At 36.2% G+C, this 262,842-nt stretch overlaps 8 protein-coding genes across 20 annotated transcripts; 4 read left to right on the top strand and 4 right to left on the bottom strand.

Annotated features, from left to right (window-relative positions):
• Positions 1–440: 440 nt before the first annotated feature.
• LOC106056619 (NF-kappa-B-activating protein-like) lies at positions 441–13,764 on the top strand. Its single transcript, XM_056012848.1, has 10 exons — positions 441–595; positions 5,801–6,265; positions 7,067–7,177; positions 7,579–7,650; positions 9,000–9,094; positions 9,786–9,840; positions 10,872–10,984; positions 12,542–12,626; positions 13,124–13,273; positions 13,503–13,764. The coding sequence occupies exons 2-10, from the start codon at positions 5,823–5,825 to the stop codon at positions 13,663–13,665; spliced, it is 1,287 nt and encodes a 428-aa protein (XP_055868823.1). The 5' UTR covers positions 441–595; positions 5,801–5,822; the 3' UTR covers positions 13,666–13,764.
• Positions 13,765–21,020: 7,256 nt separating this feature from the next.
• LOC106055600 (probable ubiquitin carboxyl-terminal hydrolase FAF-X) lies at positions 21,021–56,728 on the top strand. 6 transcript variants are annotated; one of them, XM_056013222.1, is made up of 59 exons: positions 21,033–21,176; positions 23,288–23,349; positions 24,171–24,461; positions 24,960–25,118; positions 25,463–25,575; positions 25,777–25,889; positions 26,024–26,129; positions 26,231–26,346; positions 26,821–26,887; positions 26,999–27,183; positions 28,572–28,713; positions 28,853–29,005; positions 29,102–29,206; positions 29,358–29,456; positions 30,221–30,334; positions 31,525–31,641; positions 32,056–32,206; positions 32,344–32,431; positions 32,807–32,858; positions 33,146–33,217; positions 33,375–33,478; positions 33,796–33,913; positions 34,034–34,347; positions 34,454–34,691; positions 34,952–35,089; positions 35,274–35,394; positions 35,484–35,611; positions 36,310–36,464; positions 37,108–37,345; positions 38,292–38,417; positions 38,550–38,716; positions 39,708–39,819; positions 40,914–40,969; positions 41,596–41,680; positions 41,967–42,113; positions 42,320–42,530; positions 42,642–42,760; positions 42,940–43,074; positions 43,319–43,482; positions 44,462–44,635; positions 45,162–45,303; positions 45,466–45,551; positions 45,663–45,754; positions 46,362–46,476; positions 46,578–46,721; positions 46,839–46,954; positions 47,525–47,703; positions 47,900–47,991; positions 48,239–48,380; positions 48,812–48,902; positions 49,026–49,198; positions 49,473–49,646; positions 49,998–50,159; positions 50,302–50,361; positions 50,527–50,744; positions 51,326–51,419; positions 53,134–53,213; positions 53,332–53,401; positions 53,591–56,728. In XM_056013222.1, exons 3-59 carry the CDS (start codon positions 24,185–24,187, stop codon positions 54,053–54,055), a joined length of 7,974 nt encoding a protein of 2,657 aa, XP_055869197.1. In that variant the 5' UTR covers positions 21,033–21,176; positions 23,288–23,349; positions 24,171–24,184; the 3' UTR covers positions 54,056–56,728. The 6 variants fall into 6 exon arrangements, with proteins under 6 accessions (XP_055869199.1, XP_013067373.2, XP_055869198.1 ...); XM_056013224.1 differs by lacking the exon at positions 23,288–23,349 and having other exon boundaries at positions 21,021–21,176; positions 30,221–30,328; positions 39,711–39,819; XM_013211919.2 differs by lacking the exon at positions 23,288–23,349 and having other exon boundaries at positions 21,021–21,176; positions 30,221–30,328.
• A 1,884-nt stretch (positions 56,729–58,612) lies between these two features.
• On the bottom strand, positions 58,613–67,301 carry LOC106055601 (lysosomal protective protein-like). The gene is made up of 14 exons (XM_013211920.2): positions 67,140–67,301; positions 65,365–65,544; positions 64,821–64,932; positions 64,269–64,319; positions 64,016–64,102; positions 63,351–63,506; positions 63,135–63,226; positions 62,642–62,741; positions 62,253–62,435; positions 61,778–61,920; positions 61,090–61,165; positions 60,891–60,977; positions 60,585–60,689; positions 58,613–59,560 (listed from the first exon to the last, which is right to left on the bottom strand). The coding sequence occupies exons 2-14, from the start codon at positions 65,532–65,534 to the stop codon at positions 59,462–59,464; spliced, it is 1,461 nt and encodes a 486-aa protein (XP_013067374.2). The 5' UTR covers positions 65,535–65,544; positions 67,140–67,301; the 3' UTR covers positions 58,613–59,461.
• A 3,139-nt stretch (positions 67,302–70,440) lies between these two features.
• On the top strand, positions 70,441–91,606 carry LOC106061555 (mucin-2-like). 4 transcript variants are annotated; one of them, XM_056011722.1, is made up of 10 exons: positions 70,441–70,861; positions 71,777–71,938; positions 76,173–76,386; positions 79,189–80,211; positions 81,146–81,350; positions 82,731–82,867; positions 83,509–83,606; positions 87,193–87,317; positions 88,785–88,933; positions 91,437–91,606. In XM_056011722.1, the coding sequence occupies exons 2-9, from the start codon at positions 71,795–71,797 to the stop codon at positions 88,903–88,905; spliced, it is 2,067 nt and encodes a 688-aa protein (XP_055867697.1). In that variant the 5' UTR covers positions 70,441–70,861; positions 71,777–71,794; the 3' UTR covers positions 88,906–88,933; positions 91,437–91,606. The 4 variants fall into 4 exon arrangements, with proteins under 4 accessions (XP_055867697.1, XP_055867696.1, XP_055867695.1 ...); XM_056011721.1 differs by having other exon boundaries at positions 70,442–70,861; positions 71,743–71,938; XM_056011720.1 differs by having other exon boundaries at positions 70,444–70,857; positions 91,437–91,605.
• A 10,011-nt stretch (positions 91,607–101,617) lies between these two features.
• On the top strand, positions 101,618–126,837 carry LOC106061554 (mucin-2-like). Its single transcript, XM_056012401.1, has 9 exons — positions 101,618–101,855; positions 103,994–104,120; positions 105,009–109,271; positions 111,842–111,938; positions 112,797–112,889; positions 115,414–115,550; positions 121,039–121,132; positions 121,742–121,880; positions 123,759–126,837. The coding sequence occupies exons 1-9, from the start codon at positions 101,736–101,738 to the stop codon at positions 123,852–123,854; spliced, it is 5,166 nt and encodes a 1,721-aa protein (XP_055868376.1). The 5' UTR covers positions 101,618–101,735; the 3' UTR covers positions 123,855–126,837.
• A 1,333-nt stretch (positions 126,838–128,170) lies between these two features.
• Positions 128,171–208,045, bottom strand: LOC106061551 (kelch-like protein 36). 4 transcript variants are annotated; one of them, XM_056012402.1, is made up of 9 exons: positions 207,932–208,045; positions 165,847–165,912; positions 148,755–148,913; positions 147,611–147,733; positions 146,865–146,987; positions 145,319–145,444; positions 143,397–143,503; positions 141,409–141,584; positions 128,171–139,889 (listed from the first exon to the last, which is right to left on the bottom strand). In XM_056012402.1, exons 3-9 carry the CDS (start codon positions 148,878–148,880, stop codon positions 138,916–138,918), a joined length of 1,755 nt encoding a protein of 584 aa, XP_055868377.1. In that variant the 5' UTR covers positions 148,881–148,913; positions 165,847–165,912; positions 207,932–208,045; the 3' UTR covers positions 128,171–138,915. The 4 variants fall into 4 exon arrangements, with proteins under 4 accessions (XP_055868377.1, XP_055868378.1, XP_055868379.1 ...); XM_056012403.1 differs by lacking the exon at positions 207,932–208,045 and adding an exon at positions 188,892–189,119; XM_056012404.1 differs by lacking the exon at positions 207,932–208,045 and adding an exon at positions 186,353–188,883.
• A 5,088-nt stretch (positions 208,046–213,133) lies between these two features.
• On the bottom strand, positions 213,134–231,283 carry LOC106063488 (mucin-2-like). 2 transcript variants are annotated; one of them, XM_056011708.1, is made up of 12 exons: positions 231,091–231,283; positions 230,873–230,933; positions 230,560–230,776; positions 228,775–228,967; positions 227,839–227,925; positions 225,054–226,502; positions 223,363–223,459; positions 221,502–221,594; positions 217,900–218,036; positions 216,945–217,038; positions 216,186–216,324; positions 213,134–213,509 (listed from the first exon to the last, which is right to left on the bottom strand). In XM_056011708.1, the coding sequence occupies exons 3-12, from the start codon at positions 230,719–230,721 to the stop codon at positions 213,414–213,416; spliced, it is 2,547 nt and encodes an 848-aa protein (XP_055867683.1). In that variant the 5' UTR covers positions 230,722–230,776; positions 230,873–230,933; positions 231,091–231,283; the 3' UTR covers positions 213,134–213,413. The 2 variants fall into 2 exon arrangements, with proteins under 2 accessions (XP_055867683.1, XP_055867685.1); XM_056011710.1 differs by having other exon boundaries at positions 230,560–230,773.
• A 12,004-nt stretch (positions 231,284–243,287) lies between these two features.
• On the bottom strand, positions 243,288–262,377 carry LOC106063490 (zinc finger protein 415-like). The gene is made up of 5 exons (XM_013221888.2): positions 261,585–262,377; positions 258,154–258,522; positions 254,363–255,036; positions 250,127–250,355; positions 243,288–244,902 (listed from the first exon to the last, which is right to left on the bottom strand). Exons 1-5 carry the CDS (start codon positions 261,742–261,744, stop codon positions 244,679–244,681), a joined length of 1,656 nt encoding a protein of 551 aa, XP_013077342.2. The 5' UTR covers positions 261,745–262,377; the 3' UTR covers positions 243,288–244,678.
• Positions 262,378–262,842: the final 465 nt, after the last annotated feature.

The following is a 262,842-nucleotide window of genomic DNA, read 5'->3' as shown; positions in this document are numbered from 1 at the left end:
TTCACTAATTATAGGAAGAGAGTATTCTAGGGTAGAAAAAACGCTTGAAAGAATGAAAGATAAGAATGTAATGAAGATTAATTACACATAGACACACACTAATATATATATATATATATATATATATATATATATATATATAAATTGCGGAGAGGTTTAAAATCCCCCCCCAACACACACACCGAAAAAATATGACATGACATTAGTGGGCCGGTTTATATGGTAATGCCCGGGCCGATTTTGATACCCAGTCCGCCCCTGGAAGACATCATAAAAGATTGGACAGGCATGTCATGAAAGAAATTCTAACCAAGGCAAAAGGCAGAGAGGATTGGAGAAGACGGTCACCAGATCTTGTATGGTTCAACAGAAAAAGGGATATATAATTCGAGTCTAGGTGATGTTGAATGCTACCCTAATGCATAATGTGAATGTTTTAAGTAACTACAGTCCTGCATGTACGATTTGATTACGTTTGATTCTGAATAACTTTTTCCAAGTTTACTTCCTGTTGACATTCGTTGTTTCTAAAACTCCATTGAAGATGCTTCTTGATAAACAGATCTAGATAGATCTAACTAAGTAGATCTAATAGGTAAATAGGCTATATAAATAATATATTTTTATATCCACTAATCTAGATTGACTAGATCTATAGATTCTTTAATAATCTGTATAGACTAGACTGTTTTAGAATAATTAGATCTAGGAGACATAGGTATCTGGTCACCTAAACTTAAACTATTTAAATTAATGTTTATTATAATATTATTAATATTAGTATTATTATTACAAAGTAACAAATAACTATTACTGTATTACCTTTGACTTTGTTTTTGGAGGCTTTTCTCAGTTTTGAGTTTAGTAAAGTTTCTGCCACTCAGCCCACTCACTGCCCACTGCATGATTACTGCATCACATATCATGACATATGAATCGATTATAAATTAAAATTATAATGATATTGAAGTTATTCTAATTCTTAAAATTAAAAATATAAGAAAACCTGACCGGATTCTACGACACATATATTATAACGTATAGTCTATAGTATCTACTCTGAGTAGAGTACTCATTCATCATAATCTAGATTGACTAGATCTAGAATCTAGATTATAATTAATAAATTATTCTAGTAATCTAGATAGATCATAGTAGATCTAGACTAGATCTAGTCTAAATTAGTAGATCTAAATTAAAATGTCTAAGCCCAAAATCTGGTCTAAGTCAGTGTAACTGTAAGTCACTATGACTAGACACTAGGCGACACTAGTGACGCAACTGCAGAAAACTAACACCCTGGCCTAAGACAGTAGGGCCTACACTACTACACTGTCTACATGGTTCGATGCGCTCCTAAAATCTCCTAAAAAATAAAAAGTCTCCTAAAATTCTCCTAAAAATTACCAGAATTCTCCTAAAATTGTGTCCACTCTCCTAAAATTTTACCCAATTACAGACCTGCCTACCGTTACGCAAAATGCGTATTCGTTACGCAAAATCTCCCAAAAATGACCATCAGTACGCAAATACGCATTTAACCCGTCGCGTTACGCATTTCGTATCCTTTTTTTTCCCCCTCTCTTGACTAGCTTACGAGCGATCTAAGCCGTCCTGTTGGGGGGGGACAGAAAAGGTGGGGGAACACATTGTGTCCAGATCTATACGTTGATTGGTTCTTAAAAGCAATTAGATTTAGTCTAGAAATGAAGAACGCGAGAGTGAGGGAGTGGCAGTTTGGTACCAGGTTGGTACCTCTTAGTTAGCTGATACACCAACATGATTTTTTTTTTGTAGGTTCATTAGTAGAAATTAATTATGTTGAATCCCTGATTCCTGTATTCATTTGTATAGAAAAAATATCGAAGTTTTATCGATTCAAAACACATTGAGTGACATTGTAGATATCTAGTCTAGATCTAGATCTGGATTCTAGATCTAGAATCTAGATAACTCATTTTACAGGAATAGATCTAGCTGCTAGCTAGACTCAACTAGCTAGACATTACGTTATGTCATGATTCTCTACATTACTCTACAATCTAGATTTAGATCCAATTTAGTTGTAGTATGATTTAGATTGATCTAGATCAGTGATTCCCAAAGTGGTCTATATAGACCCCCAGGGGTCTACGAAGGCTTCCAAGGGGTCTACGAAAGTGAAAAAAAGAATTGGGGGTCTATGACATGTAAATGTTGGTCCACGAGAGTGGATTTCATTTGAGAAGGTTGTGATTTTAATTTTGATTTCACATCAATGAAATAATAATCTATAACTTCTCATAGTTAATCCTCTAATTTTGAATCCTATTATTCCAACGGTAGACTACTGTACATTTTAATACCTTGTGTAAATTACTTATTTTAGCCTACAGTTAACTAATATTTAGTATGGCCGAATCTAAATATAAAATGTAGACAGTAGTGCAATTTTGTTTTAAATTTGGCTTTTTCCTTGTTGAACTTATATTGCCTCTGAGTATTTTATGTAACAAAGTTTATGTAATGAGTAGTAATGACACTATAAAACCACCCTAAGCTGGAGAATCCTTTGAGACGATGCCACCCTGATAACATGTATTAAGATTTGAAATACTTTTAAACAGTCAATGATAAAGTTGAGAAAAGACTAAAAATCGACAAACTCTCTGCTTTCACATCAAAAAGAGAAGATAATGGTTTGCAAGTGTCTTAAAGTATCTTTTACTTGTGAAATTTGGAAAACATCACCCAATAAGCGAGAAAAAGAGAATGATTTTGCCAGCAGCTGAAGTTTTAAAAACTATTTTGTACACAAACCTTCATCTAATATTATTAAAGAATTCAACTAAGCAATAACACAGTTAAAAGGCCAATTGATGAAATGAATAGTGACATTGAAAGCTTCTAATGTAATTATTTGCAAACGACTTATTTCTTTATACAAGTGGACGAACCAACTCTAATGAAGCATATGTTCATAAATCCAAGAAAAACTTCTTTTGGTGAAAACGGATAACCGCGTATCAATATTTGATGTTTGAAGAACTACTTTAATGAGAAAGCAATCAAGTATAATATCAACAGCAACCTTTCATGGTTGAGTCCTACTGTGGATAGTGTACCTGGATTGTTAGTAATACCGTGGGTAATCCATCGAAAGTTAAAGATCTGAGTGGTGGATTGCATGAACATCTTTAATTCGTTAGCACCGCAGTTGACCGAAGCAACTTTTACAGGTTTAATACACAAATCAAAGCTCAAATGTGTTCAGAAAATGAGGATAACTTTTACCCGTTCCTTCTTCACACTAAAGTTTGTTGGTTGTCAAAAAGCTTTTGTTAGACATTTTTTTTTCTTTTTGACACTGTATCGGAGTTCTCGGATGTTTAAGATCTCATTTTAAAATGAAATGTAATCGAGAGGAAATCGGACATCGCCTATTGACCAGACTTGTTTCATACATTCTGTGAGATTGTTAATTGACATAATGTGATTTTTTTTTTTTTCAGTCTCACATTACTAAGTTAGAAATCAGTGAAAAATACATTTGAAGTTCATGAATCAGAGAATTGCAATATTAGCAAAGCAGGGGGTCTACCGAATATCGGAAAACATTGCAAGGGGTCTACGAGCCAAAAAAGTTTGGGAACCACTGATCTAGATTGATAACATCTACTACCATCTAGTCTAGAATGTATAGATCTAGACTAGATTCTTAGTATAGAATAGATCAAGGATGAAGGTAGGCCTACGAAAGTTTGGAGTAGACCTACGTTTGTAGCGGATCCACGGCATGGGTAACACTCTTGAGCCCAGATCTAGAGTAGATTATATTCATTGTTTAGACATAGATCCAGATAGATATCATCTCTATTGTCATATTGATCTAGATTTAGATTGTAGATCTAATCATGACATCTAGATCTAATATATATATATGACAAAATAGTGGATCGCGCAAGTGTTACGCAATACGCATTTTGACCATCAGCGTTACGCATTTGGACTTTTTTTGGTAGGCAGGTCTGCAATTAGCCAATATTTTTTTTTAAATATAATTTTGCTTATTTCTTGCTAAAAATGTGTGTGTGGGAAAAGAACAGTGACAGTGTAACAGGCATTCTGATCGCTTGATGTTACAGGCTGGCTGTGTTAATGAGCTGACCATTGACGCGTCTACACCGCCTTTCACCTACTTGTGAAGTTGTCCTCGTGATTGAAGATAGCCTTTGCACAAGCAAGCATTTCACCTGGCATTATTTGCTGAAGGCAGTTTCCTTCCATTGTTATAACTGAAGATGCGCTAGATCTAGTCTGTAGTGACTATTGTCTATAATTGGAGCAATTACCAGCCTAACATGTAGGCTACACCCCTCCAGGCCCTCCTTCACCTAAAATCTTCTTGTAACAGTAAGAGTGACTTCATGTGGAAAGTCTGTAAATAATCTATCTTGAAATAGTATCTAGATCTAGAATCTAGATTTAGATCTATGTTAGATTAAATAAAGATAATTCGCACCTAACCTGGAAACTCTGTGAATTTTAGTCAATTTAATGATCTCGATAATCTAATGTCTAGATTACTCTAGAAATACGAAATTTTCTAGATTTACACTAAATCACTAGAATATGGTGAAGAAAATTCGCACACAGCCTTGAAAAGCCCGCAAATTTTAGTGGCTAAGATCTAGACTCTAGATTTACGATAGATGCAGTGAAGATAATTCTCACACAGTCATGGAAAGTTTGCAAATTTTAGTGACTTTGATCTAGAGTGTAGATTTATGGTAGATTCAGTGAAGATAATTCACACACAGCCATGAAAAGTCCCTGAATTTGATGACTTAGATCTACACTCTAGATTTACGGTACATTCAGTGTAGATAATTCGAACATAGCCGTGAAAAGTCCGCGAATTTTGGTGACTTAGATCAAGAGTCTAGACCTAGGCCTACTGTAGATTTAACAATATTTCACAGCTGTGAAAAGTCTGTAAAAGTTATTTTGGTCGTAAAAGCCAGAGAAACTACATAGTTGAAAAAGAAATTGTTCTTGAAAAAAAAACGCTAATAGGTCTAATACCCCCCTTCCAATCCAAAAGGCATTATTTAGTAAGCAAATGTCAACTAAACATACTAATAGACTCTGTTAATAAAAGAATAAAACACTACTTAAATGCACACCATGACTTTAGTATCTATACTCTATAAGATACACATAGGAACTAAAAATTTTAAAAAAAATGGAATAGCAACCATTTGTAATGTTCTTTAATAAATCTTTGAAAAAAAAAATGGTTGAGTTTTTGGGATGACAGTCAAGTTGTTACTTGATTAAAAGATAACTTTCATTACATTTTCTGTGGATATACCACAGCGATGATGTTGTTCATGTTCTGGGTGGAATGTTGGCAAGATATTTATTTCCAAAATTAATTTAACATATATTGATTTGATAAAACTGCATATTTGTGTGTATGTATTGTACAAACGGGTGGGACACACACACACACACAAACATAGTCTAGTCAATTCTAGTCGCTAGTAGTTGTTAGTAGGCTTGACTCAGTTTAGAGTCAATGACCAGTCAAGATAAAAGGGTTCAATACACAGTCTGGAATATAATCCAAGTGAAGAATGTCTTCAAATATTTGGTTTAGGTTGTCACTGAATAGTTCTTAAAAGACATATTAAACAGTAGTGAGGGGCAAATAGATTATTACTACAATGAGACCTTGGTTTATTGTTTTTATACTTTTATTTTGAACATGTACTAATATTTCAGTTTAATAAAATTAAGAAACATTTTCTTTTTATAGGTATTGCATTTTTTAGGACAAGATGCCACATTCGTCAGAAGATTCTGATAGTATAACCTCAAGTGATAGTGAACATGAAAAGAAATATGTTCATAATCACTCTCGTGTTGATAAGCTTAACAAAGCTTTATCCAAGGAGATTAAAAACGTAAGGTCCAATGGTAGACATCATAATAAGCACAAGTCAAGAACTCCAGAAATTAAAAGACATCACTCCCGTTCATCTTCCCCTGACCATAAGAAAAGAAGGCATCACTCTTCCTCAGAGTCAGACTCTGACTCTAAAGAAAAAATTAAAAACAAAAACACATATTATGAAAATGGTCTTTCAAGATCTGCACACATTAACAGACATAGAAACCACAATAGGGATTCACCTGAGATTGACAGGCATAAACATCGTCACAGACCAAGATCAACATCACCAGATAATCATTCAAAGAGATATGGTGAAAATAATGCAAGGTATTAATAACTTAACAAAATTTGATATTGTTAGTTAAAATATATGTGTTTAATCTATTCCTAAATTTGATATTAGTAGTCAAAATAATTATTTTTTATCTATTCAAAATTTGATTTTAGTAGTCAAAATAATTATGTTTGATCTATTCTAAATTTGATATTAGTTGTCAAAATAATAATGTTTGATCCTTTCTTCTGTATTCACAAATCTACAACAACTTGTTTTGAGATAAATATGGAATTTTCATATTTAGAAATTTAGTAAAAATATAGTCTAAATTCTATGAAGTATTGGTTTTCTGTGGTGTTGAGATGACATAATGGTCACCTGAATTTACAGGGATAAGTGGCTGACTTAAAGCACATGGCTTCTAAATTGAAGGTCTAAAGCTCATAAACTGTTGAAGATTGGGTAAAAAGTCCACCTTTTTGAGTACTTGACATTTGGTCAGGATAGTAAAAAATGTCCTGCTATTGCACTAACCATGCCAACTGTTGGCATATTTCGCATTTGCATTCAATTTAACAGTAAAAACTTTCAAATTATCAATTTGTTTAAAACCTCAATATAATATTGCTGAATTCTAGCATTATTACAAAAATCTATTGTTTTATCGTTTTGACTGTAGCTAATCTTTGTTGTTCATTGTTGACTGCTTTCATAGCTAGGAACATATTTTTGTATTAATCACACAAGTTCCTTAATGACTCGTTTAAAAAAAAAAAAGAACATAATATATTTTTAAAAAATTTAATTTCAATTTTTGTTGTCATTATCTATCTTTAAATAAATTATTCCAGGCACCACAGTCATCATAACAGAGATGATAATGATGATACAGTACATTTTAAACGACCTGCTTCTGGTGGAATGAACCGTCATCAGGAGGAAGACACTGCTATGATGGACAGGTGTAGTGATTTAATTACTTTTTAGCAGCCCCTAAAAGGAGGAGATAAATATTTAGGAAACTGTATAGAAAAAAATGAATAAGTTCCTAAATAAAAAAAAGTGTTGGTGAACATATGGCAATTACATAATAATGAAGCATTGAAAATAATGAAATTCACTTTTATATAGAATGAAAATGTTAAGTAGTTGAAACATTTTAATTTGTCTTTACTGGCTGCCCATTAGCTCTAATTGGTATTAAAGTTAAATGCTAATTGTTTTGATACTGTAAGCTCTTTCTAAAGATATAAAGCATGAAAATCCTCAAAGTTTTGTATAATAGCTTGACTTTATATTCACCTTGTAAATTATGTATTCATTTTAAAGTAGTCAATATTTTTACTGTATTTTATAATTTCAGGAGGAGAGAAGAGCGTGAAAGAATTGGTGCTTGTGGGATACCAGAAATTTGGGCAAGGTCACCCTCTCCAGGGTAAAGTAAATGTTTACTATTTGACTGAAAATATTGTTACTACATTATAATAGATGAATAATAACAGATTTTCCTCAAGATAAAAGAAAGATTGTACTATTTTATTTGGCTATGAAGGGTCAACTGTCAACATTGCCTTATCTGTTGCAGATGTTGACTAATGCAATGTTGTCTCAAGATTTGCATTTTTCATTCGGTCTAAAATGCTTATGCTGCAGTCCTTGTAAAGCTCCATCTGTCTCTTTCTAAAGACAGCAGCAGATAAAAATATGTTTCAGCAGAGCAAATAGAACTCAGGACCTCTTGGCCAGCTGGCCTGCTGTCTATCTATGAAAAGCAAACCTGCTTATGGCTTAGACATGGAGCCTACTAATGGATGATCATGGTTATATACTGTACAGTACAAGAAATTATTCTGCTCTTATCTCTTTTTTTTATCTCATCTCAGGATGATTTCTATTTAGCACTTATTTCTTTGAAATCTTGTGACCTGTATGACAGGGTGGCTTAGATTCAAAAGACAAGAGAACAGTGCTGGTAAAAGAAAAGCGTCAGAGAAAAAAAAAGCAAGGCCACTGACACTAGCTCCAGCTGGAATAACCTGCCCAGTGTGCAGCTGAACATTCTGGGCTCACTTTAAAAAAAAAATTATTCCTAGAACAATTAACTTAGTGATAAGAATTCTATTGTTTCCTTTATGTGTAAATAATATTTCTTGTGGTCAAACAGATACTAATGCATAGTCATACAACAGTATTTAAAGCATAAACCATAATATGAATGTAAGCATGAGAGCCAGTTATTTGCTCCATCATTGCTCCTTTATCAAACTCAATTGTTTTCATATGACTGATACATTAGTCTCCTCTAGAAAACTTACAATTTCTACACAATATGAGAGGATGGGGATGGTCGGTAACTGAGTGGTAAAGTGCTTGACTTCTGAACCATGGGTCCTGGGTTCGAATCTCAGTGAAGAATGGATCTATAGGGCGCCTCTGAGTTTACCCAGCTCTAGTGGGTACCTGACATTAGTTGGGGAAAAGTAAAAGTGGTTTGTCGTTTGTGCTGGCCACATGACATCCTTATTAACCTTTGGCCAATGAAACAGATGACCTTTACATCATCTGCCTTATAGATCACAAGGTCTGAAAGGGGAAATTCACTTTTTACTTTCAATGATACGATGGTCATCTCTAGATCTGCATTGATATCAATAAAAGATTATGTTTTTACAATAAGGATTTGGCTGGACTAGAAAACTTAGAAGTGACTGAGCTAAGAGACACTTGTCCTTTATGTTATTTTATTTCAAATATCCTTTTTTTTAATTTCTTTTTTTTTTTCAGATGTCAGTCTGATGATGAAGGGGAGGGGGAGAAAAAGAAAGGAAAGAAAAAAAAGAAAAAGAAAGATGGTAGTGATGAGGATGAGAGTGACACAGGTGAGAAAAAAGTCCACTAGCAGTTATGTTCTTTTTTTTAGTTGCAGTTTCTTGAGTTAGATATTGTCTCTTTTTTTCAATCTACATCCATCAACATGCAGTTCCAAGTAGCATACAAGGCATCAGCTAGTGAAGTTCATTTCAATCTGTTCTGACTATGATTTCAGTTCCTTAGAATACTTTTCTATCAATTCTTACTCCTTTGGCCTCTCACTCATTCTACTACACTGTGGTGCCGCACTCATTGCAGTTGTCATTAAGTCTGCCCTGTTTCTGTATGTCCCAGCCCTCTCTATCTTTTGTGTTTGAGCATTATGTCTGGTAGAATTTCAACCCTTCTTTGCAGTTCATTGTTTGAGAGAGCAATTATCCAAATATATTCTCAATATTTGTAGCTAACACTACTTTTGGAGATCCTTTGGAGCACATTAGTTTTGAGCATTGATCATATGAAGGCCAGACCTTATCTGTACATATCCAATTTTTTAACATCATGATGCTTTTCCCTCATCGCATGCTTCCTCTACTGAAACATTTAGATTATATTATTACTTTCATTTGTTTTTAAGTTTAATTAATATGTTGATGAGCATAGTTGGAAATTCGTTTCAATCTTGTTAGTGGGAAAAGATTATGTTTTATGGGTGTATTAGTGCTGCTTTGTAAATATATTTATATTTTCTTTTGTCAGATACAGAGATAAAAAAAAGTAAAAAAAAGAAGTCTAAAAAAGAAAAAAAGAGAAAGTGAGTCATTTTGTAACAGTTTGTTTCACTTTAATATTTTATGTCTGTATTTATCTAAAGTTAACTATGTTAAAATTGTCAGTGAGTAGAGTGTTTTTTTATCAAGCTTTGTTTCTTTTTTTTTAAAGACCCAAAAAGCACATAAAAAATAATACCTACTTTGAACATTATATACTTTAAAAAGCAAGTATAGGTCCATGTGACACCTGGTTGTCAAACCAAGTGAAGAAGAATCCCAGACTCATGGAGCCTTTTTAACCTTGTCTTTATGCTTTCATATCATCCACTATTGAGCAGATGTTCTGCTAGCAGGTGTGAAACCTAGTGAGGCTTAAGACCTCTTAAAGCATTTCTGTTCTCTGCATCAATCATCTTTTTTCCTGGCTTCAATTTGAAGTATTAGAGCTGGTTGATAGATTGGCAACCTTACCAGAAAGCCAAAAGCAGTTGTTAAATGGACTGAACATTTCCTAAATGATATGGTACCAGATTTCATCTACATTTGCCTCCTGTTCCAAGGCATTTCTTGAGGGATTTTCTGCAATGAGTGGACTTTTGGCTTTAGTTTCTCTTAGGCTGCTCACTGTAATTGTTTTGTAATGTTCTATTTTACTGTCAATACATCCAAGTTAAAAAAAAAAAAACTATTGATGTTATTGATTTTTTTTTTTTTTTGCTAGTTATACTTTAAGTATTGTATTTCATAGCAAGAGAACCCTGAAAATCCATTACAGCCCTACTTATTACAATGCATTTAGCTAATTCTTTTAATTTTCAGGGGATGTTTTATTATATTGAACACTTTCAGATATTTTTTGGTTGGCAAATATTTATAGCAGAGAAGTAATGTTTCATGAAAAGTTGAATTAACAATACACACTTTTTGAATTTACTTTGGTGGCCAATTATATTCATCATTGAGAAAATGAAATTCATTTGATAATGTTTTCTAATTTGTCAAGGCAAGAGATTAGTCACATCATAGTCTAATCAATATTTTAAAACTTAAAAACTATTACTTATTTAAACAGGAAATCGAAAAAATCTCGTAAGAAGAAGAAGAAGAAGAAACTGTCAAGTGAATCATCATCAGAGTCTGAAGAAGAAGAAGAAGAAACAGCTGTTTGGATGGAGAAAACTAAAAGTAAAATTAACTCTCTCCTTTAATTTTAGAAAAAAAAATTCTGTAAACCATGGATATAGTTGAAAATCATCCGTCAGCTGTTGGGGCAGGCTAACTTATATACATTGGGTTAGGACTTAATGCTTTCTGATAACTGTTTCTTGTGCTCATGCTAACTCTGGCTTCCTGGCCAATTAGTTTTGTTTAGAAGCCTATATGTCTCAAGAAGATACCAAATGATACTGGATAGCACCCTGGATACAAAAAGGTTTAATTTTCTGCCTCTGAAATAAACAAAATGATCATGTCTCAATTTAAAGACAAAAATAAACAAAAAATTATTTTTAAAAAAGATGTAATCTAGTTTCCATGCCTAATCTCAATTCCATATTGAAAATTGCACCTGTGACGCTAATGTGTGATCTCAATCTATATATAAGCACAGAATACCACTCAGCATATGGATTGCGTAAAATTTTGTACAGGTTCCTATTACCTCTTAGGTGTTCGCTAAGACAGTGTTTTGACATATTTGCAGCCTGAACACTTAATTGGTGAAAAAATGCAAGCTATTAAACCTTTGTATTTTATTTCAATATTCTTTGCATAAAGGTTAATTAGAAAAAGCACAAAAATAGGACTTACATATTTTTAAAGCATATTTTCTTTCTTTTTCATAAAGTTAGCTTATTTTTAATTTACTTTATGTCATTTTTTATTTTTATTTCTGCTGCCTTTTAGTAAAGAACAATTGTAATGATTTCCCCTGTGTTTGTGTGTAGATAAAAAAGTAAAGTAAAGTTCCCCTTTCAGACCTTGTGGTATAGGGCAGATGATGTAAAGGTCATCTGTTTCTGTGGCCTACGGTTAACAACGGTGTCATGTGGCCAGCACAACGACCAACCGCCTTTACTTTTCCCTAACTAATGTCAGGTACCCATTAGAGCTGGGTGGACTCAGAGGCGCCCGAAGATCCCAAGATTAAAAATCCCAGTCTTCCCCAGGATTCGAACCCCGGTTCGGAAGACAAGTGCTTTACCACTCAGTCACGGCGCTTCTTGTTTGTAGATAAGACTACTATACTCTGTAGCACTGTCTTTTCTCCACATACAAAAGGGGTTAAAAAAAAAATCGATAACAATTAAAAGTGGGAGTTGGGTGGGGGGGGGGGGGAGGATCCTTCAGAAAGGCTACATAGAGTATATTAAATATTTAGATAGTTAGATGAAAAGCCGAAAAAAAGTCAGAGATGGTACTGGTACGTAGAACTTTTTTGTTGAGAGCATGGGGTAGATGGGGAAAGTTCAAGTGATACTTTCATGTATGGCCAAAAAGTATGTGAAAACGGATCATTCCAATATAAGTCAAAAGTCTATGTCAGAGAACATAATGGTTAAAAAAAAAAAAAAAAAAGGAGGTTTTAGAGATAGAGAGAAAGAAGGAAAGAGAGCAGGCTATTCTAATTCAATGTAACAGATATTAGAAATTGGCAGCTAAAAAGTATGCTAGGCGGATCATTGAAGTGTATTTGTAACTTGTAAGAACCAATGGTTCAAATGTTTCTGTCCTTGTTTCCAGCTTCAGATATGGCTAGTAGGAAGGATGGAGATGATTCTTTTGGACCTGTTCCATTCGTTGAGACCAACACCCTCACAGAGCGAGAGTAAGTTGATCATATATACTGTATAATTGTGATAATGCACATAAATCACTTCGGAACTTAACTAAGCTTATGTTTAGCTTATCATCCAAATAATGGGAACAAGGTTTCTGAACTCTCTATCAAATTTTAATGAAGGATAATACTTAGGTTTCTATTTCATTTTCAAAATGATATTTTTATAAAGAATAGTTAAAAGTACATTTATTCATTTTGATTTTTCTGATAAAACTTCAGTGATACAATTTTCTGCCTTTATAATTTTCTCTTACTTTCTCCATTTAAGATTTGCTGTCATCAATTTTAGATTGTTCTGTGAACTGTGTATTAATAAATATTATATTTTCTGCACTGTAGTATCACCCATGGATCATCATCATATAGTCTATAATTTTTTTCTTCTATATTCTTCCTAGTAAATTTTAATACCAGTAATTCTCAGGATCCAAACATTTACATATTTAAATTTGAATTCACTTTCTTCACATGTTACTCAACAGTTTTGGTCGAGCCTTGCTTCCTGGTGAAGGTGCTGCCATGGCAGCTTACATTGCAGAGGGCAAAAGGATACCTCGTCGTGGTGAGATTGGTTTAACTTCTAATGAAATTGAATCATTTGAACAAGTAGGCTACGTTATGAGTGGTAGCAGGTATGTTATTCAACCATTTTATTTTTGGTTTAGAATTTTTTAAATTTTGGCTCTAGTTCTTAATCGTATGGCTTTCACTTATATAGAACATGTGTCTCTAGAAGATCCCCTTTTCGTTTTGAAAGTAATGTAATATGTTTTTAAGGTGGTGGGGCTAGTTACACAAACTACACTTCTTATAGACTACCTGATTTATCATTTATTCAGTAAGAAAGCTTTTTTTTTTCAGACATCGTCGTATGGAAGCTGTACGTCTCAGAAAAGAAAACCAGATTTACAGTGCTGACGAAAAGAGGGCCCTGGCTACATTCAACCATGAAGAGAGAAGCAAGCGAGAGGCTAAAATTTTGTCGCAGTTTAGATCGATGGTTCATGAGAAACTGAAGCACTAAAAATGTTGTCAATGTTTTGTATTGATATGTGATTGTGTTAGTCAAACATTTCTCCATGAACATAAATGAAATACATTCTGTGAAACTAGCTATTCAGAATATTGTTTGAACTTCATCTATCTTGATCATTAATTGTGTCTTTTTTGTTTTGTTTTTTGTGACTTTGGCATATTTGGGAAATTTCCCTTTTAACCAGTAAAAAACCATTATCATTAATGTGAAATTTCTTGCGTTTTATTTTACAAATCCATACTAATTGCAATACATAGGTTTTTGATATTAACACTAAACTAAAATTTGGTCCAAGTGTGAATGATATAAAGTACTATTTACATTTGACTGAAATGAAACATTGTGCTACATGGCAGTATTAATTATTGTTTCTAAATCTGGTCAAGAATATATACATAGTGAGAGTTTTAATTTATAGCCATAGGTTCAAAGAAATTGGCTTAACTAGTTTATTTTTCAACATACTTTTTCTCTTTTAAAGTATAACATTTTTAAATATATGTAAACGAAATTCCATTAAGTTTTGAAGATTTATATCTACTTTTCTCCCTTCTTTAACAAAAAAATTATAGCCTTTTTTGTTATTAAGAAAATGTTTTTTTTATAACTTAATATATTTCTTCTTCAGCTACAACATTTGTATTAAAACATTATTCCATTACTTTCCTATTTAGACATTAGATTTGGAAAATGTGTTAATGTCAATTCTGTCCTGTGTCTAAAAGAGTTTGTCAAATGTTCTTGTGTTATAAGCAATCAACATTTGTTGGCACCTTATCTTATATATTACAGATGTTATGTCAGAATATAACATAATTACCTACGCAGTTCATGTGTCAATCTTGTCTAATTAATGACTTTTAACGACATTTAAGAAAAAAAAAAAACAAGGAAAAATTACCTACTGCACTAAATACCGGTTCTTAAAGACTAAATAAAATATACACCATTAACTAGGTCATGGTGTTTCCCAAACTTTGTCCGTAACAAAGTATATACAATATTTAGTATTTTAACTGAACACTTTTTTTTGGTTAAGCTTTTTTCTGTCCAAGTTATAAAACTTTAAAAATTGAATGACTTTGATGCTCTAACCTCTTCATGAACACTAACGGCAATATCACTGGTGTGGCGTCAGTTCTTTTTCTATATACCTCCTACTGTAATCCTGCTTCATACAAATAGGTGTAGGGAACTAAAGCAAAAATAATGTTTCAATAGTGTGGTACTTTTTCAGAAAAACTCTATCAGAAATAATTTATTAGTTGATCTTTTTTTTGTGTGTCCTTGTTTCCAATTCGAGTCAGAATCTAGGTCAGTTCAACGTTTTTAGTGTTATTTTAGAGTCTTTTTTTTTTTCTGCCTGCATTTACTTAGAGATTAATTGACGTGCAGGCCTGCTAGTTAAATCATACCAGTAGTTTGAGGTACAGTTAGGTAACGCTGCACTAGGATCATACAAATATACAAGAAGTACTTTGTGAGCATCATACGAACTTGGAACGAGACTGACCAATTTAGATTTCACATTTTTTTTTTATTGAATAATATAATTTATGCAAACAAAGTTATTTGTACAGACATTTCAGAACAAACATTCTTTATGGTTAGATTATCAAGGTTCAGCAAACAAAAAAAACAAACTTTTACAGAAGCAAGCTCAACTTTTGGACTGACATTGGCTTGTTTTGCACAATTTAAGTCTCCTATTTGTAGCAATGTTTCTCGGACCGTTTCATTTAATTGTAATTTGATTAGGCCTTCAAGCAGAAGTCTCATCTTATTTATTACAGACGTTGCTAAAAAAAAAAGTAATTACGTCCTAAGCATTTCATGTGTGAATTTAGTCATGCATGTAAATCAATGACTTAAACTCTGCTAAGTCGTTGCTTTTCCTGTCTGATTCAGGCAACACATTGTGTAAAGTAAAGTCCCCCTTTCAGACATTGCGATCTATAGGGCATATGATGTTTCTGTTGCCCACGAGGGTGCCATGTGGCCAGCACAAAGACCAATCGTCTTTACTTTTCCCAACCAATGTGGGGTACCCACTAGAGCTGGGTGGACTCAGAATCGCCCAAAGATCCCGATCGAGATTAAAAATCCCAGGATTCAGGACCCCGGTTCGGAAGTCAATCGCTTTACCGCTCAGCCACCGCGCCTCATCCCATTATGTATCACACAAAAATAATTTCATATTATTTTTTAACTAAATATAAAGCTTTCTCTGTTTAGCTATGCTTAATTTCTAACAATGAAAACACATCATCAGATATTATTGATATTAAGATTTCATAATGCCAGCAAAAGCACTGTTATTTTTTAATTAAGAAAATAAAATAAACGAAGATAGGCCTACTATTACGGTTTGGGGGGAGGATGCATATAATAGTGTGAAATTGTAAAAAAAAGTGATTTCAGAACTAGATCTAGATATGTAAAGATTTAAAACCGCTGAAAAGCTACACTGTGTCGGATACATCGCCTCCCTCTATGCTTTGGAAACAAACAAGTAGAAAAGGATCTATGTGTGAAGAAAACTTAAATTTAAGGAAATTCATTGGATTAGATTAGTGGACATGCACGTAAGCCTTCTATCCCCTTTGGTGACCACTTTGGTCTTCTTGGTGGTCTTGGTACGGTGGGCTACTGGTATATAATTAGGCCTATAATAGACATATGACCATCAGGCCTGGCGTTTGTCTATACTAGAAACATCTATTAGGCTATACAGAGGCATAAATTTTAAAAGTTCTATATGTATCAGTGGCGTAGCTAGGGTATTTGATGCCCGGCGGTGCTACGCAGGTAGTCATCATGCCCTCCAAAAAAAAAAAAAAAAAGAATTGAAACAGTAAGCGTCCTTTTTTTTTTTCAAAAGAAATATGTATTCAATGTTAAAGTATTGCTGGTTCAGGATAAAATCAATTTTACTTCTTCTTCTTCTTCTTGAAACTGTCAGGTAGAGTTGAGCCTTCGGCTCTTGGAACTCTAGGCCAGCAAAAGTGAACAATTTTAAGAGCTCTCTCTCACCGGCCTGAATGAGAACAGTGTACACTGTTCTGTCTGGCGGGTGGGTCAGACAGGTGGCAAGAGGCCGCGTACACTAACATCCCCGCCATTTTCCTTTTCTATACCAAGCTAACCGTGTGGGACACGCCATTTATATAACGGCCCCTTGAGGAACAGCCTGGATTGTGACAAGGTTGTGGGAGCTTTTACAACTCCGCGCAGTGCAATGAGGATGCTCTCGCACCCCTTTAGGCACCCCCACGGGAATCTTGTTTTCCTACCGTTTAGCGGCTAGCCTAATCGTTTCCTCCTACGATCGTTTCCACCCGGGCGCCACTATGAGGCAGGGTAGCATGCCTGGGATCAATTTTACAAAAAGATACTATAAAAAAATCTTAGTGCTTTCTTACTAGCAATTTATCAATAATTTTATCAAATTCTTTTGTTTCTACCAGCTTTTGTTCAATTGACAAAATTGCCAAATGAGTGTGTCGATGTGTCATCAGTCGATCGAAAGTAATTCTTGAATAACTAAAGTTTAGAACTATTTCTCTTGCATGTAGCGTATCACAATTGTCAGAAATATGCGAATCAAGGTGGCGATATTCGAGATTGAGTCATCTAGTGAATGTTTTTTTTTTTTTTTTTTAACTCTAGAGCTGAAAGGAACCCTGTTTCTTGAGTTGAAGGCTTCTGAAGAAACTGCGACAACCGTTGAAGTCTCTTTCTATCCACAGGAAATTTGTTTTTGTCAATATTACCATCAAGATTATTTTTTTCATCCGAGGATTGGGAAAGCGACACAAATTCATACCACATCATGATATTGCTTAAATTTGATGATAATTTCTTTAACAATATGTTTATTTTAACAATATGGCCCAATGAAAAAAAATCAATGAATTCTTTCCAAAATGACTGAAAATAAAAAGAATCACAGTGAAATGAAAATAATCTACTACGGTCAACTTAAGTCAAGAGACATATTTATACAATCTAGATTTAGATGAAACCAGAGTACTGAACAATTTAGTTTAAAATGTACCAACATATCTTTGTCCCTCATCTAAATACAGAGCATTGAACAAAAACGTATTTTACCATGTACCTCAGGAGAAAGTGTACAAGTACGTTGCCTTCAGAGCTTTAAACAAATGTAATTAATTTGATTCAACATTTTCTACGCCTTACATTTAATGGAAGAAAGAATAGAGGAGAAAAACAAAGCATAGACATAAATACATTTTTTATGGTTCTTCCTGTGTTATACAAATGTGTAGTTTTTACTGACAAAGTTTGCCCTCAGCTTGATGCCCCTCATAACTTGATGCCCCGTGCGGTCCGCACATTGCTAGCTACGCCACTAATAGGTATAGTTTATCTCAGGGGTGGGCAACCTTTTTCCATCGAGGGCTGCATTAAAAAAAATTGGGAATGGGGGGCCGCATATATGTATATGAAATATGTAATTACAAATCAGAAAATACGCTAGCTAATTGTGTATATCTTTTAATTCACATTTAAACTGTGTTATACATTTACATTTAATTTTTTTTACACTTACTCCCAATTGAGGAATTACAATAAGAACCTTTTCTGAAACTAATTTTACAAAAAACAAATATTAAAATTTTGACGTGGTCTTTTTACATCACAACATTTTACCACAAATGTAAAGTTGTAATTTTTGTAAAGTATTTAACAGTTTACACTCGTGCATAATGTTCCTGAACTGTGGAACAAGCTTACTAGTTGTTCTCCTCGTGACTGCTTTCAAATTACAGTCTGTCAGCATCGACCTACGATTACACTTTTTTATTTTCAAACAAAAAAAAAAAAAGATCGTTCACAGATGTTTGTGGACCCAAATAATGTGAAAGACTATCAGCAAAGTTTTTTCAAGTGTGGAAATACAGCTTCTGACACCCATGAAACTCCCGTGGAAGAACTGACTGGAACTTATCTTTTAGGTCTTAATTTGCTAGGAGGTATGTCCCCTACAAAAGAGCTGAGGGTGTTGAAAACTGGTTACAAGCTCTTGGCGTCTTAAAATTTGCTTTAGAATTCACAATCAAAGAATTCAATAAGTTTTTGTACTTTCAACCATTTCACTTTTCACCTTTCAACAAAGGAAAATGACAAAACATGTTTTCAATTGTTTGTTCGGAGAAATTGGGTAGCTTTGTTTGAAAAGATTCAACATGCACGTACATTTCATGTGGAAACAACCCACTGCAAGACCCCCAATGTAAAAAGTGAAGCCTGTCTTCCATTCTTCATTAGAAATATTAGTCACAGTCAATGTCTTTCAATGAATATAATTTTTTCTTTGAGATACCATAATACCATATTCATCTCAATACCGTGTCGCCCGTGCTGGGCCAGAGGACATTACTGTGTCATGCTTCCAAATCCTTATGTACTTCTAGGAACAACATGTGGTTATTATACGTCCCTGGGCTCTGATTGGTTTGATCACTGATACAATTTAGTCAATAATATATTCGATATCCAATGCAGCTTTGCGAAAAAATTCCCGTTAAGAGTTTATGGTTGGGATATTGTTCTATAAGCTAACTCAACACTTTCAACACAGTTCTTCAGAACATTGAATAAATTCTGACTTTAGCATGTGTCTTTGACTGAATGTTTTGAAATATTGTCAATAAAAATAATTTTCGTTTAGGCCTACTTCAAACTTTTTAGAATGACATGTATAGATAATGTTAATTTCTTTAGCATCTTCCTCATAAGTGATAAGAATCAGAGCTTTCTAAAATTTATATAGATATTTAGAATTATTTACTTTTAAATAAATTTGCATTTTTTATATGTATAACCTGTGGGCACACTTGATTTCTTAGGTGTCCGCGGGCCGCATCAAAGACTCCAGCCGGCCGCATTTGGCCCGCGGGTCGTAAATGGCCCACCCCGTGTTTATAGTGAACATGACACATGCCGCACATAAAGTTGGGAAAATTTACAATAAACTAAACTTTTATTATGTTATTTATAATTTGTAATAGTTGAATTATAAATAAGCTAGTTTAATAATTATAATATTAAAATAAGTAAGTATAGCCAATATTTTCCGTATCTATGACAAGTCTATATATACGGCACTGTACAAACAGCTGTTATTGTACAGTGCCGTATAGACTTGACAAGGCCCGGATTATTTGCGAAACGATGAGGCCTTTTATAAGTCCATATATGTCAGTGCTAAATATTGTTTGGGTCCCCGAGCTAGATCTATATATAGGCCATTGGCTATATAGCCAGGAGCTTGTAGGCCTATTTACTAATTCGAGCAGAGTGAGTATTAGAATTAGGATATCATCATTTTATATATGGCCTAAAGTGTGCCAGATATATAATAGTCATAATCAAATATGCTCATATATTATAGGGCCTACTAGCAGTGGCGCGTAGCTATAGTGGGCAGGGGAGGGGGAATTTGAAAATCTTCCGTGCCTACAAATGAGTGTTTTTTACATTAAATATTAAATGTTGCGCAAAAAGTACGGGCCCCCAAAGAGGCCAAGCCCCCGGGCCCCCCAAATGATGGCTAATTCCTACCTACACCCCTGCCTTATAGCCTACTAGCAGGTGACAAAATTGTTATTTCGTTTATTTATGTTTTTTTTAATTATTATTTCTCTACCTTTCCCTATATACAGTGCTTTTTTTTTTTGTTTGTTAAAACAAAATAGGTGCCGGTACTCAGTGATGGATTACCTAACTTTTAACTACTAATATATTAATAATAAACGTTAAAATGCAAGAAAAGTAATATTTTTCTCCTCATTGAAAAAGGTGACGTTACGCCGTGCCGATGCGTATGAGAAAGAGAGAGAGAGAGAGAGAGAGAGAGAGAATAAAGGGGGTGTCTGAATAAAAAAAAGGGGGGGGGTCAATTTAAATTTCAGAATGTTTTAACAAAATTGAGCAATGCAAAGGTACGGTATGCGTCTTATTAAGAAATTTCATCAAAATTAAAGCTAGACTATTTAAATAAATAAAGGATCTAAATTATTCTAATCTATATTTGTAATATTGTTGGCGAAATACCATTAACAAAAATAAAAACAGTAAAGCGTAATTTCAAAAGCAGTGGTGAAGGGGTGATAAATTACATCACACATAATCTAATCCACTATTTTAACATTTTTAGTTTTAAAATAATTAATTTACGTTATTTTTAAATTTATTGACCATTAATATCTTTTCAACAAATTTAACGGTTATTAAAACTTAATATATTTTTTTTTTATATAAAGTTGTATTGATCTCGAGCTACCGAGAACTATTTCATTACCATAATACTTCACTGTATCAGAGTGTATTTATAGATTAGTAGCAAATTGTGTGATAGCTTGTTATGAGGAAACCTGATTGTAAATAATCCGTTTTTAATCTAATCTGCAGCTAAATACCAAGAACTAATGTGCTCTAATTTTAAGCATCTTGTTAATTCTGTGAGCTAGGTATTTCCTTTTTAATTATAGATATATATTTAGTTATTTACAGCTAAAGAGGAAGCTAACGTTCAGTTTTGTTTTAATTCGGTATGTCGTCGGCCATTTTTATTAAAAAGTTATTCATTTGGGGGTTTTCCGCTACTATTCTTCTTGTTCTAACAAGAAAAATTAGCAGTTAATTGCATTTTACACGTAGTTCTACATTGTGGATATCAACAATAAAGATCATTATGTGAAATACTTTCATTTAGTTTTGGTATGCATGCTATTAAGTAAACCAATCCATGATGAACACCATCAATAACCATGGACTTATTCATTATTGTGACTTCGTCTTCATTGACTAAGAACTTGTTAAGAGTGTCTTGAGTCGAGTAGACTGAATAGTCTGGCTCAGTAAACTCAGTAGTTATTGACTAGATCTAGATCTCTATTATATATCTATAGATCTAGAATCTAGATCTATCTATTTAACGTTAAGCCTAATAAGCTAGTAGTAGACTAAGTTAACTAAGTAGTAGACTCTTCTAACTTCTAGGAGATATAGAATCTGACTAGAGTAGAGTTGACTAGAGTCTAAGTCTAGATTACTCTCTAGACTACTCTAGAGTCTAGTCTAGATTCTCTCTAGAGAGAGATATTTTTATTCTAATTATTTATATAAATAATCTCTACTAGACTCTATTATATAAATATTATATAATATAGATCTAGACTAATCTAGAGTCAATCTAGAATCTAGACTCTATTTTTTTATACTAATAGTAATAGAGTCTACACTATTATATTACTATATACTACTATATAATATATAGTTTATAGATCTAGATCTATATTATTCTATATTCTATATATATATAGAATATAGAGACTAGAACTCTAGATGTCATTATTCACATTATTCTTGATATAGATCTTAGTCTCTTAGTTAGAGTGTCACAACTTCTATAAGACTAGTCTAGAGTTAGAGTCTCTAGACTCTGACTCTACTAATATCTAGATGTTGCTAAGAATAGTCTCTACTAGTCTAACAGAGAACAGCAAGTTCCATTTTTTTGTAAGTGTTAAGTATTGTAAGTTCTTGTACTCGACCTAGAATACTAGAGATCTAGTCTACGTTTAAAAATTTAATTTAGCTTGTTAATGTTAGTTGCAAATTGAAATTGTCACTTGACTTGTTACTGTGATTTAACTTTGACTTAAGACTTAGATATGACACTAATCACTAACACTAGTAACAGGGTTATATTCTTTTTTAAAAAGATTACATCTTTAAAACAAACTGAAAAGCAAAAATTAATTATATAAAGTAAAGCAAACAGTATACCAATCAAACTTAAATTTCTTAAAGCCTACTTTTAGATCTAGTTCTGTCAATGTGATACAAATCTCTAAAAGAATTTAAGTTAGCAGAGTGATTTTTTTAAGTGTTAAAAATGTTTCATGTTTCCATCACAAATGTTTCAAAAGGTTCACCAACAATTTTTCGTTCATGATATTAGATTCACCCCACAACTGGTTCTACAACAATTTGCTTGCGACTAATTGTTCACTAGACAATTGGTTCACAGGATAGTACCATATATTGTTAATATTTTGCTAGAGTACATTTAATTTGTTTATTGAAAGTACCGGTACATGAATTGCTAGTGAACCAGCTAACCCCAAAGACACACTTATCAGCATTATTATAATTAAACAAGTTAAAAGTTAAAATGCTCAACTAAGTGTTAAAACTCTTTACAGTTTGTAGAATTATTAGAAAAGTATACTTGAGAGTTGAGGCATAATTATAATGCCTAGTCTATAATGGACCTCATTCACCAAAACGAACGGTCACATGATAACCATTGAAAAAAACGATGAAGATACTGTCACATGAAATCCATTGTTGATTCAAATTAATTCAAAAGTTGTATAGAAGAATAGGGAAGTACGTGGCGCAATGTTATTTGTTTACAATTGGTGAATGAGGTCCATTCAACGTTTCTTGTCATGTATCATGTTTTGTTGTGTCAGTATTGCAAATAGTTTATGACCATCTATGCAGAATATGTCATATTCTTTTCCATGTCATATTCAGTTATAAATGTTTCTATATTTATCTATCATCTCAGCTAAAAAGGTTGCTCTAGTGATAATACTGCTTTGTCTTCCGCTGGCTTCCTATGAGCTCAAGGTGGCTGTTTTTTTTTTTTTTTTTTTTAACTGCTTTACATTGTATAGAAGTGCATATTTTTCTTGCTATAGCGTTCTCAGTATGTTATGGTCCAACTCCATTTGTTGTGTGTGTGTTGGAGGTGGGTGGGGGGGGGTACTTGGGAGTTTTCTGTGCTGCCTTTTTAGGTGCTCATCTAACACAACTCAGCCTAAGTTTGGAGTTTTATCTCAACCCTCTTTGATTGATAGCAACACAACATCCTTAGCTTCAAGTTGCTTTAAAAATGATGAATGAAAAAATATTTGAGGTCACAAAGATCCTTTCACTAGTTGCTCCAGATTCTCTCTAAAAACATTATATTTGTATATCAATGGCTGAAATGACCCCAAAGTCTTTTACATAAAGCTTTTACAGATCATTTGTTTTAATATTTTCAAGATCAAAATATTAAAACACTTGTTGAAATTTGAATTAGGTTTTATTCTTTTAATTACCTGTATTTTTCCCTTTAATTTCTAAATGATTTATTGTTTTGGTGTAAAAAAATGTCAACCTAAGGAATGTTTGTTGTGATCCTATTTAGCTTGTTATTCGCATTCATTTTATAATTTTTTTTTTCAAGAAGCCATGTTCAGGAGTATATCTCTCAGCTTTATGTATTTTATCTGTTTAAATGAAACCCAGTCTTGTAATAACTTGTTCGCATACAATACAAATTTGAATTTTTCAGCACATTAAAACTACATTTTAAAATAAAGAAAATTAGTTTGGCTTACCTTAATTGTTTATGATTTATCTTATAAAAACTCTTCTTTTTTTTTTGCTATCTTCTTCAAAAGGTCATTTGGTCAAAATGACCAAGGTTATGCATCCAGGCTCAGCAGGGGGGGACACGCCTCAAGACAATGCTAATAATCCAGTGCAGTCTCAGCCCCAGCAACAACATGGAACTCCAATTCCTCAGACACCTGTTGTCACTTTGGCGTCAGCTTGTAGTGGCGTCACCTCAGCTCCCCAGGAAAGTTTGGCCTCTGATGCAAGCACCACAGTTTTAACATCTCAGAGTGATGATAATGGAAGCCCTGCTTCACCAGTTACTGTGCAACCTAGTGGTGCAGGAGAACCAATTGGTATGCATGCTAATTATACTTTTACTTACATACATTTTTTTCCCCAGTAATATAAAAATTATCATTCTGACTCATGCTTTCTTTGGAAGGCAAAAGAACAAAATGATTTTAAACTATTTTATGCTTAATGAATTAGATAATAGATAACACTTTTATTAAAAATTATTTTTTAAAATGAAATTTAATTTGTCTAAGACTAACATCCTTTAGTCAATATTCTTAATTCCAAACTGACAGCCTTGTTTTGCTTTATGAAATTAAACTTATTAGACTCTATGCTTATTCTGCTTGATTTATTTAAATCCGTTATACATTCATTAATTAAACTTTTAGTGCTTCTATTTAAGCTACATTATTGAAATTTCAAGATTGAGTTTTCTTTTGATTTCTCTATACTGTAAATAGAGATTCTTTTAATTTCTAAATACGTAGATATTTGATTTATTAAAGCAGCAATTTATAATAAAAATAATCTCAATGTGTTTTTTTTAACACCAGCTCAAGTACATGGAGGTGGTGACTCTGAACCAGAATTCCCAATTCTGGAGTTAAACAGGCTAGATGAAATGATTAATAGGCCACGCTGGGTTGTCCCTGTATTACCAAAGGGAGAGCTAGAGGTGCTACTTGATGCAGCTATAAAGCTGAGCAAAGAAGGTGAGATTTGATTGACTCGCCATGAACTTGAACGTAAACAACTCTCAATTTGCTTTAGTAAATTGAGGGTTGGAAAGTCAAGGTCGCAACTACCATATAATGATTTTCTTTGGAATTAAATATATTCAGGTTATTAGGATTTAATACAAATGTGTACTTTATTTTTCAACAACTTGTATTGTGGTAGAAAGTAAATTGTTTTAGCTGCTCTTAATACTTGGAGTCTATATACTATAGTCTTTACCATTGGGCTCACAATAATTAATGTATAAATATGACAAACTTTGAAATTTAAATAAATTATGGATTTTTAGTACAGGTTTTCTTCATTTTACTTTTTACAGGTTTAGACACAAGAAGTGAAGCATGCCAAAGATTTTTTAGAGAAGGTCTTACCATATCATTTACTAAGATCTTAACAGATGAAGCTGTTAGTGGTTGGAAATATGAAATCCATGTAAGGAAATTCTTTTTCTAAAGTTTAAATATAAAAACATTAAATCTTAACAAAAGTTTTACAAAAAGTTCAGTGTAACCCCCCCCCCCCCCCCCCCAAGAAAAACACCCATTGAATTAAATTTTAAAAAATGTTTGCAGTGCTAGTTATTATTTGAAGGCTATTTTATCAACTGTAACTTTATTTTAATTTATTTTTCAGAAATGTATTTTGAAAAATGCAGAAAAATTAATAGAATTGTGTGTTCACAAGTTGTCTCAGGATTGGTTCCCACTTTTAGAATTACTTTCTATGGTGTTGAACCCAACATGCAAGTAAGTATTTGAATTTGTGACATCTCTGATATACTTTTGATTTCAGTCTATAACAGATGACCTTTACATCACCATCTTAAGGTCTACAAGGAAAACTATTACTTTAAAATTCACTTGCTCATTTATCATTGCAGGTTTCATACATATAATGCTACCCGCCAGTCAGAGTTGTTACAATCTGGGGCTCAAATTGCAGAGGATGCTTTGTATGCTCGACCACCAGATCATAGAACGCCAAAAGTAAGTTAAATGATTTAATGTAGAATAAATAAACTTTCATAATATTCTGGGTAACCATTTGCTCAATGTTATTGGTAAAATTTTTACTGTATTTTTTACAGGGCTGGCTAGTAGATCTGGTTAATCGATTTGGCCAACTGGATGGATTTACTATACTTTTAGACAGATTTTTGAAAGGGCCTCCTCTCTCTGTTCCTGTTGTTGCTAGTCTCATAAAGTAAGCAATCTAATACTTTACTCTTTGTGTCTATAGTAACAAAATATAAAATCCAAAATCATAATTGATAGTTTTTGAACCATTTAAATGACACATATAAATATCTATTGCATAATTTAGTTACAGTTAATCCCCATGAGATCAATGTAGAGATATAAAATTTAAAGACTATTTCAAAGTGTAGATTAGTTTCAGTCTCAAGGTTATTAGATTTGAAGGTTTATATAAAATTACAGCTCTAGTGTCAAAGCTTAACTATCCTGTGTAGTTGTGTGTATACAGCTCTAGTGTCAAAGCTTAAGTATCCTGTGTAGTTGTGTGTACTATCTCTTTTGACTTGCATGACAGCTCTGCAATTAATAGTATTTAAGAAAAAATGTTTCTAGTACATGAAATCGTTGTTTATTTTTAATCAATGTTATTATAAGTTTTGTTTAGTGGTTTATTTTATACGCTAATATCTTTCTTTTTTAGACCTTTTGGTTTGTGCAGTGAAGTGCTTACTCCCCACACAGTTGAAAAATATTTCATGCCTATTGTGGTAAATATATATTTTTTCAAATGCTTAGAATTTTTTATTTGTAAATATTTGTTATAGATTCATATGCTTTTTACTTGAGCAGGACATAATATATTATTTGTGAACATTCAGGAAGTGGTTCCAAAATTTCTTGATAAACTGACTGATGAGGAGTTGAAGAAGGAGTCAAAGAATGAAGCGAAGAATGATGCATTGTCATCAATTATCAAAGCACTAAAACAACTTGTAAATAGATTGCCAAATCAGGAAGAAACAACAAAAAACTTGGAGATTTTTAGGCTCAAAATGATTTTGAGGTACATTTTCTCCTTTTGTCTGATTTTTGCTTACCATTTTGTCTATAAAATTATGTTCCACATTCAGGCGAAATTAATCATTGGCCCATTTGTTATGCACTAGAAAATGTGATGTTATAGAACTAAAAGGAGCTGTACTTTCACCTTAAGACTGTTGAACGCTGGGGCTGCACACAAGATTTGTTGTCCATCTTTCTCCATTACCTCTCTATTACTATCTTCCTTAAATAGATAAGCAAGAAGCCCCCACCCAAAAAAACAACAATTTTTTAATGTTACTTACCATAATTTAGTTACTTAGAAATAAATTTGCATTCCAGAAAAAAAAAATTTCTTCTGATAGTTATCCACAAGTTAGTGAGAAAACTGATGATTTGTGCTATGGTCAGGGCCGGTCTTAAGCCACTGCAACCTATGCGGTCACAGTGGGCCCCGTGCTTTCATAGGTCCCGCGCTAATACAAGGTGTAATTATTAAATTGCAAAAAATATACGAAAAACTCATGGAAATCTCCTGAAAACTCTTAAAAATCTCCAGAAAAATAGACAAAATTGTCATATGTGGGTGTTATTCATTGCGAAAAACGCCAATCCTACGCGCGATAAAAGAAAAAAAAGCATTGTCAGCTTTCATGTAGCAAAATGTAATAATCGGGCAAATTTTTACTATATGTCATTGGTTACAAGGTTCGTAAAGTACAGATTGCAATTTTTAACTTAGTAAAGAATGAATAAATCTCAAAGTCGAATTTTGTTCTTATACAAAATCTTAATTTTCGCTTATTATCCTTATTCCCACACAAACTAGGCCCCGCGCAATCAGTTTCGCATAGGGCCCCGCTATCGCTAGGACCGGCCCTGGCTATGGTCTCCCAATTGAGTTGTGACTGGTAGGGTATTAGGATACATTATGAAGTACACAGAGATGATAGTGACTTGTAAATTAAGACTTTTACACAGAATACAAATTTAATGATAGTAAATCCAAATAAATGAAATAATGTAGAAATCACATTAAATACAAAACAGATTGATTGGTTGTTAGAATGACTGACCAATAGAACAACTGACTGACTGAACTGACTGAAATTCGTGAGATAAAAATAATTTAGCTTTGTCAGAATAATCTAGCTTATCATGCTTATAAAACTTAACAATTCAATTTACTTTTGCATCTTGGGTTCAGGAGTCCAAGATTTAATTTCCTACTAATAAAATTTGTAAAAAAAATAAAAAAAGGAACTATATCAATGCTTGCTTTTTTTTTTACTTTGCATTCATATATATGCATTTAAGTTTCATGTCACTTGTAATGTTGATCCATTTAAAGCCATGAATTTGTAAAAGAAATGTGTTTAGCATAATGTCAGTAATAATGTGCTTTCCCAGGCTGCTTCAAATATCTTCATTTAATGGTAAAATGAATGCATTGAACGAGGTGAATAAAGTAATCACTAATGTGAGTTTCCAGACAAGTAGTAGACATTCAAGTGTAGATGAAGATGAATGGCTGACAGCAGACAAAATGGCTGTAAGTTTTGTAATATTTGTTTACTTTTAGTCTTCGTTGGAAATGTTAGGTCAGCTATACTGTTTAATGAATTATTATTTTAAAACATGGACTACTTTCATAAACATACTTTGTAAATTTGGTCGATCTCTGCTTTTAGGAGTGGATTCAACAGAATAATGTGTTGAGTATTGTGTTAAGGGATAGTTTACATCAACCCCAGTATGTGGAGAAACTGGAGAAAATTCTTCGCTTTATGATAAAAGAAAGGGCCCTTACAATGGAAGATCTAGACAGGCTATGGGATGCACAAGTAAGTTTTTAATGGCTCTAGTCTGTTTTATAACTATGCTGCTGTTCATAGTATTTGTGTGTTCTGATATATTTTTTCTTTTAATCTCTCTCACAGTCAGGGAAACACGATGCTATTGTGAAAAATGTTCATGACCTTTTAGCAAAACTAGCATGGGACTTTGCTCCAGAGCAACTTGACCATCTATTTGAGTGTTTTCAGGTAGTTGACATATTGTTTGGATTGGGTTACACTTTGATTTTTGGTGGTGGTGATTGAGGGGGGGGGGGTTTGCTCTATCTTACTTTTTTTATTACCACTTTTGTTTCTAAGTGTGAAATTTTATTTTTTTATTATTGTTTTTTGTTTGCAGGGTTCCTGGCATCATGCTAGTAAAAAGCAGAGAGAAAAATTGTTGGAGCTAATAAGAAGGCTTGCTGAAGATGATAAAGAAGGAGTTATGGCACACAAGGTAAGATCCATTCAGACTTAATGTACCATAAAATTAAGTCTGTTTCCCTATATATTTAGACTGGACTTTATTTAACCCCTGCAAAATTATTCAATTTATTTAACCCCTGCAGAATTATTCAAGTTAGATTTAACCATCACTGCTTCATCCCAGTGTTTGTTTATAGATTGTAGATCTTCTTTGCATGTTGATGTTTTGGATTATTTTTCATGGTTACCTTGGAGTGATTTACATTTAAATTTATATACATATTTCTCTGGGGGTGTGATGGTTGAGTGCTAAAGTGCATGGCTTGCTAACCCATGGTCTTGGGTTTTAATCTCAGTGTAGATAGGGACTTAGAATTTCAGTTCAACCCTGAGTCCATACAACTATAATGAGTACCTGACATTAAATCATTTAACTTACTTTTGGTGTTCTATGATCTGGGAAAGCATTGTTTTTTGGGCTGATCACATGACACTCTTGTTAACCATTGACTGCTGAAATAAATGACCTTTACATCATCTGACCTATAGATCAGAAGGTCTGAAAACAGTACTTTTACTTTTCTTTTTACACACTGCTCTATAAATAATAATATTGTAAAATATTTGAGTTCTACACATTTTTAAATGTTAGTTATAAAAACTAAAAACTCTAGCTAAGCATAGATCAATTAAAGATTATTTTTTTTAAAGCTCCTGCTTTTGCTCATAATCAGTAATATATATTTAGTAGTTTTTGTTGATTTGATGTTATTTAAAATTCTTGTCTGATTGTAGGTGCTGACACTGTTATGGAACCTGGCACACAGTGATGATGTCCCTACAGACATCATGGATCAGGCTCTAAGTGCTCACTACAAGATTCTAGACTACAGCTGCTCGCAGGTACCGGTGAGAACGTCTTCATCACTAATAGTATTGTCTTTATCTTTCTGTTTTCTCTTTTCTTGTGGGGTTTGTTTTTCTTGTTGTCTTTGAGTTTCTTTCAGTCTTAATTTTTTATTATTGATCTTGTACCTTTTCTATTGGTCATGATCTTCGATCTTATTTTAATTAATAAATGTTCTGCACTGACCTGATTTGAAGCTAAAAAGAGCTTGAGGTTATAGACATCACTCTAATTCAAGCATTCTTAAATTCATTAGATCGACAATTATCATGTTTTATAAGTAGTAAATTATTTTCCCCCCCAAAAAAAGATTTAAAAAATTTTACATTAGAATTTCATATAAGTAAACAACTATAGACTTTTGAAATGCAGATTTGACCATCACAATTTTTAAAAAGTACTTTTAGAGTTTAAATCCAATTAGTGCTCAAACTTTGAAAAAAAAAAAAAAAACTTTTTTTTTATAAGATCTAAGTTAAAGAATTTTATGTAAAAATGTAGAATTTTAAAGGATTAACCTAAGTTTCTTTTTGAGCCTGTTGCTACAGCAAGCATTTGAATAGGAATAGGATCTATGTGTGTGAAACATTCTACAGTTGTTTTGTGTACACATAAAGAATTTGTGAATAATAAAAGATGCTTGTACCTAATTGATAATAGAGAATTATAAAATTTATTTTAAAAAGGTTTCTTTATTTAAATTTATTGTTAATTAAATAATTTAGCGCATGTGCATATTTTCAAGCATCCCTTCTTTATGTCTTCTTTTTCATTCCTTACGGATAATAAAGATTATTATTATTATTATTATTAATAGTTATTAGAGAACAAAATTAATGGAAATAAAATTATGTCATTGGAATTAAAATTGCATTTTATTACCTATTAAAAATCAATCTACAAAGTAAAGTTACCATCATTTCTTTGTTTAAAATGTTTTAAATGTTGGAAATGTGATAAATTATTAATTCTGATAATTTTGCACAATTTACTACACCTCAATAAAATTTGATAGTCATTTTAATTAAAATCAGAATTATACCAAAGCAAATAATCATAATCAGTTGACTTATTCTTTATATGAGGAAAATAAAGGTAAAATTATAAAATATGTTTGACATCATTCTTAGATATCATTAAGCTTCTATCTATTTATTTTTGTACAAAGTTTGCTCTGCTATTTCTTCTTTAGGACAGAGATGCTCAGAAGCTACAATGGATCTCAAAGTTTGTAGAAGAGTTGAAAAATGATCAATGGGTTTTACCAGCATTGAAACAAATCAAAGAAATTTGTACACTCTTTCCTGAGGTGATTACAGTGTTCAATCTGTCTGTTGCAGTCTTTTTAAAATACTAGTTTAGATATTTTTCATTGTTAAGTTTTTGACTTTTAACATAATATTTCATGGTTAAAGATAGGGAAAAAATGTTCATGGTTAAAGATTAGGAAATTCAATATTTAATTTAAGTAATTTAAACAAAAAAGTTTTTTGTAGCATAACTTTATACATTTCAAGTAGAGAACCTTTTTTTAGTAATCATTTTTAAATGAAATTGGAAAAGTTAGTATATATACAGATTTGTATGTACAATTAAATTTGAATAGTTTCTCAATGTTTGGTCCAATATGAGTCAATGTCTTAAACCTTAACTCTTTGTTATCAGTGAGTAAAGGACAAACTGCAATCTGTCTCCTCTTTCTTTCTTATTTGTAACTGAACAGGCCCCACAGAACTTTCCTCACACCCAGCGTGGGGCACACATGTACTACCGCAATGGTGTTATTGGCCAGCTGCAGAGCCAGCACTCCATAGTCATGTTGGTGTCACAGAATCTGTCAGCGTACATGAATAAGCAGAGGGCATATGCCGAAGGTATGATATTGTTTGTATTATCTACACATATCTCCTTGTCAATTTATTTGGGCAATACATTAGAACTTTTGAACTAAAGTATGTGTCAAATCTACAGGATGTTAGTAACATTTTTTGTCCTGCTTTCTTATTAACAGCACATCCAAATGAAGATCCAGCAACTATTTTACCTGATGGTCGATTTAATCACAATATGCAAGTGGCTGAAAGGCTTAGGTTTCTTAGGTAGGTAGTTTCAACAATTTAGTATACATTCAAGAAAAAGTAGTTTTACTTACTTTTACATACTTTTACATACTTTAATCTATTCATAGATTTATCTCAACAACATTTTTAATAGTATTTGTAAAAAAAAAAGATGTTAAGAATAGAACTAATCCCTTCAAACAATCATTAACTCATTCTAAACAAGTATTGTAGCTGGTGTGCTTGGCATTCCCTCCACTTTTTTTTTTTTTGAAGTCAATGACTTAGTATAATTGAAAATCACTAACTTGTGTAAATAACTTTATTAGCTCATATCCACAAGAACAGCACATCAATTATTAGATCTTTTATTTTCCTACCTAATGTAATATATATGCAATGGTGTCTCCACAGGTTTCTGCTCAAAGATGGGCAGTTGTGGCTTTGTGAAGCTCAAGCTGGGCAGGTAAGCATATTTTATTGTTTAAAAAATGTATCAGCTTGTTTTTTTTCTTCTGTATATCAACTTACCTTTCATTGAACACATAATATAGAGTTAGTGTGGCTTATTGGTAAGGAATAATTGAAAGTTCAAATAGTATAAATGCTTATTGCAAAATATTTCATTTAGGAAATACTTTGTTGCTATATGACAACAGTTTGTATTTGTTAATGAAAATGATTTTTTTTTTCCATATATTTTTTTGCAGTTGTGTTGATGAGGTATATTAAATTTTTTTTTAACCTTGGCAGATTTGGAATTGCCTTGCGGAAAATGCTATTTATTTTTCTGACAGAGAAGCTTGTTTCAAATGGTTTGCCAAGGTAAAAATTTATCATTTTTTTATGAATAGTTTTTATATCAATTTATTTTTTTCTATGTGTGATTTTTTAAACTGACTATAATTTTAATAAATTATTTTTTTGAGCCCCCACCTACAAAGATTAAATAAAAATGTAAAATGTTTGTTGTACTATTTAGTTGATGGGTGAAGAACCTGATTTAGATCCAGAGATTACGAGAGATTTTTTTGAGAGAAACATTCTTCAGCTGAATGCAGATCTTCTCACAGAGAATGGAATGAAGTGAGTTTTCTTTTTGTTAATTAACCCACATTAATCCCAGGATCCTTTTTTTTTTTAGAAATAATTCCTCTGACATTTTAAGGACATTTGTTTAATTATGATTTTTTAATTATTACACTATTTTATGACTCTTCCCTTCCACTTTTCATTTGTTTAATTGATTGCTTTTATACACTATATATGGGTAAGTGCAAGTCATTAACAAGTTACTAATAAATGTAGTGGAAGCAAGTAGTTGAGGTACATAGTTATTGTCTTGAAAACATTAATTAATTGCATGCCTTATATTGATAACGTTTATTTCTTTTCTGAAATAGTTGTTTTGAGCGTTTCTTTAAACAAGTAAATCTGAAAGAAAGTAAATTAATTGCCAAGAGGCGTGGAGGTTATCTGATGGATGATATAGAATTGATTGGTTTGGACTATCTCTGGAAGGTTTGTGCAACAAATTTACACAGTACTGTTAGAAAAGAAAATAAGCCAAAGTATTTTTTCTTGTAATGCTTATGAAAAGTCCAATATTTCTCTAAATTTCTTTTGCCATCATTAATTAAGGTTGTATTGTGGAGCCCAGAAGAAGTGGCTGAGAAAGCAGTGGCCTTGTTAAAAGACATTTTTACCAATCTAGGCCCCCGGCTCCAACAGAAACAAGTAGCTATTCATGAAGATATGATAACATCCTGTATTGACCGCCTGAAGGCAGCCTATGATACTGTCAGCGTTCTGGGTCAAGATACAGATGATGCCAGTAAAGGGAGAGTCCTGCAGGAAACTGCTCGCATGGTGCGTGTTCTAACTGTATTGAAGGAGTACCTAGCTGAATGTGATGAGGCATATAGAGAGGAAAGAACCATTTTACCACTTAGCAGGTTTGTGTTATGGTTATGATTAAAAGTTATTGTGTATCTATTGACAGTAAAAATTTTGGTCAAGTTTAAAACATTAATTTGTGTCTTAAAAATCTTGTGTGTACAGAACCTGTAGGGGCAAGGTGATGCTGTTAAAAGTGCGATTCCCTAGTCAGAATCGCCAAGGTGATGACATAGAGATCTTGTCTCATTCAAATGAAACAGTTGGTCAAGTCAGAAGGCAGATTCTCCAGAGAGTGAAGGCGGCTCCAAATATCAAAGTGGAGCTTTATGTCAATGCTGAACAAATAGATGCTAGTGAAGACAAGAAACTTATTTCCTCAATAAACTTGAGAGACAAAATGGTAGGTCCTTTTTGTTTTTTCAAACCACTTGCTGCTCATTTATATTTAAATGTTTAATACATATTTTTTACCATATATTTATTTTAACCTCATTTGTGTTAAGAGATTTTCATATATGCAATAAAATGTGCATCCTTTGATGTGTTCATTTTAAACATCATGAAACAATAATGTTATTTAGTTAAGTAAAAAAAAAATGTCCTAATTAGTAACTTATTTCCCAATTCTATCACTCAAGTGTCAAATCTTTTTTGTACTAGATTTTGACAGGCAAATTAGTTCAAGTAGGAGGCAATATGCCCTCTAGTCCAGACAGCAGTAGTGATAGTTCAGTAGGATCTCCACATAATCAATATGATGGTCCCAACCTTGAGGCTGAAAGTGCTCTACCTGGTGTGGTAAGGATACTTTTAATCATAAACAGTCATTTATGAAGGACTTTTTTTTTTTATCATTTCACTTATGTTCAGGGTATTGTTGTTTTTGTATGTCATGACTACATACCCCACCACCCCCATCACAGTACATCTTCTGTTGAATTTGTCAATTTTTATTCTTATACTTTTATGTCTTGTGTTTCAGTTGATGTCGCAGAAACATGAATATTGCAAGTTCTTATTCCAGTTGTCCGATCTTGGTTGCCAGTTACAGGAGCCCAAGCTGCGAGACACAGCTAGAACTGTCTTGAAGATAATGCCAGCTGGTAGGTACATCTCTAGTGTAGCTGATGTTGGTGAGCCAGTAGACAATTTCATGCCACTGTGTAAAACATGTATGTTGTCTCTGCCATAGATGTCCACACAGTCAAGATGTTTACCACATTCTGTTTGGATGGGGCGAATTCTGACCAGCCTGTCTCTGGTGATCTGGAAACCATGTTTTTTAATAATTCCCCAACACAGACGCTGTATAACATTGAGGTAAATCCTGGGTTTTTTTTTTTGCTTGTTTGATTGTAGGTTTACATTAGTTTCAGTGTACTGCCAAGATAGGTTCAAATTAGTTTCAGAGGAGAGTACAACAAAAATAAATGCATTTTAAATAAGTCTCAGTATTTTGTTCATACATATGTGTTTCTGATGAAATGGGAAGAAAGTTATTATAATTAGTTTGCAAATAGTATCTATTACAGTACTAAAAGCAAATCGATTTGTCCCTTTTCTCCTGATTCCTTTAACCATGCTAGTCTTTAAAGTTGATTCTTGGCTGTGTCTGTTTTGGGGTCTAGAACTTCTCTTAGATTCGTTTAAAAGATAAATGTGAGAGCTGAAGTGAATGGAATATCTGTATGAACTATTGTTTTTCTTAACAACATACATTTTTTTAAACAATGGACTGCTTTATTTGTTTTTTATTTGTTGTTTTCTTTAAAAAGGCATGCTTTAATTTGATATTATTCTGGAGTATAGCTAGTGTACCAGCAATCTTCTGTGGTGTCTTAAGTCTTTAGAAAGTAATAAAAGAATGTGTAGGTAGGGGACATCTAAAAAAATGTTTTTGTCAACAAGGTAATTGATTCACCTGATACTAAGTATTTTATTGCTGTTTCACAACTTTATCATTTCAGTATTTTGTACTTAACATTTTTAACATTTGGATTTTTGTTTTTGCTTGAAAGGTCTGCTATGCACTTCTCATGCCAAGTTTGGATCCAATGTGTGAAGAAGCTTTTGATTTTCAGTATAACTTTGTGCTAAGTGGTGGTATCCATTTAGCTCTCAACATGCTGACCAAGAGCAACTTCTTGAACAAGGCAGACCTTCCAACAAAAAGGTATGTACCTAATTAGATATTTTCACTTTCTGGGATATGTTAACTTAAACATAGCGACTTTGCCTTGTCTTTGGTTTGGCTCTTTTTGGAGACACTAATATTGATATGTAGGAAGTTGATCTTAGTGCTGGTAACATTATCGTCTGGTAAATGAAAGCTTCACATGTTCTGGGATCTTATCTTCAATCTGATACATTAAAGAGCCTTGTGCTGTGTTAATTTTAATCTACATTATAACATAAACAGACTTAGAAAAGTTTAGTTGAAATAGCTTAGAATTCACCTACCATATCACCTACCGTATTCCACTTATATTCACTAACCCCTAAATATGTTTTTTCTGTCTCATCATAGATGGGTGTAGTTTTCTTGGACAGAACAAGAATGAAAGGAAGCCAATAGTTACTGTTTTGTTTTGACTGTCACTAACTGTTGTTTGTTTTTTGTTTTTTATAGCTGTCACTTAGTTTAGACTTTACATAAATGTCAATAGATAATGATTAGGGCATACTGAGATGATAGGTCAGGAAGAGGAACCTTAAAGAATAATGGCTGCACAATGGATGTAATAATAGACTTAATGTTCATAGCTAGACTATATTTTTACACTACTTCTGATCAAACTTTTAATTTTCTATTGCAGAGCCACTTATCAGACTGTGTTAAAAATCAGCAAGATGATGTTGACTGTGCTGGGGCATGCTAGGGTTCAGATTGTTGCAGATGCTGTCAGCTCTGAAGAGAAGGCTGCTACCTTGACACAGAAGCAGCATGATGAAGCTGTGGCCCTTCAGCAAGCACTGTTGCAAATTCACAACATTGAATCTGAACATTGCATGAGAAATGTGGTATCGAGGCTAGGAGCTCAGCTTGCTGAACAGGTTAGATTTATTTGGAAGATTTTGAATAAATTTTGTGAATCAACTTGAGAGTGTTGGAGAAAACTAAGTTAACATTTTTTTCCCCATTAGCTTTTGTTAATGAAGTGATGTTTCAAGGTAAATTCTACCAGATCTTTATTTAGCAACTTCTACCAGCTCTTTATTACTTTCTAAAAATGTATCACCTTCACCTGTTCAAAAGTCAATGCTGTTCCACTTTCTTTTATCTCCCTTCTTTTCTCCTACCAGCCAGATTTAGTGTTTTATTACTTAATATTCTCTTCCTTTTCTGTCTTTTGTCCTTTTTTTCTTCCCATGTCCTAGTACTGTTTCTTGTTTGTTTGTTTTTTATAATGGTCCTCATAAAACTCAATTACCTTTTCAATCTTGAAGGTTCTCTCTGGTCTCTTTATATGATATCTTTAAGATTTCTAAAACTAAGAGCTATATTGAAAATCTGATTTCACAGTAGTTTCATCGTTGTAGAAACTGGTGCAAGAGAAACTTTTGGTCATCTTCAAGCATGGCCTTGTATTTAATTAATAATGCACATAACATGTACATGCATATGATTCTTTTAAAAACAAGGTAAAAAAAAAGGTAGTTCATGTTTTATCCAATTTAAATTTAAATAAAAATAAAAACAACATGCACTATTAACATTCAGTTCCATTTAATGTCTTAAGTGTGCTCAAAATTGGTACAAATGCTGTGTATGGTCCTCAAACAGCATAGCCTTTTGTTTCTAGAAATAAATATGCATATTCTTTTCAACTGTTTGTAAAAGGCAGTTTATTTTATTTATATTTTATTATATATATATATATATATATATATATATATATATATATATATATATATATATATATATATATATATATATATATATATATATATATATATATATATATATATATATATATATATATTCTTTTTTTTTCCTTAGGCCATTGGTATAAGTCCAGATTTAAACACAGTCAAGGCCATTATGAAAATAGCTTGGTCAGCAAGTGCCTGTAGCTTCCATCTTTTGCAATCCTCTTATGAAGATATTCATTCAGCATTTGAAAAGGTAAAAAAAATATATATATAAAAAATACATACACGTTGTAATGGTACAGAGTTAAGAACAAATGTATTTGCTTGCATCAATACAAGGCTTTGCTTCCATGTCCCACTGAAACTGTTTTTGTGTATGTTTCAGTCGAGAGAGGCTGGTCCATCAGACAATGAAGATATTCTGGTTGCAAGAGAGGGCTTGGAAAATCTAACAGTGTGTATAGCTCTGAGTCCACCAACACTAGACCAGCTTGATAAAGAAAATGCATGGAAAGATTTTATCATTGACCTTCTTCTGTTGTGTAAAACAAGGTGAGTTGTATGCCCCTGCTAGACATATTTTTCTTCTTTTTTTTTTTTTTCCCATATGAAATGATTGTTGTACATTACTTAGGCCAATAACAGATAAGTGCAGAGTTGTTAAGCAGTGACACAAGTTTAGCATTGGATGAGATACTTTTAATGGCATCATTAGAAAAAAATGATTTGATCCCATTTCTGAATATACTTTTGTATTTTTTTTCGAGTATTTTTAAATGTTGAAAACAAAGTAAAATAAACGCATTTTTTTTTTTGCTTGTACAGTATTAAGCCAATGTAAAAGTGTTTTGATAATTATGCTGAAGTCTTAATCAATTCTAATTTTAGTCAAGAAGTATGCCACTGATTACTGGTGATTCTTTTTCTAATTGTAGAACTGTTATAGTGAAATCTTTGTTTTTTTATGACTTTCCTCAGTATATAGATAAGTGTTTCTGTGACAGTGCTAATTACTACTTCAATTATTATTATTATTATTATTAGTTTTTTAAATTGCTATTTATATAACTTGTATGCCTAAGTTGGGTATCAAACTCAAGCCCTCTTGATGGGTAGCCTCTCAGCCACCCATTCTACTTGCAGAAAGAAAATGTACATCTCATTTATTTTATCTATTTATAGACATTGTATAAATCATTCATTTTACCTTTAGTCAAATGTTTTTTAGCACAAATTTTTTTATTACATTTTATTTTTATTCAAAAGACGTATCAGAATCTGTGCTGCTGAACAATTTTTAAAATGTTTTTTTATTACATTTCTATTTCAGCTGAAGCATCAGAATCTGTGCGGCTGAACAGTTTTTTCCAAATGTTTTTCTTTATTACATTTGTATTTCAGCAGAAGCATCAGAATCTGTGCAGCTGAACAGTTTTTTCCAAATGTTTTTCTTTATTACATTTGTATTTCAGCAGAAGCATCAGAATCTGTGCAGCTGAACAGTTTTTTCCAAATGTTTTTCTTTATTACATTTGTATTTCAGCAGAAGCATCAGAATCTGTGCAGCTGAACAGTTTTTTCAAATGTTTTCCCGGTGTAGTTTAAATCCTCGCAATCTCAAGTGGCTTGTGACTCTTCTTTTTACTAAATTAGAGGTAGGTGTCAACATTGTTGTAGCTATTATAGGATTTGGGTTATTCTATTTAAAAAAAAAAAGAATTGGAAACTTCTGTACTTGCCCATTTTTTTTGTAATCATACGTTTTATGCTTGACATATACATTGAATTTTTACCTTATGTTGTGAACATTGATATTCTAAGATTAGACATTATGGCAAGGGCCATATTAGAATTTCTTTGTATTATTGTTAAAAATATAATTAATTGGTCTATAATATATAAAAAAAATATATTATAATTTCAAAAATACATTAATAATATAAATAATTATTTTACAAAATGATTGTTCATGAAATCAGTTTTGAGCTATGATGCAGTTAGTAATGAAGACTTTATTGTGGGCCTGAATAAAATAACATTCTAGAGAGCTGCATGATGACAATACATGTAACATATAATATTGGCACTAAGGTACAAAGGTTATTGAGAGAAGATGGTGAAGAAAATATGGTGAAACAGTGCTACTCAGGACTCACCTAAGTTTCTGCATATTTTTTTTTCAGCTTTTTCTCTCAATAATCTTGGCACCTTAGTGCAGCTCTTCTTTGTTACATGTCCTGTTTATTTATCATTTGTTTAGCACTAATGCTTCAAACTCTATTTATTAATGTATGATTTATGAAGGTTGTCTTGCAATATGTTTTTTTTTTATATAATTGACTAATGAATCCTGCATATCTTAATCACAGTGGGCTCAGAAGTATTTTTTTTTTGTGTATATAAAATGGAATGTGAGGGACTTGTCTTTTAACTCTAGAAAGTTTACCTACATGTTAAGTTGAGGGGTTGCATGCAGTGGTGGCGGTTCCCTTACTGTTAGTGGCAATACTTTGTAGGAATATGATGGCTGGGTGAACTAGATGGTCATCATGTTGATAACTGAAATTCAGAAAGAGGAGTTAGTGAAGAACCAATCTCTCTTTTAGCAGACATCTGCGTAAAATCCTTCCCTTTGCTCAAAGTCTTGAATGCCTTTGGCACTCTTCTGAAGGTCTCTTAAAAGAAGAAAAAGTAGCAAGTGAGTTTTTAATGCTTCATGACAAAATGTTTCTTTTTCTTTTTATTATAGACAACAGTCAAAGATAATGCCAGACAGTCTCATGAATATTTTAATCTGTTATGCAAGTAAGCTTAACTTATTTTACTTTGTTATGCAAGAAAGCCAACCTTAACCACTACTGTGACAAGACTTGACAGTTGATTTGTTGGCTATTGTATAGAAGTGTTACTTTACCAGCAATATCAAAATGTTATTGACGTGATGCTTTTATACTGTGTGCATGTATGAGTGTTGAGGCTTAGTAATGGTTGAATAAAAACATGGTCTACCATGTTCTTTGTGGTAACAAAATAAAGGCCATTTTGACATACCTTTGAAGTGCTTCCTGCACATGGTGAAACTAAGGTGCATGACTAAGATACTTCCTAACTAAACAAACTTCAGTGCTAAGCTGTAGTTTGGTACAGAATATAGAAACCAAAGTGTGTGGACAGTAAATTGATGAAGTGTTGTGTGTAATTATTCATGTAAGTTCTCTAAAATGTTTAGTCCAACTTGCAGAAATAAAAGAGCTGTCTTTCCATGACTTTTTCATCGTGGAGTCCCGCATAGTTGGACAACGAAGAGAATTATTTATTCAGCATTTAATTCTATGATGATATGAAGCCTGCTTTTTTCATAATACTTGAATGTATCAATGTAAAAAAAAAAAAGAAGCATTGCTTGAAATTGTCCACTTGTTTACTTTCAGGTTATTGGGTCATGCATCAAAGGAAGGTGCCATGACAGTAGAACCACAATTAAATAATGAAATTACTTGGTTGATGGATGTAAGGGTAAGTGAAAGCACAGTAACTTAAAGTGCACTTCTGACTGCTTGTAAAGTTTCCATGAGGAATTCATGGAAGTTATTGAATTCTTCTATAGTTGTAGATTGCATCCATTAAATGAGCTAATCTTATTACACATTAACATTTTAAAAGTATATTTACACATTTGGTCTATTAATATAAAACATTGTGAGTACACTAGTTACATGTTTATGCATGTGCAATTGTAAGATAACATATATAGTCACAATGTGTTCTCTTTCTCCATCAATGTCTACTTGCTATGTTTCAGAGTCAGTGTATAAAATGTGGAGAAACTCAGGTGGATGATGCTCTACTAGAAGGACGTATGTGCATCACAAAGGAGCTGCTATCATTCCAGTCATCAGAGAAAAAGTTCCAAATAGGTTGCAAGAGTGGAGGAGCTGAACTCATTAAGGTCTTCTATCTTTTGTTTACATGCTTTTTGAATTGTGAAAAAAATATTAAACTAAACTAAAATTATATAACAAAATTTGGTACTTAATATTTTGCAGTATGGCACCTACATGTCATGTTGTTTTTTTTCTCACTTCTAGAAGTTATTTTGAGATTTTATATTTCCAGTATGTCATTTTAATTTGTTGTTTTTTTCCTCACCTTTAGAAATTAGTGGAAGATTTTATATTTCCGGCATCTAAGCTTGTAACTCAGTGTCGCAAAAATGATGCAGAGTTCCCAGCTGAACATGCAGTTCCTGTGTGTTCCAGTACTCATACTGTAGTGGCTGCATATGACCTCCTTGTTGCCTTGTGTATGGATTGTGTTCAGAATCTACAATATCTAGCCAGTTTGATTATAGAGATGTATTACACTGGTATGTTTTAAATCTTATTTTGTCTTATCTGTTTACAACAAAAAAATAAACCAACCAAAATGTAACTAAATGTAAAACTGAATGCTTAAAACTTTCTTGTAAACTCTCCAGATAACCAGCCTGTGATGGATTGGGAATATGTGCCATTAGTTGGGCCCAGACCCCCTCGTGGGTTTGTTGGTTTAAAAAATGCTGGTGCTACCTGCTACATGAACTCAGTCTTACAACAAGTAAGTGAATAGTGTCAACATTGTGCACTTATGTAGATTGAAATATCCCAAGTCAATATACACAAATATATACACAAGTATAATTATATTGTTTTATAAGTCTTTTTAGTTTATTTTTGTTAGTGTGGCTGTATTTTATCATCACTATTTTCTAAACTAGTGTTGTTGTTTTTTTGTAGCTGTTTATGATTGAGCCCATTAGAAATGGTATTTTGGCTGTGGAAGGGGCTGCAGATAATGTAGAAGAAGAGATGCTACAAATTGAAAAAGAAAATAATATGTCTGTGGGCAACAGTGAAAAGGAAAATTCCATGGTGAGTTGTTTTTTTCAAATAATTATGACTGATTTTGTGACTCTCTTCCATTTTATAGATAATTTTGATGTTAATGTTAAAATATTTATTTGTTCCATTCCTACCAAATCTCAATATAATCAATATTTTTTCTTCTTTCCTATTAATTAGTTAGTAAATAGCATAAATGTAAGATTAATTTATTGTCATGACATTGGACAGACATTAAGTGTAAAACTACCAAATTATCATTGTTTTCTGACAGGCTGGGCAGGTGAAAGAAGAGGAGAGTGACAGCCAGGGGCAGACTAAAGATGAGAGGAAGTCCTACAACCTTGGAGTGCTGCGCCAGATCCAAGTGATATTTGGTCACTTAGCTGCAAGCAAACTTCAGTATTTTGTACCAAAAGGTTTCTGGAAACATTTTAAGTAAGTGTGTAAAGTCACTGAGATTTTTGGAAGGTCACTTAACAAACAAGAAAAACATTAAAAATACTTTATACAACTCATGGAGCTAGCTAACAAAATGTTCCATTGTTAGATTTAAAAACAATGGAAGATTTTTTTTTAGCTAGTTAAGAGGCTCCTACTTTACAAGAATGCTTAATACCTTACTGACTTAGACTTAGATCCTCCCGCGCCATTTGGCGCATTGGGCAGCAAGCTGTCTCCACAAATATTTGTCAATGTCTTCCCACCTGGTGTCCACTGCGGTTCTCCATGAAAGTGTGGCGCCAAGTTATACTAAGACGTCCCTGTTTGCATTTGCTTGTATTGGCCTCCATGTTACCACAACTCTAGGTATGGGTAGTTCATTTCGTTTTGAGAACATGTCCCGCAAACCTCTTGAGATACTGTCACAACCTTGCTAAGTGGTTGACTCCCAGTTCAGCATAGGATTTCCTTGTTTGAGACCCTATCTCTATAACTGACTTCTAAAATCCATCTTAGCTATTTTTGTTGAGCCACATTTAGTCTTTTCTCAATTTTAGCTTATGATTTCCATGTTTCACAAGCACATGTTGCTGTTGGGATGACGATTGTGTTAAGGCTGAGTTCCTTTCCCATAACACATCTCCAGTATCCAGCTAGACATGTAAATCTGCAGTTAATGACATGTTCACAGGAAAATCTGCTACATTATTTTAAAAAAATCAACAATGGAATTTAGTTTTAAAAAAAAAAGTTACCTTTCATTTTATAAATTAAATAATTCTGAAGAAGTCTGTTAAATCTTTCGAATTTAACTCACTGATCAACAGGCATGACTAGATTAACACATGAAATGCGTTAAGCTTAATTATCTTATTCTTCTAAGTAATGTCTGTAATATATAAGATAATGGCTGTTTAATTTGACCATCATATTGCATTGACTTTACTGGTGATGAAATATTTCTGATTGCTAGATTGTGGGGTGAACCTGTCAATCTAAGAGAGCAGCATGATGCTCTGGAGTTTTTCAACAGTCTGGTAGACAGTTTAGATGAAGCCTTGAAAGCTCTCAACCAGCCCAGTATTCTTTCTCAAGTCATGGGAGGCTCCTTTGCTGATCAGAAAATCTGTAAAGATTGTCCTCACAGGTAATAAATGGAATAATCTTGTTAATTTTTAATATTAAAATTTTTTGTTTTTTTTTCAGCATGTTGATCAAATATTTGTTAGTCCAACTTTTTAATTTGGTAATAATCTCTTCCTACACACATTTCTTAGTTTCATCAGCTCTAGATCTGGTCTTGCTTGACCCTTACACCCTCCACAAACATATTTCTTTGCTTCATCAGTTCATTATCTAGACTCATGATTGATGCAGCTCCTTCTATAAGCATTTCTTGTACATGATAATAATAACTTTACAAAATGTATGTTTAAACATTAAAATTTGGACTGAAACAACCCACAATTAATTGGAGTTGGCAAAGTTGACTGTGAAAAGTTCTTAGCTTTTCCAAGCACTTACAAATGAAAGCACCTAATTGATAGAAAAATTGGTACTTCAGTGATGTAGAATTAGGTATCACAGAATTGACCTGTTTTCTCAAACGAATAATTGTAAGATAACTATTCATTGGTATGGATAATGTGATGATGTCCTTGTGTTTTATTTAGGTATCAGCGTGAGGAAGCCTTCACCACATTAAATGTAGACATCAGAAACCATGCCAATCTGTTTGAGTCTCTGGAACAATATGTGAAGGGAGATTTGTTAGAGGGAGAGAATGCATACCATTGTGAAAAGTGTAACAAAAAGGTGAGTCACTACAACTTTTGAATTCATCTACTGTTCAAAGAGATATTCTTTAACTTATGGCTAAAGAAATGTCTAAAAAAAAGATTCAGGCTTAATTATATAATAAAATGATTATGATTATAGTAGTTACTAATTTCTTTATTGAATTATTTTATTTTATAGGTGGATACAGTTAAAAGACTTCTAATACGAAAGTTACCAAAAATTCTCGCCATTCAGTTAAAACGTTTTGATTATGACTGGGAACGGTAGTGTATTTTCATTATATTTTTGAATTTTTTTGTTTTGTTCATCATACAAAATTTTATTGCTAATTGTTGATAAATAAATAATTAGTTTTTTTTTAATTTGTTCTTCAGGGAGTGTGCAATCAAATTTAATGATTATTTTGAGTTTCCTCGGGAACTCAACATGGAACCTTACACAGTTCAGGGATTAGCTAAAATTGAAGGTACATTTTTTTTGGATGTGTAATTATTTAAATTATTTACATTTACAAAATGCAAGTGTATATATACCAAAGTTTGTTTATATCTATAAATATGAAAATCTTCACAAACATGTTTTTTTTTTCCTTTAGAGTTTGTTTTTACAATATAGTGTGTTGTCTTCTTGACAATTATTTAGACATGCTCCACAGACCCTTTAATTCTGTAATTAGAAAGAATGAGAATTACAAAATGACATTTAAAATAATGTTAGTTTATTAGTAAATTCAGTTTTCTATTATGGCTTGCCTTATACGCTGAGCTATGGACATCAACCCAAATAAAGTTTGAAATTTAAAATAGTTATGAACATTTGATTTTGACTAAAAAAAAACAAAAAGAATACTGGAAAGACTTTTGCTTTATTTTGATCTAAATACTGTTTTGAAGATGAGAAGAGTTCATTGTCAGACCATATTCTACCACATTGGGAATTTATCTTCAGAATTAATTGTGAATTTATCTTCAGGATTAATTGTAACTAATGCCTTTGATAATGAACTAAAAACAATGATGTTTTGTTGATGTGTTTGAATCATCTCTACAATACTATTCCATTATTCAACTTAGGTGAAATTATAGATGAATTTGATTCAGCTCAGAGTACAAAGTATCGACTGGTTGGTGTTTTAGTCCATAGTGGACAGGCCAGTGGTGGTCATTATTACTCCTACATTCTTCACAGGTAAGTGTGGTTATCTGTGAAATGTTAATAGTACTTTTAATGGAGCATAGTTTACTGTTGAATCAGAGAATGGGCTCTAAGTTGAAATGTTCATTTTCCAGAGCCCCGGGTGAACCAATAGCAAAATGGTACAAATTTGATGATGGAGATGTGACAGAGTGTAAGATGGAGGATGAAGAGGAAATGAAAAATCAATGTTTTGGTGGAGAGTATCTGGGGGAAGTCTATGATCATATGCTGAAACGGTAGGACATCAACAAATTTATGAAACAGTCAATGGAAAGTTTATTAAAGAAACATAATTGCTGGATTAGTAAGACTGGAAAGAGCAGTTCAAATGTTCTTGTACTTTTAATTTTTAGCTCTGCATTCCGACGCCAGAAAAGATGGTGGAACGCATACATTCTGTTTTATGAAAGGTTAGACGAAGCCAATGTGGTGGAGGACGTCAGTAGAGATATGAACAGTCTTTCACTAGGTCAGTACAACTATTGTTTGTTGTAAGAGATGTCATGTTTTAAATGTAATGGTTTCTTTCTCTTTCAATTAGCTGTACTTGAGGAATTCAACTTTTTAAAAGTTAGTTCCAAAGTGGCATTTCATGTATCACCAACTTATATCTACCAAGTGGTTTATATGGGTTTGTCTTTATTACTTTAACAAGTGATGTGATGTCCAAAAGCTAGAGTGCAGAGTAGAACCAATAAATGAAATTTAAGATTATCTAAGCATTACACATAACAAAACATTGTAATGGATGAAATATGTTTCACTCAAACATTGCATGTGAAGTTAACATCAGAAACAAAGGAAGTTTTGAATGTATACCACATATGGGCTTTACCATACTTTCTGTCAAAAATATAAACATCAAAATTGTAACCTTTCTTAGGGCAAGGCTCATTAAGGTAACATTTAGAGTACCTGACTAGCTTAAGATCAAAAGAATGACCAATTTGAGTGTAATGAAATTCTGTTTTTTTTTATGGTATTTGAACTTAAGTATCAACACTATTGTTTTGGTGAACAAAAACATTTCCTTCTACAGCAACCAGTTCCCTGCCCCCTATCAAAATGCCTGCAGCCATTGAAAAAGTTGTAAGGCGAGGAAACATCCGGTTTATGCATGAAAAAAGTCAGTTTTCTAGTGAATATTTTAATTTCATGAAGAAGTTAGTGATGTGCAACCAGTACCTAATAAACCAGTCCCTTCTGGAAAACAAAATGGTGAGTACAAATAGAATAGTAATTTTACATAGTCCAAAGTGTTATCTTTCAACATTTCTCTTATTATGGTCTTCATTTTCTCTCATTTCTCTTTGCACATTTGGTAAGTTTGAGTATCAAGCATATCATTATTTATTTATTAATGAATGAAACATGTATTGAAATTGACATTACCTCATTTTTTGTTCTATTCCAGACATCAGAAATAGAACAAATCTCAATGATTAGTATTGAATTAGCTTCAAAATTCTTATTTAATGTGGGATTTAAAACCAAGAAATCCTTAAGGTAATTCCACTAACCTAGAATTACTTAGTTGCTATATTGTTATTTGAAGAGCATTTCATCTCAGGTTAAGGTCTATTTTAAAATCATATGGCTTTAGTTTCTTGTCAAGAAAGTTCTCCTAAGGTCACATCAGAAATATCTATATGCATATATAATTAAGTGAAACTATTAATAAAATGAATAAAATTAATGTTCAATTTTGAAAGTGTGTGTGTTGTGTCCTTATTTCTTGTTACTTTGTCCACAGAGGCCCAGCTGGTGATTGGTCTGATGCCATTCATATTCATTTGCGTACAACCAAAAATGTCAGGTCTTGGTTTGCGCTGAATGTGTTGTTTAAAAATCCAAATATTTTGACAGAATATTTGCTGGAGTGTCCATCCTCAGAGGTAATTGTCTTCAACTTTGACTTGTGCAGACCTTTCAAATTAGAATACAGTTAAATACTAAAAAAGTTTAATTTAATTGGCTAACTTATGGTCTTTGTGGTTTGGTCATTGATTTCTTGCTAGATCAGATTAAGACTTAATTGGAGTTTTTTCTCACAATCACAAAGCTATTAAAGTTACCCCATTTGATCTAATGGTTAGAAGAAATAGTTCACCAGTTTCTGTGTATTTCTATTCAATCTGGATGTTGTAAAATTTAACTTGACACTACATTCTATCATAGAAATATATACTTTATCATGATAGCCATACAATACTGGTTTCCTAGGCTTTGCTCCCCATATTGATGGCTCTGGAGGGCTTTACACTTTTTTAACCAAATCACTTTATTTCTGCTGTTTTTTATTATACAAATTTTTTGTCTTTTATAGGTGCGTAGCACATTTGTAAAGATTTTTGTGATATTGGCCAACAATACTCTGTTGGATGGACCATGCCCCAATGTGATTGCTTCCCTTTCAGGTTTGAAACAAATAGTTTTAGTTTAGTCAGATTATTTGTAACTTAAACCATTGAATGCACTTTGACATGATTTTAAGTAATGATTTGTATTCTTCCCCCCCTCTCCACACTTGACTTGTGCAGTAGCTAATGCTCAGCTTGATCCTAACGCAACGTTAAGTGATCACTTGATTGTAGCAGCTCTGTCCTTGTTGAAGAAAGACATCTCAGAGCATGGTCGCCACCTACAACAGTACTTTCATTTGTTCCTGCTCTATCTCAACATGAGCCCAAATACTGATATCAATTTGAAAATTGTAAGTTTTGTCTCAATTGTAGGTCTACTCATAATAAAAAGTCTGTGTTCATTATCAGCACTTTGTATTTATTAAAGGAGTCAAAAAAAAATCAGGACATTAGATCAAGAATGATATATTTGAATATCATAAAATATACATTCAAATGGAAAAAAGATGCTCGAAAAACAAAAAAAGTTATGATAAGTCTGGAAATGAATACAAACTGTGCATTACTCACACTATAATAAAGCTGTTCATTGTTTATGTCTGTTCTTGTGTTCTTGGTTTACAGAAACTGCAGTTGTTGAAGTTACGTGTGCCCCATCAGTTCATGCTGGTGGCCCTAGATGAAGGTCCTGGCCCACCCATAAAATATCAGTATGCTGAGCTGAGCAAATTGTATTCTGTTGTGTCTCAACTGGTCCGTTGCTGTGACGTGTCCCAGCGATGTCAATCATCTATTGCTGTAAGTTTACTCCCCAGGCTTATAGTGTTTCATTTCATTAAATAGGAATACTTTTAGCTGCTGTTTATACTGAATTGGTTATGTTAACTTGGGCTTGTTCTGCCCTGCCTTCCCCTCAATTTTATATGAAAGAAATCTGTAAAAAATGGAAAAGGATTTTTGTTTTGCTTTCCATTTCTTGGAGTATAGCTTTACTAGACCCATAGCTTGAAAATAGAATTGTCAAATAAAAACTATAGCATGGAGGGAGGGCTATTAGCCACAATCAGGTTGAAATTCTGGGTGTAGCCTATGAATCAGAAATATTATCTATGAGATGTGTTTAAAATTGTATTCAATATTTGGTTTTAGAACCAGCCACCGCTCCCAAATCCTCATGGTGACCCACTGTGTCCGAAGCCTTTAATGCCCATCCAGCATCCAGTAGCTGAGATTCTTTATGGTCGCAGTGTTTATGTTAAGAAGATCATTGAGGAGGCGAATTCTGTAGATGAAACAGCCAAGTTGTTGAAGGTAAAGATTAGATGCCAATGTTTTTTATTGAATGTTTTTAAATATTAATGGCACATGCTCTATCTTTAGACTAAATGCAATGCTTTACATATCTATCTTGAAATACAAGATACTAATATTTTTTTTCTAAATAACTTTTCAGTATTGTTCTTGGGAAAATCCACATTTCTCTTCATTAGTATTGAGTGAATTGCTCTGGCAGGTAAGGATAAGTTTAGCTTAGTTGACAAACTGAAAAAAATAATTTTACTGTCTAAATATTATTAACTTGATTTTCATTTGCATGCACAAAGGTTACTGGAATATATATATCTAAATTGTTTCCTAAAAGTATTTATTTAGAATCCTTTTTTTTTTCCCCCACTAGGTGGCCTATTCCTATACATATGAACTACGGCCCTACATGGACCTGTTGCTGCAGATGTTATTACTGGAGGACTCCTGGCAGACACACAGGATTCACAATGCACTAAAAGGCATCCCAGATGATCGTGATGGTCTTTTTGATACCATTCAAAGATCCAAGAACCACTATCAGAAGAGGGCCTACCAGTGTATCAAGCTGATGGTGTCACTTTTCACACAGTGAGTTCCACATTGAGATTTAACCTTTTTAAGTAATTCCTTTCTCTCTCTCCCTGTGTCTATATTATTCCAAACTTGATCCCGTACACATGATCACTTGAAAATGTCAGATTACACTAGATATAATAATAAATGGCAATGTCTTTGATTCCGAAGGTTAAGGTTGAGTGCAGTGTTTCACAAGACTATGCAAACTTCATTTTATACCAACAGGTATATCCTACAGATTGTTGGCAATATTTTGCTTTATCATTAAGCCTTCTCCAGATTGCCTGTTTTCCTCTCCCAGACCAGTAGAGTGTAACCATCTACCCCATCTGTCAGTGATCCTTGATCTGCCAAATGTATCCCACAAGAAACAGTGAAAATGGAACTCAACGAATATCTAAGTCTTGTTGAGGTTGAAACGGCAATCGTGAAGCTCAAAAGACAAAACGCCTGGCTCAGACGGTCTTCTAGCAGAAGTGTATTTAAATGTTTGTTGCTGCTCTCACAGATTATATCTATTAAATATATCATATATTAATGTTATTAATGGTACCAGTTGACTGTGTTTGTTGTCTGTTTTGTCTCATATTCAGCTGTGCCCCAGCTGCTGCGATGCTTCAAACAAATGGTGATATTAAAAGAAAATGGACTTGGGCCATAGATTGGCTGAATGATGAAATGGAAAGGGTAAGAGTTTTCCTGCTACCTTTACTTATTGGGCTATCATTAGCCAGACATATAACAGAAGTCAATGGATTAGTCTATTTGTTTTTAGATTTTTTATTACAAATATTGTTACATAATTTTAAAAAGTCAACTTGTCAAATGTTGATTAGCAATAAGAAGAGCTATTTATTATATAGATATATTATATAGATATAGGAAGAAAGCATGTAGAAAGGAAAATTTTAAGACCAGTGAATGTGAAGTAGAAGCTAACATTTTATGTACATTATGTTCATGTGTTCAAAACATAGTTGTAAACTTTGTAACTTGAAGTATAGGCACAAAATTACAAATATATTACAAATGTTATATCAAAATGTTAATGTAAAAATTAATTGTCCAACCATTAAACGTAATTCTAAACTAGCTGATACCCGTGTTATGCTATGGTTTCAATAGTTGGTATCTATGTTAATAATGCCCTGAACACTGTTAAGCCCCTCAGTAAAACTGCCCGCATTACAATGCACCTCCATTCCCAACCCAATTTTCTAGCCCTCAAATTCTATGTACTTTTTTTGTGACTCTTTCATCCTACAGACAAAGTGCCTCTTATTATAACACTTGCCCATCAGTTTGACCATTGTATATTCTAATGAAATGCATATCCTTGAATTCTAAAAGTGTGCAGCTATACCTGACAGCCTTGAACACCTAAATCCATCAATAAATTGGCCCGCATTACAATTATGCTACCCTACAGCTGACACAATTTTCTAGTCCTCAAATTCTTTATTTTTGTCTCTTTCAACCTTCAATAAAACGGCCGACAAACCCTTATTATAGAGTAAGCACTTCAGTTGTAGTCTTCTTATCTATCTGCATTATGATACCCCCAAAACACTCACACGCTGTTTTTAAAGAAACGCTCCTCCCCCAACACTACACTTGATGACCCTTGTATATTCAGTGGAACAGCCAGTAGGACAATAATAGCTCTATTCACAACTTAGTCCACTCTTTACCCATTTTATTTGATTTTGTCAGTCATGGATCTAGAGGCTACATCTTATTTAGAATACCCCATCTTTACTAAACCGTATTATACACCTTACCTTCCCCCCCCCCCCCCCCCCCCCCAGTCCAAAAAAAAACTTGTACACATACTAAGATTTTGTATAGGGCCTTATATTCACTGTGACTATTTTTAGGACTTTAAAAAAATGTTTCATTTAGCCTAGAGCACTACTTATAGATCTAGATCTAGCCATTTTTATATTGTTCTACACAAAACAAATTGGAAAGAAAGTTACGCACCAAAAATGTGTTCATAAGTGCTTAAGTGGAAGGTATTATTGTTTTGTACTTAAGACATTAAAATGTTGGCTGTCTTATACATAGTTAATTTTAATTGCGAATAAAAATTCATTTTCGGTAAATTTAACCACTGCAGTTTCGACCGAAAATGGCTAAGTTGTCGTAGGCTTCAGATAAGTAAGAATAGGTTCAATTTTCATATTTTAACGTCCACAGCAAGTGGGAGAATTAGTGATTATGAGTGGTCAGGACCAAGAATTTAAAAAACATATACTGCATCTTTGAATTCATTTCTCCACTAAATTTTATAACTTTTGTATCCATCTATCTGACTGGAATCCATCTGACTCCAGTCAGATCTCTTTTGAATAGTATTAGATGTATTTATTTAAGTTTGTTTTTAACATCTGATCCACAGAGGCCATATCCAGGAAACACACAATACCAGACATACAATAACTGGTCACCGCCAGCTCAATCCAATGAAACCAGCAATGGGTAATATATTGTTTAATTATTCAAACACCCCATCCTCTGCCTTTTCCTGTAGAAGTTTTTGTTTTTCCTACTCATAATGTTTTGGACAATGTATAATTGTTACTATCTCCATTGGCAGGTATTTCTTAGAAAGGTCACAGAGTGCAAGGCTAACATTGGCCAAAGCCTTTGAGTTGTGTCCAGATGATGTAAGAACATTTTTTTTCATAGTTTGAACACTATTCATATTTGTGTTCACTTTTTATAGTCAAAAGATTTTGGGAATGAATTTATGATCTTTGAAACTTTAGTTCTACTAAGCTATCACATTTAGGAAGAATTGCTTATTGTTGCATCCATCATACAAAGAAAAACATTTTCTACTACTTTCATTTTAGGAACAAGAAGAAACTGAGATAGCAGATGATCAAGAAATTCACCCACCAGAAGATGGTGTGGCTCCAGGCTATCCTGGAGTTGGTGTGCAGTCGGCACACATGGATTACCCTGTTTCACAGGTGGCTCCAACTGGATCGTCGTCTGCTCCTGCTCAGATCACACAGATTCCTGTGCAAGCTTCATCCATCCCACAGCAGCAGCACAGAGGGGTGACACCACCACAACAGATTATGAACATGGCTAATGATATAGCCTTGAACCCTACTCCTATGTCTGGCGGGAACGGCGTTGGTAACATTTACGGGCAGTCTACACCACCAGCCCAAGTTAACATCAACATCAAACAGCCAGTGTCCTCTCAGCGCTTGCCCAACCAGACCCCTCTATCCTCCCCTACCCCTTCCCCCTCTCATGTCCCAGCTCAGTGCAGTGATAATCAAGAAACCGGCGAGGTAGAAGGCTGAACTGTGACATTTATTTATAATTTACAGTAAAAACTTTTATTCTTTTTACAAAACTTTTTTTTTTTAATTAATCAACCATTGCCATGGACACAACAAAAAACTTTTTTGTGGATTGGGTGGCAACCAGTTGCTGGTGGAGATGTTTGTTTGTTCTGTTGCTTTGGATCCTGACTTGTGGTGTGTCACTGTTGTTGCAGTCGTGATATATTTGTATACAGATTTGTACAAATGGTTTTGACTGATGCTGTCCATAGTAATGATAAATGCATATTTTTTTTTTTTGCGAGTTATTAATTTCAACGTTACTGAATGTGTTAACGCAAACTGTGCTTGAAATTTGTGAAAGCTGACTTTGACAAAGTGTAATGAATATTTGTGTTTAGGCTCTTACACTGTTTTTTTTTTTTCACATTATTATTTGCTTCAATTGAATCTAAATGAGACTTGAAGTTCTCATTTATGTTTGGTAATTAGTCAACATGAAGAAATGTTCAATAATAAAGTCAATAAAAGGTGAAGACTGTAAGTCTTGACTTGTGTATTAGTCACCACTTTGTGATGTCAAATTTCATAACTGTCATCTAGTTGGATCATGTTTTTTTTCTTGACATTATGTTTTTATCAATAAATTGAAAGAATCAAAAACTTTTATTTTTCTCTTTATCTTCATCCCATACAGAGTTAATTGTGAAAGTCTGCGTTAACCAAAGTAATGTGTGGAGTATATTCTAAGATCTGTTGGGTTAGCATTTGTCCTACAAATATTGCCTAATTCACTCAATGTCAATCACCTTTTTTCTTTTGAAGAAGTGGGGCTTAAATATTCTGCATCACACTAGTAGGTCTAAATAAATATTTTCTTTCAAGTTTTGGCAGCTTGAACTTCATCATTATTGTTATTAGACTTAACGCTGCTTTGCCGTAAGTAAGAGTGGCACTCTTTAAAGTCTTGAGTTGGCTGTCTCCCTCCCTCCCACCTTTTATTTTAATCTTGTCTTTACAAATAAGTGTTAGCAATGTGTTTCAGAGGAGCCTAAAACTCATCAGGAGAGTAGAGCTGACTGGCAGACTAAGTTGAGATGTGCTACCATTTTAATTTGTTCTATTCAAACATTTGGGAAAAGCTGTCATGTCTCAATTTTTCACCTGTTTTTTTTTTTTTGTTTGTTAACGGGATATGGAGACTTAGTAATTAAAGCACATGACTTTGTGTACTGAAGATCTTAAGTTCAAATCCTGGTCTGGGGTTTTTCAATTTAAGTTTTTTGACTTACTTGACTCCTCTGAAGTGGGGACTAGGTAGACGTCGAAGAAAATAAAATGTGATAACTCTTTGCGTTGGCTACACAAGTTTCCTGTTCATTTACTTTATAAGCCTCTATGTCATGGACCACTATGTCTTGAAAGAATTTATTTTTTAATTGTAAGATCAGAGATGAAGCTTTGGCATTTGTTTCTTGTTTGCTGAGTTTCAGTATTGTAGGGGCAGATTGTTGACTAGATTGGTCACTTAGATTGATTGTTCAGTAGAACTTAGAAGGAGAAAGACAACCATTATTTGTGTTATTGACATTAAAAGTTTTTTGAGTATCCTACATCTATGTGATATACCATGTAGCCAAGTTACAAAAAAACAGTTGTGGCCTTTGGTCAATATTTCTTGTTGTTAAATTGTTGTAAGAAAAGAAATTAGATGACGGAATCATGATCCATTGGATGAGAGTTGTTTTACACAAGAAGTGGGATGATTGCACTGGTACTTTTCTTTAAAAAAAGAAAAAAAAAAAGCATAGCGTAATAACCTGAATACTAATTTCACTGATAAGTATTAGGTATGTGTTTTTGACCTCCCCCTCCCCCCAATTGTGATTCATTCCAGAATGGACTAAAGTCACAGACAATGTGTTGCACAAGTAACTAATTTTGTCAGTAGTTCTTTTTTTTAAATAAAGAGACGAGAATGATTCATCTATGTTATAGGCACTGCGCCTATTTATGGTCTAAATGAAGTAAGGAGTGAGATTTTATTTATTGCCTCCATTTTTGTGTTGAACATAATGCGAGTAGTTACCAGAGCACAACTAGCACTGACTAGAACAGTGATTGCAACAAATTGAATGCTAAGGTTGACCATGTCATGTGATTAGTCGCTGTGTCTTTGATTTCTCTTGAGTTGTCAGGCTGTTATTCTGGCCCTGGCATTATTTATTTGTATTTCACCATGTCACACTGTTTCTTTTGATACAAAGCCAATTAATTGAAAACAATTTTCTCATATTCATAATAAAACATATGTACAGAGGACTATGTTATTTATGTGTATATATATATATTCATTGACATAGATACAAAGTTTTGATTTGTTTGTGTGTTCTGCTTTGTGTCTTTAGATGTCTTGCTTTGTCTCTAAGTGTTAACACAGTTGTTTTTGTTTTGTTTCATGTGCTGTTTAGGTTCTCATTTTAACAAATTTATTGCCTGTGTGAAGTTTTGATGCTAATGTTTTTTTTTTTTTTTGAAGCATGAGGTTCATGTGTGGGTTGCTTCTGTGTTAGTTGGGGGAGAGTTCTCCTGACTCGAATACTTGATAGCCCACTGTTCTGTTGCCTGAATAGCATTTGATGGCTGATAAATACAAACAAAAAATATTAAAAGTTGGACCAAAAATAGAAATTGTGTTGTAAATTTAACTTTTTTTTTTGTAAATTTAATAATTTTTTTTTTGTAAAAATTTTGTGAATATTAAAAAAAAAGTTTTTCCATTTCAATTAGAGAAACTTAAAAAACTTTGTTTTAAAAATATTAACTGTGAATTTAATTTAAATGACATTATTTTTTGGAAGTCTTGAATGTTCCCATATAGTTAGTTTGTTTTTTTAATTTAGATTAGTTGTAATTTTAGGAGGAGTTGCTCACTGAATAATTTCAGTTCCTATTTCATTTTCATATGCCTGAATTTCTTAGGGCAAAATTTATGAAAATTTGCAAAGGTGTTGACAAAGAAACAATGAAAGTATTTTAGGTGTTATTTTGTGTGCTTCAAGGAAGTTTGAGGTAACTTGTGACTAAAGAAATCTAACAGTAACACTCGTCATACCCATATAATAGTGAGGGACTGAAACGTACAAACTAGAGAGCGCAGTACTTCTATTTTGGTCTCCTACTATGTGGAGACCTGGTGGACTTAAGTTTGTGTGGTGTTGCTTTGATTGCCCTCAATTCTTATCTTCTTATCTTATATAATACAGACATTACTACAAAAAAGAAGATGATTACGTCCTACGCGTCATGCATTTAGTCATGCATAATTCTTTTATTCCAAGACTTTCCTCTAGACCTGAATTGTTGTGTATGCTCTGATGGCTGGTTCAGTGACATTTGTTATACATTTTAAAACTTGTAGATAGGAAAGAAAGCTCTCAATTTGTTCAATGTTTGATCACTTGATGTCACACTGAACTGCTCATAGCTGTTAGTAATTCAAGTCAAGGGTAGATGTTGGTCAGCAAAACATTGGGAAGACCTTGAACATGTTTTGTAAAGAAATGGGAGAATCAGTAGGAACAAAAATATTCCAAAGAAAGTTTGAAGGAAAGGTCAAGAATAATTAATCTAGAAAATTTTTTTGTGGGATGATGTTTAAAGAAAATGATGCAAGATATTTGAGTTGGTCAGTAGTTATTGGTCATTGTTCATAGTTAATTGTTGAAGTGTGTTACTAAATTGCCATCTCATGTTTACTTAGAGACAAAACCAAATGAATACTATGAACATCACACGTCACAAAAATATGACAACTGAACATGATCAAGTTAAAGCAGTGCGTTCTATTTGAACAAAGTCTAGAAAGTACATGCAATTGTTTGAATAATGACTTTAATTTTGGATATTTTTTTTGGCTTAGATATTAATAAATATTAAAATAGATAGGACTACTTTAGTATCTCTGGTGCTGACACATCTACTAATAGTTGTCTTGTGGCCTTTAACCTTTCACTAAACACTTACAATTATCTTTGAAGAGAAAATCAAAGATGTTTTATTAGGTATTTTGTCTTAGTAGCAGCTTTGAACATTTACCCTCCCATTCTTTGAAACACATTTTGATTGAACTAAAGAGCTTTTTAGGTGGCGCGGTGGCTGAGCTGTAAAGTGCTTGGCTTCCGAACTGGAGGTCCCGGGTTTGAATCCTGGAATTTTTAATTTCGGGATCTTTGAGCGCCTCTGAGTTCACCCAGCTCTAATGGGTACCTGACATTAGCTGGGGAAAAGTAAAGGCCACATAACACCCTTGTTAACCATAGGCTACAGAATCAGATGACCTATAGACCTCAATGTCTTAAAGGGAAACTTTACTTTTAAAATAGCATAGCTTATCAAAACTTCCCTACCCTACTAGTTCAGCAGTTAGACATACCACCATAAGGATTTCTACTAAGATCCCAACTTTTCACCATGCCAAAACTAAAACTGAACAAAGTTGAGCAGCAGGTCAAGCTGCAAAGCAAATGAAAAGCAGGTCAAGCTGCAAAGCAAATGAAAATCTTAAAACACTACTTTTATTATTATTTTTATTCTTTTTTTTAAATTAGCAACATGTGAATGAAACAACCTTTGAATGAATGAAAACCAGAATATGATACAACTAAAAGTTATGTTAGGCTTGATAGATTTATTTACCAAATGCAAATAATTGATTCAAGTATAGTTTCAGTATAAGACAGGCACATTACTGTAATAAATACAAAGGTAATAATTTTGTCTTTAAGTCAGAAGCAAACAGTATTTTGCATGTCTGCAGACAAGCTCTGACCTACAGACTTTTCACATCTAAGGATGGCGAAGGTATTGTCTGTGGGGAGGGGGAAATATATGAGTCCTAAAAAGATTTTTTCACTCAAAATATTTGGCATACTTTTCAGAATAAGCAGAGTATAGCTCTTAAGGCATTGATTATAGTATATTTATATATTACAACTCTAAATACAATTTTTCTGGTATAGTTTAATATATAAATACTGAAAAATATATTAAGCAGTTATAAGAATCAATTGATTCTTAAGAAACATTATTGACACAAACTGATCCTAGTGGTGGCAGTTTCAGACACAAGATTACACAAGGAAGCTTATGTACAACATCGCCAGGTATCTAGATATGTAGCTCTTCTGTTTTACATTCTACTCTTTGATACAAAGATAACAGAATGCACTTGTTTAATACAAGCAAAGACAAAGTTAGAAATTTAAACACAACTGGTAAAAAATCTAATTTTGAAAAAAAGTATCAATTTATCACAAAAAAACAGGAGGCATCCTATTATAATAATTAAAAGACGTTGTATCAAAGTCAGTATTGTGACACATAACAAACTGTTTGAAATACACATAACAACACTGGTCAACATCATTGCTGTTCATATTTAAAAGGTTTGTTTTGTATAAAGTTCGTGAACATTTCCAAAGCTGGTCTAGGTTTGTCTGTTGGTACCATGTGTCCTGCTCCCTGAAGAAATAATATTTTTATGATAATTAATGTCACAGAAAAACTTAGAACTAATGTCCTGTCAATGAATACAACACAAGTTCAAGTTTCTCTTTATGTCTGTTTAAAAGTCTCAACCAAAAATGCTTAACAACAATCTTCCATGGTCATTTCTTAGAATGTGTTTTCAAGTTGCTGCTGTGGCTTTATTACTAACATTCTTTTAAAGGATCTTTTATTTAATAAAGCTACTGGACCACTTGATGACCTGCTAACTACTGTCAGAAAACACTAACTAAAACTCTATGGTCATATCACAAGATCCTCAGGGCTCGCAAAGACCTTCCTTCAGGGAACAGTACAAGAAAAAAAGAAAGGAATGGAGAAAGATGGTCAACAGATCTTGTGTGGTGCAGCAACAGTCCAACAGACTAAAGGAAAGGTATAGAAGGGTGTGTTCTTATTGCCACACGACTTTGAAATTTCAGTTAAGTTTTTTAGAACTCAAGCCAGTTCTAATGGGTAGCTAAATTTGTTGGCGAAGGCGTAAGAAATTAGTCCCTACTTAGCCATATGACACCCTTATTACCTAGTGATGAAAACAAAAGTTGCCCTGAATAGATGAATTTACTTTTACTAAACGAAATCCTAATGTTGTATTTATACACAAGACCCATAACTCTGAAGGTTTGGGGTGAAGAAAACTTTTATGGAAGCATTAATTAACATGTAGGAGGCGCAGTGGCTTAGTGGTAAAGTGCTTGACTTCTAAGGCGAAGGCCCTGGGGTTCTAATCTTGGTGAAGACTGGGAGTTTTTATTTCGGGATCTTTGGGCACCTCTGAGTTCACCCAGCTCTTTGGGTACCTGACATTTGGGGAAAAGTAAAGGCCGTTGGTAATTGTGCTGGCCACATTGACACCCTCATTAACCATGGGCAACAGAAACATATGACTTTTACATCATCTGCCCTATAGACTGCAAGGTCTGAAATGGGAACTGTACTTTTAAGTAACATGTATAAGGAGCAATAATTAAAATCTTACCCTAATAGTTGCGAAGGTCAGGAAATCAAATGTTTTTACAAAGCCTGCAACTTGTGTTGTACCATCAGCTTCTTTGTAATACCATTTCTTTCGTTCTTGTGGGTTCTAAATTAGATGCAAATTTGAAAGACTAAATTTTTTTTTCTCGGATTCAATAAACATTTTGTTCTAGGACTCAAAAACATTTTTTCTAACGTAATTTCTCTCTGGTTAACTTTAAACTAAGTACTAAAAAGATGTAATCTAATATAAAACTATTTTTATGAAAGGCCTAATTTTATAAAAAGTATTGTTTGCTGCACTTACAGTTAAATTTAAGGAGTCCACAAACCATTCATCGCCTAGAAAGTTGCAAGCCATATCTATGTCACCATTATATACAAGGACGCGAAGCTAAAAAGGAAAGAATTAAATGATTTTAAATATATTATTGTTCATAAGAATAGACATTTTGTAAACAAAGAGTTCATTTATGTTAGTGAAGTGAAATATTATTGAGACCAACCTTTCTGTTAACTGCTTTCAGATACTGAGGCTTTACTGTAGAATATAATTGCTTATAATTGTTGCCAACAACAGTGCTAAAAATTAAAAATAAAGTAAAAGGTTTACATAACAAATACACATATTTTTGTGATATACAATAGATTATTGTTTTCATTATGTACTGGCTAATAAGATCTAAAAATAATAGGTAAAAAAGTATAGAAACTTGTATTTTATTCTATGCTCTTTATTTTTCTTAGCTAGCATTCATTTTTTGGTGAGCAATTTATATTGAATCTGATGTAAAAACATAAGTGAAATTTAATGAATATAATTGTTTGAAAACCTTAAAAAAAAACAATGATTTCATTAAAATGTTTTTTACCATTTTAATTAAAAATGTAAATTATTATTTCAACAAAAAAAAATAATTTTAAGCCTTTTTTCTACATTGGTTGGTAAGAAAATACATTTGATCATTATCAAAACCAACTATTTTATCTGGCATGATCATGTGTGACTTAATTATAATTAGGCCATATTTTTTGTAATATCATGTCATAAGAACTGTTTTGATCTTCACTGACATAATCTAAAGCCCACTTGAGGATCTAGGTCAACTCAAAGTAGGCCATAAAACACAACCATTTAAATTTAGTAGTTATTACAAACTGCTGGCGCATGCTACTTGTGATGAAGTCATTTACCTGCAAATGTCCCAGTCTGCAGCCTCTTTAGAGATGTGGAGAGCTTTTTTAACAGATGCTGAGTTCAAATACTTGATGACATTAGTGTCATTGGTACATGGTGGTGTTGATACTAATTTGTTTGCTGGTAAAGTCTTCAGTTTCTAGAGTCATACAAACAAACAAAACAGCTTCAAGGACTTTACACCAATGACTACAAATACATCATTTCTATTAATTCTTTAGAAATGACACTATAAAACATATTAGGGTTTTGTCTAGCAATAGCACAATCTCTAAGAGACCTTTTTAACATTTAAAAAAAAATTAATTAAAAAATAATGTTGTTTAATTACTAATGATTATTTATTCTTTTTCATTTAATTCTTAAGAACAGTTTATACATTGAACAATTTTAAGACTGATTAGAATGCATAACTTAAAGTTTTGATTACATAACAAGATATAAATTAGAAATAAAATAAAAGAACTAAACCTGTTTCATGTCATAAATTGAGCTTTTTAAAAACATAAAAGGCCAGCCAAAGTTGCTGGTAACAAACATTTCCCTCTCTTCATCAAAATGAAGTGTGAGGTCTTTAGCTCCTCCTGGGCAGTTAGCATACAGATTATAGACATTTAAACCAGACCGCCAAACCAGGTTTTGTACATCTTGCAGCTAAAAAAAAATAAAATAAACAAAAAAAAAACTAATAACAATCTATCACTTTCTAATTTCTTTAATAGTCTTAGGTAAATAACCTTTGAATTGATTTATAAATCAGTAATGCATGAGTTAGGTGTAAAGATGCTAACAACTTTTTCAAAACTTTTAGATTGTACCTCATACTTTAGACTTGAATAAACATATTTACAGTAGCTAACCTCTGAGGAACACTGTGGATTTTTCATACCAGCAACAAAGTTACAAGTTAGACTTGATTCTTTTCCTGGACAACAAACTTTCAACAAATTTATCCATTCCCTGTGCAAGTGAAACATAAACAAAATATAGTCTTCAGTTCAAACTTATTTTGTGTGTGTGCAATTGAAGAATCAATAAAAATAGATATTTACTAACATTATTACATAGTCAATGCAAGTCTGACAGTTTTAGTCAATTAATTTGGAACATTCACATATGAAATTGTACATTTCAAGCTTAGGTAAAAATCTTAATGTATATATTCCAAGAAGAAAAAAACAGCAAAAATATTAAAAGATTTTTTAATTGTTAGCATTTAGCTGATGTTATATAGGTGATTATGGAATTTGTTTACCAAGAAATTTAAATAATAATAAAATATTGTGTAAAAAAAAATAACCAAACCAAATGACAAACATTACACTATGTATAACTTTCAACAATGAAACATACTCATCTCCCAAGAGACCATGGTAGTAGGCAAAGTAAACAATAGAATTGTCATTCATTTCATCATCAGATAATCCATTACCAACTGCAAAACCCTACAATTACAAACAAAAGAGTTTAAAGTGACAAAAAAATAGCAATAAAAAATAGCCCTTTAAAGATAATTGTTCAAGTAAAAGCCATCAAGCGGTTTAAATATCTCAACAAGAAACAACTTACTTTTAAATTAATGGTTGGATCATCCAAAACCCTTGACACCAACGTAGGTACATATATTCCACCGTAACTTTCTCCAGTGATGTAAAAATCATTTTGAGAGTATTCAGGAAACTTCCGAAAGAAATCTTGCAATGCTAAGTGATTACTCTCTGATACCTGCAAAGGAACAAAAAAGTGTCATGAGCAAAGTATGTTAATCATTAATCTGTATAAAAACTAATTAGTTTGACCATAAGAGCTTCATGGTCTAAGAAACATAAAAACACATTTATTACTTAAGACTGCTGTGTTATATGTAAGGCCAATGAGGTTGACAAGTTCTACAAGCAAACAGGCAATGAAAGTGTCAATAACCATAATAATGTCTAGCCACCTTTACTTTACCTATAAATGATGTCGACAAGTGAATCAAGACTTAAGGCTTTTAAATCAAAATCCCAGTCTCTAAAAATATTCAAACTTGGGAAATTGAAATATAAAAATCTACTGCTTATCAGCACATTACATTATGTTGACCTCAGTAGAAATACTGCCAGCCTATGTTCCAAAGTCTTGGACATATATCACCAGCAAACAATCTTAAAGATTTTACCACTGGTCAAAAAAATAAATTGCTAGGAATGATACAAAAAAATGATATTGTAAGAACAATAAAAAAACTTAACCTCATCGTCATCAGTGGTGTAGTTCTTATCATCAGAATAAGAAAAGCCAACGCCAGCAGGTGCTTCCAAGTAGATCATACTTGCCAACTAGATCACAAAATATGATGAATCAATAAAAAGTATACAAAAGAGAAATAAAAGAGAAAATTGTAAAAAAAACAAACAAAAAAAACAACATAAGAGCTATACACATTTAAGCTTTTTAGGGGAAAAATATTTTAAAGTATAAAATTGAAAGTAACTTTTTTTATACCTGATTCCAAGCAAAAGGAAAAGGTTGCAGTGTTGATCCATCAGAATTAACCTGAGAATAGCCATGGTGATAAAATTTCTTAATGAATGCTTTAGTATTAAATTTTCAGTCAGTAAATAAAACAGGTGCACAATTGAAATTTTTGAGCACCTCTCCCAAAAGGTGAAGCTAAAGTCTCTGAGATATAGATAGTCATTTTGTTAAGACAATGGTGACCATGTGTAAAATGTTAAGTAGCTAAGCTGCTGGATGGATCAATTTTAAAATGTTTTGAAATCTATTTATAAATTTTACACACTGAACTCCTAAATAAACATTTGAATAAAGGAGCTTTAGGTCAGAAAATAACACATGAAGTTGTTTGGTGCAATACTATAGAATATCCCATTATCTTCATACTTATCAACAGCTCTATCAGAAATAAGTTTTAAATAAGTAAGTAGTTACAAAATTAGTAAAGTTCCTCTTTCAAACCTTACAATCTATAAAGCCCTATAGATTACGAGGTCTGAATGGGAAACTTTACTTTTATTTAAGTACAAAATTATTTACCCTGAAAGGCCCATGTTCAGTAAGGAATCCATGCAACGAGCTACAACCTGGACCACCATTCATCCACAAAACAACAGGATCTACTTTGGGGTTGCCTGAAGACTCTACAAACCTAATAATATAGTTGAAAATAGCAATAAGTGAGAGTGAAATAATGAAAATAAAAGTCAAAGGAAGGATGAAAAAAAAATTTATGAGCTGATCTGTTTTTTTTTTTTTTTTATTATGACAAGAATATACTTAGTCCATTGTTTCACACCTGAAGCTGATGTCATCAGTTGTCAACACTCATTTAAACAATGTTAATTAATGTTTTCATTTCTTTTTTTTTAAACGAACATTTTTCCAAGCAAAAAAAAAAATACAACAAACAAACCAAACAGCTAACAAAAAGATTGCCTCATAGATCTACATTTGTTCTGGAACCAGTTAAATCAACATTTTTTTAGTGACCTGTATTGTCTATAGTGTATTTATCATTACAGAATAGTATCACCTGTGTGAATAAGAAAAAAAGGTGTGAGTAGTGCAGAATGAAACCAACCAGTAGTGCAGCTTTTTTGATCCAGAACCTTTTAAATATCCAGAGTATTGTTTAAAATTTGGTTTCCATGATAAACCTGGCAAGTCAGAAATGAAGTCTTCCTGGGGAGCTGCTTGCGTTTGGCTTGCAATCACTAAAATTATTCCAGGCAGTAAAAATCTGGGACACATTTTGATTTTTCTGGAAAAAAAAACAACATTTTCATCAAATTTTAAAGTTCATGCATTTCATAATTGATAAATAATGGGTAAAGATTCAACTACGACCTTACTTATAAAATTTAGTTCATACCATAGAACAGTGTTTCCCAAACTGTGTTTCGGAGAACCACAGTGTTCTGCGAGGCCTGAACAAGTATTACACAAATACTGGAATACTTAACTAGTAGGCCACTACGTGAGATAATTTAAAAAATAAGCCAATGGAAGTGTTCCGCTAAATACTCAGAATGTACAATGTGTTCCATTATGGAAATAGTAGGGAAACACTGTCATAGCATATTATAACATCAAAAGCAACTGGTAATTTATAAACAAAAAAAAAATGAAACTTTATAATTTTCCATATGAAGTGTTAGTTGCTTGAATAAGAAACAATTGGTAATATAATATTATAGGATAGTCTCATAACTTATTACATCATTATTAGTTGCACATTTCTTTTGCCAGGTACTTTAAAAAAAGGGCGATTTGTTTTTAAATATATTTAACAGAAAAACCCTCAAGCTATTAAAGACATTAACATCAAGTTCATAATTTGTCATTAAATCATTAATATGGACTTTGACATCATTGACATGCATTATGCTGTATTCACCACACTCATTCACAATAAATTCAAAATATGCCAGAGTCCACACATGTATCACATACAAAACCAAACTAAGTCTAAGAAAACAATTTAACTGACATGACAAACGTGACAAAAAGGCAAAAGTGATAAAGAGAAGTGTGCAGAATGGGTAGCTTGACTAGATCTATATACTTATATATGATAATCATAGTATAGTATATCTTATTATTAAATATCTAGAATGAGTTTCTACTTTATTTAGACTTTAGAATTATATATAGACTATAACTATTCTTTTCTTCTTCTTGAAACTGTCAGTGTAGAGTTGAGCCTTCGGCTCTTGGAACTCCAGGCCAGCAAAAGTGAACAAGAGCTCCTTTTCACTGGCCTGAATGAGAACAGTGTTTTCCTACACTGTCCGTGTGCACAGGGACCACTGCCATTTTCCTTTTCTATACCAGGCTAACTGTGCAGGACACGCCATTTATGTTTTTTTATATATTACTTTAAAAAAAAAAGAAAATAATTACATCCTACACATTTTAAGTGTCAATCTAGTCATGTAGGCCTTTGTTGATTTTCCTGCCTGATTCAGGCAACCCATTCCATTTTCTAATTATGGCACTAGCCTCACTAGGGAAGAAGGAGCACTTGTACGAATTCGTTCTACATTATCATATGTCTATGAATACGAATAAGAAATGTGCCTCTATCTTTCATTCTTTGTGTCTTTCTGAGTCTAAGTATTTCAATAGGTTTTGACGTTTGTTTTTCTAGATTTTGACAATTTTGTAAGGTAATTAAGTGTTTGTATGTAAATCAGTATCAGTAAATGTAAGTTATGATGATGATGGTTAGTTAGAATAGAATTTTACACAACATCTAGATCTAGTGACAATCTAGTCTAGTAAGTTAAGTAAGTAAAGTCTAGTATCAATATCATCATCTCTACTACTAAAACTAATCTAGATTTATTAACTTACGTCAATAGCAGCTCAAACTTCACCGTACTTTAACTAGATCTATATTACTCAGGTTGTTATTAGAGAAGAATATCTAGAACAGATCTCTAGTTCTAGCCTATTTATTAGGCTCCTAGATTCTCAGCAGCACACGAGACTCCGAGAGTGTTATAGATCTAGTACTTAATAGTAGTGATAAGAGATTGCGTTGTCACGTGATCATTTGTATTATGAAACTAAAGAAGCGGGTCATCCATATCAACAAGCAAATTATTTTTAGATCTTTTTGTCTAATCATGTGATAGGTATTAAGCGGAGGCTGCCAAGCTAGTTACTATTGAATTACTGGTGTCAAATGTAGCATTAAATGTCATAGGCGGGGGCCTGAGCCATAAGAGTAGACTCATTTTATTACGCCAACGGACTTGTCCACCCTAACGCATATTTTTTGTTACTAATACAGTAACTTACATAAGTAGGCCTAGGCTACTGTACTTATAGGCCGTTAGACTACATTACATGCTGTAGGCCTATTGTAATTGTTCTGCATGAAAAATTTTGCCTTTAATTTAATGTTAGTGAACGTAAGTAGGGCATACTGATTCAGAAACCATTGCATAAAGAAAATGTAACAAACTAGATACTAATAATTTCTTCCAAACCCGCCGGAGTCAGAAAGTAACTATTAATTACAAAGGAACACTTGCAAAAAAATTTTACCAAGTTTAACAAATCCTAGTTTATACGAACTGATATGGTTTTCCAAATAGACGGAGACAGCTAGGGAATCTCCAATCGCGGGGCTCTCCTCAGGCGCGGGACCCTGGGCAGTTGCCCCACTTGCCACCCCCTAAGGCCTCTACTGATATTATAGGTCTACTGTTTACCGTCTACAATAGTCTACACGATACATTAAATATATTTTGAAGAGAAAACTGCGAGATCATGCATCCCCCTTCTTTTTTTTTTTTTAACCCCCAAAAAAAAATGCAGATTTATTGCTTTTCGTAATTTATGAAAACTTTTTTTTATCAAATCATCAATTGGACATGTCTAAAATCATAATAAGATGTATTATTATTATTATGTCAGAAACTAACGAGTAGTCATTCTCTGGCGCTGCCAGGGTCGAGTTTCGTTAAAGAGAAACACAATTCATCGTAGTCCCTTTAACAGCTTCAACTGAGGATTTTTCTGGTGATGTGGCAGGTCTGCAGCAGTACCGCCCTCTGACAGGCAACGCGGATGTTCCTAGGAATGTTAAGGGCCTTGAAGGTATCTGTGAGGTCAGTTGTTATTATCCCCTCGGTTGATAGGCCTATAACAATGGGGTATATTGTTATTTTGGATAATTTCCATTGACGCTTAATCTCCAAGCCTAGGTTCCCATATTTTCTTTGTTTTTCTATCTCAGTTTTTCTTAAATTATGAGACAGTGGTACAGCGATATCGATAATGGTAGCGTTTTTTTTTTCTTTTTTACCGATGAGCAGTAAATCAGGGCGATTGAAATCTACCGTTTTGTCGGTCAGAATAGACCTATCCCAGTACAGCAGATGTTCAGTAGACTCGAGAACCTCTTGTGGCGAGTATTTATAATAAGGAGGAGTGTCCTTACCGATCAAATAGTGTGTCAAAGCCAAGTGTTGATGTATTAACTTTGCAACTTGGTTATGGCGACCTATATAGGTAGGCTGATTCTGATAGGGCTGGACATCTTGCCATAATGTGTTAAATCGACTCACCCACATTTCCACATTTTCGTCATTTGTCGACAACATTGAGTTTTAAGATATGCTTCTCGTATTTTTTGTCCTAATTACTCTGTGCTGTATGGCTGTAACAAAGCCTTCTGTTTCAGGGTAGAGATGACCTGCTTTGAGCCATGTTAAGGAAGCAGTCTTGTCAATGTTGTTCCCATGTAATAAAGCTGGGAATTTTCGGTGGAGGTTTTTTCCTTCCCATTGGCGAATCTCATGCCCTGCGTCGTCCAAACCGACATTAACATCAGCATTGTGTAGGTTCAAAGGGGTCACTTTGGAGTCATATTTGCGTAGAAAGGAAACTAATTGATTACTGGAGACGAGCAGTTTTGATCGTATTTTTAAAACTTGCATCTTACACAGTTCCTGGGCAGGTATAACCTTATGGTGGAGAACTTGGTGTGTAGGCATCGAAATTTGGTTATTATTATTATTATTATGTGTCCACAGAGACATTTATTGATGGTGTCTGCAGCAGGCCCTCTGAAAGGTAACGAGATTCATGTTGGCGAGGTCAGTTGTCACTTGGTTGTCCTCTTGGTTGATATAACAATATATTGTTATTTTAGATTACTTCCATAGTCTTTTTATACCTAAGCTTGGTTTAGCTTAGGATTTCATATTTATTCTTAATTTTTAATTTTTATTTTTTTGTATAAAAAGTATGATATTAAAGAGTGTTTTAATTATTCCATATAGCTAATAGAAATTTGAACGCAGATAGAAACTTTTCTTGTTCCTCTTTTCAGCTTGTTACCTGTCCGCGGCGAGAGGTTTACCTAAAATGTAATAATCCTCAACCCTGTAGAAACACCCAAAACATGTAAAAGGAAAGCAAAATAGCGCAGTGTTCAAGGCTTCAAGCAGTAGCATATATCGTAATGTTGACAAGCGAGTTAACTCCGTATACAATAGTCTGTGTAATTACTGGTAAAGTTGTTGCTCTTTAAATGCAATAGTAATGTTTTTACCTATAACAGTGAAACCCAAATTAAGCGTCCAATCGATAATAATCCAAATCCCGAAGTGCCTGGAGAAAACAACTTTTCTTTGAAGAAGATAAATACGTCATTCGCGTATCCAAGTGTTGGTGTAGTCCTGCATCTTAATCATTGGCTTTAACTCTGCTAAGCAAGTAGGTTTCCTGGCTAATTTAGTCAAATGTGAATATTCGCTGGTTCGATATGATAGCTCTATTTTAACATCATCAATGACTTTAAACAATCATTGAAAGACATTGGTAACTAACAAATATAAACTCTAATTTATACAATGTTCATTCATATCCCTTTGGCAGAGAAAGTGAGAGAGAGCGAGAGAGAGAGAGAAAGAGAGAGAAAGAGAGAAATCGATAGAAAGATATAATTTAAGATAGAATAGATATTAGGCTAAATAGGGTATACATTTTAAATTTTCCTTAAGTATTCGATTAAAAATTTTAGTATCGTATTATCTCATAATCTTTCTTTCATTAAAAAGTGTTGGCCTAATTCAAGCTATTTCATGAACTAAATAGTCTCTATGACAATAACAACAGCAACAATGAACATAACATTGGTCCTAATTTGGAAATAGCATCATCGATGACATTATAACGTGACATTAGTTTCTTAACTGATCTGCTTCAATAACACAGATGACATTAAACCACAGATGTATCAAAAAATAAAGCCCTGTGATTGTGTGAGCTCTGGGGAACAAGGGGCAGCGACTCGTGCATTTCTCTTTGCTGCCTCAGGGGCCCTAAGCCACCATCTTTCACAAAGGAGAGGGTTTGGCCTCGGTTTATCACACTCTAATCACATCTTAAAAGCTGATCTTCTAAAAACTATGAGAACAATGTGGCGACAAGGAGATATTCGGACAGTTCAGGAGAAACTAACCCAGTAGGATTTACAGTCGATTGTTGTTAATATGAAAGGGAGATATTTCGTATGTGACGCCCGTCATTTTATTGAGGTTTACATTTTATAACTGTAAGTACGTTGTTTGTTAACACTTATGATGTGTTGCTGTTTCGTTAAAAATCGTTTTCATTGTTACTTATTTACTACATATTATCAATGTTATTTAACCACTTGTCTAACAATAAATGATAATTTAGAAATAAACTTGAATGAAAGTTACGCACAATTTTACAAAATTTTGAACATTTCAATGTCGCCTTAAGAGAAACCTTTACATCATCTGCCCTATAGACCACATGGTCTGTAAGGCGAACTTTAAAGAAACATATTGGTTCGAAATTGCAATTAATAAATCGTTTTTGGTAAATTTAACCGCCGCTGTTTCGATCGTGAATATAGCTTTAGATGTTCTAGGAGCAGGTGAAGTAATAACAGGTTACATTTTCGTATTTTTCGACCATCGCAAGTGGGAGACTTAGTGATGAGTCAGCTAGGGCCAAGAGTTTCATATATAGAAGGTATATGGGCCTATACATTTGTATACATGCTGACATGCAGACTCTTTATAAGAAATATAGTCCTTAGGTTGCTTTTTAATCACTCAGTGTGTAGGATCTAAAGGATGAAGCTTACTACTAGAAACACGGCTATTACATTATTTCGGAAAATGTGTTAGATTAAATTGGTATTATACTGTAGAGTCAGATTTTTTAAACACGATTCTCAGAGGGCTGATGGCCCCTTTTATAAGAGCAAACCATACAACTTTTAACAATTTAATACATTGTGGCATCCATGCGGCTCTTTAGGTGTCCAGCCCTGCTTTGCATATTGGTTATGCGTGAGAAGCAATAAAACATTCTATAATTAATTTCTATCTCTCACACACACAAGTGACTAATTGCTTTTTTTCTAATAATGAAAAAAATAATGGCTATCAATGTCTGAATATAGAATGATCGACTGAGATTTTGCTTCTAAAATCCAGAGCGCTTGCTGGCGAAGCATGGAGCTAATACCACGTCTAGAAGTTGTTGGCACGAAGGTGAAAGGCAAGTATTACAACAACTACCATCAGAATGGAACTTTCGATCCCGGATTAGCATCGCCAGATTTTTTCAGCGCTATGGGAATGTCGCCAAATTATAAGGTAACGAAGATATATTTTATAAAAACGTTAGCATGCAACTTATCACAGTCTTTTTTAAATGTGTATTTCAGTTGGACGTTAATTTGGCTTCAGAAATAAGTACGTTTTAAAGTCATAAGTATAACTTTAAGCAAAATTATTGATTAGGCGAGAGATATTGAAGTTAAACAGTGATTTTCTTTGAGGTGGACACATACATCGAAAGTGCATAACTGATAATATTGTCAAGAGCAGTGGCGTAACAACCATGACGCGAAGGGCCCAGAAGTACTCTTGTAAGAAAATAAATACGTATGGATTGTAAGAATTTAAATGTTTCAAATTCTTACGTAATTTTACTTATCAATCGATATGATCTGTGTCTTGTTATTAAATTATATTTCTGACATAGATATAACTAAAAGGCGAAATAAAAAATCAATGTAAACCGATGGATGACATCTATTAAAGGGAGGCATCTCTTGCACAATGTACATTGTTCACCTTGTTACTATAGTAAAAAAAAATTCTTATAGAATGTAACTCTTTAAATTATTTGTCTATGGTTGTAGCCTATTTTTCTGATCATTCTAAAGTGGCCAGGTTTTTAAATACTACTACTCACTAGAATCTCATATGTAAACAACTGAAAACTGCAGCACTAGATAAAATGATGTTCTTTTAAAATAGAATTGTTATTTCTTTGATTTACATGTTATAATTGATTACAAAGTAATATTGAGAGTTATAGCACAATCAAATCTTTTAAATTTTGGATATAGAATTTGATTTGATTTTGATTTTAGGCACATCGGCACAATTTAGGCCATGTCGTGCCTGTTGGATATAGAAATAAAAAAGCTAAGCAAAACTTATATTACACTTTTAATACTTGTCATACAAGGTGGATGTCAGAAAAACAACAACATGAAAAACAAACAAAAAACCAACATGTTACCTAATTATCGATGACGTTGTTACTTGGTTACGTGCCTGATTTCATACAATATAGATGTCGCTAATACACAGTTTCATTTCAAGTGCGAACGATAAAATGTTATAGAATGACATCATACTTCTAGTTTTCCGTATACTGATGACATGACCAGAGAATAGTGTTCAGAAATGACATCATTCAAAGAAATCTTGTATACACTCATAAAACAGTGTTCAATAAGAAATGTGTAGATTTTAGCGGCCCCCGAAAGGGGTAAAGACGCTTTTAGTTTTGTGTGAAATGTCTGTCCGTCCGTCTGTCCGTCCGTCCCGTTTAGATCTCGTAAACTAGAAAAGATAGTGAGAATCCGACATCGAAATATTTTAGACCATTCAAAGTTGTGATGCGATGGCTACTTTTTTCTTTTCTGAAAGCGAAAAATCTAATTTTTTAAATCACTTATGCAAGCAGTTTTTTTTCACAAAAATACACCACTTTTACAAATTAGTTAGGCCAGGTTCACATCTAACTTCACATTCACTTTCACCTATCCTTTGGTCTGCTGGACGCTGGGGCACCACACAAGATCTGTCAACCTTCTTTCTCCATTCTTCTCTGTCATTGGTCTTTGAAAGAATTTCATTCTGATGTTCTTTCTGAAAATATTGAAACCTGCCTGGGTGGACCACTTCGAAGGCCGATTTTGAGTTTGTGTCTCCACACAAACTGTCTTTGTAACCTTGTTTGTTTTGTTTCAGGTTTTGTAAACATTATCATAGCACGCACGCCATTTCTTACCTTGCATGACAATCGGTTCAACGGAGCGGTCAGATTTCAAGTTGAGCTTGATAAAAGTTACTTAAGATGTTTTATAACATAAAGCAAACATTCTAGGTAGCGCTTGATTAAGTTAAATGTTTTATAACATAAAGCAAACATTCTAAGTAGCGCTTGATAAAGTTACATGTTTTATAACATAAAGCAAACATTCTAAGTAGCGCTCGATAAAGTTACATGTTTTATAACATAAAGCAAACATTCTAAGTAGCGCTTGATAAAGTTAAATGTTTTATAACATAAAGCAAACATTCTAGGTAGCGCTTGATAAAGTTACATGTTTTATAACATAAAGCAAACATTCTAGGTAGCGCTTGATTAAGTTAAATGTTTTATTACATAAAGCAAACATTCTAAGTAGCGCTTGATAAAGTTACATGTTTTATAACATAAAGCAAACATTCTAGGTAGCGCTTGATTAAGTTAAATGTTTTATAACATAAAGCAAACATTCTAAGTAGCGCTTGATAACAGTTACATAAGATGTTTTATAACATAAAGCAAGATGGATCTACTTATTCTCCTCCACAGCAAAAATTGGAAGTAATTTAGAAATGTATGCACTTGGTTTTGGCTCTGTGACAAACACAGTCCTAGAGAATAAATGAACTCGCTGGTCAAATAGAAAGCTGATATATACTGATAATTGATGCATGAAAACAAACTAGATCAACATTTAAAACAATTTTTTTTACCAACTCTCATTTATTCTTTTTCTTTTCTAATGTAGTTAAATTTTATCACTAAGAAAATGCCTATAATGCTTTATTAAACATTTGTTTGGGAATATGAGTACGAGATAGTAATAGACTCATTGCTTGTAAGAAGTCGTTATTTAGTGAAGTATTGACACTACAGCTTTCACTTTGGCCTGCTTCCTATTTTGTTTTTGTGTGTAAATATACATATATTTGATATTTTGGATTTTTGGCACATCGGTACGATTTAGGCCATCTCGTGCCCTATACTGATAGGCCTTTATAAAGAAATGGCTTGATTTTGTTTCTGACACACTTTACATACAGGCTAGGAGGGGGGGCATCATCAAATTCTTGAGCCCCCGAGGACATTGCTCGAGACCATTCGTTACAGAAGACCTCTAACACTGACCTGCAACGTCACAACCTGTGGGCAGTGGAGACCAATAGCTCGTTGCCATGTCGCTTTCTCAATGCGCTATAATTGGGAAAAAGCTACCTGTGTAAATGTTACCGTAAATGTTACCGTGATCGCTATTTAAATGCATTTAAAAAATGCATAAAAAAAAGTTTAACGACTTGTAAAAATGTTGTAAAATGTTGTACATGTTTCGGATGTTCCTTCAGAGTTGAAGATAGTTTACTTCCTGGTCCAAACCTCCCGCAGGAAGACGGGGGATGGGAGCGGGCAGGGTTTGAACCGCGACCGTCGATAAATCCGAACGACAGTCCAGCGCGCAAACCGCACGACCAGGCAGCCACTTGAATTCGAACTCTAGGGGCTCAAGCCTCCTCAAGACAATGAGCGAACCTCAATGCCATATGAAAATAGAAGGTCTTATCTATTGTTAGTTTAAAACTACCTCTACTCAAAGTATAAAGGGGGCTAATTTAGTTTATACCACCACATTAGTCACGAACAGTTTCGTTCCCTTGTTCGATACTGAAAAAAAATTAATTAATTACCAATAGTTGATTGACTAATTGATTTTTTCAAAATGATAGCTATTTTGTTAGAAACTAAATAATCATGCAAAGTTTCAGGCTATAGATGAGATTGTTGCTGTAACACTATTCAAACTTTTTACCAGACAAATAAAAAGATAGAGTTGGTATAACCTCTGTAGAAAGCGACTATTTTTTTTCGGATTTACAAAAAAAAGAACAAAAAAAAAAACATAAAAAAAGGAATCCAATGTTTTTTTTTAATAAAAAAAAATCTCTTCAAGTATTTGGCGTATTTGGCATCTTTTTTTTTTAAACTCCCGTTCATGATCTGATTTGTGATAATTGATCTTAACCGCATTTTCTCCCTTTGATCAAGTATTCTCTCGCAGATGCTAATCTGTAAATCTAGCTTTCGTTTTTACTTGGTTTTAAACACAGACAAATATCCCGTTACTTGTTAATTATTATCATTTTTTTTTTACAATGACTTAGCTTATTGCTGATTTAAATAATAGGTTTAAAAAAATTGTCCTATTTTTGTTTCATCTTTCAAACACACCTTTTTTTTTTTTAATGAAAAAGCGATCTTCCAAAATGTGAATAACATAATTTAGGAAGATCCCTAGACTGATTGATTCATCCCATATTACTCCCCTTTCACGGCATTCATTCTTAGTGCTTATACAGTTCCTAAGAAATGTATTCGTTTCATTTTTAGGATAATTGAATCGACCAATCAATTTTAGCTCATTGAAACATATATTTGTAAAACATTGAAAGCAAGGCATTATGCTACAATCACAAACGCCTTCTTTTAATTTGTTTCATTGACCAGGGGCCCTTGAATTTCGACTCATTTCCCCAAACATTTAATCCTAACTCAGGATTTGACAACGACTCACTGAATGGATCCCAAGTGCAGCTAATACGTCATAAGAAGGAGAGATCCAAAAGAACGGCCATGCTGATTGGTTTCGGTGTTCTGCTCATGGTGCTAGCAGCTTTCGTAGTTGTTGTCGGATTTCTTGGAGCTGAACTCAATGCTGACAGTGAGTATCGAAAGTTGTAAACATGAATAAGCTGTCTGACAGCAAGAACAGCTAATAACTAATAAACAAACAAAACACACACTTATCGTTTAATTAGCAAGTTTTTGATAGAATTGAAGTTGAGAAACACTAGGAAATAGATTGGAAAATAAAGCGTTAATTCATAAACCTAGATCATAACTTACAAGTCGACCGTTTTTCTCCATTCCTCCCTGTCTTTCGCCTTGAATAGAAAGTCCTTCAATGACAGGCCCCTCCATTCTATGATGTCGTCTTCTCATTGCTTTCACTTCCTGCTCCCTCTTCTTTTTCCTGTTTCTGGTCTCTGTAGGAAGGTCTTTGCGAGCTATAAGGACCTTGCGATGTGGTCTTAAAGTTTTAGTCTACATTTTTTGACAGTGTTCACCAGGTCATCGTGGGGGCCCAGTTGCCATAGTGATCTAGTTTCTAATTTCCTCGTTTGTGGTCCTTGTAGGTGATACCTAGAATCCTTATATTGAAATTTGAATTCCATTATTAGGATCCTCCTCTCTAGTTCTGCAGTCAGCGTCGAAGATTCACAAGCATACTATATTTTACCAAACCCTATAATTGCACTCCAAAACCAGTTCCTCTATTCAGCTTGCAAATTTATCGGCTCGAAAAACATAAAAAACCTTGGTGGACACGGTTCTCGAAAACGGCCCTAACGATTTTAACAGTTATTAAAAGCAAAATAGTCGCTCTATAAGCTGTATAAATGTAGCATTGTATATTTTTTTACCTGTATACTCTGAGTAGATTTATACATTCGCTTGACCAGGATTTTGTTAGTTTGTAGGGAAAAATTGGGGCGGGGTAGAATATTCCATTTTTGTTTAACCTTTTGAACCCGCCAGCCCGATATATCGGTCTCGCGCACCGACCTTAAATTATCTTCTATTAGTTATTGAGAACACAATAATTGCTCTTATTGCCCCTACAAAACAGTCATCAGCTTCATTAAGTTGGAATTGTCTTCTTTAACAAAAGTGTTTTCTCCATATCTTACTTGCTTTTATCAGATACACGAGAGTAGACACTAGTTTTACATTTCCTAATTTTTAAAATTATAATGTTTAATCTATGTTATAAATAAGCCTGCCTAACCAGGGGCGGACTGAGTCTGAAAATCGGCCCGGGCATTACCATACGGTTTGACCCACAACTTCATAGCATATGATATGCATATAACTAAACCTTGTATACAAACTGGGTTTCTATGACGTAGTCGTAGTGTATGTCTACATGTCAACAGACTTCAGGACTATAGGAAATCTCACTTTGTAAAAAAAAATCTACACTGAAATCGAAATCTAATTACATTATTTTGATATAACTAAAAGAGTTAAGCATAACACATGATGGCTGCCTATTGGTGTGTTATGCAATCTGGATGGTCGCGGGTTCTATTTCTGCCCCCACCCCGCATCCTATGAGAGGTTTGGGTTTTTTCAAGTAACCACCAAAACATGTCAAACAAAACAAACCAAATTTTGAAAAGGAAGTGATGTGAAACATTCTAGCAACAGATACGTGTATTCACAGTCTAGGAATAAGAAGGTCCCTCATCAACAAACTGCTAGCTCACATATTGCTTATGCTTGTGCCCATAACAGTTTCTTAAGAACCTCTATATCACCAGTCTTCAAAATGGAATCATGCAAGTGGGACTTAGCGATGAACCGACCAACCCAATTATATAACGCACATTAGACAGAACAATCCATCTGTGAGTTATTTTTGTTAACCGTGGATCTACAGACATATCTGCGTCATAACATTAAGAAATACTTCCTTTTTTAGTTCAGGGTTCCTTTTTAGATTCACACGAGTATGTTCAAACTAGTTCCACTTCTATAGGACCATACAAAACATAGTTCTTATGTTGTTTGTTAATCTCTTAGTGTGTAAAGAAAATTGAAACTCAAAGAAACACGGTATAGGGGTATAAGCAAAGCTATTATTTCTGAACATGTGGATAGTATTACACAGTTAAGTATGTAACGATGTTTTCTAAAAGGAACGGCGAGACCAATGACGTTGACGAGACTTACTGACTTTTAATGTGGCCCATTTGGCAGTCCCATCGGCTCATTTATGCACCGGCCCACCGGGCATTAGCCCGGTCGCCCATATACCTAGTCCGCCTCTGTACCCAACTGATGAATGATATCTTATAAGATATTTGCATTACCTTGTGTTGCAATGGAATCTAGTCACCAGTACGTCCTAGTATTTTCAGAAGTTAAATCTGATGACCCAATGACCTAAGTATGCCGGAGAACCTTATTTAGATGCAGTTTACGAATTAAAATAATATTAATCCTGAAATAGAAATCATGAAAGATGAAGCAAAAATTACATATCAAGCAATAATACCCATTATATTCCAAATTCAATACTAATTTCACTAAAGTAGACTTAACATGAAGCTTGAAACTTAATGACTGAACAGATTGAATTATTGACCAAGTAATACGCTCGTCTCCTCTAAGTTTCAAACGGAAAGTTCTCGTAGCGGAGATTAAAATTCCCATTCATTGTTTACTCCCTTTACATATTTACTATTTTGTGTAGCATCTTGAACATTAGACAAGCCAATGTATAAGTGAACTTCTCTTGAGACCTTGACGTATACACCACGTGACACCATGTGACTGCTTAAAACTAGAAAGCTCACATAAAATCAATCATTGAAAAAAAAAGTAATCTTGTATTATGTATAGCCGATATAAACAATAAGATGATATAATTCTTGATATTTTTTCAAAAATATTACAGAGAACAAGAATGTAGCAGCCAGTGAAATGTCTTCTGAAGCGTTGACGCAGGTCTTGGCTTCTAGGGGCTTTTCCGTTTCCTCCCCCAAAGGTGCAGACGTCCTGCAGATATCTCCTGGTGTAAGTCAAACCAGCCAGCCACAGCCGTCTGTACAGGTCGTGATAACAACAACAGCTAGGGCTACTCCTGCTCCTGTAGCTGTGTTACCAGCTTCAGCTACTCCACCTCCTGCAAGTCCACCCAACCCTACACAAGTTGTTCAACCACCGGAGGTATATACAGCAACAACAACGACAACAACACTCTCAACCACGATGACCTCACCACCAGCACCGTCTCCTGTAGTGATCCCACCAAGACTCTTGGTTCCGAACGACGCACATGCTTCATCGCCAGCAACTCCGGCTCCCTTCACAACTTCAATATCTACCACTTTAACACCCAGTACTACAGCGCAAACTACATTGTTGACAACACCATCAACAACTACCACAATGCCATCAACAACATCGACTACACCGTCCACAACGACAACTACACCGTCCACAACGACAACTACACCATCCACAACCACAACAACACCGTCCACAACGACAACTACACCATCCACAACGACAACTACACCATCCACAACCACAACAACACCGTCCACAACGACAACTACACCGTCCACAACCACAACAACACCATCCACAACAACAAGTACAACAGCCCCATTCACAACGACAACACCATCTACAACGACGACATCAACGACAACAACACCATCAACAACGACAACGACAGCATCATCGACGACAACCACAACATCTACAACGACGATCACACCATCCACAACGACAACCACTCAATCAACAACGTCGACCACTCCGTCTACTACGACTACAACAACACCACGACCAACCACCCTTTTGAATTCACTTTTTAATGTTTCATCTGAAACACCCTCGACCCCACAGACAAATGCGCAGAGCACGGCGGCACCACCACCAGCAGTAACAAATCCTCCAGTTGGCGATACAAGTAAGTGTGTTCACAAATAGATTAATTTAGTTTAAAAAAATAAGACTTATCTATAAGATAAGATAAGGTAAGTTAATTTAATTGTTCCAAATAAATGGAATGCATGAAAGGTAACATCTCACAGAAACGAACTGGGTGACAGACATCTCACAGAAACGAACTGGGTGACAGACATCTCACAGAAACGAACTGGGTGACAGACATCTCACTATTTGTTATCAGAGAATAGACTCGTTACCTTCAGCATTTCATTCTATTTTAACTTCGGATACACACGTCGTATCAAATAGGCTCAAGGGGAGATGACTACTGAGGATTAAACGAACAAATAATTCATAAGTTGTTTCCTATATCGAATTTCACTACCGAGAAGGTTACTATTATATTATTGAATGCTATCGTTGACATAGACTTGGTCAACTCAGTCGATTACTCTGATCTCGAGACATCACAGAAAGAAAAACAAGTGACAAGAGTCTAATAATTACGTAACAAAAAAAATTAGAAATTGAGTTTCAAATCATGGGTTGGTTATTTTATTTGAACAAATATTTAATATTGTAGCATACGTATTGCCGTTTTCTTTTAATCTTCCCAGTTCTAGCTCTTGGTGCACTAGTAAAAAAAAAGGAAGTGATTTTTATAGCCCTACTTACTGCAAATATGAAGGCACTAGTGCAAGAATGTGGTCAAGTCACACTTTATGAAAATGTAGTTAGTTACAAATTTAGTCACCTAGATGCTCTGAGCACCTTCTGACAAGACTTTCCGTGTATATAAGTGTAGTTATGTGTACATAATTGTTTAATGCCATTAAAAAAAATGTACAGGTGGGCTATGTCCATCCTTAGCCACTTGATGCATGAAACTTTAAACTAAAGCTGCAATGTTAGCTGAGAAATGTCCAACATAAATGTATGTCTCTCGTTCACAGAGTTGAAGATCATTTTAAGACCTATGACCTTGACCGGAGCCACCTTCATAGGCTGCAACTACACAGATCCGAACCCTCCTCCTGTGTTGATTATATTCCGTGTGGAGCCTTTGAAAGACCCGATACCTTTGGTTATTTTCCCAAGAAATGCAAGCATAGTTTTGCATGAGACTCTGAACACTACAATCTATAAAGCGGCAGCCCAGTAAGAGGTTACACTTGACTTAAGTCAGATATTTGAGTACTGCACTCAAGTTAGAAATATGGGAATTGCACTCATGTCAGATATCTGGGTATTCAAGCAACCATGGCGTGAAGGGGCTCACATTGGCCATTAGGGACCCTTGAAAGAAAAAGAAAAAGACTACAATTTTTAATATATCAAATTTATATGTCGCTCTTGTATTTAGTGTAAGGAAACTATACTATTGCATACAACAGATAGTACCTGCATTAAAACTACATTTTGTATTGATTCATTCAGGATTTGGTTTGTTGTTACTCTCAACTACGAGAAAGGGAAAGGGAGCACCATCCTATATCATCTCCTGGTCACTTCAACTCCTGGTCACGTCAATTCCTGGTCACTTCAACTCCTGGTCATTACATCTCCCGATCTTTGAATTCAACATATAATAATTGTCCTCTTAAGTTAGAATCTATATAGTACCCAGTCGCAGGATAATATTGACATCCCTTACATCAAAACAAGCCACGTAACTGTAAACACAAATCAGCTTTACAATATGTCTAGCGCTTTACTCCTTATTTACATATAGTGTTAGTTTTCTCCTTAAAATGTAGAGGGAAGGAGGGAGGAACTAGTAACATGTCACAAATATTAACAAATATAACAAATAAACATATCTATAGTTTACATTAAATGAGGGCTTCAAATAAAAGCCTTTACGGCACCATTACACGCTGACAAGATTTCATTATATTCAGGGCCGGATGTCAGGGAGGGCAGGCGGGGCTCCCAAGGACTCAACAAGAAAGGGGCCTCCACAAACGAAATAAAAATATTACAGAATTTCGACGGGTCAGAAACTTTTTTTTTAAACTTTTTTTTTTTGCATTTTTTCGGCTAGCAAAAGTGTCGTGATTAAGAAATGTACTTTTGTAGCCCGCTTGGAATAAGTAAAAACAGCTCCGGATTTGCTAAGCACAAATTAAAAAATATACACTTTTAAAGGCTAAAATAGGCATATAAAATATTTTTTTTTAAAACGAAAGTTAAATTAAATTTACAATCACTCTATTTCTTTCTTCTAAAATATAACATGCCGGGGCCTCCCCCTACTTAAATCTGGCCCTGATTATATTTAAAACTCAAAGTCAGTCAAACATTTAGCTAAAAGCAACATAATAGCTTAGGGTAGGACCCACTCCCAAAAATGGTGACAGATATTTTCTATCTTAGTGGAGAAAGAGCAAACGAAAAAAAAAAAAAACAATTGGCTTTATGAAGTTTAGATCCGGCACTGCTAAAAGTGTAGCCAACTTTGTCATCTTATTAGCTAAATATTACAACAATTGATAGACGTAACGTTATAACACTAAATCCAATTCGATTCTTCCATAGGTTGACAGGTTTGAGTAAACTGTTTGCCTTGCAAATATCTCGAGTCAAATGTCAAGACCTCAAAAGTTACACCTGCTACATCCCAGCAACGCCTGAAACTCCGGAAATGATATCTGAGGGTCAAAGTGTCATGAGTTGTAAGTTGGCCAAGCACAATTATTCCTTGTCGAAAAATTAAACATTTATTTCATCAATAAGTTGTAATCAATTGATTTGTTTTATAAAGAGACGGTACTTGCTAAGGGTAGATAAGCCTTGTGTAGAGAATGAGATCGTTTTCAATAAATTTGAAACTAAAAAAAAAACAAACTATAAAACCTTCTATGTTTTTAAAATAGATACCTTTATACCTCAGTGACCAACACATCCTCCTTCCATTACGGAGGCTCGAGACGTCGAGGCTCGAATTCAGACTCACCAACTTTAAAAAAAAAACAACTTGCTTTTGAACAGGAACTTTCTTGCAGATACCCCCTCCTGCCCGCCTCCTCTCAAATATGGTCTTCAAAAGTGACTCGACCATAGCGCATTGAACCTGCTAAAAGCATGAAAATTGTACTAAACAACAAAAAGCAGTAGGCCTAATAATAAAAATATTTCCAATCGAACACATTTATTATTGTTAGTCTAGATATATAAAATGATTGATTCAAGATAATTAAGGCTATTTCACTCATTATAAGCTTTTTTTAAAATTTCTTTTCATTCTACTTGCTTTGTCTTTAAATACTTGTTTCTAGTACTAGAGTTTCAACCGTTATTGTCTATTCATACCTAGTGCCAAAAGAAATACAGAACGTCACTGCTTTGGTACCTTCAAAAATCCTTGCCGGACAGAGCACTCGAATGGCGTGTACATCTATAGAGATGACTAACGTAGGTACATCCACCAGTGTTTAAAGATATTAAGTCATTAAATGGTTGACTTACGTTTAGGTGTCTGCTAGGCCCAGTATTTCCACCCCAATTTATCAATGTGTTTTAACAAATCTTGAAACTTGAGCCAGAGACGACCTTTGGGGTTGGCGAACTGGCCAAGACACTCGCCTGAGAGAGAACCCCGTGATAGGGAGATGTTTTGGTCACCATCAGCTCTTCATACAAATATGTGGGACCTCGGCCAAACATTCTAAACTACCGTACAAATACGCTTCAGGCTGAATACAAGATTTATTCAAGATGTATTCTCCCAAAAAAAGGGCATATTACTCAATATTGTTGAAGCCTTTTAGGCATCTATCACCTATTCTAATGTTATCAACCAAAAAATCCAATCTCTTAACATGATATTTTGCGTTATAAGTGAAGATTAGGTCCTGCATATGACACTCGCCTAAGGCTTACTTGTAGGCCGCAATGGCCTGTGTTCTTCACCCCCCCCCCCCGCCCATTTGATCCTGGCTACAGACATTTCTGAAGTTTACATTGTACTTGTTAAGTCCTCCCTCGTAGATTCTCTCCCTTGTCTTATCTTCGAGTCAACTTTTGTTTTCAAACTCTTCCTCTAGTTATGGGTGGGGAACTGGTGGACACAGATTTCGAAAACGGCTCTAACGATTTTCCTAAAAATTTGACAGTTAATGTCTATCTTTGGGGGAAAAATTATGTATAGTTCGTCCATCGTGGTTCGATGATGACCACTTTTGTCATCCAGGGGGCTGAGGGCTTTGCACTATGGTTTTGTGCCTCTTCATGTGGCTGGTGAGACCTATGTGAGCCCGGAATGTTCGGCTGCACGCTGGGCAGGTTATTCCAGCTGGAGCTAGTGTCGTTTGTCTTGCTGTTCTTCTCTGGCGTTTTTCTTCTGCCAGCGTTGTTCTCTTTTCCTCAGCAACCTGTGCGCCAGTTTTCACAGCGCGAAGCCATGATGCTCTGTCATGTGCCTCTGTCTCCCAGGTGGCTGGCTCTATGCTGAATGCTTTCAGAGAAGCTTTGAGGGGAAAAAATTATTAGCTAATTGGCCACACAAGGAAAACTCTGGTTTGACCGTTGCAATTTTTTTTCTTCTTATCTTATCTTATCTTATCTTATATAATACAGACGTTACTTCAAAAAAGAAGATGATTACGTCCTACGCGTCATGCATTTAGTCCTGCATATTAACCAATGACTCAAATTCTGCCAAGCCACTGGCCTTCCTGGCTAGCTCAGGCAACTCATTCCATGCTCCAATAGCACTAGGGAAGAAGAAGTATTTGTACAAATTTGTCCTAGCATATGGGACAAGGCATGTGCCTTTATCTTTGTGTCTTTCAGAGTATTTTATTAAACTTTGTTTTTGTATTTGAAGATTATGGTTCAGTGTTTTATGTATGTATGTACTTTTGTGTCTTCTGTCCTGAAGGCTTTCTAAATTTAGTGATTTTACTAATGGTGAATATAATTCTTCAGAATATAATTATCTTATAATTTCCTTTCACATTTCCGAACAGATATTCCAAAATGTTTCTTCTAGAGTTCAATAAATAAAAAGACGTTCCTCAATATATTTCTTCGCCAACTTATGTAGAAATTATGTAGAAATTATGTAGAAATTATGTAGAAGTTATGTAGAAATTGTGTAGAAGTTATGTAGAAGTTATGTAGAAATACTGTTAATAGAACTGGATTGTGCAAAGCTCACTGGGAAGACTCTTTGCAAATATCGAAGCCTAAACAAGAAATAGATCAAATGTGACAAATAGACGACCATCATCGACTTCATACAAAATAATTTGATTTTTCCAAAGCTTCTATCAACTCCCTCTGTCTGGTAAAAAGTGTGTCCACGTTAGTTCTCTAACAGCCATTCATTGACCTAGACAAGACATGAATAAATAAATAGAAAGTAACCAATTAGACAATTAGTTACTGGTAATACATTATTTTGTTTACTAGCAACAAGGGAAACTAATACTTCAGTATTTCCCAGATATGGCTAAATTTGTTGGGTTTAGTCCCCTTAATTAATTTTTTACGCTATTTTTCGTGTGTTTCTGATTTGTCTTTTAACTGTCGTCAATTATTCACCTGTTCTTGAACCAGTTACCATTATGTTGCAGTCTGTCCATCTTAGCATAAGTGACCGCTTAGCAGCACATCAGCAGTCACATTAACGACACAATTTTGGGAGTTATTAGAGAAGACGACGTATTTTGATTAGTTAGTTTCTCTATTAACGTCCTGCTTTTCAAGCAATAATAATGCTCAGTTCAACCTGTTTTGTCTTCGTCCTAAAACGATGAATGAGCTGCAGCGTAAAGAAGAATGGATGGCTGCCTAGTCGTGCGGTTTGCGCGCTGGACTGTCGTTCGGATTTATCGACGGTCGAGGGTTCAAACCCAGCCCGCTATCATCCCCCGTCGTCCTGCGGGAGGTTTGGACTAGGAAGTAAACTATCTTCAACTCTGAAGGAACATCCGAAACATGTAAAACAAAACAAAACAAATCTCAGAACTGCCAGATCAGCGTTCATCGCCGGCTTGTCCATGGCGACGACAAGCAATTCAGTAGTACAGTTATTTACAGTTTTGGCAGCGTTTGCATTTTTTTGTTTGATCGACCGTTGGAATGTACGGGCCGCACAGATCAACTGACCAACGTGTACAGTAAATAGTTTGTTCACATGTTTTGTATTTTTTGTTATTCAATGAAAGTAGTATTTACGGTGAATATAGTATCGCACAGATATGATGGGGTGGGGGGGGGGGCACCAGTAATAAAAACGTTGAAGCTACGACTTTGGTATTTTGAACAAAGGAATGAAATTGTACTTGACTGAAGTGGTGGTATAAGCTGAATTAACCCTCTTTATAGGTCGCCGCTCTAAATTGAAACAAACAATAGATAACTATGCAATCTTCTCAAGTCATAAGTACCTCACTAGCAGAATGGCTAGCAAGTAGGCCCGAGGAGGCTTGGGGAGTTCAAATTCAGGTCATTCTCTCCCCCCCCTATTTTTTTTGTTAATGCTTTTAAATACTAATTACGGTAAAATTCACCCAGATATCCCTTTCTTTCCCCCCCCCCCCCCCAATTTTCTCAAATGGTCCAGACAAATGTTAGGATCAAAGCGTATCGAGAAAATTAAAAGCATGAAATAGTGCTAAACAAAAAACAATTAGTAAAAATATAATTAATTGCACAGTTTTATTGTTGTTGGTCTAGATCTATTACACATATAATTACATGACTGATCAAAACTAATTGCTATAATTTCACTTCGTATAAGTTTTTGTAAAAAAAAAGGTATTTATATGTTTGTTTGTTTTTTCTTGTTCATCTGTTTCAGTGTTAATAATTTACTTTCCACGAATGGGCCCCACTACATCGACTTCATTACGTTGCCTCGCATCATCCCATCATTCATCGTCATTGTTGATATGAGCATATTGAATAGAAAAAACGTATTGAAATTGCAGCTTTAGTACTATATTCTAATTAGTTAAGATAATCCAAATGCATATCTACTCTATATTCACAGAAAACAGTGTCTTGGGAGTTAATGCCACCTCAGGGTACCAGCTTCTCTCCCTTTGAATTTCCTGGTCAGAGACATGTTCCTACACAGTCAAATATAACATCTGATTTTAACTGTAACATTTACGGGTAGGTTGGTCTACTTTTGCATTTATAACATTATTGTATTATTTAAGGTTTCATTGATATTCAACTTTCCATTATACACCACACTTATTCTTATTCTAAGGCCTACTCACCTACTCGAGTCTCTAAAAATTATGAGTATATAGTAAATCAATGTGGAAACAATTAGGATAACAATGACACATAAACATGACACCCGTTGGTGTGCCTAAGGACTATATTCATAGCACGAGTCCCGCACGGTACAGTGAAAGAGGTCCTCGGTGTTATCGGCCTTCGGCCTCGTTTCTAGTCCGAGCGTCCTGAGTTCCGAGAGATGAGATACTTAGACATCTGCTTGGATCTCTCCCAAACAAAACAATGGTTCAGTCAGGCTGGAGGAAGGACGCTGTTATCTTATCTTATATGATACAGACGTTGCTTCAAAAAAAGAAGATGATTACGTTCTTGACTGTTTCAAGCTTAGGCTCAACTCTCTTGACAATCACAAATCTTCAGGAGCTTTGTGTCACCAGTCCTTTGGCAGATATCAAACTGTTCACTGTCACGTGATCTAAAGTGAAGGTTTAATTTTTTTTTTCCATTCCTACTATTACCTTTCATTGTCATCCAGTAAAAACCTAGATTTTTTTTTGGACAGCTTTTCTATATCGATCTGCAGTACTCCAGAGTCATACCACCCCCCCCCCCAAAAAAAAAAAACAACAACAAAAACTAAGGTTTTGAATGCATTATTTATTTTAGGTAAATGAGTGTGTGTTAAGTGTGTAACTACTGTCGTTGTATGTTGTTTGTGTGCCATTTGTTTTTATATAAAGAGTTTGCAGTTTGGAAGGACGCAGAAGGTCTGAAATTGAACTTTACTTTAAATCCATTTAATATCAAATATTATATTCACACCGACGACGTGTTTGACAACCACTGCAAAAGTAATGTATTCTGTTGATTCGTATCCACATTTGACGAGACTTAACTAGAGTAACACCATAGGTGAAAATCACTAAATTTAGAAAGCCTTAAGGATGGCAGACTTTAAAGTTAAGTAGCAATCAGCCCTATACATAAAACACTGAATAATTATCTTCAAATACAAAAATAAAACCTAATAAAATACTCTGAAAGACACAAAGATAAAGGCACATTCCTCGTTCCATATGCGAAGACAAATTTGTACAAATGCTCTTTCTTCCCTAGTGCTATTAGAGCATGGAATGGGTTGCCTGAGCTAGCCAGAAAACCAGTGACTTGGCAGAATATAAGTCATTGGTTAACATGCATGATTAGATGCATGATGCGTATGACATAATCATCTTCTTTTTTTTTTTTTGAAGTAATGTCTGTATTTTATATGATAAGATAATTGTAGTTATATAAAAAAACTGTTGTTTTTTTGTATTGTCTTGTCTATACACTTATCGATGTCCACACTCAAATGTTGTTGTAAATTAGATTCTAGATCTCTCTTTACAGCTCCAATCTCTTGGTACAGCAAACATTTGATCTCAGCCTGAACGGGTCAAAAGTCAGATGTGTCTCTGGAACGACAGGGGCCACGTCAAGCCCAGTAACTCTGAATATTTCTACCAGCTAGTTATTTCGAGGTTGTGGAACTTTTAGAGGTAACAACTTAAAGGAATGGGGTTTATAAAAGATATAAATAGTCAAACAGTAACAAGTAAAATATTTTTTAAAATGCTTTTAAAAAAACTGCCTTCTACTTTTATAAAGTGTAATTGCATCAATTATTTTTAATCAATCACGTACATAATTTGTAATAGATTTAGAATAATAAATCTGTGCGATTGGAGATATTTTTACCATTTTTTTTTTATTAGCGCCATTTCATGCTTTTAGCATGATCAGTGCACTATGGTCCAATCACTGGCGTGGACGGACCAGTTGGCAGGAGGAGGGGCGAGGTGAAAGTATCTGGATGAAGGTTTCCGTAATTGCTTTTTAAAAGCAATGTTTAAAAAGTTATTCGACTTACATTCTAACTCGAGGGCTCATGTCGACTTGCATTCCAACTCGAGGGCTCATGTCGACTTGCATTCCAACTCGAGAGCTCATATCGACTTGCATTCCAACTCGAGAGCTCATATCGACTTGCATTCTAACTCGAGGGCTCATGTCGACTTACATTCTAACTCGAGGGCTCATGTCGACTTGCATTCCAACTCGAGGGCTCATGTCGACTTGCATTCCAACTCGAGGGCTCATATCGACTTGCATTCCAACTCGAGGGCTCATGTCGACTTACATTCTAACTCGAGGGCTCATGTCGACTTACATTCTAACTCGAGGGCTCATGTCGACTTACATTCTAACTCGAGGGCTCATGTCGACTTACATTCCAACTCGAGGGCTCATGTCGACTTGCATTCCAACTCGAGGGCTCATGTCGACTTGCATTCTAACTCGAGAGCTCATATCGACTTACATTCTAACTCGAGGGCTCATGTCGACTTACATTCTAACTCGAGGGCTCATGTCGACTTACATTCCAACTCGAGGGCTCATGTCGACTTGCATTCCAACTCGAGAGCTCATGTCGACTTGCATTCTAACTCGAGAGCTCATATCGACTTGCATTCCAACTCGAGGGCTCATGTCGACTTACATTCTAACTCGAGAGCTCATATCGACTTGCATTCCAACTCGAGGGCTCATGTCGACTTGCATTCTAACTCGAGAGCTCATATCGACTTGCATTCTAACTCGAGAGCTCATGTCGACTTACATTCCAACTCGAGGGCTCATGTCGACGTATGACGCTGAGAAAGCCATGTGCTTAGAGAAGGTTTTAGGGTTATCTATTGTTAGTTTCACATTTTTAGCGAACGACGTAATTCTCAACACAAGGCGTCACTCCTGTTACCTAGTACTGTCTCTATATAAAACGAAATTAATCAATTACGACGAATGGATGAATAATTGGTCAAGTATTTCGATTGATTCATGTTCTATTAGGGGCAATGAATAATCTGCAGTTTTAACATGATCCGAGAATGGGAAGTGGGAGAAATAGCAGGTACACGATTCCAACCAGACAGACAGAAAGGGTTTGTATTAGCGGTGGGTAGTCATTAGGACCCGAGTGAATGACATGAATTGTAAAGTCAAAATTCCATGAGAGTTGACATCAAGGATTTTCTCTAGTCAGCTAGATATGGGAAATAACTCTTCGTGGCACTCTATCAGATCTATCTGACCAAAGCAAATCTTGTGAGAACCTTTGATTTAACTTTACTCATGCAAGTCGACATGAGCCCTCGAGTTGGAATGCAACTGAACATATTGGGACAACTGAAGCCTCAATATCTTACTCTAGGCAAATTGAAGATATTGGGAAAACTGAAGCCCCAATATCTTACTCTAGGCAAATAGAGCATATTGGGAACACTGAAGCCTCAATATCTTACTCTAGGCAAATAGAACATATTGGGAACACTGAAGCCTCAATATCTTACTCTAGGCAAATAGAACATATTGGGAACACTGAAGCCTCAATATCTTACTCTAGGCAAATAGAACATATTGGGAACACTGAAGCCTCAATATCTTACTCTATGCCACAGAGGTGGGGCGTGGTGGCTAAGTGGTTAAGCGCTTGGCTCCTGAACCAAGGGGTAGCGGGTTTGAATATCTGTGAAGATTTGGATTTTGAATTTCGGTATTTTTAGGACGTCCACCCAACTCTAATGGCTACCTGACAGAAGTTGAGTTGGCTGTTGTACTAGCCCCCTGTTGTACTTTGTACTAGCCCCCTGTTGTACTAGCCCCCTGACACCTCGTCAACCGTCGGCCTTTTGCAGTTGACCTTTACATCATGTGTCCAATAGATCGCAAGGTCTGAAAATGGGTTACTTTGTTATTTTTAATTGCAAAAGATTTCTTTAATTTATTAACCTTTGCACAGTTTCACTCTTTATTCAAGAGAGATAATGAAAAAGGGAAGTAATGAGGTATGAGATTTTGCTGTACAAGGGCAATGCCTGCATGCATCTATCACGTATATCAAAGCCTACACAATTGAATACGTCCCCTCAAGAGTTGCCTAGTTGACGAGACGAAGTCTTTGTATTTGTTTGTTTGTGTCACTTTTCTTTTATTGTTTTGCAGAGGAACAAGACTACCCAAGACTACAACAAACTATTTGGAAGTCCATACAGAACGTCTATTTCATTCTGGAAGTTTTTCAATGAATAAATTCCATATTTGCACACATATATATATATTAATAAATACTAAAAAAAAAAAAATATAATGGAATATTTTACAAGCATATTTTTTTTTCTCTGAACTATTTGTTTGAACAAAAAAAAATAATATTAAACTATGTACGTGTCTGTAGTGTGTTTGACATTTCATGATAACAATTAGTTGGGTACTATAACAACAACAACAATTAATCGTTATGTGAAGCTGAGTTTATTTCCTTTGTTGTATGGTAGGCGAGAGGCTAAGTGCGCTTGAACTTAGATTGTCTTGGCTACCTAGAAAGGGGCTCGAGGTTCGACACCCGAATCGGGCAAAGTTGTGTTTACTGAGCACCTAAAGGCAGCACGGAAAACCAACTCCTAGATACCTCCCTCTCTCTCCCCCCCCCCCCCAACTGGACTGGTCCACAATTGAGATTGGACCAAAGCGCTCTGAGCATGCTATAAGCATGAAGTAGCGCTATATAAAAACTATAATAATATAATAATGGTACTTAATGGACAGAAAGCGCCAACAGGAAATGTCTAGAAGTGGCACACAAACGTCTATGTCTGTGTCGTATCGGTGCATTTCATTAGCCTATCAAGGGAAATAGCAGTTTGGATAGAAGGTTTAATATTACAGCAGAGGCGTAGTGAAAGGGGGGCACGATGCCCCGGGCGCTACCTTCAGATATCTCTTTGTCTATATTCAATGTTGCTAGAAATCTGTTTGTCTTATCTTATCTTATATAATACAGACGTTACTTCAAAAAAGAAGATGCTTACGTCCTACGCGTCATGCATTTAGCCATGTATGTTAACCAATGACTTAAATTCTGCTAAGTCACTGGTTTTCCTGGCTGTCTCAGGCAACCCATTCCATGCTCTAATAGCACTATATTCAATGATGATAGAAATCTCTTTGTCTATATTCAATGCACTGGCGCATCCAGGAAGGGGGTGAGGTAGGGGCAACCCCCCCCCCCTTTTCGGGACGAATTTTAGTAAAGAAATCACACAAATATTATACGAATTTATTAGTTATGTTAATAATATATACTAATTATTTATATCTCAACATGTTTTTAGATTATTTCGCCCCCCCCTTTTCTAGTATGTTGACCGATTTGGTGGGATGGCGGGAGGTAGCGATGACATTAATGCCGCCCCCCCCCTTCCCCACATAAACGTTAGAGTGGGGGGCGGACCAATTTATTTGTAGAAATCACAGCTTAACAGAATCAATGAAATATCTATCTAATTAAAACTTGTTATTGATAATTTAACTAAATGTCGTTATCTTTATCTTGTTAGCCGATCGGGGGAGGGGGGGGGCTAATACATCTACTGCCCTTCCCACCTAAACCCCTTGAGTGCGAGGGGCGGTCCTACTTTTATTTAGAAATCATAGTTTGTGAACAAAATTAGTTGAAATACCATATACTTTTTATATTATATCTCTACACTTCTGGTATCTTAGCCGATTCGGTGAGGTGGGGGGGGGCGATTGCTTCTACTGCCCTCCCCACTATAGCCCTCAGAGTGGGGGGGCGGTCCTATTTTATGGAGAAATCGTAGTTTGTGAACAAAATTAGTTGAATATCTATATAATATAAGGTACATATGGATGTTTTTACCTATTTGTATATTATGTCGTACACAGACTCTGATCTAAAATTTTATCATTAGTAAATATAAAATGAACAAGGGTTGTACCAGGTGGGAGGGGGATACATGCAATCGCCTTCCGCCCATCAGACAAACCAATACTTTTTTCTTTCAGTATTTTAGTTGAGAATTACAAAATTGAAAAAAAAAAAGTCACTAATATAATTTATATTTGCTAAAACTTAAATTCTTATATCAAGTCGCCTCACCCCCTATTCTTTAATGCCAAATCAGAAATTCTAAAAAGGAGTGAGGATTAACGTTTTCACTTTACTGCCCTCTCCCCTTTCCAGACGAAAACATGACATTTTAAAACAGAATAGTCATATCTAAATATGTGAGGTATCTTATCTTTTCAAGGAACAAATCGGTTGTATTTGCAATGTAGTAAAGGCCTGTAAATTCATATTAGAATTTTTTCAAGTAAAACATTTTCAAAAAGGTCTTTTTTGAATAGGATTAATAATGAGCTGTAGATGTCAGGAGAATGCGTTTCTGCTGTGAAGAATGCAAGAATACGGCGCTCGCCCAGACATCCTAGCTGTCAAGAGAAAGGGCTCAACATGGCTGGGTTTTTTTTTCGCGAAAGGTTGAGAAACACTTTTTTTTTTTTTTCAAAATTCTAATGTGCTATATATATATTGATATATTGATATTTTGATATACAGATATATAGATATATGCGCTGTACTCGCGTTTATGCTTAAGGTTAGGGTTTACTGGGCGTTAAGGTTAGGGTTTGGAAAAAAATCGCCCCCCCCACTCCAAAGTTCTGGATCTGCTAGTGATTTAATGTAGCTAGAAATCTCTTGGAGGACGTGTGCGCCAATAAAGTATCTTGCCCTGTGCGCAAAGTTTGCTCACTACGCCTCTGTTTTACAGAGACTCCTAGAGAGCTAGGGATGGCCAGATTGCATGTTCTTATTTTGAATTCAAATCGTGCACGCTTGACATCTATGTAGCAATATTGGCATCTTCGATTTTTTGTTCTATGATTTGGATCGGTGTTTTAATTTTTTAACGAACTTATCACTGAAAGCAAAGACCTGTAGCTTCTGAGTGACATTAGCTCATATGGTAGTCTAAGAAATAATAAGATGAGGCCTTCACCGTGTTTCCGAAATAAAGCAAAAGACAGGCATTCACACATAATGCTTTCGTATGTATGAACGAATAAATAGTATTGTGCTGGACTTCTCTAACAAAATACAAGTGGGAGCACATGCAGATCATTTTCCTAACAGACTTAAAAAATTGACATCTAATAATTAGAGGTGATACACACATGGCACGATAAAAGATAAAAAAAAGTAAAGTTCCCCTTTCAGACCTTGCGGTCTCTAGGGCAGATGATGTCACAGAAACAGATGGCCACATGACACGATAGCAGTTATATTTAATTATTTTACTTTAACAAACATACTGCTGTTGCATTATAGATTACATTACAATAATAATGGATCTTGTGTTCGAGTCCAGAGATTAAGAAAGAGTAAAGTATTTCACGTGGCTACGTAGTCCTAGCTGTGATCAACACTTTGCAACATCAAGAGCAGACCTTACCGTTCTTTAGCAGTGTTCACTTTTAGCTGTCTTCCGCAGTATATATCCACTTGGTCTCAAATGTGTATCCAGTCTCTGCTAAAGATCACCATCTGTCTCGTTTGGCATTCGCATTCTACCAGGTGCTCTCTTCTGTCAGTTAAAGAGGATAGTACCTAAGCTGATCTTTTAAGAATTTTTTTTTCAATGTTGCTAGAAATCTCTTTGTCTATATTCAATGTTGCTAGATATCTCTGTGTCTATATTTAATGTTGCTAGATATCTCTGTGTCTATATTTAATGTTGCTAGATATCTCTGTGTCTATATTCAATGTTGCTAGATATCTCTGTGTCTATATTTAATGTTGCTAGATATCACTGTGTCTATATTTAATGTTGCTAGATATCTCTGTGTCTGTATTCAATGTTGCTAGATATCTCTGTGTCTATATTCAATGTTGCTAGATATCTCTGTGTCTATATTCAATGTTGCTAGATATCTCTGTGTCTATATTCAATGTTGCTAGATATCTCTGTGTCTATATTCAATGTTGCTAGATATCTCTGTGTCTATATTCAATGTTGCTAGATATCTCTGTGTCTATATTCAATGTTGCTAGATATCTCTGTGCCTATATTCAATGTTGCTAGATATCTCTGTGTCTATATTTAATGTTGCTAGATATCTCTGTGTCTATATTCAATGTTCCTAGATATCACTGTGTCTATATTTAATGTTGCTAGATATCTCTGTGTCTATATTCACTGTTGCTAGATATCTCTGTGTCTATATTTAATGTTGCTAGATATCACTGTGTCTATATTTAATGTTGCTAGATATCTCTGTGTCTATATTCAATGTTCCTAGATATCACTGTGTCTATATTTAATGTTGCTAGATATCTCTGTGTCTATATTCACTGTTGCTAGATATCTCTGTGTCTATATTTAATGTTGCTAGATATCACTGTGTCTATATTTAATGTTGCTAGATATCTCTGTGTCTATATTCAATGTTCCTAGATATCACTGTGTCTATATTTAATGTTGCTAGATATCTCTGTGTCTATATTCAATGTTGCTAGATATCTCTGTGTCTATATTCAATGTTGCTAGATATCTCTGTGTCTATATTTAATGTTGCTAGATATCTCTGTGTCTATATTCAATGTTGCTAGATATCTCTGTGTCTATATTTAATGTTGCTAGATATCTCTGTGTCTATATTTAATGTTGCTAGATATCTCTGTGTCTATATTCAATGTTGCTAGATATCTCTGTGTCTATATTTAATGTTGCTAGATATCACTGTGTCTATATTTAATGTTGCTAGATATCTCTGTGTCTATATTCAATGTTGCTAGATATCTCTGTGTCTATATTCAATGTTGCTAGATATCTCTGTGTCTATATTCAATGTTGCTAGATATCTCTGTGTCTATATTCAATGTTGCTAGATATCTCTGTGTCTATATTCAATGTTGCTAGATATCTCTGTGTCTATATTCAATGTTGCTAGATATCTCTGTGTCTATATTCAATGTTGCTAGATATCTCTGTGCCTATATTCAATGTTGCTAGATATCTCTGTGTCTATATTTAATGTTGCTAGATATCTCTGTGTCTATATTCAATGTTCCTAGATATCACTGTGTCTATATTTAATGTTGCTAGATATCTCTGTGTCTATATTCACTGTTGCTAGATATCTCTGTGTCTATATTTAATGTTGCTAGATATCACTGTGTCTATATTTAATGTTGCTAGATATCTCTGTGTCTATATTCAATGTTCCTAGATATCACTGTGTCTATATTTAATGTTGCTAGATATCTCTGTGTCTATATTCACTGTTGCTAGATATCTCTGTGTCTATATTTAATGTTGCTAGATATTACTGTGTCTATATTTAATGTTGCTAGATATCTCTGTGTCTATATTCAATGTTCCTAGATATCACTGTGTCTATATTTAATGTTGCTAGATATCTCTGTGTCTATATTCAATGTTGCTAGATATCTCTGTGTCTATATTTAATGTTGCTAGATATCTCTGTGTCTATATTCAATGTTCCTAGATATCACTGTGTCTATATTTAATGTTGCTAGATATCTCTGTGTCTATATTCAATGTTGCTAGATATCTCTGTGTCTATATTTAATGTTGCTAGATATCTCTGTGTCTATATTCAATGTTGCTAGATATCTCTGTGTCTATATTCAATGTTGCTAGATATCTCTGTGTCTATATTCAATGTTGCTAGATATCTCTGTGTCTATATTCAATGTTGCTAGATATCTCTGTGTCTATATTCAATGTTGCTAGATATCTCTGTGTCTATATTTAATGTTGCTAGATATCTCTGTGTCTATATTCAATGTTGCTAGATATCTCTGTGTCTATATTCAATGTTGCTAGATATCTCTGTATCTATATTCACTGTTGCTAGATATCTCTGTGTCTATATTCACTGTTCCCACTGACTTTCTTCAGACAGACGACGAGCTTTAATATGAACATTTTGTATGGAGGGAGGTAGGAACGTAATAGACTTGACAATACACATCAATATAATCTCAAGCCTCATTCCTATAGGCACAGTTCAACCAAGAGGAGACAATTTAGAGGCAGATGCAATCCTAAGATAACTACATTTTAAACTTGGATATTGAGGCCACCCTTCCCCGCCCGCTCTCTTTATTTTGGGGGGGGGGGTCATCGATGTTGAGTTTAATTACTGCCTCCAAGTCATTTGTTATGCTGATTTCAGTCAAATCGATTGGCTAGTAGAAGTATCTTATCTGTTAGGAAGACTTATCTAAGAGACTATCATGATTTCATACTATGTAGTAAGTAGACATGTTTATTTATCATTGTAAAGTCACATAAAAGTGTATTTATTTATCATTGTAAAGTGACATAAAAGTGTATTTATTTATCATTGTATAGTCACATAAAAGTCTATTTATTTATCATTGTATAGTCACATAAAAGTCTATTTATTTATCATTGTAAAGTGACATAAAAGTGTATTTATTTATCATTGTATAGTCACATAAAAGTCTATTTATTTATCATTGTATAGTCACATAAAAGTCTATTTATTTATCATTGTATAGTCACATAAAAGTCTATTTATTTATCATTGTATAGTCACATAAAAGTCTATTTATTTATCATTGTATAGTCACATAAAAGTCTATTTATTTATCATTGTATAGTCACATAAAAGTCTATTTATTTATCATTGTATAGTCACATAAAAGTCTATTTATTTATCATTGTATAGTCACATAAAAGTCTATTTATTTATCATTGTATAGTCACATAAAAGTCTATTTATTTATCATTGTATAGTCACATAAAAGTCTATTTATTTATCATTGTATAGTCACATAAAAGTCTATTTATTTATCATTGTATAGTCACATAAAAGTCTATTTATTTATCATTGTATAGTCACATAAAAGTCTATTTATTTATCCGAATAGGTGAAAAATAGAAATACTGAAACTATATTTTATATGACACTCTAGTAGTGTTTATCTATTTTATTGTTTAGGTGAAATTTTTTTGACTCATGCACATATCTTATATATATTCCTTAAATACCACTCATTCATTCATTCATTTATGTATGTATCAAGAGATCTCATCAACTACAGAACGGATTCTCGGGAAATTTCATATAGAGGTTCCTTTTTTTCATGGAGATTTACATCTCTTTTCTGCTCGCTAAGACACTGTTTTGGCAGATTCGATGGGTGGATGTCGCAATTCTCAAAAATCAGCATGCTTTCTATTAAACCTTTTTATTTTTTTTTCTGCATTTCTCCAAAAGGCCGCATTCTATATAAACCTATAATTGAAGCACACACACACATACACAAAAGGCTTCCATATTTTAAAAGCAACTTTTCTTTTTCTTTCCCTATTTAACTTTCGGTTTAAAAGAAGAACAAAATTTAGCTTAATAGCATCAAAGAGATAGAGCTATTTCATTTTTTTTCTTTTCAAGAGAAAGAAAGAGAGAGAGAGACCAGTGAAGGATATTGTGTGTGTGTAGATATTTAAACAGGGTTAAATAAACGAATACAATTTCCATTTCGGTAGAGACTACACAATGTCAAAATAAATGTGTGTTGGAACGGTAAGGGAGTATTCAATTGGGGCTTTCGGAAAACGCATTTTCCCATCTAGGCTTGAAATTGATGGTTTAAAGAAATGTGTGCGGTGTCTAATACAGTACATTGTTTGATTCATTAAAGGAGGCACACACACACAAAAGTAAAACGAACTAAAGGTGCTAGATTCTAGAATTTAAAAGCTGAAAAATGTTTGGGTTCGATCTATTGGAGGATGCTAAAACAAAGGTCAAGGGTTGTCATTGTAATAAAAACAAAGGTCAAGGGTTGTCATTGTAATAAAAACAAAGGTCAAGGGTTGTCATTGTAATAAAAACAAAGGTCAAGGGTTGTCATTGTAATAAAAACAAAGGCCGAGAAGTGTGAAAAGTGGGAGTGTGTGTGTTTGTGTGTGTGTGTCTGGGTGGTAATGCGACATCCAATGGTTCGATAGTAAATTTAGAAGTCAGAAATTTTACGTAGGACTAATTTGTTGCCGGGGGGGGGGGAGCGAATAGTTAAAAGTGACACTAGAATTTAATGAGCAAAAAGCATGTGTGTGTGTGTGTCAGAGGGACGTTCTAAAGCATGTGTGTGTGTGTGTCAGAGGGACGTTCTAAAGCATGTGTGTGTGTGTGTGTGTGTCAGAGGGACGTTCTAAAGCATGTGTGTGTGTGTGTCAGAGGGACGTTCTAAAGCATGTGTGTGTGTGTGTGTGTGTCAGAGGGACGTTCTAAAGCATGTGTGTGTGTGTGTCAGAGGGACGTTCTAAAGCATGTGTGTGTGTGTGTCAGAGGGACGTTCTAAAGCATGTGTGTGTGTGTCAGAGGGACGTTCTAAAGCATGTGTGTGTGTGTGTCAGAGGGACGTTCTAAAGCATGTGTGTGTGTGTGTCAGAGGGACGTTCTAAAGCATGTGTGTGTGTGTGTGTGTCAGAGGGACGTTCTAAAGCATGTGTGTGTGTGTGTCAGAGGGACGTTCTAAAGCATGTGTGTGTGTGTGTGTGTCAGAGGGACGTTCTAAAGCATGTGTGTGTGTGTGTGTGTGTCAGAGGGACGTTCTAAAGCATGTGTGTGTGTGTGTGTCAGAGGGACGTTCTAAAGCATGTGTGTGTGTGTGTGTGTGTCAGAGGGACGTTCTAAAGCATGTGTGTGTGTGTGTGTCAGAGGGACGTTCTAAAGCATGTGTGTGTGTGTGTCAGAGGGACGTTCTAAAGCATGTGTGTGTGTGTGTCAGAGGGACGTTCTAAAGCATGTGTGTGTGTGTGTCAGAGGGACGTTCTAAAGCATGTGTGTGTGTGTGTCAGAGGGACGTTCTAAAGCATGTGTGTGTGTGTGTCAGAGGGACGTTCTAAAGCATGTGTGTGTGTGTGTCAGAGGGACGTTCTAAAGCATGTGTGTGTGTGTGTGTGTCAGAGGGACGTTCTAAAGCATGTGTGTGTGTGTGTCAGAGGGACGTTCTAAAGAAAGTCATTCCAATGGAAGTCGAAAAGACTGTCACAGAACATTACGATACGCAGGGGGAACAAATACACGGGTATGAGAGAGAGAAAGACAGAGAGAGAGAGAGAGACAGAGAGAGAGACAGAGAGAGAGAGAGAGAGAGAGGGAATCAGAAAGAGAATGGACCGTTTTATATCATCGTAACAGATATTCACAGGCGGAGAATTGTTAAAATATGACCTGTTTATATGAAGTTAAAAAAATAAGGAGAACTGGGAAAAAATGAACGGGTGTAGCCGGTGTGTAAAGCTAATCTGTTTATGTAAGGACAATTATTATTTTTACGTTATTTAAAAATATATCTCATTTTTTAAAAAATTCTACTATGTTCTTATTGAGAAAGAGAAATTTGCTTAAACCATTCCTTCAGTTAGCTTGCAAATTCTTCATGGTTCAGAAAGTAGGCCCTCCACTGGGTGGAATCTGGACACTGGACAGAGTCTTTCAAAAACGGCTCTAACGATTTTTCTAGAAAATTGAAAATTTATGTATATATTTGGGGAAAAGAATTACTAGCTAATTGGTCACAAAGAGAAAACTATGGTAATAGACCTGTGTAATTTTTCAAAATATTTTCATCTTTTCACTCTTTTCGCACCGTTTCTATAGAACTGATCTGGACTGTAATCGAAGAACTCGGCTGTGAAAGTTCACTGAAAAGACTGATTACAATATTGAAGCACTACAAGAACTAAATAGGATGAGAAATTATAGACCACCATCAGGAAGGATGTCTTAGAAAATCATGTGTTTATATTGTAATGTCCATCAAAATGACAAACACATTGATAGAAACTAATTAAACGCTACTTAAGACAACTGGTTTGCTGAGATTTTTAAAAATGTATGAGGATGGGGGGGGGGGTATGGTCACTGATAATAATAATCATTTATATTACAGCTTCTGTTCTGCCCCCACCCCCGAAACAAAGATCCTTTATACATCCATCTGATCCTTTTCCACGTGACAAAATATAGTGACTATATAATATATTGAGTAAATAGCACAGTGGATAAATAACTATATAAAAACTAAATGTAATGGTAATTAAAAATATAGTGACTAACTCAATTTTCTGTATAATATTGTGGATTGCACAATTTCAGTGATTGAATAATTGAGTGACAAGTAACTTTATTATGGTTTAAAAAATTTTTTTTTGTTTCATTTATATTCATTTAAATCGTTTTTTTTTTCCAGTTATCCACATCTTCATTTATTTCGCCTGTTTTAATCTTTCTTTTTTCCCCCAGTAGTCTACAAAGACAAAAATAAGGGAGAGAAGCCAGACTTTACTCTAACTCTCAAAACATCTTTAAGCACCCCCCCCACCTTTTGGAAAATGTCTTAATACTGGACATCAGACAAGTGGCAAGGTGGACATGTCATACCTAAGTTACACCGGAACCCATGCTGAAATGGCCACGTATCCTGTCTACGGGACTTCGGGATACCCCAGAATAGTCGCAGACGTTAGAGCACCGGAAGTACAGATGCCCGTGGTGAGTTTTAGCTGAACACGAGCATTCAACTTAAGCAAATAAATGCAAGTCTCGTGTAGACGAATACAAACAAGCGGAAGTTATTTTTCTTAATGTATTAAATTTATCAACGTTGTACATTAATGTTTAAATATCTAAACTGAATAGCATTAAAGTTATTCAAAGTCTAAGAAACTGAAAGAACAACTACACAATCAAATAGCAGTCAGTATAAAAATTGCTTTGGATGATAGGACTTAATATTTACCATAAAATGTCTGAAGTTGGGTGTTAATAGTCTGAAGTCATTGTTTTGTTTTGTTTTCCATGTCTCGGATGTTCCTTCAGAGTTGAAGATAGTTTACTTCCTAGTCCAAACCTCCCGCAGGACGACGGGGGATGGGCGCGGGAAGGGTTTAGACCCGGGACCATCGATAAATCCAAACGACAGTTCAGCGCGCAAACCGCACGACCAGGCAGCCATCCTTTTTGGTTTGTACCTCCGAACAGATAGAAGAATTAAACCATTTACTTTTTAATGTAGAACAAACTTGAATATATGCTTTAATTTCTAAATATTCACAGCTTCCAGCGTCACTATAGATGTATGTAGAATGGAAACACATGTTAAAAAAAGAAAACAAAATTAAACAAAAGCTTATCGTAAGGAGAAGAACCCTACAGTCATTGTAATACATCTCAATACCACAAGGTTTATCTACCATTTTTCTATGTAAAACAAAATTAATTAATTACCACTAATTGATCAACTAATTGGTAAAAACATGTGTGGAACTAGAACCTGGGTGGACACGGTCCTCGAAAAAAGGCTCTAACCATTTTCCTAGAAATTTGACAGTGGATGTATATCTTTGCGGAAAATGTACTATCTGATTGGTCATAATGGGAAAACTCTAGTTTGACCATTAAAGGTTTTTAAAGTATTAAAAAAAATATTTAAATTTGGTATTTTCGCATGTAGCCCCTAGTCATTAAAAGTCGACTAAATTAGTGTTCAGGAATATTTAGCGCACTGTCTTCTAAGTCTAGATCTATAGGCGTATCATATGTATCTTATAAAGTCAGTGGCGTAGCTAGGGTGGGGGAGGAAAGGTCCAAATTTGACGAGGTCCCCCAAATGAGTGTCCAAAATTTGTTTTTACATGAAATATTACGCCATTATCCCATGTCATGATGTCGAATGTCAAAATGCAGGGGGCCCTGAAGAGGTCAAGCCCTCCCTGGCCCCCAAATCCCTAGCTATGCCCGTGTATAAGGGCCTACTCTGGCTCTGAGAAGATTTAAACATTCGCTATATGATAATTTTTTTTTTGGTGGGAGGGGGAATAGGGGTGGGGTAGAAAATGTTTTGTTTTGTTTAAATCTCCACCAGTCATTAGTTTTTAAAAGTAAAATCAGTCAATGCAGTCATCAGCTTCACATGACCAAGACTAAAACTAAGACTGCCCTATTGATCCTTATAGAAATGTGTTGTGATTACAAAGACTCTTTTCTCAATTATAAAAACAGGAGGAACATTTGTAAAAAGTATTTTTAAAAATTATTTTACTTGTTTTTTTTTTTTTAAAGAAAGTAAGAAGATGATACTGACGAAGTTGTTTCCCTTTTATGTCACAACTATCTCGTAGGAATTGTACAACTGCAAATATTAATTGGTAAATGTAGATCTATATAGAATAAAACTAATGCCTAGGTTTTCTAAGTATTATTAATTTTTTAAATTTTGTTTTCCATTGAGAATTAAGAAAAATGGTATTCAGAAAAATCACACCGAAATTCAGATGTAAAAGATTTAGAAAAAATGTGTTAATAATATGTATTCTGCAAGCATCCTATGTATCAAATATCCATCATATATTGATCACATTACTGCTTTTTGTTTTGTTGTTTGTAAAATGTTCTACATGTTTCGGATGTTCCTTCAGAGTTGAAGATAGTTTACTTCCTAGTCCAAACCTCCCGCAGGACGACGGGGGATGGGAGCGGGCAGGGTTTGAACCCTCGACCGTCGATAAATCCGAACGACAGTCCAGCGCGCAAACCGCACGACCAGGCAGCCAGCTGCCTATCTAATGACACCATACACCATACAAACTAAATATAAAGAAACATATTTCTAGACCTTCACCTATTGGTAGGTTCAACAAAATAATGGAGCCAGTGAATACAAATGTAAGAACCTCTGCTGTAAGGTGATTTTTGTAGTCAGCCTTATGATGGTGGCGGCCGCAGCTGTGGCGATCGGTTTCCTTGCGACATCTGAATGTAAGTCTTTGCATTAACTATTTGTAAAACATAGCAACCAATAAGAATAATTTAGCACTACTTAAATGGATTCCAATAGAAATAATTTATTCCTAGCACAGTTGTTGACTGTCGTTGACCTGTAGCACCAAACTGCTGGTAGACAATTAGACCCCTGTAGGCGTATATTTTCTTTATGTTTAAAAGTTGAAATAACTTGAATAACTTCTTTGCGAAAGATTCTAATTATAAATTTTATAACAATATAAACAAATTAAAGAAGTGAAATAAATGTAGTAGACTTTAGTCATTATATCAAATGGTATTTTGAGCCAAATGTAACTCACTACAAAAACACGTCTTTTCACTCTGGCATTCTGGAGTCATCTGGTCTACCCTGAACAGCTTACGTTTATCTTGCATCATCCACACTGCATTGACACCAACCAATCGCTACTTCTTCTCACCGTCACCATAGAAACACTTCCCTACACACACTACACACGCCATAAAAAAGTCATCTGGTCTATCCTGAACAGCTTACGTTTATTCTTGCATCATCCACACTGCATTGGCACCAACCAATCGCTACTTCTTCTCACCGTCACCATAGAAACACTTCCCTACACACATTACACACGCCATAACAAAGTCATCTGGTCTATCCTGAACAGCTTACGTTTATTCTTGCATCATCCACACTGCATTGGCACCAACCAATCGCTACTTCTTCTCACCGTCACCATAGAAACACTTCCCTACACACACTACACACGCCATAAGAAAGAGATAGCACCCAATAAAAATAATTCATTTAAGTCATTTTAATGTAAATCTTAGCATAAAATATTTTTAAGACTCAGTACCAAACAAAAGTTGCAGCTTAAATAGAAACTTTTTTTCTTTCAGCGCATGCTTCAGTCAACAATGCTTCGGATGCGCAATTAACAGCCACAGCTACTATTTCTGTTCCCACCAAGTCTGATATCATCGCTTTATCAACACAAACAACGACGACGTCATCGACTTCACCTACATCATCGAATAAAGTTTCTATGGAAACTGCAAACGTTCCTTTAGTAATGACCATACAAGTTATAACAACAGACGCCTTGGTTTCTATGACAACCGACTCCGTTATGTCAACAGTTATCTCCGAAGTTACTACAACTAGAACGAGTTCTTCTTCAACTATCACAACCAGTACTCCTTCAACCCCATCAACCACTACTCCTTCAACCACCACAACCACAACACCAACAGAAACAACATATTCAACCACAACATTTACAACTACAATCACCACAACTCCTTCAACAACCACAACAACAACTCCTACAACCACAACTTCTTCAACCACTACAACCACAACTCCTTCAACCACCACAACCACAACTCCTCTAACCACCACAACCACAACTCCTCTAACCACCACAACCACAACTCCTCTAACTACCACAACCACAACTCCTCTAACCACCACAACCACAACTCCTACAACCACAACTTCTTCAACCACTACAACCACAACTCCTTCAACCACCACAACCACAACTCCTCTAACCTCCACAACCACAACTCCTCTAACCACCACAACCACAACACCTCTAACCACCACAACCACAACTCCTCTAACCACTACAACCACAACTCCTCTAACCACCACAACCACAACTCCTCTAACCACCACGACCACAACTCCTACAACAACCACAACAACAACACCTTCAACTACCACAACCACAACTTCTTCATCCACCACGACCACAACTCCTACAACCATAACAACAACATCTCCTACAACCACTACAACCACAACCATAACTCCTTCAACAACTACAACCACAACTCCTTCAACCACAACTCCTCTAACCACCACAACCACAATTCCTACAACCACCACAACCACAACTCCTACAACCACAACTTCTTCAACCACTACAATCACAACTCCTTCAACCACCACAACCACAACTCCTCTAACCACCACAACCACAACTCCTCTAACCACCACAACCACAACTCCTCTGACCACCACAACCACAACTCCTTTAACCACTACAACCACAACTCCTCTAACCACCACAACTCCTCTAACCACCACAACCACAACTCCTCTAACCACCACAACCACAACTCCTCTAACCACCACAACCACAACTCCTCTGACCACAACAACCACAACTCCTTCAACCACCACAACCACAACTCCTTCAACGACCACAACCACAACTCCTCTAACCACCACAACCACAACTCCTTCAACCACCACAACCACAACTCCTCTAACCACCACAACCACAACTCCTCTGACCACAACAACCACAACTCCTTCAACCACCACAACCACAACTCCTTCAACCACCACAACCACAACTCCTTCAACGACCACAACCACAACTCCTCTAACCACCACAAGCACAACTCCTTCAACCACTACAACCACAACTTCTTCATCCACCACGACCACAACTCCTACAACCATAACAACAACATCTCCTACAACAACTACAAACACAACCATAACTCCTTCAACCACTACAACCACAACTCCTTCAACCATCACGACCACAACTCCTATTACCACCACAACCACAATTCCTACAACCACAACTTCTTCATCCACCACGACCACAACTCCTACAACCACTACAACCATAACCATAACTCCTTCAACAACTACAACCACAACTCCTTCAACTACAACTCCTCTAACCACCACAACCACAACTCCTTCAACGACCACAACCACAACTCCTTCAACCACAACTCCTCTAACCACCACAAGCACAACTTCTTCAACCACTACAACCACAACTTCTTCATCCACCACAACCACAACTCCTACAACCATAACAACAACATCTCCTACAACCACTACAACCACAACCATAACTCCTTCAACAACTACAACCACAACTCCTTCAACCATAACGCCTCTAATCACCACAACCACAACTCCTACAACAACCATAACCACAACACCCTCAACTACCACAACCACAAATCCTTCAACCACAACAACCACAACTCCTACTACCACTACATCCACTACAACCACAACACCCTCAACCACAACAACCACAAATCCTTCAACCACCCCAACCACAACTCCTACAACCACTACAACCACAACACCTTCAACCACCACAACCACAACTCCCACAATCACTACAACCACAACACCATCAACTAACACAACCACAACACCTTCAACCACCACAACCACCACACCCTCAACTATCACAACCACAACTTCTTCAACTACCACTATCACAACTCCTACAACCACTACAACCACAACTCCTTCAACGACCACAACCACAACTCCTTCAACGACCACAACCACAACTCCTTCAACCACAACTCCTCTAACCACCACAAGCACAACTTCTTCAACCACTACAACCACAACTTCTTCATCCACCACAACCACAACTCCTACAACCATAACAACAACATCTCCTACAACCACTACAACCACAACCATAACTCCTTCAACAACTACAACCACAACTCCTTCAACCATAACTCCTCTAATCACCACAACCACAACTCCTACAACAACCATAACCACAACACCCTCAACTACCACAACCACAAATCCTTCAACCACCACAACCACAACTCCTACTACCACTACATCCACTACAACCACAACACCCTCAACCACCACAACCACAAATCCTTCAACCACCCCAACCACAACTCCTACAACCACTACAACCACAACACCTTCAACCACCACAACCACAACTCCCACAATCACTACAACCACAACACCATCAACTAACACAACCACAACACCTTCAACCACCACAACCACCACACCCTCAACTATCACAACCACAACTTCTTCAACTACCACTATCACAACTCCTACAACCACTACAACCACAACTCCTTCAACCACCACAACCACAACTCCTTCAACCACCACAACCACAACTCCTTCAACCACCACAACCACTACAACCACTACAACCACAACTCCTTCAACCACTACAACCACAACTCCTACAACCACTACAACCACAACTCCTACAACCACTACAACCACAACTCCTTCAACCACAACAACCACAACTCCTACAACCACTACAACCACTACAACCACTACACCTTTAGCTACCACAACCACAGCTCCTACAACCACTACAGCCACAACACCTTCAACTACCACAATCACAACTCCTACAACCACTATAACCACAACACTATCAACTTCCACAACCACAACTCCTTCAACCAACCCAACCACAACTGCTACAACCACTACAACCACAACTCCTTCAACCACCACAATCACAACTCCTACAACCACTACAACCACAACTCCTTCAACCAACCCAACCACAACTGCTACAACCACTACAACCACAACTCCTTCAACTACCACAACCACAACTCCTTCAACCAACCCAACCACAACTGCTACAACCACTACAACCACAACTCCTTCAACCACCACAATCACCACTCCTACAACCAACCCAACCACAGCTGCTACAACCACTACAACCACAACTCCTTCAACCACCACAATCACAACTCCTTCAACCAACCCAACCACAACTGCTACAACCACTACAACCACAACTCCTTCAACCACCACATCCACAACTCCTTCAACCAACCCAACCACAACTGCTACAACCACTACAACCACAACACCTTCAACCACCACAATCACAACTCCTACAACCACTACAACCACAACTCCTTCAACCACCACAATCACAACTCCTACAACCACTACACCCTCAACTACCACAACCACAACTCCTACAACCACCTTAACCACAACTCCTACAATCACTACAACCACAACTCTTTCAACAACCACAATTACAACACCTTCAACCGCAACTCCTACAACCACTACACCCTCAACTACCACAACCACAACTCCTACAACCACCTCAACCACAACTCCTACAATCACTACAACCACAACTCTTTCAACAACCACAATTACAACACCTTCAACCGCAACTCCTTTAACCAGAACTCCTTCAACCAGCTCAACTACAGCGTCTTCAAACATTTCGACCCCAACTTCAACCATTCCAACCACAATGTCTTCAACTACTACAACCAGAACGTCTTTGACAGAGCTTCCTTCAACCACTACCCATATTTCTTCGATCACATCCGCTTTGGTTTCTCTGGGTAAGAATTGTAATTCAATAAACCAATTTAATGGTCTTCTGTTCAACAACAGTATTACATATAGAGACCTGTTCGTCTTTATTTCATTTGTTTATAACTGGGGCGTAGATAGGGATTTGGGGGCCCGGGGGGATTGACGTCTTTGGGGGCCCCTTGAATTTTGACATTCGACATCATGACATGAGATAATGTGCTTAATAAATATATAAGCCTACATTCTAACTGGTACAAAAGTCGCAAGAAATAGCTATGCACAAGTGACAAATCTCAATTCGTATCTCTTCACGTCGTGTTTTATGTGCAGCAAAGGTCATCTATAACATCATCTACATCGATACTGTCTAGTATTTGTGACTCCACATTAAAGCCATGCTAAACCTTTTTTGCTTCATTGTGCTGCTGAGATAGTTTTTGAATAACTAATGCTTCGAGAATGATCTCTCACATGATCAAATTGAAGTGGCCAGAGTTAGAAATATTGCAAGGTGCATTACCATCTGAAGCCAGCTTCCTCAATTGGTGATTGTGACACGGGTTTGTTGATGAAAAGTGGTCGTGCATTAATGACATTGAACAAGCAATTTGCATGTATTTCATCAAACTGGAAAAAGTAACAGTTTTTCATCAGCGTGTCATCATCCATAGACTCCAAGAGGTGTCTTGGTTCAAGAAGAAACCCAAAGGTGTCCACATGGTTTTTCAGCCAGATGGATAGGCTGGTCAATTTCGTCCGTTTCTCATCATTTTGCAGAAAGCATGAAAGGGTTTTAATTTCTTCACCAGCTTCCCGTCTCTGCAGTCCAGACGTTTATAATTTCTTCTGAACTATATTAATTGGGCGCAGGAGATTTGACCGAATTCAAGATAAGCAAATAATTCATAATTTTCCACTGCACGAAGAAGATTCTGTGCACTGCTTCTAGTGTCCATTCTTTCAGTTGTTGATTCAGAAAGTTTTTCCAACAGCTTGATGATTTTGTCGAGACGTAAGGAAACTGCCGACGTAGCTTCTTCTCTTGAGGACCACATTGTATTACTCTCCTTTCTTTTTTAAACCCCAGGCTCCTTGCTTTACTTTTCCAACAATAAATTCATCAAACTCTGCAAGAAATTTCAAAGATGCTAGGAAGTTCCCATGATTGGTTGAATTAGGTTTTTCGTTGTGACCACGTAAGCTTGAGCTTGTTTTTGCTAAGTACTTAATAGCTGCTGCTACAGGCTTCAGAATATCTCTCCAATACTGCTGATTTTTTTAAATTTGCGCATGAAACATATGTGACAGTTCATCTGGTTCTACCTTAAGCTTTTCTTCTTTTAGCTTCCACTTCAAAAAAGCTTGTCTGTGGTGGACTCCTTCTTCATGTTCTTTCAGTCTCTCAGGTTTCTTCAATGCACTCGATGTCTGATGCCTCAGTAAAAAGAACGCATGCAAAAAAAAAGCAGACATCCCAAGTGTAGAGAGAAGAGGAGCCAAAATCGGTTGCAAATTTATCCTTCTGGAAGCTTTCTAGTGAACCATGATGTCAAACTTCGTGATTTATTGTGGCTAAACTCTACTGGAAACAAATACCGTTCATCTTTGTTTTGGACAAATGAGCTACTCTTTAACACGATCTTTGCTCGCAGTTCTTCAGATAAAATTTCAGGCTGGATCTATCCGATGTCTTTGTACTTAATTACAGCTTTTCCACTTCTGTAGAATGTGATTTAGGAAGACCATCACTTGACTCATCATCACTTATTTCAGATGTTTTCTCTGACAGTGGTAAAAGGTGTTCCCCTGGAGTCTCTTCAGCACTACTTCTCTCATCAAGAGACATTGTCACTTCTTCGACTGCTGTATCTTTGTATGAGTCATCTGAATAGTGAGACTTTTCTTAGACATGTTCGTGTTTTCAGAGCTCTTACCAGGTTTCTTCTTCAATGATAAGGATGATGAAATAAACTACCCTATATACCAAGTTACTTCCGGATAGTAGCACGGGCCTAGTCAGCGCTATGGAAGTCACTCCTTGAAATTGAGAGTAACCCCGCACGGAAAGAGTTAATAATCTGTGTGAAATACATGCAACAGGGGCACTAACTTATATAAAAGCAAGAAAAGCAAGATTACATAGCAGTGATGTAATATTTAATTTATTTAAAAACAAATTTCGGACACTCATTTGGGGGACCCTCAAGTGGGGGCTCGGGGGGTTTTCAAATTCTCCCCCCTCCCCCCTAGCTGCTAACTTTTGTCTTTTAAAGTTGTAATAGTAGTAGTAGTAATAGTAAGTTTAACGACAATGTCAAGCTTTGTTTCCATTTAGATGCACTTAAAACAAAAGTTATCATAAAGCAAGTGAGACATACTTAATTTAGATTTGTATTTTCTACAAAGACATGTATAAATATCCCCAATGGTCTGTTTGGTTACTAGATTCTCTGCCCCTATTAAACTTATTTAGGTAACACTACAATTCCTCAGAGTATTCAAGAGTACTTTGTATCTTTGCTATAAGGACACTATGTTTTATTTTCTGTTTTTTGCCTTTCTAAACCTTGGTATTCACCGTACTGTCTGTTGTCAGAAATAGCAGCATCGGCGGACACGTTTAATCTGGTCTTTGCCTCTCAAGTACGGTGTACTGTGACGGCGTCAAGTTGGGACACAGTGACGATTGCCAAGTATGTAACATTAAAAAAAGGATGGGGGTTGGTCTTTGCCCTGGCATCTTGTGGACAACTTATACTAAATAAACACTTTATATATATATATATATTTAAAAAAATAATTTTAATAAACATATTTTTAAATAAATGTTATTCAACAAAAGAGTCAAGGTTATTGAGAAATGTATTTCGAACTTTAACGTAGTATTTTAGGTTTGAAGTAATGTAATTCGAACTTTAACGTAGTATTTTAGGTTTGAAGTAATGTAATTCGAACTTTAACGTAGTATTTTAGGTTTGAAGTAATGTATTTCGAACTTTAACGTAGTATTTTAGGTTTGAAGTAATGTATTTCGAACTTTAACGTAGTATTTTAGGTTTGAAGTAATGTATTTCGAACTTTAACGTAGTATTTTAGGTTTGAAGTAATGTAATTCGCACAGATCATTGTGAACACATCATAGTGATCTAATGTCAGTGTTCTGTGTTGAAGGAAACTTCTGTGCCTCTTGTTAGGTGGTAGGATTAATAAGATATAAACTCTGCTGGTGGTATGATTGATAAGATATAGTCAGGTCTATGCTAGGTTTAATTGATAAGATATAAACTCTGCTTGCTGGTGTGGTTTAAAAGATATAGTCTATGCTAGTTATGATTGATAAGATACAGACTCTGCTAGAAGAATATTCAGCTAGGTGGTATGATTGAGCAGTCAGATACAGACTCTAGTGCAATAATGTTTCTCTAAAAACAGATTTTTCTTGACTCATACAATTAAAATTAGTCTTAATTCGTTGGTTTATTTGGTTCTATGATCTGCTTGTATCCTAAAATATCAGCCAATACACTTGTTGTTTTTGTTTTTTTTTACAGTGGATCTACGCAAGGAATCGATGTTATGGCAACGTTTACATCTGACGGAAGTCAAAACACTGACCTTGACCCACAACGTTTTAATCTTAGCAGGTGAGACACTGGGGCAGTTTTTCTCAAAATTTTACTGGCGGCGCTTCCCTTAATGTCAAAATGTTTGTTCGCGCCCTTCCTTCCCTTTCCCAGTTGGGTGCCCAGAGGCTCCTACAGTGTGGTCTGGAAGGGTCTTAGAATGTAATAAAAAAAAAACGACCAAAATTTAAAGACATATAATTATAAAACGATTTACAAAGCTTATATAAACTCACTCACTCTGTCTGTCTGTCTGTCTAGTTTAGCAGGGGCAGAGAATCTAATAACCAAGCAGACAATTGGGGATATTTGTAGATGTCTTTGTAGAAAATACAAATCTAAATTAAGAGTGTCTCACTTGCTTTATTATAACTTTTGTTTTATGGTGTATCTAAATGGAAACAAAGTTTGACATTGTCGTTAAACTCAGTGTCGAAGCTCGATAGTAGATTTTACAAACTGGTGCACCGACAACTTTCTAGAACTGAATGTCACAAAAACTAAAGAACTTATAATAGATTTTAGAAAGAAAATACAAACTATACGAGAACTGCAAATAAACACTACATCTATAGAACAAGTAAACGCATATAAATATCTAGGCGTTATCATCAACAACAAGCTTTCATGGGAAGACCACCTTGGAACTCTGACAAAGAAAACAGCCCAGCGACTCTTTTTTCTATACAAACTTAATAGCTTTAAACTTAACAAGGAAGATCATTGAGACTTTTTACGGCGCGACTATACAAAATCTGCTAACATACGGAATAACTTGTCGGCAAGGCAACGCCTCATCTAAACTGTTGTGACGTCTAGAAAACATCATTAAAAAAGCATCAAAAATTACACTCACAACATTACCACATTTTAAGGAACTTTTTGAACAAAAGTGCCTAAGAAAAATCGAAAAAATCACGGAAGACAACGGCCACCCGCTCCATCAGAACTACGTCAGGTCGTCGCGAAGTGGGCGACTGCTGTCAATCAAAACAAGAACGGAGCGGTACAAAAACTCGTTCGTACCTCACTCGGTCAGACTCTATCACCGCCACTCATTGATCAGGGAACATGAAATGCACCAAGATACCTGTGTGTAGTCTCTGAATGAACTCTTTATGTTGTTTGTTGTATTTATGTGTATTTTTCTGGTGTGTTGTCTTTATATGAGAAAAGAGTCCTTGTAATCACAACAAATTTCCTAAGGATCAATAAAGCAGTCTTAGTCTTAGTCTTATCTACCTGTCTGGTAAAAAGTTTGTACACGTCATTTCTCCCAATCCAATCTCGGATCAAGTTGAAATTTTGCACAATTATTTATTGTACCTGACATAACAATAATTAAAAAAAAATAAACAGTTAATTAACAATTGGTAATTAATTATTTTGTTTGGTATCGAACAAGGGAATAAAATTGTACTTTACTAATGAAGTGGTATAAGTTGAGTTAGTACCCTTTATACTTTACTTAAAAGTTTGAAAACTAACAATAGATAACTATAAAAACTTTTATTCTCATGAACATCTCGATGGCACACTAGTTAGACTATTCGCCTGAGGAGGCTTGAACCCTCGAGTACAAATTTAAGTCGTAAAATTTTGGATTTTATTTTATTTTATAAAAGCATTTAAAAAGTGATCACGGTAACCGTGAACCCATATATCACCTTCAGCGGCGTCGCAGGCTCTGTCAAGGTGTAGCGTTGAGTGCTGCAAACTGCCTAAGGGTCGCCGGCTCCTGATTTTTCTTTCAGAGTTGAATCGAAGCCTCTCCCATGTTTGGGTATAGCTGCAAGGCAGCAGTGATTTGAATTAAAAGTTTCCCTTCTCCTAGGTAGGTAGCCAGCCGTGGGTAACTAGTTTCTCCTGCCTGAAGTTCGGTGGTTTAGGCGCAAGTTACTCGTCTTCGCTCCTTCTCCTGTTAGTGAAAGCAGTTCCGACGGACTCAAAATCTGAGCCACCATGGAAGGCCAATAGTTGGACTGGTTGTCAGAGGCTATTTGAGACGCATGCCATTAGGAAGCATTTTATAGGTAGTGGAGTGCTTACATCCATTACCACTTCCGGCAATGACAACCAACTGCATACTTAACATAAAGCTACATGGAAACAAATAAAAATAAAAAATAAAACTTAAAAAAAAATATATCCAAAGGGAAAGAACTCCGTCCTTAAGACTATATCTACCAATAATGTTATTTCCCTTATTAAATGTCATCAAAATAATTACCAATAATTGAGTAATGGGGTATTTTTGTTTATTGATTCATAATTTATACTAAATAATTGTTGAAAGTATCAACTTGATCGGAGAATGCGTGAAGGAGAAATAGCGTTAACAATTATGTAAGGGGACTAAACCCAACACATTTAGAGTGTACAGACTTTTTACCAGACAGACAAAGTGAGTTAATATTGAATGACTAAATTGAAGAATGGTATAGCGTGTAAATTAGACAGGGGCGTCTTACTTTTTAAAAATAAAATGTGCAGCCTCTTTTACTCAATCCGCCACTGACCAGGTGTCTGCTTTTTAAATATTTAGAATTCAAGTGGACAAAGTTACAACAATTCTCACACTGACCATCAAACAAGTTTTATGTCAGGACAACATGACCTTCGTTTGTATTGGTCAAGCAGGGAACTTATCTGTGGAGAGTCGAGTCACACCAAACTTTACAAGTATGTAGAGTCACACTAAACTTTACAAGTATGTAGAGTCACACCAAACTTTACAAGTCGAGTCACATCAAACTTTACAAGTAAGTAGAGTCACACCAACTTTACAAGTCGAGTCACACCAACTTTACAAGTAAGTAGAGTCACACCAAACTTTACAAGTATGTAGAGTCACACCAACTTTACAAGTCGAGTCACATCAAACTTTACAAGTAAGTAGAGTCACACCAACTTTACAAGTCGAGTCACATCAAACTTTACAAGTAAGTAGAGTCACACCAACTTTACAAGTCGAGTCACATCAAACTTTACAAGTCGAGTCACATCAAACTTTACAAGTATGTAGAGTCACACCAAACTTTACAAGTAAGTCGAGTCACACCAAACTTTACAAGTATGTAGAGTCACACCAAACTTTACAAGTATGTAGAATCACACCAAACTTTACAAGTATGTAGAGTCACACCAAACTTTACAAGTATGTAGAGTCACACCAAACTTTACAAGTATGTAGAGTCACACCAAACTTTACAAGTATGTAGAGTCACACCAAACTTTACAAGTATGTAGAGTCACACCAAACTTTACAAGTATGTAGAGTCACACAAAACTTTACAAGTATGTAGAGTCACACCAAACTTTACAAGTATGTAGAGTCACACCAAACTTTACAAGTATGTAGAGTGACACCAAACTTTACAAGTATGTAGAGTATTGTAGAGTCACACCAACTTTATAAGTCGAGTCACATCAAACTTTACAAGTATGTAGAGTCACACCAAACTTTACAAGTATGTAGAGTCACACCAAACTTTACAAGTATGTAGAGTCACACCAACTTTACAAGTCGAGTCACACCAACTTTACAAGTAAGTAGAGTCACACCAACTTTACAAGTAAGTAGAGTCACACCAAACTTTACAAGTATGTAGAGTCACACCAACTTTACAAGTCGAGTCACATCAAACTTTACAAGTAAGTAGAGTCACACCAACTTTACAAGTCGAGTCACATCAAACTTTACAAGTAAGTAGAGTCACACCAACTTTACAAGTCGAGTCACATCAAACTTTACAAGTAAGTAGAGTCACACCAACTTTACAAGTCGAGTCACATCAAACTTTACAAGTAAGTAGAGTCACATCAACTTTACAAGTCGAGTCACATCAAACTTTACAAGTATGTAGAGTCACACCAACTTTACAAGTCGAGTCACATCAAACTTTACAAGTCGAGTCACATCAAACTTTACAAGTATGTAGAGTCACACCAAACTTTACAAGTAAGTCGAGTCACACCAAACTTTACAAGTATGTAGAGTCACACCAAACTTTACAAGTATGTAGAGTCACACCAAACTTTACAAGTATGTAGAGTCACACCAAACTTTACAAGTATGTAGAGTCACACCAAACTTTACAAGTATGTAGAGTCACACCAAACTTTACAAGTATGTAGAGTCACACCAAACTTTACAAGTATGTAGAGTCACACCAAACTTTACAAGTATGTAGAGTCACACCAAACTTTACAAGTATGTAGAGTCACACCAAACTTTACAAGTATGTAGAGTGACACCAAACTTTACAAGTATGTAGAGTATTGTAGAGTCACAACAACTTTATAAGTCGAGTCACATCAAACTTTACAAGTATGTAGAGTCACACCAAACTTTACAAGTATGTAGAGTCACACCAAACTTTACAAGTCAAGTCACATCTTAAGTTACAATGATGTCGAGTCACATCTTAAGTTACAATGATGTCGAGTCACACCCAAACTTTACAAGTCGTCACATCTAAACTTACAATGATGTCGAGTCACATATAAAGTTACAATGATGTCGAGTCACATCTAAACTTACAATGATGTCGAGTCACATATAAAGTTACAATGATGTCGAGTCACATCTAAAGTTACAATGATGTCGAGTCACATCTAAACTTTACAAGTATGTAGAGTCACACCAAACTTTACAAGTCAAGTCACATCTTAAGTTACAATGATGTCGAGTCACATCTTAAGTTACAATGATGTCGAGTCACACCCAAACTTTACAAGTCGAGTCATATCTAAAGTTACAATGATGTCGAGTCACATATAAAGTTACAATGATGTCGAGTCACATCTAAAGTTACAATGATGTCGAGTCACATCTTAAGTTACAATGATGTCGAGTCACACCCAAACTTTACAAGTCGAGTCACATCTAAACTTACAATGATGTCGAGTCACATCTAAAGTTACAATGATGTCGAGTCACATCTAAAGTTACAATGATGTCGAGTCACATCTAAAGTTACAATGATGTCGAGTCACATCTAAAGTTACAATGATGTCGAGTCACATCTAAACTTACAATGATGTCGAGTCACATCTAAACTTACAATGATGTCGAGTCACATCTAAAGTTACAATGATGTCGAGTCACATCTAAAGTTACAATGATGTCGAGTCACATCTAAAGTTACAATGATGTCGAGTCACATCTAAACTTACAATGATGTCGAGTCACATCTAAATTTACAATGATGTCGAGTCACATCTAAAGTTACAATGATGTCGAGTCACATCTAAAGTTACAATGATGTCGAGTCACATCTAAAGTTACAATGATGTCGAGTCACATCTAAAGTTACAATGATGTCGAGTCACATCTAAAGTTACAATGATGTCGAGTTACATCTAAAGTTACAATGATGTCGAGTCACATCTAAATTTACAGTGATGTCGAGTCACATCTAAATTTACAGTGATGTCGAGTCACACCCAAACTTTACAAGTCGAGTCATATCTAAAGTTACAATGATGTCGAGTCACATCTAAAGTTACAATGATGTCGAGTCACATCTAAAGTTACAATGATGTCGAGTCACATCTTAAGTTACAATGATGTCGAGTCACATCTAAAGTTACAATGATGTCGAGTCACATCTAAAGTTACAATGATGTCGAGTCACATCTAAAGTTACAATGATGTCGAGTCACATCTAAAGTTACAATGATGTCGAGTCACATCTAAAGTTACAATGATGTCGAGTCACATCTAAAGTTACAATGATGTCGAGTCACATCTAAAGTTACAATGATATCGAGTCACATCTAAAGTTACAATGATGTCGAGTCACACCCAAACTTTACAAGTCGAGTCATATCTAAAGTTACAATGATGGCGAGTCACATCTAAAGTTACAATGATGTCGAGTCACACCCAAACTTTACAAGTCGAGTCATATCTAAAGTTACAATGATGGCGAGTCACATCTAAATTTACAATGATGGCGAGTCACATCTAAAGTTACAATGATGTCAAGTCACATCTAAAGTTACAGTGATGTCGAGTCACATCTAAAGTTACAATGATGTCGAGTCACATCTAAAGTTACAATGATGTCGAGTCACATCTAAAGTTACAATGATGTCGAGTCACATCTAAAGTTACAATGATGTCGAGTCACATCTTAAGTTACAATGATGTCGAGTCACACCCAAACTTTACAAGTCGAGTCATATCTAAAGTTACAATGATGTCGAGTCACATATAAAGTTACAATGATGTCGAGTCACATCTAAAGTTACAATGATGTCGAGTCACATCTTAAGTTACAATGATGTCGAGTCACACCCAAACTTTACAAGTCGAGTCACATCTAAACTTACAATGATGTCGAGTCACATCTAAAGTTACAATGATGTCGAGTCACATCTAAAGTTACAATGATGTCGAGTCACATCTAAAGTTACAATGATGTCGAGTCACATCTAAAGTTACAATGATGTCGAGTCACATCTAAACTTACAATGATGTCGAGTCACATCTAAACTTACAATGATGTCGAGTCACATCTAAAGTTACAATGATGTCGAGTCACATCTAAAGTTACAATGATGTCGAGTCACATCTAAAGTTACAATGATGTCGAGTCACATCTAAACTTACAATGATGTCGAGTCACATCTAAATTTACAATGATGTCGAGTCACATCTAAAGTTACAATGATGTCGAGTCACATCTAAAGTTACAATGATGTCGAGTCACATCTAAAGTTACAATGATGTCGAGTCACATCTAAAGTTACAATGATGTCGAGTCACATCTAAAGTTACAATGATGTCGAGTTACATCTAAAGTTACAATGATGTCGAGTCACATCTAAATTTACAGTGATGTCGAGTCACATCTAAATTTACAGTGATGTCGAGTCACACCCAAACTTTACAAGTCGAGTCATATCTAAAGTTACAATGATGTCGAGTCACATCTAAAGTTACAATGATGTCGAGTCACATCTAAAGTTACAATGATGTCGAGTCACATCTTAAGTTACAATGATGTCGAGTCACATCTAAAGTTACAATGATGTCGAGTCACATCTAAAGTTACAATGATGTCGAGTCACATCTAAAGTTACAATGATGTCGAGTCACATCTAAAGTTACAATGATGTCGAGTCACATCTAAAGTTACAATGATGTCGAGTCACATCTAAAGTTACAATGATGTCGAGTCACATCTAAAGTTACAATGATATCGAGTCACATCTAAAGTTACAATGATGTCGAGTCACACCCAAACTTTACAAGTCGAGTCATATCTAAAGTTACAATGATGGCGAGTCACATCTAAAGTTACAATGATGTCGAGTCACACCCAAACTTTACAAGTCGAGTCATATCTAAAGTTACAATGATGGCGAGTCACATCTAAATTTACAATGATGGCGAGTCACATCTAAAGTTACAATGATGTCAAGTCACATCTAAAGTTACAGTGATGTCGAGTCACACCCAAACTTTACAAGTCGAGTCATATCTAAAGTTACAATGATGGCGAGTCACATCTAAATTTACAATGATGTCGAGTCACACCCAAACTTTACAAGTCGAGTCATATCTAAAGTTACAATGATGGCGAGTCACATCTAAATTTACAATGATGGCGAGTCACATCTAAAGTTACAATGATGTCGAGTCACATCTAAAGTTACAATGATGTCGAGTCTCTAATTATAAGTGCATTAACGGAAAACAAGCATGACTCTGGAAGGAACAATACACAAAAAAGGTCATTTGGATAACAAAGGATTTATCCTTTTCTTTTGTTCTAACGAGTGGTGTGTGGTACATACATTTAGACGACAATGGTGGAAAGACACAGTAGACAGTTAATGAAACATAGATATAGTGACATTGAGGTGTACATATTCTGTTCATTACTGTCGCACTGGTGCCGTTTCTTCCTCTTAAGAAACATCCAAAACATGTAAAACAAAAACAAACTTAAATGTAGTCATGTTCTTTTGGAATAAAGCTTTATTTATAAACTCTTAATTTGATTTAGTGGGATAGAAAATCAATGTCTCCAGTTATCTGAAATAATTTACTGGATTAGCCCCCTTTGACTAGATGATATTGAATAGTAAGCCGCACCAGGGCTCAAGATTTACCTTGTTGAAACCCAAGCCCATACTTATCTTTCTTTGACTTCAGTGACAGGTGCACTTCAAAGAACATCCGCTGTCGTACCCACCACCATCACAGCGAATGCACTGGTCAATGTGACATGTCAGAGTTTTGAATTCAGGTGAGTAAGGTGTTTCTATCTTAACATCCTATAGGTTTTTCTAGCTAATCGTGAGTTTTTTTCGAGCTCTGCAGGTTTTTCAAGGTTTGAATTTATTTTTTTTTTAAGTTAAACATTTTTTTCATTCTAAATATAAGTTTTTCAATGTAAGCATAGTTTTATCAGCTGAGTGGTAAGGTGCTTGGCTTCCAAACCGAGAGGTCTCTGATTCGAATCCTGATGAAGATTATGTATTTTTATTTCGGGATCTGTAGGCGCCTCTGAGTCCACCCAGCTTTAATGGTTACCTAATATTGGTTTTCAAGGTAAACATGTCAGATTATAATAGTTCCCATTTAAATAATTAAACCTACCTATACTTCAAATTTATAGATAATTTATTGTATACTTACATTGGGAAAAATTGGTTTATCTATCTAGGTTTTTCTACAAATGTTTAATGTCTTTGATTATCTCTGTTTATCCAAAAAGTGTATCAGTGTTTTAAAATATTTATTCATGTTTTTTACTGTTTAATTTATACTAATTTATAGTGTGTTGGGTGCCGTGGAGGAGCGAGTTTGAGGATTTACATATTTTTTTTCATTTTTTTTCTCCCTTGGAGTTCAGTGGTCAGGCTATACAGTGGCAATACAAAAGACAGAGCAATGACTTCATCTCAGTCAATCTGAGAACACCACAAATTCAAACAGCCAGTGTCAACATAACTGGTCTCTACTGTATCAACTTCTTTCGTAACACTGCTCAGGTAATGTATGCTTAACTAAAAGAGAAGATCCAGACCTTGTCTTACCCCCCCCCCCCCCGCTTTGCTTATCATCTCATTGCTGCCTGTGGTCTCCTCTGGTGTCTAGGCCACCAAACAACTATCTCCAGACGTCTAGGTTATGGGCGAGTCTGTTCAACTGTACACACGTCTTGTCCATCTGCTTGGCATCTGCATCGAAATAATGTTTTTCTGGTTTCTGGTAAAACAACGATTTGAAAAAGTGGTTATCTTAGTAAAGTGATTGTTGGAAGTCCTTCGGGATTTAGTAAAACAACGTTGATTGAAGAGTCCAACTTTCTCAGGTGGTTGATGTGCTGAGGTGGTTGATGTGCTGAGGTGGTTGGATGTGCTGAGGTGGTTTGATGTGCTAAGGTGGTTGGATGTGCTGAGGTGGTTGATAAGCTGAGGTGGTTGGATGTGCTGAGGTGGTTGATGTGCTGAGGTGGTTGGATGTGCTGAGGTGGTTTGATGTGCTAAGGTGGTTGGATGTGCTGAGGTGGTTGATAAGCTGAGGTGGTTTGATGTGCTGAGGTGGTTGGATGTGCTGAGGTGGTTGATAAGCTGAGGTGGTTGGATGTGCTGAGGTGGTTGATGTGCTGAGGTGGTTGGATGTGCTGAGGTGGTTTGATGTGCTAAGGTGGTTGGATGTGCTGAGGTGGTTGATAAGCTTAGGTGGTTTGATGTGCTAAGGTGGTTGGATGTGCTGAGGTGGTTGGATGTGCTGAGGTGGTTGATGTGCTGATGTGGTTGATGTGCTGAGGTGGTTGATGTGCTGAGGTGGTTGATGTGTTTTTGTGAAGTCTGCTATTCGGTTTATGTGTTTACAAGTCTGAAAACAAAACATTTAATTAATTAGAGACAACACGCTGTCGTCGAAGTGACCTATATATCATTTGTTAATAAGGTCCATTGTTAAAAAAAGACCCATTACAGATGTTCAAAGTGGTCGTTGGTCTTCTGTTCATATGGTCAGTGGTATTCTTAGTTATCATTATGTGGTTTAAGGTTTAGTGAGAAGGTATGAGTTAGGGCCTTCACCTACATCTATCGCTTAGTCTGTTGAACTGTAGGGCAAAACATACCGTTCTTCTGCAATCCTCTCTGTCTTTTGCAGGGACTAGAATCTCTTTCAATAACAGGCCCATCCATTCTTTTAACTCATATTCGTTTATTTTTAAATAAGATAAATTAAAAAGATTTGTGCCAACTATCAGTCACATTTTGTTCACTTTTTTTTTACAAAGTCTATTTATATATTAAGTCACTCTGTCGGTTGAATCCTGCACAGCTTAGTTCACCCAATCCATTCTCGAATCAAGCTGAAATGTTACACAATTAGTCATTGTCGAAGACAACGCAAGAGTCAATCAAAAAAATTAAACAATCAGATAATCAATAAATTTATTTTGTTTTGTATAGAAATAGATATGCCTTGTGTAGAGAATTATGTGTTTGCTAAAAATTTTAAACTATAGACTTTTTCAATCCTTCTATTTTTAGAAGTACTTTTAAAGTACTCAGTGGCTATCGCGTCTGCCTTCCATCATGGAGGCTCGAGACCCCGACCTCGAATTCAGACTCGAGCAACACTTTCTATTTTAATGGCTTGTGAAAAGGCAGCACGGAAACCCTCCTCCCCCCCCCCCCCATCTGGTCCACAAAAGTGATTGGACCCTAACGCATTCTAGAAACATGAAAGTTGACCTACACAAAAAACATTACCCGGTATTAATAATAATTTCCAATCTCACTAATGTATTAACAATTAATTACATGATTGATTCAAAATAATTGATCAAATTTCACTAAATTTAAACTTTTTTTTTTTTAGAAAATTATTATTATTTTTTTTTTCAGTTTGCTTTCCCCAAAGCAGCCAACAACGATCAGATCCGATGCTTATCCACATCTACTGGCTTCACATCCCCGCCGATAACATTGAATGTTGTATAGTATCTAGTGGGGGGTCACTAGAGCAACACTGTAATAACGACCAAATATTGTGTTTTCACTTGCGAGCTCATTGAAACGTTAGAAGCCTCTTGCTTATGGATAGTTTTTGTCCAAAACATGTTAGACTAAGAAAGTAGGGGAGACGACTGACTAAATTAGAAATCACAGTAGTCGACATTTGTTTCACTCCCTTGAGTTTTGAAGTCAAACTGAAAACGCGCTGTATTGAAAGGAAATTGTGGCAGCCTGGAAGTCTGATAGATCCAAGTCGACTTCATAAGGAAGACATTACTTATTGTCTACTGTTTGGACTTCGAATGACGTCACCCAATTCTCTATGAAGCTACTTTGTGTGTGTGTGTGGGGGGGGAGGGGGGGCGGCTGTGCAATTCTGGCAAATTATATAGGCCTAATAATAATAATAATAATCTTTATTATCCATAAGGAAATTTGTCTAACAATTTGTGCATTACACCAAACAAAACATTATAATTATAGAAAACCAAAATATACATTCCCACCAGACTCACTCATAATTTACATGCGAAAAGTTTATATCAGATCGTTTCTATTCAATGATTTGATTGCCAGGGGAACAAAAGAGTGTTTGTGTCTGTTTGTCTTTGCTATCTGTGTCTTGTATCTCTTTTGTGATGGTAAAATCCCAAAATCCTGACCCAAAGGGTGATTTTTTATTTCTAGAATCTTTTTAGCTTTTTTATGAATGTATATATATATATCCAAAGTTTAGTGTAGTAACTTCATAGATGAAAGATATGCGATGCCCACTTAATTACTGTGGGTACAAACCGTGGACTTTTAAAATCTTTGAATGCTGTTAGTTGCCTAATTACCGTGCACAAACTTTATAAGGCAAATACCTATCAATTTAAATGTATTTACACGTATAGTGGCAATATATTAACAATGGTACAGGAGTAGACTGCCTAAAAACCTATTGTGTAAGTATAAAATGTCTGTAAAGTCTAGATTTTTTTAAATTTTTCATTTTCATCATTCATGAAAAAGTTCTTCAATAAATGGTAGCTGTGTTTGAGTGATATATGATTCTTTTTTTAATTAGTCTATTTAGTCTTAGTCTTTGTGTCCGTGAAAAATTACCAAACCAGCAGGTGATGGCAAACTTCTTTTGACTACTGATGTTAGATGTATACAAATTTTATTTTTGTTTTGTCATTTTAAAATTTTGGTCTAGTCTTTAATGTATCTTGGTGTTATGATTTTTGTCCAATGCTCATTCCATGTCAGCTTGTTGTTGATGGCATTTATATTGTTGCACTTGGTCTACGATTTGGTTGTTGATGGCATTTATATTGTTGCACTTGGTCTACGATTTGGTTGTTGATGGCATTTATATTGTTGCACTTGGTCTACGATTTGGTTGTTGATGGCATTTATATTGTTGCACTTGGTCTACGATTTGGTTGTTGATGGCATTTATATTGTTGCACTTGGTCTACGATTTGGTTGTTGATGGCATTTATATTGTTGCACTTGGTCTACGATTTGGTTGTTGATGGCATTTATATTGTTGCACTTGGTCTACGATTTGGTTGTTGATGGCATTTATATTCTTGCACTTGGTCTACGATTTGGTTGTTGATGGCATTTATATTCTTGCACTTGGTCTACGATTTGGTTGTTGATCTGAATCTCTTCAAGCTGGTCTTTATGCTTCCTAAAATCTACAATCATTTCTTTAGTTGTCAATAGCCGAATCAAAGTCTAACGTCACCTGCGATGATGGCCGTGATGGGTGGGATATAAACTGCTGGGCTTCCTATGTACTCGTGATAGAACGCTTCCCTACGGCGCTCCAGTGCTTATCTCTCTAGGACGTGACCCTTCGCTTTTACATAGTGAGGGCGTTTTAGCAGAATCAACATGGATGATGGTCAATTCATGTAGGCCTACAGCTTCCGGGTCGTATATGCATCCTTAAGTCGTCACATATCATGTAGTGATGTAGATAGTTTGTCCAAGGTCTGAGGTAGTAACAATATGTCAGACAAGTCAAATTTAATAATAATAATAATAATTGCTACTTTGAGCTTCATTCATTTTATTGACATTTATTTTTCGAAAAACAAGGCTGATTTGAAGTAGGCTCTACTGTCTTGTACAAAATTATAAGGCTGATTTGAAGTAGACTCTACTGTCTTGTACAAAAATATAAGGCTGATTTGAAGTAGGCTCTACTGTCTTGTACAAAATTATAAGGCTGATTTGAAGTAGACTCTACTGTCTTGTACAAAATTATAAGGCTGATTTGAAGTAGACTCTACTGTCTTGTACAAAAATATAAGGCTGATTTGAAGTAGACTCTACTGTCTTGTACAAAAATATAAGGCTGATTTGAAGTAGGCTCTACTGTCTTGTACAAAATTATAAGGCTGATTTAAAGTAGGATCTACTGTCTTGTACAAAATTATATAGTATTGTATTGCTTTTTTGTTTTCACACCTAGATCTTGTTACGAGTATTTTATCCAACGAGTAACTCTTCCGGGTGTTCAGAATATAAGGAATACTGTCCTTTTATTTATCAAATGACATAGCAAACTTGCATGTCCGGCATTATGTTACTTATGGATGGTCCGTCTCGGTTGATTGGATACTTGGAGAAGTCTGGTAGGCTTGTGAAAGAAAGGAATACATCGACATTTCAGTTGTAGATCATGAATAAAGGTTCTCAAACAGAATTAAAAGTTTCCTTCATTTTGTTTAGTAGCCAAGACACTTCGGGAGGTCCACTATTTCTATTCTCTTGTGCTACCGGTACAACATACAACATTAATTCCAGAGCTTTCAACAATTTTCAATGAATGTTCCATAAAAAAAAATTGCTTGAGACATTTTTTAAAAAAACATTTAATCCAATGAAACACATGTGTACATGCTACAGATCTTGTATAACTTTTGTTTATTCAATAATTAATAACCAACGAAAATGAATAAAGAGAAATGGCAATAAATAGTTCCTGTTTGTGTGAATATTTTTTTTCCTCAAATATTAAATGGTAATTTGGTTGATTAGATCACCATCTGAGCAGTCCTGTATTCAGAAAGTATCAGTAAGATCCAACACCTTCAGGACATTTGTGTGTTATTGGACCAGGACATTTGTGTGTTATTGGACCAGTCATTTACGACCAAAATGATCACATACTATATAAATAAATAAGAAAACAATTCTTTCTTTTTTTTAAAGCACAACCAATTTATTAACTGACATGTTTTTAATGTACTATATATATATATTTATTTAAAAAAAAAGAGAAAATAAAACCTTATTATAACAAATCAAATATTTTAATATTAAAAATAAAAACAAATTATTTTCCTTCTGTTTCTATTGAACATCAACTAGTAGGGGAGGGGGAGGATGTTTTAGTGTCCAACGTTTATCTCAAGATTTACTTTTCTTTCTATACAGTTTAACATTATGTATTATAAGCAACATCATGTGAGACATCCTACCCTTTGCTTCATCATGACACCATGTCATGCAACAAACAGGAAAATGAATACTAAATGAAAATATATAGGTCAGAGAAGCAATGTTTCTCAATCTTCTTTCTCTTCTGTTAAGTCTTTCTCTTTGTTCCAGTTTATTCCACCAGTATCAGTCTTTCCAGTACCTCTGTTACTAAACAGAAGAATACTCTACATTAAGAAACACTGATTAATATTGTAGGAAAAAATATATTAGTCAACATGCCCTAAACTTAAAGGGTTGCCAACAATTTTTAAATTTGTGAATATTAAAAAATGGTCTTAATGTAGGTACATGTTTACATTCAAAAATATTTCTAGAAACACAATAGCATTAACAAAAGTATTATTGAAGTTTTTTTTTTGTTTTTCAGATAAACAAAACTAAAAAATATGATTGTAGTAGGGGAAAAAAAAGTACGTAATGAAACACTGTAGATCATATGTCATACACATACTATGTGTCAGAACAATTATTTCTAATTTGTGAACAAACAAGAGAATCAATGACCAAGTGACATCTGAGATATTGGTATCTTAGTTAAGTACAATCCAAAAGAACTTTTAGACACTTTTTAATATACTTTAGAACTCAGAGAAATGTAAGCATTCGTTTTCTGAGAAAACTGAGACTACTAGATCATTGTGCAGTGTGACTCATCAATCAAACACTTTGAAAAAAACGCTACTTCATTTTATGATTTAATGAAACATAAAAAAAAGTTTTTCAAGCACCCCCAACTTTTTGTATCGTGTGATGGACATAGATGACCAAGTAGCCTATTGGAGCTAAGCTTACTCATCTGAATAACAACATATAGATCTACACAACAAAGACTGGAATCCCTGACCAAATTACTCTGCTGAGTGCCACAACACAGCTATGAGACTAGCACAGAACTGTATGGTCTCAGTTTATTGTAGGTGTTACCAGCAAAGCATCAAACCCAGGTAGCGGAAGCTTTCTAAAAAAAAACACACACAAAAAAAAAAACAAGAAGCCATTCTATAGAAAAGTGGCATTCCATTGAATGCCATAAAGTTTAGATACAATATGAACTAACAATATTCTAGTCCACTTGGCCAAAGCATTCGACAGAATGAAAAATGATGCTTACAGAATAAATAGGATGACTTTCTCCAAGAACAAAAATATCAACTTACTCACACTGAAAAACAACAAACAAAAAAAAACAACAACAACAACAACACAAAAACCCAAAACAAAATGTGTGCAGAGCAAAACAAAAGAAATTTGAGGTAATTGCAAAACAAATAGTTGAACACTTTTATGTTGTTCAATGTTTTCTGTGTTCGAGGTATTCATACTTGTAAATAATATATAGTAGTAGTAGAGTCATTTTGTACGCAACTTTTCTTTGAGGTAATTGTACAATAGCAACACAAAAAGATTTTACAGTATATCAAAACAAATGTCCAGTACGAGGTAATTACACAACAAAAATAGTTTTGCTTCTCATTCTCTGATGACAGTCAGGCAGGTTTGGAAAAGGTGAAAGGGGGGGGGGGGAGAATGGGTGAGAACTTTCAGATTGAAGAAAAAAATAAAAGCAAAAATATTTTGGTCAGTTCTGACATTGGAAATAAATATTACAGCCCTAGCCCAGGTATGTTTATGATGTTATTTTTCTCTGGTGGTCATGTAATTAAAAATAATTAAAAGAAAACAAATACAGAAAGAATGACAAAATGGGGGGAGGGGGAAAGAGAGGATGACATTTCAATATTCATGAATGGTGAAAATCAGACCTCCTAATTAGTGCTTTCTGTGCTGGGTATTTTTGTTTTTACTAGACTAGTACTAGAGACAAAAAAAAAGTAATCTGACCTTTATTTGTAAATTATCTGAATAATTATTCTATAGATCTAAAACTTCATATATTGGTGCAGTTATTGGCAGGCTTTATTCAGTCTTATTCATCAACATGAACTCCTAAATGATAAAAACAGCCTCATCCTCAGAGTAGTGTTAAGACTCAGATATCCTTTGCATGTTATTATTGTATAACATTCCCTTTCCAACTTAGGCTTAGTTCTAAAAAAAAACAACAGTTAAATATGGGGAGAAAATGGATAGTTTGACAACACTCTAAAAAAAAAAACAGCATTTGTTTTTGTTTTTACATTTCCCTTCTAAGACTGATTTCCTTCTAAAAAGAGTGATTTGACTGAGCTTCCCTCAACATTTGCAGTCAAAATTGAAGTCTGGATATATTTGTTGAAAAGCCTGAGTAGAAGCACTGACTCCTAACATCTTAGTGTTTCTGGCTCAAAACATGAGCTTTGACTGTACTGTATAAATATATATATATATTTCTTATATCATATGAAACACTACAGTTCTGAATAGTGAGTTGAATGTCTTGAGGTATTGCAGATGTATGTGAAACAAGAACAATGGACTCTGGAAAAATTGAAGCAATCTGGCAACACTAAATTGGTAGTTGACATAAAATAACAAAAACAGTGTCACCCATGAAGAGTGCAATCAAACACACCTGTAATTTATGTTTTACAGAACACATTAACACACACACACAAAGATAATACAAATTCAATGTTACAACTGTCAGCTTATCTCTTATCTTACTCTACAGCATTTAAATTGTACAGAGTATTTCTCCTTAATGTACTTTTGTCTTTTTTTCTTTTCCTGTGTCCAATCTCAAGCTAAAGATTTTTTTAAAAAATACATTGAAATGCAATGTAATACAGTTGTCTATTAAATACCAGGTAAAATGTTTAAACAAACCAACTTGACAACATAGTGTTACCTGTCTCATCCTTTCTACCCAGACCAGAAAAAGCTTGCACTGGCCTAAAGAAATCGGGCTGTACTACAATACATAAATGATTCATGGTCAGATCTTATTCTTCTAACCATAGTGCAGACACAGAGTTCTAGAAGACAAGTTTTGTGACACTGTTTATCAGCTCAATGAGTTCTTAATGGCAGGTGAGATAAAAAGCTTAATAAACAGTTATAGAGACTGATTCTCAGAATAAATTTCAAATATATGCCTTGCATTTAGTAGCAAGCCCAGAAATGAAAAGACCGAATGCAGAAAAAATTTCAAATATATACCTTGCATTTAGTAGCAAGCCTAGAAATGAAAAAGCCAGAATGCAGAAAAAATTTCAAATATATACCTTGCATTTAGTAGCAAGCCTAGAAATGAAAAAGCCCAAATGCAGAATAAATTTCAAATATATACCTTGCATTTAGTAGCAAGCCTAGAAATGAAAAGCCCAAATACAGAATAAATTTCAAATATATACCTTGCATTTAGTAGCAAGCCTAAAAATGAAAAAGTCCAAATGCAGAATAAATTTCAAATATATACCTTGCATTTAGTAGCAAGCCTAGAAATGAAAAGCCCAAATGCAGATAGCTAGCAGAAGTCAGCACAAATGATTTCTTGTTAGAACTGATGAATGGAAATTAAAAAAAAACTGTCTTGTGGAATTGAATTTTTAGACAATGAATTAAAAGATAGAACATAATTGAACATCTCTTGGACAATGTTTTGTCATGAAAATTTGTTAGACATTTTTTTCTAAATATTTTGTATTTACTGAAAATCTCTTGGACAATGTTTTGAAATAAAAATATTTGTTCATTGCCTTCATTCTGACTTTTTTTTTGTCTACTGAAATACTGCCAATACTTATTATTTACTTTGTAACATTTAAAAAATGTACACCATTTTTTAAGTAATACAAATTACTTTGAGATAACTTACTTCAGACTTCTCTTGACTTCCTATGCTGGGCATATATGTTTGTTTGATAAGCAAATAACTCATCAGCAGGCTAATAATTAATAACTAATGAAAAACATTTTGTACTTTTCTCTAACAAAGGTGGAACATGAGAAAGTTGGCAAGTTCTGTCTCATTTGGCTTCAAAAGTCACATGATGTGTGTGTAAAAATATATCACTGTGTTGAATACATTATAAGATTTTTAAAAAAAGCTATTTTCAGAAACTAACTGCTTAAATCTTTAAAAAAAAATCCAATCCAATAATAATCTTTATAGCACATGTAAAATAATTGGCCAACATTTCAAAATTCATCAAACTCAATTCTGCTCCTGACAACATATGACACTCTTGCCAAACAAAAGCAAATAGACAACACAAATGTACCACAACACATTTCTGAATGGAAATTGCATAAAAACTTCTGTGTGAGTGTTGCTATTTGGATGTCTGTGTGTCCAATCCATGAATTTAAGTGCAGAAACAAGTTCAGATGTTAAGAAAATTAAATCCAATCTTTTCTATTCACAGAGTGACATTACAGAAGATACATTTGACAATATAAATGTTTTAGCAGCTTCTGGAATTTCCAAATCCAGAGCTTCCAGGCTTCTCATTTGGTGAGAATGTCACACAAAAACAACAACATTGTAACCACAAGTTGTTGTTTTTGTTCCTGGTAACCAATGTATGACTGCTATAGTTGTTATGTATATATATATATAAATATATACATTTACCTATTGACAGTGTCTGATTATTTCATCTAGACAGCATTTAAATAATAGTTTCATGTTTACCCTTTTTTTGACTCAGTCTGTCCAATGTCTTAGATCATTCAATGATAGCACCAACCACACCTTATAATATCCATAAAGGAAGAAGGCTGTCAGGACTATTGGTGACAATGAAATTAAAAATGATTTTTTTTGTTAATAAAACATCATTAAGAACAAAACAGAAAGTAAGAATATTTGACAGATATATAATATATATATACTGTTTAAGTTTTTGTAGGGGGGAAGCATAAATGTAAACCAAAATAAAAAAATACAACAACAAAAAATACAACAGTTCTTTTATATATAAAATATTATATTAAAACAACTATCGCAGTTTAACACCGGGTGGAACACAAAATGAAAATGGGCAGATTTAAGCAGACGTGGGTGGAAGGAAAGGGGTAGATAAGCACACAAAAACTACATCCCACACAACAGTGATGCCCTGACTCATGATACTGTGCAATCTGTCCACAGTGATGCCCTGACTCATGATACTGTGCAATCTGTCCACAGTGATGCCCTGACTCATGATACTGTGCAATCTGTCCACAGTGATGCCCTGACTCATGATACTGTGCAATCTGTCCACAGTGATGCCCTGACTCATGATACTGTGCAATCTGTCCACAGTGATGCCCTGACTCATGATACTGTGCAATCTGTCCACAGTGATGCACTGACTCATGATACTGTGCAATCTGTCCACAGTGATGCACTGACTCATGATACTGTGCAATCTGTCCACAGTGATGCCCTGACTCATGATACTGTGCAATCTGTCCACAGTGATGCCCTGACTCATGATACTGTGCAATCTGTCCACAGTGATGCCAAAGTTATATTTGAACTTGAGAGTATTTTGATCAGTGATGCTGCGTGTGACCATGTATCATAAAAATTCTATGCTCCCCAAGCCCAGGAAGGTCGGCCATCTCTGCCATACAATATCACAATAGAGAGGCCTAGCCATCTCATAGCATTTGTTTTCTTGGCAATCCAAGATTACCATGAGCTTCTTACTTAACAAAGTAGGAAATTTAAAAAAAAAAAAAAGAAAAATAAATTATCGCATTTTTCTTAAATTTGTTGTTTTTTTTTTATCAGCATGTGAACATGGAAAGCTATTTTGTTTTGACATATATTAGTTTCTGAAATGACAAACAATCTCTCTGTAATAACAGCATCAAAATGACCAAATACTTGTAACTAGCTTAGAAATGATCCAATATATGTCCCTAACAATTTAACACACACACACAGGAAGTAGTAATATTTCCCATGATGCCCACTCTACAGGTGAGAAAAACAAAAAGATGCAAAATGACTTTGCTTGCTATAGACAGTACAACACCACACAGCAGGGTCTTTACTATCAAGGCTCTAAACAAGGAGACATCTCTGAATGCTACATCAACATAGAAAGTCTATACACAGTTAATAGTTTTGACAAATGTCACACTAATATGTTACTAAACTGTGTAACACTTAATAGTGCAGATGTCCGTCTTTTCTTGCAAAGATCTATTAGTATGAATTGGTTCAACTCTGGAATTGATTCAACTCTGATTCAGTCCAGTTTTAAGCTCCTCAAGATGTGTTTCTAGTTTTCTGGCATGATGCCACATGCTAAGCAGCCAAATCAAAATCTTAAGAGTCAATGCAGGCATGTAACTGTTTTGCTTTTCTACTTGACAAGTTGGTCAGTGACTTACATTTCAGAAATAATTTGAATTTGTGAGCATTTCATTACAAAAACATCTCCTATTATCTTATACAGTGTAAAAAATTGTGTTTTTTTTTTAATTTATTTATTAAAAATAGTCTTAATAAGTGGACTTTAAAAAATATCACAATTTCAAGACTAGAATCAATTGTAAAATTAGAGCTACAACTTTTACTTTGTGACTTTCTGATCCGCTTTTTCTGATGTGAAAGTTTGACAAGAAGAACTACAATGAGACACAAAGGTAATTTGTTTGCCTTAAAAATCTATTTGGGCTTTGAGACAATGTTAAAAGGAGAACAATAATAGAGGCCTTAAACTTCATTAGAAACATTTTAAAAAATTACATTTTATAAATATAAAAATTACATTCCACAAAAAAAGTAATAGAAGATGTCTCCCAAAGAATATAATTTACATCATGTCTTCATTTGTTACCGATCAAGAATAATTTTGTAACCAACTATTTTACAACAATTACAAAAAAAAAAAAAAAAAAAGGTTTTACACAATAACAACCTACACAAAAACAAAACAACAAGTGTATCATCCAATAACAAGTCAGTAATCTAACACTTGATCTAAAATGAAAAACCCAAGAGCCAAGCCAACACAACAAGCTAGCTAAACATGGAAGTTGTCATGAAGGAATTTATATTAGCAAAAAAAAAAAAAAGATGATCTTTGGTTTCTTTTGGTGTCTTTGAAAGTGACAACAAGTCAAGACTGAAAACAACAAGAAGTAGATCAGGTCAAGCTAACAACCGAACAATAACACACATTAACAAACAAGTCAAGACTGAAAACAAGAAGTAGATCAGGTCAAGCTAACAACCAAACAATAACACACATTAACAAACAAGTCAAGACTGAAAACAACAAGAAGTAGATCAGGTCAAGCTAACAACCAAACAATAACACACATTAACAAACAAGTCAAGACTGAAAACAAGAAGTAGATCAGGTCAAGCTAACAACCAAACAATAACACACATTAACAAACAAGTCAAGACTGAAAACAACAAGAAGTAGATCAGGTCAAGCTAATAACCAAACAATAACACACATTAACAAACAAGTCAAGAGTGATTGAAAACAACAAGAAGTAGATCAGGTCAAGCTAACAACCAAACAAGTCAGAATTGCAAGACAAGCCAATGTGATGAAACAATTATTTCAGAATCCTGCTACTTTCTATGATGTATTCTTACAAGTTAAGAACAGCTTACTGGGAAACTTATAGAGCTTAAAGGGCAGTGATGCCACATTTATGGCCTGTGATGCGGTACTATCTGGCCCCTTGAAACCTCTTCGAAGCCCACTCTAAAATTTAACAAGGATGTTGAACAATTAGTCTCCAAGCCAAAAACTGTTGGACAACGCTGTTAGAAAGTATAGACCAAAGAATGATATAAACACTAAGTTTTCTCAGAGACTTACAACTGAAGTGATACACAATTTTTTCTAAAACTAAAGTAGACACTTGCATTAACACTAAAATGGTAATTGAATAACTTAATACAACAGAGTTCCCTAGATATAGAAATCAAGAGTCATGAAAACTAGTCTTACCAACTAAAGTGAGCCCAAGACCTCTAACCTGCTCAGGACTAAACTTAATAGTGAATTTTGATATAGCCTGAGTATGAACCATACCAAACAAGATTAACACCAAACTATTTCACAAATACTTTGTTTTGAAATCTGAACAAAAATTATGAATAGTAGGATTTATGAACTCAAATTTGAAAACAAAATATATATGTATAAAACACGCTCTGAGGTCAAGAAAATGTATACACTAGACATTTCATTACTTTTGTAAGCAATAACACATAGGAAAGAATTCTATATAGGTCAATGTCAACGTTTCACATTTTCCTCCATAGTGGGGAATTAAAAGCATGAAAGGGAATTCAAGAGAATCAAAACTCATAATGATAACATCAGCTCACTAAAACAAATGTGTATTGCTGTAACAGAATAAAACCAAATACTTGTATCATTCCAATGCACAGCTATTGGGACAACCCTCAGTATCATTTTAAACAAAAAATACTAACTGAAAAATTAAACCAACAAAAAAAAATTAAAAAAAAAACAAACGACTCAAGCAATGAAAATGATGTGTTTTTCCTCACCTCTACTTATGATAAAAAAAAAGAAGTACATTTTAGATCAGTCCACATCATGATACATTTATATAATAACAAACAATGACTATAACTTCTGACAGTGTTATAAACCAATCAACAATACACAAATGTTTTGACAAATTTCTAATTAACAAATATTTCCAATCTTAAAAATGTCATTTCAAAATAGAGATTATTAGATTAAATTGTAAGCAATTAGTGAATGTATTTATATTTACCAAATCATCATTGTTAATAAAACAAAATTTAACTTATCACTCACTTAAAAATTATGGTACAAAAGCCAATGAATGAATATTTCCTCTTTTTTTTTTAATAGTAAAAGTATATATATATATATATATGTTCTAAAGAGACAAGCCTGTTTATCAGCCATTTTCTTCATATGTCTGTCATTATCTTTGTTACATATACAATCAAATTGCAGAGAAAGAATTGGATGGAAGTTAAATGATGTCCTTGAAATGAGAAGTATGACTGTACATTGGTATAGTACACAATGAATGAAAACCATTATCACAGATAAATCTGTTGGGGGAGGAGGGGGGGGGGGGGGGAGGTGGCCCAAGAAACAGCACACCAATCTGTGAAAGCTGATTTATACTAAAAATGCTGAAAAATAAAGCAAAAACATTTTTTTTAAAACTTTGATTGGCTTATGATCTTAAATATGTATAAAAAAATGTTCTAATTCCATTGGGCGCTAGAACTGATTTAACCTGAAACCGATGGAATATTTAAAATGTAATATCTAAAAAGGGCTATTTCAACATTTTTTTTTCAGTTATGATTTTTCTCAATAACAACTGCTATTAAAACTTTGAGTAATACTTTAATTAAAAAAAAAATATTTTAAAATAACTCTTTCAAATAACAACTCCAAGATTCTAAATAACTTTAATTTAAAGTAACAAAAATTTCATTGAAAACATTATTCCATGAGATGCTTATAATCACATTTGTGTTTCCATGTAAAATTCATGAAGAACAACAAATTATCTATGCAAATAATTGTGTATTAAAAGAATAGATTGATTTCATTTGACTGTAACCATAAATCTGGTCAGTTTTAGGACCAGCCTGCAAAAGCTTTGGGCTTGTCTTTGAAAAGAAAAAAAAAAAAACAACAGACTCTATTATAAAGTTTCTTAGTCTAGACATTGAAAATGTGCACAAAAAGTCAGAGGCAGATAATTACAAATCAAAAGTAAGGGAAATAGCTATTAACAACTATTGCTTTCAAGACAATGTAATAAGGATAACATAAGGGAAATAACACTTGCCAGCACTAAAACAAAATAATGTTGAAATACATTTTCAGCAAAAGTGTTTAGACAAAGAAATCACTTTAAAACTTTTAAGACTGGATTTTAGGCTACTAATTTTACTTTCTAAAAAACAAATATAAAGAACTACTTTTTGAGTTCGAAATAAATCTATGGATAGTAGCAAGGCATAGCTGACCAAAGGAAATATATATTTATTCCTGATATTAAACAAAAAACGCTAGATCTAGTAGTATGCAGCCAACAAAAAATATATATTTTTTTTAAATTTTGAAATACTTAATTAACAAAATTTGTTAAACATTTCTGAGTTTTATTTTCAAGACAACTACACCTATACATATATTCTATAGAGAAGAGTGTACATTTCAAAAGCAGCTCCATACAATGCAAATTTTATTAGCAGACAACTAACACAAGAATAAACAAAGCAAAATTTAATATGGAATTCTTTTCCTAAGAACTTCCAAAGACCAAAAACCATAATACTGTAGCAGACACAAAGGTCAAGGACAGGAAGAGCGGCTTAGTTTATGTTCAAAAGAAACTGCATGACCTAATGAGATGATTGGCAACCAGACACTGATTGTTATCATACAAGTAATGTGTGTTGATATAGGTGTGCCCCTGAATTCAAAACATGAACCTGAGTCAATGAACAACAACATTGTGGAGCTGACCCAAAGCATCAATCAGTTCTTTAACAAGAAGAATACATGCAAAATTTGGTAATTGGCTAATCCCCATCAACCAGCCACTCTTTGTTTTTTGTCCTAATTAACATTTGTTTAATGTTTATCCAATATTCTTACGCCCATCATTAAAGATGCAAACAAAAGTCCTGGATAAGTGGCTCCAGCCAATGTGACAGCAGTTGGGGGAGCTGCTATTTCAGTCACATAATGAATACCTTTGCTAAAACATTCCAACATCACCTTCAGATCCCAATGGCTAGTAAGCAAAAAATAAACAAAGGTGATACTTGGGTGAATACTGGACTTTCAGAGTGAAAGTAATTTTTCAACCTACAAGTATTTTTTTTTTTACTGTATTGTGAAGTTATATATATTTTGTTTTTGTTACTCTCAGGAAAGTCCATCTTCTTAAAATGCTTGTTACACCAAGACCATTGCAACTTTCTTTTTTCTTTTCTGGCTAAGATGTTGGCAAACAGCAGATATAAAAACCATTCAAATGTTTACATTAAAGAAAGTGAATCTGGTCATTTGTTAAGCAATAGTCAAAAATGTTTTTCTCTATTAAAACTCCTTCAGTCAAAAACACAGTGTTACTTCTGCACATTACAAATTACTTATATCAAAATCATTCCAAGAATTGTGTGAGAAATTTAGATTGTTTATAATGAAATGCAACTGAATGTGAACATTTGCAGCCAAAAGATTTCAACAATCTTTCATTTGACTAATCCTTTGTCATTTGAAACACACCCAATAACTTTATTTATGAGAATTAAACTACAATACCTGGCAATAAATTCCAGAGCGAATACATTTTGTTCAGGCGTTGATATAATTCTATTCACACTTGTTCATTTCTCTGATACACATTTTTTCTCTTGATTAGACTGGTAAACAAAATAAATGTTCAGGGTAAAACAGCCAACAATCCCCATACTTCTGCTGAGCAGACGCCAGTTTAACAAGAAAAGATGAGATTTATTTCTTCTCCCTTGCAGTCAGGAAGAAACACTTTTCAAACCTGAGAACAAATTCTATTCTGGCATTCCTTGACACAGAAACTGAAATGTGTTTGTTTTTTGTTCTCCCAAAACAAAATGACCTTAGACTCTGGTTCATTTATCTTTCATAATTTTGCTGGAAACTTTCTCTTGGAAGAAGTTGATGTAGAGCTGCGTGCTTAATGCAGAGTTTAAGCTCATCCTTTGAGGAGCTCTAGAGTATTTAGACCAGGAGTCACTGTCAGGGAGATAAAGCCACATTTCCTCTTCTGTAGCACTGTGGTGCTCATGTCCCAGAGACAAAATTTGCCCTTCATCCAGGAATAGATAGTGGCCAACAGAGCGGCCGCCCAGAGTGGAAGAGAGCATTGTCCATTGATTGGTGGTCATATCAAAGCTCTCAATGGGTATCTGTCCATAGAGGGGAATTCCCTGCCTGGTAATGCCACCAAGAGCAAATATTTTGTTTTTAAAGGCTATCATGTCATGAAGCCGCCTAGGATAGAACATGCTTGGCTTGGCTTCGTAGCGGCGTGTCAGTGGATCATAGCTGATAAAACTGGCAACAATGGATCGATCTTGTCCAGAGACACCACCTGAGAGGTAGATTTTGGGTCCATGTGACACAGCTGCAAGGGAATGAGTTGGGGCAGGCAGCGGTGGCAATTCATCCCATGTGTTGGACTGAACGTTGTAGCACTCCACTGAATCCAAGATAGCAAACTGCTCTGTAGTTCCTCCGAAAGCATACAAGCACCGAGAATGTGACACACACGCAAACTCCAACCGCAGCCGCCGCATGGGACGTAACTCCTGCCCAATTAAATGCCTGGGATCGAATCGAAATAGCGAGCTCATCAAGGTGCCTCCCCCAAAATCAACAACACGACAGATGTAGGCAAAGTTGTCCACTGAGGCCACACGACAATCCCTGATGCCATTGACGTCACTGAAGAGACAGTAAAAGTTCTTAGTGACAGGGTTAAATGCAGTGATCTGGAAAGGCATGTGTGAGGTGCCAAGGTGTACCATGACTATAGCTGGCTTGTCAGCTCGAACTTTACAGAAGTCATCAATGTTGGGGTGGCCTAGGATGAGAAAAGGAAAACAGCTTTTACTAAGCATATCACATAAACAAATCAACAATGTTCCCATAAACAAATCAACAATGTTCCCATTTCAGTATTTGCTTATGGCGGATCTAAGGTTAGAAAACCAAAAACTAGGAAAAGCTATTTTTTGACCCTTTTTTTGCTTTTAGAAGATTTATTATATGTCAAATATGGTAAAAAAAAATAAAAAAATATGCAAATTAGGCATCCATTATGGCCGCTGCAAGGCTAAAATATAGTACTTACAAAAAAGTTAATAACTTTTGTAAAACTAAGTATTTTTAAAAGAAATTTGGCAGTCTGTTAGCACTAAAGCTGCTGCAGTGGCTCAGCTAAAATAACTTTTGTGGGACTATTTTTTATGAATTGGTGATGATGTGAATTAGGTCCTTCAAATTTTACTTATTTTTTCATCGAAGGCTACAAACTTATGCACATAGAAATATATGTAAATATTAAATGATGTTAAAGTTTTTAGTTGGGCCAATAGATGATATAATAAGGCTTAATTGTACAAAGTTTCATAGAGTTTGAACTAAAACTTTTTGAGTTATGAATTTTTTCGTGTTAAGAAAATCGTGAAAATTGAAAAAACTGAAAAAATTGCTTGTCATGAATAAAATATGCCACCTACTGACCCCCTGATGTAGAATTTTTATTTCTGAATTTGTTTTCCAAATATGTTTTCTTGACAAGAATGCTTTGCAAACCCATAATAAAACCTTTCTATTTTCTTTTCTGTTTCAAAGTAAACTGTTAATTTCTCAACATAAACTGTTTCTAAGGAGATTGATGTAACAAATGAATTGAATGATTTTGACACTGCCATGTACAATTAACACTGATACGAACTGATATCTTCTTCATTAGAAAACTTGAAAAGAGTTATAAATGTTTTACATTAGTATAAATCTTAAAATATGTATTTTTCAAAAAGGATTGTCTTAAAATTTTTTTAAAACTATTACTACACTGGTTAAGAAGAAAAAAAACACAATAATTTAAATTTAAGATTATAGCATAATATATATTTAAGTCATGATTAGATGCATGATGCATAGGATGTAATCATCTACTTTTTTGAAGTAACATCTGTTTTTTATAAGAATAAGAATAATAAGAATATGATGCTATTCTTTTTTTTTTTTTTTTTATAAAACCAACAACTAGCAGATCTAGCCTATCAGTTGTTTACATAAATGAATAATAGCAAATAAAAAAGTTCCAAATATCAATATTTTAAAAATGGTATCAAAGTATAGACAAAAATAAATTCAATATTTATCTGTCTGACAATAGATGTTGATATCTAACATTTGCATTCAACTCTTAGTATTCTGTTCAGTCTCAGATCATAACAAGACATATTAATTTCCTACATTGTGGAAAAATATTGATCAATTTAACAAATTTAATAAAATAACAATAATAATAAGACTTGTCTTCGATATTAAAAATCATTCAGAGAAATATGGGGTTTAAAAAAAATCAAAACCTTTTTTACTGTCCATGTGGTAGTGGTAGCCTTTAGCTAATAGTGTCTGTCCAACTGGACATCTCTTGATTGTGTCTGTATCTCTGATAGCAGTCAGCTCCTGCTCTGACATCAAACCAAATCTTATGTTGCCCACAAGTTTGGCTGAGTCCTGAGCATAACGACTTGCCTGGTACCTATTGAGAAAAGGACAAAAATGATACAACCATATCAAGTGAAGGAACAATACTGAAACATTCTTGTCTTGTTTCATACATAAATAGAGGAGAAATAGCTGGCGGAAGAACAATGTATTATGAAACTCCTGATGATTGTTAAATTGTTAAGCAAAGGTCACAAAAGAATTCTAGTTTTAAATAAGAAAAACAAAAAAAATACTTTAAAAACAAAACAAAGCCCATACAAAGTGTAGTTGTATCAATAAGTTTGGATCAGTCATGTAATTACGTTTTGTAATAAATCTAGACCAACAACAATTAATCTGTGCGATTAGAAATATTTTACCTTTTTTTTTTTTGTTTAGCCCTATTTATGCTTTTATCTTTCTCAATAGGCTACGATCCTATCATTGATCTAGACCAGTTGGGAAAGTGGAAAGAGAGAGGGAGGGAGAAAGACAGGGATATCTGGCTGAATTTTAGCGTAATCGTTTTTTAAAAGCACTTATAACTGTGCAAAATGTCAGCTCCATCTGAGATTGGGTGTTGGAGAAATAATGTGTACAAACTTTTAACCAATTAGACAGAGAGAGTAAAAATATGTAACAACTTAGATACAGGGTTGTTTTTTTTTAATAAGGTCAATATTGTAATTTTTCTAAGTCTGAGTGTTTCAAGTTTCAATATACTTTTACTTAGTGACGGAAACTTAGGAGACAAATACATGAAACTTAGCTCTGGAAAGGGAAGGGTCAATTTCCCTAATATGCATTACTTTTTTTTTTTTTTTTTTTTGTTAAAAAAGGAGGGGGGGGGGGGAATTTTCAAAGGAATGTGCTGCTGTAAGAGTTTTCTAAGTTTGTGCCAATGAAAGTGGCTCTCCTCTTGCTAGTGAGTAAGCTGGAGTCTAATATGAATATTTTAAGCACTTGAAGGGAGCACTTCATTTGTTGCTACTTAATTCAACAAATAAATTGCTGGCCCATTTTAATTACTAACTCCACCAGTAGTCTCTGAGAATTACCTATTCCATGTCAGCGAAAGGGAGAAAAGTAAACTTAGGGCTAGGGCACCCAACTTCTAATCCAGATCAAAGAAATCTATCTAATTTGGTCTATCTTGAAATGATGGAAACTAAGTGGACTAGCAAACTCTTGTGGATACTAGGCTCTAGGGCAGGGACTTTTTCGTTAAAGAAACACTTCGCACATTCTGAGTATTTAGCAGAAAAACTTAGCTTTCTTTTTTTTACAGAGATTAATTCACGTGGTGGCCTACTAGTTAATTATTCCAGTAGTTCGTGGACACACCTGTTTAGGCCTTGCAGAACACTAGCGTTCCAAGAAACATAGTTTGGGAAACACTACACTATGGAAACTATTTGATGGTCTTTTTGTTTTTGTGGCAGAAAAGAGCTTTTCAATTCACTAGCAATAAATGAATATCTTCACTTCGTTTTAAACTGAAGCGCCCTGATATTTGCTATGAGGAACAATAAAACAATATTGTATGAAGGATATTCCTAGTAAGGTACATCCCTTTCAGACCATGCAATCGGGAAAGGGGGGGGGGGGGCAGATGTTGTTAAACTCATTTGTTTCTATGGCTGATGGTTAAGAAAGGTGTCAAGTGGCCAACACAACTACCAACCGCCTTAATTTTTGGCAACATATTTCAGGTACCCATTAAACAGGGGGCATCCTAAAAATATAGAAGTTCAAAATCCAACTCTTCACCAAGATTCGAAATTAAGGCCCATAAAATTGGAAGCCAAGCACTTGACCACTCAGCCACTACACCCCAATACTCCTAGTAATTAGACATAATTACCTGAACCATTTATCCAAGCTGAGAAACAGCTGATATTCTGACTGTATTCTGATGCTGTTTTGAGCAAGGTGTTGGGACAACTTATCACCATCCATCTTTAAAAAGGCCTGAAATAGTTTGTTTTGTGCATGTGATTTAAAATGTCAAAGCTTTTTTAGCAGAATAAGGACAGATATTAAAAAGTGACAAAAAGTTTCAAATGTTGAGGTTAAAATGACACAAAATATTCTATTTTCCTAAGACAGATAAATCAAACAATATGAGATGAAAATTTACTTTCTTTTTTAAAGAAACTTCATTCTCTCTGCAATGATATGAAACTCAATATATTTAAAATAAAATCTTTTTTTGTTTTCTGTGTTGAAGTTTAAGTTTCATGATGATAAAATTCAATGGCACTAAATGTCAAAGATATTAGTTAGCATCCGTACAAAAATTGATATTTTTAGCTCAGGCCACTATTTCCATACATTTATGATCAAATCAAAACAAAAAAATTATATCACAATTTACCAATGTCCAATGTGCTTTGACCAATGAAAACATTATTCAAACATTATCAGACGTTACTTCAAAAAAGAAGATGAATATGTCCTACAGTCATGCATATTAACCAATGACCTAAATTCTGCCAAGTTACTGGTTTTCCTGGCTAGCTCAGGCAACCCATTCCATGCTCTAAAAGCTCTAGGGAAGAAGCAGCATTTGTTCTGAGTAACAGTTCTCTTTTGAACAAGACTGTACACCAACTGCTCATAAAGGAGGTCTTTCTGATATTTAGATCTATAACATAAGTGATTTTTGTGTTAGAACCAAAAGATTTGTAGGACAGAATGCAAGTGATAATAAACAAAAATATTGACATATAAAATGTGATTGAAGTCAACAACAGAGTAAAAGCTGGACATTGTCCAACTTCAGGCTATTGCATACAGGATGGAGGACCCTGAAAAGACATCCTTTTGCCGGATGCCTGGTAACCTTATCTAAGTAACCTATAGCTAGAAATGTTAATGCAACTTATACAAAGGTATTGATTATTATATTTATAAGATTAAATGTTGAAACATATTTTGAAAATATAACCTTCAGGAATAAAACATGTGAATAATTTTAGAATCTCAGACAGACAAAATTGTTATCTGATACTCAGACTAGAAGCATAGATCTCTGAGACAGTGAAATTGAAACCTCCAGCATTTCAAACTTCAACTTTTCATTTTTTTTTTGCATTTCTTTTTTTTTTTTTTTATGCAATAACAAAGAAGATGAATTACAAAGTCTATGGTTGCTGAATGAAGAAATATCTACAGGAGGAGAATGTGTGAGCAGTACATATTATGAACCCAGATCATGTTTTGCAGGCAAACATAAAAATCTAGGATGCAGAATATTCTAGGAATTAAAAGAAAAATACTTTCAGATAAACTGATATTGCAAAATTCACATTTTAAAGAGAGAAAGTAATTATATTGATGACTATGTTGCGCATCCAGTACATGGACACCATACAAGGTCAACTCAACCTGTATTTCTGTATTGTTAGAGTTTGAATTTTTGAATTACATTTAAAATGTAAACTGTCACAGACAGGAAGCATATGTCCAAAGCTTACTATGGCAGCATTCTTCAATAGTCAATTTCATTTAACTTTTTTTATTGCAAATGAACAAACACCCCCATCCATTTGTCCTTCATTCACAAAAGTGAACCTAAAAACTCAAATGCACACCAAAAACTATCAAGACATGGAACAAAAAAAAAACAAAAAAACTGACATGTTTTGTGAGAATCTGCTCTTGCATTAGTATTGTTAAATGTAAAAATAAAACTTATGACATTTCTTAAGATGTGAAACAAAGCTATGAAACTCCATATAAACAAAAGACATGAACATGTCAAACTGCAAGTGACAGGCTGACCTGAGTCCCAGTGAACTCCATAAAACGTTCGTGGATCATGTTCTCCCAGTGAGTGACAACAGCATCCAAAGTGTAGGTGTCTGCGATGGAGAGCAGCTCCTCATAGTTGTCAAATGTCAGGAGGGACTGGAAATCCAGAGGAGAGAAAACATTAAATATTTAATAAATATAAACATGTAGCAAGGAAATAGGAAATCTTTCCAGGTTGTCAATTTCTATGACATTCTGATATTAAACATAAAGAATCAGAGATATTTTTTGTTTTACTATATACAGTTTGTATCAAGAAAAGGTGGGGTTGAGTGACAAAAACCACTTGGCTACCTAATTAAAGGATTCAGTTCAAATCTTGATTTCAAGTAGAAGCTTATTATGCAGCTTATGGAACTTATCATGCAAGATTAAACTTCAGCTGAGTTATGAGCACCAAAAGCCAGCACAGAAACCTTCTCCCAGATCCCCTCTCCCACACAGGTGGGGTCATCCATGGAACGATAGGACAGACTAGTTAATTACTACACTCTCAAGTCAATCACAAATCAACCAATAAGCAGGGAGCACAGGCCAAGGTATTTACAAAGAAATGCCCCAACAAACTGGACAGTATCAACTTCCTGCCCTGCAAAAATTAATTTACAATCTTCCAACTAAGAACAGGAAACACACCTTTAAATGTTCACCTTTGCAGAATGAACCCCATATACACACCTCTGTAGACACTGCACCCACATATACACACCTCTGTAGACACTGCACCCAGCCTTACACAAGTGCCAATCATACCCTCTTTAATTTCACCTCAGACAGCCCCTATTACCACAACAACCCGGCATAATCCACACTCTGTAGGGCAGTACAGAACAGCTGAAAAAAAAGTGTGTAAAATGTTTCACATGTGCCAGATGCTCCTTCAGAGTTGAAGATAATCTCTACATCCTTAGCCCAAACCGCCAGGGAAAGGCAGCAGGAAGGAAATGAGTCTGGGATAGGACAGAACTAGGTGGCCATCTTCTGCTAAGAGCTTATAGCAAAGCAAAAAAAAAAAAACTGGCAAGAAGAAGAAAGATCACAATTTCCCCAAAAAGGGTCAAAATGAAAAAAAAATTGAAACTGCTAGCAGTCTTCAACTGTGCAATTGATCAGAAACCAGAGCTAACAATTTTTTAGTCTACTTCATCCTATAGATTTGGTAGACAGTCAACTAAAATAATGTTTAAGGTGGTAGATGGTATCGGTGCTGAAGGTAAGGGCAGTAATAAGAAAAGTAAACCAACTGCAAAATTGTATCAATGATTCTCAAAGTTAGCAATATCTAGCCCTGATTCTCTTAGGTAACAACCCAATAGACAAAAGCACACTTTGGTGCAGCAAGAGTGTTGTGGCTCTAAAACCTTTGCAGATCATTGGAATATATCACATTTTGAGCTGCTACATACATTTGAACACCTGTTTTGTATTTTGGCTCAGTCTAATGTAAGAGGTGCAGACTATATCACATTTTGTGCTGCTACATAGACTGAACACTCTGGCTTGTGTTTTAACTCACCTTAATGTAAGAGCTGCAGACATCTATGGCACTGGCCACTTGCAGGTGACTAGCTGTGTTGATAACCTCCGTCAAATTTTCCCCAGACAAGGTCATTTCACCACTGTAGATAAAATCTATCACCTGGTTGGACAAAGCAGAAGTCACTATCAATGGACATTGTGGTCACAACTAGTCACTGATAAAAACATTGTGATAACCCAATGGGTGGCTGCTTTGTATGTGCTCTATGTTTTGGAATATGATATTTGAACCCTGCCCACTTCCATTCACTGCTGTCATGCAGGTTTGGACCAGGACATAATAATTTTCATTTCTGAAAGAATGTCAGAAACCTATGATACAATCAAAATGATACTATGTAAGATATCTACAGTGTGATATCTTGACACTGTATATGAACTGGACATTGTGATAACTTGACACTATTTAAGAACTGGACATTGTGATAACTTGACACTATGTAAGAACTGAACATTGAGATAACTTGACACTATTGTGATAACTTGAGACTATGTAAGAACTGGACATTGTGATAACTTCACACTATGTAAGAACTGGACATTATGATAACTTGACACTATGTAAGAACTGGACATTGTGATAACTAGAGCTACAGCAATAATGTGTCAAGACCTGGACATTGGAATAACAACCAAAAATGTGTTACAATACTGTCAAAAGAGGTGAACACTGTGTAAAAAAAAATAAATTACTTAATGTATTATAATTAACCTAAAAATTACCTGTTGTAAGCCGTCAGCTGACACACCTTTAAGATCCACTGTATCCTGCCTGCTCTCTGCCATGACCCCTTTGAACATGACCCGAAAGTAATCACTGGTGGCAGCCAGTAGGGCTCGATGCACCTAATCATAAGAAGGAAGACAACATTAGCAATCCTTCAGCAATCAGCAAAACCAGAAAAACATTGGGTTGAATAAAGGAATGTATAGGTCAATTATTTTAATGTGTGGTGGATTAAGAGTAGATCATTATTCTAAAGCAAGCAGAGTTGGCCAAGCTAGAACAATGCTAGTAGACCCTCTGGTTAAGTCTTAGATCTAAGCTAGATCAAGAGTAGATCATTATTCTAAAGCAAGCAGAGTTGGCCAAGGTATAACAATGCTAGTAGACCCTCTGGTTAAGTCTGAGATCTAAGCTAGATCAAGAGTAGATCATTATTCTAAAGCAAGCAGAGTTGGCCAAGGTATAACAATGCTAGTAGACCCTCTGGTTAAGTCTGAGATCTAAGCTAGATCAAGAGTAGATCATTATTCTAAAGCAAGCAAAGTTTGCCAAGGTATAACAATGCTAGTAGACCCTCTGGTTAAGTCTTAGATCTAAGCTAACAAATATCCCTCCCCAAAGAAGGTCCACATGTGTGATTATACCAACTAGCTTTAGAGACACAAATTTCCTAAAAATCAAATCAAACAATAATAATCATCATGACAACCAAAACACTTGTATTCTCCACTGAATGGAGAAAAAACAACTAATAAGAGTGTGGGATATACGAGTGGCAAGGAAAATATGAAATATAATCTTGTTGACTGCCTTGGGACAGGCTAAATTAAGGCATTGCACTTGACTGGACTTTAAAAAAGGTAAAAAGAGACAAGTGCTAGAAAACAATGGGACACATGAGATATTTCTACTGGAAATGCAATGCCTAAAAGGGACTTGTGGCTCTTTCTATTTTAAAGCTAAAGACCTTAACCAAAAAAAAAAAAGGGGGGGGGGGGGGTCAAGGACAGTTGAGAGTTTAAAAACTGATTATAACAGATATCTCCGCATGAAATGACTGGTTAGAGTTAAAAGATGACCACACAAGACCAGCTCATGAAGTAAAAAAAAGGTTGGGGGGTAAATGGGTGAGTCACTGACCTCAAAGACCCGCCCCTGGGCCAGCACTTTGAAGTCACACAGCTCATTCTCTGATCTCAAAGTCTGGAATTGTTTGATGACACTATCTCCATAGCCATTAGCCTTGACTTTCTGGGCTTCAGACATGGTGCTGGACCTACTACGCCAGGGTCATGGTCACTGAAACAGAAAATAAAATAATTATTTTTTTAAACCAGATCTTTATTGGGAACTTTATTTGTAATTCAATAAAACCAAAAAAAAAATAAAAAAAAAACCTGATTAATTTTTTAAACTGGCTTGTAAACTGCCAGCACAGCGTTCATGAGCCAGCAAACAGACCAAAGAGCTTATGGATTATGGTACTACTGCCAGGGGAATTCACCAGGAAAGGGACCCCAAAACAAGAGAGAAAAGTTTATATCCGAAGTTCGATGGGTCATAAACTTTTATGTATTGTTATTATGAAATAATTTTGTTTTCGCATTTTTACCAGCAATACTTCCAAACTTGCGGTTGGCAACACAGTCGAGGTGAAGACGTGTCCGCTTGTAGCGTGCTCGGAATAAATAAAAGCAGCTTCGTATTTACGCCAGTGCGTTTACCCAGAGCCTTACCCTCCACAAACTCACAATTTAAAACTAAAATATGCATTTAATTTTAAAAAAAAAGATGGAGAATAAGATTAAATTTACAAGTAGGCCTAGCCGCCTGCTCAATGTCTTTCTTCTAAACTATGGCATGCTGTTAGATATAAGTAGCCCAATTGTTATTAATAAGTGTTGTTTTTTTTTAAAGATTTCGAAAAAAACAAATGTAGGGGCCTGCACGGAAATACTACCCCGGGGCCTCCATTTACTTACATCCGGCCCTGGGATTATGTCTACGATTTGTTGCTGTATTGAGGCAGACTAGATGAGGTACAGGCATTAGATTTATTCACGTAGTGACTGTGTGAATGTAGACCGTATAACGTAAGAGCTAGAATGAGACTCTACAATACCAACAAAGTCAAATAGACAAAGTACCTTTTTTTGTTGTTGTAAAAACAAAAGCATACGTAGGGAGAAGACCGTTGAATAGCTACCATCTCTCTCAATATTGCAATGTTCATCTCCTCCTTTTCCATATCAAAACTAGATTAATTGATCACCCCTAATTGATAAACTGTTGTTGTTTTTTTTTAATTCATGTAATGTTATCGACAATAAGTAAGTGTGCGACATTTCAACTTGATCCGAGACTGGGAAGTGGGAGAACAAGCAGCAAACGTGCAAAAGACTCCACCCAGACAGACAGCTGGAGATGATACATGCTTTGTACACATTCAAAGCTGACAGTTTTGAAGCGACGCAGAAAAGTCATGTATTTGGCTTGGCTTTAATGACTCTAGGTTTACAAGCCTAATTTCTTATTTTTAAACAATGTTTTTAGGATGGTCACAAATACAGTCAATACATCGGACAACAAAATCGAAAGTAAACATGTCCATCTGTTGACACTTGGATGTGATAGCAACTGTGACTGCTGGACACCTAATTCGCCTAACAAATGTCGCAGATCTAATATATATATATATATCTAGATCTATCAATATCTCTCTCTCTCTCTCTCTCTCTCTCTCTCTCTCTCTATATATATATATATATATATATATATATATATATATATATATATATAAAGAGAGAGAGAGAGAGAGAGAGAATGTTAAGTGTCTACGTGTTATTCTATATGTCATGGTATTATCGTCTTGAAACATTGATCTGCCTTTGTGTCAGTAACTCGGCAGTTTACAAATCTAGACAACATGAACTGTAAATTATGCCTACAGTTGTTGTTGTTGTTGTTCAAGTTATGTTTCGCTATATTCCTCTTATTGTTGAAATCTGAAAGAGTCGTTCCAATGAAACCATTTCACTTCTGCTACGTTGTGTTTCAGGACGGACGAATACCAAATGACGCAGACGCACTCTCCCGAACATTTCTAAACTACAACCGACCAGCTGATACAGTGTGAGCAGACGTATGTTTTCGTGAGCGAACTTTTGATTAGTTCAATCTGTCATTGAAAGGTGTCATGAGACACGGGTCAAGGATTTCATTAAGATTTCATTAGCATTAAGTTATCTACACCCAAACATCGCAACCCCCTACCCGCCCCACACCTTTTTTTTTTCCAGTTCTTTTTCTTAGCAGCCTGTGACGTTTAGCTGTAAGATTGTAAGAATCTCTACGTTAAGGTCGTACACACTTCCATAACCTTTGACTGAACTGAACACTTCTTTTGTTTAAAAGGCTAGTGATAAGCCTGATAGTGCCGCCAAACTCAGAACCGGTTCTAACAATAGCGGGGCCCTATGCGAAACGGATAGAGAGGGGCCCAGTCTGGGTAGGGATAAGGATAATAAGTCGTATTTTTTTTTACATTTTACATTTTCATTAAAGGAAAGTTGACAATGCCGTTTTTTTTTAATCGCACGTAGGAGTGGTGTTTTCCATATTGAATCACACCCCAAAATGACAATTTTACCTATTTTTCAGGAGATTTTTAATAAGTTTTTAGGAGATATTTATAAGTTCAGGAAATTTCAAGAACTTTTTCGTACATTTTGCAATTTCAGGAGATTTCCTGCAGTTCCTGGAAAATCAAGATGCCGCGGAATCCCAGTTATAAGGGTTTAATTTCATAATTTAAACTTACAATTAACGTGGGGCCTATGAAAGTGCGGGACCCTCTGCGGCTGCATAGGTTGCAGTGGCCTAAGTCCGACCCAAGCCAAACTATATTGTCTAGAAAGTTTTGGTCTCCGTAGAGAGCACAGAACAGAATGAGACATCACGTCTCGATAAGATGAAATATGTGGAGTGTTGCCATAGAGAGCAGACCGCGTTCTTTATCAGGAGACCCGAACAAGATGCTGGTTCCAAGATACACCTTTGAAAAGACAAACTGTGTGGGAAGCTACCTAATAATGCTTATCTAAGATCTAAGATTGGTTGCCTGAACTTTCATAAAGAGAACGAAGAAGAAAAAGACGAAAGTCCGAAATCTATAGGAGTTGAAAAAAAAAAAGGTTTAAAAAAAAACAATGCACAATCCAATTATGTAGAATGTAGACTATGTGAAAAAATTAAACTTTTAGAAAACAACAACAACTATTCTTATAACATATATGAATAAATCAGATATTACTGTCTCGCTGTTCTATTGAAATGATTTTGAAAGGCTCGAGCTTTCCATCTCAATTCTAGCTGTAGAGCCTAACACTTTGTCTTCATATGATAGACACTTTCAAGTGATCCTAATCTCTTTACACTAAGCATGTGTCTTCACAAACACAATGAGTACATGTGATTTGATCCCGTACTCTAAACTTCACTTGAGACCCACGTTCAGCCACAAGGGATGTACATTGAATTGTATAGCTGAACTTTATATCCACGATCAGACATTAGCAATAGAATTGTTGATTTAAAAGAATACTTTTTTTTTTTAACCAATACTAATATTCTACTAATATATTATTCTAAAAGCATTACTATTGAAGGCATTTGGCATGTGGTCCATTACTCACATTAAAAAAGTATCTTTTTTTTTTTTTCAAAAGTATTCTAAATTCTAGATCTACGCATTCGTGAGTTGTTAATCTAGACTAATTCTAGACTAGTGCCCCCTATGTTGGATAGTAAATTTTAGTTTCCCGTCTTTGAGAAGATTTCAGTTCCAGTTAATTTATCTCGAATGACTTCTACATTTTGTTTAGTTTTGACGTGTTTCGGATGTTCCTTCAGAGTTGAAGACTATTACATCCTAGCCCGAATAACGGCGGGGGATGGCGGCGGGCAGGGTTCGAACCCGGGCCAGTCGAAACAAAAGTTCAGATCGCATACCACATGAATAGGTAGCCAGCATCTAGCCATGAGTTTTACGTTTCATTTTCAGACAAATCAACCCACGGCGTAGCATACGCCGCTATTTAGCAGAGCTGGCATTAGGACACTGCAACCTATGGACCACAGTGGGCCCTGCGCTAATTCTAGGTGTAAATTATTAAATTAAAACATTTTATATCTCCTGAAATTGCAAAATATACGCCTGGAAATCTCAGGAAATCATTAAAATCTTTTGAAAACTCAAACAAATATTATGAAATATTTACACAAAAATTGTCATTTTGGGATGTCATTCAATATGGAAAACGCCAATCCTTCGAGCGATAAAAAAACGGCATACCTGTAATTGTGGAATATGGTGAAAGAAGCTTCTCGCGTCTCAAACTAATGAAGAATTACTTGAGGTCAACAATTCTCGTAGATAGATTGAAACATTTGGTAATTCATGCTTTTGAGAGTGATCTATGTAGGAAATAAAATGTTTATGATACACTGTATGACTTCGCTACACGCAAGGCTCGTAAAGTAATTCTGTACGTAGTAAAGGAAGAATTTATTTTCTAATTCAAACTCTTAACTTTCACTTATTATCCGTATCCCTACCCAAACTGGGCCCCGCGAAATCCGTTTCGCATAGGGCCCCACAATAGTTAAGTTCGGCCCTGCTATTTAGTGACGGGTGAATACTACTTGTTCTCTCCCCCCCCCCTCTTTTTTTCTGCCGTTGTAGTAACGTGTGATAACTCTAGTCCGACTTGTAGAAATATATGAGCGATCTTTACATTACTTCTTGGTGTTCAAACTGGTGAGCCATGAAGAGAATTATATATATATATATATAGATTCTTTTTAATCATAATAATAATAAAAAGATCTAATAGTCTTGAGTCAAGATTGATTTAATAAAATGAATGATTCAACAAAAAAACTAACACCAAATAGAAAACAGAGTTTAATCTGATTGAGTCAAGATTGATTTAATAAAATGAATGATTCAACAAAAAAACTAACACCAAATAGAAAACAGAGTTCAATCTGATTGAGTCAAGATTGATTTAATAAAATGAATGATTCAACAAAAAAACTAACACCAAATAGAAAACAGAGTTCAATCTGATTGAGTCAAGATTGATTTAATAAAATGAATGATTCAACAAAAAAACTAGAGTTCAATCTGATTGAGTCAAGATTGATTTAATAAAATGAATGATTCAACAAAAAAACTAACACCAAATAGAAAACAGAGTTTACCGGGTAAGGGAAGAATAAAAACACCAAAGTCCGCACCACAGCGGCGTTGATCTTTACAATGTGTAGATCTAGAACTAGACTAGACCTATTGGCCTACATCTAGTGGTGCTTATGACTTCTGGATGGTAGAATTCCCAAACCACTTTCCACTCGGTCATGTGCAGTTCGCTATGCACCCGCCGTCATTGACGCATGTATTCGGCGACAAGAAACGTGGGAAGGCCTGCTGGTTCAACGACATTGACGCAGACGGCGAAAGGATAACGCACGGCTTGGTATTGAGAGGAGGGGTGGTGTAGGAGTGGTGGATGTCACACTTGGCCTCCAACGAGTTTACAACAGACGGCCTAAGTTGTGAATGGCGCGCACTATTTCACAAATCACTAGCAGACGCGTAGTGTCGACGAAGGGATATGAAGAGAGAAAAAAAAATCGGGGTCACGTGATAATTATTCAGGCATTGAAACAAGCAGGAAGTGGTGTCGGGATATCACGAGCGTGCATATCTCGACCCCCCCCCCCTTTTTTTTCCCCCATTTTCCACAGCCGCACCCGTTTCCCACCACTTTCATTCACAAACGCTACTATATGTTTAGTGCACAGTTTGTGGTGATTTCCCTATAGTTTAAAATAGCCACAGAGAAAAAAAAAAAGGGGGGGGGAGAATAGAACAGAAAGAACCATTGCCTTGTTTGTTTCCAATAGTACAGAGCTGAGGAAGTGATGTTTATTTTCTGACCTTCGTATAACACAGGGGCTATATTGGTTTGGGGGAGGTAAAATAATGGTAGTTCTGCAGGATTTCAAGGGGTAGCCATCTTTGTTACTATTTTGTTATTGTTTATGTTCCAAAGAAATCCCAAAATAGTGTCTTGAAAAATACCATGAATTTAACATAACTTCTGTGTTTTCAAAGCAATGCTATTTTTTTTCTTTTGACTTGGTGTCAATACAATACGTTTCTTATTGTTCTGTCTTCTTTTTAATTGTTAAATATTGTCTATATCTATTCTGAATTACTCTGATTTTTTTAAACCACTATTTAAGTATTTTTATCGTCCTTTATATATGTCTTTTGAAATGACCCAGACTAAATGTATGGATCTTAAATTTAGATCTAGATTCTAGTTCTAGGCGCATTGCATTTGAAATAAAAGTAAAATTGTTAACAAATTCGATTGTACAAAACATTGGAGAGGTTGTGGCCCTATGCTCCCCTGGAGGTACACAGAGGTATAAGATCGTGGACGTTTTCAGCGCCATCCGTCTATGCATGTTTATATTTAATTAACGGCCGCGTCCAGTTCACTATGAGCACTACATTTAGCAGTACAGGAAATCGATAATTGAGTCGTGTTTCCTTACACTGTAGATAATAAATAAATCTATTCAATAAAATATACTGTCCCAGACTTGGCGAATTCCGTTTTGATAGGTCTAGGAAGTCAAATGCTCTTGGACTTGTACGGACAAACAAATCTGACTGCAACTGCAGGGTTTTGTCCAAAGCTTACGTATTTGTTTCAGAAGTTTCCAACGCTCCTTCAGACTTGAAGATTATTCAATGCTAGGGCAAACCTTTTGCAGGACGGAAAGCAAGGTGCGAAGTGTATGGACCACTGCGAGGATCAAGCAGTCAATCTCATCAATCACATGGGGTTTGATGATGATCAAGCAGTCAATCTCATCAATCACATGGGGTTTGATGATGATCAAGCAGTCAATCTCATCAATCACATGGGGTTTGATGATGATCAAGCAGTCAATCTCATCAATCACATGGGGTTTGATGATGATCAAGCAGTCAATCTCATCAATCACATGGGGTTTGATGATGATCAAGCAGTCATCTCATCAATCACATGGGGTTTGATGATGATCAAGCAGTCAATCTCATCAATCACATGGGGTTTGATGATGATCAAGCAGTCAATCTCATCAATCACATGGGGTTTGATGATGATCAAGCAGTCAATCTCATCAATCACATGGGGTTTGATGATGATCTGAATGATCAAGCAGTCAATCTCATCAATCACATGGGGTTTGATGATGATCAAGCAGTCAATCTCATCAATCACATGGGGTTTGATGATGATCAAGCAGTCAATCTCATCAATCACATGGGGTTTGATGATGATCCAGCAGTCAATCTCATCAATCACATGGGGTTTGATGATGATCTGAACGATCAAGCAGTCAATCTCATCAATCACATGGGGTTTGATGATGATCTGAACGATCCAGCAGTCAATCACATGGGGATTATGGTGGTTAAAAAAATATTTGAATAACATGTAAAAAAGAATGAATGGCTGAAGACGGAACAGCAGACTGGTGACATCATGAACACCACCAAGAACTAAACATACATAGCGATTCAACTGCATTTTCTTTCATTGCTTGGCCATAGCGTTCACCTTGCGTTTATTTCAACGCACCCATCTTTCTTTCAATCTCCCGCCAATGCTACAGGCAATCCTACGAAAACAACTTTCACCCTTTTTAACACGAGGACTGGCCACGTGGCGTGTGTCACCTTCGACTGACTAGTCTACATTCTACTACAAGTCCCATTCAAAGACACCCTCATCTAGACCAACTAATGAAAAATAGATTATTAATTGGCACACACCTTGTGTATCCTCTATGTGTAGTGCACACCATCAATCTTTTTTTTAATGGCTTGTCAGTTCACTTTCATCCTTTCTATTCGATCTATCCCCACCATTTCGCGCCCAGATCTACACAGTTCATTCATTCACAGCCTAGCCTACGTCTCTCCATATCACGTGGCCAGTTTCAAGCATGTTTCCCAACCAATCCCTGAATGTGTGATTCGTTAACGCGCCGGCAACTATTTTATGAATGACAGTCCCATGGCAGGTCTTAGGAGTCATTGTTCTTGCTCTGACCGATGCTCATTATAACTAGTTTGGCAATAGGCACACACAAGCTCAGTCACAGTCAATGGTCTGTAAAGAATGCAGTGCAAGGGCTGCAAGCGATATATTTTATGTCAGCTGTTTTAAATTATTTTTTTTTGTCAATAGGGTCCTTAGCATTAAGCAAATATAAATATGATTATTTAATTGCTTTAATAGATGTGCTATTAGTATGGTCCATCTATCACGTTACACCATGAACAGTGCGCTATGGTACAATAGTGGTGGAAAGGGCGTGGCAAAGAGCTATTGGTCTAAACTGCCCACAAGTTGCGACATCGCAGGTCGGTGTTCAGGCCTTCTATAACGGTTGATCTCGCGTTAAAAGTACGCTGTCCTGACAAATCAACTGACCAAACACCTCAGGCTCAAACATAAATATATGCACCTAGAATTCTAGATCTATAAATGACATGTAAATTAATGGAAAACCAAATGGCCACCATTTTTGAAAACTTCTATCAACATTATAATAAATTCAAAAATTAACAAAGAGATCTTTCTCAAATTTCAAATCAAATGTGTAGCCAGCCAAGCAGCATGGATTTTTATGCGAATTTTCAGCTAGATAAGAAAGTAAAAACAAAAAAGTTATCAAACGAAACAAAAAATCAATTTGTTTCTATTTTGGTTTTAGACTAGGCAGAAAGTTGAGCTTGAAGTAGGAATTGAGAAATGAAACAATTATTTCTATTTTTTAATTTCAAGAATACCGTCATTTATATAAACTTGGTATTATATTTTAAAGCACAGCTACCCAATCTAGTAGCCTCTTACAAATGAACTACAGATCATGAAACCTGATAGTATCGATACGATTTCGCTAAATAAGGAACACGCTAGATTGACAATGAGACTTTTAAAATGCCTATAGGACTTAATGATGTAAAGGTCATCTGTTTCTATGACCACGGCTAATCAGGGTGTCATGTGTCCAGCGAGCAATCGACTTTACTTTCCCCAACAAAAAGCAGGTATCCATTAGAGCTTGGCGGAATAGAAATACAAAAATCCAGTCTTCACCAAGATTTGAACCCGGTACTCTCGTTTTGGAAAAGCCAGGCGCTTGACCATTCAGCCACCACGCCCCCCTCCCAATGAGGCTTTGGGCAATATTTCAGCCACCATGCCCCCTCCCCCCTCCCAATGAGACTTTGGGCAATCTTTCAGCCACCACGCCCCCTCCCCCCAATGAGACTTTGGGCAACCTTTCAGCCACCATTGCTCCTCCCCCTCCCAATGAGACTTTGGGCAATCTTTCAGCCACCATTGCTCCTCCCCCCTCCCAATGAGACTTTGGGCAACCTTTCAGCCACCATTGCTCCTCCCCCCTCCCAATGAGACTTTGGGCAACCTTTCAGCCACCATTGCTCCTCCCCCCTCCCAATGAGACTTTGGGCAACCTTTCAGCCACCATTGCTCCTCCCCCTCCCAATGAGACTTTGGGCAACCTTTCAGCCACCATTGCTCCTCCCCCCTCCCAATGAGACTTTGGGCAACCTTTCAGCCACCATTGCTCCTCCCCCCTCCCAATGAGACTTTGGGCAACCTTTCAGCCACCATTGCTCCTCCCCCTCCCAATGAGACTTTGGGCAACCTTTCAGCCACCATTGCTCCTCCCCCTCCCAATGAGACTTTGGGCAACCTTTCAGCCACCACGCCCCCCCTCCCAATGAGACTTTGGGCAACCTTTCAGCCACCATTGCTCCTCCCCCCCTCCCAATGAGACTTTGGGCAACCTTTCAGCCACCATTGCTCCTCCCCCTCCCAATGAGACTTTGGGCAATCTTTCAGCCACCACGCCCCACTTCCCCAATGAGACTTTGGGCAATCTTTCAGCCACCACGCCCCCTTTCCCCAATGAGACTTTGGGCAATCTTTCAGCCACCATGCCTCCTCCCCCATGAGACTTTGGGCAATCTTTCAGCCACCATGCCCCCCTTCCCCAATGAGACTTTGGGCAATCTTTCAGCCACCACACCCCTCTGCCAATGAGACTTTGGGCAATCTTTCAGCCACCATGCCCCCCTTCCCCAATGAGACTTTGGGCAATCTTTCAGCCACCATGCCCCCTTTCCCCAATGAGACTTTGGGCAATCTTTCAGCCACCACACCCCTCTGCCAATGAGACTTTGGGCAATCTTTCAGCCACCATGCCCCCCCTTCCCCAATGAGACTTTGGGCAATCTTTCAGCCACCACACCCCTCTGCCAATGAGACTTTGGGCAATCTTTCAGCCACCATGCCCCCCTTCCCCAATGAGACTTTGGGCAATCTTTCAGCCACCATGCCCCCCTTCCCCAATGAGACTTTGGGCAATCTTTCAGCCACCACGCCCCCCTTCCCCAATGAGACTTTGGGCAATCTTTCAGCCACCATGTCTCCGCCCCCATGAGACTTTGGGCAATCTTTCAGCCACCACGCCCCCCTTCCCCAATGAGACTTTGGGCAATCTTTCAGCCACCATGCCTCCTCCCCCATGAGACTTTGGGCAATCTTTCAGCCACCACGCCCCCCTTCCCCAATGAGACTTTGGGCAATCTTTAAGCCACCATGCCTCCTCCCCCATGAGACTTTGGGCAATCTTTCAGCCACCACGCCCCCCTTCCCCAATGAGACTTTGGGCAATCTTTCAGCCACCATGCCTCCTCCCCCATGAGACTTTGGGCAATCTTTCAGCCACCATGCCTCCTCCCCCATGAGACTTTGGGCAATCTTTCAGCCACCATGCCCCCCTTCCCCAATGAGACTTTGGGCAATCTTTCAGCCACCACGCCCCCTTCCCAATGAGACTTTGGGCAATCTTTCAGCCACCACGCCCCCCTTCCCCAATGAGACTTTGGGCAATCTTTCAGCCACCACGCCCCCCTTCCCCAATGAGACTTTGGGCAATCTTTCAGCCACCATGCCCCCCTTCCCCAATGAGACTTTGGGCAATCTTTCAGCCACCATGCCCCCCTTCCCCAATGAGACTTTGGGCAATCTTTCAGCCACCACGCCCCTCTTCCCCAATGAGACTTTGGGCAATCTTTCAGCCACCACGCCCCCCTTCCCCAATGAGACTTTGGGCAATCTTTCAGCCACCATGCCTCCTCCCCCATGAGACTTTGGGCAATCTTTCAGCCACCACGACCCCTTCCCCAATGAGACTTTGGGCAACCTTTCAGCCACCACACCCCTCCCCCATGAGACTTCGGGCAATCTTTCAGCCACCATGCCTCCCTTCCCCAATGAGACTTTGGGCAATCTTTCAGCCACCACGCCCCCCTTCCCCAATGAGACTTTGGGCAATCTTTCAGCCACCACGCCCCCCTTCCCCAATGAGACTTTGGGCAATCTTTCAGCCACCATGCCTCCTCCCCCATGAGACTTTGGGCAATCTTTCAGCCACCACGCCCCCCTTCCCCAATGAGACTTTGGGCAATCTTTCAGCCACCATGCCCCCCTTCCCCAATGAGACTTTGGGCAATCTTTCAGCCACCACGCCCCCCTTCCCCAATGAGACTTTGGGCAATCTTTCAGCCACCATGCCCCCCTTCCCCAATGAGACTTTGGGCAATCTTTCAGCCACCATGCCCCCCTTCCCCAATGAGACTTTGGGCAATCTTTCAGCCACCAAGCCCCCTCCCCCAATGAGACTTTGGGCAATCTTTCAGCCACCATGCCTCCTCCCCCATGAGACTTTGGGCAATCTTTCAGCCACCACGCCCCCCTTCCCCAATGAGACTTTGGGCAACCATTCAGCCACCACGCCCCCTCTGCCAATGAGACTTTGGGCAATCTTTCAGCCACCAAGCCCCCTTCCCCAATGATACTTTGGGCAATCTTTCAGCCACCACGCCCCCCTTCCCCAATGAGACTTTGGGCAACCTTTCAGCCACCACGCCCCCTCCCCCCAATGAGACTTTGGGCAACCTTTCAGCCACCACACCCCCTCTGCCAATGAGACTTTGGGCAATCTTTCAGCCACCACGCCCCCCTTCCCCAATGAGACTTTGGGCAATCTTCCAGCCACCACGCCCCCTCCCCCATGAGACTTTGGGCAACCTTTCAGCCACCACGCCCCCTCCCCCCAATGAGACTTTGGGCAATCTTTCAGCCACCACACCCCCTCCCCCCAATGAGACTTTGGGCAACCTTTCAGCCACCACGCCCCACTGCCAATGAGACTTTGGGCAATCTTTCAGCCACCACGCCCCCTCCCCCATGAGACTTTGGGCAATCTTTTAGCCACCACGATCCCTCCCCCCCACCCTCAATAAGACTTTGGGCAATCTTTCAGCCACCACGCCCAAATTGTAAGACAAATTTCCATACGGACAATAAAGATTATTATTATTATTATTATTTAAAACAATGAGTAAAATGAAGCGTTTAAGGGAGATTCCAGGTTACTCTTGCTCTGCCAGGCCATCCGGTCCGCGCGTAAATAATTCAAAAGCACTAGTACTTACTAATGAGTTGAAACAAAGAAAAAGGAAAACGGAAAAAAAAAGGTTTCTTTGTAGTATATGAAAATGTAGGTGTGTTTGTATATGACAATGTAGGCGTGTTTGTATATGACAATGTAGGCGTGTTTGTATGTGACAATGTAGGTGTGTTTGTATATGACAATGTAGGTGTGTTTGTATATGACAATGTAGGCGTGTTTGTATATGACAATGTAGGGTGTGTTTGTATATGAAAATGTAGGGTGTGTTTGTATATGAAAATGTAGGGTGTGTTTGTATATGAAAATGTAGGGTGTGTTTGAATATGTAAATGTAGGGTGTGTTTGTACTTGATTTCAAACATTTCAATGTGTCAGGGAGGACAAAAAAAAAAACTTTGACAAATTTGAATAAATTAAACGTAAAATAAGAAACCGAAGACTGTATTAAAAATGTTGAAACAAACCTACTCTAATAGAGTAAATACTTGTTTACAAATGTGATTGCACACTACCAACAAGATTGGTTGATTTCTCATCTCTGTGGGAAGCAAGAAACGCGACCTGTAACTCTCGGAATTCGGCCATGATGTGGTAATAGATGGAGGGGGGTGGGGGCGGTCACAGATGTCGTAATAGTCAAGTCTTTTGACTCACTGTGAAGCCGGTAAAGTGGACAAGGTTGGGGGAAATACAATTTGTGGTCGGGGGGGGGGGGGGTTAGGGTTAGGCGTCGTGTATTACAATAAGTAGTTCAGAAAACTCTTTTTTTTTTTTCAGCACATAAATTAAACTTCAAAACGGCGCCACAACTTAACTTAGCCAGGGCACCAGCCGCCACAGAATGAGTAGATGAAATATTCATGCTTTACTTTTGGTGACTTTCACGTCCAAGCTCAAAGACACACAACAGAGAAACGAGAAGGTTCAGGCTTGGGGCGAGTATTTTAAAAAAATACGAACAAGTCAATGACCCCAAAGTCAATTTCTTTTTCGGTCGCTTTCTTCATAGTAAGTCACGTAAAGTACTCACTTTCAGACCTTGCAATCTATGGGACACTGCTGTAAAGGTCATCTGTTTCATTGGCAAACGGTTAACGAGCAGGGTGTCATGTGGACAGAAAAACTACAACTAAAGTCAGGTACCCATTAGAGTTGGGAGGACTGGGGGGGGGGGCGCTTTAAAATCAAGAAATTTAAAATCCCTGTCTTCACCGAGTTTTGAACCCGGGACCTCAAGGTTCGAAAGCCAATCGCTTTACCATATATGAAAACGTTTGGCAGCCGTCAGTGCCCGATACTTTAACTGAGATTTATCATTATATTCTAGGCAGACAAATACAACGATGGGGCTGTGAGAACTAACATTAAAATATAAAATGCTAAAAAAAAAACAAAAAAAACCTACAGGAAAACATAGTAATGTCTTGATGAATGTTCTCTAGTGACCGTCTTTTTTTTCCCACCAAACCAGAACAGAACAAGATTATGGGATGTATATATTAGAACTTATTTTATACATTACAGTTACAGATAGCCCTTCAAATAAGAAAATTACGTCCAACGAGTATTCACATGTAAATGTAATCTTGCGAGTTGATTTATAAGAGACTTGAACTCTGCAATGTCATTGGTTTTCCTAGCTGATTCTGGTAACTCGTTCCATGCTATAATGGCGCTACAGAAGAAAAAGCACTAGTACGAATTTGTCCTAGCATCTAGCATATGGAATAAGAAATGTGCCTTTATCTTTGTGTTTTTTCTGAGTATTTTATAAGGTTGTGTTTTTCTATTTGTAAGGAATGGCTGTGTTGCAAAAGATTAAAACAGACTTCGCGCCCCTCTAGACAGGACCTCGCGCTCTCTTGACAGGACCTTGCGCCCCTCTGGGAACGCTCTCTCCCAAACTCCCTACTAGTGGATTTCGACGTAAAAATACGGTGGAGGTCAGGAAATCCTAACTAGCAACACCCCCATCCATCACTCTATAGCAAAAGAAAAAAAAAAGACCTGAGCGACACCTCTTCCAATGCAAAGACATATTTACTGACTAATGCGCAAGCATTTCAAAATTCTTGTACGCCCATCTTGAAACTATGACGTCATTGTATGTGCACCAATCATAACGAGCACATACAATAGGTCAGTCACCATATCTATCACATACAATAACAATAGGTCAGTCACCAGATCTATCACATACAATAGGTCAGTCACCATATCTATCACATACAATAACAATAGGTCAGTAACCATATCTATCACATACAATAGGTCAGTCACCTGATCTATCACATACAATAGGTCAGTCACCAGATCTATCACATACAATAGGTCAGCCACCAGATCTATCACATACAACAGGTCAGTCACCAGATCTATCACATAAAATAGGTCAGTCACCAGATCTATAACATACAATAGGTCAGTCACCAGATCTATCCCATACAATAGGTCAGTCACCAGATCTATCACATACAATAGGTCAGCCACCAGATCTATCACATACAATAGGTCAGTCACCAGATCTATCACATACAGTAGGTCAGTCACCAGATCTATCACGTACAGAAACTCAAAAGTGTGCCTTGGGGGGGGGGGGGAACACACACTGACACATTTTAAAGACAAGCACACATGCCAGGCAAGCTTAGTTATGCTGCATTGCATTTTCAAACAAAACTGACAAGGGACTCGAGAGAAACGGGTTCACAGAAGCATAGTCGACAGTGTCGAATTAGGAGAGAAAACAAGCAAAATATATAAAACAAATACTTTTAAAAAGGAAAAAGTGTCATCTTTGAACGCTGAAAATAAACTATAAGCTAGAGAAGCTATTGAAAGAGTTCACACTGTTTTTGTCTCTAGCTAAGTGTTAGGTGCAATGGCTAATCTTTGCAACACGAACCTCTCATCTGTTGTCTACATGGCAAGCGCTAATGACGTTGGGCCGTATTTAAACAGGCCACAAGCAAGGCCCTTGCGATTCGGATGCGAGTGGTTGCAGACTATCATGCCTTTCAATAAATATTTTACAGATTGATGATTGTTGTTCTTGATAGTTTCTACTTCATAGCGTCTGATATTCGTGCTAGAAATGTCAAAACCTGTCCTTTTTGCCTCCATGGCCTGCTAAACAGTGGACCCATTAGGGGCCGCCAGTGAGTTTGTATCTGGTTTTAACCCGACTTAAGCTAAATGTAACAGTATGGCGTGATGTTGAGATATCAGCCATATTTTGAACTGAAGGATATACAAATGAGTTAAGGGCCTACAAAAGTTCTCGGTTATTCCCTCCTTGGAAATGAAGGAATTACAAATGAGTTAAGGGCCTACAAAAGTTCTCGGTTATTCCCTCCTTGGAACTGAAGGATATACAAATAAGTTAAGGGCCTACAAAAGTTCTCGGTTATTCCCTCCTTGGAACTGAAGGATATACAAATAAGTTAAGGGCCTACAAAAGTTCTCGGTTATTCCCTCCTTGGAACTGAAGGATATACAAAATTACAAATAAGTTAAGGGCCTACAAAAGTTCTCGGTTATTCCCTCCTTGGAACTGAAGGATATACAAACGAGTTAAGGGCCTACGAAAGTTCTCGGTTATTCCCTCCTTGGAACTGAAGGATATACAAATGAGTTAAGGGCCTACAAAAGTTCTCGGTTATTCCCTCCTTGGAACTGAAGGATATACAAATGAGTTAAGGGCCTACAAAAGTTCTCGGTTATTCTCTCCTTGGAACTGAAAGATATACAAATAAGTTAAGGGCCTACAAAAGTTCTCGGTTATTCCCTCCTTGGAACTGAAGGATATACAAAATTACAAATAAGTTAAGGGCCTACAAAAGTTCTCGGTTATTCCCTCCTTGGAACTGAAGGATATACAAAATTACAAATGAGTTAAGGGCCTACAAAAGTTCTCGGTTATTCCCTCCTTGGAACTGAAGGATATACAAATAAGTTAAGGGCCTACAAAAGTTCTCGGTTATTCCCTCCTTGGAACTGAAGGATATACAAATAAGTTAAGGGCCTACAAAAGTTCTCGGTTATTCCCTCCTTGGAACTGAAGGATATACAAAATTACAAATAAGTTAAGGGCCTACAAAAGTTCTCGGTTATTCCCTCCTTGGAACTGAAGGATATACAAACGAGTTAAGGGCCTACGAAAGTTCTCGGTTATTCCCTCCTTGGAACTGAAGGATATACAAATGAGTTAAGGGCCTACAAAAGTTCTCGGTTATTCCCTCCTTGGAACTGAAGGATATACAAATGAGTTAAGGGCCTACAAAAGTTCTCGGTTATTTTCTCCTTGGAACTGAAAGATATACAAATGAGTTAAGGACCTACAAAAGTTCTCGGTTATTCTCTCCTTGGAACTGAAAGATATACAAATGAGTTAAGGGCCTACAAAAGTTCTCGGTTATTCTCTCCTTGGAACTGAAAGATATACAAATGAGTTAAGGGCCTACAAAAGTTCTCGGTGATTCCCTCCTTAAAAAGACGTAAAAGTATCATGTACAGACGATTGACAATTAGTTTAAAATTTCCAGATAACTAAAGACGACGTGACTGCTAAAAGTACAACTTATCTTTTTACCTGTCACTATTGTTGGTCTAGTAATCCCAACACTTGTCTGCTATGAGAAGGTAATTGACACCGAGTCTAAAAAAAAAGGTAAGGCAAAAAACTGATTATAATTGAAATATTAGAATTAGAATTTAAGGTAATATTGACAATAAAGAAAACTTAGAGACTGTCATCAAAAAACAAAAATAACGTAACAATATATATATATATATATATATATATATATATATATATATATATATATATATATATATATATATTATATATATATATATATATAATATAATATGCATTAGGACTATACCAATACAACTTCACAAAACCTATACTACTAAGGTAAAAATTACAATCATATCATATGGAAGGGCAAATACACAAATTTCCTATATCCCAATACTAGCATTTTCCCTAGCTTTGACTGACATAAAAATATGATTGTTTTTCTCAAATGACTACAATAGCAAGTTAGGCGCCAAGGACCGCTATAGAATGTTACACACCAAAAATAGTTTCACTAGTGTTTAAGGGCGAAAAACCGAATGAAAGTTTAATTTTGTATCATTAATATGCCGGCTTTATAAAAACATATTGGGATGAAACTGAAAATGCAAGAAAAAAAAAGTGTCAAGGAAATTTAACCGCTGAGGTTTCGATGGTGAAAACGGCTTAGTTATTCTATTTACGCGGTAAATAATAACAGGTTAAATTTTCGTTATTTTTTCGTCCAACGAAAGTAAAAGAGTTAGTGATGAGTCAGCTAGGGCTTTTGACTACATAAAGAGAGTTTAATTACAATGGTTGCCACCACTGCATTGATATGGACACATTTACATGAGATAAAAATTTTATTTGTCCAAACGAATGAAAATTCGGTTTAAACTATCTCCTTCAAAACTGCCAGTACAAGACACTGGCCCCAAAACACCCCAATAGAAAGAAAACTATATGGAGAGCTCCTTGATTTGGAAACCACTGTGCGGTTCATCTCATATATTGGTCTAATCATCTGAACGCTCCAACATGAAACTGAGAACGAGGAAGAAGAAGAAGTTTAAACTACAATTGTTCACCTCAGCATTACTACTATAATAATAACAATATAGAAGCAAACATTAACAGGTTTTTTTTATTAACAGACCTATGCATATGTGAAACAGAAGTTAGCACTGTTTTAATGCACAAGTTCAAAGCACTTGTTCAAGTAAACGGCCCCAAAGGAACACAAATAACTTGTATACCATCTGTATTAGTCAAGTAGTTGTCGTTTTCAGCGGGACCCGTAGTGAAAAGCCGCTCTTCTGTTTCACCTGTCTCATTTAAAGCGCTATTAGTGTCTTCTCTCTAGTGCGATGTTACGATCATCTTCTCATAATGCTCAAAACAGTGCAACGTCTATAGGCCTACAAACCTCAACGAAAGCGTGAATTTGTACCAAGCTTCTATCCACTCACTCCGTCTGTCTGTCCGGTACACATTTGGAACACGTTCGTTGTCCCGCCTGCCATTCGCGGGTCAAGTTGTCCCTAACACAACATGAATCAATATACAAAAATAATTAAGTAATGTTTTGATCAATTTTTTTTATATCGAAAAGGGGAAATAAATCTTACAGTATTAAAATATAATACTGTAAATGTGCAGTCCTTCTTCGTAGATAAGCTATGTGCCGTTAGGTTGCCAAAGATCCAATTTTCTTCACCTAAAAGTATGATTCGGAGGATATCTCCTCTAAGGTCACTCCGTGGCGGTGGTTGTGAATGCGTTGTAGGTATCAGTTCTTTGATGTGACGTTGAGTTCGATTGAACAACAGGGGCCCATTTCGAGGCTGTATTCAACAGTCTGCCTTTGAAATTCTGTTGGCTATTGCTGCGAGAGAGACTTGGAGTTTGATGCGATGTAGGTGTCAATCTGCTAACATACGGAATAAGTTGTTGGCAAGGCAACGCCTCATCTAAACTGTTGCAACGTCTAGAAAACATCATTAAAAAAGCATCAAAAATTACACTCACAACATTACCACATTTAAAGGAACTTTTTGAACAAACGTGCCTAAGAAAAATCGAAAAAATCTTGGAAGACAACGGCCACCCGCTCCATCAGAACTACGCCAGGTCGTCGCGAAGTGGGCGACTGCTGTCAATCAAAACAAGACCGGAGCGGTACAAAAACTCGTTCGTACCTCACTCGGTCAGACTCTATCACCGCCACTCATTGATCAGGGAACATGAAATGCACCAAGATACCTGTGTGTAGACGCTGAATGAACTCTTTATGTTGTCTGTTGTATTTATGTGTATTTTTCTGTTGTGTTGTCTTTATATGAGAAACGAGTCCTTGTAATCACAACAAATTTCCGTAAGGATCAATAAAGCAGTCTTAGTCTTAGTTCTTAGATGTGACGTTGAGTTCTAATGAACAACAGGGGCCCATTTCGAGGCTGTATTCAACAGTCTGCCTTTGAAATTCTGTTGACTTGCTGTGAGAGAGATTTGGATCACCAATTGCTTGATGGTGATCAGATACTGTCGAAGACGTGGTCAACTTGAGATCAGTAAGGGGAGACGAGGGGTTCGTATATCAACACACGGTTATCGATATTTGGTTTGTTTTTTCAAGAAAGGTTCGCTCATCTTGCGAAAAGCTCGTCCACATTACACGCTATCCGAGGTTTGGCTGTGCTACACCTAGGCCTGCTCGCTATCCGAGGTTTGAATGTGATACATCTAGGCCGACTCGCTATCCGAGGTTTGGCTGTGCTACACCTAGGCCTGCTCGCTATCCGAGGTTTGGCTGTGCTACATCTAGGCCTGCTCGCTATCCGAGGTTTGAATGTGATACATCTGGCCGATTCGCTTTTCGAGGTTTGACTGTGCTACACCTAGGCCGACTCGCTATCCGAGGTTTGGCTGTGCTACATCTAGGCCTGCTCGCTATCCGAGGTTTGGCTGTGCTACATCTAGGCCTGCTCGCTATCCGAGGTTTGGCTGTGCTACATCTAGGCCTGCTCGTTATCCGAGGTTTGGCTGTGTTACATCTAGGCCTACATGTCTCTAACCTTGCAGTACTGTTGGCATAGTATTCATTTAACTACAAAAAAAAAAAGCGTCTAGATGCATGTAATTTCCAATTCGGATCAATAAAGCCTTCCTAGTCTTAGAAATTCGACTTGTGTATTGAGGTAGACTACACAACTCACTATTCGAAACTACTTTTCTCAGAGGAATACGACTAAGCACTTACACGACTTACACTCCTATAACACACACACACAATTCGGATGCAATGTTTTACATCTAATGTGCGTGCATGGGAAGAGACTTTTTTTTCTCTTCTTTGCAACCAATGCGCGCGAGAGAAAGGAAGGCGCACACAACAGAAGTGACCTAGCTAGCGGACGTGCCGCCGCGTCTAGACGCCCGACGTCTGTGTCAGATGTACAAGTCCCTCCCTCCGCTCTTCAAAATGTTGACCCTCCCCCCCTGGTGGGGGGAAGAGGCAAGGCGGCCAGAGTGGAGCCCTATAAGCACCGATTGGGACAATTGAGTACCAATGCACTTTGGCCCTGACTGCGTTTATTTTCATTTAATAGGCACTACAGGCCCAAGAGTCGTGGATCTAGATAGGGGCAAGTGTAAGGCGAGTCTGGGACTACTAGTGTAACATAGATGTACTTAGTAACAATACCATCTTTATTTCTTATATCACAGCATTCACTTACATACAATAGGAGGGGGGGGGGGGGGTCCTTGTAAGGTTTACGTAAAGCCAGTAATAGCGGTCAAGGCTGTTGGACTCGATCAATGGCCAAGAGATATTGGACGCCTCTGTTTCTCGTTCTTGGCTGAGATGAGTCGGAGGCACCTCCTCCCCAACCTATAATGTAAGATCTCTTAGTTTATGAGTGTGACTGTAGTTCCTAGTCTTTGCGCAGGCACTTCTCACTTAAGAGGACTTATTCAGCGCATAGCGACCATTAAAATGGACATTATTCTAAATTAAACTTTTAAAAATCCTTTGTGCTAATTTAGAATTGTTTCGTTACATTGAAAAAAAGTACAATCCTACCTTTTGAAAACCTAAAGATTTGCAACTCTTATTTGATTAACAAAGGTGTAAACGTGGCCATACGACGCATGGAAACCAACATGTTGTTTATATTGAAATTAAATTTACAGACAACTTTTGGTGTCAGAATTATAGTATGTAGTATTTTTATTTATCAATTGCTACCTTATTTTGATATAAGATATAAGATATTTTTTTTTATTCCATTATAGTGGACGCTATGCTTCTGAAGTTCTGAACTTCAAGTTGCTGATGTTGTAGCCCCCAATGGCTTAGAGAGGATATACTCTCAGTTTTAATGGTCATGACATCTTCACATTGCTAATACACGTTGTCATAGGCACACTTGTCTTTTAACGTTCTCTTCAGTTATAACTATTACTATTATTATGTTATCTTCATTATAAATACTTTTGTAACCAATATATTATACTATGTTTAAAAAATGGGAACTCTCCAGCATATCATCCGCTATAATGGACACTTTGAACCCCGCCCCCCCCCCTTTTTTTTTTACGGTGGCATAGCGTACTGAAAATAGAAATGTTGATTAGACTGCAAAATGAGTTTGTCTTATTCCAACGCTCTAGAACATGCCATTAGGTAATAAAGATGAAATGTAAACTGAAAGTCGTGAGAAGCCGTCAGTGAAGTGATGCTTGTTCTAGTCAGTGTAGTAGGTACACATGTCCACATTCAATGAGAATACTTGTCAACTCGGTAAAATCTTGACCATACAAATTACGTGTACAAAAATAGATAATCCTTTTTTCTTAATCTTTTTTTTAAAATGAAAATGATGCTCATATTTAAAATATGTGGGGGGGGGGGGGTGGATTCACAGCTTTGTTAAATATGTGCATGAGTGTGCAAACGTTTACAAAGGAATCAGCAATGAACTGATGGTACACATAGAATGTGTTGTACTGTTGTTTCATTATGAAGTAATTCTCAACCAGAAATTGTATACCTTATTTTTTTAAAGAAAAGCCAAGAAGCACTATTAACATTATGGCTCTTTGAAACATAGTACTAAGCGCAACACTTAGGAGCAGGATCGGATTTAAGACTTTATAAGGCCCAAAGCTTTTGAGGGCCCATGTAATCAACATAAGGCACTTGTTACTTAACCCTTTCTTCAAAATGATAGAAATTATCCCTGGAACCATTTTTGGGGGGTCTCCAAACAAGTGTGGAACTTAAAAGAAAAACACAAGAAAAGGAAAAGAAGAAGATTGTTCAAGAGATGCTCAAATAAAAGGACACATTGGACAATGTCAAGGAAGCTATATCAGTGTTGCCAATTAAAAAATATAAATTACTTTGTGCTTCAAGAGGGAAAAACCAAGAAATTTGAGTCTGCACTGCTCAACAAGTGCACACCAATTATTACATGCTTTAAAAAACACACGCAACACTTCAGCATTCTGTGCACATTAATAATAATAATTGTTTTTTTTTTTTAAGATTTCAAGTTTAAAACACATTAGTCCCCAAGTACACGTGAACCCCAAATGTTTTTACAAAGCCTATATCAACACTGTCTGTCTGGTAAAAAGTTTCTACACGTTATTTCTCCCACACCCAATATCAGATTTATGTTGAAATTTGGCACAATAATTTCTTGTACCTACCAAAACAGGAATCAATTAAATAATTAAGTATTGGTAATTGATTATTTTGTTTGGTATTGAACAAGGGAAAGAAATTGTACTTGACAGATGTGGTATAAGTTGAATTAGTCCATTTGAGGAGGCTTGAGCCCTCGAGTTCGAATTCAAGTCGTAAACATTTTTTTAATGCATTAAAAAGCGATCACGGTAACATTTAAACAGATACTCCCTCCCCCCCTTCTTCCCTCCCCCTTTTTCCTGATCTATTTTTTCTAGATCTATCACAACTTCAATTGTGCGACTATTCCAAACTAATTGATACAATTACAATATAAGCTTTTTTTGTTGTTTCTTTTTTGAAAGTTTTTAAAAAATGTTTTTCGTGTTGTTCAGATCCATGTAATTTGTGGCGGTGTCTCCGTGGGATCTTGAAAATCACATGGAAAAAAAAAGTGTGCAATACTGAGATCCTTGCGTGAACAGGTATTCCCAGCATCTTTACAGCCCTCAGACAACGCCGCTTGCACTGTTTTGGACATATTCACCGGATGGAGGACAATCGCATCCCGAAAGTCATCCTCTACGGACAACTCGCGACTGGCTCAAGAAAAACTGGTCGCCCCCACCTCCGTTACATAGATGTAATAAAACGGGACCTCAAATCAGTGAACATCAATACTGACCATTGGAAGACATAGCTCTAGACCGCACCAGATGGAGAGAGACAGTGACCAAGAAAGATATGGACGGTGAAAGAACATGGGTCTCAGCTCAGGAAGAAAAACGTACAATACGAAAAATGGCCAGCTCCTCTGCCACTGAAGCAAAAGCCACCTTAACCTGAGATTTTTGTGGACGGGAGTGTCTCTCCAAAATAGGGCTCCACAGCCACATGAGGAAGTGTGCGAGATGAACATTAGTCGTTCTACGACTGAAGGAGGCCAACAGATCAGATTCATACTGAATTTAACACGAGATATATGAAAGATCTTCCTCAGTCTGAACAGAAACACGTCAGAGAAGCTCCAGAAAGTCGAAATTGACAAGTATATATCAAAATTCTAGTTTTTTTTTTGGTCATATGATTCTCACTTAAGTCCTCCACTACTACAATATGGACAAGGACAATTTTTTCTCTTTAATTCGAAAGTTTTCCCCACGAAATATCGAATGATATTTTTATTAGTATTTAATGCGCTCACTTTCTCTCTCCCCTCCCTTTCTGTTATATATTTATTATGAGTGTACATGTTTGTTTTAGTCTTGGACTTTAGTTGTTTGTTGGACATAAATGGTTCTATATGTAACACAATATACGAAAGGATATATCACCTAACTTTAATTTCCTCCGCAGATCAACAACTAGACATAGATCTGACCGGCTAATGTATCAACAGAACGACCAAGACTCTATAAGGGTACTGTATCAATATATCTTCCTCTTCCTCATTATATTGGAGGGTTCAGGTGACTAGACCAATAGTTAAAATTAACTGCGCAATCGTTTCCAGATCAGTCAGCTCTCCTCTATAGTTTTTCTTCAATAGACTGTTTTGGGGGTCAGTGATCTGTTCTGGCCTCTTGATGAAGAATGTACTTTTGAAGGACAAGGTCGGCATTCTTATGTAAAACTTAGAAAAGGCAAATTTCACTAGTCCCAATTTTCAGCTTCCAGAACACACGTTGTCTCATTATGCTGTATCCAGCTCTGAGGCGAAACAGCAGACGTTGGTCATGTCGGGATCAGTGTGTCAGTATTGGAGATTTTCACGAAAAACTAAACAAGGATGATATATTCAACCTCAAAACTGTCAACTCCAAAAAAATTGACCTGAAATTTGAAGTGTAAATTTGATATTGAATGCAATAGCCTATTGTTTTAAATAACATGAGTGTATTGCCAATTTTGTTTTTAACTAAGTTTTCAGTTGTGCCACTGTCACAAAGCGAAAGTCTGATTCCTTCCCATTGAACTTATTGTGTGCTACAAACGGAAAGAACTTGGACATTTGGATGTCGGCAATGCTAGAGAAAGTCCACGAAATTCTCAGAGACCTTTAAACAAAACAACATAGCATATCCACACTTCCTTTACTTTGCACGCCGGAGACACCAAAAAGCGAGCTATTTATAGCTGTGTCAGTGTCGGCATTGGAGTGGTCATGTAGACCTACTCACGCTTAAAGAAAATGAAGAAAAAAAGATGCTAAGTATTAATCCCTTCTAGTCTCTCTAGTAATGATCATGATCCATGGCCGTCCCCTACTGAAACTTTTGTGACCAGCCAAGCGGAACACGTCTCACTCATTAGCTTGGTGTTGAGATATTGAAGCACCTGGCTCTGAACATTTTATAATCGATGGACGTGAATCTTAAGAAGACACGAAATCACCATCAGATATTGTTGTCTTTACAGACTCCCAATCCACACTGCAAGCACTTAACAGCAGCACCTCAAACAGCCCAAGAGAGTTGTCAACACTCATTGTGATAATCCATCAGATGATACCACAATTAAATATCAATATCACATTACAGTGGATCCCTGGACACATAGGCATCATGGGAAATGAAAAGGCAGATAAACTATCAAAGGCAGGATCATCTATGGAACAACTAGATAGACCTGTTAACTATCTCACCCTAAGGTCAATAATAGTCAACAACCACAAAGAGGAGTGGCTCACCCAATGGGCAACAGGAAACTCAGGCAGAGCCATGTACAAAGTAATGACCATGCCTAACAAACTGGACAGTATTAACTTCCTTCCCTGCAAAGAACAATCTACAATCTTCTTCCAACTAAGAACAGGACACACACCTCTTTTAAATTACCATCTTAACAAAATAAATTCCATACAACTCCCTCTTTGAAGACACTGCGCCCACCCTTATGAAACCGTAAACCATATCCTTTTTGAATACCCCTTCCTAATCCACCTTAGGCAGACCCCACTACCACTACAGCCCAACATAACCAACACCCTGTATGGCAGTGCTGAACAACTGAAGCAAACAGCACACTATTTTTCCTTGCCACAGTCTGCAAAAGAGCTGACAGCTCAGCAGCAGCAAAAAGTTGTCTAGAAGAAGACACGAACGCTGAAGTTTCATTACTGCAGTTTATTTTTCATTACTTTTAGTATTATCATGAAACAGATGGGGAAAAATGGCGGTTCAAATTTAAGATGCCCCTAAAACAACACACACACACACACACATTAGCAAGTGAACGAGTCGATGCTATGTTGTCACAAGGTGGACGTAAGGTAATGTTCTTACCATAAATATCAAGTACAACAACAACAAAACTTAAATATCGAAGTCAATTGGGAAAGTAAAAGATTGAATTTACAACAGACGGTAGTAATACAACAGTTGTTTGCGTGGTCAGTCAGATAGTAATTCATATGATGTTTGCGTGGTCAGTCAGGTAGTAATTCAAAAGTTGTTTGGGTGGTCAGTCAGGTAGTATTCCAAAAGTTGTTTGGGTGGTCAGTCAGATAGTATTCCAAAAGTTGTTAGGGTGGTCAGTCAGGTAGTAATCCAAAGTTTAGGTAAACCCAAAAGTTGTTTAGGTGGTCAGTCAGACCACTCGGTCAGCATCGTCAAAGCTGAAAAAAAAAGTTAGATTTCAAGTTACAAATTAAAAAGCTTTTAGGGAAAAAAATCCTACATGGAGTACCAACGCCAGGAGGAAGCACTAGATGACACCGTTACAGAAGCAATGGATACCATCACTTAGTGGGCCTTTCGCAAACTGAAAACAGTGTAAATCAATGGCGTATGATGTGAAACTGTGAAAGAGACAACAATGGAGCCCCAACAACACCCATATGAGGTTACAGGATAGAAAAATATCTATAATTTTATATCCACATTTTCTAAGAAGAACTCTAAAATTCAGTGAATGAATCCAAATTTAATTCCTACACTAAATAACTTTTTTTTTTAAATTTACATGTAAGCTTTTTTTTTTTTAAATCAGCTCAAAAAGCCTTACAAACATAGATTGTCACGTGACTTTGTGTTAAGTGTATATGGGTACGTATTTCTACCAAACACAAAATGTACTGAACAGGACAAAATGTTGAAGACAGAGAGAAGCGTGGGCATCCGTTAACTGATAACCTAGCGTTCAAGCAAGCATAGATTCAATTACCTTGAGGTGACATGTCAGATTGGTGTTAATATGTATTAATTTCACATCTCATATTTTGAGTTCTCAGATTACCAAAAATTGTGTTGACACCCACTCAACAAGTGGACGCAGTGGCCCATTCATTTAATCAGTAATGTTTTCGCCAGCTTGTGTGTCGATGCTCGATCACTAGGTAACTAAATACAGTGCATGGTCAACTAGTTCTGAGTTCTCCCGCCCGTAGAATGCATGTATTTAATACCAGGGCTGACAGACTCTTTGTGTGTTTGTCCGCTCTCCAGTAACTAAATCTATTAACCATTGTACTTTCCAAATAATTAGTCTATATTGTATTTGCATGGGCGTAGACAGGGGTTGGAAAAGAATTTTTGGGTTCAACCCTCACCCATTCCTTATCTGAAATAAAATCTCCCCCCCCCCACCCGAAATAATTCACACAGAGATCTGTTTTGGTTACAGGTCGCTGGGATCTGAACCCTACGAGATGTCAAGTAATAGTCTGAGAAATACTTAAGCAAACTACAGTCACCAAGGTTCAAATGGCGATCCCCAACTGTCATTCTACCCTATTCTTAGCTACTCCGAAAAACCAAACTGAGCCGACCAAATGTAATTAGCATGTGTATGAATGCAAAGTAAAAAAAAAACAACAAACAACACTCCTCCTTTCCAACAAAACATATAAAAATTCCGGTTACGCCCGTGTCTATTTGTCTAATCTAGTTTTTCAATCAATGCTGTGCTACTTGGTTTCCATGTGCAGTGTCTGTATATTCCCTATTACGTGTCCATCTCATCTCCCAAACATCGTGTTCGTTTCTTCCTAGTTGTTTTTATATGTCCCTTAATGTACGCGTCAAGGTCTCATGGCACGTGTAAATAAGATGTTTATTACACATTAGTTTCGTGAAGATACAATACATTTCTCTTACTACTAAAAATAGACACATGTAGTGTTTTTGAATTTCTTCTCAAATGCTAATCTGAGTAAAGGTCTATACACAAGAGAAGATAATTTAGCGTGGTCAGTCAAAATAGTTTCATGTTACATATTAGATCCACTTTTGTGAATCTAGTATTGAAATAATGTTATTTAGCAGATGCCAAGCAGACGGGCAAGGCGTGGGGACAGTTGGAGAGACTCGCCCAGAACCGAGACGCTTGGGGGAAGCTGGGCGGTGGCCTTTGCCCCAGAAGAGACCACAGGCGGAGACGAGATGGAGTGTTTATAGTTTATAATGTGTGTACGATCTTCCAATCATAGCACCGTGAGGATCAAAAGTGTTTTATTTCATAAAGAAGATTTCTGTTATTTAATCACTTAAATAACCATCCCCGGTAATACGTTGAATTTAGGGTCATCGAGCATAGTTCTGAAACTACAAAAGTGTATCCAACCGCCACAATTCTACCATTACACTATACACTGACTATCTGGGGAGAAAGATTAGATTTCTTTCCACTCAAACATTATTAAGACAACAATTACGTTTTTTCATAAATGACAAGATAATGCGATCCCAGAGTAGTCAGGTCAGGGATCAAGGATGAGATCACAATATCTCGCTCAAGCTTAACCTTCCAAGACGTCCTTCTAAATGATCACGATCACATGGATCTAAAATTCGAAAGTCTAGTCGCCCTTTCTGTGTTTTTTTTTTTTAGTTTCATTTTCCTATAGAATTAAGTAGTACCATCAGTCACGCCATTCGTCCATTTGTCCCAGTACCATCGAGAAAATTGACCTATCACCACACCAGTGATCTAGTCTGGGTTAATGACGTCTGATGTTTCGTCACGCAAAACTTGTACTCCGACAGCCAACATCAAAGCGCTCAAGAGAGGCTAGTAGTCTCATCCAACAAAACTGTCGAGTTATCTTCACTTGACTCGTCAAGTGAACCAAAAAGGTTCAAAGCTCTATCGTTTTTCCTTAGGGAATAAAAGGAAGGTCAGTTCAATAAGAGGAAGCTATAAGGCAGTGATGCCCAAAATACGGCCCACGGGCCAGACTCGGCCCGCCGGAACGTCGGTACAAAGTGTACAAAATACCCCCTTCATAAAAAAAAAGTTTGAAAAGTGTAATGAAATTACAGACCATATAAAACTAATAGCAACTCTTTTCCTTTAAAGGGAAGATACGGAAAAAAAAGTCTAGCTTTTTTGTGTTTAATTATCATTTAAGGGACAACGTCGGCAGGTCTGCACCAGACAGCTAATAACCTAGCCACACAACGCCAACATTAAAAAAAAAATGGAGGCAACTCTTTACAAATATGAAGAACTTGGACAGAGAAACAATGTGAATTTCAAAGTACTTGGTAACATAAGCCTCAGCGCTACCATGACAACGCGTTTTTAAGCAGCTATAGTAGGAGTTTTTGAAAACTTCCTTTAAAAAAAACACCTTTTTTTTAAATTTACATTATAATAAATCAATACAGCTGATTTCGTTAGATATTTAAACTGTACATTTTTTGCCTCATTAAAAAAAAAGATAATGAGAAGTAGTTGTGGAGTTTGCTCTAGGGAAAAAAAAGTAGGGGGCGGCCTAATCGGTAGTCACCAAGCCAAAAGAAAACAAGGTTACAAAAGACAGTTTGTGTGGAAACACAAACTCAAAATCGGCCCCCGAAGTGGTCCACCCAGGCAGGCTTCAATATTTTCAGAAAGAACATCCGAATGAAATTATATCAAAGACAAAGGACAGATAAGAATGGAGAAAGAAGGTTGACAGATTTTGTGTAGTGCCCCAACTGTCCAGATCAAAGGATAGGTGAAAGTGAATGTAAAGTTAGATGTGAACCTGGCCTAACTAGTTCCCCTTTCAGACCTTGTGGTGTATAGGGCAGATGATGTAAAGTTCATCTGTTTTTGTGGCCTATGGTTAACAAGGGTGTCATGTAGCCAGCACAACGACTAACCACCTTTACTTTTCCCCAACTAATGTTAGGTAGCCATTAGAGCTGGGTGGACTCAGAGGCGCCCAAAGATTCCGAAGTTGAAAATCCCAGTCTTCACCAGGATTCGAACCAGGAACTCCCGGTTCGGAAGCCAAGCGCTTTACCGCTCAGCCACCGCGCCTTCACGGGCCTAACTGATGTCTTATATTCAATCTAATTGTTTTGAAAAGGCTCAATCTCTTATTCGAATCCTCAAAAAAAAAGAGTAGTTAAAATATGAAAGGAGAAGAAATTGCTGTTTACAAGATGACTATTCGTTTTAAATTATGTCTAAGTTATAATGCATAATAAATAGATTTTTTCTCTTTAAAAAAATAGTAAACATTTATTTGTGTTAATATAGTACTTAGTATAACAGAACTTACATAACTTAACAATACAAATATAAAAACAAAAATTTAAATCTACAACCGTTTGCATAAATGTGTAACAGAATATGGAGAGAGCTCGTTTCCCCTAATAAAGAGCCTCAAGTGTTTGAGTTTTTAATAGTTGTAAAAGTGGTGTATTTTTATGAAAATACTGCTTGCATAAGTGATTTAAAAAATTAGATTTTTCGCTTTCAGAAAAGAAAAAAGTAGCCGTTGCATCAGAACTTTGAATGGTCTAAAACAGTGATGCCCAACCTAATTCGGCCCGCGGGCCTTTATAATTTCCTACACTCGTCTCGCGTGCCACATGAACGAAAAGTTATAAAATGAAATGAAATTGTTCTGAAACTATTTTGGTAGAAACCTATGGATTTGATACTTAATCAATAGGTTATTTGACAATTATATATTTTTTTACGCGTTAGACGCTGGCATTATCTCTCTACTTAAATGTGAGCAACACCGGCTCATTTTGTGGTCTCTTTTTGATAAATATTTCCATGGATCCTCCAATATCTAAGCATAGTTTAACAATTTTTTATTCGCGGCTCAAACCAAGAATGCCACCATATTTATTTTATAAAGTGGTTTTTATGTTGTTGTTTTATCAAACAGCCACACTTTCTTTATAAAATAAATATGTTGGCTTATTATCATGTTCATAAACACACAAATGTTAAAAATCATGATACCAATCCATCAGAGAAAAAGTGAGGGCCCAAATGTAGGTAAAGATACATTTTTTCAACTTTTTTTTTTGTTTGGAAGGTAGATTTCTACACTTAGTGCCGACGTTGCGGCGGGCCGGATGGAACCACGTCGCGGGCCGAATATGGCCCGCGGGCCGTAGTTTGAGCATCACTGGTCTAAAATATTGTGATGTCGGATTTTCACTATCTTTTCTAGTTAACGAGATCTAAACGGGACGGACGGACAGACGGATAGACATTCACACAAAACTAATAGCGTCTTTTCCCTTTTCGGGGGCCGCTAAAAAGATAAAACCTTCATTTGTTGAAGCGTCGCTCCTTATCAATCAAATATTTTAGCGGGCCCCGAAAGGAACATTTACTTTCATATACCATTTCAAATCCAATTATAACTCTCGTCTGCAGTCTCGTGCTCAAGCAACGGCTAAGTTTGATTAGCCGAATCGTGCCCTCTTTTTGTACAAACTTATTAATTAAGCAGGAGTATACACAAGCGTATAAGCTATTTATATCCACAGTGTGATGCAAGCAGCTCGTCTTGGTCACGTTCTTAGACAACAACACACAAAAAACGGCGGTGAAAACCTGATTGAAATGTTGTCTTAGCAATGTTCATAATGGGACCATCGGGTTGCCCATTCGCCAAAACCGAAAGGGAAAAGACCATAGTTGTGTTTGTGCTGTCTGGCTGTCCGTTCATGGAATTGTTAATTACCAACATTCAGAAACCCTGGGACATGTGACTACGAAATGACGCCATTGTGCTTAGTGTCGTTTTATTACTATTCTATGCTTCATACTTGGCAACTTGATTGCGTCATAGATGTATGTGTTCTCAGAATGGTTCGCCATAGATGTGTGTGGGAGCTGGGTGCTAATGGAGTCTTGGAGTCAATGGTTTTATGGCATATCGGGATGGGTAATTAGAACACTGAAACGTGGATCCACTTCTCTCCTAGAGTAAAGGTAATAGGTACAAGAGAGAGTATCTTCTCTCCTAGAGTAAAGGTAATAGGTACAAGACAGAGTATCTTCTCTCCTAGAGTAAAGGTAATAGGTACAAGACAGAGTATCTTCTCTCCTAGAGTAAAGGTAATAGGTACAAGAGAGAGTATCTTCTCTCCTAGAGTAAAGGTAATAGGTGCAAGAGAGAGTATCTTCTCTCCTAGAGTAAAGGTAATAGGTACAAGACAGAGTATCTTCTCTCCTAGAGTAAAGGTAATAGGTACAAGAGAGAGTATCTTCTCTCCTAGAGTAAAGGTAATAGGTACAAGACAGAGTATCTTCTCTCCTAGAGTAAAGGTAATAGGTACAAGACAGAGTATCTTCTCTCCTAGAGTAAAGGTAATAGGTACAAGATAGAGTATCTTCTCTCCTAGAGTAAAGGTAATAGGTACAAGAGAGAGTATCTTCTCTCCTAGAGTAAAGGTAATAGGTACAAGACAGAGTATCTTCTCTCCTAGAGTAAAGGTAATAGGTGCAAGAGAGAGTATTCACTTCTCTCCTAGAGTAAAGGTAATAGGTACAAGACAGAGTATCCACTTCTCTCCTAGAGTAAAGGTAATAGGTACAAGAGAGAGTATCCACTTCTCTCCCAGAGTAAAGGTAATAGGTACAAAAGAGAGTATCTTCTCTCCTAGAGTAAAGGTAATAGGTACAAGAGAGAGTATTCACTTCTCTCCTAGAGTAAAGGTAATAGGTACAAGAGAGAGTATTCACTTCTCTCCTATAGTAAAGGTAATAGGTACAAGAGAGAGTATCCACTTCTCTCCTAGAGTAAAGGTAATAGGTACAAGAGAGAGTATCCACTTCTCTCCCAGAGTAAAGGTAATAGGTACAAGAGAGAGTATCTTCTCTCCTAGAGTAAAGGTAATAGGTACAAGAGAGAGTATCTTCTCTTCCAGAGTAAAGGTAATAGGTACAAGAGAGAGTATCAACTTCTCTCCTAGAGTAAAGGTAATAGGTACAAGAGAGAGTATCCTCTTCTCTCCTAGAGTAAAGGTAATATGTGCAAGAGAGAGTATCCAATTCTCTCCTAGAGTAAAGGTAATAGGTACAAGAGAGAGTATCCACTTCTCTCCCAGAGCAAAGGTAATAGGTGCAAGAGAGAGTATCCACTTCTCTCCTAGAGTAAAGGTAATAGGTACAAGAGAGAGTATCCACTTCTCTCCTAGAGTAAAGGTAATAGGTGCAAGAGAGTATCCACTTCTCTCCTAGAGTAAAGGTAATAGGTACAAGAGAGAGTATCCACTTCTCTCCTAGAGTAAAGGTAATAGGTGCAAGAGAGTATCCACTTCTCTCCTAGAGTAAAGGTAATAGGTACAAGAGAGAGTATCCACTTCTCTCCTAGAGTAAATGTAATAGGAGCAAGAGAGAGTATTCACTTCTCTCCTAGAGTAAAGGTAATAGGTGCAAGAGAGAGTATTCACTTCTCTCCTAGAGTAAAGGTAATAGGTGCAAGAGAGAGTATCCACTTCTCTCCTAGAGTAAAGGTAATAGGTGCAAGAGAGAGTATCCACTTCTCTCCTAGAGTAAAGGTAATAGGTGCAAGAGATAGTATTCACTTCTCTCCTAGAGTAAAGGTAATAGGTGCAAGAGAGAGTATCCACTTCTCTCCTAGAGTAAAGGTAATAGGTGCAAGAGAGAGTATTCACTTCTCTCCTAGATTAAAGGTAATAGGTGCAAGAGATAGTATTCACTTCTCTCCTAGAGTAAAGGTAATAGGTGCAAGAGAGAGTATCCACTTCTCTCCTAGAGTAAAGGTAATAGGTGCAAGAGAGAGTATCCACTTCTCTCCTAGAGTAAAGGTAATAGGTGCAAGAGATAGTATTCACTTCTCTCCTAGAGTAAAGGTAATAGGTGCAAGAGAGAGTATCCACTTCTCTCCTAGAGTAAAGGTAATAGGTGCAAGAGAGAGTATTCACTTCTCTCCTAGAGTAAAGGTAATAGGTGCAAGAGAGAGCATTGAGAAATTGAAATCCCTGACCAGTTTAGGATCATCAATTGTGTGACTTCTCCTTAAAGGAATGAAATCCAAGACATTTAGATTTGTTTGGGAGCACTTCAAAGCCCATGTAGATTTCTATGTACATGCAACCGCCACGACCTATTGGCTGAGCTTCCCAAAGCGCTAGATCTAGAATCTATGTTGTTCTTCTTACTCCGACAGAACCATGGTCAGTAGGGATGCGTCTCAAGCGGCCTCCAACTCAGGAAGAGCAGGGCAACACCTTCACATTCCGCAGCGAATGCTTTAAGCGGCTCTATGTACAGAACGGTGACCCAAATTACGGGTCAAAGTTCAAGTGCGTTCACACATACTTTCTCCCCTGTTTCCATTATTCAGATCAGACTTTGGGCTCTTCCCGGGACGCCCCCCGCTCCCAGGCCTGTTCAACACTGAGAATGTATGCCTTGACACACAGCAAAAGAAAAAAAAAACATCCAGGAGAAGGAGCAGAGGGTGGAGGAGGTAAGACGCTGCATTAATGCAAGCAGCACAGGCAAATACCCGCCGTGACAACGCCGTGCAGGGTTGCGTGATCCTACAAACCCCCTTTTTTTTCCCTGTTTCGCTTCTAAAGCTCTCTCATTGGGAATTACCCCCCCCCCCCAAAAAAAAAAAAAACAACAACTGGGTAAGCGGGAGGGTGGAGATGAGTCAAGGAGGTGAAAGCCCGCTAAGGCATGAGTAAACAGGCTCACCCCTAGTTTCTATCAGACATGTACAATGATGGTATAAATAACAACGTTAAAGCTTATGTCATTTAAAAAGATAACAACATTTGCATATCTTAGTTGTTTGTTGTTGTTTTTTTCGTTTGCGTTGTAAAAAAAAACAACAGGCTAAATACCTAAACGCCTCCAGGGGACGAGGTGACCTACTCGGCGTCCGTCTCACCTGTCACTCCTAAGTCTCTTCGCATTAGTCATCAAGGTGACACACGTTGGGGGTGGGGGGGGCGCTACAAAAAGGATTCCGCGTGTGCGAAATAAATATCAAATGTTAACATGTAAAAGAATTGGTTTGTTTTTCTCTCTCGCAGTATACATTGAAAGTTGGCAGCACCGATAGCTTGAAATGACGACTATCCAACAGCTAAATTTCGATAGACCCCCCCCCCCACCCAGAGGGGGTTTCAATTGAACAACTCTTCGTTTCGATGTCGTCTTTTCTTCCCTGTCACCAAAGTGTCACAAATACAGGACGATCTGTCAAAACGAGACCAATCGTCATAGAAGGCCTGAACACTGACCTGCAACGTCGCAACCTGTGGGGACATTAGACCAATAGCTCGTTGCCACGTCACACGCCGGTACGACGTAGCAATGAGCTGTTGGTCTCCACTGCCCACAGGTAGCGACATCGCAGATCAGTGTCGAGGCCTTCTATAAGGAATGGTTTCGGTCAAACTCAAGGCTCTCCCCCCCCCCCCTCATCAGCAGCAGCACGCTAGTATCGACACGTTCTCTCAAAGTGCTAGAGTCAATGCACACTACGGATAGGCCCTCAAGTGTCTAGCATTAAATTGGAGTGTAGATGCTGATACAATAGTAGGAGTGCCGAACGTCAGACAATGTGCTCCTACAACGCATGCATCTATAATATATTCGCAAAATGTCACTGTTTGACTGATTCATTTATCAATGGAGATAAAGATATCTCAGAAACTGCCGAACGGATTCGCATGACATTTCGTACACAGGTTCCTTTTATCTCTTATGTGCTTGACATGAAACGGATTTGATATATTCGCAGTCTGAACGCCGCTATTTGCGAAACATCGCAGCTTTCTATAGAATCTTTGTACACAAAATAGCTTCAGTCTTATATCTTATCTTATATAATACAGACGTTAATTCAAAAAAGAAGATGATTACGTCCTACGCGTCATGCATTCAGTCATGCATATTAACCAATGACTTAAATTCTGCCAAGTCACTGGTTTTCCTGGCTAGCTCAGGCAACCCATTCCATGCTCTAATAGCACTAGGGAAGAAGGAGCATTTGTACAAATTTGTCTTAGCATATGGGACGAGGAATGTGCCTTTATGTTTGTGTCTTTCTGAGTATTTTATTAAATTTTGTTTTTGTATTTGAAGATTATGGTTCAGTGTTTTATGTATAATTGCTACTTTACTTTTGCGTCTTCTGTCCTGAAGGCTTTCTAAATTTAGTGATTTTACTAAAGGTGTTACTCTAGTCAAATGTGAATATTCGTTTATTATGAATCTCACTGCTCTATTTTGTGTCTGTTCCAGTTTCTTAATGTTTTCTTGAGTTGAGGGGTCCCAAACAGAGGATGCATATTCTATTATTGGCATAACCAAGGTTAAATAACATTTTAGTTTTATGTTCTTATTTGATTATAGAAATTTCTTTAATGATTCCATGATAGTTTTTCATTTATTATAATACCTAGGTATTTTGCGGTTTTAGTCTGTGTTACTGGTTTACCATGAATAAGATAAGTGGAATTAATTTGTTTTTAGTTTTTTTTTACTCTTAATAACTGACATTTTTCTTTGTGGAAAGACATGCTCCAATTTGATTCCCACTTCTGTAACTCATCTAATTCTCTTGGTAGACTTTCTGTATTTTGTGTTGTTTTTATTGTTCTATATATTATGCAATCGTCTGCGAATAATCTGCCTTTTGTAGAAACATATATCGAAGTAGAAACAGATTGAAGTAGAAATATAGATCGACTTAAAATATAATATGAACGCAAAAAGAAAAAAAAAATGATAATATTTGGCAGTGACTAGTATCTAACAAGTTTTCAAATGAAATACTCTAAATAAATCTCACAAATTAAATTCAAAATATTTATTTTTTTTTAAATTTGCATTGCATAAGGGTCCAAACGTGAAAAAGTCCAGGGATCGCTTATGATTACGGCCTTGGTCTGTAATTTGGTCACTCCCCCACTTAAAACTGATGTAGCTCTAGGATTGTGACGACGCGCAGGCAGACAACCAAACACGTATTGTCGTGTCATGAGCTAGGCATGCGCAACAAGCTGAAGACGCAGAGTAAGGATTGATCGTACATTAAAGGCAAATTATGCAGGGAAATTAGGTCACCAGGTCAAGTTTTTTGACCTACTGAAATATATAAACAAAGATGGTGACAGCTTGAACGGAACAGACCAGCAACTAGCAATATTATGGTAGCCCAAAGACATTTCAGCGGCGATTCACACTATACAAAGTAATACTGTGAAAACACTAAGGCGATGCCGCCTATTACTAGATCTAGGCAGTGTTCAAATATCTTGGTAGGAAGCGAGAGTTAATTTGTCTGGACATCTTATTAATTATAAAGTAAATCATAACGTCATATTTCAACAAACAAATAAGTAGTTCAGGATTCTAAACAATACATACATATATAAATAATGTCGATGTTAAATTAAATACATTCAATACTTGTATCGAGTTGCAACTTGCGATGTATCGCTTTAGAGCTGTATCAGCGACGATTGGGAAATAAGATACGAGAGAGAGAGAGAGAGAGAGAGAGAGAGAGAGAGAGAGTTGTTTGTTATAGACAAAGACAAGATTACTGACAGCTAATGATGTGCTATATGGCTTTATGTTGACTGGGTGTAAATAACGTCTACTTACTAGGTATGAACATTTCCTCTGGGCACGTTCTATTTCTCCTGAATGAATGGTGCAGACGACAACAGAAGGTACAGTTCATAACGATACCGGAAGGGGTCAACTCTTTATAAACATTCCACTAAATACCGGATAGGTCAACTCTCGGTTCCAAGACCAGGTCTACTTCAATCCAATCGTGTTTTGTTTTTTAAACCCACACAGAACTCTCCCCTCCAGAAGCAATCAATAGTCAGCGACCTACTTTCTAGACAAAACGTTCAAAAAACACAAAAAAAAACAAAAAAACTGGCCAATGTGGTTGGGGAGGGGCGGTCAGAATGTAAAGAATGTAGTAGTAACCCATCACCCGTAGTACGTGCGTTTGTAGAACTTTAGCTAGCAGACGCTTAGGCAATGAAGAGATTTAGACTATTTCGTTTTAATGCAAAACAATATCTCCAGATGTACAATTATCTTTGATAGCATACTTGCATTTACTGTAAAGTACCCCTTTCAGACCTTGCGATCTATGGGGCAGATGATGATGTAAAGGTCATTTATTTCTGTGGTCCAGAGTTAATAAGGGTGTCATGTGGCCAGCGCAACGACTAACGGCCTTCACTTTTCCCCTACTAATTATGTCAGTTACCCATTGGAGTTGGGTGGATATAGGGGCGCCCCCTAAAAGTCAGTCTTCGAAAGGATTTAAACCCGAGATCCCTCAGTTTGGACGTCAGGCGCCTTATTACTCTGCCACCACACCCCCATTATCTACTCTACAGTTATACACTGTTATAGATCCATGATAGTATACTAATATCCACTCGATGTTAGCTTACATGTACACTGCACACAAAAATGTATATTATATCTAGCCTATTACTCATAGTCTTTTTCTCACCTATGTCAGAACTTAAGATGTAAGACAATACTACTGCATGTGAGATAGGCAACTAACAAAACTGCTAGCCACTGTTTCAAAATCATATTTTGTCTAATACCATTAGTGATCTACAAGAGACTGACCTGCATAAACGTTGTAATAATTTAAACGTTTTGTGTTGGTTTTAAATAAAGTCTCTTTAAGGTTACATGCATAATTTGTTTTTTTATGTTAATATTGAATGATTGCAGCCATATGTTGATGAATAGAAACATGACCTCAATTACTTGAAAACCCGATCTCAGCTAATTAGCAACATTTTATTATTTGGGAACAATATCTGAGTTACTTAAAAACAAAATCTTAGTAACTTAGGAACATGATATCAGTTAATCAGCAACAATATCTCAGTTAGTTGGGAACAGTATCTAATTTACTTTAAAATAAGATCTGTTACTTAGCAACAAGATTCTTGTTATGAACATGATCTTGTCATGTATGATTTTGTAATTATTAAGAATTTAGTTAATTAGGAAAATATAATCTAGTTACCTAGGAAATTAGATTTATGTCTAGACCCTTAGGAAATTAGAATTTCGTTTCCTGGGAATTTAGAATTAGGTTACTAAGGAAATTAGAATTTCGTTTCCTGGGAATTTAGAATTAGGTTACTCAGAAACAATTTAATGAGCTACTCATAGTTAACATTTCAGGGAAACGAGGAAAACATAAACATTTTTTCTTCACTGGCTTTGCACTAGTTTTCCTAAGACAATACATTTAGTGTATGGGAGAGTCTCACGATAAGCGCACCAATGTCAGGGACACTAAGATGAGCTTCAATGTTGCCCAGAAATGTGAACTTCATACGGAAGAGCTCAGAAAATTGGAGTCTGCTTGCTAAAAGGTGCGAAAGAAAAATCCTAATATAGATCTTTAAAAGATAGGCTGATCTGCACTTCCTTCATTCTGTACACAGGATACACCCAAAAAAAAAATGCTTGCTATTTATGAATGTATGAAAGTCTCCATTAACCAGTGTCAATGCCAATAACGTTGTATAGTACTGACACTTAGAGATCTATCAATGCTAAACAAAATACAAAATATCCGTACTGTAATGCCAGTCAATAATCGGGGCATTTGATATGGATCTAGCGGCTGTGTACATGTTACCAATCAACACGCGAAACAAAGCTAATTAGATGTGTGGATTCAAATAATGAAGTGGTGTCTAAACATTTCAAGAAACGCGTAGGAGGAACCATTGAATTGTCTTCAACGAAAGAACTTTTAAACAAAATGCATCAAACGATCAAACAAAGTCTATAAACAGTAGAGAATATCTGGATCTACTATTTCAATCAGCTGACTTGACAATAACACAATTAGCAACTCACGCTATTTGTCAGAAAACTAAGCACTATAATGAGCAACACCCGTTATTATACATCTATATATCCATCCATCCAAGAAGCGTAACAAAATGTCACTAACGATTTAGACGGAAATGTAACCCTCATTTCAAAGTTCTAGCTCTAGATCTGTGAAATGATCACACGACAGGCCTAACTTGGCCTAGATTCTAAAATACCACCAACAACAACACACACAAAAAAACATAAACACCACAATTGGCAGCGTTTCACTTGTGTCACTGTGTGGGTTAAAACTTACGTAACGGAAGCTGTTTGGTCCTAAGTTCAAGTAGTAGAGTGTCAGCTACTCACAGAGTCAATCCACTAGTAACAGGTAGTAACACGGAGAGAAGGGAGAGGTTTAAAAAAAAACACGCACCCAACCCACACACAACCTAGTGGTCCCTAAAGCCATAAATAGCAGAGGGCTACAAACAAGCCACAGATCCAGTGGCAATACCACAGCTCTTTCCATTTCCCATAATGGAGTAAGGAAGCTAGGAGAGAGAGAGGGGGGGGATGCATTAGGGAAAAAAAAAGAGAGAGAGGCGTGAGAGAGAGATGGAGAGGGAGAAAGAGAATACGTATGATCGAAAGAGGCACAAAAATCGAATCGGGATAAGCTTTAAAAAAAAAAAAACACGAGGAGGGGGGAGGGGGAAGTGATGTAGAAACTAGGTCAGTAGGTCATCAAATACCAACGGTTGGAAACCGAGGGACTGGTATTGCTGATTGGAAGTTTCGTGACCAAATGTTCAGAGAAGCACCTGGCCATACTGTACAATAGAATGCCTAGCCCATCGTATCTTGTATTCTTGATCTGTTGTATGTCAAAACATTATCCCTGCTCTATCAGACCATGATACCATTAAAATACACAGATAAAAGCAGTAGCCAATACAAAACCCAAAAGAGAAATCTTACTCTGGAATAAATGCAACCTAACACAACTACACCAAGCTGCGTTAAACTTTCAACAAACATTCTTATCAGAAAAAGACATTAACCAACCAGTCGATGACCTATGGAATTTCATTAAAAACTATCTTTAAAAAATATAGAAAATCATATACCAACTAAGTACACATCAAACAAATATAAATGCTGGTTTAATACAAGATTTAAGAATCTTTGTAAACAGAAAGAAAACCTGTATAGAAAATTTAAAGAAACTAAGGCAGAAAGAGTTTATAAAAAGTATATAAAAATTAATAATAATAATTTAAAAAATCTTGAATGTCACATGGAAAGAAAAAGTGTGCAATACTGAGATCCTTGCGCGATCAGGTATTCCCAGCATCTTTACAGCCCTCAGACAACGCCGTTTGCGCTTGGACATGTTCGCCGGATGGAAGATGAGCGCATCCCGAAAGTCATCCTCTATGATCAACTCGCGACTGGCACAAGAAAAACTGGTCGCCCCCACCTCCATTACATAGATGTAATAAAACGTGACCTCAAATCAGAGAACATCAATACTGATAATTGGGAAGACATAGCTCTAGACCGCAACAGATGGAGAGAGACAGTGACCAAGAAAGCTATGGACAAGTAAGTACATGGGTCTCAGCTCCGACAAACGGCCAGCTCCTCTACCACTGAAGCAAAAGCCACCTTAACCTGCGCTATCTGTGGACGGGAGTGTCTCTCCAAAATAGGGCTCCACAGCCACATGAGGAAGTGTGCTCTGAGATGAACCATAGTCGTTCTACGACTGAAGGAAGCCAATGATAAAAATTAAACACGTAACCCAAAAAGTATGCAGACAGCTGCAGAGTGAATACATAAACAATGTAATATCTAAAGATAACAATAAAAACCAATGGTCATACATTAAGTCTAAGAAAATGGAAACAACAGGCAAAGCACCATTAAAAGGAGAAGATAACACATAATGATAATGAAACTAAAGCTAACATCCTAAATAAATACTTTGCATCAGTATTCTCAGCCCCAGGAGACAAAGACATATTACTTACTTTGAACCAAGTAGACAACATAGTAGTATAAGAAAATGGAATTCACAAACTATTAGCCAACATCAAACCAAATAAAGCATCTGGACCTGATGATATTCCAGCTAGATTACTCAAAGAACTAAGCAATGAGCTAGCACCAGTGTTCAAAATACTTTCCCAGGCATCTCTTAACCAGGGCAGAGTACCAAAGGACTGGAAAGAAGCTAATGTCACCCCCCTATTTAAAAAATGAGAAGAATCTGACCCAGGAAACTACAGACTAGTATCACTTACCAGCATCAGATGTAAAATCCTAGAATACATAATATGTAGGAACATCATAAACCACTTAGACAAACATCATGTCCTTACTCCATACCAACATTGCTTTAGGAAATATAGATCATTTGAAACACAACTAATAGGACTAATTGATGATTTTTCAAAAGGTTTAGATGATAGTGAGCAAATAGATGCTATCTTACTAGACTTTTCCAAGGCTTTTGACAAAGTTCACCACCATAGTTTGCTTTAAAAAATTAAAATATTTTGGCATTGATTGTCCATTGGATCAGTGGATTAAAGATTTTCTGATAGGGAGAGAAAAAACTGTAATAATAAATGGCTCTAAATAAATAAACAGTAAACTCAGGTGTACCTCAAGAAACAGTCTTAGGTCCACTACTATTTTTAATTTACATAAATGATTTACCAATAGCATTAGGTCAGGAACAAAAGTCAGATTGTTTGCAGACAATTGCATAATATACAGAATAATAAAAACAACACAAGATACTGACATTTTACAAAAAGAATTAGATGAATTACAGAAATGGGAATCAAATTGGAGCATGTCTTTCCACCCAGAAAAATGTCAGTTATTAAGAGTAACAAAAACAAAAAAAAAACTAAAACAAATTAATTCCACTTATCTTATTCATGGTGAACCAGTAACACAGACTAGAAACGCAAAATACCTAGGTGTTATAATAAATGAAAAACTGTCATGGAATCCCCATATTGATGAAACTATAAAAAAAAAATCAAAACAAAGCATTAGGGTTTATTAAAAGAAATTTCTATAAATCAAATAAGGACATAAAACTAAAATGTTATTTAACCTTGGTTAGTCTAATAATAAAATATGCATCCTCTGTTTGGGACCTCTCAACTCAAGAAAACATTAAGAAACTGGAACAGACACAAAATAGAGCAGTGAGATTCATAACAAACGAATATTCACATTTGACTACCTTTAGTAAAATCACTAAATTTAGAAGACTTAAAAGTAAAGTAGCAATTATACATAAAACACTGAACCATAATCTTCAAATACAAAAACAAACTTTAATAAAATACTCTGAAAGACCCAAAGATAAAGGCACATCCCCCGTTTCATATGATAGGACAAATTTGTACAAATGCTATTTCTTCCCTAGCGCTATTAGAGCATGGAATGGGTTGCCTGAGCTAGCCAGGAAAACCAGTGACTTGGCAGAATTTAGGCCATTGGTTAATATGTATGGCTAAATGCATACGTAGGACGTAATCATCTTCTTTTTTGAAGTAACGTCTGTATCATATAAGATAAGATAAGATAAGATAAGAAAAAATGTTTTTACCTCCATTTAAGCATCAACGTGTCATTGACAAATCTTGGTGAAAACTGGAGATTTTTAATTATTGATAAATCTACTTTACAATGTGAATTCGCGAATCATAATGTGTGTTTACCTTTTTAAGAAGTTCGTCTTTTGGAGTACTAAAGATATGACTTATCCAACAGACATTTTTTTTGTCTCAGATATATTTTTTTAAACCAGTTTTACTAGATAGAGTCTCCTCTATCTGTGAAGGATAACGCATATGCCACCCCGTTCCCTACCCTTTAGAAAACTTCTTCGCAAAATAAAACACGGTTACTAAACAGTTTGTGTGGAGACACTAACTCAGAATCGGCCCCCCGAAGTGGTCCGCTCAGGCAGGTAAAAAGGCAGGTTTCAATATTTTCAGAAAGAATATCAGAAAGCAAGAACTACAAACTATCAAGAACTAAAACCCTATATCAGAAACCAAGAATTACAAACTATCAAGAACTAAAACCCTATATCAGAAACCAAGAACTACAAACTATCAAGAACCTATATCAGAAACCAAGAACTACAAACTATCAAGAACTAAAACCCTATATCAGAAACCAAGAACTACAAACTATCAAGAACTAAAACCTCCCTCGATACAAAAAAAAAAAAAAAGAACAAACGTGCTCGTGTCGAAAGTGTTGTTGATACTTTTGTATTGATAGTTCAACTAACGACTTATACCACATGATAATGAGACTTATTAATGTCATTATTATTACATTGTTAATATTCATATGCGTTCAATGAACTGATAGCTATGAAGATATAGTTGAATGTGAACCTGACCTAACTAATGTTAATGAATGATTGTCTACTTAATTGTTTTTAAAGAGTCAATCTCTCGTTCAAAACCTCAATTAAGAAGCGATTCACTTAAGTACAGTGTTGTTGTTGTTTTTTTCATATAGCGTGCATTGCGGCATTGCACTGCAAGTGTAAAATAGGTATTACTACTTATTGTTATTTTAAATTATATTTGACAGCATACTTTTTTTTTTCTATTTTTTTAAAAAGTAAACAATTTATTTAAATGTAAGTAGCTGGTATGACAAAAAATATTTTTAAAAATATTTTTTTGACAAAGAAAAAAAACAAAATCGTTTACATAAATGTATTTAAAAATCTGCCAAATAGTCGTCCATCTTACCAGATCGTCTCCTGATTATTTTTATTAATTTTTTTTACTGTTAATAGTAAATAGTTGTAATAATGGTGTATTTTTATGAAAAAAAAAAACAAACTACTTGCATTGTTGAATTTTTTTTTTTTCGCTTTTAGAAAAGATAAAGGAACCTTTGTATTAGAACTTTAATATCATGATATCGGATTTTCAATATATTTTCTAGTTTATGAGATCTAAACGGGACGGACGGACAGACAGACCACACAAAAATAATCGCGGCTATTCCCCTTTCGGGGGCCGCTAATACAAAAATTAGGGAAAACGCTTATTTGTACAGCACATTTACTTCTGGATAATAAAGCTTAATTATTTTTAGTATTATCATTGCTGCTGTAAACAGGGCCGGTCTTAGATAATTGGAGGCCAATGGCGAAGTGAATTTGGTGGCCCCCAAATGAAATAGACGATAGAAAATAAATAATAAACATTAAAAAAAAAACACAAAAAAAACACTAAATTTACGCAATTTATTAACAACCTAGTGCGCTCCAACAATAACATAGAGGACAACCTTATCTATTTCTTCTCTAAAAAAAATTGTACAGCGTCCTGTCTAGTCTGCCTTTGCGTAAAGCCAGCTCTGCTGTTAAAATGGCCTAACCAGGACCAAGATCCATTACATGGAAACACAAAGTCAATATAATCCCCTTCACAGTGCCTACTGTGGACTGTTGCAGCACCGCCCCTCTTACGGGCAACGATGAGCTTCCACATGTATGTTCAGGGCTTCAGAAATGTCTGCAAGATCAGATGTCACCACCCTTTCGGCTGATAGCGCAATAGTCTATTTATCTCAAGGATTTCATTTTTTTTAAATATTTAGTATGGATTGAAAACAATAAATTGAAGGTTTTAAACGGTGCATAAATATCTCCTTGACACACACACACACAAGTTAAATAGGGTACTCCTATGTCTTGGCGGGTGCCAGGCCCACTGTCCCTGGCTACAAATGTGCAGTCGAAGACTTATCATGGAATAAAAGAAACGGGAAAGGAGGATCAAGAGTTTGTACAGAAACCAAGAAATAAAGTTTTCCCCTTGGGGCCCAAGACACCCGTGTGGCAATTGCTGTCTCATGTTTCAGTGTCCACGGTTAACAAAGATGCCTCCTGACCAGCACAACGTCATGAGCCCTTTCAGGAACTCCCCCACCCCCAATCTCAAGTGTAAACATAATAATACAAAAAATTGGCAAACTTATAGTCATTAATCGGGTTAGAACTCGAGGCATTCAGGTTAATGCAAATCCCTTTTTCATTCCAAGGCCGCCACGCCTTAACCAGGTCAAACTTATTCAAGTGCGATTCCAACAGACTCTGTACCTGGTCTTTGTTCGATTACTTATTACATGACAACAATGTCTCATAATCGAACACAAAAGGGGATAAAAAAAAAAAAAGAAAACTTGAAGGGAGAAGTGCAGCTGGTAATAATACAACAGTACATAGACTTGTATTAGATGTTGTCATAATGCACAGCCAGAATCCTAACCTTTAGTCAAAGTTTAGAGTTACGTCTGCAAACATTTCTCTTTGAAACATTTTTGTATGTTTAGCTTCCCATTGTTACCGCAGTGTTTCTCAAACTGTGGCATACTGGCTAAGGCTGTGTTGTTGTTTTTTTCCCAATGACAACACATCTGTGATATTTGCATTGTTGTTCTACATTCTCATTGGAATAGTAAAATACATAAATAAATAAAAGACATATACCTAACGGAAACAGAAATGGGGAAGGAGGATAAAGACATTGGACAGAAACTGGTATGATTTATTGGGGCCTCGCTATCTTTATTTAGCTCCTAATCCCTGACCCCTTAGCGCGGCCCAGCTATTAACTTGTATTAACAATATCAAGGCATGTCACTATAGGTGACCTCCCTTTGCCTTAGGTCACTAACCTGCAAGTTTTTTAAAATACCAATCCTACAGATTTCCCGTGTGCCTAAGAATAAGCTGAATAAGAAACGAAACTAACTTAGATCTAGATCTCACAAGCCAATAATATAACGGAGCTATTTCATAGTGCGACGAATCCTTGCGGGTTTGTTAGCGTATGACAAGAGGTAAGCAAAGTTTATTTCCAATGAAACAATGCGTGAACGGCTGTGAAGTTTGGAGCAGCATGTAAGTATGCTTATCATTAAAGTCATAATTCTGTAATAGGACACACCCTCCACCCTTACGCCTCAACCCGCGAGCCTCCTTTCCGCCCACTCCCCCCCCCCCTTTCTCGCTCTCTCTCTCTCAGCTCTCTTGCCAACTTGCTCGCCGTAGGCAGCTAAAAATAGCCGCAGCTCTTGAGGTTTCTGGGTCACTAGGTTTGTATGCTGGTGACCCTGAAGCAGCGCAACGGCTTGCTCGTGTTTTTGTTTTTGTTTAGCTTAGACTTTTTTTTTTTTAGGGCGGAACCGATTACAATGCATGCAACTATTACGTTTCGTTCTAGATTTATGTGTACATTTTTTGGTGGGCCATTTTTTTCTCTTTACCACGTGACCAAAACCCTAACTACATTTAGATCTACACTTCTGTTCTCTCTGAACCAGATTGGCCAGGAGTTGGACACTTACATCTAGAACGAGGCGTAATATTTGCATGCATTGTAACGTGTGGTTCAGATCCTGAGCCCGGCGGAACTGTTATCACTAACAGAAGGGGCAAAGGCGAGCAACTGGCGCCTAAACCAGTAAGCTTCAGGCAGGAGGGGCTCGTTAGCCTTGGTTGGCTACCCAGCTAGGAGAAGAAAAACTCTGAATCCAAACCTCCGTTGCCTTGTGGCTGTTCCCAAACACGGGAAAGGCTTCGTGAGACAACCCTGAGAAAAAATCAGGAGCTGGTGACCCTTAGGCAGATCGCATTACACTGTGCTACAGACTGGCAGAGCCTGCGGCGCTACTGACACCTCTGCATGGGACAGCTGTATTGGGCGTTTTGGTGTCGGGAAAGTAAATGAAAATGGACAAAGGCTCCTCGAGGTTTGCTCACTAATACCTATTTCAAGACTAAACCACAGCACAGAGTATCTTGGCGGCATCCTCGCTCCAAACACTGGCACCAACTAGACCTAATCATGGTAAGACAAAGGTGCTTAAAATCTGTCAAGCTTACCAGGTCCTATCACAGTACAGACTGTGACACAGATCACTCCTTGGTATGTTGTAAGATCAAGCTTCTCCTTAAAAAAAAATCCACCATACCAAGCAGATTGGAAGACCCCAATCGGATGTAAGCAAGATGTGCCACCCTGATCTCCAGATACAGTTAGCGGAATCTTTTGAACGCAACTACAAAAGTACTTCTGGAAATACAGCAACAGAAAAATGGGAACACCTCAAGTCCACCATACAAAAGACTTCCCTGGACATCTTTGGAAGAAAAATTACAAAGCCAAACGATTGGTTCGACTCTAAATCAACTATACAAGCACCGGTCATCAGAGCAAAGAGAGATGCACTGGCTATATACAAGGCGAAACCTACCTAATACAATCTGCTAACTCTGAAAGAAGCTAGAGCCACTGTGTAGAGGACAGCACGGATCTGTGCCAATGAATACTGGATAGAGCTCAGTGAGAATATTCAGCTCGCTGCTCAAGCAGACAACATCAGAGCGATGTATGAAGGAATCAAAAAGGCTCTCGGACCTGCTCAAAACAAGCCAGCACCTCTCAAATCAACCACTGGGGAAACTATCACAGACAAGAGCGAACAAATGTACAGATGGGTCGAACATTACTCCGAACTCTACGCCACAACAAGCTCAGTCTCTGCCTCAGCCCTTAACGCTCCCAACTCTACGCCACAACAAGTTCAGTCTCTGCCTCAGCCCTTAACGCTCCGAACTCTACGCCACAACAAGTTCAGTCTCTGCCTCAGCCCTTAACGCTCCGAACTCTACGCCACAACAAGCTCAGTCTCTGCCTCAGCCCTTAACGCTCCCAACTCTACGCCACAACAAGCTCAGTCTCTGCCTCAGCCCTTAACGCTCCCAACTCTACGCCACAACAAGTTCAGTCTCTGCCTCAGCCCTTAACGCTCCCAACTCTACGCCACAACAAGTTCAGTCTCTGCCTCAGCCCTTAACGCTCCCAACTCTACGCCACAACAAGCTCAGTCTCTGCCTCAGCCCTTAACGCTCCGAACTCTAGGCCACAACAAGCTCAGTCTCTGCCTCAGCTCTTAACGCTCCGAACTCTACGCCACAACAAGCTCAGTCTCTGCCTCAGCCCTTAACGCTCCGAACTCTACGCCACAACAAGCTCAGTCTCTGCCTCAGCCCTTAACGCTCCGAACTCTACGCCACAACAAGTTCAGTCTCTGCCTCAGCCCTTAACGCTATCAACCAATTACCCACAATGAACGAACTAGACGAAGTACTATTAGAACTCAACAAAGCCATAGACAACATGGCTGCCGGTAAAGCCCCTGGATGTGACGGTATCCCCCCAGATCTTCTGAAACAATGCAAAACTACACTAAGCTAAAAATGGTCTTAAGTAACATCCTGGTTTTACTAGAAACTTAACGCCAGTATTGGGAAATGGGGAATGTTAAAACTAACAGGAATGTCTCAAAGGAAAAAAAAAAACAGCTTTAGATTTTCAACAATAGGTTGTGTAATTTTTCAAAGGCCGATTAATACATGAAATCCTGGTAAAGACCGTCGCAGTATGGTTTACAGACCATTCCTCATAGGAAGCCTCAACAGTGACCTGAGACCCCGTAACCTGTGGGCAGTGGAGACCAATAGCTCGTTGCCACGTCCTACAGAACTGTGACGTGGCCACGAGCTACTGGTCTAAAGTTGAGAACCTCTGCATACTTCTTAAGCAAGAGCATCAAGAGGGAGAGAATGTTCAGCACTAAAACTGCATATTCAAAAGTATTAAGGCTTACTTTGACTTGTATGACACAGTTAAGCTAGTACACATGTGCACATGATATCGAGTCTTAGTTATTTTCCCGAAAATAGAAAATAATAAAATCGTTTGTTTGTTTTTTTCAATGAGAAAAAAATAAAAGGATTTTTTTTATTTGGCCAGAAAAGTATCTGAAAATAGAAAATTCATATTTTTTTCCTGGAAATAATAGGTATTACGAAATTTTAGGATTTCCTTAAATTTCAGGAAAATTCTCATCACTAAACTTCTTTGGTTATTAGCAACGAGCGTTATCTGGATACACGATAACTGAATTCACGGTACTGTTGTTTTTTTTTACCTACCCCTCAAAGTTCACAGGTTTTCAAATCCCCCAAAGATCAGACATATCCCCCCCCCTCCCGCCCCATTTACATTCTTCAGATACCAGATTGTAGAAATCATCCAATTGTGACGATACCATGCTGAAGAACTATCCTATAATACCACATCTTTGAGTCGAGAGTCAAGACCTAACAATGACAGGGTTTGCTCCACTGGAATGTATTCTAGCAGAATTTTCCACATAGCTTTGCGCATGCGCCATCGCCTTCAGTCGATACTAACTTATCGGGAAGGTGGGATACTCGCATGGACAAAAGATCGCCGACTTAGGAGGTTTCAGAATTTCCATTGTTTGTAATAATCTACTACCCCGTATGTGACACGAAAAGTCTTGAAAAACAAAAATGAAACTATAGTTACTAGATCTATGATCAGGTTCTATTGTCATCGAAGCAAATTTACATTTAAAAAGTAAAAAAAAATCACTTTCATATATCTCAATACTGCAATAATAAGATCACTTTTTCCATACAAAACAAAATTAATGAATTATTACTAATTGATTAACTAAGTTGCTGAATTTTTACTGATTATTGTTTTGTTAACGACTATGAATAAATATGCAAATTCTCAACTTGATCTGAGAATGGGAAATGTGTGAAATAACATGTACAAAACGTAATATGGGAAATAAGTCTACACATACAGTCACATCTCTTAAGTAGCATTAACTTCCCTTTTTGTATCAAACTATACAATTAATTGCCAATAATTAATTAACTAACTGGGTGTTTGGTTTAGGATTTAATCATCTTCAATTCTGAAGGAACACTGGAAGCATGTAGAAAAAAAAATCTTTTTAAATAGAATGCAAAGGAGGTATCGACTAAAGAGATGACCTTGAAGAGACAATGCCAAGTTCACCAATAGCAATGGCAAGCATGCATAAAATATCCTAGATGCGTAAATTGCGTTTCTGCTATTCCAAATAGGCGCCATGCAAGGAATCCTTTATCGCGTGGCCCACTAAGGATGACTTTATATTGGCTAAACATTATGGGATGGAGTAAAATTCCCGTGAAAGAAAGGGGAAAAAAAACAACAAATGGATTCGACAGGACACTATGGGTGTGAAAGCTGTGTGTATGTGTGCGCGCGGCAGTGGCACTCCTTCGATGCATTGAATTGACCTTGACCTGCACACCATGGGTGTGGTGAGAGTTATTTTCCCCCCGTTTTTATGTTTCCACTGCATGCCTACTATGATCGCAAGGTAAAACTGGCAAGAATTAGGCCTACATAAACAGGTTTTACTGTCGTCGAATTTAATTCCCAGAAAGGAAAACTGAATACTACACTCTTCAAGACAGTGGTGGTAATTGCGCATGTTTAATTATAGATGATTTGACACAAGGGAAGGGGGTGTCCAACATTTTTCGTCTGGGGGGAGGGGGAGCATAGAATTTTCTAAAACGTGTGTAAACCGTACATCTCCCCCTTCCTCGAAAAAGAAATCCAATAGAACTGATGAAATTTGGCTCCTGTTATCTTTTTCCTTTTCAAATATCTTTCAGAAGATTAAAAAAAAAAAAAAAAAGAAAGTAAATCAAGTTAAAACTGATAGAAGAAAAAAAAAGGGGTTATTAGACAGTAAGTAACCAAGTCATTTGTTTATTGTAGTTTTGACGCGGAACGAATGGCCAGCTTTTTTTTCGACAGAAACTGTCAGAACCCGATCTACCTTTAGGCAACAATAGTTTTGCGCATCCCCCCCCCCCGGGAACTATTTAGCACTAACATATCTGGACTTAGTAAGCGCCCCATATCTCAAATAGCATAGGGCCTTTTCAAGTCTAAATGCAGCACTGGACGAACTGAGCTCGTTAAGGGTACGAACCCTCCCCGCAGCCATCCTCCTCCGCCCTGCGGGAGGTCTGGGCTATGAAGGAACATCTCCTCCCGCTCGGGTGGAAACGGTCGTTAGAGGAGACGATTAGGCTGTAAGGGAAGCAAAAAAGTACCCGTAACCCCCGTTGGGGTGCCTAGGGACCAAGTCTATTGCAATGGCGGGGATAGAAAAAGTACCCAATAAACATGTCACTATCTACACACTATTCCTCAAGGGATCGCTTTTGTAGCGGACATCTGCAGGGCTGATGTAGTATAGAGAAGGAATATAAGAGAGTTTCCCCGGTGTGCTCGACCATTGGCCTTCCTTCTTATCCTTAGCACCTTGGGATATGAGCCATGGATATTTCCCAAACAAAAGTTTGTTCAGACAGACAGGCAGATGGAGGCTTAAAGCTCCAAGAGTTATAGACTCAACTCATAGGACACAAAACAAAGAAGAAAGAGCACCCAAACAAGTAAAAGGAAGAGCATAGCAGCTACAAAGCGAAGCAGCTGGAAAGACAAACTTGCAAACAAACACTGTGTGTGACTGCAAGTGCCAGTCCTGTATACGGCCAAGCACTGATCTGCTTGGATTTCTTATGAGCTCCCACATTCTGAAAATGACAGTGTGAGTTGGGGCTGATTCAAAAGTCTCGATTTTGACATATCTAAAAAAAAAACAACAAACATGCCTAATAAACCAATGGTGTTACATTTCTGAGTGTTCGAATCTATTGATCTGACAACCGACTCAAACAGCGTCTGACATTTGGGTGTGCCTTTAAATGCCAAATATACTTCCAGGATTAGATACACGCAGCAAACACAGCATCGCTCCAACACACAGTTATAAGAGTTACTCTCCTACAAACACACAGTTATAAGAGTTACTCTCCCACAACCCCCCCCCCTTTTTTTTTGTTCAGTAACTGAACTTCTGCCAGGTGTATGTCACACACAAAAAAAATCATTAAATTATTTTTTATTTTTCAAAAAGGAATAGGTCAAAAAAAAAAATTAGATTGTCACCAGTAATTCACCACTTTTCGCCCTTTACTTGGATATTTAACCCCCCACCCCCACCCCGCAAACTTTTTCCCTTTCAAATTACAACTTTGAACAAGTGTGGGTCTGATGGAAGAATGTGCTCCTGTGTCCCGGGCATCACCATGCATTCACATTAATCTATTCACTCATTCATAATGTTACAGATCATGGACAATTTAGATTATGTAACATGAGTTGCAAACACTATATTTTCGCTTAAGTATGTCACGTAATTACATCATTTAAAGAAAAACGCTTTGGTCACTGCTTGGAGGCGAAAACTTTTTGGCACGCACCCTTATCCCCAGTAGATAGTGAAAACTTGTACAAAGGAGGTGACAACGTCCAGTTCAAGAAGAAATGTGGGATACAATTAGGCACGACTAGCCTAGCTCGTCAATTAACATCACAAAGGCGAGCAGTGAAGTGGAACTAACGAGGGGATAAGGAGAGTAAGGGCACGTCCAGAAACACCATGGGGAGGATGGTTCAGGCCAGGAGATCATGTACTGAGGACAAGACAGACAACTTTGTGTATGGTCAGTACATAGTCCAATGGTGGGAGAGAAAAAAACAACACAAGACAAGTTAAGGTATGCGCTCTAGACTGTCTCGATGGTCGAGGGTACGAGCCCTGCCCACCGCCATCCTCCGACCATTCGGAATCTTTTACGTTGGCACCAGATCGTGGACCAAGTGGGATGTGTTGATGAGTGGCTTGACTACATCTCAAGGGTCCTCGAGTTCGAATCCCGTTTACTGATGGCCGAAAAGCAGCACAGAAAGCAGATATTCCCCCTCCCTCCCTCGGTCCACAGAAGAGACTGAACAAAAGCACATTGAGCAGGCTATTAGAGCTTGAGAAAAAAAAGCGCTATTGGAGATTTTCACGATCGAGTCCAAACCTTATCGAGAACATTCAATTGAAGTTCAATGCTGCCAACTACTTCACAATCAAGTCCAAACCTTATCGAGAACATTCGATTGAAGTTCAATGCTGCCAACTACTTCACGATCAAGTCCAAACCTTATCGAGAACATTCAATTGAAGTTCAATGCTGCCAACTACTTCACGATCAAGTCCAAACCTTATCGAGAACATTCAATTGAAGTTAAATGCTGCCAACTACTTCACGATCAAGTCCAAACCTTGTCGAGAACATTTAATTGAAGTTCAATGCTGCCAACTACTTCACGATCAAGTCCAAACCTTATCGAGAACATTCAATTGAAGTTCAATGCTGCCAACTACTTCACGATCGAGTCCAAACCTTATCGAGAACATTCAATTGAAGTTCAATGCTGCCAACTACTTCACGATCGAGTCCAAACCTTATCGAGAACATTCAATTGAAGTTCAATGCTGCCAACTACTTCACGATCGAGTCCAAACCTTATCGAGAACATTCAATTGAAGTTCAATGCTGCCAACTACTTCACGATCGAGTCCAAACCTTATCGAGAACATTCAATTGAAGTTCAATGCTGCCAACTACTTCACGATCAAGTCCAAACCTTATCGAGAACATTCAATTGAAGTTCAATGCTGCCAACTACTTCACGATCAAGTCCAAACCTTATCGAGAACATTCAATTGAAGTTCAATGCTGCCAACTACTTCACGATCAAGTCCAAACCTTATCGAGAACATTCAATTGAAGTTCAATGCTGCCAACTACAGAAAATCTACAAACGGAAGAGCTTAGAAAATATTATTCTACGTTGCTAAACATTGCACAAAAATAATATAACTTTATTTAAAAAAAAAAAAACATTGTTTATCGACACCAAAAAGCTTACTATTTATAGTATTTCCGCCATGTATTAAAATCTCCAATACAAAAGTGTTTTTTTTTAAAGTGAAAAACATGCAGTGTCGTGCAAATAAAACAAAACAAATAAACAGATATGAGAAGAAAGAATTACAGAGTATCAACAAGTGAAATTAAATTAGTAGAAAACCTTTTAAAAAAACAGACTCCATAACCAGTATTTAACAGTACATTTAAGCTAAATATTTTAAAAATCACATCTATCATTTTTTAAATGTAAATTAGACATCTTGGTGTATATGTGATCTGCTCTGATATTTACTGAACAGATAAATCAGTAACCCAGAACCTGCTATTACTATAAAATCAATATTTGGACATTAAGGACATATTCATTCACAAATGATACAAAATAATTTGACAAGCACTGATTCAGCAACAAAGGAAATATTTCAAAAAATGCATAACAGATTCCTTTAAATTTAATAAATTAACTCCCTAGATGAAATCGATTAAAACAATAAAATAATTCAAAACACTCAATCAACTGGTAAGGCCAGCAGTACAACAAGTAACACAAACATTTCATTTGATTTGAATCAGTGATTTGATTTTACAGCTTAGTACAACACACAGTGTCAATGTGCTACTGTTTTTACAATCATTTTGTTATTGTCAATAGTTGATAAATCCACTTAAAAAATAAGAATGCTTAATATACAGAATAGTGTCTTTGTTTTCTCTGCATTTTGACCTAATATTACTTACTATGAACTCTATGTATTGACTTTTAAACCACAAATTATTAAACTATTAGAATAAGAACTAATTCGTTTCTTGAATAAATGTCTTCGCATCATAATGTCCTCCTTGACCATAAGGGACATGATATACACCTATTCAATGTAACTTTATACACTCAAGTGACTGCTGCAGTTGTGCATTGTTTGCTTCTTCTTGTTTTGTTTTTCCTGCTGCATTTTTTCCCCTCAGTTTAAATATGATCTAGATTTACCTGCTACTATATAAAAAATAAAAAACAAGGGGAAAGTTTATCTCAGGTCAGGGCAACACACTGGTGCAAAAAAAAAAAAAAAAAAAAGAACAAAATATATATATAATTCTTAGCAAGTTGATGAACCCATTCAAGAATGTAGGTTATTGGATTGAGACGAATGTGTTAAATGGGATGGGGGGCAAACTTGTTTTAACAAAATAAGAAAAGGTGGAAGGGGCCAGAAGAAGTTTAAAAAAAGAAAGCATTTTTTACAATTCTGTGATTTTGTGACAGGACATGATGAGTAGAGTTCATTTTTAAATATTCAACCCAGACATACTAGGTTTTAAATAACCCTTAAATTAAATAAAAAGAAAGAGGTGAAGGTCAGACGATACAAAAATGCATCTCCACCCTCTCTTAAAAAAAAAAAGGTTTAATGGGGAATTCCCATGATTTGTTACTTCACTTTGGAGCAGAAAAGTTGAAAAAGAAAGAGCATGTAGCTTATGAGGATGAACTTTCTTAGAATTAACATTGACTGGGTTCAGAAGTATTGTTCTTCGCTTATATTGTTTTGTTTTTTTCTCTTTTTTTTTTTTTGTAAGTTTTCTACTGGCCTATAAGACATTCTTATTTGGTTAAAAATATTTAATCTACTTTCCAAAAATGACTATATTAATGAAGGTATCATTCGGATTATAGTATTTTCTTTTCATATGCTATGATAATATTACACTTTTATAAATAAAGGTGTATTTTTAAGAATTTTAGAGAAGTCAAATGCAAGGTCCAGTAAGAGACCATTGGAGCAGGATAAGTGATATTTTTCATCAGTAACTGCTTTAGTCAATAAGTCATCAAGGATGTCATGTAACTACAAAACTTTTTTTTTTAAATTACTTTACATGTAATATTTTGATTGTGCACAGAAAAATATTTTATTCTCTATGCTACATGATGCCTTGTATGAGTATAATAAAAAAACTAAATTCCTAACCCTTTTTCATACAATTTTTTTTTTGGCCACGTTATAATTCTAATGGAAAACAAGAATGCTTAATTTCGGGGTTGATAAAAAATATTTTGAAAACAAACCAGTGGTTTCAAACCTGTGATTAACAATTCTTTATAATATGTCCTCCAGACACTTCCATTTACTGGTTAAATAAAATATTCTGCTATGTATGACCAAAATGGACACATGCTGCCTAGCAAGAAGTGGAGAGATAAATCCTTGGTTAGGGAAAGTTCACTGAAAGTGAAATTAAAAGCAGCTATCTGAGGAGTTATGGTAAACTCTTCCTGAAAAGCACACATAAAAGTTTTTAACCCTATAAAATTTGATCATTGTATTGGTCCAAACAAATGGAAATTCAGCATTACTACAATAACAATTTAGACGCAAACATAAATAACACACACAGAATAGAAAAAGCAACACAAACACACATAAAACCAGTGCAAAATGAAAAGCACCTATGTACAATGAATGACCGTGAAACACCCTAAATGACAGTGGAATGACCTTGAAACACCCTAAATGACAGTATAATGACCTTGAAACACCCTAAATGACAGTGGAATTCAAGAGTTTTTCAAATTTCTCTGTTGTAGTTTTAATGGCCAGTTCAACCAGATCTGATTTAACTGGTTAAAGGTCAAAGATAGGCCAAGATTTAAATAAATGATACAAAAAAAAAAAGATACATTTGGAGATCAAGGTCAGCAGAAAAGGTCTAACAAAAGGAAGTGGTGAAGTAGGCCCAAACACCCATGAGCTACAAGAAAGGGTGGATATTAATTCTAACAATTAATTAATTTTAAAACGATTTGTTTAAAGAATGTTAGAAAATCTCGACAATATGTTACTAGATTTACTTCTATGACTATCTATCTAGATCAGGGGTTCTCAACCTGTGGGTCGTGACCCTTTGGGGGTCAATTGACGATTTGCCAGGGGTCGCCTAAGACCATCGAAAATATGGACTGTTTTTGTCAATTCTTCTATTGCTGTGTGTGTGTGAGGGGGGGGGGGGTTGCGGCATAGTGAGGGATTGTTAAAAGGGGTTGCCGAGCTTAAAAGGTTGACAACCGGTGATCTAGATGATCATATTAGATTGCACACACAGACAATAATATTTTAGGATGTGATGAATTATAGAACCATAAAATCATTGCATATTTCCAAGAGCAATTTATTTTGAATTTTTGTGTAGCTTAACATTTTCAGGCCTATGCCACATTATAGATCTAATCTAGATACGGTATCTAATCTAGATAAGATACTTCTAGTCAATCTAGAATAATATAGATCTATGAATCTATGTGACATTAAGCTGTTGATTTCTCTCTGTCTGTGAAGCCAGGTCTCTATATTTATAGTCTAGATCTATATTGACTACATAGATCTAGAATCTAGGCCTTGGCTGATTAGAAGCTGGTGGGTTGGAATTAGGATAGTCATTCAAACTTCAAGTTTCAAATCATTGATTCAACTAGAATCTAGATCAGGGGTTCTCAAACTGTGGGTCGCGACCCCCTTGGGGGGGTCAATTGACGATTTGCCAGGGGTCGCCTAAGACCATCGAAATATGGATTGTTTTTGTCTATTCTTCTATTACTGTATGTGTGTGTGTGTGGGGGGGGTCACAAAAAGGGGTCGTCAAGCATAAAAGGTTGAAAACCGCTGATCTAGATTAAAGAGTCAAGGTTTCCAATAATAATAATAATTTCAATTAATGTCAATGCTCTCCTAGATCTAGAATCTTTTATTAAATCTATTCTAGAATCTAGAAATGTGTAATAGATCTAGATCTATAACTTTAGACTTAGATATCTGCTACAAGATAGATCTACTAGATTTCTAGATCTAGACTTAACCAACTTACTCAAGACAGTTTAGTTACTGAGTTACTGATTTAGAAATTTAGATCTAGACTGTCACTATCTTAACTATCTAGATCTAATCTAGATTAGAGTCTAATTCTAGATGATTACATTAATTTAATTAATCATTTTTGTTAAAGACTAGTCTTAGTCGTTAGAACTTTTTAACTTAGATTTTTTTACTTAGAATTATTCATTATTATTGAATAATAATCAGATCAGTTAAATCTAGACTAGATGAACTAGCTAGCTTAGATCTAATCATCTACTAGATCTATTATCTAGATCTAGAATCTAAATCTAGGCTAGCTAGACATACTACATAGTAGTCATAGTACTAGCTAGTCTAGTACTAGTAACATTTAGTCAGATTTCTCATTTTTTACTAATCATTTAGATATAGATATATATTTATAAACATCAAGATCTAAATTTAGAATGTAGATAATCTAGATCTAGTCAATGATAAAAAAAAATGAGATCAGAGATGGTCATGCCCATCATCATCATCAAATGATCAATGATCATGGTGATGGTCCCATTTTCAGGCCCAGGCCATGGTCATGGGGATGGTTATCATTGCAAGTTTTATATTATGAATTTGGGTCAAGCATTTTTTTAGCTGATATGCTCGAGAAAACATTCTAAAAACCAACAAATGAAATGGAAATCGTAAAATAATGTTGTATAAATTCATTAGTTTACTTACTTTGTAAAATGCTAGCGTAATACACTTAGTCTATTACTTTCTCTCTTCGGCGATACACAGGGTAAAAAAAACGTCAGCCATTTTGGTTTGTTTTCAATTTCTACCTCCAAGCGATGGGGAACTCTGCTGGGAAATATCAAAGTGCTCATCCATTAATGACGTTCGCACCAACTAGGTAAAGAAATCGGAACATTTGAAATTCTCCACCCTTTCCCATTACCATGCATCCATAGACTGGCCTGATTCCAAACCCTCAATCATCTTTTTTTTTTAATTCGACTTTCTTTTACCAGTAACATGAAAAAAAAAGTGTTTAAAATTTCATGTCTCTATTGACTTTCGTCGTAAGGGATGATGTGATAGTTCGCGTAACCAAATCCCTCCACTTTTTTCTGATCAGCAGCTGTTCTTAGCAGAATATTAATAGAGAGGCCGGTTCATTCTTCTATGTTGTCCAGCCAGCTTTTCTTTGGACGACCGCGACGACCCTTTCTTCGTGCTCCCTTTTTTTACTTTGAAGGATGATTTTGACAGTGAGTCATTTCTTACAAGTTAGCCTACAATATAACCAAATCATCTCAGCTTTCGTCTCTTCGCAGTATTGAAGAGTTCCTCCTTTTGTCTGACAGAGTGTGGACTTGTAAAAGTAGGCTACTAAGTACAAACTTATTTGTCTTTTTTTCCTGGTATCTGATACCCAGCATTGTCCCGTAGCATTTATACTCTCAAAAGCTTCTTTCAGCTTCAGCATTCAGTGTCCAATTTTCACAAACATAGAGGGGCCTAAAGAGAACACTAGCAAAGAATTCCGTTTTAATTTTACTAGGAAGCTGATGATTCTCTTCCAAATTTTCCACAGTTTGCTCATGGCAAGCTTAAACAGGTTTTTATCTCTTGTATTGATCCTCCATCTCTTGTTATGTTTGACCCTAGGTATTTCAATGAGTAAACGATTGGCTGTTGAAGTGTATGCTACACCTCGTACTATCTCCATCACAAACTAGTATTTCGCTTTTTTTTTTTTCAACACTGATTTCCACGCCAACTGCTCCAGTTTCGAAGTACGATCTCGTACCTGGTCTGCATTTGTTCCAATGAGGTGTACATCATCTGCAAACTTGAGATTGGAAATAGGCCGCCCACTAGTGGTCAAGCTAGGCGTAAATCCTTCTGGAGGTTCCATCATGCTATGCTCCAAAAATATGTTTAAAAGAGCTGAGAAGAGAATGCATCTTATGAGTGTCCTAAAAAGTTCTCCGACTTTGGTTGCTCAGAAGTATTGAGAGGATTTTAGAACTGAAAACGAAAATGCAACAGATGCTTTTATCGCGTGAGCTATCGCACCAGAGGCGTAGCTAGCTACGTGCGGATGGTGCGTGCCGTATGGTGCGTCAAGTTGTAGGGGCAATAAACTTTCCTCCAGTATGTATTAAGTTCACATTACCTTGACCTTTCTAGTAAAAAAAAGTCAGGATAAAATAGTCTAGACTGAATGAAATTGGAGATCGCACTGAAGACATTGCAGATGATATTCGAATCGAATAAAATTTCTCACTAAATGATTTGAAACAGTTTAGCACATGGATTGTCCATTCAAAAAAGTCTGTAAATATCAAGAATCAACAAAAGTAAAGAAGATGAAGTTTTCAAACGTATGGATCTTCCAATGAACGCCAAAAGGCAAGAAAGTTCTGAGAAAAGTAAAAAAAAAAATCCTTATTACTCTTCTGAACAATATGAAGTACTATATATCTGTATTTAAATCCAGCGATGCCTTCAATGAATGGTGGAGATTATTGCCGAAAGTTAAAAACAAAGAGACTGGAAATTAGTGAAGAAGCAGAAGATTTTTAATGTCACGCAAGAAAGATACATTTATTTTTCTTTGACCTGATTTTTCAAGAAATAATCACACAATTTAAAAAAACAAAAAAACATTACGATGTGAAAGATTAATATAAATACATTTTGTCGCCTTGCCAACTATTAAATTGAAGTCAAGTTCGATTGTGCTCCTATCGACATGGATAGAAACGAATTTCGTCAGGAGTTAAAACTTTTTGTTACAGTTTCTTCAGTAGCCCCGAACTTCCGAAATAAAGAACCTGCTGAGCTATTGTGTTTTATAAAAATAAAAATCGGTTAGATGATTTAGTCCCAAATATCGCAGCAATACTCTGACAATAAATGCGCATTATTTTGAAAAAAAAAAGTTTCTTCGCAGTTGTATTTCGATTTTTGTTGGATGGTATTAAAAGCTACCGCACAGGGCATCATATACCCTAGCTACGCCTGTATCGCATTGTACTGAAGTTGAAGTTTAGTCAGTTGGAATTTTGGAGAAGCTCATTTAGTAATTATTGCATAGCACTTAATGGTGAGGCCTCAACAATTATCTCACATCACTTACTGGTGAAGGTCATACTATTGAAATTATTGCACGTCACTTATTGGTGAATTTCATTTAGTTGGAATTATTGCACAGTAGTGACAGTACTGGTGACTGGTGAAGCTCATATAATTAGAGGAACAATCAATAAGCCATGTTCAAAGGTTTGTGGAGTTGCTTTCTATTGTATTGTGTGGCACACCACAGAATAGGTTTTACAGTATTTCCAAATAAATTTGTGTTTCAGCCTGTACCGGGGAACGAACTCTAGACGTTCGATTAATACAATGTCTTTTATACAAAAAAAAAATATATGAAAGTTCTATATTTACTAATAGATTATATCATTCTACAATAACACTGCAAAGTTGTAATTTGGAAGTTGATGAACTATGATTGAGTTCCATCAAGTTCAACGCTCATCAACACCATCAAATACACACAATCACTCGTCATGTCACACTAAACAGTCACATTGCCAAGTATTTGCCGCAATAAACACATAAGTAAGACAAGAATGCCTACTTTCGCAATGGATATTGTTATAGTTCTTGGATTGGATCGTGAAAAAAATCTATTTTTTAAAGAAGCTTATCTAAAGGGGAAGAACTTAAAACTATATCAATAATGTACAAGTTATTTCCCTTATTCAATATCAAACAAACTAATTAATTATCAACACTTACTTGACTAAGCGGGTATTTTTATCAAATTGGTTCATGTTTTGTTAGGTACAATAAATAACTGTTTTTAAGTATCAACGTGATCGGAGAATGCGTGAGGAAGAAAAAGCGTTAACAATTATTTAAGGGGACTAAACCCATCAAATTTAGCCATATCTGTGAATACTGAAGGATTAGTTTTCCTTGTTAGTATCAAACAAAATAATTAGTTACCAGTAATTAATTGACTTTATTAAAAAAAATATTATTATTGATTCATGTCTTGTCTATGCTAATGAATAATTGTGTGAAGTTTCTACTTGATTGTTATTAATTATTATTGCAAATAAAAAATAAATATTGTTGCTGTCAGTTTTATGTAGTCTGTCACTGTTTGGTCTTTATTTCTGTTGTATGTGTTATAGTAGGATTTAAATTTGGAACAAATGTGGTCAGGAAATTGAAGAATATTGATGTTTCTGATAAACCAACAAAAACGAATTTAAAAAATCATACAACAAAATAACTTTTAAGTTACCTAGTAGTCCTACAACAATAAAAATAAACATTTTTAAAGCAAGGAATGTTGTGAAACATTTTTTTTTCTTGTCTTGTAATTTTAAAGTTTCTTCTTTAATAAACAACTCTGTTAGGTACGGGTACATTGAATGAGCTAGTACTGAGACTCTCTAGCTTGAGTAATTTAATATTGTTGATATACTATCATGTATGTCTACAACAATGTATGAATCTCCTAATTTACGTCATTTATGTTTGCAGTTGACGTCATCCTATGTAAACAGGTCGGTGTGCCACACACAAAAAAAATATATCCGAATTTCGATTGGTCAGAAACTTTAGAGTTTTGTTATTGTTTTTTTCTCTCGCATTTTTACGGCTGACAAAAATGTCGTGATGAAGAAAAGTACGCTTGTAGCATGCTCGGAACTAGTAAAACAGCTCTGGATTTACGACAGTGCCTCTACCAAGGAGTCAAGGACCTTACGCTCCACAAACAAACACAAAATATGCACTTTTTAAACTAAATTATGCATATTTTTTTTTAAAGGAAAGTGAGATTAAATTTACAAGAACTCTTATTTCTGTCTTCTAAAATATAGCTTGTTTTTTTTTAGCTATAAGTGTTTTCATTCATACGTGAATCTTTATTCAAGCTTTGGAAAAATTGTAGAGGCCTCCCCATACTTCAATCCGGCCCTGAGAAAGGTAGTCGTAAATCAAAATACATAGAGTGATAAGTCTGTATATGTATTGTGTGAGTGTTACTCTTAACATTGAGGTATAGGTATGTAAGCCTTTTAAATTGTGTTTTTAATATAGATGTAGAGATGATGCATGTTGTCCTGGCTTGGATGTTGTGTGTTATCTAGCTCACTTATTCTACTGTGCGAGTTTGAAACTAGCCAAGAGATATCCCAATTAACAATAATATACTTAATCAAGACTGATGAAGAATTCAATTGGGGCCACTGACACTAGCTCCAGCTGAAATAACTTGCCCAGTGTGCAGCCGAACATTCCGGGCTCACATAGGTCTCACCAGCCACATGAGGAGGCATAAAACCCCAGTGCAAGGCCCTCATCCCCCTGGATGACAAAGTGGTCAACATCGAGCCACGATGGACGAACTATAGAGATTTGATATCAATTCTGACAGAGAACTCAGACAAGGACTCAAACCACACACAGCTAATTGCGGCTTTTTTTTTTTTGAACGCTAAAAACATTCAATCTTTATTTAATTTGCGAGAAAAAAAGTTCGAATACTAATTTGAATCAATGAGGAATCTTAGTCTTGATGGCTGCATGGTCGTTTCGATGGTCCCGGGTTCAATTCCTGTTCTCTGCCACCCCACGTCGTCCTTTGGGAGGTTTGGACTAGGAAGTAGATTATCTTTAACACTGAAGGAACATCCGAAACATGTCAAACATTTGTTAGTTGTATTTCTTTTTTAATGTCGTCAATTCCATTGTGAATGTGTCATGTCATTGTCTAACATGGACAGATGGACTGTAATAATTACTTTGACACAATAGATCACTAAGAGTAGTGTTTAAATTAGCTAATTAATTTATTTAATACATGCTACAGACAAAATTAAGAAAGAAACAAATCTTTAGTATGATGAAATATAATTGATTTATTTTTGCGAAATGTTTTTCCATTCCAGCCAATGAAACACTGCCAATATGTTAGTCAAAATTAAAACATCATCACACCGCGAAGCTCACAGCTAGCCTACACTTTGACATTTGTCTAAGACCCCCATTTTCTTTATGCATAGTAGGGGCCTACACGTCACCTGTAGTGAATCACTACATTACTAAAACCTTTTTTTTTTTAAATTATACGAATGAAAAAATATATTTAAAATCAATATAAGGGGGAGGATCGATAAAACTCTTAATGCTAAACAACTCGAAGAGTTATCGGTGCTGAGGTAAGATTGGTTGAAGTCGACAGGCATCGAATCTGATCGTTGTTAGCTGTGACAGGGAGAGAGACCTAGAATAATACATAAACGATTCAATGTGTATATTACTCCACATTACTTTATGTAGGCCTAACTAGAAATAATAATGAATATTTAATGCTCTCATTATAATCCTCATTATTTCTATCCTATGTATTTGAATTTTAAGCTAATTTTTCTTGATACTAAATAAATGCAAAAGGGTGGAAAAAATTATACTTTATATATAATATAATATATGTAATATAAAAAAATATATTATCCGTCTTTTGGAGTGTCAGGACCACACTACCTGGGCAATACTTTTCTGCATCACAGTGGCGCTCGGCTGGAGACGGTCGTTGGAGGAGACGATTAGGCCAATAAAGAAAACAAAATGAACCCGCTTTGGGGTACCCAGGGACCCAGTCCATTGCAGTGGCGGAGATTCAAGAAAACCACAACAAGAATGTCTCTATGCACACACCGTTTCTCAAGGGGCTGCTTTTTTTTTTTTTTTGTGGCAGACGCCTGCACGGCTGATGTTGTACAAAGAAGGAATGTAGGGATATGCTAGCCATTGGGCCTCGTTTCGAATCCGAGCGTCTTGGGATACGAACCATCGGTAATATGGAAGTAATATGTACCATCTGCTTGGATCTTTCCTAGACAGAGGTTTGCTTACACATGCAGTTGAATGCAGATTTCTTTGTGATGTAAGTTCCGAGAATCTCCACTTTAATTCTTAAGACATAACAAATTATGTAAATTGTTTTTGGTCAAAAATGTACAAATAAAATGGTTGGATGATGTATTAATTCATGTAGGCTACTTACTTTTAGGTCCCTAGCGAGCGTCACAGAGCAAAGATTATAAACCACCAGGAAAATAACTTGGACCACAAGAAAAAGGTCCTAGACCACAAGGAGAAGATAATAGACCACAAGGAAAAGGTAACTAAACGTATGGCAAAAGGAGACCATGTTCTATTTTGATGAGGGTGAGTGCTCCATCCGGCAGGCATTTGTCTAAAGGGTGACAATGCATTGTTAATTTAACAGGTATCCAAGAATTAAACAAAGAACAACCAAAAGTAGATAGTCTCCCCTATGTTGCCGAGATCCAAACATTTAGAACAACCAGTGATTGGTCTTTCTTGGGTGACGTAAATTAGCGCTATGAAAATGGAAGAAATGAAAAAGAACATCTAGCTCCTAAGAGAAAAAGGGTTGTGGATCACAAGGAAATGGTCGAGAGCCTCAAGGAAGAGGCTCTATATGGCTCCTTTTGTCTCGAAAGGCAATGGATGCGCCCAAATGAGTCACTGGTTTTGGCTTAATCTTGAGACGGGGCAGAATCTGGTGTGGCTAATCAAGCCAATTCTAGAACGGCAGACTTTGCCACAATTCGTACATGTGTATGCCTCTGATTTAGGGCTAGCAGACAGGGCAGCTTTCTTTTTTTCCCTCTTGATTAAAGCCGCTTCAATTCTTTTGTTCTCAGCAAGGGTTGTCCCAGCACGCACAGTCTGTCTCCATGCACTCCGGTCTTTGGCTATGTTTTCCCACATACTTTCGCTGATGCCTGAGGCTCTCATGTCTCGCTTGCAGACATCTCTATATGTTAGTCTTGGGCGGCCCTTGGGTCTGACTCCTTCCACAAGCTCAGCATATAAGATATCTTTCGGGATTCTACCATCTGGCATGCGGGTGACATGTCCGAGCCAGCGTAATCTTCTTTGTGTCAGGAGAGCATACATGCTGTTCATATTGGCTAATCTCAAAACTTCCTGATTGGAGACATGGTCCCTCCAAGAGATGCCCATTATGCGTCTCAGGCAGCGCAAGTGGAAACTATTCAATCTGTGCTCTTGGTACATGTATGTTGACCAGCTTTCACTGCCATAAAGGAGAGTGCTCACAACACAGGCGTTGTAGACTAGGATTTTGGTCGCTGTGGTCAATTTACCATTTTCCCAGACGCGCTTGGAGAGTTTTGCCAATGCTGTGGTAACTTTTCCTATCCTTTTTGTCAGCTCGATGTCTAAGTCTAGGTTACTGACAATTGTTGAACCCAAGTAGGTAAATTCCTGCACCACTGAAAGGGTGTGGTTCCCAATTTCTATTATAGGTATTACTGCGACGTCTTGTGCCAGGATTTCGGTCTTGGAGAGACTTATAGTAAGGCTAAACTCTTGACAAGCAGCTGCTAAGGCGTTCACTAGCTTCTGTAGACCTCCTTGTGAGTGAGATACGAGTGCCGCGTCATCGGCAAACAGCAGCTCCCTTATCAAGATACGACGCCTTTTCGTTTTGGCTTTAAGACGTGCCAGGTTAAAGAGCCTTCCATCGGATCTGCTATGGATGTATATTCCGTCTTCCAGGGATTTAAAAGCACTGGATAGTACGACTGAGAAGAAGATGCCAAATAGTGTAGGGGCCAGTACACATCCTTGTTTTACACCGCTCTTAATGGAGAATGGCCTGGAGGAAGAACTTTCAAACTGAACGGTGCCCTGCATATTTTCGTGAAAAGATGACACTAGTTTTCTTAACTTATTTGGGCAGCCGATTCTCTCTAGTACAGCAAACAGACCGCTTCTGCTAACAAGGGGCTCTAGACCAAAAGAAAAAGGTCGTGTGTCACAAGGAAACGGGCATGGACCACATGGAAAACATCGTGAACAAATAGTGATATCTCCAAGGCCGGAACTGACTGACTATTCTTACCTGAGCAGTGTTCCGAATAGCGTTGATACAGTAGAGTCCAGGAGACGTGGCTTCCGCCAGCTGAATGGCTGATGCACCCAGATTGACGGACTGAAAGTCTAAGTTTGATCTCTTGTATTGCCACTGTATTAGCTGACCTCTGAACTCAAGGATATGTGGGAAGATGAAAAACAGAGAAAATAGAAAATGGAAAGGAATAGAGAGAGTGGAGGAGAAACACAAAAGAGTTGGATGTAATATCATCACTGGTTTACTACCAAAAAGAAATTCCTACTGAAATTCAAATAGTTAAACATTCACTTTTTATTTGTCATTGAAAAAATAACAAGGAAAATATAAAAAGATTACTTTCTAAAAGACAAAGCTTATCTAAGGGAAAGAACCACTATTTACTACAATTTATCTGAAAATGGCAAGGTTTAGCTCCCTTTCTGCTAAATAAACCAAAATTAATTAATTAGTACTATTGGATTAACTAATTTGTTAATGTTTGGATTGATTCGTGTATTGTAATAGACTGTGAATAATTATGCAATGGGAAGAAGTCGAAAGAGTGAATGAGAAACACAGAAGAGTTATGCTCGCTACGCCTCTGTATCCAGCCAAACTTCTATGTGCGCACATTTAGTTGAAAATAAATGATCCCACTTTTTTCTGTCCAACTTTTCCCCCATTTTTCCACCCCTGAAGATAGTGTGAGCTGATAGTAGGAAGTGGGGAAAAAAAGGGGATAATTAGGGACAATAAGCAAATACCTACTTGAATTCTAAGCCCTGACACGAAACATTGACCAACGTGTTTGCTGGTATACTGGCGGGAACAGACGCAGCCGTCCTTTGGAAAGCAGAAGTCACTGAAAGAGATTACAAAGAATCAATGTTTCAAGTTATTCAACCTACTAGAACCAGGGCGGCCTAAAATACATGAAGTCCCTAGGTGACGTAAATTTGGTAGCCCCAAATGAAATAGAAGAACTCAAAATAAAACAGAGAAACAAAATTACGCAATTTCATTAAAACCTTGTCCGGCTTGTGTCCTGCAACAATAGGACTAGGCACACATTTCGCCATTTCTTATCTAAACAAATTGTTTTGAGTCCAATCGGAGGCCCTAGGCGGCTGTCTAGTTTGGCTATGCCTAAGGCTGACCTTCCTAGGGTTGTTGCATTGTATCTGTATTAAAATTCAGATTCTGAATTAAATTAACTTGTTGATATTACAGGTCATTACATATCTGAATAGTCTGTATCATTACCAAAAAAAAAAAATGAAAAAAATAAAGTAAACTTTGCCGCTGTCTGTTTGTTTTATGGTGCTACGAATAGAGTTATAAGATAAGAAATAAAAGAGAAATAATCGCTCTATAAGTTGTATTGAGGTGTTGTCTTAAAAATGATTTTTTTTTTTAGTTTAAAGCTTAGAAGTGTGAAGGAAGAGATACATAATAGGCTACACCTAAAAAGAAGAAGGCTTGAACTGTAATATACTGTCACATAATTGGTGTCAGAGGCTATAGAAGTCGTGTGGGTTTGATTTGGGTATTTTTCATTAGAATAATTTTAGAGATGCTACATTATCTCCTTCACTGATAGCTCCAACCACAATGCCACCTAAGTAACGTTACGTCCTTAACTGTAGGTCTACGCAGGCTAGGCTAGTTTTGATCGTACATATATAGGATGATAGGCGATAGATTTATATTCAAATAATATTACTTGAGAAATTTGGCTTGACAGCGTTGTTTAAAATGCCATTCGCTGTCTGAGCAGCGCACAAGTAGGTCGTGTTGTCCTGACAGAACACTTGATTGATGCTCAGTATGAAGTTCGTTCTGACACTGTCCACTTGAACTCTGGCATTCATACAATGAAAAAAAAATTAAATTGCCATCACAAAGTATCAAAACATGAACAGCTTTCTTATTTCATATTCTAGGACAAAATTTCTAGATGTACTCTTTCTTCCCTGGTGCTGACAGAGAACGGGTTGTCTGAATCAGACAGGACAACCAGCTTAACAGATTTAAAGTCACGGATTAGAATACACGACTAGATTGACACATGGATACGAGTGGAGTGTAATACATCTTGTCTTTGGAAGTAACGTCTGTCATTTCTATCAAGTCTAAAGTTTTGAAAACACCAAGAAGTACTCTGTATTCTCATACAAGAAGCACTCAGTTTGATATTCTCATACAAGAAGTACTCAGTTTGATATTCTCATACAAGAAGTACTCAGTTGGTATTCTCATACAAGAAGTACTCGGTTGGTATTCTCATACAAGAAGTACTCAGTTGATATTCTCATACAAGAAGTACTCAGTTGATATTCTCATACAAGAAGTACTCAGTTGGTATTCTCATACAAGAAGTACTCAGTTGATATTCTCATACAAGAAGTACTCAGTTGATATTCTCATACAAGAAGTACTCAGTTGATATTCTCATACAAGAAGTACTCAGTTGATATTCTCATACAAGAAGTACTCAGTTGATATTCTCATACAAGAAGTACTCAGTTGGTATTCTCAGAAGTTCGTTCTTTATATTTTTATACTCTCTAGATACTCAGATTGAACAAAAAGAACACCACTAGTAAAATGACACAAATGAGAAACATACCAGGACAGAATACTTTAAATAATTAATGAATAGTAGATTGAAAATCAATGGAACATTCTTTATCCGCCGCTACTCCCTTCTCCCCCCCCCCCAAGGAGAAAGAATCCTGGTTAAGCGAATGTTTAGATCTACTAGACTTTATAATATTGCAATGATATGCCTAGGCCTTAAGATCTAGACTTTTAAGACGATGCGTACAATTTTCCTGAACGTAAATGTATTCAACTCTTTAAGTAGACCCTATATTCCGTTCAAGTTCAATATTTTTCTCTTTCTCAAGTGAAAAATTATTTTTTTAATATTTTTTTTTTTACTTACAAACATTTTAACGGTCAGTACTAGAGTTTTCCCAGTGTGGTCAACGAGCTAGTCATTTTTTTCCAAGGTTTTAGGTTTTTGAACTTTCTACAAAGTTACGAACTGAATAGAGGTATTGTAATAAAGGCACGTTTCTCATTACATAACAAAAATAGGTAACAGTGCTAATTCTTTCCAAGTGCTAATAGTGCACAAGGGAAGTTGCCTGAATCAGCCAGGAAAATCAACGTCTCAAATTATCCTGCACAGCTAGATTAATACATTCATTCGCATACAATGCAAAGTTTTTTTGTTTTGTATGTATTTTTTTTACCCCTATTCAACTCGTACCTTCGAGGAGACTAATACCAAAAACCTTCTGGGTGGGTGGGCTCAAAACCTTTGGTGGACACAAATCTCGAAAACGACGCTAACGATTTTCCTAGAATTTTGACAGTATATTGATCGAAAAAGAATGAGTAGCCCTATACGTTGTATGAAAGAGCTATTGTATTTTGAAAGTATTTAAATAAAACATGTTTTTCTTGTTTTTAAATTAGCGTCTGTAATTCTTACGAAATCAAGATGAAAAGCACAAAGAATGTGGACTGTGTTCTTAAAGGGAGTAAACTACACGAATACACTTTTGTATGTATGAAAATTTACTGGGTTGTTTCCCTTTAAATGTTCAAGTCGCGTCACCGATAGATAAGACAAGAAGATTTTCAAGTAAGTTTTTTCCTAAAAATTAGAAAAAAATCTTTTAATATTTTTCTCAAGTTCAGGAAAATGTGTGTATAGATAAAAAAAAACACGAATCGTGCGAAATTTACAACATTTTTTTTTTAGATCTAAATGTGACAGATATAGAATAATAGATATATGCTTCCCATAAGGGAGGTAATTACACACACACACACAGATATTATATATATATATATAATCGTGAAGACGTCGACTTTTTTTTATTTCGGGATCTAGTGGGTGCCTCTGAGTCCACACAGCTTTAAGGGAATTAAGAAAAGTAAAGACAGTTTGTCATTGTACTGACCACATGACACCATTGCTAACTGTGGGCCAAAGAAACAGATGGCCTTTATATCATCTGCCCTATTCATTGCAAGGTCTGAAATGGGAACTTTACACTAACTTATAAATGAATAGATAAATAAATAAATAATATACTAAGCTAGTGTGGGTGTATCCAGAAACTTGCTAGCTTGTTTTGGTATCTATTATCAATGTTTTCTTTGATACATTCCACTCTTCCTTTTTTTTGTTCAAAGACACACAAGATCTAAAAAAACGGAGGCAGGATGCATAAGTTAATGATCCTATTGAATGTATCAGAATGATTCATTCTAAGCTTAAGTGGCTAAAAGTCATGGCTGAGTCAACGTGTGCCGACTTTTTGTAAAGGCTGTAGCCACTATGTGATACCCTTTTGACCGCGGCGCCCAAGTGAATAGCACACCTCCCTAACCAACGCTACCCAATGGAAAACTAACCTGGCGAATTCTGGTCATTGTTTATTGCACCCGACCCACCTACGCGCGCGCACACACAGAAGTGCTTCTTAAATAGACTTTTCTTTCCCCATTACTTTTTCTTTGTGTCCGATAAAACATAAACACATGCGCCAACAAACGACTCATTGCTCAAATCTTTTTAGATAGCTCGCGACTTGTTCAGGATGACCGCCTGGCTGTGTGGTGTGCGACAGTGGCGTAGCTATGGTGGGGTGGGGGATGATCCAATTTCCCCTTAAACCCCTTTTTACGGGGCCCCCAAATGAGTGTTTGGAACTATTTTATTTACATTAAATATTAAATATTACGCCGTTATCTCGACTCAGGACCGGACACAACAGAATGCGACAACACATGTTCCGGAAGCTCAAAATTGGAACCAATGAAATCTGCCCATGTGGAGTATCACCAGAGAATGCCGACCACGTCCTCCAAAACAGCTCTCTTTACCAAGAGGCCCGTATAAGACATTGGCCCCAAAATCACCCCAATAGAAAGAAAACTATATGGAGAGCTCCCTGATTTGGAAACCACTGCGCAGTCATCTGAACACTCCAACATAACAATGAGAACGAAGAAGAAGAAGAAGAACGCCATTATCTCATGTCATGATGTCAAATGTTAAAATGCAGGGGCCCCTAAAGAGGTCAAGCCCCTCCCCCGACCCCCAAAATGATGACCAATTCCTAGCTAAGACACTGGTGTGCGATCCGGTCTGTCTTCAGGATTGTCCCATCTTTCGACCAACTCAATGCTGACAAATAATGTGCCATAGTTCTGTTATGTAGTTTTCTAAATGTATTCTAGCCTCGTTCTGAGAGATGGAGAGGCAAGAGTAAAAGCTCTTGTCGTCTGCAAGAATGATCTTACCTGCTCACGTTATAGCGCTGTGGGTCGAGAATAGTACTTTGAGTTCCGTCAGGTCTAAACGTTGCTATGACAACGTTGCCTTGCGCAGACGCACTGAAAGATAAACGTTTCGAGATGAAATAAGATAACAATACCAAACAAACAAAGCCCTTATTTTATTTCTTGCCAGACGCTTTTCTTTAGGGGAATTCAATAGATATATCCCATATAACCCTGCAAGTCATGACCTAGTCGTCAGACTAGTACATTTACTCGTAGTTTTTTGGAACAGGCCAACTTCACAGTGCTCGTCGCCACAAAGGCATGTCGAAAATACAAAAAGTACAAACACTTATCATTGATAGATTAGACACTTATCTTCTCACTAGCTGGATATGACCCGCGGCCTGTTACATTCTTAAAAAGTGATAAATTTAGGTATTTTTATTTTATTTTTAGGACCTTCATGTTGTAGGAAGGACATTAAACATATACGTCTGTCTCTGCCATGTTCAAAAGAATATTTATCAAAATTGGTCTAACGGTTTTGATTTCTATGTGGGACATACATACATACACACACAAACATACATACACATACATACATACATACATACATACATACATACATACATACATACATACATACATACATACATACATACATACATACATACATACATACTCCTTACATTTTGCTTTATATATTACATATGCCCTTTTTGTGTTAGTTCACGACCATTGCCGTTTATAAACCAAAGGAAATGCACACAACACAGGACTTATACATAATAAATCTACTGTATATCCCAGGAATACATTATACCAGTGGACATATCATATGAGTATATATGACATAAATATTAGATAACAGTTGAATATTATAATCCCATGACTGCTACCTTATCTCATTGACGTCAACAGGTTAACAGTCAGGCACATTGGTTAAGTAGTAACATAGACGTCTGCAACTACAATTACATTTAAAAAAACAACTATAGAGTAGTTACCAGTGCTGTATTTACCTAGAGGCTATATAACATATAGCTTCGGGCCAACACTTGCTCCCTAAAATTGATTCAAAGGATATTAGAGAGTTGAGGAAAAATTGAGTTATGTTGATAACTAGGGGCTCCATAGTTCAAATAGCTTAGGCCTTATCAAGTGTAAATCCGGCCCTGGTAGAAAAGAACATCTGTTATTTTATCACATTTTCTTAAGTTTTGTGCGGCCCGCCAGGAGGCTATTAAATTTTTTTATATAACCAAGTAATAAAAACAACAAATTTATCTTTTTTTTAAAACTTATTCAGTCAAACAAATAATAAGGTTCAGTCATAAATAAATTCATTTCTTCAACATCTTTGCGACATCTTTCATACCAACAGCGTGATGTAGATGTTGTGGAATGTTCTGATATCTGATAGTCATACAATTCAATTAGGAAAAAAAAAATCCGCCCTACCCTCAGTTCTCTCTGGACACTAGTTGTATGGAACTATGGACTAAATACGAGTCATGGCGTGCAGAATTGTTTGTCTCAAGATCTTTGAATACTATAAAGGAGAAGACGCAGATAATATTTAACCCTTTTAAAATTGACCTTTTAGAATAAAGAAAATAATATTATGATAGAAGGCGATGGCCAGATTTTGATACAGTGGTGCCCAACCTACGTCCCGAGGGCCATATCCGGTCCCTGATGCAGTGCTATCAGCTTACCCCCCCCCCCCGGAAAGTTCTACACACATTGCAAAATGAAGCAACAGAGGCTCTGTCCCATCGGATTCCTCCACCTTTTGCGGAGACGAGGCCCGTGACTCGCATGTCGCAAATGTCCCCATGCCTGAATTAGATTGAGCATCCCTGTTTGAGTATCTTACTTGGCTATAATGACGGCGTTCCAGCTTGAGGCTGTCAGAGAACATTGCACTTGGGATGTGCTGAACAAATTGAATGTGTCAGCTGAGGCCACGATAGCTGTTGGGAAAAAGAAGAATAAAAAAGGTTTTAAAATTTGGTCTCTAGGGACTAAGACTCTAGGAACTAGACCACATAACTACTTTTCTGTTTGCTATGGTGGTGGATTGTTCACTTGGCATCCGATTTTGAGCTTTGGGATTTTTAGGACGCCCCTGAGTTCATCTATCTGTAATACGTTGGTGTAGTAAAGCGGTTGGGCGTCGTGTTGGTCACGCGATCACCCGAAAACCCTCGGCCAAACAGATTTGCTTTACGCTATCTGTCTGCATAGATCAGAAGATCTGCTGAAAGGATACATTTACTACAGACCACACAATAAACGTTTGCACAGCAGGGTCCACTAAGTCTTTTTCGCCAGTTTGAGCTCAAGAAAGTCATTCCTACGTCTCCTACGCATTTTTTTCTCCTAACAAGAATGCGCAGGTAAGAAGGTTACATTAAAAAGTGATGACACGGTCCCTGAAATATGTGAAACATTCGAAGTAGCAGACCATTTCGCTTATAATGCGTTTAATCTACGTAAGATCTTCATGGAATTGGGTGGTTAATATTAAGTCTTGTTAAAGTTGCTCTCAGATGAATTTTGATAAAATCATTCTTGAACGTTATGACAAAAAGAGTTTGTTCTATCACACAAAATGAGACTAACACTGGATCCGCCCAAGAGGAGGAAATATCAAGTCATGGTCTTGTTTTGCTTTGTAAAAGTAACATCGAAACAAAATAAAAGCTGACCTAGTGCGGCTATATCTTTATAACACTGTGTATTCAAGTCAAGTAAAAATAAAAGTCATATGTACTAAAATTTGCATTCTTAAGTTAACCTTTTTAAATAAAATCGATACTAGGACATCTGGACATTTTGGCAACAAAAATAAATGCACTGTAAGTGAAAAGAAAATTTTGCAAATAATTATTTGGCTTTGATTTTAACTTAAAAACAAACTAAGCAACCTATTATCGATAATAAGACGTCTCAATCTTTTGGCAAGAAAATTAAATGTAATACAAATTAAAAGAGAGCTTTCAAAGAAACATTTGGCTTTTTTTTTCCACTTGAAAACAAACTGAACAACCTGTTTATCAATAATGAGACTCTAGGACCTTTGGACAAGAATAATAACGCCACATTATTATTCGAAATAGTATTTCAAATCTGTGACTATTATAATAACTTACCTTTCCTCAAGTCTTTTATTCTAAAAAGTGGTAAACAACAACTGTTTGAATAATTAATTTTAAAAACAATTGTTTTTCCCAGAAGATTAAAAAGTAACCATTGCAGCAGAACTGTGCAAGATCTACAATATCATGCTATCGGACTTTCAATATCTTTTCTATATTTGGTGATCTAAATGTGATATACAAAAGTACAGAGAGACAAAGACAAAACTAATAGCGGCTTTTATCGCAAGCCGCTAAAAATGGCAAAAGTCTTATAATGTTCGTGTGTCTCAACAGTGTCTTTAAATTGACTCACGTAGTATGCGAGTTGTGGCATAAAGGTGTGTATAACACTAATTACATATTCGCTACATAGTTTTAAAATATATATTGCAATGACTAAACTTTGAATCTAAATGTTACCTACATGGAGCTGTTGTCGCTGTTGTTGCAGCCTTAGTGGTAGTAGGTGTCGTTGTAGTTGTTGTGGGTGTTGTAGTGATGGTTGAAGTGGTGACCGTTGATGTTGTAGTTGGCGTTGTTGTGGTAGTTGTTGGTGTTGTTGTGGTGGTTGTTGTTGTGGTTGGTGTTGTTGTGGTTGTTGATGGTGTTGTTGTGGTAGTTGTTGATGTTGTTGTGGTTGGTGTGGTTGTGGTAGTTGTTGGTGTTATTGTGGTAGTTGTTGTGGTTGGTGTTGTTGTGGTGGTTGTTGGTGTTGTTGTGGTTGTTGTTGTTGTTGTGGTGGTTGTTGTTGTTGTGGTGGTGGTTGTTGGTGTTGTTGTGGTGGTTGTTGGTGTTGTGGTGGTTGTTGGTGTTGTTGTGGTGGTTGTTGGTGTTGTTGTGGTGGTTGTTGGTGTTGTTGTGGTGGTTGTTGGTGTTGTTGTGGTTGGTGTTGTTGTTGTGGTGGTAGTTGTTGGTGTTGTTGTGGTGGTGGTTGTTGGTGTTGTTGTGGTGGTTGTTGGTGTTGTTGTGGTAGTTGTTGATGTTGTTGTGGTTGGTGTTGTTGTTGTGGTTGGTGTTGTTGTGGTGGTTGTTGGTGTTGTTGTGGTGGTTGTTGGTGTTGTTGTGGTGGTTGTTGGTGTTGTTGTGGTGGTTGTTGGCGTTGCTGTGGTGGCTGGTGTTGTTTCTGTTGTTGTAGTTGACATGGTAGTTGTTGTCGTTGTTGTTGGTGTTATTGTCGTAGTTGAAGTTGTTGTTGTTGGTGTTGTAGTTGTTTCTGTTGTTGTAGCTGACGTAGTTGTTGGCGTGGTCGTAGAGGCGGTTGATATTGTAGCAGTTGCTGTGGTTACTTCTGTCGGTGTGGTTCTTTCAGTTGTCGGAATTGTATTAGTAATTGGCGTTGTCGTAGTTGTTGTTGATGAGTTGCTTATGATCTGGGGTGTAGTGGTAGTATTAGCGAGTGGTGTTGTGGTTGATGTAGACACTGATGTAGTACTTGTATGAATTACAGAGGTGGTAATTGTAGTGGTCGCAGATGTGACACTTGTAGTTATTGTTGATGAACTTTCGTTTATTGCTGTAGTTTTTATTGTCATTTGTGTTACAGTCGCTGTAGTTGGTGACTTTGTAATGGTTGTGGTAGGTGTTGTGGTTGTGGCTGATGTAGGCCCTGAAGTACTATCTGTTGTTGGAGGTGACAATGGTGGAGAATATGTCGCTGAAGATGTTGTCGCTGTAGTTGTAAGTTTGGTGGTCGTCGCAGGAGGTAGAAGAGCTGTAGCTGATGATGCTGTGGTTGTCGAAGTGGCTCTTGAGGGTATTGTGGTGGAAGTAGAGGTGGTAGAAGTGGTAGGGACAGATGTTGTTGTTGAAGTCGTTGTCATGGTCAGTGCTGTTGGTGTAGTAGTAGCAGAATTGGCTGTAGATGTCGACGTAACTGAAAAGTACAAAATAATCGATGGAATATTATTTCAAATCAAATATTTTATGTTCAAGAATTTATAATTGAAAATTTGTGAAGATGAATCTCTTCTCGCTATTATAGATCTATATTTTTATTGCTTGGTCTATTACTTCCTGCTACCTGTTGGTGCGGTCACCCCAATCAGGTTTAAAAACTAAACAAAAAAATGAATTATTGAGTGGATGCATCTTTTTTATTTTTTGGTCTCTTTGTTATCGGTCAAAGACGTGGCTATCCTACGAAGTGTTTTATATTACTTACTAGCTCTACATCAGAAACCCGGCTTTTCAAAGAGTTCATTAGGTGCCAAGGCTACAACATTGAATTTAAATATTTATATCAGCCAAGAAATCTTTTCAAAAAATAAGTCTCGAAAGGAAGCAAGAAAACATTAAAAATAATAAAAAAAAAAAAAAAAAAAAAAACTCCTGTATACAACTTAAAGAGATTTTTTTTTCTCTAAATAACTAATGAATGTTACATTAAAAAACAATGCGATATTTTTTGTACCCTCATGATAAACAGCAACTGTTAAAATTCTAGGAAAATCTTTAGCGCTGTTTTTTTTTTTAGATCCATGTCCAGGTTGCACCCACCCACCCAGAAGTTTCCACGAAGTTACGAGTTGAATAGAGGTATTGTAGAAATACTTTTTAAAAGAGATTATATCTCCTTTCTACGACTTATAAGAGTGACTGTTTTTTCTCATAGTAACTAATGAATGTTACATTAAACAACAATGGAACATTTTTACCCCAATTACAGCTACATTAAAAACCAATGAAAAGTTGTATGTACACTATTATGTACACGCTCCCGTGGATGTGACATGGTTAGTGAACACCCCAAACTTATCTTACCTTATCTTATCTGATTAAATACGGACGGCACTTTAAAAAGAAAATGATTACGTCCTACGCGTGTTCCTAGATCAATCTAGTCATGCATGTTAACCAATGACTTACATTCTGCCTAGTCGTTGGTTTTCCTTGCCCGGCTTAGGCAACCCATTCCATGCTCTAATGGCACTCGGGAAGAAGGAGCATTTGTACTAATTTGTCCTAGCATATGGGACGAGGAATGTACGTTTATGTTTGTGTCTTTCTGAGTATTTTATTAGGTTTTGTTTTTGTATTTGGAGATTATGGTTCAGTGTTGTATGCATAATTTCTACTTTACTTTTAAGTCTTTTATCCTGAATGCTTTCTAAATTGAGTGATTTGACTAAAGGATGTAATGAAAGATGGTTCGTCGGTGCAACAAAGTAAAGGTGTTGTATTGATGAAAGTTATGTAAATAGTACTAATACTTAGGACAGGTGAAGTTCCTTGGGACCCCACTCCTTGTGCAGACCCCTGGGATGCGTCTGAACTCAGTTTCTGGGCTTCACCTTTGACTGAAGCAAAGAACAAGAAAAACATTTTTAAAAAATACTTTTAATTATCGTAGTCGTAGTTGTATCAATTAGTTTGGATCAGCCATGCATTGAAATTTGTAATAGATCTAGACCAACAGCTATAAATCTGTGCGAATATCGTGCAATTATAAATAATTTTGTTTAGCGTAATTTCAATTTTTTAGCTTTCTCAATACGCTATGATCCTATCACTTGTCTGGAGTTGGAAATGGTAGGGCTAAAAGGAAGAGGTATCAGGGTGATCGCTTTTAAATGCATTTATTTAAAAAAAAAAAGGTGAACGACATGAACTCGAGAGCTAAGCCTTCCTCAGCTTTCTTAAGTCAATACGGTAGCCACTCTGCCGTCATGGCGTTTATGAAAATAGAAGGTTTTATAGTTATCTATTGTTAGCTTTAAACTTTAAAGTGGTGTCCTACAAAGTAAAAAGGGGGCTAATTCAACTTATTTCACCACATCAGCCTAGTACAATTTATTTCCCTTGTTCGAGATACCAAAATAAAATGATAATTGGTATTGATTCTTGTATTGTCAGGTAAAAGAAATAATTGCAAAAATTTCAGCTTGATCCGAGATTGGGTGTTGGAGAAATAACGTGTACAAACTTTTTACTAGACAGATAGACAGAGTGAGTTGATATAAGCTTTGTAAGAAACAAGAATAAAAGTAAAACATCACAGCTGAAGCAAAAAAGAAAGGATTATCTGGAAATAAATAAAGACTTATATTCAGAAATAGCTATTACATCTAGACATTTATCATAGATACCAATTACATCTAGACATTTATCAGAGATACCTATTACATCTAGACATTGATAAAACATACATTCAGTGGTTGCCAAGAACGCTATGGCCACAGCTCCAGCTGCCACCAACATAAGGCTGAAGACAAGTCCGATGATCAGTAACACCTTGCAGCAGAATCTATTCTTCTTCTTCTTGCCCTTGGTGTCCACATCGTTGTACCATGAGGGCTCGTTGGCCAAGAACACTTGAGGCAGTGCGAAGTTGACTGTGTTCTGACGTGATACAAGGAAAGAGTGATGCAATGACAACGTGATACAGTCGCAGCGTGATACAATGACAACGTGATACAATGTTCCGATGAAAATGGAAATACGACGCTACAATTGTTGATCGAATGACACCAGGAGACCAGGAATATGACGATTACGTCTTTTGAAAAGTTGGTGCAAGAGACATTTTTTTTTAGTTGCGCTATACACACCTTGCGATCTATGGGGCAGATGATTTAAATGTTATCTGTTTCTGTGGCCCACGGTTTGACGAGGGTGTCATGTTGCCAGCACAACGACCAAGCGCCTTTACTTTACTTTTCCCCACCTAATGTAAAGGTACCTATTAGAGCTGGGTGGACTAAAGAATTCGAAAGTAGAAAATAACACACAAGACTGACAAGACATAAAGACGAAAGTAGACAGGTTCCTTATGGGGTAAACAAAAACTCGGTCTTCAAACTTCTGGTCATTCGAAAAGTCAATGTCATGTTTGTAAAATGTTTTGTAAAATGTTTTACATGTTTCGGATGTTCCTTCAGAGTTGAAGATAGTTGACTTCCTTGTCCAAACCTCCCCCAGGACGACGGGGGATGGGAGCGGGCAGGGTTTGAACCCTGAACCATCGACAATCCAACGCGAAAACCGCACGACCAGGCAGCCATCATTGGTCAACCTTGGCACTTGCTAGGGTTTCGAGACTCATGCTGAATCTTCAGAATGTATACTGCTCCTCACAAGGATAGGAACCAGAAGATTTTGTTCGAACTGGCTAAGGACAACAAAAAACGAACTCCTGAAGACTTCCCACAATGCACTTGTCCTGACTGAACGTTTGACATCTACTCTGTTCAGATCTTTGTTCATTCTTCTCACTAGAATCTCAATTTTGTAATCTGGAGCTGAATGATACAATCTGAAAGTACTTTCCATGGATCTTCTACGCACGCACACTTAATGTATAATTGGTGGGTACACATATTATTTGGAAATATATCTATTTTTTGTTATACATCTATGTAATATCATCTTTACTTTGCTCACTAAAGTACAGTTGCTTTTTTTTTAGGTTGTGACGTTGCAGGTCAGTGTTGAGGCTTTCTATAAGGAATGGTCTCGATTGAACCCCTACGCGCCATGGTTGCTACGCTACTGTGCTTGCCCTGTTTATAGCATAATGGAATATTGCTTGCCATGTTTATAGATATAACCCTAAAAGAATATTGCTTGCTGTTTTTTTTTTTTTTTTTAATTCTGGGACTAGATCCTAAAAGACTATTGCTGGTCCTGTTTGTGGGTACAGCCTTAAATAATACTGCTTGCCCTATTAGTAGATATACTCAAACAGAATAGTCCTTGCCAAGTTTGTAGATCAACTGTAACAGAGTATTACTGGCTATGTTTGTAGGTATACCCTAACAGAATGCTGCTTGCTCTTTTTGTAGATATTACTTAACAATATTAATTGCCCTGTTTGTATACCGAAATTTTATAAAGTAGACCTACAGATGTTTGCTAGTTTGTATACAATATTTTTATACATTGTTTCTATTAATTGTTTAATTAAATAATAATTTAAAAAATTTAAAACTTACTCCTGTGTTGGGTATTTCAGTTGCCTGGAAGTCACCATAACCTCTAGGATATCTTGTGGCACTGTAAAAAGGAAAGCTGGCCATCTCTGTAGTACTTACGTATGCCAACTGTGGGCTCAAAGTGCCTGAATACTTGAGGCTTTTACTGGAATCTTGAGACATTCAGATGATGTTGCAGATGATTTCACCATCAGTCCCTGGTATTTTGTGGCTGCTACTGCACAGAACAAAGAGGTATTTTCAAAGAAAAATATTGTCATTGTTATTTTGTATTAATTAAAATTATTCATACATTACAGGAATATCTTCCTACCTTGTAATCACGAAATAGACGGAAGACTCAGCAGGGGGTACACTTGTTGTCGCACAATGACCTATTTCATCCATTTAGAAACATAGTTATTTTTAGTTAACCATGCAAAATAAAAATTGTTTTAAAGAAAAAAACAAAAGCATTACAGTCCCATATGTATTATAGAAAGTATTCACAATTTTCTAGTTTAAAATATTCAAACAAAAGCATCCACTTACTCTAGTCAGTTATCTACTTGGTTGTCTCCTGAACAACTGTCTGTTGCTTGATCGATTAAGTCCACTGGTCATAGATCCGAGATAAAATGTTTGAGCTTTGTCTGTTAAGGAAGAGGCGCTGGTTATTATCGCCGCTAGGTCTTGTTTATGTCTGCAATCTTCAAGCTTCATCTAAATCGCCCCAGCTTTTACACTGGTTATCCTGGCTCGATTAATGCCCTCTGGTTTTCTCTTGTTATCGTTATTCTTTGGACTTGTTGCATTACGAGAACATTGTTTAACATTGTGTACATTATACAACTTAACATCAAAATAAAATAATTAAATAAATAATAAATATAATAAGCATTTAACTCGTTCTACTGTCAATGAAAACAAGAAAAACATTAAGGCATTTATCTTCTTCTTATCTTATATAATACAGACGTTGCTTCAAAAAGAAGATGATTACGTCCTACACGTCATGCATCTTGTCATGTATGTTAGAAAATGTCTTAAATTCTGCCAGTTTGACCTTTCATTCTTTCAGTTATTTATAAACTGGGTGGACAAGTATTTCGAAAATGAATCTAACGATTGTCCTAGAATATATTTAGGAAAACAATAACTTACCTAATAGGCCACACAGAGAAAACTGGTTTGACCGTCATATTTTTCAAAATATAATCGTTTCAAAATTAAATTTGGCTTGCGTTTTTTAAACATGGTCCCGCACTCTAATGTTTCTTTGTATTCAGTCAAAAGTGAAATAAATAAATAGGTGTACATTTGACAATTAGCTCAGCGTCTTATGTCCAAGTTTCAGTCCAAATGCAGTAGTAAAATGATTCCCTGGACTGTAATAGAAGAACTGGATTGTACAAAGCTCACTGGAAAGACTCCTTGCAATAGTGAAGCGTTATGGACCACACATAACAAATCGTGGGAAATCATTCAGTTTTATCAAGTAGACATTTATTTGTTACAAAAAAAATTTTTTTTTTTTTTTAAGTCTAATGGAGTATATGTTCGTGTTACTATGACAAAAGGTGAGGGGATAGTTTGGTTGCGTAGGCTGAATAGATTCTTACGAAAGCACGAGGTGGTCTGTCTGAGATCAAGGTAATAAAAACTGAGGCGAAAGCTAGACATGTGAGACAGGAAGACGTGTATTTGTGTGTGTGTGAGTTAGATCTTGTTTAACTTCTCATTTCACTCGTGTTTCTACATACATCTAGGTTCAAGTTGAATCTGTGTATAAATAAAAGTTCGATTTAGTTTTGTTTTAAAAGAACGTTGTTGGTCTTTATTCCAAGTTCTACATTTAGAATTCAATACGCGTACATCAATTTAGTTGTACTAGGTGTTTGGAGCTACAAACTAACGACCGAAGATGAACAACTGCATTATAGCAGCTATTATTTAATTGTCTAGAATTGGTATAAATTATTTTGTAACTATATATATATATATATATATATATATATGATTATTTTGCTTTTTACTTTATTTCTTCTATTTTCCTGTAAATTAAACAATTTAATATTATGTGTAAAACTGTAAATAACATCCATAGGCATCAGTTTTTGACTACAGAAGTTAGTTTTTAACTTTTTATGTGATACCACTGTCCAGATTTAGCAATGTAAGGCCTACAACAATCTGTTTTTGGATGTCCAATTGGGCTTGGATTTTTTTTTTTAAATCTGCTTTCACAATGACTGGTAGAGTGTTCTTTTTTTTCCCTCGCAAAAGCCCCTCACTTCTTGGTGATCCATGTTCTGCAGAGTTGGTCCTCCGTTTTGATGTATGGGAGGAGGAGGGGAGCCGAAGGAAGAGTGGGGCACATCTCATGGGTTGTTAAATCATTGAATCGTACAGTCAAGTGGGTGGGCAGGACCTATCTCCAGCTGTCAAGTGGCGCGTTGTCTATTGTTCCCTTTGAGGCGTGCGAACCCAATTAACTATGACAATATAGAGACCTGGGGGCTGGTCTGTTAAAGGGGGCACTTTTTAAAATTATTTCTTTCCTTAACTTACCAAATGTAAAAACTTCTAACACTTTCAAGTTGGTTTTTTTTTTTTTTTGTATATCTGATCCATTTGTTGGGTCAAAGAGCATCTCACCAATACAAATAGCGCGAGGCAAGGCAAGGCAGGTCGTTTTTTCCCCAAACACGTGAATTTCTAAAGCGATTCGACAGATGCAGAAGTTAAATTATCTCCCCATTTATCCTTAGTTATTTCCCTTACATGTAGTATTATCGCCCTATGCCCCTTTCTTTCTTTACGGCATAGACATACATACACTCATACACTCACATGCACACGCACAAACACACACACACATATAATTTCAAATACAAAAATCTATCCGAAAAACAATTAATCAGTAGAGAAGGACAAAATGAAGTCTGAATGAGCTCCCTTGGCCGGTGGGAAGAATTAATGGCAGGTAAAACTATCGCTTCAAAACAGGCTGCAGACAAATACCTTTAATTAACTCGTACAAGCGAGGAACTTCGCTTTTATTTAAAGATCCCATAGCAGGAAACACCCCGGTGTGACGATCGAGAACAATAGCCCTTTAGTTGGAACTATACACTAAACAAATATAGAAACGACCCCCTCTCTCTTTTACCCGAAGCTCTTTTTATATAGTTTAAAAAAAAACCTGGTTATTTCCCTTTCCTCAAAAGGCAGAAGCAGGAGAAAAAAAAAAACAAAACCCGCAAGCAGGTATCCGTGCGTTTTTTTTTCTTTCTTCGATTACTTCCCTTTTTGTGAAGGTATTATTTCAAATGTCGTTGTCTTTTTCTTCTCGTTTGGTGGCACAACATGGAGCACTGAGAGGCGGGAGGACACAGCGAGTGAGAAAAAGAACATCCCTCCACGCGTTGAGACCCTGCTCTCGGCATCGGAGAAAAAGAGAAAAAAAAAAGTGTCTTTGCTTGGTTCAAATAGTTCCAACAATACCTTGGGAGGGCGACTATCGCAGTTTAAACGGTAAACAATGCTGCAGTTCGGAAGAGGAGGCTCCCTTTTGAAATAATCTTGCAGCCCCCAAGGTCGATTTTGCTGCCCGCGACTCGCCGCTTTACACCTACCAGGACGGAAGTATCGATTGCTCATGCGCGATATAATATAGATCTAGATTCGTTCGCCACACTTCTGCCTGCACTTCAACTCTGTCAATTCATTTGCACAGAATTTATTTATTTTGTCAAGAAAGTGTTGGGAAGATGGAGAGGGGGGGAAGTGGAAGGGGCGGCGGCGAGGCGGGTCGGGAGTGTATAACAGTAAATCAGGAACATATTGAACTGAGATTACAATAGAAAGACGTAAACCTGAAGCCTTGCCATCGATCACTTGTAGATATTGATTATTAGATTTTGAATTTTTTTATTGAGATAAGGGCCATAATTAGCAGTAACCTAACCGGGTGTGTGGCGCAACATTGGTAATAGGAATGTCATCAATGAACGGTAATACAGATATTATGTAGGATTGGTAATACTAATACTATCGATGAAGGCTGAGACTAGTGCTATCTATGATTGTAATACTAATGGCTACCTATGAATGGTATCGCTAATGCTACTAGTGTCATACATTCTATCTGTGACTACCATAACTAATACCGCCTTTAGCGGGAGCTCATCATATTTATTATCGGATATTATTATGTTAATATAATCTGGTTCCCTTACGACTGTGTTTCTCAAACTGTGTTCCGTGGAACCATAGTGCCCTCAAGGCGTGTTCCACGAACTATTGGAATAATTAATTAGTATGTCACTGCCTCAATTAATCTCTCTAAAAAAAATAAGAAAAGTGTTCCGCTAAATACTCAGAATTAGCAAGTTCCGTTAAGGAAAATGTTTGGGAAACACTTCCTTACAAGACTCGACTCTAGTGTACTGTCAAACCATCAAGGTTTAAAATAGCATGAGCCACCTAAATTAAATGATACCTAAAGCACGAGCCTTAGTATTGGGCATGGTTTCACTAAGAGACTAAAGTTTGATCAAAGTAGTCTGCTCTTTGAGTTACACTTTGATTTTTCAGATATTGTTTACCTTCTTGAAGCAATACTATTCAGTAAGAGGGGGAAAAAAGGGAAAGCGAAACGAAGAAATGTGGTGGTGATGTAAGGGAAGAAACACAAAATGGAAAGAGGAAGATTTGGAGAGATCTTGAAAGAAATAAACAAAAAACAACAACAAAAACAAAATAAAACAAAAAACACAACAACGTCAAGGACGTCATATCGAAAGTTGCTCACTAAAGAATGAACATTACTCTGTACTACGAGCGAAAGATCTTGGAAATGAGATTCTACTCAGCTGAAAAATGTACACATATTAATATAGCGTTGATTAAAATATTTTGCTTATCCATGCTGCCGTATGCTAAACACCGGATACACCAAACGCTTGCTATTTATGGAGTTGTTTCCTTCTATGTAAATTTCCATATAAATTATAAATTCAGTTTCCGAATTTGTGTTATTTCAACGTAAGCTTGCCTTCTCTTCATGAGGGGGGGGGGGGGGGCAGGTGGAAACTGGAAGTTGATAGAGTATTTCGACGTCGGTTCTGACTAGTTTTCGACACATTTGACAATGTATTTATATCTTAGGAGAAAAGTAGACCAGCTTACTGAGCACACAGTGAAAACTCTAGTTTTGCCGTTATAATTGTTCAAAGTATAATTATCTTAAAATCAAAAGTAGCTTCCGTTTTTTAACACGGTTTTAGCGGGAATTACCGTTCTCGACTCAAATGTTTATTCTTGAAAGAGTCGAATAAATAAATACACGAAAATGGACATTTTGCGCATCGTCTTGTGTGGAAGTCCCAGTCCACAGGCCTTTGTAAAATTATGAGCTGGACTGTTAATAGAAGAACTTGATGGTGCAAACCTCATTGTGAACCATTACAAGAAATAAAAAGAATGAGAGATTCCACTGTGCTTTGTTTCGTAAAAGTAGGAATCGAATTTTATTTCATTTTTAATATTACTTGTTTATTGTGTGTGTTTGTTAAATGAATTAAAATACACGTAATTTTACACAGCCAGGTTCATACATTTGTTAAAACAAAACACTCTAAATTTTTTCTTTATTACTGTGTAGCCAATTTCAACATTTCAATCATATTTCACAAATATATATACAGGGCTTTTTTTTGTGACGGTACGCACATGTACAGCGTACAGGCACCTTTTTAAAACAAATATTACTTTTCTTGTATTTTAACGTATATTATTAATTTTTAGTAGTTAAAAGTTAGGTAATCAACTACTGAGTACCGGCACTTATTTATTTTTTTTACAGAAAAACACTGTATATTTATATATAGGGTGCGTGAAAAAAATGTATACACACTTTAAACTGTCATAGACAATTTATTTCCCGTTGTACAATGCTAAATTTGGGGACACGACAATTCGTTCACTGACATTTCGTTCACCGACAAATCGTTCACGCGACTATTAGTTCATGCGACTATTCGTTCACGCGACATATCGCTCACGGACTATTCGCTCACAGACAACTTGTTCACCGACAGTTGGTTCACGACAAATCGTTCACGCGACAAATCGTTCACAGACAAATTGTTCACAGACAAATTGTTCACAGACAAATCGTTCACTGGATATTTCCAAAAACAAAAACCGGGATTTATGGGTGAGATAATTTGGTCGGATTTATTTTTCCAATTGGGACATTAAGCTTTCCATGTCCAGAAATGTAGCATTGTAGAACGGGAAATAAATTGTCTATGACAGTCTGTTTACATATTTTTTTGACGCACCCTGTATATATATATATATATATGTATATATATATATATATACATATATGTATATGTCTTTGAATAGTATCAAAAACCTACATGCCTTTCAAGACGTCAAGTGGCAAAAAGATGTAGATTAATAGATTACACATCTAAGTTCTACTTTTTTTCATTCAAATTCCAATGGTTATTTTATCCATGTGATGCCTAGGTATCATATTTTATTCTTCTTATGTTCACTAAGGATCAAAATTGAACGTTTTACCTGTGAGTAGTATTTATTATAGTTTTGTACGGTATCTGTTATTATTTTTTGTTATTATTTTAGTTTAGTCTATTTTTTTATTTTGTCTATTATTTTTATTCAGTAAATTTTGTTTAAAAAAATTTTTAAGTCTTCTCCTTTTTTTTGTTTTTGCTTAAAAAGAGTACGTTTTTCTAAGTTTTTATGAAAGAATGTCAAATGACGAAACGCCTTGAGGTTCACTATACCCTGTAGATGTTTGCTGCCAACTTCTGTACTCTATAATGAGTTTTTACAACTTTGTCCTCTCCACACAAACGTTGCTCTCTTCAGCTGGTCAAATTTGTCAATATTTAAGAATCAGACGGGCACTTTGTGACCCACGGGCCTCTGAGCGCGAGCCCACTGAACACGAGCCCAGTGAGCGGTAAAGACTTGAAAAGAGTAATCAAATCTATCTAGCTTGCTGGGAACGATTAGCCCCGAAAGACAATATCGATACATATGTCTCAATCAATTCACGATTCCTCCTCAGCACGGCAGTGCAAAAATAGAAGGAAGAAAGGAAATAAAAAATACTTGGATGTGCCCACAAGGGGGAAACAACTCCGGCGTCACAATGAGAAGGGCAAGAAGGAAAAAAAAAAAAAAAGAAAAACGCGGTTTAAGATCATGTTGACACACTTGCGTATTTTTCTGTCCAGTACGGGTAGTTAAACAATACCTTCGAGGTTTTTACAAAACGCGGGTCTATGAAACATCACGGAACAAATCAATTTGTTGAGAAACGTTTTGTTTTTCGACTCTTTTTTTTCAAGTCTTTCAAATGTTTAAATACTACCCGGGAAATCGAAATCTTGAAACTGTTTCAGAAAGGGAACGGGGGAGAAGACTGGTGTATTTAAAAAAGAAATAGAAGAGCAGGGAATTATTGTGTAATATTCCGGGAATAAAGGTTTCAATACACCAGAGCAGTTAGGATCAAATGGAGAATTGTTTCAATGTCTGAGGTTTCAATGAACTGGTTCTTCTAAGTGAACTGATTCAACAATAAGACTTGCTTGAGTGATTCAAATAATATAGATCTTTTTTTTTTTTTTGAAGTCGGACTATGTTTTGAATAGATGGGCTGGAAAGAGAGTTACAAATAAAGAGGAAAGAGAAAGGCATAAAAAAGAGACAAAAGAGAAGAGATATAGATAGGCAAAGAAAGGCATGAAAATAAAAGTAAATATAATTTTGTTAACCTTACTAAACATTAACAAGACATTTCGATCTATGTGGCAGATGACGTAAAGTTTCCTTTTTTTTTTACTATGGCTGACAGTTAACGAGGATGTCTTGTGGCCAGCACAACGACCAACCCCCTTTATTTAAACCTTAAAACTAATGTCAGATACCCAGTAGAGCTGGGTGGACTTAGGGGCGTGCTAAAAATCCTGAAATTCATTATCCACAATCTTCACCGACATTTGAACCCTAGACCCCCTCAGTTCGTAAGCCAAGGGCTTTACCACTCAGCCGCTACACCCCAAGTTTGACAAGTTTGGTATTAGCGAGAAGAAATAGTTTTATCTATTCGGCAGGTTATAATCTCGAACCAAACGGTATTGTTTTAATCTCGAACCAAAAAGGTAGTTATTTTTAGATACGAAATGACGAATGGTTATAATCTCGAACCAAAATGTAATGTTTAGATAGGAAATGACGACAGATTATAGATTCCAGACAAAAAAAGTATTTACGATTAGAACAGGCAATGACGACAGATTATAATCTCGAGCAAAAAAAAGTTTAAACACGAAATGACGACACTTTTAGGTTTAGAAATTTGGTGACTATAGAAACTGGGTAGGTTTCATAATTTATAATACGACGACATTGTTCTGTGTGACTGCTATGAGCAAAGAGACTTCATTGCGTGCGACCTCCAACAGCTACTGGATCAGGAAACATCCGAGAAATCACCAACAACTTTCTTCTTGCACTGGGAATTTTGACGATAAATGTTCAATGCAGACAATGTCAAGGACTTTATATTAAAAAATCACCATTGCCAACTAAATGATAACAATTAGTTTTTGCTACAAACGATAGCGCTTAGAGATTAGATTTTACAGTGCTACAAAAATTAAAAATAATGTATCGTTTTTCTACTAAATTACATAGATAATCGACACTACCAATATTCTGTACACCGGATAACCAAATAGATAGCTATTTATAGTTATACGTCATAATCAATATTTATTTTTTCTACGTCGTCATTGTCTCTTTCCTGGTTTCTATGGTTGGTTTTTGTGATCTGTGACATCCTTTTTTCTATAGTCTGTCTGTTCGCACGTCTGTCATGTTGAGATCTCAAAAACTGTAATAGATATTGAAAATCTGATTTCATGATATTTTCAGCTTGAAAAGTTCTATTACAACGGTTACTCTTTATCTTCTGAAAGCAAAAAGTTTTGTTTTTAAAATTAAACATGGTAACAGTTTGTCATTTTAAAAATTGACATCATATTTAAGGAGGCTATATAATATTTTGAACATTGTTAAAATATTTATGCACACAGTTTTTTACTAAAATAAAATTTCAATTTTTTTTAAAGGGGACATACAATGTTCTCACAAATTTTTTAAATTGTATATGGAAATATTTCATATCAGAAGAAGGCTTTGGTTGTGCACAAATGATTTAATAAGCAAAAAAAAAAAAAAGGTTTTCTACAGGGCAACTTTCTTGCTCAGTGCTTTCTGTTTCTATCTCTTTTGTGAACCGGGGGCTGGATGGAAGGGGGTATCTGGGAGAAGGTTTTCCGAGCTGTCTTTAAGCAAAGTCAACTTTTTTCGAGCTAGAGCCCCCTTGATAGGTAGCCAAGAGCAAGCCAAGCGGTTTAAGCCTCTCGGCCGCACATGCCAGATCAGATATATCAAAAAAAAAAAAAGACCTGAAATTGAATGTGTTTAACTAATCTCTTTTCAGTTTGTCTCCACCACAGACCTATATAAATTGCTGTAATATATATAGGTCTGTGGTTCCAACGAAGTTCTTGTGTGTTGCAAACAACAAAACATTCTGTTAATGGGAAGTTAGGTTGGCACGTTGTAGCCTCCAGGAGACAAAAGTCTAAGCCCGCCTCTGGTTACTTAACCGTATCTTTGATCAATTCATTTTTTTCTATCCAATCTTATTTTTGAACTAGAGTGTGATATTTGTTAAAGCCAATTAACAATCGTGACATTTCTATTCCAATCCTATTTTAATTAACTCGATACTCTCTCTATTACTCTTTTAATTGTTCGATTACTTATTAATCGAGATATCGATCTATTCGATTATGCCGGTGCAGTCGATACTCTTAGACAGTGGACGGGAGAGCTAATTAAATAGTGCAATTGAAAAGGTAAACACGATGTTTTTATTGGAGACGTCTGCTTGAAATGTGTGTGTGTGTGTTGACGCGAGCGCGCGTGACTGTGTATTCTTTAAGGCACGTGTCAACTTCTGTTCTAATTCTCAGAGCGAGGCAGAAAAGAAATGAAACAAGTCTTGATTGGGAACTTCCGCCTCGCCAGTGACGTGAGTGGTAAGATGGAAAGACTCCCTACTTGAACTTGTTCAACCACTGACGTCTGCTCAATAGCTGCACCTAGTCTTAAACTTCAAGTTCAAAGCGAGGCTCTTTGGTAGTGATTGGTGGGTAAATTTGAATTATGAATATTGATAATTGGAAAGAATGTTTAATAGTGAACTGTCATGATTGATTAAAATATTTCTTTTATTGTGATTAAAATGGGTAATGATTTCCAATCAAAATCTTTATTACTGATCCTTAGAATGATTCGATTCACGTTTTGATTCATCTTTATTTAATTCATGATAGAAATCATTTTCTTTAAAGTGTGTAATATTTGGTATTAGAATCTAAATGTTCCCGTAAATCACCTTGTTTCCCCATGAAATCATTTCAAAACAAAATATTTCCTACCAGAACATTTCTATAAGAATCTTTGCCCCAAGAGGGCATAACCTTCGAGGACATTTCCACCCCGTAAAAAGTTTTTTTCTCTTCGCATCTGAGATATAGAGAGGAAGGCGCTTCGTGCTGATGAGAAAGGGGAGGTAATGTACGAAAGACTTACTGAGATGAATTACTATGTAACGATTCAACCATTCCCCTTATTCGGCTAATTTAGCTAACAAACGTGTGTGGTTCTTTCGAAATGTAGCCATCAAACAGTGTCAGGCAGAAGGCTCTTTTGAGTCTGACCCTTGACTTGAAGAAAGGTTTCTCTCTGTGGTCGGAAATGAGAGATTAGCCGTTCACCAGACACTCTTGAATACTTACCAATTACCCTGGACACCTAGCTGGCTATGTCGAAACATAGACATACCTTTTATTGATACGGGGGGAGGGTGGAGGACGGGGGGGGGGGGAAGAACTAGAGCATATTTACATTTATAAAAGCGAACCGCAATCACTGTGTCTCATTGATTGACGTTTTCAATGTGTTACCATCATAGACTTACAACAAGACTTCCTCCAATGCCATCACTGCCTCCAATGCCATCACTGCCTTCACTGCCTTCACTGCCTCCAATGCCATCACTGCCTCCACTGCCTTCACTGCCTCCACTGCCTTCACAGCCTCCTCTGCCTTCACTGCCTCAATTCTTCTTTTCCACCTTGTGACTGATAAAGGCTTCATAGTAAACATTTACTTTCTATTTAAATGTTCAGCCTTTGCTGAAACTTGGATCTAGCAAAACATATTTTAATGAATAAAGCCAAAAAAAAAGTGTGTCGCCTGCTTTCAGAGAGTCACCGCGACCTCTAAACACCATATGATAATAATATGAAATTAATTTCAGCTTAAGTAATACTTAAACTTTTGAGGGTCTAAGGCCATTGGACCTCATACAGGCGTGCTCAAAATCTGCAGTCGCTTTGGAATATGGAATCAGAAAGGTAATCCCAAATTTACTTAACATAATTAGGTTAGGGAAGGTGATTTTTTTAATGATTCATGTTTTGTTAGAGACAACATTGATCCGATAATGGGAGGTTGGAGAAATAACTTGTACAAAATGTGTACCAGACAGACAGACAGACGGAGTGAGCTGATATAAGCTTTGTTAAAATGTGACTTGTTTTAGAATCAAACAAAGCTAAATGAATATCGTGTAAGCCAGAGTGTGAAGCGACTGGAAGAGGCACATTGTTTTATTTCACTGAAGTCATTGCATACATGGACACACAGCGACTCGATGTGTGATGAGGGATCGTAGCTGAAACAGATCGGTGAATTAGGTATGAAAAACATGTATTATGTCTTGAATCTGTCTGACAGAGAATGAAACCTAGAACAAAGAGTTGTATAGTGCTAAGTTTGAAACTTTTTATCCTCTCCATATATTGTTTAAAAAATCCTCTTTTAGACCTAGCGATTTATGGGCAAATGATGTAACGGTCGTCTGTTTCTATGGCCGACGTTTTACGAGGGTATCATGGGGCCAGCACAACGACCAACAGTCTTTCGTTTTCCAAACTAACGTTAGGTACCAATTAGACCTGGGTGTACTTTATTTTTTTAATATGCATATTTTAGGTGTTTTTTTTTTAATATATATATAGGTTTGACTTTGTACAGGGTAAGGTCCTGGGTTGGCCCACTGACCTAAATCCGGAGTTGCTACAGGTGAACACTTCCTAACCTCCCCAGTGTTGCTACAGGTGGACACTTCCTAACCTCCACAGTGTTGCTACAGGTGGACACTTCCTAACCTCCACAGTGTTGCTACAGGTGGACACTTCCTAAACTCCACAGTGTTGCTACAGGTGGACACTTCCTAACCTCCACAGTGTTGCTACAGGTGGACACTTCCTAACCTCCACAGTGTTGCTAACAGTAAGATTTAAAGTAGTGTTGGTAAAAATGCGAAAAGAAATGTCCACAGGTACAAAATGTAAATGTTTCTGACCCGTCTTAATTCGGAATTTCTTTTGTGAGGGCCCCCTCTCTAGTCGCGGGGCAGTAGTTCGGACCGCCATTCCTTAAATCCGGCCCTACGTTTACAAAGCAGTTAACTCATTGTCACACAAGCAGAAAAACAAAGAAGAGGTTGGTTTTAATCTTTTAAGTTATTAATTGTATTTGTAAAAACAAAATACATTATATTATTTTGCAGAATAGACATATATTGTATTGTTTAATAGCAAAAGTGTTGGAGTGTTTAATATAAGAGTGATTTACTATTTGATTCAAAAGTATTGGAGTGTTTAATATAAGAGTGATTTACTATTTGATTCAAAAGTGTTGGAGTGTTTAATATAAGAGTGATTTACTATTTGATTCAAAAGTGTTGGAGTGTTTAATATAAGAGTGATTTACTATTTGATTCAAAAGTGTTGGAGTGTTTAATATAAGAGTGATTTACTATTTCATTCAAAAGTGTTGGAGTGTTAAATATAAGAGAGATTAAGTATTTGATTTAAAAGTGTTGGAGTGATTAATATAATAGTGATTTACTATTTGATTCAAAAGTGTTGGAGTGTTTAATATAAGAGTGATTTACTATATAATTCAAACGTGGTGGAGTGTTTTACACTGCCATACATTTGTACCGAATAGGAAAGTGTTGGAAGGTTTTATATAAGGGTGACTTACTATTTGATTCAAAAGTGGTTTCTAAATATCGCATATTTTCAAAGCTGACAAATATGTACAAAATCGAGATCAAAAGACGATTTTAATAAATACATGATATTATTAATAATCCTCAAAATACACCAAATAAATATATAAATTGCACAATGCTATGAACAGTTGATATGACATTGATACTGTGTGTAGACCCATATTTGACATTGAAATTGAGACATTGTAATATGTGAACCCGTTTGTATTAGTTTGACCATAAAAAGTTTCTGGCCATCGTTGTCCAGCTTTAGCAATCAGCATTGTCCGTTGTGACTAGTTACTTACTAGAAGCCAGCTTTAGCAATCATCATTGTCCGTTGTGACTCGTTATTCACTAGAAGCCAGCTTTAGCAATCAGCATTGTCCGTTGTGACTAATTACTAACTAGAAGCCAGCTTTAGCCATCAAAACATCGGCCAAAAAGTTTGTTTGTTTTTTTACAGAAATAAAACAGAATTTCGTGGCCTCCTTCCGAAAATGTTGTTTATTTGTAGCACATTTACAAGTGCAAAAAGTTGTTTTTTTCTCTAATGTGTAGCTTTAATTATGGCGAAAAAAACAACAACTATAAATAGCTTGCTTGGTGGTGTATCCGTGTACAGAATAAAAGTAATGTTTATAAGCTAGGTTTTTCAAATATATTATATAATATAATTTTTCTACACTTTTTAGCACTGCACAAACGCATTTTTCAGGCTCTTCCGTTTAAAGCTCAATTTTGTTTGTATTTAGTTGGAAACATAAAGCGTTCTTGACATTGTTTGTGTTTATCGTAGGAATCTCCAACATTGGTTAGACTTTGAGAAGCCATATAGAGTGTCTATCCTTCACGAGAGCATCCTTGATTACCGCGTGTACTGAGGGCTCAAACCCCATTCACTGGGTCTATTTCCATCTCTTTCAACACCATGCCACCCATTGCGTGCTGGGTCTCGAAGTGGCGTCGCAGGTCCACTTTTCGCTGAAACGCCCTCCCGCACTGACCGCAGGCGAAAGGTTTGAACCCGGTGTGCTTTCGGCTGTGGGTGATCAGGTTCGAGGACTGGCTGAAGGCCTTTCCACACTGCTGGCACTTGTGGGGTTTTTCACCTGAAACACACAAGAGATAGGTCAGGATTATGATTTACTAAACCTTTCTGTATTTAGCTACATGTTTAGATTATTTATAATTAGGCTTAATGACATCAACAAAAGTGCTGATTAATCAAAATATTGAACTATGCACAAACTTTCCTGGAATCGAAATAAGAATCAACATTGACTGACAAACATTAAATGTCTTTCAATTTAAATTCCAGATTTTAATACATGCTGGACAAATTATAGCAAGCTTTTTTGTTTGGTGTATCTGGTGTTCAAAATACAGGAAGTGATAAGCCAGGTTTTTCAAGAGGTATAGGATATTTTTTGTGCAATGTTCAGGGCAGTGGAATCGAAGGTTTTTAATTCTAACATGTATAAAATATAATAATTTTAAAATGTGGGAGAGCCTTATACATTCACTCTGTGACTTCGGACTTATTTAATAAGAAATACGCAAGAGACTAGAGGTAATAAAAGAGATTTGATAGGAAGATCAACTGTCACGCATTGAGATAGTGTTAAATTTAAAGCTCAATTCTTTTTCATTTCGTTGGCAACAGTAAAGTTCAATTGAGCCTCCTTGGCATTGGTTAGTTTCTCTTGAAAATCTCCAATAACATTACGTAACTATTTATAGCGAGTGTTCATACCAGCTTATTTTATATTCGCCCAGTCTACAGTTCATAAAGACTCGCCGTTTTCTACTGTAGGCCACAGAAAAGCTGCGCCCGTGTGTGTGTGTGAGAGAGAGAGGGTCGTAGCATGCGGGCCGGAAAATAATGATTTGGTTCTAGATATATAGCTGAATGATTTGCTCGCTGTTATGTCAAGAAGATGGCGATGGGCCAAAGGTTGGGTGTCCGAGGGCCTCAGAGGTAGCTACTCTCTTAAGGGAATTACTGTTAAAGGCAGCTCTCTATCTGGCTTACACACGGTCCTTGCATAATATACTACATACATATATGAGCTTTCTGCCCCCCCCCCTCCGCCCTCTTTCTCTTATAGACATCTTCAAACGTTTCTCTTTTCTCCTAGCAAGCTCGGCTTATGTTTCGTTAGTGACAAATCCAGCAGGCACCATTCAATTCACTTTACCATGGCCGCTCTCTGAGCCACTTAGGAGCCACAAGTCTTGTTTGCTAAACCTTGGCGATCTCGATGGAGGAACCAGGGTACTAGTCTCTAACTTATTCGCCATAAATACTGCATCTTTAGTAGAGGAGATAATAGAGGCAGTGACCTTTCACTTACAGTATGACCTAAATATGCGCGCGCGGTAAGAAGAGAGGACGACGAATTGGGGTCAATGTGATTGTTTAGAGGGGGAGCGATGAAATCGGGTGGGGCGTACAAAAATATCGGGCGCATTCATTTTCATGTCTGAGTAGCCTTTAGGTAGCCCTATATTAAGGGTATGAGAGAAAACATATGGATTCTATAGAAATATTTTTAACTATTTACTAATGCATTATAAATCTGTAACACCAGATTTCCATCATAGACATTTTGAGAACAGGGAAGAACTAAGGCGGATGGCGTGAAGTTGTGAAAGAGTCAACATGGGTGTCCCACTCAAACACACAGAAATACACTTTAAAAGAAAACCATTACTTAATATAATAACAGACAAAATAAATCAATGAGAACTCTAGAAATACAAAATAAAATAAAAACAAGAAAAACAGAATAACTACTTTAAAAAAAAAGTTTATATGGAGTGTAAGTAACTGCATCGATTAGTTTGGATCAGTTATGTTATTAAATTTGTAATAAATTTAGACTAACAATAATAAATCTGTGCGATTAGAAATATGTTTACAATTGTTTTTTGTTTTTGTTTAGCGCTATTTCATGCTTTTACCTTTCTCCTATAACTTTCTGGACCAGTTGTAAAATAAGGGCGGAGAGAAGAAATAAGGGATAGTGTTGCCGTGATCGCTTTTTAAATGCATAAAAATATAAGGTTTCCGAGATGCCTTTTCAAAACCTATTGAAACAAAAAAGAAGTATCTCGAGTCTGAATTCGAACTCATGAAAGGCCGACGTCTTTAGCCACTGAGCTAAAAAAAAATAGAATGTTTTAGTCTATTTTATAGTTAAAAAAAATTAGCGAGCTTATCGGCCCATCGCTTAGTACATTTTCTATATAAAACAAAATTAATTAGTTATGAGTAATTGATTTACTAATCGGTTAAATTTTTTTATTGATTCATGATGTCATCGACAATGAATAAAAGTGGAAAGTTTCAGTTTGATTTAAGAATAGGAAGTGGGGAAACAAAAAGTGAAGAAGATTCCACCCATTCTAACAGATGGAGGAGGTGTATGTATTTTGTTATAACAAAACAAAGAGAATTGATCTGTCTTCTTTGAGTTTTTCTGTGCATCTCATTTACATAAACATCCCTTTTTTCCATTTACAGTTTCTGAATTACTTTGTCCTTAAAAATAGTTTGTTTTTGATTTCAATAAATATATAAATATTATAATGCCAATGTTTTCGATTCCGAAGATTAAGGACGAGTGCGGCGTTTCACGTGACTACCTAGACCCATTGGCAACCTGCATATTTTCCACATCTGAGGCAGACAAAGCCTTTTTCCGCCGAGGTCTATATAAATTCAGTTTTCTTTACGTATTCTGTGCCTGTCTTCTACAAGGGGTTTTGGGGCCTAAAATGTGAGCCCCGTGACCTTAGTAAAAACTCTGCAAATATATATATATATATATATATATATATATATATATTAGTATCTAAATTGTTAAAAAACTAGTTTTGCTCACATTCCAGTGTAGCGGCTGTTAGACATTGATTCTATGCTGACTGGTCTGACTGGTCTGGGGGAAGGGGAAGTAAGCTTGAATGTATGTTTTGAAATATTAATGACACCATTCCTTTCCCTTGCGCCACTTCTCTATGCCCTCTAAATCTGAACTCTATGATGGCCAATATCCACAGTGACCAGATGAATCTGGGTTGTTACGCCAAAAATGTCAACGCTTTGGGCGCAAGGCAATTTTCCGAAATCGGGCGCACGCGGGGACGTCGTACAAGGGCGAGAAGGAGAGAGAAAGAGAAGAGAAAGAGAAGAGAAAATTGCGGCACTAACCATAAGGAGGCCCCCTGGGGAGTAGCCCGATCCAAGGGCTGAACTTTACCGAGTCCATTTTATGATTGGGGTGATAAATCCTTGTGTTCGCGGCTCCCTCCTAGAATGAAGGGTGGACGTGTGGCGTAGAGCGGGTGTTGGGGAGAAGAAAGCTTTACCCTGGCATTTTGTCTGACCTTTCGCCGTCTGTTACAGCATAGCCATCGGGCTATTAGATTAGACCGTAGTCAGTATTGTAGCCACGATCAGACTTTGAGTTATCTAAATTTAGACGATTGAATCACTTTATTATAACAGAACAAAAAAAAATCAAGTTACGCTGAATACACAAATGTATATTTTCTTAATGGCTATCCAATCGTTTCTTCATATTTTTTTACCGTCGAAGTATTAATATCTCGTTTTGAGTGAGAAAATGCAACTCGAAAAAAAACAAAAAAAAAAAAAAAAACCTCTTTTGTGTGTGGTGTTTCTTCATGGGCCAACCTATAGATCGTCTCTGAGTTTGTAAGATAACCCAAACTCACTTTGTAATTTTGCTTTTAATTTTAATCATCGGGCAGAAGTTTCGGTACAACACACAGTCCACACTCAGAATAAACTGCTAGTTTTGTTGTTTTTAAATTATTTTTTGCAACTGACTTTGATATAATGAAACAAAAACTAAATCAAAACATATATTTAAAAAAAAAGGAAAACTTGTATTTAATTGCACTTTTAAAGAGATATTGATTTAATACAATGTAAAAAAAAAATCAAAACTCTCTACATGCTATTCCAAACAGTGAGACACAATTTAATTTATTTTATACACCACTCGCTTTTTTATCATGAGTTCCAATCCTACTGCTATTAATTTAGTTTTTTTCACACTTAAACAAAAAAAACCCAGAAAAGTGAAGCTCATTATTGTTTCATTGTTTCAGTTATATTACCCATAAATTGAAAACAGAAAATGCACACTTAAAAGTTCAGACAATAAAAATGTCAACCTATAGAACGCATTATAGAAGGCGCACCACAAAAAAAAAAAGCGCATCAAGTAATGTACTCCATTAAAAAAAACGCACCACAGATTGCACACCATAGACACTGAAGAAAGCTAAACATAAGAAACAAGGTTACAAAGACAGTTTGTGTGGAAACACAAACTCAAAATCGGCCCCCGAAGTGGTCCAACAAGGCAGGTAAAGAGGCAGGTTTCAATATATTTAGAAAGAATATCCGAATGAAATTCTATCAAAGGCAAATGACAGAGAAAGAAGGTTGACAGATTTTGTTTAGTGCCCCAACGGTTCAGCAGACCAATAGATAGGTGACAGTGAAAGAGAAGTTAGATGTAAACCTGGCCTAACTAATGTCATATAATGATTATCTAATTGATAATCTAATTGATCTCTTATTCAAAGCCTCAAGAAACAAGGTTACAAAGACAGTTTGTGTGGAAACACAAACTGAAAATAGGCCCCCGATGTGGTCCACCCAGGCAGGTAAAAAGGCATGTTTCAATATTATCAGAATGAAATTCTATCAAAGACAAATGACAGAAAATAATGGAAAAAAAGTTTAATAGATCTCGTGTGGTGCCCCAGCGGTCCAGCAGACCAAAGGATAGGTGAAAGTGAAGGTAAAGTTAGATGTGAACCTGGCCTAACTGATGTCTAATAATGAATATCTAATTGATCTAATTGTTTTGTAAAGGGCCAATCTCTTAATCCTCAAGAATAAAACATTTCCTTAAGTTAAAAAAAAAAAATCCCAAAAAATAAAATGTTTTATTCTTTGGTTAGGTGTTTCAGAAAAGATAAAAGTAGCCGTTGAATCAGAACTTTGAATGGTCTAAAATATCATGATGCGGATTTTCAATATCTTTTCTAGTTTACGAGATCTAAACGGGACGGACGGACGGACAGACAGACCACACAAAACCAATAGCGCCTATTTCCCTTTCGGGGGCCGCTAGAAATGATCAACCTATAGAACGCATTACAGAAGGCGCACCACTAAAAAATAAAAGCGCACCACAGAATGCACACCATAGACACTGTAGAATGTTAAACATAAAAAAAAGCACACCCAAAAGACAGACTAGAGTGCGCAGCGTCGGGTTGTCACCTCACCTGTGTGTATGTACGTGTGTTTCTTCATGTCCGACTTTTGGTGGAAGCGTTTCCCGCAATACGGGCACGGGTAGGGGCGGGTGTCGCTGTGGATGAGAAGGTGGGTGCTGAGGGTGGAGGACCTCTTGAAGGTTTTACCGCACTGGTGGCACTCGAAGCTGCGCTCCTGGCTGTGGATGCTCCTGTGCTGGTCCAGGCTGACAGAGTGGCCAAAGGTCTTGTTACACACCTGGAACACATTCAAAGGTTTTAGTGCATTCTCTTAGAGGAAGGGAAAAACAACAACTAAATAGCAGGGTTGAAAGTAAACTGGCTGGGGGGGGGGGGGAATAAATATTGGGGGCTGGCATTTGATGAATATTTGATAACAGAGGGATTGTTAATGAAAATAAAAAAAAGGAAATGATTAACCTATAATAAAGAATAGAGTGGTTAGCTTTCTTATTCTTTATATGAGAAAAGAGTCCTTGTAATCATAACAAATTTCCATAAGGATCAGTAAAGCAGTCTTAGTCTTAGTTTTAGTTAGTCGTAGTCTTAGACTTAGTCTTAACTTGACGACTGTCATACAATTTCTAAACAAAGAAAAAACCTTTTTTTTTCAAAGTGAATTTTCATTTGACTTCACATAAAAAAGGAAAATAATAATTATAGAAAATCAATAAAATTTTTGGTGCAATGAATTGTATTTTTCAACTATCAAGTAGAAACTCGAGACTTTTCCTGAGCTTTTATCAGCCCACTCCGTTTGTCCTTAGGATCAGAATCTTGTACAAACTATTTCTTCCACTTCCCATTATCAGATCCAGTAACTTGAAACTTTGTATTATTATTCAGTGTCACTAAGAACGCATGAATCAATCAAATAATTAACCAATTATCGCAGGGAGAGCAAAAAATGGGAAGCAAAATAGAGCAAAATAATCAAATTCCTGTCGCTACGTTCATTATGTTTTTTTTTCCCTTTTATATAAGTTTTGTATGCAAAAATGAATTCTTCACACTATTGGGAAATGAGGTTAGGGGGTGTCAACGACAGGCCTTGCTGGCCCGGGCGTCTAGCACCCTCCAGGCGCCACTGATTGTAGTCTCTAAATAAAGTCTTTGGATGCATGTGAAAAGACAGAGGACAAAACTTTATGCTTCATGATTTCCGAAGATCGTTTCATTGTGAATTATTGATAAATCCAAACGCGAATCTTCTATACAGTCAGTTCTAGACCCAGTCCCAACAGTTACTTTTGAATAGATAGCTGATAACAACAAATATTTTTAAAACATACTTTTAAAAAGAAAACAAAGCTTATATTGAGTGTAATTAGTTTGGATCACTCATGTAATTAAATTTGTAATAGATCTATCATTTTCATCTATCATTAATAAATTTGCGATTACGAATATTTTACCAATTGTTTTTTTGTTTAACGCTAATTCATCCTTTTAGCTTTCTCAGTGCGTTATGGCTATGATCCTATCACTTGTCTGTCAAATACAATTTCTTTCCCTTGTTCGATACCAAACAAAATAATCAATTACTAATAGTTAATTGACTGACTAATTATTATTTTTTATTATTGATTCTTGTTTTGCCAGGTACAAGAAATAATTATGCAAAATTTCAACTTGATTTAAGATGGGTGTGGGAGAAATAACGTGTTCACACTTTTTACCAGACAGACAGACGGACAGAGTGAATCGATGTACGCTTTGTAATGAACTATTTTAACTGGATCATTGATCAATTGGTGTTGCTTTTATGTAATGTACTTCAGAACTATTCAAACGTCTCTTACTGAAACATGCATCATTTCTATAGTACTCAGAGACCTTTGTTAAAAAAAAACATTACTTCAGGTGACACAAAAATTAAAGTGCACAGAATATTTAATTTTATGCAAATTTTGAAAAACTAAAATAAAAACAACTCTAAGGCAGCGTGTATTAAAAGAGACCTCGAAGCGCATCCTACAGTAAGTAACAAAGAGGTAACATATGTGTAGATTAGACAAAGTTGCCAAATGTTAAAATGACAAAAGTACACACATTATGTATTCTGTTTTAACTGGTAAAAAATAATTTCACGCAGTGGGGTAGCTTGAAGGACCTATTTGGTTCATGGAGTGCTCGCTACTGCTCAAAGCATCATTTAAACGTACACAAATAGCTAAAAGCAGTGCTTAGAGCGACGCCCTAACCAATGCTGACTAGATCTTAGAGCTGTAGTATAACTTCATTAGGTCGATATTGTATTGTGTGCACACACTTGACGACAATTCGACCATAATTGTGAATGACTTCCAATAAAACAAATGGCTAACTGGGCTAAGCTTTATTTGGCAAAGCTTCTATCTATTCGAGCATGCGCTGCCTACCGGGCCAATCAAACTCCACCAACCTGTCACCTGCACGTGCGTTGAGCGTGTGACACCGGAAACAATTGTTTTGTCATAGCGCGGATCACGACGACCCTCGTTTGTAAAGATGTATCCACAATGGGTTTTTTTTTTTTTGGCCGTGTGCATCCAGCTAGTGAGCTAGGGCCACACGTGTAAAAACAATCATTACGGATTTACGAGTGGCGCCCCCTGTTTGATCGCTGGGCCGTGACGGGGCTAATGATGGAGGAATCTACCCAACAACTTGTTTACAGGTTTAACCCGTACAGTACAATGTCAACTTTGACACAATGTTTTGTTCTCGAGAGCTGTACTTTGCGAAAGAATTAAATTACAGGTATACAGAGGCGGGTGTCATTCAAAAAGCAAAATGGAGGTACATGTGTGACGTAGTTAAAAGTTGTTCTTATTCAGGGCGTAGATGAGAGAAATATACGGGAAACGGGGTGTTTCATTTGTTGTTCCTATGGGCCAGATTAGCGATGGCCAACATTCTTTTCGGCATAAGGGCCAACAGTTTTTTTTTTGTCCGACACAAGTGTCAAGGGCATTGTCTAACCCAATGAAATCGATCGTGCGTTTTTTTATGGTTTTTTTTTTTTACTTTGGGTAAAAGTATTTAGGGCTGGAAAGCACTATGTCAAGAGTCAGATATGGTCCGCAGGTCGTAGCTTGGACATCCTTGCAACAGATGGTAAAGAATAAAGAGGAAGCGAGAATAGAAATTTAAACATGGATTAATTAACTTTATTATTATTATTATTTAAATCAATGTTTTTTTATCAGATCAGTAATGTTTCATCCTGTCTGCAGATTAAGTATTAAAAAGTTGTATCGTACTGAAACGCAACTAAGGCCTATTGCATGATGGTGGCCAAGTTTTAAATAGCTTACTGCACCATTGGTGACTTGAATTCAAATCCCTAAAAACAGGGATGAAGCTTATATACATTGATGGCCTGAAAAGTATCTAACTTAACAATGGAAGGTGGATTTCTTAATTTTTAAAAAATTTGATTTACAATTCTGTACATAATCTTCTACTAGACAGTTCTGCCAACGTTGCTCCCATTTCCCCAACCACCCCCAACCGGTCTGAATAGTGGGCCTATACAGTGGGCCTATACAGTGGGCCTATACAGAAACTCAACGTTGCGGTCTATGGACAGATGTTCTCTAGACATGCTGCCATCCCCTTCGTAAACAATTATTTAAACACACACACAAAAAGAGGCTGAATACTATTGAGTAAATATTATCCATAGAATAAGATCCATAATATATATATAAAGTTTTTTTGGGCCGTTGAATATAAATTTTTTTTAAATGTACCACCTTTCCAAATAAAAAATTAAATAAGTCTTTGCACGCACGCATAACATTAACTCTAAATTCGAAAAAGAGTGTACTTTTATTTCTAACAATTACACATGTATATTGCGCGATCTTTATATATATATATATATATATATTAGTTGTAATTTAATTATGTTTGTGAGCAACATAACTGGTGAGTACTACTCCAGGGGTCATTTGTTTTCTTACTTTATTTATAAAGCTCACAAATATTTTGTGCATTTTATGTTGATTTGTTCTCTCATACGTTAAGAAAGAATAATTATTTTTAAGCCAAACCTTATTTTTAAATTCGTACGCAGATTTTGTACTCCTGTACTTATGCAATAGAAAATCTTGCCACAAGCACTAACAGACATAGACCTTAAAGGACTAAGTCAAAGTAAGTCGATCTTTTTTTTTTTAACCAAATGAATCGATAGATGTTACCTGTAAGTTCAATAATCTTAATCAAACGTGGTTTTAAAAGAAGAATTCTACTTACATTGCAAGCAAAAGGTCTTGATCCTGCATGGGCGCGTCTGACGTGAACTTCCAAGCCGTGGGGGGTGCTGAACGGCTTCTGGCATTGGCCGCACTGGTAGGTTGATGTCATGCTGTTACCCAGGGACGATGCTACTGCGGCGTCCGGTCTGAAGGATGAAGTGAACTCTGAGAGCGCACCAAGAGATGTTAAGAATGTCGTCTTCCGCCCAAGCGGACTGTTGCGTCGTAAAAACTCATCTTCCCGCCTTAAGTAAAAGTCAGCAGACGAATCGTGACGCGCCTTTTTCAGGTGGTAGTCGTTGGCGCTCAGGTAGGAAGAGCACTTTTGCCAGGGTGACTCTGAGAACAGGAGATCCTTTCTAGGGTGGCAGAAATAGCGGGACATCTGACCAAAGTCTGCTGCACCCAGGTTGAAGTTGAAACCGGAAGTGATGTCTGGCCAACCGAAGTTTTGCTTGGCTCCAGCATACAGATAATACCTGGCTATGCTGGACTTGTCGTATGCTTCTGGAGACACGGGTAATGGCGGTGAGAAAGGTAACATGGATGCAGTGGACCTAGGGGATGACTGTGGTGATGAGGTATCTGATCGGCTGGAGGATGATGCAGATGCAGTTGATGCCAGCATGAGCTGTTTGGGAGAGGCTTCATTGTCGTGATTCATATTGATTTCTGTTCAATAAAATAAACATTTTTGTTGGAGTATTTATTTTTTGGGGAAAGGGGGAGGTTAGACAAAATGTATATCAATACCATTTAAGAACAAAAACAAAAGCTATCTTTTATTATTACTGTAGTTAAATGTCAACCCTTTGACTAATGCAGTGTTTCCCAAACTGTGTTTCGCGAGGACTAAATAGGTGTTTCACGAACTACTAAAATAATTAACTAGTAGGCCACCACGTGAATTAACCTCCCTAAAGAATAAGCAAAGTGTTCCGCTAATTACTCCGGATGTACGAAGTGTTCCGTTTGAAAAAAAAAAGTTTTGGCAAATACTGGACTAATGAATGGGACTGAGTCATGTGATAAAGCACTCGGCTGCAGAACCGTAATATTGAGTTTGAATTTCAATTGTTGTAAAGTATTTAATTATGGATTTATATGGACGTCTTTAGGTCGACCCAATAAATGTTTATTTGTTTGTTTCACATGTCTCGGATGTTCCTTCAGAATTGAACATGATTACATCCTTGAGGATGGCGGCAGTCAGGGTTGCAACGAGCCAGAGCGCATACCACACGATCAGGTAGCCACCATGGGATAGGTAGGCCTAAATACGATTAGTCGTTGTACTAGTCTCATGACACGCTCAATGCTTCTTGACATTTTCTATCCTGGAATTTCCAAGAATTGTAACTTTTGTTTCCCAAGAAAATGCTTTGAATACCAGCTTAGGCGCCAACTTGCTTTAACTGACTTAAAAGAGAGCACCTGGCGGCTTCAGAACGAGACAGCTGTAGGTCACTTACAAAGGTTGTCTTAGGTCCACTACTCTTCCTAATTTACATAAATGACCAACCTTATTGCATTAGTTCACTGACAAAAGTTAGATGACTTGCAGATGATTGCATATTACATTACAATTAAAAAAAAACAACAAGATATTGATATTTCATAAAGAGAATTAGAAGAATTTCAGAACTGGGACTCAAGTTGGAGCCTGTCATTCCAAACAGACAAATGTTCAGCTAGTCAGACTAAAAGAAGTAAGAAGAACGTTATGAACAAATTACCAGAATAGAGTCGAAAACCATGTCCGCTTAGTATGTCCGCTTAGTATGTCCGCCTAAGTATGTCCGCTTAGTATGTCCGCTTAGTATGTCCGCTTAGTATGTCCGCCTAAGTATGTCTTTAATACACTGAATGACAACACAACACACACATATCGTGAACACATTCTTACGGACGAGTTACGAGCACATGTAAACATAAGAACGACAACCGATACAGCAATTTTTTTAAATTTAATAAACAACTTATTTATGGTAAACCAGTTACCCAGACCAAAAACTCAAAATACCTAGGTGGTATAATCAATGAAAAGTTATGGAATCCTACATATAGATGAAATTATTAAAAATCAATGTATACTAAAATGCTCTTTGGTTAGATCTATATTAGAATATTCGTCTTCTGTTTGTGATCCCTCTAATACCAAGAATACCAAACACCAGAAGAGATACTTATCAGAGCCGTGAGATAACAAGTGGCTCATTTAAAATTTGATTAAAATATATTAAGAAAATCACTAAATTTAGAAACACTTCTTGACAGAAAACTAAAAAGTAAAGTAGCAATAATTCATATATTGCTAACCTATAAATTGAAAATACAAAAAAAAACACAACCTTATAAAATACTCAGAAAGATACAAAGATATAGGTACATAACTAATTCGTACTAGTGTTCCTATTTTTTCTATTACTATTAGACCTAGAACACGAAACGGGTTGCGTGAATCAGGCAGGAAACCAATGACTTTACAGTTTAAGTCTCTAACACGCACGACTAGATCAACAAATAAATACATGTACTGCTTGCTGATATTTTGTTTATGAAGGAAAGTTTGTACTTTATAAGATAAGATAACATAATGAAATAATCCTGATTGCAGTTTGATTCAGTCTGAGAACTCTCCTCGATTCTCTGACCACGAAACGATGTATATGGATTAACATAGTTGCCTTAGGGTTCTGCCCAGTGATGCTTTTATTAGTTCGAGAAAGATAATCCTAATGTTTTAAAGTTACGTCCCTTGAAGCGACAACCAAGGTGAGGTAATCTCTTTAGCTCTATGTGTAAAGTATGCAGCGTAACTACAGGACCCACTAGGGAGGACGGACATTAAAACGCAACAGAAAACAAGACGTTATTACAATAGAGGTAATGGGGAAATGTAGAATAGTGCTGAATAAGCTGACAGTTATCACCAAGACACCTGACATCATCTAGCTATGGACAGAGGCCACAGATTTAAACCCTTAGTGATATTAAATAGCACTGAACCTCGTGCTTATCTTGTATTGGTCACCCCAGCTAATTTATCTTGTAATGTTTCCTGTTGACTAATGAACCCAAGTGTAACTTATTAAATGCCCCCTCAGTAAGTAAAGTCAGACATTATTCAGCAGGCCTATATCAGTGCCGTTACACTAAGTTATCTTATTCTAAATTACTTCACCTAAACAGAGGTGCAATTAATATATAATACTTTTTCTAATTAGTTGATGGCCATAACTACAGATATCATAAGTTACATGAGTTTGGTTAGGCTGTTGATAGAATATGCATCCTCTGTTTGGGACCCCTCAACTCAAGAAAACATTAAGGAACTGGAACAGACACAAAATAGAGCAGTGAGATTCATAACAAACGAATATTCACATTTGACTAGAGTAACACCTTTAGTAAAATCACTAAAATTAGAAAGCCTTCAGGATAGAAGACTTAAAAGTAAAGTAGCAATTATACATAAAACACTGAACCATAATCTTCAAATACAAAAAAAAAAACAAAATCTAATAAAATACCCAGAAAGACACCAAAAAAAGAAAGGCACATTCCTCATTCCATATGCTAGGACAAATTTGTACAAATGCTCCTTTTTCCCTAGTGTTATTAGAGCATGGAATGGGTTGCCTGCGCCAGCCAGGAAAACCAATGATTTGGCAGAATTTAATTCATTGGTTAACATGCATTACTAGATGCATAACGCGTAGGACGTAATCATCTTCTTTTTTGAAGTAACGTCTGTATTATATAAGATAAGACGATAAGTTTACTTACCGTTGTTTGTCTTGGTTGAGTCTTTAATTTCCCAGGGTCTAAAGATACAGGAAGTCTCACACTTCGCTTGGTTGCCGGTGATGTCACGCGTCTGCTTCGGAAGATCGTCGAAGTGCATTCTGGGAGAGCAATTGTCGTCACTATAATCCTTGTCATGGCGTCCTTTTGGACTGCCCTCAAGGCTGTCTACATTCTGAGGCGTGTCCACTTCAGCTCTGGAGCGTGAGATACCAAAATAGGTCGTTGTTGCCTCGTTTCGAGCACGCTGGACCTGGTTTAGGACATCAAATGGATTTCTGCAAAAGCTTGAAGTGTTTCGGGTTCCGTCTACGACATTAGACAACTTCAAGAGTCTTGAAGCCAACAGTTCTGAAAGAAATACAAAGTCATGAGTATAGAAGAATATCAAGAATACAAAGTCATAGGGATACAAAGTCGCAGGGATACAAAGTCACAGGAATACAAAGTCATAGGAATACAAAGTCACAGGGATACAAAGTTACAAGGATACAAAGTCATATAAATAATAAAATCAAACGTTATAACATTGAGTAAGCAATTTACAATATCATTATACATATATATTTTAAAATGTAAACTGTCTTTATGTGTCTTTTTAACTCACTCCGTCTCTCTGTCTGTCGCAGACTTTCTATGTGTTATTTCGCTCCTTCCCATTTTCGAATCAAGTTAAAATTTTGCCCACTTAATTCATAGTCGATGACAATACATGTATGGATTAAGAAATGACTTAATCAATGAGTGGTCATTAAGTAATTTTGTTTTACATGGGAATGTTGTTCGTGTTGGCATCTATATATTGTTAGTGTTATACTAGTGATGCTGACTTGGACAGTTGTAGTCAAACTTAATTTCCATCTGTTTGAACCAATAAAATCATCTTATCTTATATAATAAGGTTACAAAGACAGTTTGTGTGGAAACACAAACTCAAAATCGGCCCCCGTACTGGTTCACTCAGGCAGGTAAGAAAGGCAGGTTTCAATCTTTTCAGAAAGAAGATCAGAATGAAATTTTATCAAAGAAAAAGGAAAGAGAAGAATGGAGAAAGTTGACAGATCTCGTGTGGTGCCCCAGCGGTCCAGCAAATAGGTGAAAGTGAATGTGAAGTTAGATGTGAGCCTGAACTAACTGATGTTTTAAAATGAATATCTAATTGATCTAATAGTTTTGTAAAGGGTCAATCTCTTATTCAAATCCTCAAGAAGAAAAATATTTCCGTAAAAAAAAAATTCCTTTAGTTAAGTGTTGTGCAGTTATCATTATATGCTGCAGTTCACGCGGTAATATGAAAAACTACTTAATAATTGTTGTTTTAAATTATGTCCAACTTATATGCATGCTAAAAAGATTTTTTGTGTGTGTAAATGTAGTAGTTAGTATAAATAATTTAAAACGATTTGCATAAATGTGTACTGAATGAGTTGGCGTTTGCTACTGAAGAGACTACAATGTTTGTTACTATTAATAGTAAATAGTTGTAAAAGTGCTGTCTTTTTATGAAAAAACTGCTTGCATAAGTGATTTAAAAAAATTAGATTTTTCGCTTTCAGAAAAGAAAAAAGTAGCCGTTGCATCAAAACTTAAAAGGATCTAAAATATTATGGTGTCGGATTTTCACAATCTTTTCTAGTTTCTGAGATCTAAACGGGATGGACAGAAAGGCCACACAAAACTAACAGCCATCTCTTCCCCTTTCGGGGGGGGGGGGGGGGGGGGGGCCGCTAAAAAAATGGAGTTAAACCTTGCATCATTGAGAGATAAGGCAGTGGTTTTACGGTTCTTTCCCTTATTTTAATTTTGTTTTGTTTTTTAAGAGTTTTTTTTATATATATATATTTTTTTATTGTTCATTGCTAAGTGTTGTAAGGACTAGGTAGGAAGATGTTAGGGATAACTCTAATAACATTGTTAGTTTTAGATTTGGAAATGGATGGATTGAGGCATGTTAGTTTTGGTGGTAGGCTTTTTTTTTTATTTGAAAATATTTATTTAACTCATCGTTAAAAAAAAAAAAAAGATGAAGATATCAAAAAGCGAAAGTGGAGCTGGATAAAAGACTCCCTGTGAAAACCAGCAACCAATGTTGCAAGCGGGCATTTGATTGGAATCTTCAAGGAAAGAGGAAAGTGGGCAGATCCAAGCCAACCTGGAATAGGTCAGTCATTAGTGAAGCTGAGGGTACTGGAATGACATGAGAGCATATGAAGAAAGCTGCTCAGAACCGAGTTCGCTGGAGAGGTGTGGTTGCGGCCCTATGCTCCCCTGGGAGTGCACAGGATTAAGATTAAGTTTTTTTTTTTAAAGATAAATCAATGTCTCCTTGAAACAATCCCAAGCTCAAGATATTGTATTATCGGGATATTGAATGATAATGAATGATAATATGGATATTGAATGATTATGTTGTTGTCTTTACTCTATGACTATGTATTGCTCGTGTCAAAACGTTTCCAAGAGGCTAATATGTCCCAGTAGGTTGTGTCCCACCACGACGTCCTTCAATAGGTATTTTGGTAACAGTATTTCAGGATCGATCTCAATTTCTTTTCACGTTTTGTTTTTGTAACGGTACGCACCGGTACGGCGTTTTTTTTAACAAAAAAGCACTGTATATAATTACAGTTAAATATTTTGAACCATAGATCACGAGACAAGATTTGTGTATAAAAACAACTCTGTTCAGAAAATATGCCATCTCAAAACTCAAGACACTAAAATGTCAAATGCACAATAACATGTTTTTTGAGGTACCTATTAAATTACTAGACTTTTATATTCATCAATAACAATAAAGCATTGTCTATAAAAATGAAGGTCAAAGGTTAATGTTAGTTACAATAAAGTGCTTAGAAGATACATTTCTTCAATGTTGACAAAGTGAACGCGAACGAAAGTCTCTCTGACTCTCTCTTTCTTTCAAGCAAAAATATGTTGAAAGTAAAAAAAAAACAACCTAGGATTATTTTTATTTTTTTTTAGTATGTGGTTCAATTCATTTGATGTTATACTGAAATTATATTGCGTCAGTATTTTAAATTTTAACCCAGATCTCCGTCTTTAAAAGATTTAAACATGCCGTCTCAAAAAAACAGTTTTTGCGTCATAGTCTTTGCATTTGACGCAGCCATTTTAATTGATGACAAGAAAAGAAAGAAACAGAAATTGTTTGCATAGCACGAACTTGTTTCTTTTCACCAAATTTTATGTATTTAATTCTTTTTTTTTTTAGTTATTGGTGTGTATAATTTGAAACACGTTTTATAAGATAACTTTAGATCTAGCCTACATTTCAAGAAAGACGTCTCTCTCTCTCTAGAGGCGTGTAGGTGCAGAGCTGCTACGTTCTGGAGATAATGTTCAGGATGTTAAGGAAAAAAATCACTGGAGTCAAGATAGGAGGCACTTACCTCGCTCGGGGGGCGCCAGGACGACCCGGAAAGCGCTGGACATGTCCATTTTGTCAGTATCCTTGGTCAGCTCTGATAGAGAATGTTCCAGTTTATGTTGAATCATCACTGACCTGGTCATCGCCAGATGTGATTTCTCAAAGCTTGAATTCATATGCATCACACTTCGAACTATCCACAGGGCTTTACGTAGTGATGCTTAGTCTAGGCCCGTCATTTGCTTTCTAATAATACACAAATGGTCGCGATGTTAGCGCCGTCCCCAGTTATTCAGTAGGTTCTGGTTTAGTTCTTTTATTAAAAGTTTTCGAACAATAAATATCCCTTTCTTTAAATCTCCTCCTTAGATCCTAAATCTTCTTTCCCTGGCTGTTTTCATGTGACAGGTTTTATTAATAAAATTTAATAAAATTCTTTGTATTAATATTCATATATCTTCTAACTCTTCACGTCCGTTATAATTTCCTATAATAGCTAAATGATTCAGTTTCAATGTAACATACTACGTCGCTCGACAGTAACTGGTCAGAGTTGTGTAAGCGACATACACTTTAACTTTTCAGGTTTTATAGAGAAACGAGAAACCTCATAGAGTCTAGTCCAGCCTTCTTCCATTGTTTCAAGTTCTATAACCACTGCACAAGATTCTTGTAGCAGGCGACAATAGCTCTTCTATCTTTCAAGTATAAAAAAAGGATTAAAAAAAAAAAAAAGAAGAACAGAAATCATGACCGTGACTGGTGATAGGCGGCGCTTGCGTGCTGTTCGTCCTCTTCACGTGAGTTGTAACGAGTCTGTAAGCTCCTCCCACGTCAATGTCCGTAATGTAATCAATAAACATTCGGACGTCGTGCACGCGCATCTATCCCCGCTTGACGACAGGGGGCGCGACTTCGACACTTGACAAACGGCTAGCACGTGGGAGCGAGCGCGTGCCGGCAATCATTACTCACGCGCCACAAATATTTGATTGGCGTCTTACAGGAGGTCCCCGGGGTCAATCTGAGATATTGATACACATGTTTGATTTCAGTTCCTTCTGCCTGATTCCTGGTACTGCATCATGATGTTAGAAACTGTTTGTTAAAAGTGTAAACTACAAACAATTTCCTTTTAACCATGACAGCGTTAGCAATTTAAAAAATAACACACACACTCACTCCTATAGGCCTTACTATCGTATCAGTTTTCTCTTCGGTTAAAGACATTACAAAATGTGTTCTTCTAATTGTTGCGGAATTCAAGTTTAAAATGATAG

The sequence above is a fragment of the Biomphalaria glabrata genome, chromosome 15 (assembly GCF_947242115.1).
Source record: "Biomphalaria glabrata chromosome 15, xgBioGlab47.1, whole genome shotgun sequence".
Classification (NCBI taxonomy): Eukaryota; Metazoa; Mollusca; class Gastropoda; family Planorbidae; genus Biomphalaria; species Biomphalaria glabrata.
This window is presented reverse-complemented; position numbering and strand designations above follow the sequence as displayed.

Coding starts and splice junctions, on each gene's coding strand:
- LOC106063488 (XM_056011708.1), bottom strand. CDS start 230,721: ATGTCTCAAGATTCCAGTAAAAGCCTCAAGTATTCAGGCACTTTGAGC. Junction 227,926..228,774: donor GTTCTTGGCAACCACTGAAT/GTATGTTTTATC, acceptor TCTTTGCTTCAG/TCAAAGGTGAAGCCCAGAAA. Junction 217,039..217,899: donor TGTCAAGCCAAATTTCTCAA/GTAATATTATTT, acceptor AATCTCTTTCAG/TGACTTCTGCTTTCCAAAGG.
- LOC106063490 (XM_013221888.2), bottom strand. CDS start 261,744: ATGCATATGAATTCAAGCTTTGAGAAATCACATCTGGCGATGACCAGG. Junction 258,523..261,584: donor CCTGGCGCCCCCCGAGCGAG/GTAAGTGCCTCC, acceptor TATTTCTTTCAG/AACTGTTGGCTTCAAGACTC. Junction 244,903..250,126: donor ACACACGTACATACACACAG/GTGAGGTGACAA, acceptor TGTGTGTTTCAG/GTGAAAAACCCCACAAGTGC.
- LOC106056619 (XM_056012848.1), top strand. CDS start 5,823: ATGCCACATTCGTCAGAAGATTCTGATAGTATAACCTCAAGTGATAGT. Junction 9,841..10,871: donor AAAAAAGAAAAAAAGAGAAA/GTGAGTCATTTT, acceptor TTATTTAAACAG/GAAATCGAAAAAATCTCGTA. Junction 10,985..12,541: donor TTGGATGGAGAAAACTAAAA/GTAAAATTAACT, acceptor CCTTGTTTCCAG/CTTCAGATATGGCTAGTAGG.
- LOC106061554 (XM_056012401.1), top strand. CDS start 101,736: ATGTCATACCTAAGTTACACCGGAACCCATGCTGAAATGGCCACGTAT. Junction 104,121..105,008: donor TTTCCTTGCGACATCTGAAT/GTAAGTCTTTGC, acceptor TTTTTCTTTCAG/CGCATGCTTCAGTCAACAAT. Junction 121,133..121,741: donor TGTCAGAGTTTTGAATTCAG/GTGAGTAAGGTG, acceptor CTTGGAGTTCAG/TGGTCAGGCTATACAGTGGC.
- LOC106055601 (XM_013211920.2), bottom strand. CDS start 65,534: ATGTGTCCCAGATTTTTACTGCCTGGAATAATTTTAGTGATTGCAAGC. Junction 64,933..65,364: donor TCAAAAAAGCTGCACTACTG/GTTGGTTTCATT, acceptor CTATATTATTAG/GTTTGTAGAGTCTTCAGGCA. Junction 63,227..63,350: donor ATCCAACCATTAATTTAAAA/GTAAGTTGTTTC, acceptor TTGTAATTGTAG/GGTTTTGCAGTTGGTAATGG.
- LOC106061555 (XM_056011722.1), top strand. CDS start 71,795: ATGGAGCTAATACCACGTCTAGAAGTTGTTGGCACGAAGGTGAAAGGC. Junction 81,351..82,730: donor ATCTATAAAGCGGCAGCCCA/GTAAGAGGTTAC, acceptor ATTCTTCCATAG/GTTGACAGGTTTGAGTAAAC. Junction 87,318..88,784: donor TTTAACTGTAACATTTACGG/GTAGGTTGGTCT, acceptor CTCTCTTTACAG/CTCCAATCTCTTGGTACAGC.
- LOC106061551 (XM_056012402.1), bottom strand. CDS start 148,880: ATGTCTGAAGCCCAGAAAGTCAAGGCTAATGGCTATGGAGATAGTGTC. Junction 147,734..148,754: donor CCCAGGGGCGGGTCTTTGAG/GTCAGTGACTCA, acceptor TCTTATGATTAG/GTGCATCGAGCCCTACTGGC. Junction 143,504..145,318: donor TGGAGTTCACTGGGACTCAG/GTCAGCCTGTCA, acceptor AAACTATTTCAG/GCCTTTTTAAAGATGGATGG.
- LOC106055600 (XM_013211918.2), top strand. CDS start 24,185: ATGACCAAGGTTATGCATCCAGGCTCAGCAGGGGGGGACACGCCTCAA. Junction 29,006..29,101: donor ACAGGCTATGGGATGCACAA/GTAAGTTTTTAA, acceptor TCTCTCTCACAG/TCAGGGAAACACGATGCTAT. Junction 35,612..36,309: donor AGACGCTGTATAACATTGAG/GTAAATCCTGGG, acceptor TTTGCTTGAAAG/GTCTGCTATGCACTTCTCAT.